The 288,358-nt window shown below is 49.0% G+C and overlaps 1 long non-coding RNA gene and 1 other non-coding gene across 2 annotated transcripts; both read right to left on the bottom strand.

The window, feature by feature from the left end:
• Nucleotides 1–72,134: 72,134 nt before the first annotated feature.
• Nucleotides 72,135–92,630, bottom strand: LOC109550643 (uncharacterized). The gene is made up of 3 exons (XR_004522571.1): nucleotides 92,500–92,630; nucleotides 76,587–80,693; nucleotides 72,135–72,974 (listed from the first exon to the last, which is right to left on the bottom strand). It is a non-coding gene; the product is annotated as an uncharacterized protein (transcript).
• A 44,864-nt stretch (nucleotides 92,631–137,494) lies between these two features.
• Nucleotides 137,495–263,448, bottom strand: LOC141276771 (uncharacterized). The gene is made up of 4 exons (XR_012326776.1): nucleotides 263,272–263,448; nucleotides 227,186–227,371; nucleotides 141,167–141,258; nucleotides 137,495–137,583 (listed from the first exon to the last, which is right to left on the bottom strand). It is a non-coding gene; the product is annotated as an uncharacterized lncRNA (long non-coding RNA).
• Between the last annotated feature and the right edge of the window lie 24,910 nt (nucleotides 263,449–288,358).

Genomic DNA, 288,358 nt, shown 5'->3' with positions numbered 1-288,358 from the left:
GAGGTGTGTCATCTTGGAGAGGGACCTGACGTCCTGGGGGGATGCAGCTGACACACTGGCAGAAAGGTGCTGACTGAGGAAACCAGGAACCCTGCTGCCTTGTCAAGTCCCAGCTCAGTGGCTTCACTGGTAAAGGTTAGCTGGAAGTATTCACCCTGCTTGCCTTCAGATGGAGTCAAGTGGTAGAGTTTAATTGAATCCTCTCGAACTGGGAGATTAGTATCTGTATTTATTGTATTGAAATGTCTTCTATATAACATTACACTTCTCAACTAACATCTTGCCCTCATCCTTGAGTTAAAACCAATTTTTACCTCAAAAAAGTGACTCCAAGTATCTGTGTCACTGAGCTCTGCCTCTCATCTGCCTTCAAACCAAGGTTGCAGGGCTTGGTGTTCAAATGTTGTTGTTGTTGGTTTGGACTTTCAAAGGGCTCTTGTCTATCAAAAGGCATCCTTCTGAAAAAGAATATATATACATAACCGAATCACTTTGCTGTACACTTGAAACTAACACAACACTGTAAATGAACTATACTTCAATTAAAAAAATAAATTAATTAAAACAGAAAACAAAAAAACAAGGCATCCTTCTGAACTATCAAAGTCACGCCTGTTCACCCTCCTCTTTGTATGTCTTTGTACATCAATATATTAGCTCATTTCCTACTTGCTGTCTGTGATAATCAAGTGACAGTCACTAAATGACTAACCAGAACCATGAGGTCCCCAAAGGAGCTTTATGTCCCCTCCCGCCCCCCTCTCCAGCACCATTCATCAGCGAAACTTGGGCACACCACCTGCCAGAGGCTCTGCCTACTTTTATATTTCCCAGATGGAAAAGTTCAACTTCTAGAAAAACAGAGCTGGCAGAACCCATGTCTGCAAAACCCTGGTGAGACGTATGGCTGATGAGAGAGGCTGGCTCGGTTTATTCAAACCATTTTTGAATTAGCTTATTTCAGAAATAAGACCACAGCTATATAGATGATTATTCTAAATACTTCATTCTTCCCCATTTATGCAAAAAATTCTCTCTGAAGGATTGGAAGGTACAGAAACCTTCAAACCACCAGAGGCTTCTCCCAAGCTTTTTGTATTCTTACTCTCTCTTTTTCTACTGTAGAAAATGGAAGCAGACCCAAAACACATCTTAAAGTAGGGGAGTGGGTTGGCTATTTTCCTTTAAAATTTTTGTTTTGAATTATTTTGTATATTGAAGAAAATATGCCTAAAATATCTAAGACATAAAGAACGATATAATGAACAGCAAGGTGCCAATCACCTTGCTTCCAGAGTAGAAATTCAGGTGCAGTTCCTGGGTATCCATCCGTCACATCTTCCCTGCCCTCCTGCCTCCCTGGATTTTGTGTTTATCATTTTGCTGGTGACTTTACTATATACATTTCCATAAATAAAATATTATTGATAAGTTCCTCATTTTAAATTATAAAGTTGAGTAGAAAAGTAGCTAGTTTCAAATACATAAGTTCTCTATAACGGCTGAGAGCCGATTTTAATTATTTTCAAATATGTGGGACAAGTTGCCTCAGGACCATGGAATGAAACGGTCTTTCTCCTCCCCTGTGACCTCAGTGTTGCCTCTCTGCTACGTGAAGTTTCCATGAATGCCTGGGTCTGCTACTCAGCTCTTTCCTCCTGTCCATCTGTTGTCCTTCCTTTGCCTCAATGCCTCACTATCCAGTTATTACAAGTTTAGAACATAAAATCCCAGCTATGTCTCTGGGTACATCTATGTGCATGGTTCTTCTCCATGAGTGGCTTAGCTACTCTTCTTTGCTTTTCCACATGCATTTTAGATTCAGTTTAGGAAGTTCCTTGAAAAACCCTGTTGAGATTTTGACTAGAATCACACTGAAAAATTAGATCAGTTTGGGGAGATTTCTCTGATTTTGCAATATTGCCTTTTATCATCCATGAGCCTGGTATCTCTCTCCACTTATTTATGTCTCCTCTAATGTCGTCCACTAAAGTATAATAATTTTCTCTTAAAAGCTGATTCATTTCTTTGGTTAACTTCATTCTAAATATTTTATATTTTGAGTGCTATTATCATATTAATATTAGTCAGGGCAGGATATGTTATAGTACAGTAACAAACAAGCCCCCAAACCTCTTAGCGGCTGAAACAAAAAGGTTTAATCCTCACTCACATGACGTGCACACAGGGTTACTCAGGACTCTTTTCTCTAAAGATGTGAACACCTCACCGCGGTTGGTTCTTCAAAGACCTCACGCCAGTCCTAACACTGACCCTTCTCTTCTAGTGCATCCCTTGCTCATTCTGAATCAAAGGGTCAGAGATTCAGGTGCCATTTATGTCAGAGACACAGGTATTTGGTAAAGTTACAGCCAAGACACTATGAAGCCAACCATTTCAATGGACACTCGTCTTTTTAAAAGGAGCTTCTTTGCTGAAATCAGGCCTTATCTGGTGGGGTGGAGACGCACTTGGGCAGGAGGGCTTCCCATAAGTTTTGTTTTTCTGCAGGCTGTGTGGACATAGGGTCCAGATGTGCCTAGGGAAAGCAAGGCGGAGGGTAGAGAGGGGTTGACTGGGCCTTGCAAGCCCCTCTGCTTAGGGGCCTGCTGGGGCCAGTGACCCGGGCTGGGCTGGCCCAGAAACGCCTATGAAAGCCCTCCAGAGGCACATCGGGTACTGCTAGACTCTGCTCCGCCAACCTCAGGGCTGAGCAGGTCTTGTCTAGAACGTCTATAATGACTGGTCTCCGTGGGCATGGGCAGGGCCAGGAATGGTCTCCAGAGCCGCTAAATGCACTTTCCACAGGGACAAGTCATCAGAGATTCAGGACACTTCCTGCTTCCACCTGACCCAGTAGCTTATGGGTGCACCAAAGGTGTTCTTAAACAAAAGAAATCAGACAGTTCAACACAAGCTTTTACCACACAACCCAGCCATTCCGCTCCTTAGAATCTACCCAAGAAAAATAAAAACACATGTCCATGTAAACAGCCCAGAAGCAGAAGCACTCCAACGCCCACCACCTGGGTGATGGATAATCAAACTGTGGTACATTCACACCATGGAACCTGCCCAGAAAGTTCTGGCTCACGGAGGAACCTCAGGAGCTGAGTGAAAGAAGCTGGATGCAAAAGCCCAGGGCACCGTGTGATTCTATTTATAAGAAATGTCCAGAAAGGGCAAATGTATAGACACAGAAAGCAGACAAGTGTTTGCTCAGGGCTGGCGTGGGGATGGAGATTACCCTGCAGACAAGGGGACCCGTAGGGTTAGGAATGTTCTAAATTTGACTATGGTAATGGCTGCACAACTCTGAAAATTTAAGTAAGATATAGTTGAATTATACCCCTACACTCGGTGAATTTTATTATAGGAAAACCATTAAGTATACATACATATATATGAGGTGCTGTATACATCTGCCCAAACTCATGGAACTGTACATTTGAAAAGATGAATTTTACTGTGTGTCAACCAGCTCTCAATAAACCTGACTTTAACAACAGAACATCCACAGTATGTTTAAGTACATCAAGGACCTTCTCAGCCTGATGACCATGAACCTGAGAGACAGAGCCAGTCCCCACCCTGGAGCAGGGGCAGAGAGGCTCCCAGAGATGGGGACACAGCATGGCACCCTGGGACAGTAGCCTTGGTCTCCCAGTCTGCTCTGCACACAGGCCCCTATCATATGCCTTTTGCAACCTTGGGACACAAACCCTGGGAAGTTGTCTACTCTTGTTGGGCCTCAGTATTCTCACCTGTGAAATGGAGTCACGGATAGAACCCAGGCACTGGGACACTCAGAGTCACAGGGCAGCATAGAAGGTAACTTCAGCGGAGTGACTTCTTCCAAGATGCAGCTTCTATGACTATTACCAACTCCTTGCAAGAGGGAGATGTGGCGACACACAAAGGAGAGGAGAGATGGGGAGACGCACTCCTGTCTGATTAGCGGGGCCAGCGTGGTGAGTAGGTGGGATGTGCTGATCCCCCTCCAAGCCTGCTTCTCCCCGCAGCTCAGGCCATGGGCTCCCTGGAGGCTGCCACTTCCTTGACTAGCAGAATGTGCAGGAAGGGAGGCGGTGCTGTTTTCCGGGACCAGGCCTCAAGAGACCTGCAGCGTCTGCCTGAGTCTTGGGAACAGTCTCTCTGGGAGCCCCGAGGTGGCCCCTGAAGTCTCCTGCCCTGAGTCCTTGAGCCCTCCGCGCTCAGGGCTGGTTCAGCCATGCTTGCTCCTGGAGCGCCCGTCATGCGGGTGAGCGAGTGCCACCGCGGATCCTCGGTTGTCACAGCAACAAAGAGCCTCGTGCAAGGCTGAGCCCCGCCTGGTTCCTGACCTCAGGAGTGTGAGCTGTAGTAAAATGCTTGGCTCTTTCCCAGGTGGCTGGCGACAGAGCGGTGATCAATTGGAACAGGTTAGCTTTGAAGTCCCCTCACCCCGTGGGGCCTCCTTCTGCACAGACTTTGGTGGGTCACAGCTGGTGCCTCTGAGGGCAGAGGAGGCCGGGCCAGGCCCCTCGCAGGCAGTGGGAGTCATCAGTCTGGGGGGCCCAGGACAGTCCCAGCTGACACTTGTTTCCTCAGCATAACTTTGGATAGCTCCCTCTCCCCTGTCAAATGATAAATTACACAAGCACCCTTCTCTTGGGTCTTTCTGAGGAGATGGGGGGTAAAAGCTTCTATGCACCTGCTAAATGGGAATCCTGGCAGGCTGGACTGCCCTGGGGGCTCGAGGAGAGCAGGATGGCCCTCTCCTCTATGCTTGGAGTGCCTGGGGCTGCAGCACAGCTGAGCAAGTGGCCGTTGGCCCCTGACTGTGCCTGGGGTCAGAGGAAGCATCTCAACAAGTCCCAACAGCAGACGCAGACTGGAGCCCGCGCAGCACTGCCCTGGGGTGCGCTAGCTGGGCTGCCTGCCCCCCTGCTCCAGTGTGAGGCTTCAGGGTGTGTCTTGGAGCCTTCCTCAGCAGGACAGAGCTGGCAAGGACCCGTCTCTGGGAGTGTCCAGGCCCCAGGCCCCCTTACGTGCCCTTGTGCATTTTCAGATTGTCACTGAGGAAGCTCAGAACCCATTTGACTGGTGACCCTTTGCAGAGGAGGCATATTAAATCAAGGTCCAGTCAAGTTCCTTAAAGCAGTACAGTGCGGGGAGGGAGACGGTCACCTAGAGGCAAACTCAGTGGATACTCAGTCTGCAGCTGGGACGAGTGCAAATGACAAAAAGGGGTGGAATAAAAAAGTCACCCTATAAAAGTAATTTACGGAGCCATATGCATGCAGCTGCTCAGAGATATTAAACCATATGATGTCCACTTGCATACTTCTCTCCCAAATGCTGTTGTCCACAAAACGGATGAAATAGAGACAAAATTTACCCATAAAATTTGTTCTTTACATGACAAAGCATCCATTCTCCAGTTGCCTAGCCTCTGGGCATGTGTTTCTGGAAGACCTGGCTTCTGTGTTTTATCTTTTTCTAAAATGAGACATGAGGCACATTGGTGCTTTGTGCATGAGAGAGATGTGCTTCCCATATCCGAGACACAGGAACAGATGGACACAGTGCTGATGCACAGAATGTGACGAGTTCACGTCCAATGTGAGGAGAGGGGATCCTGCCTTATGGACGGCCCATAGCACACCAACAAGAGAACGCCGGCCACACACGTCCGCCCATATCTGTCAAGCTTCTGGGGCTCAAACAGCTGGGCAGATAGAATCTCGATAACATGTTTATCCAAAGATAAAGTGGCAATATTACATTTATATATTTATTTCTAGATAAAATAAAATTGATCAAAGTTGATGTCTTAACAACCTGGAGTGGTTTTCAATAAGGAAATAAGGCAAGTACGGTTTGTTCTCGCAAAACTGCACACACTAAGGTGTCTTGAACAAGAAGCCAAAAGAATAAGTAGTTTTCATCCTGAATGAGATACATTTTTTAGTCCCTTGATTGTTCAAATGTTTAAGAAACATTTATTTCAAGTTTCTTCAGTCAATTCAAGGGATTCAGAATGGTATTGAAGAATGATAACACCTTAAATTCTTGACACAGACATTCTTACTGGGGAATTCTGCCTAAGGCCCCAGGAGTCAATTACGTCTGTGCCACTTTAAGTCATCCAGAGAGGGAATATGATAGAATATTATCTAATTTCTTTTTACGTTTTCAAATTTATTTATTATTTTACATATACTTATCGGGTACCTACCATATACCAGATATGCTTCTAGGTACCGGGGATACGGCAGAGAGCAAAATCCATTATTGCTTATTCAGTTTCTGCATAAAAAAATGCCAGCTAGTATTTTGATAGATATGTTGTTGAATTTATAGATTAATTTGGAGGGTATTGACACCTTAACAATATTTAAGTCTTCTGATCCACAAACCTGGGTTGTCTCTCCACTTACTTTGATCTTTTAAAATTTATTTCAACAATATTTTATAGTTTTCAGGGTACAACTTGCACATATGTTATTAAATTTATTTCTATTAGTATTTTATTCTTTTTATGCTATTATAAATGGAATTGTTTTATTAAATTCATTTTTAATTGCTGATTGCTAGTGACTAGAGATACAAATGAGTTCAGTTTATTGATCGTGTGTCCTTCAATGTTGCTGAACTTGTTTCTTAGTTCTAATAGGTTTTATTTATAGATTCCTTGGAATTTTTAACACACATTATCCTATCTGCAAATGGAGTTAGTTTTACTACTTCATTTCTGATATTGATGACTTTTATTTCATTTTCATGCGTGATTGCCCTGGATAGAACCTGCAGTAGAATAGAATAGAAGAATAGAATAGAATAGAAGAATAGAAAAGGATAATAGGCAAGAACAGACTTCCTTGTCTTGTTCCTGACCTTAGGGGAAAAGTGTTCAGTCTTTCATCTTGAAATATGATGTTAGCTTGGGTTTTTATAAATGCCTTTTATCAGTATGAGGAAATTCCTTTTGATTCCTATTCTAGTGAGTGTTTTTTTTATTGTAAAAGGGAGTTGGATTTTGTCAAAAGCTTTTTAAGTTACATTGAGATGATCATGTGAATTGTGTCCTTTACTCTTTTGATATGGTGTATTATAGTGATTGATTTTCAGTTGTAAACCAGTCTTGAACTCCAGGGATGCTCCTGCTTGCTCGTGGTGCATAATCTTTTCTATGTGTGGATGGATTTGGTTTTCTGGGTTTTCTGAGGACATTTGCATCATTATTCAAAAGCTCTATTAAGTATTTTTTATTTCTCGTCACATGTTTGCTTTTGGCATCAGTGTAGTGCTGGCCTTATTGAATGACTTGGGGAAGGATTTCTTTTCCCCTATTTTTTGGAAGCGTTTATGAAGGACTGATAATAATTCTTCTTTAATTGCTTCATAAAATTCATCAGTGAGGTCATGTAGACAAAGGCTTTTCCTTGTGGAAAGGTTTCCGTTATTAATTCAATCACTATTGTTATAGGTCTGTTCTAGGAATACGTTTCATCTAATTTATCTAATTCATTGGCATACAATTTTTCATAGTCTTATCTCGTAATCTCTCCTATTATTGTAATGTCAGGTAACAATGTTCTTTCTTTCATTCTGGTCTTCTCGGCTGAACACACACAAAGTAGAATTTCAGCCACACTGAACTCAGGTTGTGGACTGAAGAGGGGGGAGGTTGGCGTTAGTATCCCTCAAATGCCATAAACTCTCAATGTTCTTAGCGAGACTTACTAGATTTTATCGAAGAGACGCTTCTGCATTTGCCACTTGCTCTTAGGACAACTTCCAGAGATGGTGCTTTTATTGTTGTTGTTTTTGTTTTTAAATAATGTTCAGCAGTTAAATGGTTGTTTCATGAGGAAGAGGAAACATTGCATGTCATTTGGCAATTCTGAAAGTCAAACTCCAATCATCATTTTATTTTGTGTTTATCCATTTTGACACATGCAGCTCATTCATTAAAATACCATATAGTTTTCCAACATATGAAAATATATTTTTTATCTTACCGATAAGGTAGGTAAGTTCTCTCCCTTTTTCTCTGTACGACAATGGTGTAAGAGTTCTCATATATGGGGCTTCCCTGGTGGCGCAGTGGTTGAGAGTCCGCCTGCCAATGCAGGGGAGGCGGGTTCGTGCCCTGGTCTGAGAAGATCCCACGTGCCGCGGAGCGGCTGGGCCCGTGAGCCATGGCCGCTGAGCCTGCGCGTCCGGAGCCTGTGCTCCGCAACGGGAGAGGCCACAGCAGTGAGAGGCCCGCGTACCGCAAAACAAACAAACAAACAAAAAAAAAGCTTTAAATTTTTCTACATAAAGTTTTGTTTTTGTTAAGTTTATTATTAGTTGCTTTACTTTCTGTGTTGTTATATGGTAGGATTTTCTTTAAAACTGTGCTTTCTAATGAATGTTGCTGTGTCTAGGAGAACATTTGATCTCTGTTTTATCGTATCTGGCAAACTTGGTGAACTCTCCTATTCATCTGAAAACTTTGCCTGCAAAATCTCGTGTATCTGCTATGTTGACAAGTCTATTTCACCCTTTTCATGCCTTACAAGTTGATTTTCTTATTTCACTTTCCTCTCTAGAAACGCTAATAGAATGTTGAATGACACTGAGGGATGTGACAATCACCCTTACCTTATTCCTGACTACAAAAAAGAATCCTTTTAATCTGTAAATATCATATCATGCATAGTGTCACAGCGTGGACTCTCTGGAGGTAGATGCTAAGAGAGAACTTGGGGCAAAGGATGTTTATGTTGGATCATAACCGTGAAGGGGGAGGAGGTTGGCCGGGCAGATGAAGTTTAACTGTGACCAGGTCAAGCTTGGCCAGCCTCCTGGGGAAACTCTAGGGTGAGAGTTGCCGACCAGAGCTGTTCCACGTTGGGCCAAAATGGCCATAACTTTAGTTCCCCTCCCAGCTCATCCCCAGATGAGATTTACCCCAGAGCGGCATATCCTTGGGGAGAGGCACCTCTACTGTTGAGGCTACACCCGAAGGGGCAGATGGCCAAAGACTCGCTGCTGACTCTACTCCATGTAGCTGGACAGAAGCTCCTTCCTTGTAGGAGAAGGACAAGGACACCTCTCTGTCCACCATAACCAGGGTGTGTCCTCTTCTAATTTCCTGAGTTTTTTAATGAATATAAGTTTTTACTAAAAATGCTTTTTTCACAGCTATTGAAAAACATTCCCCTGATTTAGTGTCACTGTAAGGAACTCCATTTTTAAAACGTTAGTGGTACCACATCTTTGGATATGTTGGAGAAACTCTGCTTCGACAGGATGTACCTTCTTGACCATGTACGTTGGCGGATGAGATTTGTAATATGTTGCTATTTTTTAGGAATTTTGGCTCTATTGTCACCAATGAGACCGGACTGCACGTTCTCTTTTTCCTTCCTCCGATTTGATATCTTGGCTCTGCTGGCGTAAAAAAATGGATTAGGTCTGTTCCCCTGTTTTATTTATTTATTTTGTAGCCTATGAGGCTATTTGTATAAGATAAGGATTATTTCATTTCTGAATGTTGGGTTGAACTGTTGTGTAACGCTACATGGACCTGGCCACCTTCTCTCTGGTGGCAAAGTGAGCGTGGGGAACAGAAGAGACCTTGGCCGGGCTTCGGACTGAAGATTTCACTTCTTTAGCGATTTTACATCTGACCCACGCAGTCACCAGCGCTCTCTCATTCTCCACCCCCTCTCCTATTACATTTGCTTTCTATAATGCATCACTCACCTAAAGCTTTATCTATCTGATTGTTTATTATCTTCCTTCCTGACTAGAATGTAAGTTAATTAGGGACTTTGCCCATTTGCTGCTATATTTCTAGATAATGGAAAAGGCCTGCCACATCAAAGCACTTCATAAAATTTGAAAGATTGCGTGACATTATATATTTAGAATATTGAGCTTCTCCTAAGAAAACTGGAATTAGTCAATATTCTCCTTTACTGCATCACATTGTTACATCAATAGCAAACATAAGGTCATCCCAATAGAGAACAAAATACATTTAGGTAATAAATATATTTTTTAATGAGTCTAAAGATTTTATAAGGATAGCTACTAAGAAGTAATATGGTGTTGCAAATACAGGTGCAGATCTATTTCTCCTGGATCCAAAAATATTCTTAAAATGTGACCTATGCTCCAATCCCCAAGCTAGAGCTGGGAGGGTAAAAGAGACAGTGCCTGCCCTAGGTGGACCTCAATTAGCTACGCGAGGCAACCGAATCCAAATAGTGTACAACAGTGTGGCTTGTTTTCTAAATAAGATGAGCCTGGGGCCCAGGAAATGTTTTCCTCATTAAGTGTCTCCTGTGTGTGGGTCTCAGCCTGTCAGTAAACAGCCCTGTGGCTGTACCAGCCCTTGTGGTTCTTATTATGACTGCAAGATACCCTTCAGCAACAACCATTCAGAAACTGAAAAATAAAGGTTTATTACATGCAGGGATTGCAAATTACACAGCACACCTGGGACCACACAGAGAGGTCATGGGTAGAGAGAGTGAGAGCAGACCCCGGGGTGCTGCTTTTATTGGGGTCAAGGGTGGGGCCCAGGGTTATGTGGGCTCACTCTTTAGTGGTGAATTGAAAACACAAGAGCAGGAGTTTAAAGCACTGGAAGGGAAAAAGCAAGTGGCTAAAATGGTCAGTTATCAAAATCCATCAATGTCTCTAACCAAAAGAGCCTCGGTCAGAGGAGGCAGCCTGTCTCTTTACCTAGTCTTGCGGCTGCAAGGTGTCTGTTCTAGAAGACCACCCTTGAAGTGGGTGCTTCTTCCAATACCCAAGCTTAAGCCAGGCACTTTCATTACAAAACAAACAGCCACAGTTTACACTACAGTATCTTAATTCTTAATTAAAAGGGGTAGCAAATAATAAATAATGTATACTTTAAGATGCTAACTTTCCTACACTGTAGGATTTCACAGAGCTGTTAAGCATATGAGGATTGAAGAAAAGTGTATAGCAAGTATTTCCCTCTAATTTATTTGGCTGTGTGACTCCTTTTTATGCAGAATAACTAGAAAAAGTATATTTCAAAAATGAAGATGAAATAAACATACTTTCAGACATACAAAAGTTGAGATAATTCAGACAGACATGAACGAAAAACATAAATCCTATATCACTCCCCTGTTTTAAAGAACTTTAGTAGGTTCCTGTGGCTCTAAAAACATAACATAGATAGATAGACGGAATATTAGACAGATAGATAGGTAGGTAGATAGATAGATAGATGATAGATAGATAGATAGACGGAAGATTAGACAGATAGGTAGGTAGACAGATAGATAGATAGATGATAGATAGACGGAAGATTAGACAGATAGATAGGTAGGTAGATAGACAGATAGATGAAAGATAGATAGATAGACGGAAGATTAGATAGATAGATGATAGATAGATAGATAGATGATAGATAGATAGGTAGATAGACGGAAGATTAGATAGATAGATAGGTAGGTAGATAGACAGATAGATGAAAGATAGATAGATAGACGGAAGATTAGATAGATAGGTAGGTAGATAGACAGATAGATGAAAGATAGATAGATAGACGGAAGATTAGATAGATAGATAGATGATAGATAGATAGATAGATAGATGATAGATAGATAGGTAGATAGACGGAAGATTAGATAGATAGATAGGTAGGTAGATAGATAGATAGATGAAAGATAGATAGATAGGTAGGTAGATAGATAGATAGATAGACGGAAGATTAGATAGATAGATAGATGATAGATAGATAGATAGATGATAGATAGATAGGTAGATAGACGGAAGATTAGATAGATAGGTAGGTAGATAGACAGATAGATGAAAGATAGATAGGTAGACAGATAGATGATAGATGATAGATAGATAGATAGGTAGATAGATAGATAGATGATAGATAGATAGACGGAAGATTAGATAGATAGATAGGTAGGTAGATAGATAGATGAAAGATAGATAGATAGACAGAAGATTAGATAGATAGGTAGGTAGATAGACAGATAGATGAAAGATAGATAGATGGAAGATTAGATAGATAGGTAGGTAGATAGACAGATAGATGAAAGATAGATAGACGGAAGATTAGATAGATAGATAGATGATAGATAGACAGATAGATGATAGATAGATAGATGGAAGATTAGACAGATAGATAGGTAGGTAGATAGATAGATAGATGAAAGATAGATAGGTAGACAGATAGATGATAGATAGATGATAGATAGATAGGTAGGTAGATAGATAGATAGATGATAGATAGATAGATGATAGGTAGATAGATAGATAGATAGGTGATAGATGATAGGTAGATAGCTAGATGATAGGTAGACAGACAGATAGATAGATGATAGATAGATGATAGATAGATAGATAGATAGATAGGTGATAGATGATAGGTAGATAGATAGATAGATGATAGACAGATAGATAGGTAAATAAGTAAACCCAATATGTTTGCTGTGTCTTTGTAAGAACCTTTGGCATCTGGGTACAGAATCCTAGGTTGACGGGTTTCCCTCACCCCATCCCTTCACTGTCCTTTAAAGCTGCTAACCGCACTGTCTTCCAGCTCATGTTGCTTCCAGCAAGAAACTTTCCATTATTGTTGTCTTTTGTATGCACTGCGTCTTTTTTCTCTCTGTGTTTTTAGCATCTTCTCTGTATGATTGACCTCGAGCAGTTTGATTACGCTGTGTTTGGTGAAAGTCTCTTCATATTTATTGTGCTTGGAGTTTGTTCCACTTCTGGGATCCGTGGGTTTATAGTTTGCGTTGAATTTGCAAAAGTTTTGACCATCATTTCTTTAAATACTATTTCTGCCCCGCCCCATCATCTCCAACCTTCAGGGCATCCAATTACATGTACATTAAACTAGACCCACAGCTACTGATGCTCTTTCCACTTTGGTGCAGTTTTTCCTCTGTCTGCTTTATTTTGGATCAGTGCTATCCCTGTGTCTTCAAGTTAACTGACCTTTTCTTCCTGTGCTGTGGACGACAATGAATGCCAGAGGAGAATCAAGCAAAAATGAATGAAAAGACAGTTTAACTGGGTCTCAGAAAGTTATACAGAGTTCCCCAGACAGAAGGGGCAGGGAGGGGGGCATTTCGGGAGGACGGGCAGGTGGAGGCGTCTGTGGGGGAGGAAGCACTGTGTGCACGCCTGGCGGCTCAAACCCTACCAGAGCCACGGGCACATTTTCTGTCACTTTTGCTGAGACGAGTAAAGACCCTGAAGCTGCATTTGGGTTCTCCGGGCTCTCCTGAGGCTTTGTGCCTCTGAATACCTGTGCATGTTCCCCAGAGAGTCGCCTGGTGTCCTGCAGCACGTGGCGCCCCAGCTTCCCTGCTTCTGCTCCGGCGGATGGATTTCCGTGTGCTCCCAACAAGGAGGGTGTGACAGCCCAGGCTCCTTGGAGTGGCCGAGAAGAAGGTGCTGTCACTTGCCCTCCCTGCCCCCAGCCCTGGCCGAGGTCCCTTTGCCGTGCCCCCTGTCCCGACCCCGGACCACGCCCCTCTTGAGCCTCCCCAGAGCTCTCAGGGCTGCATCTCTCCCACTGCCCTCAGGTCACTATCCTGCTGCCAGGCCACGCTACAGGGAGGGCAGACACTTCCGGTTTTATTTATGTCCAGTGGGACCCCTGCATCCCGCACAGGGCTTGGCAAACAGCAGGCACTCAGGACATCTGCCTATAAAGCCTGCATTACTTGGAAGCAGACGGCAGCTCTCGTGCTGCCTTCTTAGAGGCCCAGCGTCAAATTTCGGGGGCTGTGGAATGAAGGAGATGGACTGGGTGCTCAGCCTGTGCACGGGGACACCCCAGGGCGCCCTGGACCGGAGTTGAGCCCCCCTAGTGACCCTGTGCTGGGACCCGAGGTGCTGTCTCCATTACTCCTTCCCTGCCCCGGGGACAACTTACTTACAGAGGGAGATGCCGCCCATCCCAGCGAGGATGTCCGTGCCTCGGCCCCGCCAGGGCACGCAGTCCCCCGCCCACTCCTGGACAGGAATTCAGTGCTCATCTCACTCCACACCCAGTACTTCTGAAGCTTCTGCTTGCACATCACGAGGCTGGGCCTGGCGTTCGATAAATACGTCCTGAAGAATCTTAGAGAAGCTAGAGTGGATAAAACTGCTGGAGCATGTGGGGCGTTGGAGGATTCTCCCAGCATTTCTCCAGGCACCTCGGAGCTCTCATCCTTCCTCTGGACTGGACAGGTTCAGGGAGCACCGTGGAGCATCCTCCTGCCAGCCTCCCACCAAGGCACCCACCAGGACGCCCACCATACAGGCCCTTGGCAGTTATGCTGAGCACAGAACCAGCCCAAACTTCTGTTTTCCTTTAGAGCTCCCAGAAATCCAGGTCTGCTTTGTCCCCTGTATGTCGGGCTACACCACACCAAGGTGTCTAGATCAAAAGTGAAAACAGCAATCACCTGTCCCATTTTGTCTCTCTCGTGAAATGACGGACTGGCTGTTAGCGTTCTTGGATGAATGATCTCACTTTGGAGAGGGTCTTCCAGCCGTTTTGGTGCCGCGGGCCAGCAGGTTGGGGCAGGGGGAGCCGGGTTTCTAACGCTGTCCCTCCTTCAAGCAGTGACAGATGTGCTGTGTGAGGGGGAAAAGGGTGGTCGTATTTCGTCATTTACAGGATACCTGGAGAAAATATGATTCCCGGTGGTATGGAATCAAGCTAGATAAAGAAAAAATTTCTTATTTCAGCCACTCTTTAGCATCACTTTTTAGCTGTCTCCAGGCCTGGGTATTACGAGAAGCAGAAGAGCTGCGCTCCATAAAAAATCTTGCAGCATGATTTTTGCCAAGTGAGTTCTCTTGTCTCCCTCCCCTGGCGAACGATTAGGCAGAAGAGCTCGTGCGAGATGGTGAGGGATAGGTGCAAAGTGAACGTCTCTTCGGGTTGGCCTTCCTGTGCACAGGCCGGCTTTTCTGTTTATAGCAAGCGCGTTTGCCCCCGTGGGGGGGCGGTGTCTGACCAGTCAGGCCGTTTCAGGTGCTGGGACGCCCCGGCCTGGTTCTGTGCCACCAGGAGGACACGGTGGCGAGTCAGATCCTTTGCACCTGGACCGAGGGTCAGCCCTCAGGTGGTTTCTACCTGGACCATGGGAGCCAATACCAGCACCCGCCTCTCCAGCAAGGTCAGATCCATCTCTTCCTAGAATTCGCAGGGTCCCCTCAAGCCCTCATGAAGGTAGAACACCTCCCCTCCCCCAAGGACAAGGCGGACCAACCTCTGAGTCCAGGACAAGGAAACCTTCCCAGGGTACTGACCACCCAAGCGTTGAAGTCTGGAGGGATTCAGCACTGCCCCCCGATCCTGAAGAGAGCCTTTCTCATTGTTCGTCGGCGCCCCATCTTCTATGCCTGAGGAGCTGCTCTTTGGCATAGACTCATTGCTTCCTTTGTGCCCTTTAGGTGTCAAGAAGGCCACTTGGTGACTTAGCTATTTCCATCTTCTTGCAAATGAACGAGAGCTCCCAACCCCAGAGCAGCTGAGGAGGGCCAGGTGGTTGGTATGAGAACACCTGCGAAGGACATTAGCAGAGGGAGTTGAAGGTACCACACGCAAGGGCAGTTTGTAGGGTCACCACCAAGCCCAAGGGGCCCCGAGCGCCGGCCCCGCTCCCTCTGGACTGTGCCTCTCCGGTCTTCCTTGCCCCCAGCTACTCCATTTCACCTGGAAATGAGCCCCGCCACACATGCCTCATCCCCCTTCTCATTTCCTGCCTGTTCTCCCACTCTCTGGACTAACTTTCAATGTGGGAGCATTGATGAGTCTTCCTTGTAAAAACACCTGCACAATCGAGGGGTCCTCAGTGCCTCACTCCGGGCTCGTCTGAGATGCAGGTATGTAATCAGAGGACGGGTCAACAGCACATTCCTGGGCACCTGGGTCACTTCCCGGGGCTGGAGCCGGAGCCGGAGCCGCAGCCACGGCGAGACCGAGTGCCTAATGCATGGCGGAGCAGATTCCAGCCGAGCGGGCGTGGCTGCGGCTCCGATGTGCTTTTGTTCATCTTTCCGGCTTTCTTGTTTCCACTCTGAAGCCCTCCAGTTGCTATGGAAACAATGGGATCCTCTGGGCTCCCTTGCGGTTACCCACAAGGAGCATCGATCTCCATCACGGTCTGACGGCAGAGCCCAGCACACGCGGTGCAAACCATTACAGACTCCGCCTCCCCTCTTCCGTGTGGCAGGGACCCTGCCGCCCCCGCCTTGAGCCCAGGTGTAGGCACCGCGCTTTCCCCCAACTCACCTGTGAGCTGTGAAGTCGAGAGCCCAGCCACGCCGCGATGCTGCTGCAGAGAAACGTCCGTTTTGATGTGCGTCTCCTCGTGTTTCTCTGCCCTCTCGGGGCCTCTGGGCTGAGACCCCATCAGACGCACCTCCACGGCCTCGCACGCTCTCCTCCGCGGCCCCTGCCCTCCAGGATTCTCCTCTGCTCCCCCACTCCCGGTGCTCTTGGGGGAGCCAGGCCCGCGGCCGCTCGCATCCCCGTCCTGAGGCCCCGGGACTAGCTGAGTGACCCCAGGATGGCTTCTCAGGGCTGGTCCGGGGCAGGCTTACCTTCCAAGAGCCCAGGGGCATGGAGCCAGGACAACCCGCGGTGCTTGCCCCCCTCCAGGGTTTGTCAGGTTGCTGTTTTGTCTCCAAAACAGGCTCCCTGCGGGGGCAAAGACCACATGCTTCTCTGAGACTTGAACAGCCCTGCCTCCCCAGGGCCTCTGGCTCCTTTCTGAGCCCAGCCTCTGGGTTCTTCAAGCCCCTTCCTGGAGAAAACCAGGTGTTATGGGTGTCAAGGACTCTCAGAGCTCCTGAGCCTGGGCAGGGCCGGCCAGACACTGCCTGGGGCTCCTTACCTGCTGGGGCACAGAGAGGGCGCAGGCCACCTCCCTGGACCCCGGGTCCCAACACTGGCCGGGCCTTTCACTCTTCTGCCCAGGGAGGGGCTGCCCTTTCCGGCTCCAGGGGACCCCCTTACCGTGAACTCCGACAGTGACATTGAATAACCAGGTCCATCTGCTTCTGTGGCCTGTGACCTCTCAGAGCAGGACACACACCAGACATGGGCCTCCAAAACCCCGTGGGCCGTTCGCCTACGGGGACGGCAGGGCCGTCACCCCACCCACAGGAAGCTGGAGACTCTCCCAGAGCAGCATATTACATGCAGTCTTTCATGATGACGTGCAAAGCAAACGCCAGGGTACTAGAAGAGACGGGAGACGTGTGTGCACGTGTGTGTGTGTGTGCCTGCAGAGAGAACGAGGGAGCATGTGCACCGACATACTGACGCTTTGGGGGAGGGCTTTTCATCTTCTATAGTCTTTTCATATATTTCTCTAATGACTGAAGTTTATATAAGATGCAGAAATTATTTTTGAAATCAGAAAAAAAGCAGGCAGTACACCCTTGGCGTGGGAGGATCTGAGACGGTGAGGCCAGTGTGGTGCAGAGATGCTCCCCGTCGCCCTGACTCCGTGTCCCTCTGCGTGGCCATCATCCGTCCATTCACGTCCACTCCCAAAGGTCCACTGTGGAAAAAGCACAGTGACTTGCTGTCTCTGCTGAACACTGACCGCCTCCCAGATCATTCCAGGAGCCAAAGGAGTCTAGAATGTTGCCGAACGTGGGAAGAGAGGGACGCACACCAAGCCTCAGCGAAGAATGAGGTTTCTGGATGCTTCCCTGATGGTGTGTGTGACGAGTGTGCTCCCACAGGATAAGCGAAGGGCTGTCCAGAGACCTGGGAGCTTGCTGAGTAACTGGCAAGGGCAGGACAAGCCCGCGGATGGATTCTTGGAACGCTCACTGCACAGACTTGTTTGCGCTGCCACTTCTCAGCTACCCCTTAGCCGTCTGAGCCCGGCACTCTGCAACTTCCTGGTCTTCCCCGCTCCCTTTTAGGCCGGAGGGTAGGGCTGAAATTCAATCTACCTGGGAGCCCAGTTCTGTGGAACCATGAGCTGCGTCTGAAGACAAAGAAGTGGTATTTAAATTATCTACTAACCCCTGCCTTCATGCAGAGGATGGACAATTGACCAAAGCCTGAGTGGATGAGGATTAATGAGCTGGCTGATGAAGGTGTCAGCTGGGCAGGGCCCCACCCAGGAGAAGGATGGATTGATTCCAGGGCAAGCATTTGGATCATCTTGTCCACAGTCCTGGCCGTGCAAAGAGCAGTGAACTCAATGACTTGATCCAGACTGTGCACTTGGAGGCCCTCATGCGTCTTGATGCTCCGGAAGGCTCCTCCTCCATCTGGAGACCCACCCACCTCCCAGGCTGGGCTCTGGACCGGCGCAACCCAGAGCAAGCTGTTTACCAGGCAGAGAAGCTGGTAAACAACCTCGCCCTGGCTCACGTGTTGATTCAGACAGTCTTTTGCGTGAAGTTGGAGATTCGGATGAGAACACAAGGGGCCATGTTGCTGAAGCTCATGTTTATAATCGCGTGGCCTCCAGGGGCGGGGCTGGTCCCTGCGGTGAGCTGGGGCAGGACTCAGAGAGCTCAGAGCAGGGCTGCCGCAGGCCTTCCGAAGACAGACCTAGTGGGCCCCCTGTATCTCAAGAGTCTTCCTTGTATTTCCTCTCTCCCTCCCTCCTTCCCTCTCCCCACTCCTCCCAGGACAGAATTCACCAAAAGGACTCCTGGCCCGTCAAATATTTGGGGAATACCGTTTCAAATGGCAAGTTGTTTATCCACAGACCTGCTTCCCAGCCTCTCTCAGCTTTAAATAAAAACATTTGTAAACAAGCTTATGACTGTCACAAACGTCCCATCTATGAAACAATAAGAACAGAACAATCCGCTCAACATATAATTGAGAAGTAATTTTCTGGATAAAAGGATGATTCTCTTGAGATCAACAGAGAAGAGGCTACATCCCAGGATTGTCACGTACCTAATGGCGAGACCTCAGCAGAGCCATAAACACTAAAATTACAGATTTGCTAAATGCTTCTCTTGTCCACGCACCTGTTGCCCACTATGCCTTTACTGGGAAGGACCGCACACTGGGAGGGGGTTGGGAACAGCGCCCATGTGCGATGGAGCCAGGTGTGCAAGTTGGAACTGGTTCAAGGACATTTCAGCAAAATACTTTTCTTCCTGTATATTTGGATGAAAAATTGTATAATTGTATGTTTTGTATATATACGTGCACCACTACAGACACACACAGTGTCTATATGTGCGTTAGTGTATGCAAACACATGTATGCAAGCCCACCTAATTTTATCGCACTTTGCTTCATTGCACTTAAGAGAACTGCGCTTTTTACAAACGGAAGGTTTGTAACAACCCTGCTTTCAGCAAGAGTACAGCACCATTTTTCCAACAGCGTTTGTTCACTTCATGTCTGGGTCATGTTTTGGTAATTCTCACAATATTTCAAACTTTTTCATTATTATCGTATGTGCTGTGGAGAGCTGTGGTCAGTGATCTCTGAGGTTACTACTATGACTCAGATGCTGAAGGCTCATGTGATGGTTGGCACGTTTTAGCAATAAAGTATATTTAATTAAGGTGTGTACATGTTTTAGACATAATACTGTTGCACACTTAATAGGCCACAGTATTGTGTAAACACAACTTTACATGCAGTAAGAAACCAAAAAATTCATGTGATTTGCTTTATTGCGATATTAGCTTTACTGGGACCAAACCCACAATACCTCTGAGGTTTGGTTGTACAGCTATATGCATATATAGTTACACATGTATGTGTATAGCTGTGTATACATATATATACCATACATACATATAAAATAAACATTAATTTATTCAGATGCATAGAGAGACCAAACAACATGGGGAATATCACACAGAAACACACACACACGCAATTCTGCCAGTAGGAAAGCTGGAGGGGGCCCAAGGCACAGTTCAATCTTGACCTTAAACTAACAGGGGCCCGCTTCCTTACCTTTATTGATGAGCTAAATGGGCCGCGTGTCCAGGTGCATCCAGGACTCACACAGGAGGGTCTAGAGAAGGTAACCTGAGGAAAACAATCACAGGTTTTCCCCTCAGCCGTCAGCAGACAGATGGAGGTGACAAGAGGTAATGCACGTAACCCCTTCCTTTGATCCTAAATTGTCTATTTTCTTTTTAATGAAATAGATGGTGGCATTTGGGGAGGAGAAGCACTGATGCATTTTGTGCTTAAACAGTAAGCCTGAGCTCTCTTGTATTTAGTATTTTCATTGGTCAAAAAAAGTCAAATAAAACACCTTCCCGGGCCCCACCTGGGATTGCCCGTCTCTGTGATGTGATCCTGCAACAGTCCAGCCGATTGCCTTAAAGACATATTTGTTCAAATGATCCAAGTCAACAGCTTTATAGTTTTGTCCACTCTATTCCTGGATTTAAAGGCCTTGTAAAAAGGGGACATTCGAGTTCAACTGCTCACCGAGTTATTCTCCATGGTCAGAGGTGTTCTTTCCTGTTAACTATGACTGAGTCAGCAACACATCTGCACAAGGCTCAGAAGGGAGCTGTGTGTGCTTTAGAAAATTCCAGAAGGTGTTTCTTGTTCCAATTCCAGTAAGTATTGGAAATTGCATTTTATTCCTTCTAAATGGAAATTAATCAAGGCTGTCACTTAAACTTAAAAGCTGTTCCCAGCTCATCAGAAATGAATCTGACATATTCCACAGCAGCCTGACCAGTCCTGGCAGCATGTACTGGCTCTGCAGCCCTGGGGCAGCGCTTCCAAGATGGGCGTTTGCTGCTGTATCGGTCACGCAGGTGGGTGACGCGGCCACCGCCGGCCACCCAAAGATCTCAGTGCAGGAAAGAGCACCTGCCTCTCCCTCTCACCACCTGTCTGTGATGTGACGGCCAGACGGGGCTTCTGCTCTGTCGTCTTTGCTTAGGAACTCAGGCTGCAGGAGGAGATAACTTCCTGTTTCTGGATTGTTCAGGAGGGAAGAGGGGACACAACAAATTGGCCCCGGGCTCTTCACCTTTCCGCCCAGAGGTGACATGTGTCACTTCTCCTCACACCTCATTAGTCAAAGCAAGCTCCAGGTCGTGCTTTATGTCATCAAGGGCAGAAGTTCTGATTCTCCCTTGGGTCTGCAAGGAACTGAGGTGTAGATATTTGCTCTGCAGATAAATATGGAACCCACTAAAAGCACCTCCAGAAAGCTGGGGACGCTGGGGGTGGAAATAAAGACACCTGCAGACACGTCAGAGGCTCTCGCTCTTGCTTCCTCAAGGTGGAGGCCTCCTGCACCTAGAAACTGAAACAGTGCATCTGACTTCATTCTAGAAGTATAGCCACCACCCTGACATCCCGTATCTCTGCTGGAAATGGAACTGGGGGCACAGCAGGTCGCAGCCCCCAACATAGGCATCCTCTCTTCTTGGGAGCCCCTGAAATGCCCTGCATACAACTGTGCCCCCCAAGCCCCCCACCTGGCACGCTCTACCAACCCTGAACCCCTTAGTTAGACAATATGGGGCACGAATCTCCTCCCCTGGAGGAGAAGGGCCTGGGGGTGGGCTGTGTCTCTGGTCTCGGAGCCCCTCCCGGACCTGGGCCGAGTCTTAGGAACGAAGCCTCAGTCAGTGCGATGATGGAGGTGGACCCACGGGGGGAGCCGGTGCCCACCTGCTGCTCGTGTCCCGGATGGACTCTTCTTATTCTCAGGGCCACACAGCACACGCATCGCCCTCCCCGCAGTTGCTCTCTTCCCCCCCGCCCCGAGGCACAGCCTTTTTTTTCTTGAGTAGGTGCATGGTACCGGAAAGACAGCTTATGCTGTACCACCACTTTCTGGTCGTTTGATTGATTTTAGACGCGCTTTCCACAACATTATTCCGAGGGAGCTACCTGGGTCATCGAGGAAGGGCTGGAGGAGAAGCATATATTTCAGAGTTGGGGGAGCCCCACCTCTTCATCTGAACTCTAGGAAATGAAGGTCCTGAACGGTCTCAGAAGAAGGACTGGAACCCAGGGCCAGGATGCCCAGGCCAGCCATCACCAAGTTGCAGAAAGCACCCTGTGCCCTGGACTCACCCTGGGATGATATCTGGCAAAGGCGTTTGCAGAAGCCTGGTCTCGAGACCAACTTGTCCCAGGCCACACCAGGCCCAGTGGGGCAGCCAGGCTGAACCCCATCCCTGGGGGCAAGGCCAGGGGGACACATCGGGCGGGCCTGACCCTTGTTTCCGGTGTGATTGCGGCAGTGGGTGTTTACCAGGAAGCAGAGTATTGGGGGTGGGGGTGAGCCGAGGAGACAGAGCCAGCGCTGCCCGTGGTGGGGGCCTGGGGGGTGACGTCCAAGGAGCTGCCTGGAAGGGGACCAGTGTCGGAGCCTCTGTTTGCAGGACAGTGGTGCCCCTGTGTTACTCTCCTGGGGCTCCGTGACAAAACACAACACAACACACTGCAGGGGCTTAAAACACCCAAAATCCATCCTCTCGATGTTCTGGAAGCCAGAACAGAAAACAAGGTGTCGGCAGGGCTGGTTCTTCTGGGGCTCCGAGGGGGATCTGTCACACCCCTCCCCTCCCTTCCAGCGGCCCCTCCCTCCCTGGTACCCCCTGGGTTGTAGACACATCCTCCATCTCCACATGGCCTTTCCCTCCCATGACTCCCCATTTCAGGTCCCCCCTCTTTTCTCTTGCAAGGACACTGTCTTCGATTTGGGGTCCAGCCTGAATCCAAGAGCCTTCACCTGACTACACCTGCATGGACACTAATTCCAAATCAGGCCACGCTCACAGGCTGGGGGGTTACAATGAAGACACATGTTTTGAGGGTGCACGGTTCAATCCACTCTGGTACCCACGCACTCTGGTTTCTAAGGATGGCTGGGGGCATACAGAAGAAGACAGCTTGGGGGTCCTCAGCCTACAGGGGGAGAAGGCAGAAAGCAGAACTGGAGAGAGACCATGGGCCTGTTTAGAAACGGGAGCTTTTCAATCCTGCTGGGGCTGGAACGAGCCCCACGGCCAGCAGGGTGAGGTGCGGGTTGCAGCGGGGCCATGGGGAGGCAGGGCTCCTCTGAGAGCCCTGGGAGGGCTGGCCCTCAGGAGGGGGCCGCGTGTGGGCGCTGCGTGCGGAGGAGCCCTCTCCCTGAAGTTGAAACTCCTCGGCACCCTGCCCAGCTCCGCAATGCCAACAGCGGTGTTCCGAGGAATGACTGAATAAATAAAGGAGTCAAGTCAATAATTTATACTCCTAGCGTTTCAGTATTAATAAATTCAATGCTCCATTTGTTAAATTTTAAAAATGAGAACAAAACACCAGAAATGAGACAATTTCCCTATTCTAATCACAAATTCACATTCCTCTGTTTCACCTCATATCACCATGTAGAACATGTTATTATATTGAAAAATCAGATTATGCCGTTCAGGTTGCAAGGCTCAGAACTAAGCCTCTAGGAAAGAGAATAAGCCTAGAATATTAAAGGTTGAGTGTAGAGTCTGAGGCGCTGGGAGGCTGGCGCAGTTTCTAGCTGTGACTTTTCCACAGCCGAGCAAACTTGACTGTGTAAGCCACGGACCTTCCTGCCTCTGCTCCCTGTCGACAGAGCTGCACCAGCCCTGCATCTGGACCCCATGGCCAGGGGCCCGTGAGACCCAGGAGGCAACACATGCAGAAGTTCCCGAGAGATTTAAAGTGTTCGATGAAAATATGCTTCCAATGAGCAGTAAGAGAAGAAACAGAATAGATGTTGATGGAGAACCTGTGTCTCATTGTAGTAGATGTTCTCCTGTGTGTTTCAGCCCCTAAAACTGCTCTCACATTTGTCTTTTAGGTGACAGCATGTTGTGATTCGTCTATTTCTCTCTTTACCTCCCTCTCTCACTTTCTGCTTCGTATGTTTTGAAGCTCTGTTATTAGGCACACAGGTTTATGATTGTTATGTCTTAGCAAATGTATGGCTCTTTTCATCATGAAATGTTATTTGACTTTTAGTTGTATTTCTTGTTCTATTTTGCATGATATTAACAATATAGCCTCCCCTGTTTTCTTTTTTTTTTTTCCCTTTGCGGTACACGGGCCTCTCACTGTTGTGGCCTCTCCCGTTGCAGAGCACAGGCTCCGGACGCGCAGGCTCAGTGGCCGCGGCTCACGGGCCCAGCCGCTCCGCGGCACGTGGGATCCTCCTGGACCGGGGCACGAACCCATGTCCCCTGCATCGGCAGGCAGACTCTCAACCACTGCGGCACCAGGGAAGCCCTCCTCTGTTTTCTTATAATTACTGTTTGCATATACATATATATAATTTATAATTAATACATATAAAATTTATAAACACACATATATATAAAGATATTTACACCTTTTTATTGTGGTAAAATATATATAACATAAAAATTTACATTTTAACCATTTTTAAGTATACAATTCTACAGTATTAATCATATTTACAATGTTGTACAGCCGTCACCAGTAATTCCAAAACTTTTCGTCATCCCCAACAGATACTCTGTACCCATTAAGCAATAACTCCCCTCCCCCTGGCCCCTGGTAGCCTCTAATCGACTTTCTGACTGCATGAATTTGCCTACTCTAGATAGTTCATATAAGTGGAATGCTATGTATCTACCCAAAAGAACTGAAAACAGGGACTGGAACAGATACTTGTACACACATGTTCACAACAGCCTTATTCACAATAGCAAAAAGGTGAAAACAACCAGGTGTCCATCAACAGGTGATGGATAAACAAGATGTGGTCTAGTCATACAATGGAACACTATTCAGTCACAGAAAGGAATGCATAGTATATGTTTTTCCTTCATTTGATTTTATCCTAGTGTTGTCTTTGTTTTTAAAATGCATTTGTTTTTGCTGAGAGCATCTGATTGGGTCTTACTTTTTTAAATCAGTCTGGCAATCTTGCCAGACTTGCCGCAGCACAGTCCCATTTACCTGCTCACTTTCCTCTCTGCTCTTCCACATCCGTTAAAGCACAACAAAGAGTTCATTTTTTGTTTGCATTCATGAGTCATTTTATGCACATGATCACCACATCTGCTGCTCCTTGTGACGCTCTGCTCTCATTTTCCTTCCTTGTGAAGTTTTCCTTTAGTATCTGCCGCTGACAAATCCTCTCCATTTTTATTTACCTACAATGTCTTTATTTCATCTCTGTGTTTGAAGGGTCATTTCACTGGATATGGAATTCTGGTTTGACTTTTTGTTCCTTTCAGTATTCCATTGCCTTCTAAGCTTTATTGTTCCTGATGGAAAGTCCACCTACATTTGTATGATTTCTTTCTCTTATATCCAATGTATTTCTTCAGATGCTTTTACGATTTTCTCTTTGTATTTGGGTTGAAGCAATTTGATCATGATGTGTCTGGGTATAGTTATTATTTATTTATTTACGCTGCTTAGCATTTCTTTTTTTAAATTTTTTATTATTATTTTTTAACATCTTTATTGGGTGCTTAGCATTTCTTGATCTTCATGGATCTATAAATTAATGTTCTGCATCAACTTTGGGGACATTTTTGCCAACTTCTTCAAGTATTTTTTTCTGCCCTCTCTTTTGTCTCCTTTTAGAACTTCAATTTTATATATATATATATATATATATATATATATATATATATATATGCTAGTAGGCTTGGTATTTCCATGCATGACTTTGAGATTCTGTTTTATACTTTTAATTTCTTTTCTTTCATTTTATTCTTCAGATTAGATCATTTCGGATGATCTATCTTCAAGTCTGCTTTTTTTTCTTCTTCTCAAACCTTCTGTTATGCCTTCCTAGTAAATTTTTTCATTTAATTTTTGTACTTCTTGAGCTGTCAATGTTCCACTCGGTTCTTTTTCTGTCTACATATACGCTGAGCATCTCTGTTTCTACACTGTGTGTTTATTCTTCTTCAAGTCCTTGAGCACGTTAAGAAGAGCTGCTCAGTGTTGCCACATCTGGGTCATCTCAATGTCAATTTCTATTCAACTTCTTTTCACTCTTAGTTTGGATTACATTTTACTTTTTATCATTATTATTATTACAATTAGATAGTGGGCGTTATGAGTGATATGTTGTGGAGACCCCGGCTGTTCTTACGTTATCTGAAGAGTGATTTTTGTCTTAGAAGGCAATTAACTTACTTGGAATCAAACCATCTTCTCTGTTTCCTCTGTGGTGGAAAACTCAGTTATTTCAATTTTCAATCCTTCTTTTCTACCAGCCCCTGTCCCTCCACACGCAGGTTTAGTATAACGGAAGCCAGGGATTTGTCAGGTCTTACACACAGTTTGGGAGGCTCCCTCCCTGCCCGGCTTTCCTCACTGATTTTATGGCTGCCCTGAGCATTCTGTTTGCGGTCAAGTCTCACTGGCGTGAGTGGTCTTCTCCCACCCCAGTCAAAACCCTGCAAACTGGCAAACCTCACCCACTGCAGTTCAGTGCTCAACAGAAATTCCCTCCAGTTTCCCTAGTTTCCAGTCTTCCTCAGTGCCTGCCAAAAGTTATATTCTTGAAAAATATTTTTAGTCTAACATTTATGATTATTATCTGTGAGCAAGTTGGTTTGCTAAGCGAAGGTCGTTAACCTCTAATAGCTTTTTGCTAACGATCTGGTTAAGTAACACTGATTCTGGATTCTTAAGGAAGAATGTTTAAAAGGCCATATTTTAGGTTTAGGCAACAGCTAGAAACTCAACAAGATGGTGACAATAGGCTTAATCATTTACCTCTACTAGTCAGCTTAAAAAAAAATCATTCTGTGATTAAATTATGAGGTGCTAAAATCAGAGTATAATTATTGTACCCACAAAACATTGTTGCTAAGGTTTTTGTACAGTTCCCTAGGGTTTCAAATCAAACTGTGTCAGAGACCATTCCATCAATTACTTTGGTACTTGTGCTCCTTGATGTATGGTACCTAACAAGCTAGTCGACTGCCCGTGGGGTTCCAGACACTCCCTTCCTGAATCACAGGGAGACTCCACAGTGTGAGTGCCCGTGGGCGCCTCCCCGCGAGAGCAGAGAGCTCTGGACACAGGCTGTTCATGGGACACCAGGGGGGCAGGAGGGGCCGCTCTCTGGCGTTAGAGCTGGGCCAGATGCGAATCTGAGCAGGCCCACTCCTGGCTGCGGAGGTGGGATTTCACCCTGATGACAGTGAGAAAAGCCTGCAGGAAGCGATGAGGAGCGGTTGGTGGAGAGAGTTGTTGTTGGTTTTTTTTTCCCTAGCTTTTTGTTTACTTTCTGTGTTTGTCCTTCCAAATTTGGGAAAAATACTTCTTTATAGGCTAGGGAGGATGAAATGAAAAGAGAGTATTTAGTGATACAGGAGGAGAAGGCGTAAATGTGGGGACAGGGTCTGCAAAGGGCTTTGGGAGCGAGATTCAGGTTTGGATGGAGGGACCTTGAGTGGGATGAGTGGCTTTGCTCCATTTCCACGGAAGTGACAGATGGAGCGAGGGGTGCCGGTAGAGATGTTAGCAGGTGAGAATTAACCCCGCTTCTTGAGCGATCAGCAACACCAGTACCTGGTACCAGGCCGTGGGAAGGCGAGGACATCTTCCTGCTTCCCTCGTTACTGAGACAACACAGGCAGATGGACCCCTGCTGTTCTCACCTTCTCATCCGAAAGCAAGGCACAGAGGTCATCCTGGCAGGTTACAAGAAGAAAGAAAAGCATCCCTGCAGAATTAAAGATTGTCATGCCATCATTCTATCTTGGGGATGAGGAACAGAGGTTGAGACAGGACCTGGGAAAGGTCCTGAGTGAGGCCCTGAGCTTCCCCATCCCAGCTCTGCTGTGGGCACAAAAACCGTGAGCAGTATCATGTTCACTGCAGAGCCCGCACAAGGAAGAGCACGGCGTTTCCTGTTTAGAACACTGACACGAGCCAGTACTGAGCGTCTTCTCTTGGCAAAGGTACACACTCCAGGATGGCATCCACTGAGGCCGTGCTGCCCTGCCCTTGCTGTCCAGGGTTGGAGGGGGTAGGGACACAGTGAGGCGGCCTCTGGACATCCAAGCGCAAGGTCGCCAGATGCAAAGGGGAGACAGAAACAACCAGACGCTCACAAAATCAGGCTTTTCTTACGTTCCACGAGTGAATAGCGTGTGTCATGTCCACACGGGGATGTCCGAGGTGGACACTGGCAGTGGACACCTGTCTGGACAGCTGGGCAAAGTGAGGATTCCAGGAGCGCTCAGGCCCCGCTCCATCTGGGCACAGCTGCTCACCAGTCCTCAGACCTCGGGCTCCAGGCATGAGGAATAACCAGCCGCCAGGTGCTCTGGTGGTCCTGCTTACCGTGGCTCACTGCCCTGCCCCACCCGGGAGTCACCTGCCCTCCAACAGCCCCCGGGAGGCCAAGGGGGCTGCCCAGGCTCTGGGGCTCGTCCTCAAAGGGATCCATCATCCCGACTCCCTCGCAGGCTGCGATGGGTCCCTGTGTCCAGCTGTCCACGTGGGAGCCGCCCGCCCTCACGGAAGCAGCATGTCTTTCCTGAGATGAAACCCCTTGGGCTGCCCAGCTCGGGTTTCTCACTTCTGCTGGCTGAGCCGTCAGCACCAGTGTCTTAAGAGCATCTCCACTGGTATTTGTCAAGCATAATGTTTTCTCCCGTGTTGCTCAAAGCACCTGTTTCTCAATAAGACAGGCTTCTTTTTCCCCCCTTTCTAAAACCAACGTTCCAAGCCTTTTTGCATATTATTTAAGAAACGTTGTCATTGTTATAGGGACAAAAATAAACATTTCCTCTCTTTTCCCTCTTCCTGAGGGAAAAAGTCTTAGAGGAGGCCAGCTGTGTTTTCAAGGAGACCATGAAAGATATTGTGAAGAGGCAGTGGGTGTGGGAACAGGGTTGGGGGGCGGGGGTCCCTGTTCCGGGGGCGGGAGGTTGAGCTCCAACCCGTCTGTGATGCAGAGCGAGAAGCAGAAGCTTGAGGAAACGAGGGGCCTGGCAAAGCTTCGGTACAGCCTGAGAGCTGGGGACCCGGCTGACGTGCCTGCAGGGCGGACGGGAAGGGCTGCCAGGGGCCCAGAAGTGACCCATGTCAGCGGGAGTCAGGAGTTTCTCTGTGCTCAGAATTCCCTTGTGTTCTGTGGTCGGGTGGGGTCTTCCCTTGGAAGAGTGGCCGGGACTGGGTTCCCCCTTTCTCCTTCCCCCCTCACCCCGTGACCACTCACAGCCACAGAAGACCAGGGGAAGCCACAGCCGGGCTCCCCAGGGCCTCCGTCTTGGGCGCTGGCCTCACCTCACCTCACCTCGTCTGTGGCTCTGATATCTCTCAGCCTCTGGGTCTCCAGACCCCCTGCTCTACCCCTGGTTCAGACACAATCCCCACCGGGTCCAGGAGTTGACCTGGTGTTTTCACTCCCTGCCTGGGGTGCCTGGGGGCGGAGATGCCCTCGGGCAGCCGGGCTCCTGCCGGCCTGGTGGGCATCTTTCTCCCCTTCACAGCCACGGGTGGACACACAGGCAGGGCTTCCCTGGTCCCCCCACAAAAGGCAAGTGCGGGCAGAACAGGAGGCCACCTGCCTGGGTGGAATACGTGCTGGTCGTCAATTATCCATTTACTCTGTGATGGTGTGTCCCCAGCCCCGCCCATCCCCCCAAGTGTCCTTGCCCTGTGGGAGAAGCCACGTGTCACGTGACTTTGCACCCCCTTAAATGGTAGGACATCTTTTCATAGGTCTTTGATTCCCAGAACGTTTTCCTAGTCTTGGCTTCGCCAGGGATCCAGCCCAGTTTCATACACAGCGGCAAAGTGTTCCCTGTCTTAGAAACTCACGTTCCCTAAAGAACCATAGAATAGCGAGCTTCCCTGCAAAAGACTGGCTTCCTCCACCAGAAGTGACTGAGGCAGAACGGGCTTTGCTGAACTGATGAAGCCTTTGAAGCCTCCAATTTCTGGCTGCCTGCTGTGGTCCCCCCGCTTGAATCTCAGTCACTCCTGGGTTCCTGGCCCCAGGGACTCAGAGCTGCCTGGAGATGTGTCTGTGTGGACGGAGAAAGGGGGGAGAGGGGGGCTTTCTCTTCCTTCCTCAGCTGTAGGCTCTGTGCACCGTGTGGCCAGGGGCCTCCTGCACACAGAACACCCCTGGGGGGATCAGGGGGGCTCGGGGCTGTGGGAAGAGGCCCCGTCATCCTCGGAGGGCCCTGGTCTGTGTGCTCCTGGGGGGATCCCCACGCCTGCATGAGACCGCCGCTCAGTGTTCAGGATACGAGTTCTTCCCTTACTGGATCTGTAAGAAAAAGAAGAAAGGAAGACAAGTCTTCTTGTTTTCACTTATTAGACACAAGACAGACATAGGCAGGGACGGAATTCTGGTGAAGCATTTGGTGGAAATACGACTCCACCTGTTGAAATATTTGAGGCCAAGAGATTTACGGCCATGACCCCTCTCACTCCTCATGAATACCTCTGACAGTTCCGGGGGCCAGCCTGGCCACGCCACAGACGTTTGCATCCTGGCTTTGCACAAAAATGTAATCTGGTTTCACAGTCAAGTTCGAAGGCAGCATATGGACTTACAAATCTTTTCAACAATCCAGTCTGCACCTGTCTCAGCCTTGTCACGGCCAAGCAGTGCTGTGGGCACCAGCGGCAGGAAGGGCACCGCCTCTCCTGCTCGAATGGCGGGATCTCTCCGGGCCAAATTTGCTGCTGGTTAAGGACCTGTGAGGGATGGAGAGCGATCCATGGGTGGTGATGGGGAGCAGCAAAGTGTCAGCATGCAAATAATGACCCTTCTCTCTTTCCTGCTTGTCTGGTCTCAGAAATGATGAGGGTGTGAATTTCAGTTCATGTCACCCCACCGTGGCCTAATATAGTTTCCTCAGAGCTACCATCTTGGTTCTTATAATGGTTCTCCATGTTCTCATGTCACAACTGGGCTCTGGTTTTGAGGACAAGAAAAAGCCAATAGGCTTCTGTTCTGACGAAGCCCCTGGATTCTCCCCAAGGCTTGCTAAAGGGATTCTATGTGCCCATCATTCCCCTGGGCTGCAAACTTGTGGTAAGAGATCCGACGTTAATATTCTTTTCCCCACCCCTCCTGCCACACCCATTCTCTGCCAGTCTCACAGGATGGGTCATCCCCACCGATGACATAAGAACCTGTTCTGTGAAAGATGGTTTCCTTTGCATTAATCGATATGTTATTTACTTAGGAAGTTAAATTACCTGCACGTTGACCTTGAGGTGTTAAAATATAGATGGTTTTTATAAGCTGGGAATGAAACACAAGTAACACATCTAAGTCATAAGTTTTGTGATAAATGAAGAGAACAAAATTAATCTGATATTTATGGCCATTTTGGGTCTGTTTCATGCTGCCAGGCATGAGGAGAGAAATCGGATTTACGCTCCAGAGCAAGAGAGCTGAGGCCCCTCGGCAGCCTTGAAGATGCTGCATTCTGCTCTCACTGAAACGCTGCGTCTTTCCGGGGAGCCCTGACTCCCGAGGACCTTCCCCGCCCCCAGCACACGGGGCCCGGGGGGTCAGGGCGAGGGTGCAGCAGCAACATGCCCTGGACTGTCCCCCCTCCATTGATCCATGCCTGTGTTTACAAGGAGCTGCATAAGTCTTGCCAGTTAACTGCACCCTGCAAACCATTCTGCTCCAGTTGGCAGCAAAGAAGTACAGTGTCGGAGGTGGGGCTTGCAGCTGGAAAAGCCCCTTGCTCTCCGTGACCCCATCTGGTTCTCTCAGTGGCAGGGAGAGCAGATGCGGCACGTTTGCAGGGGGCGGGCACAGAAGAGTGGATGAGGCTGGGATGCTCAAGAGGGGAAACTGAGTCTGGGATGCACTCAGAGATTTGCTTAAGAGCTCAGAGTGGTGGAGCCAGAACCTGCACCCAAACTATTGACACGTTAGCCCGGGTCGTACCGACCATGCCTGCGGACTTTTCATTAAGTCCTGGGAATGATTTCAGTGCTTAAACACACGGCGAGAATTTGAACTGCATTGTGATGCCCTGAGGGTATTTCGTTCATTTTTGAATGCTAGACCCTAACACAGGGATTAGTGCACAATTGTACACAAATCCATTTTGTGCATAGCTCGGACCAGTTAAAAGTCTTTTGTTTGCGTCCTTTGTGATGCCTTTTATTGCATCAGATGTCATTGAGCTGTTTTGTCTCCAGAGAGAGGCAGAGAGTATGGTCCCTTTAGGAAAGGACCCCTGCCTGTCTTCCTGGATGGAAAGGGCTCCCTGGCTGATAAACATTTGAAAAGATGCTCATCACCCCGGAATCAATGCAGGTGTGGAGAGCAGGGAGCTCCACAAGATTTCCTGTCGGTTTGCTGGGGTGGGGGTGGGGGTGGGGGCGGGGGGGGCGGGGGGTGTGGGGGGGTGGGGGGTATTAATTAGTAAAATTACTTTGGAAAACTGTTTGACATTCTCTCCTAAAGTCAAATATTCATATGCCTTTTTCGACAGACATTTCACTCCTAGATAAATACCCAAGGGGAATTCCTGCCTATGGACACCTGGAGACACACGTTCGTATGTTCTTAGCAGCACTGTTGATATAGCAAAGCCCTGGAAATAAGTCAAATGCCCATCAGTGTAAATGGATGGATAAAAACTGTGGTGCACTCAGCAAAGCATTTTCTAGAAACCAAAGCGAATAAACACAATAATACAACCTGATACGGCTTAATCTTAGCAATATAATGTTAAGCGAATAATTAAATCCCTGAAGGTTACAGGCAAGAAAATAGCATTTTTATAAAATTAAGAGTAATGAAAATTAAGAATAATGAAAATTAAGAATAATTTTTTTGGCAAGATCCTAATTTTTGTTTTTGACGGTGGATTTGCTGGCACTTACAATATCATAAAAATAACTTAGTAAAATATAACTAAAGGAAAGAGCTACATGTTCTGATAAAAGGTTCCTCTCAGAAAGCCCTACTGTGTGCAAGGCAGTACTTTAAGAAATGATGTAATATTTAATACCGCAACTTTCTTATAACGTAAACACTCTAAATTTCAAAGATGCTGTCTAAATTTCAAATCAGGAAACAAAGGCAGTTTCTAAACCCAGGCTGCCTAGAACACAGTCTAAGGCACGTTTAAAAATTGCAGGCACAGCAAATTCATTGTTTTGAAGAACCACCTTGAAATAAAAAATGTTTTCAGGAAAATAAAACCAGGCAAATTGACCACCCTCAAAGCCTGCTCCAGGGAGTTCTAAGAGATGCACTTCAAGGGGAAGGACCGTGCTCTCAGGAGGATCATCTGAGGGGGCAACAAGACTGGTGAATGGGGTTCAATCTAAATAAAAACAGACTGTGTGAAAATAATGGATGCTTTGGTTTCTGGTAGTAAAATGGGGACAGGTGGTAAAGAGCTCAACAGTAAATGGGGAGCTGGGATCAGAGTTCAAGTGCTTTAGAGAATTTGTGTTTTTCCTGCAGAAGAGGGAACTATCGATTATCTAGTCTCTGTTCAGCCTACAGTGGAAATTTCCAGCATAACCACGAAAGGACAGCACTGGGGCCTTGGGGAGGCTCTGGGGTGAGTGTCTCGGGGTAGGGGGGTTATGACGTGCGGGGTGGCGTGACCTCCGGAAAGGACAGCTGGGCATACGGAGGAGATCCCGGACAAGACTGGATTCCCTGTCTTTCAGCCATAGGTGGAGAGCGACAGTAGTGACCCTCCGGAAGGGCCTGCTTGTCTGGGCTCTGGGCGGGACCCGGGGCTGCAGTGTGCCCCCCGGGCGAACCTAGCCCCTGTGCACAGACATTTCTAGCGCAGGGAGCTCACACCAGGCCAAACGTACTTTCAGCACCTCTAAGAGTGTTGTTTTTCTCACCTTAAGAATATAGCTGGGTTTTCTTTTCTAATATAACTTTAGACCCAGTAGTGTGTCTGTGGGAGAGAAGAAGTTGGGAGTGTCTACGGCCATCAAGAGAGTGGTGGGAGAGGGGGTTCATAGCTTAGCTGTTCACCATTCTGGCATCAGGAGAATGTGGTATGAGCACTGGGATGTGAGGATCTCAAATGCTTAAGATGCAGTCTAAGAAATCCCCCAGACACCCAGACTTTATGAAATCTGCATAGCTACTGGCCCAGGTCTGGTCCCCTAGAACCAGCACTGGAGATGGGAATGCATGGTCCATTGATGTGTTGTGGGGATGGCCCTGAGGATGCGGGTGAAGGAAGAGGGTGGGGCTGGGGACAGCTAAGCAAGGGTGGGTCTCGGCTGGAGACTGGTTTCATTCTGAACTGCGGAATCTCACAGGAGAGCATGGAAACTCCTTGCCATCGTCCCATTCAGGGCCCTGGAAGCCTCTTTCAAATCAGGAAAGAGATGGAGGGGAAACTTTCTCCCTTCTCTCCCCATGATACATCCATTCATCTGCCCCATGGTGATTTCATGCAGACGCGCTGTGTGATGTCCATCCCGTAAATGTGCCTCCACCTCTGCTTTCGAGGAGGCTTGGGGGAGGTGCTGGCGCCAGATGGTCAGAGGCGGAGTGCGCAGCAGGGAGCAAGTGGAGGGAAACTTATAGTCTAAGTAGCAATAGCAGCTCCTCGTGTGTCCTGACGGGGGCCCAGCAAAGGAGTTTAGATAAGGGTTTAGATAAGGGAGTTTAAAGGGAGTTTAGATGAGGAGACCACGAAGGCACCTGCATGGTGGCCATGCTCCTCCTTTCCCAGGAAAGCATCCCTTGTGGACCAGAGCGCATTTCCTGACCACTGGCCTCTCAGTCATTCCCAAAGCAGCGCTCCGGGAAGGCATCACGGGTCATTCGGGGTGGGCAGGCGACTTGGACTCTATTTGCCTTGGCTAATCTAGTCCACGGAGCGATACCGAGGCGTTTTGATTAGGGGAATAATCTGAGCGATGCTTTAGTAAGACTAACCAGGCAGGAGAGACGAAGGAGCGTAGAGGCCAGGACCACAGACAAGGGCTGTTGGCTTTGACGGTCATCCTAGTAAGGGGTGAGGACTGCTAGGAGGTGGGTGGGCGCCGCAGTCAGTGCGATGGGAGTGGAGCAGTGCCTGCGTGGGTTGTTGGTGTGGAGGGGGCCATGCTCTTGCCTTTGATGGAGAAGGAGGCTTCCAGGGGGTCCTCTACCCACAGTCTCTGCCCAGGAGAACAGGATCGGAGATTCGGAAGCAAAGACTGCTGGGGGGCGAGCACGCTACCTAGATCCAGTCAACCGGGGCACCGCCTCTCCCCTTTCCTGACGGTTACAGGCAGGAGGGAAGGTGAGTCCCACAGCCACAGAACTGGCTCTAGGGCGTTCTCAAGAACGTCCCCGCCCACACCCTCAGCCCCTGTGCTCACTGGTGTGAAGCTCACAGCTCACTGCCTGAGTAAAGGCACCATCTCTTCTCCCCGAGAAAGGGCACGTGATGCGTAGAAAGACCATCTCCTCAGTGCTTCTCCTTTCCGGGAGCCGGGGCTGTAGGACTCACTGCAAGCTTCCTGTCCCCTGTCCAGAGTGCCGTCCCAGGAACTGAGGGGAGCGAGGCCAGGCGTGGAGGCACCCCAGCGTCTGCAGGGGCACCTGTGCAGCTCCCAGGCTCTGTCGCAGGCTGGTCACTGTGTCCAAGGTCATGGCTGGGCTCGTTTGTCCTAAGCAGAGCCACGAAGCACTCATGTCAGGAGCCTCGCTGGACACTGGCCGGACACAAGCTGTGCCTCCCCGAGGACCTGGGCGCCCCGGGGTCACACTTCTGTAGGAAGACGCTGACGCCCCTGGGACAAGGGAGCTCCTCCTGCTGCTGTACGATGAGGCAGCTGCTGCCGGGGAAGAGATGCTCGTGTTCCCGGGTGCTTAGCGCAAGTGAGGGACAGGACCGGGTGGCCTGCATCTGCCCCTGCCTTGTCGTCCCCAGGGACCTGTTCCCTGTAACATGGGCCAGTAAAGTACAACAAGAAGCTCAGGCCTTCCCCTTCTCCCTCTCTCTCTCCCCCAACCACTACCTCTCCCCCCCCCCCACCCGCCCCCACCCCCCCCCCCCCCCGCTTTCTTGCAGTCACCATGGCAATTTGAGCAGATGTTTTCGTCTCTCTCCTTCACCCCGCCAGAGCACTTGGGTGGGTGCAGCTGAGCTTCTGATCACTGATCTTCAATATCGCACTAATTATAGCCACAGAAATCAGGCCACAGGGGCAGGAGAAGGGAAACCAACGTTCGCGGAGCCCACTGTGAGCCGGGCCTGCGCTGGCGCCCCGACGCACAGCGTCCTTGGATCCACACCAGTAGCCAGGGTCCAGAAAGGCTTCTTGTGCAGACCCTGGTCCCGTGGCTGGTGCGTCTGCCCCCTCCAGGTGAGTGAGGACCCCCGCAGAGCCTGGGGAGCCGACCTGAGTCCAGATCAGGCCAGGGCACCGCAATGAGGAAGGCAGGTGGGTTCTCCCACAGCCCTGTTGAGGTCCCTTCCAGCCAAGATCATGCTGTTGGTCTATGTGGAACTCAGCCTCAAGCACCTCCAGTGTGAGGGGGTGGGCTACCTCATCCTTCCTTTGGCATCTCATTAGAGGGAGAGGGAGACAGAAAGAGAGAAGGAGGGGGAGGGGAGGGGAGGGGAGGGGAGGAGAGGGGGAGGGGAGGGTGGAGAATAGAGAAAGGCGGGCAGTTCTTGTTCAATTTTTCCACCTTTAAGCATCTTGATCTGGCATCCTGGGGGTATAGCTTGTAAATGAGAAATTTCTCCACTAGAAAAATACTACAAAACAACTATTAAATAAGGGGAGCAGGTACCATTCATACCTTAACATATGACTAGAAAAATAGAGCAAATTTTCTAATTTTTGAGACAAAGATGCATTTTGCATCTGCTCTCTGCCTGGCACGTGTAGGTTCACTGTGGAGGGAAATAGTGACCAAAAAAGGTGTGGTTTCCCCAGCACTTCCTCCACTTTCGTATTATCTAAATTCTAGCATAGGGACAGAATTTAATCATAAAATATACATTGAACAAAGTAGCCATCTGATAAAATTATGCAGAGGAACATGGATTTGCTACAACATTTCTTTTCCTATTCATGTTTTTCATGTGAAACACCCAGTCAGTCACAGGTTAGTTCCAAGGTGTTATGAAGCCCAAATAAATCTGGCCTTTTTGCTACTTGCTTTAAGGCCCATCTCAGCCTAGTTCCACATCTGAAAGAAATACATTTACCTCTAGAAGCCTTAAAGTGCACGAGTATTCAAGGAAGGCATTTTTTAAGGGGCTGTATCAAGAAATGACATCGTGTAACTCAGAGCAAAATTTCTGCCTGATCCCGGCACCATTAATCTCCCCACAGTGCCCCCAAAACCCCTTTCACAAGAAACTTGCCTCTAAATAACACTTCCCCTCCCTCGCTTCTCTCCTCGCCACTCCCCTTTCTGGCCACCACCAGGAACGCTTAAGACAAGAGTTTGGTCCCTGTCATAACTGCAGTGGACCTTCCTTCTGCCTCTGGGAATCTCGTGGGGGAAGAGACAGAATTTAGGAGCTCAGAGGCCACTCTGCCAGGCTGTCACACCTGGAGGGGGAACAGCATGGGCGAGGTGGACTTCCAGCACGGCCCCCATGGATGGATGCCATGTGCCTGGTCCCCCAGGTCAGGGGCAGAAGGCCACACTGAGAGTGCTGTCATTGCATCCTGGACACAAGGACTGACCGTCCCCAGGCACGGCGGCCTCGTGCACGTGGAGCCTTGTCCACAGGAGCTTCCACTTTCTGGCCTAGCTGGGGGCCAGGGGACAGTCCTGGGGGGCAGAGGCCAGGGAGATTGAGAGCTGGCCAGCCGTGCAGGGGGGAAGAGGAAAATGTAGGATTACAGAGGAGAGAAGCTGTGAGAACAAAGGCTTGGGCGGGAAGTGGCTGGTGGGCTGGGAGGGTGTTAACCACGGTCGGGGAGGAGGCTACGATGCTGTGAGCACTGTGTGAAAGGGACAGTGGGATGAGGGATAACTAGATGCTGGACTTAAGGGGAAGGATGGGGTAGCCAGGTCTCTGGCTCCGGAAAGCGGGACCCCAGAAGCCATGGTTAGTTCCAGTAGGGGACAGAGAAAGTAGAGTGAGTCTCAAAGGAAAAGGGGTGGGAGACTTTCGAACACCTGAGTTTGAGAGGTTGTGAATGAAACTATGTAGATCGTCAGAAATTAGGGTCAAGAGCAATAGAGTTGGGGTCTCATGAGTAAAAGATGGTACCTAAAGCCAAGAGAGTGGCTGAGCCTCCAAGGGAAGCATTGTGACGGTGGCATGAGAGGAGGGACAGGGGGAAGTCCTAGGAGGGCACTGGAGGAGAGACTCTGGGGAGAGTGAGAAGATGTCTGAGATGTCTGAGCAGAAATGGGAGAATGTGGGGTCAAAGAAGCCAAGAGAAAACATCTTGAAAATTAAAGCATGGAGATGGTGCCAGATTCTTCCAGAAGAGGGAGATGAAAGGGAGAAAACGTGCGCTGGCTTTCCCGCCAAGGCCGAAGCCCTCTTTCAGATGTCACACTTCGAGGGAAGAACGCGAGCTGAAGAGGTGAGAAGACCTAAAGCAAAGCATTCTTTTCTATGACGCTTATTTCTGAAGGAAAAGAGCGTGTGGTGGGGAACCCTGGCTCTGGGCATGGATTCCAGAGAGAGATTTTTGACAAGAGACACAGCCATGTGAATGCCGAGGGGAGGACACTCCTGGAGGACACCTGCCAGAGATGCACAAAGAGCTCACCTGGAGGAGGTGCCCAGGTAGGAGGATGAGATAGGACCAGAGGGAGGGCGCCTCTGGAGCCCAGTGCACGGGAAGGAGCCAGGGAAGTGTCAGAGGCAGGAGCACCTGCAGGTTTGCGGTCGGGACATTGATGGGGCTCCTGGAGCCCCATGACGCCTCCAAACTCTAGGTCCCCAGATGGCTCCTCTCCTCCCAAAGCCCTGGGAGGGACCCTAGTGAAGTCCCTCTATATTTATTTTTTTTGCGGTACGCGGGCCTCTCACCGTTGTGGCCTCTCCCGTTGCGGAGCACAGGCTCCGGACGCGCAGGCTCAGCGGCCATGGCTCACGGGCCCAGCCGCTCCGCGGCACGTGGGATCTTCCCGGACCGGGGCACGAACCCGCGTCCCCTGCATCGGCAGGCGGACTGTCAACCACTGCGCCACCAGGGAAGCCCTGCAATTACTTTTGACTGAAATGGCGTGGAATAGAATTTATCAAAATTCCCATCCCATATGGCACACAATTAGCAGGACTGCCTAGAGCCCCTTTCCCCACCCAGTCCACTGCTCTCACGCACTCACATAAACTCACCGGGGAAGTATTTATATTCTCTGCTCAGATGACACGAATGTTTGCATCAAAGAAGATAACATAAGACTCATACCGCATGAGTCCGTCAATGACAAACTAGTTAACGAGTGTTGGCAGCTCAGTGACTCATTGAGATTCAGCAGCTGCATAGGACACTCAAATGCCCTGAAGTATTAGGGTTCGTATATGAAAGAAACCTGACGAGATTTTCCCACATTTGACCACAGTCCTAAAATGTACACAACGTTCCCAAGAAGTCGGGAAGCTGAAAGCAATTGTCTAAGCTATCGATTAAAAAGAAAAAAAAAGTTTGATCTACCGTGCTCGAGGAAAGAACTGATTCATCTTATTATTCTATGTAGAAAATGTTTTGCAAAACCACGTTAAGTGAAGAGTCATTGAAGAGCCCACGGTCAAAAATGTAGTAAAAATACAAAGGATCCTGTGAATGTCAGGCTGCTGACACACGTACGGTGGATTCTCTGCTGGGGGAAGGGGTTTGTGATGTTTCTGGTAGTTGTCATTATTTTCAGATTTTGTAATTTGTTGTGATTTCTCTTGTCATTATACATATGTATTTGCGTATCTAACTTACATTTGTCATTTCGTTGTCTTTCTCAAGGGTTTTTCTTTTTCCTCCCCATCAGCAGGGCCTGGCAGGTGATGGAGCAGGCAGGAAAGGATAACTGTCTTCCTAGGGAAGGACACGGGGCTCAGATAAAGTGACGTGTTGTTGATCCAGACCAGGTGGAGATGGACGTGAAGACGAGAAGGAACTGGTGGGGCAGAATAAGGACCCGGGGCTGCTGGCCCTGATGAGGTCCAAGAGGGGTGCTGGGAACCAGGACATGCGATGCAGAATGACAGGCGCCAGGGCACATGTTAGTTTCGGGTCTCAGAGATGCCCCCGTGCCACGGCGAAACTGGGTGCGGGGGCTGCAGCGTGTAGAGGTGAGAACAAGGCACGAGGCCCAGGCATTCGGATGGCTCGTTCCCAAGGACCTAGGTCACTCCAGATGCAGGCGGGCATTCGGGCCCAGGAGAGCATCATACTGTCCAAACACCGTCTTCAGGGCGACCAGGACAAGAGTAGATAACAGATAAGGAAGAGGGAAGCTTTTCTCAAGAGAACACGAGCCTTGAAAGAAAAACAGAGCTTTGTTGTTCCTGTTTTGTGAAGAAAAATGGAACATTACCTGGAAGGAGAGTGAACATTCTCTCTCCTCTGAACTTGGAGCAGCAGTTAATGAGCACGGGAGATGCCTTTGGTGTTCAAGTCACATCCTCTCCACCCTATTCCCATTTCAGCCACAGCAGCAGCGGATGGCACAGGCGCCATGCTAATAGCTGGGGCGCTTGCCCCTCAGACCACCCCCCCCAAGCTCCCCTGAGCACCGGGGGGCCTAGAACTGGGGCTGCAGAGGAATGAGACCTCAGCGTAGAGGGAAAGCTTGGCAGTACGCTCTGAAAGTGAAAGTCCAGCAGGCAGGTGCTTTCAACACATACACAGGAACCAGCACTTTAGATCTGACCCCATTCTTGAGAAAAGATCAAAATCCAAATATCCCCCCTCCACTGTGGACACTGGAGATAATGCCCATCAATATATAGCAAAGACTGCAGCAGCTGTTCTCACGGCACCTTGCCTTCATTTGCTCAAAAGTAAAGACACACCGCCACTTTACAGGAAAGTAGGAACCCTCCACGTTAAAGAGTAACTTCTCTTCTCAGAGTTTGCTTTTTATCTGCTCTATTGGAAAAAAAACTGCCTCTGTGCTCAGTGAACTAATGAAAGGTTTCCGCCCACCCACCTCCACTGCACAGTGTGTAATCCCTTTAGCATCACAAACGGGAAAATGAGCCAGTCTTCCTCCAGGCTGCCCCCCACAGAGTTAATCTTCAGGATTGTCAACAGGAGGGGCACACTTCAGTGGGCCCAGTCGGTTGCAGGGGGAATGATGATTGGGACAAATGACAATATTTTTCAATTACTCATCCCTTGTGCTTGGATGACTCAGGCTAAAGAGACCCCAGTGGGTGCTGCCCTGGGCTGTCTGGGTGCCTGGTCCCTGCTCTCCAGGGATCCTGGTTCTTCTCCTAATCCCTCTCCTGGTCTGATTCGTCAAAGCAACACTTTACTGAGCAACAGAAATGCTACCACACAATAAAATACAGTTGTATTTTCCACACAGTGAGGCAAGCCACTAATATCACTTTTTAACAGTTTTCTGAGGACTTCCCCGGTGGTCCGGTGGTTAAGACTCCGTGCTTCCACTGAAGGGGGCGTGGGTTCGATTCCTGGTCAGGGTGAAGCCAAAAAAACAAAAAACCCACAACAACATTTTTCTAGCAGCCACATTTAAAAAAAAATGAAACAGGCGAAACTAACTTCAATAGTATTTTATTTAATCCAATATATCAAAAATATTATTGTTAAAACATGTAATCAATATAAAAATCGTTAATGAAACATTTCCCATTTTTTTCACACGAAGTCTTTGAACTCTAGCGCGTGTTTCAGCCTTAGAGCCCGTCTCAGCCTTGCTCAGCCCCATTTCAAGGGCTCAGTAGCCTCACGGGTCTAGGGCATCGCTTGCCATAATCCTCTGTGCAAGAACTTCACTGACTTATTATTGCTTCTTCAGGGGTTCAGACTGTGGGGTGCAGAGTCAGACCACCTGGGCTAAATCCTGCTACACCTCCTCTCGGTGACCTTGGGCAAGTTGTTTCACGTCGCCAAGACTTGGTTTCCTTATCCATAAAAATACCATAATACCAGTGTGTAGTTCATGGACCTGATGTGTCATGGCGCTTGTCTCATAGGAAGTGCTGAGTCTGGGATCCCCAAGCCCGTTGGGCAAGACTGTGGGGCTGCTCCCACCGCAGCCATGGTTTTGAAAGCAACTCTTTTGTCTTTTTCTTTCTTTTTTTTTTTTTTTTGGTGCGGTACACGGGCCTCTCACTGTTGTGGCCGCTCCCATTGCGGAGCACAGGCTCCGGACGCGCAGGCTCAGCGGCCATGGCTCACGGGCCCAGCCACTCCGCAGCATGTGGGATCTTCCCGGACCGGGGTACGAACCCGTGTCCCCTGCATCAGCAGGCGGACTCTCAACCACTGCGCCACCAGGGAAGCCCTGCCCTTTTCTTGTTTGCCCGTTCCTGTTCCCCTCTAACCTTAAAAAGAACCTGATTACAGGAATGTGATCACCAGGCAATTTAACCTAACTTCTGACATGCTCCACTCAATCCGCACCATGCCTTACCTGACCTGCTGATTCTTCTCCTAGATGAAAAGAAGTAAGAATGAAGAATGAAGTAGCTGGCTGGTAGCTGGCTCGCAGTCTCAGGATTTATGGGGATGGGGTTAGTTTTCAGGTTGTCTCTGGCCAATCGTCTTGCTTGGCCCGTATTTGGTCTGACTCAGGGTCCTTCCTGGGGGCACGAATATCTCTCATCCAAGAGGGACTCCAGCACGAGGGTTTTTGGGAGGTTGGCAGGACATATTATGGGCTGGTGTCTCCGCCCTCTTGTGTCCCCTCCCGAATTCTCCCAGGTAGTTTTTGGTGGCAGTAGCATCATGTTCCTTATCAGACCTCCTGCTGAGACAAGTCATGCAAGCGGTTATCATTGTGCCTGGCCAAGGCAGTGGTTTCTTTCAACAATTCCCTAACAGAATCAGGTAGAATACCAATCATTACCACCATGTTATAGCCTCTAATAATCTTTATGTCCAGCAGCCAGAATTTTTAAAAACTACTTTGTCATTATTGATGTTTTTTTTGACATTTCTTTTAACATAATTGAGGTAAGCAAAGAAAGGAAAGCACAGCAGAGAGAAAGTGTCCTGGAATTTACTTCTGTCCCTGAGTGGAGTGGGAGTCAAAGGGCACAGAGCTTCTTGTTAAGGTTGTTGGCAACTGACACACTTAGCAGTGCTTTACTTCTGTGCATCTGCATAAGTACATTGGAGAATTTGGATCATTTCAGAGGAGAATTGCTCTTTTTGAAAAGACTGTAATTTAAGCAAAACTCAAACTGGTCCCAAGGCAAAAACTTTGCCTTGAAACACCCTGAAAGGCTGCTCATTTCCTGCCAAGTAGAAAAAGCCACATAAAAGTGGGAAGCCATGAAAAAAATCCTGGGTCCTGGAAGAAACTGGATTTGTAGCTTAGAGTGGAGGAATGGAAGGGAAGCACTGCCTCTGTTTAATGATGCAGCCCTTTCATGTGACACACCTGAGCAGGTGTCCCCTCCTCATGCGCCCAGATGACTCCACTGGTACCTGCTTTCCACTGTGTCCACTTGTTACCAAACACAAGTTCACGTGCCCGACATACAGCGAGGCCAAACAAACTGAAACATCAGAGTTTGGAGCAAAGAAAGTTTTATTGCAAGGGCCAAGCAATGAGAACAGGTTGTTCAAGGTCTAAAAACCCTCGCTCACTGATGGCTTTGGGGGGAAAGTGTTTCTAGGCAAAATTTCAGGTGAGGGCTGCAGGGTGTATGACTTTCTTCTGGTTTTTTAGTGGTGGTGCTCCAGGGATCTTGTGCTAAGCCTGAAGTTACCATCCTCAGCCCGGGTGCAGGCCTCAGTTCCTGCAGAAGAACTCAAAGATATTGTTATGTATATCCCTTGAGGAGGAGCCAGGACTCTGCTTTAATTGTTGGATAACCATTTCTTGACTATTCCTCCCTTTTTTCTGCATTCCCTCCCTTCTCTGATTAACAACTGTTTGAATCTGTACCTTGGAACTCAGGGAAGCTCTAGGAGGCTGAATGATACCTATTTCCTCCAAACAGGAAGTGGGGGACATGGAAAGGATTTGTCCCCGGGAGGGTCCCACAGGGTCCTGCTCAGTTTCACACTCTGCCATCGTGATCTGTACGCTTGCCTGTCCTTCTCTTCCATCTCCTGCTTCTTTTTTAAACTTCAAAGGATGTACGTATCTTTGAAATTGTGGAAAGTTTTCATTCTAAGAGTAAGTCTGACTCTAATAATAATCTTAGTATTCAATACACAGACAGGATGCCTCCTGTGTCTGACAACCCATCTGGCTGTGCTGCTTTTGGTGTAGGAATAAGTGCCATGAACCATCCTGTCTCTTCGCATCCAATATCAGATTACACTCCAACACCATCAATTACCTGGAAAATGTCTATGACCATGGATTTATCAAATTCATAAGAGACAGTCTTGAATTACTGCCTTTCAAGAGACTTTTTGTCAAGAAATGGAAGTAGGATGTAAGATTTTTCTCCGTAGAAATCCTTTTGCTTTTCAATCTGTTCTTAGGTGCCCACTTGAAACTCGTACATACACTTCGATTTGCGGGAGAAGAGGAGGTGGCTCTGGGGACAGTTTGACAGGAGAGATGTAATTCACAGCTCGGCTCGCTTGGTGAATTCTGCTGACATATGGGCAAGGTAAGCAATGTGATTAAAAGTCCCACCACCACCACGTTGAGTGCGACTGCAAAGTTTCCACGGAAGAGAGCCTTGTGCTGCTTCAGAAATTCAGGGCTGCCTCTCCCATATTTCTGCAGACAAAAGTCCAGAAGAAAATACCTTTCCATTTCTCTTTAAAAAGGAACCTGGGGCTTCTTCCAGCAAGATGGAGTAGATGAACTTTTCCCTGTGCTTCCCACTGAGTCCACCACCACCCCAGATGCTGTGCATGTTATAGACACGGGAAGACTGTGCCCGTGCAGGGAGCGTGGACGGGTGAGCCACCTCGGAGGTCAAGGATGACAGGCTGCCATGTCCAAGTGCCAGCTCCACTTTCAACTCACTTAAGTCCGTCTGTGGAAATCTTCTCGTTGACTTTTTCTGTTATTTAAGTGCACTTTTTTGTCTTACTGGTCTAACGAACATTTGTGTAAGGTATCTTACATGAACTGGAAATCAATTTTTGCATGAGAAAAAATGAAGGCTAAAAGACATTTCCTGCAAAATGTGGACATTTGTTTTTATTAAAGATAGTTGTCGGGGCTTCCCTGGTGGCGCAGTGGTTGAGAGTCCGCCTGCTGATGCAGGGGACGCGGGTTCGTGCCCCGGTCCGGGAAGATCCCACATGCCGCGGAGCGGCTGGGCCCGTGAGCCATGGCCGCTGAGCCTGCGCATCTGGAGCCTGTGCTCCGCAACGGGAGAGGCCACAGCAGTGAGAGGCCCGCGTACCGCAAAAAAAAAAAAAAAAAAAAGATAGTTGTCTCTGGTGCGATATACCACAACTGTATGCAAATGTCTATAAGCATGTGTCAGTAGAATACAGCTTTGCTCAGAATCACAGAGATCCATGATCATATATATATATATATATATATATATATATAGTGAAGAAGCACTGAACTTCTAGACTTTAATAACTTGTAGAATTTCCCAGTAGGAATTACTTGCAGAGTGTAGTTTAGACCAAGGGTCCCCGAACCCTGGGCCTCGGCCTGTTAGGAACTGGGCCGCACAGCAGGAGGTGAGTAGTGGGAGAGCGAAGGTTCACCTCCCGCTGCCCATCGCTCCCCATCGCTCGTATCACAGCCTGAACCAACCCACCCACCTGAGTCCATGGAAAAATTGTCTTCCGCAAAACTGGTCCCTGGTGCCAAAAAGGTTGGGGACCGCTGGGTTAGAGCATCTGCATATTATTTACTGAGAAAGGAAGATGAGAAAGAAGCTGCTGTCCTCAGAAAACAGAGGCGCGATGCATTGGGTTAAGAGCATACGCACGAGGCCCAGGTGGCCTTGCTTAAAAGCGTCGCTCAGCCCTCGCTGCTCTGCGCCCCTGTTGCCTTTCGGAGAGACGGTGCTCAGGTCTCCGAGACAATGACGTCAGTCCCGGTCTAAAAATGACCTGCTATGGAATATCAAAACCGGAAATCTTTCACTCTGGGTGATAATCTCCCTCCCTTGAGTTTCAAGCAAGGGCCTTGGTTTCCTCAACTGTGACACGAGGGGCAGATATGAGTTATTACTAAGATCTCCCTGTGCTGATGCTTGGAGACCACGTGTTCCTGCATATGTTTGAAGCATCCTCTCGCTGGTTAAGCAGTATCACTTCTTGGCCCTCTGGGCCTCTACTGACGTGGCTGTCTTTGGGTTGAGTGCTTGTCATTACTATTATTTTTAGGAAGTGATACATGCTTATAAGGAAGTATAAAGAAGAGACATATTTTAAAGCAGAAATGTATTCTAAAGGCCTATAATGCCACAACCCAGGGGTAAGCACTGTTAAATTCATCTGCATTTTCTGCTGGGCTTATGCACAGAGATTTACATAATTGGAATTATACTGCATGTGCAATTTTGTATCCTGATTTTTTTTCAGTTAATATTGTGTTGTAAAATTTTGTACGTGTCGTTGACAATTTTCGAGAGGTATTTTCCTGGCGGTACAATTATCTGTTGAGTGATCTGGCACGATTTAATTATTCCCTGTGGTTGGACGTAAGACTTGTGCATTTTTTCACTGTTATGGGTAATATCAAGACGAGTACCTTTACCAAGAAGTCTTTGGTGGTCAGTTTGACTGTTTCCTGATACTAAGAAAAGTAAAACAGATACTAAGAAAAGGAATCACTGGGTCAAATTTTGTGAGTCAAGAAAGAATGTGCCAGTTACCCCTTAAGTAGCAGAAGCAAAGCTCGCCGCACTCTTCCCGGACAGGCAATAACTATTGTCGTTATTTTTAAACTTTTCTAATTTAGTAAGTAACAAATATCTCACTGTTGTGATAACTTGTCTCTCACTAATCACCAGCAAATTTGAATAATTTTTAAGTTGGTTTATCAGGAATCTCCTTGTAAATAATCTACTCATTTCCTTCAACCACTTTTCAATTAAGGAAAACAAAAGACTTTACTGATTTCTCTTGAGATTTCGTCACTTAGGAAATTAACTCTTTGTTTGTTTGTAGAAATTCTCTTCCCTAACTCCTGCTCCCCAGGTTATAAATCATCTCATGTGCTTTTCAAATAATGTTTTAAACATTTATTTCATCCTATCCAGAACATCACCTTCTTGTGATTTCTTTTATTGTTTATCTACTTCAAACAAAAAAGGAAACAGCAAACAAGAAATTTCCACTCATCCAGATATCAGGTGATAATCTCCTAAATTTCCTTCTTTTCTCCTGTCCTCCGCGCCGTGCTTCTGCCTTTAGCTCCACGTGGCTTTTGTTTTGTTATAATCGTGTAGTGTAAGAACCCTACGGCCCCCTTATTTTTTTCAAGATAAGAAATGTCTTGGTAGATTACACTGACTAATGCATCTCTCCCTGATTAAGCAGCAGCAATTCTCTGATTAAATATTAAGCCCTCAGACTCAGTTGGGTCCATCTGTGAAAAGTCTTTTCTGTTTCTCTGATCTCTCCATTCTTCCAAAGGCATCCACTGTTCCAGTTCCTTCAGGATTACAGCATCTGAAGACTTCTTCCAAAATGGCCCCAGCTCTTCTCACCTGCCGATTATTCAAACACGTTTCTCTGAATGACCGAGTGTAAGCAACTGTCCGATGGGCGTCTAAGAAAGGAGCGCTGCCCCTGCCCTTCATGGGAATTGCACTTTTACAACCCACCTGCAAGCACAAGGGGGTGGAATGCTGGAGGCCAGCAGGCTCAAGGGCCACCTAGTCCACCTCCTAAATCCTACCCCACTCGAGGCCTGTGGCATTGCCGCCTGCCCCCGCCCTGGCCCCTGAGGGGCCCATCCTTGGTGACTCAGGGCTGCTGACCCCTCTGGGGCTTCCTGCACCCGCAAGGACCTGAGCCCTCCAGAGCCACAGGGAGCGAGTCACTACTGCCCCCGTGAAGATGGTCCAGAGTCTATGGAACCAAGTTTGAGACAGAGTTTACGGGGCGGGGCCTATCAGGACGCAGGTTCTCGGCGGTGGGGAGATTCTTCTGCTCCTTGGACCACCTAGAAGATGATCCTGAAGTGATGCCTTCCAAGGACCAGACTTACGGTTTCTTCCTTTAGACAGTGCACTGCGTGAGTCTGGATAAGGAAGCTGGGCTGGGAAAATGTCATTTCTGATACAGAAAGTAACAGGAGTGACTCTAAGCCGATGAGGAAATTTGAGGAAATATCCTCGAAGAGGCTGGAAGTGTGGATTTTCATCCGGAAACCTGGGGACACTTTTTGAAAAAGTCAGCCTTAAAATGTACATTTCGTCTGAGTGCCGTCTTCCAGCAGGAATGCTAACATGATAAAATCCATGACTATTAGAAAGATAGGAAAAACTGTTTGTTAAAAAAATAGGAGAAGAGACTATATCCTGCATACATCTTTAACTTAGCTCACAAAAGGAAAATTCAAGGTTGACCAGTGATCATTCAATGAATGAATTTTCTTGAGAGTTTTAAATGCCAACATTCTGAGAGAAACACAGAAGTAAGTAAGAGTGGTTCTCTGCCCTCACGTGTAAACAACTGAAAATAAAACAAGATTCGATTTTAAACTCTGTGGGGCAAGGACCGGGACTTTCCTTCAGCCCGTGGTGCCCAATTCCTGGCACAGGCTACGTACTTGATAAGCGTCGTTGAAAGAGTGGGAAGCAGCCGTCCCGGCAACCTTCAGAGCTTGCTGTTGACGTGACTCTCCCACCTGTCATCGTGTTGGCGTCTCCAACAGTGTGTGGGGGAGCATTCGCTATTCCACAGCAGTTACTAAGGAAGGAGCCGACCACAGCTCGGCTCTGCGTCGATCTCTCAGCCCCACCAGTGCCCCTGCCCTCACCGCACATGCGCCAGGAACACTTGTGGTTGCGGGGCCAGCTCTCCTGGCATCCTCACCACGGATGAGGCGCCCTGGATTGTGGGAAGATCTGTTTGCTGATGACACACAGGAAGTGGGTGTCTGGGTTGACACTTGGCTTTGTGGGGCCAGTAAGGACCAGGTGGTCCCCAGGGTCTGGAATTGTGGCCACTGTGGATCCTGCCCCATTCCCAGCCGGATCCCAAACACTCGGGGCTGTTACAGCAGCAGGGCCAGCACCTGCTCTGAGGGAGAGCTTCCCTCTCAGAGTTTTGTAGGATGGGAACAGTGGTCAGACACAGAGTGGTGCTTCCTGAAAGCTCCGTAGCAGCTCGGCCCCCAGAGCAGCCGGCACAGGATGCGTGCTATGGGGGTCATCTCTCAGGCACCTCCCCCTCACACACAAGCACTTCTTCACGAACACTGGGGTCCAGAGCCGGGGAGCTTGCCATGAGATTAAAGACCAGCCTAGGGCTTCCCTGGTGGCGCAGTGGTTGGGAGTCCGCCTGCCGATGCAGGGGATGCGGGTTCGTGCCCCGGTCCGGGAAGATCTCACATGCCGCGGAGCAGCTGGGCCCGTGAGCCGTGGCCGCTGAGCCTGCGCATCCGGAGCAACGGGAGAGGCCACAACAGTGAGAGGCCTGCATACCGCAAAAAAAAACAAAAAAACAAAAAAACAACAAAAAAAACAGCCTAGAGCACCAAACCGAGGAATTAACATCGCTTTTCTTTTCATTGAATTTACATCCTTTTCCTTTAATTGAGGTATGGTTGATTTACGATATTATATAAGTTTCATGTGTACAACATAGTGATTCACAATTTTTAGAGGTTATGTTCCGTTTACAGTTATTATAAAATGTCAGCTATATTCCCTGCGTTATACAATAGATCCTTGTTGCTTATTTATTTATTTTTTCTGTATTTCTTTAAATTGAAGTATAGTTGATTTACAATGCTGTGTTAGTTTCAGGTGTACAGCAAAAAGATTCAGTATACATATACACTTTTTCAAATTCTTTTCTCATATAGGTTATTACAAAATACTGAGTATAGTTCCATGTGCTATGCAGTAGGTCCTTGTTGTTTATCCGTTTTATTTATAGCTTTTTAAAGAACTTAACCCCGACCCATCAGTGCATCCAGCTGGTGCTCAAACTCAATGGGCACAATAGGTGTTCATCTAATGCCTGGTTTGCTTAATGTTGAGGGAGGATGCTGGCCCGGCTCAGTGCACACGGCCCTTTCCTCTCACAGGAAGTTCTCTCAGGAGCTGGGCCTCTCCCACCTGAGCATGTCTGCTGCCATGGACAAGGGCCACCCTGCATGTGGGACACAGAAGCTGCGGCCTCTGCTCCTACAGTCTTTTATTCCTTTCTGCCGGTCGACCCAAGTCCTGAATGCACAGCTCCTGATCCATGATAGGTCTACATCTCAGAGGTTGCACAGCCAGTGAAGCAGACACAGTGAACCCCTCTTGTTTTCACCCTGTAGTTTCCAAGGACACAGTGCCTGGAGACAGCCCTGTGTGAAACTTCATGCTTGATTTGTGGCTTCTACAAATCCCAAGGCCAGTTCCTGATTAAAACAGCAACAACAAAGATGCTCAATTAGGTAGGAATTGATGGTAACAACCTTGACGTGATAACATATCCCTCAGTCCCAAAGCCAAGCTGCTTCCTAATAAGAAAACGCGGTGAGACGCCACGTGCACCGTCTCCATGCCTGCTGGATGTTGCACAGGAGGTGTCAGCCAGTGCAATCAGACAGGAGGAAAGAATAGAGGGGCAGGAAGAAAACCTCCTGTTTGCAGCTGTGTAAGCATATCCCTAGAAAACCCAGGAGGATCAAGGATAAAGCTAAATTTACTAAAGTAAAACTGAAACCTAGATGTACAAAAGCAAAGCTAATTCAGTGAAGTATCAGGATATAAAATTAACACAATAATAAATAGCTTCTGTGTGTAGAAACGATCACATAGAGGGGATGGTGGATTAGAGAGCACCATTTAAATAGAATAAGAAGAAAAAAAACACAAAAACTAAACTTAACAAAACTGTGAACTTATATGAGGACATCTTTTAAGTACTTAAAAAAAATAAAACTAGACTTGCCTGAATAGAAAGGCGTCTTCTCTTTTGGGGTGAGACTATTCAAAGTTATGAAGATGCCAGGTCCCTCAGGTTAATGTATAAATTTCCTACGATACCAATAAAAATACTAATGAGTTTATTTTTTTCTGAAAACAAACAAGTAGATTCTAAATTTCATATGGAAGCTAAAGCAAAAGATCTTTTAAAAAATTAAAAGAAGGACTTCCCTAGTGGCACAGTGGTTAAGAATCCACCTGTCGATGCAAGGTACATGGGTTCGAGCCCTGGTCTGGGAAGATCCCACATGCCGCGGAGCAACTAAGCCCATGTGCCACAACTACTGAGCCTGCGCTCTAGAGCCCGCGAGCCACAACTACTGAGCCCATGCGCCATAGCTACTGAAGCCCACATGCCTGGAGCCCGTGCTCCGCAACAAGAGAAGCCACTGCAATGAGAAGCCCGCGCAGCACAACGAAGAGTAGCCCGCACTGGGCACAGCTAGAGGAAGTCCATGCGCAGCAACGAAGACCCAATGCAGCCATAAATAAATAAATAAATTTGTAAAAAAATTAAAAGAAGGGCTTCCCTGGTGGCACAGTAGTTGGGAGTCCACCTGCCGATGCAGGGGACGCGGGTTTGTGCCCCGGTCCGGGAAGATCCCACATGCTGCGGAGTGGCTGGGCCCGTGAGCCATGGCCGCTGACCCTGCGCGTCTGGAGCCTGTGCTCCGCAGCGGGAGAGGCCACAACAGTGAGAGGCCCACGTACTGTGCAAAAAAAAAAAAAAAAAAAAAAAAAAAAAAATTAAAAGAAGAGCAATGAAGGGAAACATTAGATATTAAAAATATGATAAAGCATCTATGATTAAAAGAGTGTAATATTGGGACATGAATCAACAGACCAATAGATGAAAATAGAAATCTATAAATCAACACAATTATATGTGGAAATTTAGTATGTTTTAAAGTATATTTGACTATCTCTCAAGTCTCTGGGGAGAATATAAATGTTGTTTAGTGATTTTAGGGACTTGACAGCCACTTGGAAAATGTGGCCATCCCTCTCATCTTTCATCATAACGCAATTCAGATACATCTGAAGATAAAAATAAATATATGCAAACATTAGGGGAAAGCAGGGGTGAACTTCTTTGTAACCCAGAGATGAGAAAAGCTTTTCAATTTGGAAATAAAAATTTAGAAACAATAAAATGAAAGACTGATAAACGCAGCAGCATACTTTTAAAATTGTGTGGTACAAATCCCCATAAATAAATTCAGGAAAAGAGCAAACTGTGAAAATGTATTTCCAGCTTTACTCATATAGGAGAGTAATACGTTAAAACAACGTGTTGATCCCATTTCTCACCTCTCAGATTAACACGAATTCATAAGTTTGACGACACTCCCCTTGGCAGGTAGGGGGAGGAAGGGCCCCTTTCCCAGTGACGGCTGGCGTACAGAATGCTGCTTCCTTGTGGCGGGAACTAAACTGAATGTCTAAGAAAATGGCATAAGCACGCACCTTGGCCTCAGGGTGCACGTCTAGGAACCCCCTTAAAGATGAACCCGCCTTTGCACACATTCACCAGGGCAGCGTTTTTCCCTCTGGGAATAGTGGAAGCATCCCGGAGATAGTCATGTGGACCACAGCACCTCCTGCTGGTGGGAAGTCAGGAAACTGGAGAAATGACCAGGGGCCTCTCTACGCTGAGAGGGCAGGACCTGTTCTATTATTACTTTTACTTTTTTAAAAAAATTGGAGTATAGTTAACATACAATGTTGTGTTAGTTTCAGGTGTATAGCATCAGGTTTATATATATATATATATTCTTTTTCAGATTCTTTCCCATTATAGGTTATTATAAAATACTGAGTAGAGTTCCCTGTGCTATACACTAGGCCCTTGTTGTTTATCTATTTTATATATAGTAGTTTGGTAATACAAAACTCCTAATTTGTCCCTCCCCCCACCTTTGGTAACCATAAGTTTGTTTTCTATGTCTGTAAGTAAAAACAAAAAGTATAAAAAAATGCACATAGTACACAATCACTTATTTTTTTTACAAAAGGAAGCCCAGGAAGACTGAACTGTGTGGTGTGGAAGGACACAGGGTGAAGGGGCAGGAATGGGTGTGAGGCTCCTCTGATTAATCTGTTTTATGATTTTAATTTTGAGCCATGTAAATATTTTCCATATTCAAGAAATGAAATTAGTTAAGAAAGAGGAAATAAAAGCAGCCATAAAACTGAATTCAAACAGAACTACATGGGCCCAAGTGTATATCAAATTTATAACAAAAAACAAACAGGAAAATAATTCAAAGATCTTTTAAATAGTGCACTCTGTCTACCCTTAGTGGGATATATTTTGAGAACGAAAATAAAAAAGTTTTAAGTTTAGTTAGGTTTATTGTTGAAAGTGGCAATGATGTAGTAACTGTGAAATGATTTTGTGTGCATTGTAGGAGAGAGCAAATGAATGAGAGCTCTCACTGTGGCGGAAGGGAAATAAAATGCAGAACGACAGAGGGTGTAAGAGAAACCTGTGATGCTGGCTTTGAAATAGTCGTGTCGGTATAGCCTATGATCTTAAAGGTATACATTCTATAATTAAAAATATAAAAATAGGGGGCTTCCCTGGTGGTGCAGTGGTTGAGAGTCCGCCTGCCGATGCAGGGGACGCGGGTTCGTGCCCCGGTCCGGGAGGATCCCACATGCCGCGGAGCGGCTGGGCCCGTGAGCCATGGCCACTGAGCCTGCGCGTCCAGAGCCTGTGCTCCGCAACGGGAGAGGCCACAGCGGTGAGAGGCCCGCGTACCGCAAAAAAAAAAAAAAATATATATATATATATATGAATAAAATTCCATGTATCTCTGGTGTAATCGGGTGCATATATGTGTGATGTGTGTGTCTATACGTGTATGTATATATAATCTCCTGTATCTGCCCAGTAAAAGGAATCAGCATTCCTTGGAGCCTGGTAGAGGGACAGTGGCACATGAACCCAGGACACCTCATTCTCCCAGAAATAAGGCAGAGCCCGAAGCCAAAGGACTCCATGGCAAAAGGACACAGATGCCGATTTCAAGGGCCTCTGACTGGCCACATCTGAGACCATTTGAGCATCAAAAAGGATACTGGTGATAACGCATTGAGAAACCTGTTTGTACAGAAGACCACGAGAGAGGAAGAGGCAGAAAGGGATATTTCTCTTGACCAGTGTAACACACGTGTCCCACTATTCTGCCGCCTGTCGTTCCCTAAGTGAAGGGTCGTGACCCTGGGAGGGAGGCGGCTGGAACCAGGCGTCCACGCAGGCTCAGCATCGCCCACTGAGTGCCCAGCACTGCAGAGCGCGTTTCCAAGGACACCTCCCACCTTGGGGACCGATGACGGAGCAAGCGCCATCATGCGCCTCCTGACAGGAGGCAGGGGGAGGATGACATAGTCGCGTTCTGGGCGAAAATGCTGATTCCGTGGTTAACCACGTGGGACGACCCGACAATCCCAAGTGCCGCTGCTGATCTTCCAAAGAACCAAGGTCCTGAAAAATAAACAAAATACTGGGAAGCAAAGGGAGTTCCGGATTTTTAAATGTCCAAAGACAACTGACCAAATCCAGTGAGTGAAATTGATTGTATCCTGAGGGAGGAAAAAGTCCGACTTTTTTTTTTTTTTTCCGGTACGCGGGCCTCTCACTGTTGCGGCCTCTCCCGTTCCAGAGCACAGGCTCCGGACGCGCAGGCTCAGCGGCCATGGCTCACGGGCCCAGCCGCTCTGCGACATATGGGATCTTCCCAGACTGGGGCACGAACCCGTGTCCCCTGCATCGGCAGGTGGACTCTCAACCACTGCGCCACCAGGGAAGCCCCTCATGTTTTTATAAATAGAAAAAACTTGAATGTGGACCGTGAGCTGATGTTATTGCATTAATGTCAAGACGCCTTACGTGTGACAATGGCATTTCTGGCTAAGTGGGCAAGAGTCCTTATTCTTTGGAGACTCATGACGAAGCATTTAGGGGTAAAATGTCACGATGTCTTAAATGCACTTTCAAATAATTTAGAAAAAAGGTAAGTGTGTTCATAGATGTGTATGTGTACGTATGTGTATACATATGTAAAGAGAGAGCACAGATATGACAAACTGCTGAAAACTTATGAATTTGAAAAGTACAGGACTGTTTGTTTTACAATTTTTAAACTTTTTTTGTAGGTTTCAAAATTTAAAACTGGAAGCCAGGTAACAAAGAATAATTCTATGTACACAAAGCTAGGTCATTTCTTTAATCGCTAATATGAAAGGTGAGTCAGAGCTGATTCTAGCTGGAAAAGAAGGAATCCCTCAGAAAAGCAAGTATCTCAGGCCGCCACCCGACAGGGACCGGGATTGCCTCTGGCCCTTTGGGACACGGGGGAAGAGTGGGCTCTGGGCACAATGTGGACAACGGCCGCATCCTCCTCCAGTCCTGGGCAGAGTGTCCTGGTCTCTGCCCTCCCATCCCTGGCTGGGTGGTTTGTTTTCAATGCCCAGAGATTCCTCAAAAATACCCCCTTCCCTAAGCTGTATCCCTCCTAATACACGCTTGTAAAATTGTTCGGCACGAATCTACTCGCCCATGATTCCATTCATGCAACAGCTATGTGATGTCCGATGTTTATGTGCTCACTACGAAATATTTTTATAGCAAAATAAAATTCATATTTCAAAAGGAAGTAATGCCTTTAATCATTTCCGTACCCAAATTATCTCACACTTGCATTTCCCAGCGTGTGTGGGTGTGTGGACACAGGGTGCGCTGGGTCTTGTGTTGAATGAACACACATCCAGGGCTTTGTTCTCCCCGTTGTCAGGAAACCATAGGCCCCGTCTTGCTGCTGCCTGCCATCCAATCCTGCAGTCCAGGTGTGGACAGATCACCCACCACGTGGCACTCTTCTCCTTTCCTTTCCATGCACACACACGTGCACACGCGCGCACACACACACACACGTGCGTCCTTGCTCCCCAGGTGCTTTCAACTCTACGTGGCATGTTTAACCCTCATAGCTCAGACCGTAGAGCGGGTCCCTACAGCATCCATGCTTCCAGAGTGTGAGAGCTCAAAGCATCCCAGCCCAATGGGTCAGTGGTCCCTGCATCCTGGTGGCCCACACAGCTCGCGCTACCTCTACCCTGAGCACCCCTGCACCCAGCCTGGCCTGGCCTCCACTGCTGCCTGTCTATCCAGGCTGAGCTCAGTAAATGTCGTCCAGGTAATTGAGAAAAGCAGAGTGAAATTGTTGGGTTGGGGCTCATGGCAACAGGCATGAGTGGCTGAGAGCCACAGGTCAGCAAGGACAGAAATGACCCTGACCCAGATGGAGAGACCCCATGTGTGATGTTCCAGGGGAGGGCCCACCTTAGAGCCCCGCTGGGCATGTGCTCTGGCCATGGTCTCAGCCCCCAGGGACTCTGTTGGAGGGAAGGGTGTGGCATGTGTCCCTGCAACACAAAAGGGGCTGCTGTGGCCCCTTGAGGACCGGCACCAGGCTGTCTAGAACACGGGAGGAAAGAGCCCAGGAACACAGAAGTTTCCACCCAGAACCAGGCGGCTCTGTGGGGTCTGTGGGACAGCCTCGGGGCTGTGCTCCTTCCTGCACATGACCCCATCTTCAGATCGCTCCCTTCTCAAGCAGATCCCCGGCCCCTCCTCCAGATCTCTGCAGCCCATTCCTTTCCTGACGGCAAAGCACCCCGAGCACTCCCTTACAGAAGACCCTAGTCACAGGGAGAGTCCTCACGTCACCTCCACGAAGGCTGCTGAAGCCAGAGGCGCACACGCGTCACCGTCACCGGCACTGTCCCTCCAGCCTCACAATGGCACACACGACCCTCCCTGCAGGGCTGCACCCGGGCAGGGCGTGTGGCCTCAGTGAAGGGCCTGGTTATGATGGGGGGAGCTCATCCGGCCCTGGCTGCAGAGTAACTACCCTCCAGTCCACTCAAAGCACAAGCTTTTCGGTCCAGGGGTTTCGGGAGACATTCTTTTCCTGCGTTTCTGTATTGAGTCTGACCAAGAGAGTTCTCAATGCCTCTCTCGTAGAAAGAAAAGTCTTTTAGTTAATCAATAGTTGTCTAACGACTCTGCTGAGACTATCAATAAACTTCTAAAGATGTAGGTTTTGTCCTAAGCTCATTATTGGCCCTTCATCACAAATTTCTATTTCGAGCAGCTGATTCTAAACTCAAGGAACAGCAGGAAGGTCGGCTGACCTTGAGCAGTGCGGGGTCAGGCCCTTGATGACCGAGGACCCAGCAGGACCTGAGAGGCTGGGCCCACGCGGACGAGCGGTTTCTGCACCTGCTGAAGCTCGTCTTCCCAGGAGAACTGGGCCGGCCACACCCAGATGTCACCTCCATGGAAACTGGTCTACACGGCACAATGCCGCCCAAACAAGTGCACGCAGAACCGAAAACGAAAAGAAACATCAAACCAGCCGGTGCACAGAGGACCCGGCGGGCCGAGAGGCTGGATTTCCGCGGGCCTAGGGAGGAGGTGGGCTTTGTTGGGAGGTAGACGTGGGCTGGTCATCCCTCGGCAGCATGAGGCGGGAGCAGGGGCCTGGGGGCCGGACTGTTTCTCTCGTCATGTCACAACCACAGGGTCAGGGCCGTCTCCACTCCGGGCAGGGCTGAGAGGGGTGCTGATGCGGGCCTTGTGCCCAGGAGCCCTCCTCCGTCACCTCCTGACCCTAGGTGCTAGCTCTGTGGAGTCTGAAGTCTGGATCTGGAGGAGGACGGGGCACCCAAAGGCTCAGCTGTGGGGACTGGGATTTGGGGTCCTGGGGGTCACTGCTTTCTCTCCACTCTTCTACATGTTTGAAAAATTCCATCTTAACATTTTTTTTTTTTTTGCGGTACGCGGGCCTCTCACTGTTGTGGCCCCTCCCGTTGCGGAGCACAGGCTCTGGACGCGCAGGCTTAGCGGCCATGGCTCACGGGCGCAGCTGCTCCGCGGCATGTGGGATCTTCCCGGACCAGGGCACGAACCCGCGTCCCCTGCATTGGCAGGCGGACTCTCAACCACTGCGCCACCAGGGAAGCCCGGCATCTTAACATTTTTTAAAGGCCTTAATTCATCCAGGTCAGCATCTCGTCTAGGTCCGTCTGAGTGTTGCTCAGAAACAGGGAAGGGTGAAGGTTAGGACGTGTAAGGACTTCGCCTTTCATTCTTCTGGTGCCGAGTCAGCCCTTGTTCCCTCCTGGGACCTCGCTTTCCCCGTCCTGGTCTCCAGCCGTGCCTCCATCCGCTTCGGGCCATCACTGCTTGCCGAGAGGAGACGTGTTACTCACCATGCGGTCCCAGCCTCGCTGCCTCCTGGGTCCATCCGCTCCCGGGCTGAGCAACCCAGACGCGGCCAGAGCCTGCCGTAAAGGCGGCCCAGCCCTGGCCTGGACCCCTCGGTCACCAGCGTGATCTGAACCGGCAGCGTCCCTCGCCTCCCTGCCTTTGCTCCCAGACAGCCTCTCGGTTTGGTGCCAGGACTGCTGAGAAGGTGACTAATTCATGCAATATGCATAAAGGTAACGAGAGGCTCCACTAAGCTCGGAGCATTCAGCAAGGCCTCTGCGGCGACCTCCTTCACAGCCCGGGGGCGCTGCCAGAGGCTGGGAGCAGCACAGAACCACAGAAGGAGGCTTGGAGATGATGGAACCCAAACCCTCACCTACAGGTGGAGAATTACAGTCCCACAGAGGAGGAGGGATTGGCCGGCTTGTGCTGTTGGATGCCGCCCCCCAGGCCAAGCCCGGACCAGGAGGAGGCGGTGCTGCTGGGGGGGGCGGAGCACAGGCGAGGACACCGCTTCCCCCCAGCCACGACCCCCCACCTGATCAGAGGCTCTTTAAAAAGCCACCCTGCGCCTGGCCTGCTTTCTCAGCCTGTGGACGAAAGGAACAGTTAAATCCTCAATATTTTCACATAAATTTGTCTTTAGACTTAATACTAAAACCACAAATGATCGTGGAAGTGAACACCATAGCTGAAAGGCTGATTTTTTTTCTGGACATATTTTCATTATTTGATAAGGATATAAATGGATTTTAACTACCTCCCCAGATAGTTCTTTTTAAATGTTTTAATTTTAAGAGCTTCCTGGCTTCATATATTATATGGTACATAATCAGGTTACATATTCTCTATCTTAACTCTGCCTGAATAATAAGAAAATGGGATTATAATAGTATCTCTGCAGGGGCGATTAAATGCAGCAAGGCTGGCCTCCTCCCCAACTGAGCTGAGCGGGGGGAGTCTTTGTCCCCATACCTGCCACCTCCCCGACCTCCTCCGCCCCGCTTCCACTGTCCGCCTCCGCAGGCCCAGGGTCCTGGCCACGCCCAGTGCAGTCCAGACCCCAGGGTTCCTTCCCTGAGATAAGGACGTCTTGGAGGCCTAAGATGTTTTGTGCATGTGGCATCGGCTGGGCCTCTCTTGTGCCAGCCGCCTGCACGTGTGACCCCCTCGCCCTGCAGCCCTCACGAGACGGGAACCGCTATCTGGCAGCAGAAGAACCGAATGGCCTCTTCCGAGAGTTTACAGGGCCAGCCCTAGCTTGCTGGCTGCCCGCCAGCCCTCGCTGACCCTCTGGCTCTATTCCAAACAACACTGGACCTGAGTCAGCCCTGGAGGGACCACGAGGTCGGGTGTGGGCTAGGTCTGTGGCCCTAGGTATGTGCCTTCTGTCTGAGCCTCAGAAGGCATAAGAAAGGACTCCTGAGACCTGGGTGAGTGCGGGAGGGGAGGGGTTAAAAGGATTGATGGGGCTCTGGGCCCAGAGTTGTCATCACAGGAAGGTCTCTCTCCCTGGAGGTCACCTCCCGTACTCACTGTGAGGGGGCCGTGTGGAACGGTGGCTGGACACCCAGGTCCTCGAGACAGCCAGCTGTGCTCCAGTCACCGCCCCAGTGCACACGGCCTCTCTTTGACTCAGTCTGTCCATCTATAAAATGGAGCGATAATCTTGACCAGCTCCTGGGTGCACGTGAGGACCACAGGAGTCTGCAGTGTGAAGCAGAGAAATGCCTGGCAGGGGGTCTGCACTGAGGGCATTGAGGGCCATTGTTGCCTTCGGCCCATAACACCCTGGACCTGGTTGCGCTAGGTCAGCAGGGCCCCGTCTCACCTCTCCCTTGTCTCCACTGTGAGCCCTGGATGCAGAGGCTGGGTCTGCCCCTTCCATCTCCAGACCGTAACAGGCCCTGACACTTGGTAGGGATGCAGCATCTGTTTTGCCAAGTTGCCACGTGGGACCTAGTTGTCCCACCGTCCACAGCTAGAGATAAGGGTGGTGGCAGGATTCGGACAGATGACAACCCCCTGGGCAAGGGGCTCCTCAAGTCGAGAACCCAGGGTTTGCTGAGCTGACCTCAAGGAAACTGTCCCGGCTGCCGGAGTTCACAGTCCCCTGAATTGGCGCCAGGAACCCTTTATGCTTTACTGCGAGCAGCCTGGAGGGAAGCAGCCCTTCCCTTTGCCTCCCGGGCTGTGCTGATGCGTTCACGGCGGACTCACCGGCTTCTTTATGGGCTGTTTCCATTTCTAAAATATGGTGTCAGCTGACAAGTGGTAACGCATGTGACAAGAAATATTTATCATGTGCAGGACCGTAACAAATATTTCTTTTATATCCTAAATAAAACCTAAAACTCATGAGCATTTTGTGGGCCTATTTTATGTCTTCCCATTATGGACCTTGTCCTGTGATTTAGCCAAAATGTAGTGGCCTTGAACGTGAGCTACTGTGGGGCTCCCCCGACCCCAGGCAGCTGTCAGCACTTGGTGCCCAGAGTAGGTTCCATCACCTTTGTCCCGAAGGGAGACCCCTAGGGGGGCGGAAAGCAGGGGGGCATGGCTGAGAGGGACAGCTTTCAAAACACGGGAAGTGGGGCTTCCCTGGTGGCGCAGTGGTTGAGAGTCCGCCTGCCGATGCAGGGGACGCGGGTTCGTGCCCCAGTCTGGGAGGATCCCACACGTCGTGGAGCGGCTGGGCCCGTGAGCCATGGCCACTGAGCCTGCGCGTCCGGAGCCTGTGCTCTGCAACGGGAGAGGCCACAGTGGTGAGAGGCCTGCGTACCGCAAAACAAACAAAAAAAACCACGGGAAGTGGCCTCTGATATGCTGATTCCTGCCTTCAGGAGCCATGGTTAGATCAGGATTTCTGTTTTCAGATCTCGGAGGGCAGTGCGTTGTGTAAGAGGTAAGAAAGGTGAAGACAGTATGTTTGCAAATACTGCTGGATTCAGAGAGCATCTCAGCGCTGTTGGTCAGACCTACAAAATGGGGGGTGCTGGTGTGGGCCTCAGACTTGCATATGGAGTGTGGGTATTGGCGGCAAAGTGGTAGAAGTTGGAAGGGGTGGAAGTGTGTGTCATTCCTCGACACCCCTGGCCAGAAGGTGATTTATCGTAAGAGGCATATGGGATGCCCACATTCTAAGGTTTCGCTGGCAGAATAGGAGGATGGGAACGGAGAGGTTCACCTCGGACGACGTGGAGATGAATTCCGATGAATCCAGCAGTGCTACCCACCAACGCCAGCACCCAGTCCACCCGTGACTGTAGGGGTGTCTGTCCTCCCCGGGGAACCGTCGTCCTGTCTGTGGTCGTAGGGTCCTGGCTGTTATCCCCACGAGGTGGCAATCATCTCCCTAAGACTGGTCCACACAGGACCAAGACAGGGCCCCTGGAGGACGGCTCACGGAAGAGAGTTCAGAGAACAGACACATCCAGGTGGGGCACAGGGGAACCGGAACCACTCATGGTCCCCAGCGTCCTGCTGAGACGCTCACTCTAAAACAGCCTCTGAGGGGACGGACTGCCTAAGGACAGGTGAGCGCGCGACAGAAGGTGCAGAGAGACGGCGCTGTTTTGGTGCACACTTGTGCTCCAGGCGCTGTCACGGGGCTGTTCACACACACACCGCACACGCGTGTACACATAGAGACACGTGCACACACCTCACACACGGGGACACACACTCACTGAGGCGGGAGCAGCACGGGCTGCTGGGACCTCCGCCGCCGGCCACCAGGCACACAGAAGGCTTGATCCCGGCTCTGCTCTCCAGGGCAGCAAAGCCACAGGGCTATTTCTCCTGATACTGCAATCAATCCTCTTGAAATGAAAATGTTTCTACTCCTTCTCGCCGCAGCTGGCGCCTCGACCCCCTCTGCCTTCTCTTAGACGATCCCCTCCTGCGAGGGGTGGTGGAGGCAGTGAGGATGGTTCCGGGACCGAGGGACGACACGGAAGCAGGTGGAGAGTGTCCTCTTGTTCTGACCGGTGTCCAGTGAGCCCGCTTCCTGTAGCTCACAAGGTCATAGCCCAGCAAAAGCAGAGAAACAAGAATCCAGACCAAAGGACAGGAGTCCCCCCGTCCACAGAGACGCTGTTTTGGACCATCTGAGCCAGGCCTGCGTGAGCAGTGGATGGCGAGTAGGTGCCCATCTCACGGACGTGAACCTACCGGTAGAGATACTGCTTTAAAATCCTGCCTCTGGTTCTCGCAGAAAACACACGTTCTCGCAGAAAACACACGTTCTCGCGTGGAAAAGCCCTGCAAGGGAAGAAGCTGAGCCGCGCGGTGAGCTGAGCACAGAGGCTGTGGGTCCCCGTCTCCTCCCGGCAGGTGGAGGCTGAGACGGTCCTGGAAGAGCTGGTGTTTGGCCTGGAGGAAAGAGGTTCAGGCCGCGGTGGAGGATGTGACACGGGCAGGTGTCCCCCAGGCTGGCAGGCCCGCCGGGCACAGGCACTCCCAGGCCGGGGCACCTGGAGCCCAGGGTCCCCGCGAGAGCAGGTGAAGGGGCACATGTGCTGCTGGCCACCAGGCAGCAGGAGGGTCACCTGGGCTCTTCCCATCAGCTCCGTGGCATTTCTGAGAACAAGGGACCTGCCGATATGTTACTCGATCCTTATTTCCCTTTCCTCCCGACCCCCGATCCACCACAAATTGAAAAGTGACAAAGTTCAGTGTGTCCTCAGAGAACCAGCTGGGTGGCCTGCTGGAGCCCGCGTCTGGGGCATTCCCACCAGGTGTGCGGGGGTCTGCTGACCTGAGTGTCCGGAACTCCCGGAGGATTGACGATATCCCCAAACAGAGTCCACCAAAGGGGCGGTGGAGGGCTGGCCTGGACAGAAGGTTGGCAGACAGCTGGCTGAGGACTGACCGTGAGGGCACAGCACCGCTGGCATGAGGCTTTACCTGCTGGGGACAGTGTTCCTGGAGAACGTGGAGGAGGGCATTCGGAATAAAGGGGGAATGGGGACGGCAGCCCCCTAGGACATTCTCCATGAGCAGCGGCTGGAACCCGGCCGGGGGGCTGCTAGGGTCGCTGGGAGAGTGGTACCTCCTGGGTGCTGCATGGGACACCCTCTGCTGTTCTCGGGGCGACAAGGATATCCCAGATCATGCCAGCCTGGGAACAAAGCCAGGATCCTGGGGACGGGGGCAAAGTGGACAAACAGGGACCCTCTGCTTTAGGCCCAACCTGCTAAGGCATGAGCACCCTTGTCCCCCCCTCCACGAGACGACATGGGCCATTTCTAAAGGTGTCGTCTGGCTTCACAGCGGCTCCGGGGAGGGTCCGTCACCCATGTGTTCGGGTGCGTCCTGATGCCCTGGGCGGGATGCAGACGGAGTTGGGTTCCGGCTGAGGGCTCGGCTTCTGCACACTCCGTTCTCAGGTTATTCTCTCAGTGTTCACAGCAAAACGCGTGTGCCGGGCTTTGAAGAGCATGAGTTGATAAAGTCATCTGATTACAAGTTTTCTGTGTCGGGGCGAGGTGTTACGGAGCAGGGAAGCAGCTGTTTTCATCTGTGGTTTGCAGGAGGTCACCAGGTTGAAGGCCTCGGGGTGAGGTGACCGGGCTGGGAGTAATTGGTCATTTCAGGACGGTCTCGGCCAGCGCTGCAAATTCACAGCCGCCTGACACCAACTGCATCTGCAAACCCGGAGCCTGTGTGCTGGGTGAACGGGGAGACTGCACAGCTCATTGGCTTCACCGTTTCTCTCACGCGATAGCAGGGAGATGGGCGGAGCTGAGGAGCTGCCAGCTGGCGTCACCCAGGCCAGGCACACAGTGGATTTAAAGTCACCCCTTCCCTTCCCTGGGGTGAGAGGGCACTGACGTCCCAGCCCCCGGGGCCTGAGCCTATGAGACCGAGGGCAGGGCGGGGACCGGATGAGCATGGTCCCATGACTGGACCCAAATCAGACGTGAACTGGAATCAGGGTAAGGGCAGAGATGAGACGGGATCTCGGCCAGTGACCGGCGAGGTCTGGCTCCGCCGGGATGGAGGGCTCCATGCTTCTAAAGAACAAGGGGGCGTGAGGCTTGGAAGACCTGGGAGAAAATGGGGCAAATACCAGTGGTGCTGATTCAAGTACCGTCCAGGGCAGAGGCTGGGTGAAGTGACCTTGAGGACCATGGGCGCCTGGGGAAGGCCGTCCCCTCACAGGGGTGAAGGTGCAGCCCTCGCACCCCTGTGGCTGACGCACCACCTACAGAAGGTGCTCTCTGCTCCCACCACAACCGCCGCATCCTCCCAAGAACCATGGTGCAGCAGGTTCACCGGCCCTGGGGTTCTGGACCCGGGACCTGCCCCCTCCCGTGCCTGCCCAGCCTCATCTCTGCTCCCTGGGACGCTCCCCGTGACTATCTACACTGGGCACATGCCCCTGGACCTCTGTCCCAGCCACGACCCCTCTGTGACCCCACAGACGGGCCAGGTCATTCCCAGAGGGCGGGGTCACATCTCTTCAGTTCCCCATTTCCTGCCTGACACCTCCTAGAAGCTCACCAATATCTGTGGGTCAAATGAATGAATGAGACCAACCAACAATATGACCTTGCTCTCCATGGACACACATGTGGCAGACTCTGAAGAAGCTCCCGGGCCATGTCGCTGACTCAGCCTTTGGTGTGTTTGTGCTGCATGCTTCCCAGGAGGGGCCGGGAACTGGGTCCTCCCTGGGCCTCAGGTGCGTGAGACATGGCCTCGCGGGGTCACTGATGCTGGGGCAGGATGTCGCGGGAAGTTCCCGGGGCTGACCTCGCCCCCTCCTCTGAGCCTTTGCTGAGCTCTTCCCTCCCCCTCCAGCCCTGCCCCTCCTCACGCTGCCCTGCGGCCTCTCCTGCAGCACCTACCTAGCTCTGCATTAACCGCTCCATCACGGGCTGAGCCTCCTGCTGGCCTGGGAGCCACTGCTGGGGTTTCCTTCCCGCAGGGCCTGGTGCGAAGACACACAGTAAAATGTGAACGTCCCTGAGTAAAGCAAGGAATGACCACTTCCGACCACAGGAGCCTGAGTCCCACGTGCCCTGTGGGGGTCGGGGGTCAGGGAGGGTGGTGGTTTAGAGCACAGATTCCAGAGTCAGACCGACTTCTGTGCAAGCCCTGCCCGCGTGGCAGTCTAGGTGCCTTTGGGCAAAGTGCTCACCCTTCCAGACCTGAGATTCTCCTGTGAACGGAGGGTGGTAACAGAACCCACCCCAGAGGCTGCCGAGAGGACCCGGGAGGCCCTCGGCCAGTGCCTGGCACGGAGCAGCGTTCGTGACACCAGCCACCATGATTGGTGTCTCCGTTATCTGCACATCAGGTGTGCCGGTCACTTGGAGCCAGGAGCTTGTCCCGGTTACCGAGTCACTCTGAACCGCGGCGGCTCCCAGCAAGGGCATGTCCTGATTTGCTCCCAGGCCTGCAGTTTGGGTGAGGCTGGTGTCTGCTCCCCGCAGGGTCAGCTGCTGCCTCTCTGAGGCCGGGAACCACGTGCAGGGCCCCCAGCTGGGGCCGTGAGTGGGACACCCGCACCGGGCCTTTCCCAGGGGCCAGGGCTTCCGCACAGCACGGCGGCTCCCTGGAGGAGCTAGGATAGGCAGCATCCTCTCCCCTCCTGGCCCGGGGAGGCTCGGCACAGAGGCTGTCACTCTCTGCTGGTGCAGGCGTGTGCAGACTCCCACCAGCTCCCACCTTGTTGGGAGCGTCAGGCAAGATGAGCAGGTGGGGTGCGAAGGGGGGCACTCATTTTGGGGAAACACGATTGGCCACAAAACTGCACCAGAGGGAAGTGTGTGGACTGAAAATGTCACGGCCATACCAGCAAACAAAGGATGTTGCTGCCATCAAGCCGCCACAGGGCAGCCGCCCCATGGTGAGCCCGAGGGAACTTGGGATAGAGGCAGGATTTGTCGCCCACTCCCCCACCTAGCTGTCAGCCCCTGCAGCCAGCGGTGCCCCGAGGGCACTCAGGATGGAAAGCACAGGACGCTGGCCCCAGAGAGCTGAGGTGCACATCAAAGGAAGGATTTCAGTGAGCCCGGGCTCCCGCATCTTCTCACACACAGAGAAGTGCTCCATTCCTTAACCTGAGATGTGTCTGGTTTTCTTTATTTGACAGTAATCTTTTGATGTTCTGACTGCCTGGTCTTTGTTGCAAAAACTCCTCTGTATCCTGGCTTCATCCTTACCTCTTCAGAGCAGTCCCTCAGGGCGATCTGAGATGCTGTGTCCCGGGATTAAGTCCTCAGTTTTGTCCACCGAATAAAATATAACTCGCATCTTCTAGGCTGTGCGTTTTGTTCAGTCAACAAGAGGATGCTGCTGGGCCCTGTGCCTGGGAAAAGCACACCCAGGTCCTAGGAGAGGTCAGAGCTCCCTGTTCTCCCACTTCTGCAAAGAGCATGGATCCTCTTCATGGTCATAAAAACAGTTTTAAATGTAATGCAATTTTTAAAGATTGTTTCTTGGGAAATAGAAAGTGGAGGAGGAGAATGATCACACGGCAAAAATCTCTAACGTTCCATTTAAACAACCCTGTTTGCCCCGCATTCCATTCTCCTGAGAGGCTGTCTGAGTCCCTCCCTCCTCTCGCTCGTGCCCACCCGCCCTCTTCTCTCCCCACATCATCCCTCTGCCCCCCACCCCCCGGCTCTGCCTTTGGACCTTATAATTGTCTGCAGAGGCGAGCACGGTGGTTTTTCAAAGGCTTTCCCCTAAGCATCCTTTCATAGCAGTGACCCCCTGCGAAATCATCGCTTCGTTATCTCAACAGCTGTTTCATGAATCGTCAGGAGGCTTTAACCTAGTTGACACTTCAAATATTTTATGGGGAAAATATAAACAAAGCGAAGTTTACGTATTTGGGGGGAAAAAGACACAGGAACAACTTTCCCTCATTATTGTTGATGAATTGTTTGAAGCATGTCATCCCAATGAAGCAACCAGAAAATGAACAGTAAAGACAGTAAACATTTAGTAAGAAAATAAACACTCAGCAGATCAAGGACAAGAAATCTGTCACAGCTGCCAATAAGGACACAAGTGGGAAGGAATCCACTCGTGTTTGTCATTCTCGTTCGTGTCAGCAGACAGTTCAAAGGTCCATCCTAATATCACTGCTCCAGGCCAGTAAGACCCAGGTCCAGGCCCACTGCCCGCCTTCCAAGGACCCTCCCTGCGGGGCTGGGGACCCGAGGAGGGAGATCAAAGGGGCTGAGCTCTCCCAGGACGTCTGCCCTGAGCGAGAGGTCCTAAGTTGATGAGGAAGTGAGGGACGTGGCATCACCAAGAAGGACTTGAAAACTGTCAGCTGGAGAGAGGAAGCGGGTCACTGCCGACCCGAGGACCGCAGACAGGACCCCACCTGTGAGTGGTGTGTGGCAGGATAGCGGGGGAAGCACGGTCTGGAGGACAGGTTCTTGTCTGGGTGACACACGGGAAGAGAAGCAAAGGGAGGGGGTCAGGTTGAAGCGGAGCAGGACCCTAGGGTCCTTCCCCTTCTAAACATCCTCTGCCTACCTTTGGTCTGTGGAAAAACTTTAGCCAAAGAATAAGTTTAATCAGAGAAGTGAGAAAATGCAGAAACAGAGGAAAACAGCCCAACAAGACTAAATAATAACAGTTTAGTCATTAAGCAAAGTCAAGGACATTTAGTTCCTCCTCAAGGGCTGTAGATCATATTCTGAGCCGTAGCCCGTGAGCTGTCTTGTAGATACTGAAACCCTCCACCTACCAACTCCATGATGACCAGGCTGTAGCCGTGGCATAAGCTGCCACGATCCTGAGAACTGGCCTCAAGGAAATGGGAACAAACGACCCTGGAACTGAAGAGTCCCTGTACCTAAAACAATCAAGAGGACGCTGGTCAGACCACCGATGACCAGTTTCAAGATGACTGTCAGAGCTGCCTGGGCTGTTTCTGCACGGAGCCCCCTCCCTCCGCCTGTAAAATCTCTTGCCCCCTGATGGGAGGGGGAGGGGGAGGGATGGCGGGGGCGGGGGCGGCCTTTGGACAGGCTTCCGCTCTGCAACCCCACCCCCGCCCCGGTTACCGGCATACAAAATAAAGCAAACTTTCCTTTCCACCAACTTGCCTCTTTATTGGCTTTTGAGCGTCGAGCAGCCGGACCCCACTTCCGGGTACAAGGTGACAGAGGACCAGGATCGGAGCCACGTGTCCTGAAGCTCTGGCCTCTGGGGCGTGAAAGGAGGTTTAATGCAATGATCAATGACAGAGAGACCCACCTCTTCTTCCAAAACTCACCTTTGTCCTTTGATTGGCTTCGGTGTTAACTGAGTGACATGCTCACGGTGTCCTGCTAACTTTTTTTTTAAGAGACACAAATGAGGTTTATGTTTTATCTCTACTTTTCAGCCATTTCTCCCCCCTACCTCTTGCCCCTGGCAACCACCAATCAGTGGTTAGTGTCCTACTAATTTTTAACAGCTGAGAAGTCACTACTGCGTTAACCTAATCTATGCTAGTGGCATTTAAAACGAACGTGAAATGTGCAAACATTGAACCTACCATTTAAAAGAAATCTTTGTCTAGTGCATTTTTACAATGACTTAAATATACACAGAAGTCTAAAAAATGCTGACTACTTCTGCAGCCCTGAAAAGGAGCAAGTATTTCAAATATAGTCCATGTACAAAGATAAACCAGCTTTTCTGAAACTTGTGTTTCTCCTTGAGGGCTTGTCTGATTAGACCCTAGCTGCCCTTTCCCCTCCTGCAACATACTGATTGATAAGTGATAGGCGTGAATCTAGATGTTGATATAAAGACAATCATAGAGATGATCTGTCTATCCATCTACAACTTTAAACCATTTAATTTTCTTAGATTCAAAATCACGATTATTATGTGAACTAAAATGTAAGCTTCCAAATACTTGGGTGAAAAGCAAAAACGTCTAGAAATTTTCCTACAGGCCGTCAGGCACCTGTGTCTCTCTAAGCACTAAGATATGTATAAGTTAAGCTTATAGGCAACATTCCTTTAGTGATTAACTTGTAGCAAAAGCAGTAGAATGCAAAGGTTAAAGTAAAAGAAACAGATCCAATGTGGAGTCAGCTTTGTTCTTCCCAGTTACAGTTTCAGTTCCAAGAGGAGTCAACACGGCCAGAATCCAAGCGCCTAACTGAGCAGAACCAAGGCGCTGGGTTCTGCCCTTGGGCACCAGGCCCTCCAAACTTACCAAGCTGTGGGCAGTGGGAGTAAGAATTCCCTGCGTGGGTAACTGAGAGGGGGCCCTGCCCCCTCCCCTCCCACTGCAGTCGGCACGGGGAGACAGCCCCACACCCTAGCTGCGGGTTCGCCACCTCCTGTGAGAATCACCCAGCCTCACGGGGTCTGTCCCTCCAGTGGCATCGTGTCCACACCGTCAGCGGGCTGTCCAGCACTTCATCAAGCCAGCTGCTTCTGGGGGATGAGACCCACGGTCGCACCAGTGAATTTGGTGGGCAGAAGCCCAGTGTTGCATTGTTTCCCTTAAAAATAGTTCCGTGGTCAACAGGACGTTCTGTGGGAAGCCAGGACGATAGACAAGTCCTCCTGCGAGAGCATGGACTGTAATGATGGCGGAAGCGCTTTGGGCAGGACAGGAATCTACATCTTAGGGATTCATTTCTGCACGAGGAGAAATTGCTACCCCGTTAACAGCCGGAGGATCCACGTGATCTGCCTGGAAGGGGGCTGCAGTGGGGACTCAGAGCCACCTCTTGTGGCGACAGCTACGCCACGGTGACAGCGATGTTGCTAAACTCTCTCACACACACACACCCAGCATCGCAGTCTCTCTGCAGGTTGGACCACGGAGCAAGGATCCAGGGGAGGACGCGGCTGACATCCTGCAGGACTGCCCACCTGGCCCACCTGGCGTTGAAAGCTCTTTGTGACGCTCGTGGGGCATCAGTACCCCAGCTCTGTGGTGACCTCATCATCACCCATCACCCCAGCCGCTGGTGCCGCATGAACCCCAGCCCAGAGCAGCGTGGATTCCTGCCTCGGGCCACCTCCCCCTAGTGCAGCGGATGACGCAGTTTCCAGAACGGTTGCTTGGAACAGCCTCAAGCTCCCCACCGAGAGACTCTACCTCCACTGGTGCTTTTGGGGTCTCTCCTGATCAGGGCTGCGAGGGGCAAACAGCGGCTCATGGCTGGGGCCAGCGGCACGTGAATTAGATCACTAACCCAGGCCGCACCTTCTAGGTGATGCGCAGGAGGCAGGAGGCAAAGCCGTAGACGGGGAGAGGCAACCGGAGGGGGCCGTGGGTTCTCTTATGCCTCCAGAACGGCTGAGGCCCGGTCTCGGCTGTAGTCGTTCATTTTATTTATTTATTTTTCTTTTGCGGTACGTGGGCCTCTCACTGTTGTGGCCTCTCCCGTTGCGGAGCACAGGCTCCGGAGGCGCAGGCTCAGCGGCCATGGCTCACGGGCCCAGCCGCTCCGCGGCATGTGGGATCTTCCCAGACCGGGGCACGAACCTGTGTCCCCTGCACCGGCAGGCGGACTCTCAACCACTGCGCCACCAGGGAAGCCCTGTAGTCGTTCATTTTAAACGATGCTGTCATGCACATCTGGTGCTATGCTGCGGGATCAGACGGCAGTTCATGGAGGGCGACCCGGGCTGCAGACGTCTGGTGTTCTGTAGTCAGGTGGCCAACACCTCCCCACACCCCGGGCCAGAAGCAAGCAGCTGGCTTGCAGATGGTGCAGATGGCAGGAGAGAGCACAGGTTTCGTGCAGAGCCCCAGGGCTCCCCAGAAGCCCCTTACTGCAGCTCCCAAGGGCTAGGGAGCCAGAGCCTCCCCTCCCAGACACCTTTCCTGTGGTTCTGGGCAGAGGGCAGCTAATGAGACATGGCCACAGGGCGACCTTCCCCCAGAGGGTGGCTGACCAGCAGCTCCCGTCGGCTTCCCGGCAGTCTGCTCAGCTGAGCTGTGCCCTCTCTGGCTGTGTCTGGACCTCTGCGCTGGTGGGGAAGCTTGTCTGAGCTGGGGCAGTGGGTGAGGATGGCCACTCCTACCTCTGCTGTTCCCATGTCCTTCAGACTTGTCTCTACTCACAGCCCTCATCACCCCAGTTCCCTTTCTGTTCAGTTCCTCCCTTCACATTACAAGGGGATTTCTATCTCCTGAGGGACCCTGTCTGATCTGCCATGCATCTCAGAGCCCATCCCTGCAGCGCTGACGGCCGCAGACGCCCAGCCCCACCGGGTGATGGTCTGAACCTGAGCCATAGCTCCGGAACCCACAGAGGTCACTGGCATAGACGGTAACCAGTTAACAATACGGGCATTAAGACCAGGGCGCACCCCAATAAAGAGAGGATCCCTCCTTGCCCACTTCCCTCCTAATATGTGTGGCAAAAAGTGTTCTTTTTTTGGGAACTGACTGATGAGAAAAAGGGTAGGTGTGGAGGAGGTGCCGCTGTGAGCTGGGGACAAAGACAGCGCATCCGACAGTGACTCCATAAACCTGAACTCTATGGACAGATGCTCAGTAACTTACAGAATGCAATTAATTAGCTGGAGTTCTATCAAGTATGGTTCCACCCGGAACTCGTAATTTGAAAAGCAAGATTTCTATTTGAGTAGTGCTTTCACAGCCCTTACGTGCAATCGTAAATATTTGTATGAATCTTTCCAAATAGAGTATCTTTAGCTGAAACACAGTTTTGTTGCTTAAGATTGTGTTGGAAGTCTAAGCCACAAAAATACACTGGTTTAAAATATTTATTAATTCAAAAAAATTTTTAATTTTTTATACAAAGATGGTGAGAAAAATCTCATGCAAACTCTGGGCATACAAGAAAATAACTTAAATATTAATAGGATGATTTTGTACAAAATAATTCTTTTTTAAGTAGGACCTCCCACAGAAAGCACAGCCCCCTTCTCCAGGCCCGATGTCCCCGGAGGGGGCTGGGGCGATCGCCCTTTGACCTGTAGGTGGTCCACGGTCCATGTGTCCAACGGTCACAGGTGTCACTATGATGATGAACAGCCTATACACTACTACTCAGAAAACTAGACCCGGGGACCCGAGCCGGGACGTCCCAACACCACAGAACTCCTGAAGGATGGAAGGAACTCATGAAGATTTTCAGAAAAGTTTCAGATAATCAGCTCGACTCATGAAAACACCTTGAGATGGTGTCTGTTTCTGCTGAGGTACAAACCTGCAGCAGATTTAGAATCTGTCTACATTACAAGTAATTTGCATAATTAAAGCAATGAAGGGAGCAACATATCATGGCAATTCGAAATGCATCAAACTCGGAAAGTTGTACCAAAGAGAGCTTCAATATGAAACAATAACCCTCTGAGAACGAAGCCCACGGCCCCTGGGGCTCCCGACCTGGCTGCGTGGGCGCCCGTCCGCCCAGCCCCTGCCACGCCCAGCCTGATGGCATCTGCACACACTCATCTCATTTTCCGCAGCCTGAGTCTGTTTTCCTTGTCCCGTTTCTTGAGAATAAGGATGAACTGGTTGAAAAAATGCTCCTGGTCCTTCCGTTTTTGGACAAGTCGAAACCTCTGATCCCGGCCGTACTTCTCAGCAAACTCCTTAAATGTGGTCCTGAAAGACCAAAAGCATCCTGTGACCCCTTCCTGGAGAAGAGCAGGTCCTGGAGCTCTGAGTACCTCCTGCCTGAGCTCAGGGTGGCGAGCTCCCTCTTCCAGACCCGGGAGCAGGACCCTTGGCAGGAGGATGGGCAGAAGAAAGAGCGCTGGGCCGCCGACACCACCTGCCTGCTCCCTTCACGGGCTGTTATTCCCCACTTGGCCCGGCAGGGGCCTGAGCCACGTAATTCACACACTTGCCCATCTCTGCATCCAACCGGCCTGTGGGCATGAGCCTGGCCTCACCTGCCTCCTGGGCCTGGTGTCACTCCGAGCTTCTCACTCCCCGCCCCCGTCCCCGCTCCGGCCACACAGGTCTTCTGTCCGCTACTCTCACCGTGCTGCAACTTGCCGTGGTCGTTGCCTATGCGGTTCCCTCTGCCTGGCACACCCTTCCCTCATTTCTTCACTCACCATGTGAAGCCCTCTCCTCATTAGACGTCAGGACCAGCCTGTCTTCCTCAGGGAAACGCGTCCTATCTACGGGTCAGAGAACTGGGTATCATCTCGATGAGCCTCAACTGTGCAGTGTTACTCGCCTCTCCCTGCTCGAGGAGAAGTGTGTCACCTGCTTTGTTTTCTGTGGAGCATCTCGAATGTCTAAGCCCAGTGGCCGGTGTGTGCTCAGCACCCAGATACTGACTGAGTCCATGATTGCCAGGCCAGGGAGTCCCCCGTAAGAGACTCAGTGGCGCCAGCCAGGCCAGGCCAGAGCGGGTGGGGCAGATCAAAGGGCAGGAGTGGACGTGGCTTTGCAGACAAATGGAACCTTTGCCAGCAGCAGCTCCCCACGGCTTCCTCTTCTCCCAGGCCGGAGCTTGAAGCCGGTGGTTGGGGCGGCTCCAGGCGGTGGGGCGGGGGCGGGAGGGGAGAGCGGAGGAGCCGGTTCCTGCAGACGCTTCCGCCTGCCTTCTGCTTGCAGAGAGCTGGGCTGGAGCTGCAGGAGGGGCCCTGGGTGAGCAGAAGCGTGCTCGCCCTGTGCCCGGGGAGGCCCCTTGCTCCTCCTATTTCTCTTTGTGGAGAAATGTATATTTCATTGCAGACATTTAATTGTTGCATTAAATTATTATAACTTAATGGTTCTCTCTTTATACGTGAATAACAAGATTATACTGACATGGCTGTTAGGAGACAAGATGAATAATTAGTAGACCCATCCTCACTGCTGTCACTAAACGATGAGTCTCATTCCTTCCTCACCAAGCACTGCTCTCCTCCCTGCACACCCCGGGATTCCGCGTGCCAGACGCTTCCCGAGGAGAGAAAACTCTTCTCTCCGGTTTTCAACTTTCTCCGTTCGTACTTTCCTTCTTTTCCTCCCTCCCTCCCTCCCTTCCTTCCATGATTTCACAATTGCCATGAGGTGTGACTAACACACACTTATTTGAGCTTCCATCGCTGACCTTCTTGGGAAAAGCAAGATGCTGAGAGACACAGGGGGCTTGTTATTTTGGTCGCGTGTCTAGGGGGAGCCCGAGCATCTTCAATCAGGGGCTGGGCGGAGCCCCTTCTAGAGAGGTCCTATTCTGGGCACCTCTAAACAGAAGTATCCCTGAAAAGAAAAAAGAAAACTCCGACCCTTTAGCCGGGCCCACGGGGACAGCCTGGCTTACTGCTGACCCTGGCGGACCGTCCAGTGAGCCTGGGGAAGTCCTCTGAGTCACCTGCACTGCGTCTCTCTTTCCCCTGGGGACGTGGCCACCCGCAGTTGAAGGAGGTGGCCGCTGTGGCCAGAGCACCAGTCCGTCAGCCCACGGGGAGGTCCCCGGAGGCTCCTCTCCCCTCTCCAAGGCCCTGAGAGCTGGGCAGGGCTGGGATCTGGCCCTGGACTATCCCCACGGCTAGGATCAGAGCCAGGATGACTGGAGGCGGGGCTGAGGGTACTCAGGATGCCTGCGCTGAGCCCGCTGGCGACCAGTGGACGCCTGCGAAATGGCGGGAAGAGAATGTAAAGAAGACCTGAAGAGGGTTTTGAAATGTCGCAGAATTAGCTACGTTTGCAATAAGAACTAGCTTTATAATTATAAAAGCAATATATGCCCAGTGTACATTGCTAACAAACGGCAGGCAATCACATCTAACTTCAAAGAAGAGTAGCTTCATTTCTACCGCTGACTTTCCTTCTCCGTGTGCGGAATCGTCTTCGCAATTGCTGAATACATTCTGAACATTTCTCCTTTGCCTTCATAACATATTCATGGGAGGGGGACTAGGTTGGCTCTTGTTAACATTTTGCCAATGGATGGACACAGACAGCACCGGTGGTAATGATGGGAGCTCTCCAGGACCTGCCAGGAAGCCCCACACACCATCCTCCTAGCGGCCCGGGGGGCAGGGCGGCTACACCCCCTCAGATCAAGACACCTGAGCTGTGAAGGTCCAGTGCCTGACCCTGCAGCGGGGGCCAAGGATGGGCAGGGCTGCTGCGCACTGAGGCAGGGGCTCTGGATCCAACTCCCCCCTCCCACCCAGGGTCACCAGCTGGGGGGACAGGGCAAAGCCATGGCTAGAACCCAGAGTTCTCACAGAAAATCACAATTTACAAGTCGTTAGGCCCACATTTGCTTTCCGAGGTTAGCATTTGGTGATGGGGACGATTCATGTGAATTTTTTTCCCATTCAGAAAGTATCTATCCTTTAAATAGTCGAAGAAGTTTTCTGAGGCCTATGTTACCAACACTAAATTATATTATCCAATTATTGGCCAATGAATTAAGCAATTATTGATCAAAATGTAGATGCCTACATCTGCATGGAAGGCAAACATCAATTAATGTTCATTTAAATATGATTTATGCATTATTATTAAAAATGCATGATGTCAGCCTTATTATTAAAAATCATAATGTGTAAATGTCCATTTAAAAATAATGTCCCAATTTAAAATAAAAATACATCAAGATCAACCATTTTTCGCTCTTAAAAGTTATACTTGTATAATTAAGTAGTTCTTGTGTATTAATTTTTAAACGTCAATTAAAGTTAATTTTAAAGTCGAGCTCAGCTTATGTATTCTTCTAGTTTCTAACATCGTTTTCATATTAGTTTGTTGTATTTCATGGGAATAATGCCTGAGTATCTCAGGTGAGGTTGACAGCCAAGTTCACTCAGGCCCTTTGCTGGTGTGGAACGTCTTCACTTCACACTCTGGACAGCTGCCCAGGCGTGTGGAACCCAGGGGCTGGTGGGGTTTATTTTGCTGTTGCTGTGTATCGTTTGTCTTGCATTTGTACCCCTCCATCATTAGATCAGGGGAATCAGGCCCCATCTCACGAGGGCTGACCTATTGATGAGTTATTTTGGCCTTAGAGTCAGGGCTGCTGACCTGTGGAAAACCACCACGTAAGCTGGACAGAGCTGCTGGGATGCCTTTGGTTAGCAAGCAGGGCTGGGAGGTTTGCTCACGGCCGGCACAGGGGAGAAGGGCTTACCTCTCCAAAATTACATGTTTGATGTCTGTGGAACATAGGTCACATGATTTAACCCAAACTGACTTTAAAAGACCCCTTACAAAATTTGGTAAATTCCCAGCCCCAGAAATCGCCTGGACTTAACTCACTTTCCATACCTGGGTGAGACTTTAGATTCCTCTAGAAGTTTTTTGAATTCTTCTTTGGCCAGCAGCAATTTGCTTTTCTTTTCCTTGTATTCTTCTTTTATTCTTGTCTTGACAAACTGTTCAAATATCTTAAGACACACACAAAACAGAACTATTACAAGAATGCGTATTGGAAATGAACTCCTGCGCTTCAAACACCACACAAAACACAGCAAGAATCTGAGATAAGCCTGTCTTTTTCACAGTTGCTGGAGCTAAAAACCAGAGCCTTTAATCTGGCCTCTCCGTGAAAGCAAGTGTCTGGACAATTACACCTGCTCTCCCACGAGGCCAGTGCGCTTTTCCACGTCCAGACACCATCTGGGGGCCAAACGCTGAATCAGCCTGCTTGGAAATCCTGGGTATGAGTGGGCGGCCCTCTCTAGAGGTGTGGCGGGAGCAGTGGACAGTTTGGAAATCCCAGCTCCAGTGCTCCGATATTTCTTGTTTTGGAACCTCTTGAGCACCACTTACCTGCACGCACTGTCTCACCGGCTTTCACATCCTGGCCAGCGGTACCATGACACGTGAGAGTCTGTACTTTGTTCTAGTAATCCCTGTGGCAATGTAACTGGCATTTGAGTCTCCAAAATGACTTTGAACTTGTGAAAAGAAAGTCAACCTAGCATCTCTCGTTTCCCTCACTCTAGTCTTCAAGAAGACCCACTTGTGAACACGGGTCTGGTTCCCCAGGGGCTCCTGTGGGCAAGGTGAGCCTCTCCTTGGTGTCATGGAAACACCCAATGAGGAGACCCGACCACCGGGCACTGCACTCCCTCTCCCCAGCTCGACGAGAATGGGCTTTGAAGGCTACCTCCACAGGAAAACCAGACCCTTAGCCCACAGGATATCGATATTGTCTGGTAGGCAAATCCATCCAAGACCCTGGGAAGGTTTCTCTTGGGTACTGGCAGCCGACATGACAAAATGCCAGCAGGGAATCATCCTTTGCAGTAGACCATAGAGTGAGCCTCCCTTGCTTGGATTAAGACCGCTCATTGTTCTAATATCAGAAAATTGTCATTTGTAGACTAAAGCCAAAGGGAGGTGGAGACAGCTGTTTCATTCCCAAAGCTCTCCAAGCCTCGAAAACGTTGAAAGGAGAATAAACTGGAGAAAATTTAGATGTGTGTACGAACGCAGATAAGAAGATCAGCAAAGAGCCCACATCTGATCCTATGAGGCCAATGAATAGCAATTCTGTACCAACCCAATCGGTGGCCACTGCAGATACTGGAATCTGACGAAGAGCTCAGGGAATCTCCCGCCCTCCTGCCGAGGACATGGAACCAGGCGGTGGCGACTTGGCCGAAACCCCATCACTCCCCTGCAGAACGGGTGTCCCGGCTCTGCCTGATGGTTTCAGATTCCATTTCAGTCACGGCCAGCCTTTACAGGAGTATAAGTACAAAATGCTACTCGCCTCCTGAAGAATCATCAGCGAAATGAAATATTCAGGAACAGGCCTTAGATGGAGAGCGTGCGTATATATTTCAGTAAGAATACAGCTGGCTTATTTCACCTTCAAGGCAAGCGGTCATGTAAACTCTCCAGTTCTTCTATAATTTAAGCTCATAAAGAAGGTAAATGCAGGGTTATTATGCAAATAAAAGCGTGTGGGTCCATCATTAGTCAGAGTTTTGCTCTATTAATTCTAAATCTGGATAGAAACCCTGGCTGGTGGTGGGGTCAGAGCTGGTGAGAAAGGCCTCCTTCTCTCTCTGCCTGGAATCATTTATCCCTCTAATCAGATTTGCTCTCTCCTCTGCCTCTGCTCTGCTGCTTTATTTATGCCGCTATAATTTAATGTAACAGTTTTTTTCCCCCCTCCTCTTTAACAAATTATACCAGTTTTATTCAAAATGGGGCATGACTTTTTAAAAGAGAGACCATTGGCCATTATCTCGTCATGGCGTGTCCCAGTGAAATAAGATGGAACACTCTGTGTTACCATAGAAACAGGTCTGACGAGCGCTCCCAGGACCCCTACTCTCTACTTCGGCTCAGTCACATCTCCTCTGCAGACCCCGTGGAAGGATGGATGCAGTGCACACACCATGAGCCTCGGCTTTTCCCACGAACACTATGTGACAGTAGGTCCCACGCAGAGTCCATGTCTGGTGTTCCCGGCCCAATTCATTCATAAATAGGACTGTGTTTTCTGAATGGGGCCCAAATATTGTTTCCTTCATCAGTTCAGCTTCAGCCCTGTGCCTCTTAGAAACCACAACCCTGTCGATTTGCTGGGGTGGGGTTTCCCTTACGATGCCGGCATGCAATCTGAGGCCTTTAGCTACGGGGAGCCCTGCTTCCTCCTCCTGGTGGGGCTCTGGGACCACGCTGTGGTATGAACACAGGCCTGCTGTTTCCTCTGCACGATTTCCCAGGGACGTCTGAGGGCCCCCCACCAAACGGCGGGCTCTGGCTGTGAGCTGACCTTCTAGTCTGATCTGTCTGCCCCGAGAGCACCCTGGCAGTCACAGCCCCTCTCGGTCAGCGCCTGTCTTTCTCACCAGGGCTGTGGGAGTCCAGCCGCCCTGCTCCCGTGGGTGAGTCTTGTGCCATGACCACCCCCCAGACACCCGGAGGGCAGGAGACCCTGCCCTGCCCAAGAGCCTGGTCCATTCCAGGCAAACAGCGCCCTGAGCTCCCTGACGTCTGAGAGACGGGGCTTAATAACTGAATCATCAGCTCGGCTTTTCTCGGGGGTGTGGTGGGAAGGGTCTTACTTCTTCACTTCTTCAGCTTCCTTTAAAGAGGCTGATGGCCTCTAAAACCATCCATGGACTAGAGATGGAAGAGCGTTGATCACGACAGTCAGTGACAGAGTCTGCAGCTGTGCTGACCTTTATCTGTTACGGTTTAAAGTGATCTTGCCACCAAAATAAACGGGCTTCTCTCTGGTCACAGCTGGAGAGCTGAACTTTGTGATTTGTAACAGGGCGACAAAAGGGTGAGATATTACCAATGGTTAAAATCACCGAGTTTCCTCGGCTGTGGGGAAAACAGATATAAAACACCCGAACACAAAGCGAGGCCCCGCCCGCCTGGCCTGCGTGGAGCCCCTTGGTCTACACCTAAGGGAATTTCACGAGTTGAGGACAGAATTGAAAATAAAATTGCACGTTCCATCCCCCTGGCCCGGGCTTTCCCAGACCCTGCTGTCTGAAATCAGACGGATGCCGCCAGGGCCGCGACATCGGAGGTGAGATGACCCTCGTGGGCTTGTGTCTCCAGCGATGACGCCTGGTCGCCCACTTTCCACATGTATCTGCTCTGCACGCAGAGGGCAGAGGGAGGGAGACGCGTGACTGGGGCGGGAACACAGATGCAGACGCAGAATCTGGATCCTTCTGGAATTTATCTCGGGGCCCTTGCTGGATGTGCCCCAGGAGCCACCAGATCCTGGCAGGGTGTGAAAGCTCAGGCGTCCCCACCGGTCAGCACAGCCCGTCCCTCTGTCTGTCTGCTTAATCCGGGAGACAGTTCTGGCTCCGTGACTTGACTTCTCAACAAGCCAGGGCGGACCCCTGTCACGTGTCCATTTAAAGTGACCTCCGGGCCAGCTATCTCTAATCCATTCTTGCTTTTCTGGGGACCCACTTTCTAGAAAAGTCCATCCTTTACTTTTGCTACTGTTGTTCCCTGGACCCTCTCCTATTTCACTTTTATTATATCAGATCTTAAGTCTTTTTAATACAGTCACCCAGGATGTGGGCAATGTTCCCCAAAGCTGAGTTTTCACCTCTGTGTTTGTCTCATGGGGTCATGACCAGGCGGCTCGCCAAGAGCAGGCGCCAGGGTAGCCTCCCGCCGCACCCGTAGCTCTTCCCGTTCACAAGCTCACAGGCCAGCAGTCGATTCTCATGGCTTCCCCACTGACACGGCAAAGGTGACAGGCACCTGCTCGTCCGCAGAGCTGTCAGGACGGAGCATCACTTTAACTCTGCGTCCCCGAGTCCGTCACCACACCTCCTACCACCTTACCTGTTTCCGCTCCTCGGAATTTAGCAGGAGATAGCGCGGATCAAACACGATTTTATGTAATTCTTTCTCCCAGGTAGAAAACGCTGACACCTGAAGAAAGATAGTCAATAGAGCTGCTTTTAGCATCTCATGCTGAGCCTGGAGTCACACTGAAATGATCAATGGTGAGACCCAGCACTAAGGAACCAGGGGTTGAGGGATGTGGCATCGTTTAAAAGTGTTCAACTTGTCAAACTTTTAAGAAAATCAATATTTAGAGCATTTGAAAATCGAATTTCTAGACTCATGACACTATTTCCTCCCTGGATATCTTCCAGAGCCATGCGTCCTGATCTAAAACCCCAACGACGCCTGTGAAGCTGGGACATTCTGAAATGACACATTGTGAAAGGACGTATTTGTAAAACTTTTCAGGACACCGCAGGTCGTAACAGAGGACAGTGTTTTAGAAATAATCAGAGTTTGGCACAATTTCAATTGATTTTTAATCAACATTTAAACCTTTTTTAGGTAAGTCACCTTTTTAAACAAACCACCCTACTTTCTAATAGTTTTAGATTTATAGAAAATTTTCGAAACTATTATGAAGCTACCGTCTACCCCATACCCAGTTTCCTATATTGCTGACATCTTAATGTTAGTATGCTACGTGTCTACACTGTTATTAACAGGAGTCCACACCTTACTCAGGTTTCTTTAGTTTTTGCCTAATTTTTTTTCTGTCCCAGGATTCCACGCAGGACCCCACATCACTCATGTCTCCTCGGGCTCCTCTGGGCTGTACAGTTTCTCACTCTCCTTGGTTTCGATGACCTTGATCGTTCTGAGGAGTACTGGTCAGGTGTTTTGTGACATGTACCTCTGCTGGGATTTGTCTCAGTTTTTCTCTTGGTTCGACCAGGGCTGTGGGTTTGGGGAGGAAGACCCCAGAAAACGTGCCCTTCTTGTCACATCCTATCAAGGTCCATACTGTCAATGTAACTTATCAGAGCTGACGTTGACCTTGACTGACCAGCTGAGGTCTTTCCTCTATGAATTTATTCTTTTTCCCCTATCCCATGCTGTCCTCCTTGGAGGGAGGTCACAATGTATAGCCCACACTTAAGGGGTCCGGCTCCACCTCCTGAGATGGGAGTATCTGTATAAGCTCCTTGGCATTCTTCTGGATGGGATATTTGTCCATTCTCTCCCATTTACTTATTTGTTCAATCATTTGTTTATATCAATATGACTCATGGATATTTATTTCATACTTTGGGTTATAATCTAACATGATTATCGATCTGCTCCTGGTTTGGCTGTTGTGGTTGGCTCCTGTGTCCCTGGGACGTACCCCATCATTTTGTTTTCTGGGCCCTTCGAGATGCTCCAGGGTCATCTCATATCGCGCCTACCTTGGCCATAGAATCAGCATTCTCCAAGAAGCCCTGGTCCCTCTTATTGGAGACCTGGGTGCCAGGTGAGCTCACTGCTGCTGGGATGTTGTTGATCCAGACTCTCTCAGCTGATGGAGCAGTGAAACATTTAAGTCATCCAAAAATAATTTATTCATTTAAAAGCATTGACCAAATATTGACTGTGCCTTAGGCCCCATGCTGGGTGCTGAGGGTTCAGAGAAAATAAATCAAGGCCACTGACATAAGGAGGCCCACGGTCCAGGGTGAGGCAGAAAAGCTATAACTCAAGATCTCCTGGGGGGCATTAGCGTCCTTCCAGAGACATGCCCAGGAGCCAAGGGGACACAGAGAAGGGCCTGGGGAGAAGTTGTCTCGAATAATGACTGTGCTGGAACTGGGCCCATGAAGGGCCTGGGAGGTGTTCAGGAGGAAGTGTCTGTGGAGCGAAAGCCAGGCTCCAGGAACTGTGGGGAATGTGGGGATTACAAGGGTGGAACATGGTTGGGATGAAGGAGGCTGTGAGGGGCTGGGAAGAGGCAGGAGAGACGGGCAGAGCAGATGTGCAGGATACTCCCAGACCTACTTAGGAACTAGGGCCTTGTCTGGAGAGCAACGGGGGAAGAAGAGCCAGATGTGATGTGTATCTAGGAGCCGGGGCAGGGGAGGGACTCCCGGGACGTGGGGAGGTGAAGCCAATGGGCAGTTTACAAAACCAAGATCCCTTCACATTCTTACTTTGAGCAGGTTAGAATATTTCCGGTAGAGATATTATTTCAATAGGAATTGTGCTTTGCTTTGTACATCGTAACATAATGATTTTTCAAACTTGACAACTCCTATCTTCAGTAATAAAAAGGAAAGCCCTTTTTAATACTCATGAGCTCTTCTATCAGGCGGGGTGACCCAAACTCCACCCAGGGACTTTTCTCAGTTGACTAAAAACATGGTGAAATTTTGACACGTTACAGGGATTGGGGGTAGGGGCTCTGGAAAAGCATCAGGGCAGAATGATTCCTCTGTTTTTCGAGAGCTGACACTTGACCACGTGAGCATTAGGGTGGCTTTGGAGAGAAGGAATGGCCAACTTCAATACAGCCCAATCAGATGGGCATCTATCCACCATGTAGACCTGTAAACCCCTCCAAGGTCCTAGTTTTGTAAGGAAAGCCAACAATTGTTAAGAATTGGCGTCACATAACTGATGCCACCAGTTTGTTGAGAAGTTTTGGAGTTCTAGATGTATAATAAACTATATTTTTAAAAAATAATATATTGTCCTTGCCTCCAGAGAAATTTACAATCTGTAAACAAGGCAAGATGAGCCGTCTCCCCAGTGACTGTAATTTGTGATAAAACAGACGTCGTCGCATAACCTGACAGCCACACTAACAGATGCTCTTGAAGTTCAGAGGAGGGTGGCAGTTCTGGACAGAGGGGCAGCCGGGCTTGGGACCTGCGACAGAGGCTGGAGCAGAAGGGAAGTCTGGACAGTTGAGTGTGAAACAGGGCCCATCACTGCCTGCGGGTGGACACAGCCTTGTCTGTGAGACAGACTCTTCCCAAAGAAGGACCCTGATGACTGTCATTCCCTCGACTGTGAGACTCACTCTTGATGGAAGCCCAGCCTCCCTGGACCTGTGTCCCCACGGTCACGTTGTCTGGTAGGTTCATTCCATGGGGCAGGGGCTGAGGCCTCCCCTTTCTTGCTGGAGGCCTGTGGGGAGCCTTTCTCCACTCCCAGGGGTCCCCAAGTTCTCCACGGTGGGCCCTCCACAATAGGTTGGCTTCCTTAAAGCCAGTGGGAGAATCTCTATATATGAGACCCAATCTTACATAACATGGTGTCACACCGACATGGGGGTGGCCCCCCCATACTATTTGGAGTCCTGCCCACTCTCAAGAGAGGGGGTTATTCAAGATGTGTGCCCCGGGGTGGGAGTCTTGGGGCCACCCTAGAACTCTGCCCACACAGCAGGTCCCCAAGACAAATGCATGTTCTTGCCTCTAACTTGGCCTTCGTTTCTCAACAGTGATCTCCATCCCTCGTCTGCCCAACAGTCCTTTGAATCTTTGACATTTTACATGTGATTTGGTCCAGGATTGTGGAATTCTTCAGCCAGTTTCAGATCCTTTCCTGCAGAAGTCCCGTCCTTCCCTGCAGCCTGACCGTGTTGTGTAGTGCCTCCGTCTCCCTTCCTGGGTCGTGTTCTGTGATGTATACATCTCCTGACACTTGGCAACCTATTCCATCTCAGGGTGCTGACACCAGGTGACTCTGTGCCGTGGGCGAAGGTCAGCAGTAACTGTCTTGGTGAGAGTGTGTTTGGACACTGTCCCGGCCCACGCCGCTGGCCTCTGGTTAACACTCATGCACAGCTTTATTTAACTCCCCTCTGGAACATCACCCCCATGGGCTGGGAATCGGGACACATGGGCAGCGGGTCCCTTGAGCTGTACTGGAGGCCAGCCTCCTGCAGTCCTGTGCTTCTCCCGCCGGCAGACTCCCCTCTGAGTCATCCTCGGTTGTCTGAATTGTGTCCCCTGCCATTTCTACAACAGAAGACACCAGCGCTGGTGCTCTGAAACACAGGCACAGAGAAGGAGCCGCAGAGTGGACCGGCCAGGGCGCAGTTCCCAAACCTGGACAGATGCCGCCATAAAGTGGAAACTGTCAGCAGGCGTCCGCCCCCGGCATTGGCCCGAGGCCGCCGCCTGGCTGGCTGACACGTGGGCATCCCGTGTGGCGCTGTCTGCACCTACAGGTGTCACTGCTGGAGGGATGACAGGTCCAGCGAGGCTGGAGATCAAAGGGGAGACACGGGTACCCTCTCTGCGGCCACACACACCAGGTCCTTCCTGTCACAGCTGTTGTCAAGCTTCTCCCAGAAAAATAACCTTGTTTTAAAACCCCAAAGAATCGTGCCAGCACAAGTAGCAAAATGACAACGTCATCCTTGTCGCCTTTGGGGGTGGTCATCTCCTGCCTGGACGACCACAGTGGCCTCCTGACGGCTCCCCGCCCCCCAGCATCATTTTCCCTTGACCCGCAGCCCCCATCTTTCCAAGAGCCCTCAGACCAATGGGTCGGCCACTCGGCCAGTACCGAGGCCTCTCGGGTCTGGCCCCAGCTGTCCACCCAGCGTCCTGTCCAGCTGAGCGGCCCTGAGAGACCCCCACCAGCGAGAGTCCCACGCCAGGTGGCTGACCCCTCCACCCCCTCCACCTGCGGGGCACGGCAGGGTGACGCCCCCTCGGAAGCCACCATGAGATGACCCTTCCCCGGATGACACCGCCTCCAACCTCAGCCCCACCTTCACGGAAACCTCTCCGAAGGCCAAGGAGTGGGTCCTGCATTGCTCCTGGGGAAAGGGACTCCGTTAAGTAACGTGGTCTGAGAGCATTGGGTTAAGGCTAAAAAGCGAGATAATAATGCAAGTCCCGTGGGTGCCACGGGGCCATGGCCGTCCCCTCGGGGTCCTGCCCCCAGGCTGGGCACCCAAAGGAGGCAGGCATGCTTCGTCTCCGAAACCAAAGGCAGTTTTGAGTGCTTGTCAACCCTTGGGTCACAGAAAAGGCCAGGAGCCGAAGGAAGAGAGGAAGGCACCCGTCTGCCTGTCTGTCTGCCTGCACGTGCTGGTCGGACCCTTGGCTGGCATCCTCTCTCCCCTTCCTATCACCTCTGGTCTCTCCTGGTCTCAGGGAAACGGACCAAGGCCTCAGCCGGGAGGTATGAAGGCCTCTCTCACCTGGGAAGGGGAGAAGCAGGTGCGGGAGTTCTGAGGGGGCACGAGGCCACTGGGTGGGACCCGACATGCTGAGCCATGCAGGAGGCCCAGTGGCCCCTGAAGACGGTCCCCGAGTCTCCCTCCAGCCTGAGCCCACTGCCCTCTGCTTCCAGGGGCCAGAGACCGTGGCCACAGCCCCTCCGTGCATTTGCCCAAGTTCGCCCTCCTGGCTTCTCTACCTCCAGCCCCCACCTGCGCCCCAACACCACCTCCCTCCGTCGGTGCTCACCTCACCCCTCCCGAGCCCAGACCCCCTCCCTGCCCACTAGCTCTCCCTGCGGGGCCACCCTCCTGAGCGCCAGACCCTGCCGCCCTGACACTGCGGGTCACGTGTGAGGATGTGCGCAGCATCCCCTGATCCTCTGCTCTGTCCTCCACGCCGCCTGCAGGCTCCGCTGATGACAGATGGCGTGTTGCTTGTAATTAGCACTCACGCCATTACCCTCTTTATCCGATTTCCTGGAAGGCACAGCTGTGTCTTCTAGTTCTGGTTCTGGAGCTCCTGACAATTAAAGTGGCCTGAGGTGGACACAGCACAGGACGAAGTGAGCTGACTGCGCTCCTGGCTCATCCCGGACAGGAGGCTGTGTCATCTCCACAGTCATCTAGAAGCAGCCGCAAGAAGGGAGCCTGGGTGACGGCGGCGCATTGGGGAGGTGATGCCAGGCGTGCAGGACACTGACACGTGGAGGGAGAAGAACCAAGGATGGTGCCTAAGTGGGCAGGTGGCCCCTGGGGGGCTGCAGGGCGCCGTGTCCCCAGGGAAACATGGAGACTCATGTAGAACACGCTGGAATCTGCCTGCAATTCATCCCACCGAAGGCGGGGGCGTGGGGGTTTACCTCCCACTCCCACCCTCCCTGGTGGAGCGCTGCCCCTGGAGATGCTCGATCCCTAAATTTAGAGGAGGGAGTGGTCGGCATGTGGAAGGTTCCCCTGAGCCCAGGTGAGCCAGGTGACCCACAGGTGATCCAGAAGTGAGAAGGGGCTGCGTACTTCCCCCAAACTCTGGGACGTGTCGATTCCCACCCTCAACTCCTAGTACTCATGGTATTTTGCCAATTTTGGCACTTTTTTTGGTATTTTGATTTGATAAATAAAATTTTGTACCGTTATTCCACCGTATCTCAGCTAATTTTGCTTACTTTTCTTTCACGTTAGGGACAGTTATAACCCCTTTCCAGGCATTAGAGTGGGTGGTCCACAACTCCCCCAAGGTCGTCTTCATGATTAGACCGCCATCTACTCACTAATAGAGAGGTGACCACAGTAATAACTGCAGAGCTGAATCGCCAAAGGCCATGAGAGCTAATTCAGGAAAGAAGAACCACAGCATAGAAACCAAGAGAAAACCCAAACCAAAGGTGAAGAAGAATGAGATTCAAAAAATAACAAACAGTAAATATTTATACTTCTTACTATTCAGTGCTGGTGGAGCACGCTGGTCAAACACCGCTGGGAGAATACATTGTAAGAAAACGACTTTTTCCAAAACTATTTGGTAATATAGGTCAAATGCTGACAGCGTGTAGGAAACAATCCTACACACAAAAAAACCAACATCAAGGCATCGATATGGTCACCAGAATATTATTTAAACTAGCAAAACTGGGCCATAAACTAAATAAATGAAAAAAGGGATTTTTGAACTGACGATGAATTGACTACTATACCCTCATCAAAAATGTTTCCAAAGGTTTATAGTAATAGTTTAAAAATGGGTAAAAGGAGAAAACAGTATACAAATGTATAAGTTAGGTTGAACCTTATGAAATTGACTATATTAAAAAACTTTGGTTCAGCCATGTTCAACTACAGTTCAATCTTGGTTATACTGTATAAGACAAATGTTTATTTTTGCTATTTCTTTGGTTTTTTTTTTCTTTTTTGCAGTACGCGGGCCTCTCACTGCTGTGGCCTCTCCCGTTGCAGAGCACAGGCTCCGGACGCGCAGGCTCAGCGGCCATGGCTCACGGGCCCAGCCGCTCCGCAGCATGTGGGATCCTCTCGGACCAGGGCACAAACCCGCGCCCCCTGCATCAGCAGGCGGACTCTCAACCACTGCGCCACCAGGGAAGCCCTATTTTTGCTATTCCTTTAAATTCTGTTTTTGGAAAGAAAGACTGGAAGGAAGGTACCCATTGATGATAATAACTGGGGTGGGGATGTTTATCCTTGCTATTCCTTTAAAATCTGCTTTTAGAAGGAAAGACTGGAAGGAAGGTACCCATTGATGATAATAACTGGGGCGGGGCTTCAGGTGATGGTTTTCGTATTTCTATTCTTTGGGTGTTGCCACTCTCCTATGATGAGCATGTGTTCTTCTGAGAGCACGATTCTGTCTTATTAGCTGTATGTGCCTGGTGAGGCTCTGAAGAGCTGCCATCGGAACACGAAGCGCATACGTTTCCCAAGGAGCAAAGATTCACCTCGTGGAAGAGACCCTGCGGGTGTCCACAGCTCCAGAGCTACAGCTCAGGCACCTCAGCTCCAGAGCCGTCTTGCCTGTGATGTGTACCTGCACTGCGGGTGAACGAAACCCTCCCTCACATGTCTCGGCCCAAGTGCCGCTACAGCTCCAGGCAACACCACTTCTGCATCTGAGGGAAGGGGCGCCGCCCATCCCCCACCAGGGAGGGGGTCTTCCTGCCACATGGGAGAAGATGCAGCTTCCCTGATGGTGGGAGGACACCTGGTAAAGAACCTCTCCTTCATCTGGACCAACTTTGCACCAGAAACCTCATGGTGGATGCCTCTCTTAGCGCAGAGAGAGACCACCGTGGCTGGGCTGGCGAGGGCCTGCGGCCTGTGGGTTCCATATTTCAACACAGACTTGGACCCAAGTCCAGGGGTCTCAGCTGCAGAGCTGGCCGCTGTGCCAGTCAGTCTCCCCAAGGCTGCCCGCTGCTGGGAAGCTGGCTGGGGGTCACCCGCAGACGGACCCTGGAGGGCCTGAATCAAAGTCCAGGGTATGGAAGAGTCTTTCTTTCTCGGCGCCTGGGAAAGCCACTTCCAAGGGATACTTTGCAGAAGGAAGACACCTTCAATAAAATGTCTCTAACGCATTTATCTAAATAGACAGGGTTAAATTAATCCTCTGCTACTCAACGAATCCTGCCTCTTTATAGACCAAAGTTTAAAGAAAGCCCTACTGTGGTTTATACTAGTGAAACAATATAAAAACGAAACCTTCCACTTACATATTTCAAAACCACAAAACCGAAGGCCCCTTCCCCAAGCCATAATCCCCAAGGAATGCCCCAAACCATGCCCTTTTTAAACTACTAGAAATCCACACACCTAGTGCCATCATTCTATAAGCACATGAGTTTCTGAGCTGAAGCCCTGAACAAATGCAATTAAAAAATCTTATTTATCACCCAACCTATGAAAAAAGGGACCGTTCTCGGCCTCATTTTTAAGCAACTGGGAATCTGATGGGCTTAGCTATCAAGTCCTCTTGAGTGTGAGCAACTCATGAAATCTGCCAGCACACTTTATAACGTCCAGAAGTCATAAATGGGGCTTTCCTGGTGGCGCAGTGGTTGGGAGTCTGCCTGCCGATGCAGGGGACACGGGTTCGTGCCCCGGTCCGGGAGGATCCCACATGCCGCCGAGTGGCTGTGCCCGTGAGCCATGGCCGCTGAGCCTGCGCGTCCAGAGCCTGTGCTCCGCAACGGGAGAGGCCACAACAGTGAGAGGCCCGCATACCGCAAAAAACAAACAAAAACAAAAACAACAAAAGTCGTAAATGCTGGCTTTGCTTTACGACATCAGTGTGCATTCAGGTTGGCCTTTTCTCCTCGTGAACAGCATATGGGCTTCTTCTGAAACCCTTGTGAGATAGGGGTCTAGGCTCACCCCAGTCTCTCTCCAGAGAAGACCCAGAGCACTGCAGCTGGTGCCTCCCATTCCCAGGTGTCTTTGCTGAGGATCACGCATGAGTACCTATGGAATGGGTGGGCAAATGGAAGCAGCCACCTCAACGAGACAAGAACACTGTGAAAATCTCCTTAGTGAAACTGCTCAGCTGAGGCCACTGGGACACAGTCAGAGACGCACATCCTTGGGAAGGAGAGGGAGGCGTCTCCGGCGGCCCTAATCTCCCACGTGGCTTAGCCTGATGTTGTGCCGGTAAGATGGGCCTGGTTGGTTCCGAAACAAAGGGGTGGAAAACTTAGACATTGATGAGAGAGATGCTGCATGTATTTCTCAAATGCTCACAAGGCCATCACGTCTCACGGAGGACGGGCCATGCCTCCCAGTTAATTCCACTGGGACAGACTGGCTGGGTCCATTCAGATACTCGGGATTATGAATATTTCTGCGCTGTCCTTGCAATCAGAAGAGGTGTGGCAGCAAAACTCGGGAGTGTCCCTCCCAGTGGGTTTGCAGAAGAGAATCGTATTCTCAGTGGCTCTGAGGGCAGAGGAATCTGCTTCATCACATCCACACGAGCGATGCCATGAGCCCTGTCGTGCAGATGCTTTGGGGCCACACGAGTGGGGGAGAAGGAAACAGAAACGGCAGCTGCTCCAGGAGATAAACCCCCTTACCCAGGCTCACGGGCCCACTCCGGGATCAGTGCTGGGCCGGCCCGGGGCACGTGCAGCAAGACCAGAGCTCGGACACGAAGGGAGTCCTGGGAAATCATTGAGCGCCTCCTGGGAGCCAGGCCCTGGGAACCCAACGGCGCATTGGAGAGTCCCGCGTCTCCAGGAGCTGCGAGCCAGCACGGTGACCTGGCGACGTGGGAGGGACACAGAGCAGCCGTGTGGCATCGTGTGTCAGCTGGGCAGCCAGGGGGCGAGGGAGGGAGGGCCTCCCAGGGAAGGGACCCCGTGCCAAGAGTGGAAGGTGGGTGAGGGGGGCTATGAGACAGCTGAGGGCGGCCACCAGGGATGGTGACCGGTGGTGACACTGGGTACAAGCCTCCAGGACCAGGAGGACACTGACAGCCACGGAATAAGCAACCCCGTCGAGTGGCAGTGACGACATCTAAATGGAGTCAAAGCCCTGTTGGCAGAATCCTCCCGGGGCGGCTGGAGAAGGGAACGCGGGCACTGGACCCATTTCTCCGCTGTAGGAACAGAGGGGCTGGATGGCCAGAGCTCGGAGCCCCGGCCTGTGTTCCTGGCCTCCTCTCCTTAGCCAGGTAGTGACACTGGCTTTGTCTGCATGTCTCTGTTGTTGAAGTGGGAAGGCTGAGAATGGGGCGAGGGCCGAGCAATGGGCCAAGGGAGAGGTCGGCCGGAGCCCTTTCCCAACTGCCACGCGGAGTCTTCGGTGTGTCGGGCAGGGAGCCCACACCACACACACAAACACAAGCATGTGCACTCACAGGCGCACACACACACATACACACGGAGACACACCTCTCACAAGAGTCAGTTGTTTCAAGGCTATTTCATCCTGCAGGATTTGTTTAATCAAATCATCTCTATGTCTTGGTAAAAAATAAAGGAAAGTTGCATGGGGAGGGAGTCTTTTTTTAAAAATAAAATTTTAGCCAAGTAAATATAGTTTTTAAAATTATGTCTTTTTACGAAAACACGTCCTCCATCTACACTAGGGACCACTCCAGTGTGCGTGTGTGTTCGCGGCCTTCCCATTTTGCACTTCTGGGTTACTCGGCATATATGTGAATATAGGCTTAATCCATTGTATTGCAGTTTTAAGCTCACAAGCCTACTTTTCCTTCCAGGTCCTTGTGCCAAGGGCTGTATTTTATTTTTGAGTGAGTCTCTAGACAGATAGAGCAATGCATGCATTAAATTTCATGGTGCAGAGGAAAAGAGGTCTCCCACGGAAGGTGCCTGAGATAATCTCCTTACTCCTAATTCTTAAGCGCTGGCACTGTTTAGTTTCCCTGTAGCCCCAGGGCCTCACCCTGCCCAGGTGCCAGCACTGCTGAGACCCGCTGCTCTGGGGGAGAGGAGGTCTCCCCAGGCCGCCCCCCGCCTCAGTTCCCAGCTGCACCTGCTCTGGGAGAGGCCGCGTAGGAAGCAGCCTTGGGTGGGTGCTGACTGCAGAGGGAATCTGCTTTTGAATTCCCAAGGCCATTTACAGTGTTCATTACAATTATCATTACACACCGGTTCCTATTACTGCCTTCTGCGTTCGGTCTCATTTTATGAAGAAATCCAACTGGGCTAAACTATTGTATCGGGCTCATTTTATGCCCAAAAGCCAAAACAGGAACTACAGTCATTGGAAGGAGATTCAATTATAAACTGCTTTTTCCTCCTCAATTCAAAATGAGATTCAGACGTCAACTACCATTGAGACAGCCCAGGTGTACGCAAACCGCTGGTTGATACAGAGGTGTATGAGTCCCTCCCCTAGCGAAGGGGAGGGCTCGTCCCTCTGGGGGTGTGGACCCCAGAAGCCAGCAGGGCCCCAGCAGGAAGGCCAGCAACACAGACCAGTCATTTCTCCACATGGCCCCGGGGACCGTCCCTTCCAGGTGACCCACACCTGTTCACCTCTCAGCCACCTCCTTGGACAGGTGGCGACAGCTGCCCCTTCAAAGCCTCCCTTCCCTTTCGGGACAAGAGGCGGGATCCATTTTCCTCTGCTTTGGCCTCACATCACGCGGCCCCTGAATGTCAGGCAGCGTGACTGCGGGCTCGGTGAGGAAGGGGAGGGGTCTTGGGCTGCGGGACAGTAGCTCAGCCACTCCCACTGAGGGGCGCTATCGTGTGACATCCTTACCCCTCTCTCCAGGAGCATGTCTCGGAAGTGGGTCACCCGCTCCTCCAGGGGCAGAAGGATCTGGGGCGGCGGCGTCTTGGCACCCGTGTCTTTTCTCTCCGCCTCCTCGGGCCCGGGACTCACGTGGCCTTCCGTCCTTCGGGGCACAAGACACAGAGAGTCAAGCGTGACCTTGGAGACGCAACTGCTTCTCACTGCAAGCTTTCAAAACCCTCTTGCCCCCTGTAAGGGGCAAAGATTCTTTGGACACGTTGCAAAGCCTGGAACAGTCAGCCCAGCAAAGCAGAGATCTTGCTCTTGGGATGCAAACAGCTCTGCTGCCTTCGGGGCGGAAGGTTGAGACTGAAGCCCTCACAGGATGGACGCTCTCGGGAGGGAGGCAGCGCTGGGAGCCCGAGGGCCGAGGGCGCCCCGCTGGGCCACCAGGAGGGAGGCTGTGAGTCCCTCACCGTTTCACCGCCAGAGACCGGTCGTCACCCGAGGGAACGGAGCGAGCCTGTCACTTGGACCAAGCGGTGGAGCTTCAACCTGGTTCCGCTTTTGTTTTTAGATATTGTTTCATTTCGGATAAATGCATGGAAGACATTTACGGGGAGACTATTCTATCCACACTCAGGGGACAGAAAACATTGTCCCGACGTCTAACCTGCGAGAGACATTTCAGTGACAGCGGGGAGACGGGATGCCGCCTGGGCGATCTGCACAGGGACGGGGACAGCTGGGCAACGTGTGCCCAGAGCCGGTCCGTCCCCCCCCACAGGGGTGGCTGCAGCCAAGGCCCGGACACAAGGGGCAGGGAGGAGGGGTCCCACCGCGGGCCCAGGGCAGGGGCCAGGCAGGGCGGCGGGGAGGAAGGAGAGAGCCTGCTTTTCCGAAGCACCGGCTCGGCAACTTGCATACTTCTATTTAACTGGCCATTTGATGGATCTCTTTATGGTTCTACGCCTTCTTCTGAAAGCATCTGGAAACCTCCTTCTAAAGCACCTTGACGTTTGCTGCTGGAAGAAGTCATCTGGCCAAATGCAGACGTGTTACCCCCACTCCTCTCCCTCTCGCTCCCCAACCTGGGAGCGGGGTCTGCCCAGCGCCATCCCCGGTCTCCTCCCAGGCAGCCTGTTCTCAGCCAGGATGCACAGACTGGACCTCCACCGCCTAGACAGCAGCCCTGCTTAGACACCCAGACCCCTCTGCGGGGCCTCCTCCTGGCCTAGCCCTGCCCCCCCAGGACCTGGGCCCTCGGGCAGAGACTTCAACAGGCTGGTGCAAACCTGATCCTGAGGCCACCTTTCTGATATGCGCTCAGGCCAAGCGAGGCTGTCAAACCCGAAGAGCAGCCCGCTGGGAAGCACCGGGACCTCGTGTCTCCTGCATCCGTGACAGCGTCCTAAGTGCTTGGAGGTCCCGAACAGCAGGGCACACACACATCAGAAGCCTGGCGCTTCCCCCCCTCCTTGCAAAACCAGCCTCAACCCGGGAATTGCAGGGTTGAAGGTGCTCACGCCACGCACATCCGGGTTTTCTGATGTAGGTCAAGATCAGGGCTCAGGCCCTGGGGGTTTGTTCCTGGGGGACTTGGGCAGAGTGTCTGGAGACATCTGGGGTTGTCACCACTGGGAAGGCGCTCCGGCACATAGGGACAGAGGTCAGTGGTGCACAGGATCTGGGCACATCTGCACTCCCGCATTTCGGGAGAAGGAGACGGCCCGTTCAGCTCACACAGTCACTTAACACTCAACCAGGGCAGCCCCACCTCCTGACGCCCACCAGATCTGCAGCTTTCCCACCTCTGTCCAGGGTGCTGTGAAAATATGCAGGTCACCAATGTGGGGACGTGATGAGAACGTGGTATCCCACGTACTACGTCTAGCAAGGGTTTTCACGCATCAGGGTTATAACGTGGGTTAATCAAACCTCATACAAAATGTGCAAAGAAAACAACCTGCTTGCTCAGCCCATTAGGGAATCTTATTTATAGACCGACTATTGCAGGAGAACTTACATTCTTAGCTTCTTATGCAATTATGCGGAATTTTGAAAAAAGAAAATTACCAGTGGATTTGCCATTGAATCACACTCCAAAGGGTATAATTAGGATTTCTTTGTAATAAATTTTCATTAGTTAAAAATAGAAGTGTGGAAACAAGTCTCGCATTGTTGTAACTTGAAATAAGATTAATAAGAACGTTGTGAGTGTGGCAATGATCACGGATTCCAGCTTATTCCACAAAATATTGTGTTCGGAACCACTGGGCACCTTCCAGGCTGCAAAGCTATCAGTTCAATTAGAATTAATCAAAAGCAAATGAAAACTTGCTAAATATATTTTCAATATTCTTATGGCTGAAATATTTTGGTACAAAAAGTAAATTCTGGGAGGAGCTTCAAGATGGCAGAAGAATAAGACGCGGAGATCAGCTTCCTACCAACAGATACACCAGAAATACATCTACACGTGGAACAACAACTACAGAACACCTACTGAATGCTGGCAGAAGACCTCAGACCTCCCAAAAGGCAAGAAACTCCCCACGTACCTGGGTAGGGCAAAAGAAAAAAGAATAAACAGAGACAAAAGAATAGGGACGGGACCTGCACCAGTGGGAGGGAGCTGTGAAGGAGGAAAGGTCTCCACACACTAGGAAGCCCCTTCGCGGGTGGAGACTGCAGGAGGCGGAGGGGCGAGCTTTGGAGTCGCGGAGGAGAGCACAGCAACAGGGGTGCGGAGGGCAAAGCGGGGAGATTCCCGCACAGAGGATCAGGGCCGACCGGCACTCACCAGCCCGAGAGGCTTCTCTGCTCCCCCGCTGGGGTTGGCGGGGGCTGGGAGCTGAGGCTCGGGCTTCGGGCTTCGGTCGGAGCGCAGGGAGAGGACTGGGGTTGGTGGCGTGAACACAACCTGCAGGGGTTAGTGTGCCACGGCTAGCCGGGAGGGAGTGCAGGGAAAAGTTTTCTTGCCTCTGTTTCCTGGTGCACGAGGAGAGGGGATTAAGAGCGCTGCTTAAAGGAGCTCCAGAGACGGGCACGAGCCGCGGCTAACAGCGCGGACCCCACAGACGGGCATGAGACGCTAAGGCTGCTGCTGCCGCCGAGAAGCCTGTGTGCGAGCACAGGTCACTATCCACACCCCACTTCCGCGGAGCCTGTGCAGCCCGCCACTGCCAGGGTCCCGGGATCCAGGGACAACTTCCCAGGGAGAACGCACGGCGCGCCTCAGGCTGGTGCAACGTCACACCGGCCTCTGCCGCCGCAGGCTTGCCCCGCATCCGCACCCCTCCCTCCCCCCGGCCTGAGTGAGCCAGAGCCCCTGAAGCAGCGGCTCCTTTAACCCTGTCCTGTCTGAGCGAAGAACAGACGCCCTCTGGCGACCTACACGCAGAGGCGGGGCCAAATCCAAAGCTGAGCCCCTGGGAGCTGTGAGAACAAAGAAGAGAAAGGGAAATCCCTCCCAGCAGCCTCACAAGCAGCGGATTAAAGCTCCACAATCAACTTGACGTGCCCTGCACCTGTGGAATACCTGAATAGACAACGAATCATCCCAAATTGAGGAGGTGGACTTTGAGAGCAAGATTTATTTTTTCCCCTTTTCCTCTTTTTGTGAGTGTGTATGTGTATGCTTCTGTGCGTGATTTTGTCTGTATAGCTTTGCTTTTACCATTTGTCCTAGGGTTCTGTCTGTCCATTTTTTTTCTTTTTTTTAGTATGGTTTTTAGCGCTTGTTTACATTGGTGGATTTGTTTTTTGGTATAGTCACTCTCTTCTTTCTTTCTTTTTGTATTACTTTTCATTTTTTTTAATAATTACGTTTTATTTTTTATTTTAATAACTTTATTTCATTTCATTTTATTTTATCTTTTCCTTTCTTTTTTTCTCCCTTTTATTCTGAGCTGTGTGGATGACAGGCTCTTGGTGCTCCAGCCAGACATCAGGGCTGTGCTTCTGAGGTGGGAGAGCCAGGTTCAGGACATTGGTCCACCAGGCATCTCCCAGCTCCACCTAATAACAAATGGCGAAAATCTCCCAGAGATCTCCATCTCAACGCCAAGACCCAGCTTCACTCAATGACCAGCAAGCTACAGTGCTGGACAACCTATGCCAAACAAAAAGCAAGACAGGAACACAACCCCACCCATGAGCAGAGAGGCTGCCTAAAATCATAATAAGGTCACAGACACCCCTAAACACACCACCAGACATGGACCTGCCCACCAGAAAGACAAGATCCAGCCTCATCCACCACAACACAGGCACTAGTCCCCTCCACCAGGAAGCCTACACAACCCACTGAACCAACCTTAGCCACTGGGGACAGACACCAAAGACAATGGGAACTAGGAACCTGCAGCCTGCAAAAAGGAGACCCCAAACACAGTAAGATAAGCAAAATGAGAAGACAGAGAAACACACAGCAGATGAAGGAGCAAGGTAAAAACCCACCAGACCTAACAAATGAAGAGGAAATAGGCAGTCTACCTGAAAAAGAATTCAGAATAATGATAGTAAAGATGATCCAAAATCTTGGAAATAGAATGGAGAAAATACAAGAAACGTTTAACAAGGACCTAGAAGAACTAAAAAGCAAACAAACAACGATGAACAACACAATAAATGAAATTAAAAATTCTCTAGAAGGGATCAATAGCAGAAAAACTGAGGCAGAAGAATGGATAAGTGACCTGGAAGATAAAATAGTGGAAATATAACTACTGCAGAGCAGAATAAAGAAAAAAGAATGAAAAGAATCGAGGACAGTCTCAGAGACCTCTGGGACAACATTAAATGTACCAACATTCAAATTATAGGGGTCCTAGAAGAAGAGAAAAAGAAAGGGACTGAGAAAATATTTGAAGAGATTATCGTTGAAAACTTCCCTAATATGGGAAAGGAAATAGTTAATCAAGTCCAGGAAGCACAGAGAGTCCCATACAGGATAAATCCAAGGAGAAACACGCCAAGACACATATTAATCAAACTATCAAAAATTAAATACAAAGAAAAAATATTAAAAGCAGTAAGGGAAAAACAGCAAATAACATACAAGGGAATCCCCATAAGGTTAACAGCTTATCTTTCAGCAGAAACTCTGCAAGCCAGAAGGGAGTGGCAGGACATATTTAAAGTGATGAAAAGGAAAAACCTACAACCAAGATTACTCTACCCAGCAAGGATCTCATTCAGATTTGATGGAGAAATTAAAACCTTTACAGACAAGCAAAAGCTAAGAGAATTCAGCACCACCAAACCAACTTTACAACAAATGCTAAAGGAACTTCTCTAGGCAGGAAACACAAGAGAAGGAAAAGACCTACAAAAACAAGCCCAAAACAATTAAAAAAATGGTAATAGGAACATACATATCGATAATTACCTTAAATGTGAATGGACTAAATGCTCCCACCAAAAGACACAGATTGGCTGAAAGGATACAAAAACAAGACCTGTATATACGCTGTCTACAAGAGACCCACTTCAGACCTAGGGACACCCACAGACTGAAAGTGAGGGGATGGAAAAAGATATTCCATGCAAATGGAAATCAAAAGAAAGCTGGAGTAGCAATTCTCATATCAGACAAAACAAAGACTATTTCAAGAGACCAAGAAGGACACTACATAATGATCAAGGGATCAATCCAAGAAGAAGATGTAACAATTGTAAATATTTATGCACCCAACATAGGAGCACCTCAATACATTAGGCAAATACTAACAGCCATAAAGGGGAAATCGACAGTAACACAATCATAGTGGGGGATTTTAACACCCAACTTTCACCAATGGACAGATCATCCAAAATGAAAATAAATAAGGAAACACAGCTTTAAATGACGCATTAAACAAGATGGACTTAATTGATATTTAGAGGACATACCATCCAAAAACAACAGAATACACTTTATTCTCAAGTGCTCATGGAACATTCTCCAGGATAGATCATATCCTGGGTCACAAATCAAGCCTTGGTAAATTGAAATCATATCAAGTATGGTAAATTGAAATCATATCAAGTATCTTTTCAGACCACAACGCTATGAGATTACATATCAATTACAAGAAAAAAATCTGTAAAAACTACAAACACATGGAGGCTAAACAATACACTACTTAATAACCAAGAGATCACTGAAGAAATCAAAGAGGAAATCAAAAAATACCTAGAAACAAATGACAATGAAAACACGACTACCCAAAACCTATGGGATGCAGCAAAAGCAGTTCTAAGAGGGAAGTTTATAGTAATACAACCCTACCTTAAGAAACAAGAAACATCTCAAATAAACAACCTAACCTTACACCTAAAGCAATCAGAGAAAGAAGAACAAAAAAACCCCCTAAGTTAGCAGAAGGAAAGAAATCATAAAGATCAGAAATAAATGAAAAAGATATGAAGGAAACAATAGCAAAGATCAATAAAACTAAAAGCTTGTTCTTTGAGAAGATAAACAAAATTGATAAACCATTAGCCAGACTCATCAAGAAAAAAGGGAGAAAACACAGAGCAATAGAATTAGAAATGAAAAAGGAGAAGTAACAACCGACACTGCAGAAATACGAAGGATCACGAGAGATGACTACAAGCAACTATATGCCAATAAAATGGACAACCTGGAAGAAATGGACAAATTCTTAGAAATGCACAACCTTCCCAGACTGAACCAGGAAGAAATAGAAAATATGAACAGATCAATCACAAGCACTGAAATTGAAACTGTGATTAAAAATCTTCCAACAAACAAAAGCCCAGGACCAGATGGCTTCACAGGCGAATTCTATCAAACATTTAGAGAAGAGCTAACACCTATCCTTCTCAAACTCTTCCAAAATATAGCAGAGGGAGGAACACTCCCAAACTCATTCTATGAGGCCACCATCACCTTGATACCAAAACCACACAAAGATGTCACAAAGAAAGAAAACTACAGGCCAATATCACTGATGAACATAGATGCAAAAATCCTCAACAAAATACTAGCAAACAGAATCCAACAGCACATTAAAAGGATCATACACCATGATCAAGTGGGGTTTATCCCAGGAATACAAGGACTCTTCAATATACACAAATCAATCAATGTGATACACCATATTAACAAACTGAAGTAGAAAAACCATATGATCATCTCAATAGATGCAGAGAAATCTTTCAACAAAATTCAATGCCCATTTATGATTAAAACCCTCCAGAAAGTAGGCATAGAGGGAACTTACCTCAACATAATAAAGGCCATATATGACAAACCCACAGCCAACATCATCCTCAATGGTGAAAAACTGAAACTATTTCCACTAAGGTCAGGAACAAGACAAGGTTGCCCACTCTCACCACTATTATTCAACACAGTTTTGGAAGTTTTAGCCACAGCAATTGGAGGAGAAAAAGAAATAAAAGGAATCCAAATTGGAAAAGAAGAAGTAAAGCTGTCACTGTTTGCAGATGACATGATACTATACACAGAGAATCCTAAAGAAGCTACCAGAAAACTTCTAGAGCTAATCAAAGAATTTGGTAAAGTAGCAGGATACAAAATTAATGCACAGAAGTCTCTAGCATTCCTATACACTAATGATGAAAAATCTGAAAGTGAAAATAAGAAAACACTCCCATTTACCGCTGCAACAAAAAGAATAAAATACCTAGGAATAAACCTACCTAAGGAGACAAAAGACCTGTATGCAGAAAATTATAAGACACTGATGAAAGAAATTAAAGATGATACAAATAGATGGAGAGATATACCATGTTCTTGGATCGGAAGAATCAACATTGTGAAATGACTATACTACACAAAGCAATCTACAGATTAATTGCAATCCCTATCAAACTACCACTGGCATTTTTCACAGAACTAGAACAAACAATTTCACAATTTGTATGGAAACACAAAAGACCCCAAATAGCCAAAGCAATATTGAGAAAGAAAAACAAAGCTGGATGAATCAGGCTCCCAGACTTCAGACTATACTACAAAGCTACAGTAATCAAGACAGTATGACACTGGCACAAAAACAGAAATATAGATCAATGGAACAGGATAGAAAGCCCAGAGATAAACCCATGCACATATGGTCACCTTATCTTTGATAAAGGAGGCAAGAATATACAATGGAGAAAAGACAGCCTCTTCAATAAGTGGTGCTGGGAAAACTGGACAGCTACATGTAAAAAAATGAAATTAGAATATTCCCTAACACCATACACAAAAATAATCTCAAAATGGATTAAAGACCTAAATATAAGGTCAGACACTATCAAACTCTTAGAGGAAAATGTAGGCAGAACACTCTATGACATAATTCCAGCAAGATCCTTTTTGACCCACCTCCTAGAAAAATGGAAATAAAAACAAAAATAAACAAATGGGACCTAATGAAACGTAAAAGCTTTCGCACAGCAAAGGAAACCATAAACAAGAAGAAAAGACAACCCTCAGAATGGGAGAAAATATTTGCAAATGAAGCAACTGACAAAGGATTAATCTCCAAAATTTACAAGCAGCTCATGCAGCTCAATATCAAAAAAAAACAAAGATCCCAGTCCAAAAATGGGCAGAAGACCTAAACAGACCTTTCTCCAAAGAAGATATACAGATTGCCGACAAACACATGAAAGAATGGTCAACATCACTAATCATTAGAGAAATGCAAATCAAAACTACAATGAGCGATCACCTCACACCAGTCAGAATGGCCATGATCTAAAAATCTACAAACAATAAATGCTGGAGAGGGCGTGGAGAAAAGGGAATCCTCTTGCACTGTTGGTGGGAATGTAAATTGATACAGCCACTATGGAGAACAGTATGGAGGTTCCTTAAAAAACTAAAAATAGAACTACCATATGACCCAGCAATCCCACTACTAGGCATATACCCTGAGAAAACCATCATTCAAAAAGAGTCATGTACCACAATGTTCATTGCAGCTCTATTTACAATAGCCATGGAAACAACCTAAGTGTCCATCAGCAGATGAATGGATAAAGAAAATGTGGCACATATATACAATGGAATATTACTCAGCCATAAAGAGAAATGAAATTGAGTTGTTTGTAGTCAGGTGGATGGACCTAGAGTCTGTCATACAGAGCGAAGTAAGTCATAAAGAGAAAAACAAATACCGTATGCTAACACATATATATGGAATCTAAAAAAAAAAAAAAAAAAAAAAAAAAAAAGGTCATGAAGAACCTAGGGGCAAGATGGGAATAAAAACTCAGACCTACTAGAGAATGGACTTGAGGACACGGGGAGGGGGAAGGGTAAGCTGGGACGAAGTGAGAGAATGGCATGGACATATATACACTACCAAATGTAAAATAGCTAGCTAGTGGGAAGCAGCCGCATAGCACAGGGAGATCAGCTCGGTGCTTTGTGACCACCTAGTGGGGTGGGATAGGGAGGGTGGGAGGGAGGGAGGCGCAACAGGGAGGAGATATGGGGATATATGTGTATGTATAGCTGATTCACTTTGTATACAGCAGAAACTACCACACCATTGTAAAGCAATTATAGTCCAATAAAGATGTTTAAAAAAAAGAGTAAATTCTAACACTTAAAATAAAAGCTAGCTCAAGCCAAAATTGTATGGACGGTGAGGGGCAGCATCCCCTAGGGCACAGTTGGGTACCCAAGCCTTGCTGGCTGTGGGGGGCTGGGAACAGCTGCAGTGCTGGGGTCTCTTCACTCTGAGGGGCCTCATGTCCCGTGCACCTTGTCCCCCTCTTGGAGACATCATGGTGGCCACACCCTCCTGGAGCTCTGCCCCCAAACACACCCTGCACTGCCCCTCCCCCAGTCCTCTAACTGCCACTGAGCTTATCCAGCTGAACCCCTAACGACGGGTGTGCATGTGCACACGCGTGTCTGTCTCATGTGGGTGATCTGTGGGGCCAGGGTTTTCGGATTCTGCCCGTGCGCACAGTGCAGCACATTATTCTGTCCAACACGCTAGACCACATGCAGCACAACTGGATTCTAGACACAGCGAGTACTTTTACGAACAACAAACTTTCATTAGTTTATCTGGGGCTGAGGGGACTCGGGCCTCTGGACCTGGCACATCTGCTACCTGTCCAGAGGCCACCTCTCCGACACACAGACACACCTCCTTCCGCCTCCTGAATCTTTCCATGGAGCCATCCTGGGGTCGGAATGGTCACCCTGGCAAAGAAATTATAGCCACTGACGAGCTGCCTGTTACAGTTCAAAGGAAAGTGTTTTTTTTATTGTCCAGTCTATGAGGGGAGGTGGTGAGAGAGAGAGAAGGAAGGAAGGAAGGAAGGGAGGGAGGGAGGGAGGGAGGGGAGGGCGAGAGAGGGAGGGAGGGAGGGAGGGAGGGGAGGGCGAGAGAGGGAAGGGAGACATTGATACAGAAGACTGCACTGTTGTTTCAGCAGGTGCACACTGGGGAGGTATATTTCTCAGCAAGTCTGAGGTCCCCCAGTTGACTCAAGTATCAATACAGTTGTGCCCCCTTATCCACAAGGGGTATGTTCCTAGACCCCCGGCAGATGCCTAAAACATTGGCTAGTATTGAATCCTAAAGATATAGATATATGTTATGCTTTTTTTCCTATCTAGACATACCTATGACAAACTTTAATTTATAAATTAGGCACAGTAAGAGATTAACAACAATAATAAAATAGAACAATGATACAATATACTGTAATAAAATTATGTGAACGTGGTCTCTCTTTCTCAAAATGTCTTATGCAAATTCACTGCCTTTTCCATCTTATCTTGAGCTCGTCGCGCACTGTGGCCAGAAGTATTGCAGTGTGAGGTGTAAGAGCAAAACCAGCATGAATTCCCTTCTCCTTCTTCACAATTTCATGGGTGGAAGATTCATTCTGACCAGAGATCTTAGCAACTTTATCATACAATTTTTTTTCTTCCCTTATTAAGTCAAGAACTTTCACCTTTTCACTTACAGGAAGCACTTTCTGGCTTCTCTTTGGTAGGTCTGAATTGCTATCCGAATTGCCAGCATCACTACTCTTATGCTTTGGGGCAGTTATTAAGAAAAGTCAGGGTCACTTGAACACAAGCACTGCGACACTGTGACTGTGGGTCGGACAATCGAGATGGCTACCAAGTGACGACCAGATGGGACAGGCTGGACAGAAGGATTATTCACGTCCCGGGCGGGATGGAGCTGATGGTATGAGATTTCACGTTACTCAGAACGGCATGTGATTTAAAACACATGAGTTGTTTATTTCAGGAATCTGCCACTTAATATTTTTGGACCTCGTTTGACCACAGATTAGCTGAAACTGCAGAAAGCAAACGCTCAGGTAGGGGGGGACAACTGTATACACATGTGTCGTCATCCCACCACCCAGATGGGCAGGAGCTCAGAGTACAGAGCGGAATGCATACAGAGACAACTGGGGCAAACTGCACACCTTCATGTCCTCACGTGGGGCATCAACAGTGCCCACCTTGTAGGGTCGTTGTGAGAATTCAATGAAGTAATCCAGGCCACTCCCTCAGGGCAGCCCCTCACTCAGCGGGTGCCTCCCTCCCTCCCTCCCTCCCTCTTTCCCTCTCTTCTTCCCTTTCTTCCTTCCTTCCCTCTCTCCTTCTTCCTTCTGTCCTTCCCTCCTAATACTATACTTTGAGAGACTTTGAAGAAATAGAAGGTTTTTGATTTGACTATTGCCTGAACGCAGAACTTGAGATGGGAAGAGAAATAAATGCCGACTCAGGCTGAGATGGGCGACTGCAGCCCTGGTGATTCCATCTTCTGTAAAGACAGTGCTGACATCTGAGCATCACCTGGTTCTGGAGAAAAAACCAAATGTGGCTGGTGGGGTTGAAGACGCTTCCCAGGTGGGGACGTCTTGCTGCAAAACCTGGGGCAAATGATGGGAGCGCTCTGGACCTTTTTTTTTTTTTTTTTTGGTAAAACGGATAGTTTGGACAGGAAGCTCTTTACACGTCTCCAGGCACTGCAGTTCTGTGACGCAAATGCGATCCTGTTCTTCAGTCCTGTTGAAATATTTAAACATCTTGATTCTGCCATCAATTTATTAGCTCTGTCTCCCAATTTTGCAGTTCCTATAAATGTGATAAGCGAGCCTCCTGTCTCTTGGTCCAATCCATGCTTTCCTGCTGGTGATGAGCGGGGGCAGGGCGGCCACCGCGCCCAGAGGTCTGGGGGGCCCTGGTCTGCCTCCTGCACAGTCTGTGTCTGCTCCTGCCATGGCCACCGTCTGGGGTCCCCGCTGGTGGCCGGCCCATGGTGGCCTCCGAGGCTGTGCAGCCCCGGGTAAGGAGGGCCACTGAGTGACTTGGGTTTTGTGCCAACCCACACTTCCTCCCTCCCTGCCCCTAGTCTGCTCCCTCCCTGCTAGGGTGGCTGGGACGCCTTCCTGCTTAACCCACCAGCTGTCCATAAACTGTGACCGCTGGGGGCCACAAGCCGCCAGCCCCCAGGGCGGGTGAGCAGAGCGGTGTCCTTGCAAGGATGGTCCTATGAGACAACGAAGAATGTACCTGGTCTTTATCCCCGTTCCTGGCGCAGAGCTTCAAAAAGGTGTGAAAACTGCTGAGTGAAAGGAGCCCTTTTGGCCACACCTGAGTTGATGCCAGCAAGGCAATGCAGAGTGGCCCCGAGATGCTTTCAAAGGAGGGGTGGCCCACCCTGTGGCTAGAGGGTTGGAACTTTCAGCCTCACGCCCCCCACCTGAGGAAGGGCAGGGGGCTGGCGACTGAGTTCATTCACACAGCCAGTGATTGAAGCGCTCGTGCCTGCATCACGACACCGGATGTAAACTCTGCAGAATGGGGCTGGGGATCGTCCAGGCGGGATCGCATATCCGTGTAAAGGGAGGGGCTGGCAGGCGCACACTGCGACTCCACGGGGACGGCAGCTCCTGTGCTCGGGCCCCTCCTGGACCTCACCCCCTGCTTCTATTCCCTCTGGCTGTTCCTGAGCTGTACCCTTTATGACAAAACCGTCACCCTAAGCATAGCGCCCTCCTGAGTTCTGTGAGTCATTCTAGAGAATCATCAAACCTGCAGAGCGGTCATGGGAACCCCTGAATTTACAGCCAAGTGAGCCAGAGGTGGGCACGGCCAGGGGACTCCACTTTCCACTGACATCTAAAGTGGGGCGGGGTCTTGTTGGGACTGAGCCCTTGACCTGGGGTCTGCACTCACTCCAGGGGTTCGGGCCAGAGCAGTGCTGTCAGGAGGAGCGGCAGCTCAGTTTGTATCAACCCTGTGCAGCGGTGTGGCCCTCATCAGCCAGGGCAGCCGGCACGGCTCCCGGGCGCCACCGTTCCCTCATCGGTGACCCCAGTGACCCCGGCTTGGCTGTAGGGCTCAGCTAATCTCCCTGCCCTGGAAGAGCTCCCGAGGGGCACACTTGTAGGATGGACACAGGCCCCCCACGGCCCCAGGCTCACCTATGTGAGAGAGGGGCAGAGAGCAATAACTAATCAACCTACTAAGTGTGCAGTTAGGTGGGGTATTCAGAGATGTTACCCGACTAGGAAGTTTAACACAAAAAAACCCAGATGCGGGTGGGATAGGGGCCATCATGGGGGCAGGCGGGACCCTGGGGGTCAGGGCTGCCTCCAGAAAAGGGTGCCTGGGAGCACATCCCAGAGAGTGAAGGAGGTCTGTGCACGTGTGGAGAAGGGGACCAGGGCTCTGCTGTGCAAAGGCCCTACAGAGCATCCAGAATGTTCCAGAGACAGCCAGAAGGAGGCCACGTGGCTGGAGCACCTGAGTGCTCACAGGGGCAGTGCTCACAGGTCCCTGGGGTCTCCTGGGCCCCGGTGGTGGCGGGGGGACACGGCCTGTTACCCGAGTGAAGTGGGGAGACCCGGAAGGTTAGGCGTGGTGTGTCCTACGGTCCCCGCTGCCCCAACCCCTGACTGGGCCCTCTGCCCCTTTGACTGCTCGGCCAGCGATGCCCCAGGTGTGAGGTCCAGGGCCGGCTCGGGCAGCTGACGTGGGGTCCCTACCGTGGCCTGCGTCTGGAGCACGTGGTTATTCATCCTCAAGACTCCGGGGGGCTGAGGTTCGCCAGCCCACATCTTCCCAAACGTTTCCCGGACATGAAACGATTCCTGAATGCCTGTTTCCTCGGTGTGCTTTTCCAGCTCCTTCATTATTCTAGGCGGCGCACAAGATGCTGCTGCTGCCTGCGGGGAAGGACGGAGTTGACAGGTGCAGCGCGTGCACAGAGACCCCGCGTCCCCTGCAGAGGCTCTCGGGGCTGTTAGTACCGTGCATTCCCCTTGCTGCTTTACAGACGCTCTGACCTGCTGACATCACAAGCTTCACGCAGGTTTGCACATGAGGCTGCGCCCTTTGGTCCATGCTTGTCACCCAGTTTGTGCATTTGACCTTGGACGTGTCCCCAAGGCTGTATTTTAGGGGCTTTGTTACCAGACTCTGAGCGATGAAAAGTCCAGCTGAGAGGTATTCGTGTCATATTCCCTCAGGCATATTCCTGCAGGCAGAAGAGCCAGGAAGACAGCCCGAGACTCTGACGAAATCTTAACTGACTCTGAAAATGAGCTGAAGTTTTCAAAGCAAATGGTGGATGCCAAAAAGGAGCAGCACATATCAGACAAATTCAGGGAAAGAAAGGCTATTGGACCAAAGAGAGGTCTGAAAAGACACCTCAGAGATCCAAGAAATTAGAAATAAAAAAGGAAAAAAAAACACTTCAGAAATGAAGCATAAACCAGAAGTTGCACAAACTTGAGTAGAATAAATGCCACACAGGTAATGCCTTAAGACTAACAGAAGTTGAGGAGAGGAAAATCAAAAAACAACAAGAAAATACATAAGAAGGATGCAAAACAAAGTGACACAGCAGAAGGGCAGAGAAGAACCAAACAGCATACTTGGAGCTGCCGACGTGGAAACTCAAAGCAAAGAAATAGAACGAATACTAAAATGTAATTCAAAAAAATACCTTTATATAGAAAAGATGCACACCTGCACTTTGAAAAGGTGCACATCATACCTGGGACAATTACCCAAGAATCACCAAGATAGAGACACACTGTGTCATTTAAAGGCTAAAATTAAAAACTAAGATGGATTGAAACACATCAACTGTGTGTCAATCTAGGGATTCATAATAAATTTGTCATCATTGGAGGATGCTCTTGCTAGAGAGCTGACACAGTATTTTGAAAATCAGTATGAAAGGGAAGGAACCGAGCATCTAGCCTGCTTCTTCTGTTTGAACCATACCTCAGTGGAACCAAGTGGTTTATGAGGGTATGTTTTTCTTTATAAAAGTAGTTAAGGTAATAAATGCAAATGAAATAATATAATTAAAATATCAGCACGAAAAAGTCCTTCTAGAAATAGAGGATCTGGACAAGTCACCTGCTCACATCACAAAAGACAGACTACCAGACATCACATGCCTCTCGACAGAAGGAACTTAACACTACCATGAAGAATCCTTCCCCAGACAGTAATCAAACTTGAACTGATACAGCCTCCTGGTCTGACTACAGAGTTACAGAACTTACTAGGGCCGGGAGAACCAGTCAAAGCACACCACGGAGATTCAGTGCTACCAGTGGGTCAAGGTCCAGACTATGGGAAACTCCACAGTTGAGAAGAAATTCTGGTTTCTTTAAACACAAATGAAAAAAAAAAAAACCAAAAAACAAAAAACGCTGAGGCAGAAGGAAGGAAACTTACAGATTAAAATAGATTTAGGAGAGAGCCACAGAGGGCTATGTACAAACTTAATTTAGATCTTGATTTGAAAAATAAAATTGTAAAATAAAATAAAAGTCAAGGAAATCTGAACAATGTCTGGGAGGCTCTTTGATAATAGAAAGGAATTATTATTTGTTGTTTATTTTTTAGGTGTGACTATGGTTGCATTAAAAAAATCCTTATTGTTTAGTTATGTGCTCTGATATATTTACAAATGAAATTTATATGACAGCTGGGGTTTGTTTCAAAATCATCTGAGTTGAGGGGGCAGGAGAACTAAAGATGAACACTGGCCTCGAGATAGTTGCTGAAGCTGGGAAATGTGTACCTGGGGGTTAAACATCCTGTTCCATTTTTTATATTGAAACTTTTCATATTAAAAAGTTAAAAGGGACTTCTCTGGTGGTCTGCTGCAGAGGGCCCGGGCTTGATCCCTGCTCGGGGAACTAAGAACCCATGAGCCATGCAGTGTGGCCAAAAAAAAAAAAAGTTAAAAATGGGCAAATCAACTCTGATCTCTTCATTGGGCACATTGAGCCATTTCCACTGTGTTGGGCCTTTTCCAGCACCATGTCTGACAGCGGAATAAACTCATAGCCGCTCTCTGTCTCCCCTCCCATCATATGAAGATCTCTTTGCCTTACTAGAAGTCATCTCAGCTGGGCCTTTTGAATTTGCCTGAGCTGCCTCTTCCCTCGGCGCTCATCTCTCCGTGGCCTCTCCCTGCGCTGACAGCAAATCTCTCACCGTCCTCCATCCTCTTCAGGACCAGCCTCCGTCCCCATCACTGGGGCAGCGAACATCGAGCTGAGCACGCTTTCCGGCAGAAGGCGTCGCAAGATTGAACAGAGCTAAACCATCAATTACCACAAATAGGGGCCAAATACGTGGAGATACGACGGAAGACTCTCAGCTGACTGCACAGTTATACCTCCAAGGGGCTGTACAGAATGGGCCAAGATTCTTGATAACCAGTCTTGGGAAGAGGATGGTGGGTCGATGTGAGATGTACTCCCCGCCTGGCGATGTCTCTCTGTGTCCCTGCGATGAGGTGCAACAAACCTCCGGCAGACCATAATCACAAAATAAATAGGGATTAACTCGATCACACAGAAGGATTGCTGAAGACACACCTACCATCTGCAAGGAGGCACATCTCCTCCAGTGCCCGCTTCCTAGAGTCCTCTGCTCCCTTGAGAAATCTGTCAAAAACCTACTTAATATTTAAGACTCAACTGACACGTCACCTCCCTGGTTGCCTGATGTCTCCATGGCCTTGTCGAAGTCCCCGAACTGCTTTATCACGGATACAGCACTGGCTGGGATGCAATAGCTCGGGTGTTGATGGGAATCTCAGAGACCTGACTCCTGGGCCGTCCCTGCCCACGGCAGGAACTCAAATCAGACAGCAGCCACGGCTCCAAACATGCAGAGACCCAGGCTTGTCCACCCGGAGACCCTAAGGAGAAGCCAGGGGTTCATGTTTTATAATCCTTTTGTGGAGAGAAAATAAATGCCAGGTAATATTTATGCTTCAGTCTGAAAGGACAAATTAAAATACCATGACAAATGACTGTGCACACAGTCTTCTCATGGACAGGTATCAACGAGGCGTCCATCCCAGGTAGGATGCCCTAATGACACAGGGCACAGACTCCGTACGGTTTACAAAACCGCAGGTTTCTATAGAAACTAAAATCATGAACTATGTACAGAGACTCACTTACAAGGCAAGTGGATGTTAATAATTCATTTTCCATGCATGTCCAAGGCCACAAAGAGACGCACACTGCCCCATCTTATGAAGCAATCCAGACTCCGGCACCGGCACTGGACTGCAGATCATTCTCTTGTTATCTTGGGACACATCAAAGATGTAATTTTTTTTTTTTTTTCCGGTATGCGGGCCTCTCACTGTTGTGGCCTCTCCCGTTGCAGAGCAAAGGCTTCAGACGCGCAGGCTCAGTGGCCATGGCTCACGGGCCCAGCCGCTCCGCGGCATGTGGGATCTTCCCGGACCGGGGCACGAACCCGCGTCCCCCGCAACGGCAGGCGGACTCTCAGCCGCTGCGCCACGAGGGAAGCCCCCAAAGACGTAATTTTATAGCAATCTTAATTGGGATGCACACACTTCCTAGCATCACCTTATAGCATTTCAGAGGAGCCGTGCTCTTACTTTCTCAATAGCTAATTTGTCTGGGATTCTGGAAATCATGTATATGGAAATGAAAGAGCTGGTCTCACAGGTCATGTGAGGACAGGTGCAGCATGCTGGCCCCTCCTTGCTGCCCACACTCACTGACCATCCTTTGCCTTTGCACCTTGGGTGGCAGCAGCAGCCGCTGTCTATGAACAGAGGGTTTCCTTTCCTCTGTCACAGCTGACTCTAGGTGTGTGGGCTTGATCTGGGGACAGGCTCAGGGGTGGCGGCTACAAAGCCTCCAGACGCTAGATTGTTTGGTCTTGTCCTGTCTTTTGGATGGTGGTATCCGTTTTTTGTCCTAGACAGATGCCCCCTGCCCCAGGGGGCCCCCAGGTGGGATGCAGAATTGCAGGTGGATGGATCATAGCCTCACAGCTCTGTGAGGGCACCTCGGTGTCACAGATGGGCGTGGGGGCTGGGGACTACCTCCTCAGGCTGCCCCCAAATCCTTAAAGATGCAGCCTGGTCCAGGGGACACGCTTTCAGTGTGACTTGGTCACCTTGGTTTGTCAAGAGGGGAGTAATGGAGGGCGTATTTGGGGAAAGCAGAAAAGGGCCACAAGGTCACTTCTTGCTAATTCCACGCTCTTGTGTCTCCCGCCGTGGCTGTATGTGACTCCATGGAAGCACCTACTGCAGAAGGTCAGCTTTACCACTTACATCCAAGGCCATCAGCGGGGCTTCCCCAAAGTTTACACGCTACCACAATAAACAATGTTCCAAACCAAGAGATTTCTTTTAGTCACTTACCGTAAAAGGCTCCTGTACCAAATGGCCTAGAAACATAAACACACTTCCAAAGCCGTGGGGCCGATGATATTGAAAAACTCAAAAAAGTAACTGCACCCTGTCACACTACAGAAAACCACTAGTTTAGCAGGAATCCCCTGGCTCGGCAGCTGGCAGAAACCGGCACCCCGTGAAGGGGCTGGAAGCCATACGTACCACTGACAGTTTCTTTACTAACGGGTTTTGTAAAGAGTGATCATTTCACTCTGGCTTTTAAACCAAATGACATACTTTTGCTGAATCCTTCAAATAATTCAACTCAATGATTTGAAATAAATTCTAAATTCTTTAAGTAGACAGCACATTTGAAAAGCAGGTCTGAACCAAAAACAACCTACACGTCAGAAACCAGCCGAACCCCTGGGCACTGCACACAGCGGGGAGACGCAAACCATCAATTTTCCGGTCCCAGGGGAGACACACTATCGTGCGTCACAAACACGTTCCATTAAACAGTAAATAACACGCTATCTGAAACCGCGCTTACCAGGCAGCTGAAAATACTTGGGGAATTTGAAAGCTTGTCATTGTGACATATTTCCCTTCCCAGGGAACTTTAGGAAAAGTTATCATTTGGACCTGAATCATATGCACAACTGATTTAATCCCACCTGTGTAAGAATGTTCAAAATGTACATGAACCGGGCCAGGGTGTGGAAAAGACGCAGGGAGCACAGAGCTGCGTCCAGAATGTGCCCTGTGGTTGAGGCCCGGATATGGCCGCTGAAGACTCATAATTTACAGAAGCATTTAAGTGCTTTCTGATGTGAAAAATTACACTGTGTATACGAAAGGGAAGGTCAAAAGGGACTGATTTTGGCGGGTCCTCTGGAGCCTGGCCTCTTACTAGTTAGGCAGCGTCTACTAAATACAAGTGCCCAGAAGCAGCTGGAAGCTTGAGGAGTCCTTGGGCTCCTTGGTCAGTAAGACAACCACCTTCCCCAAAAGGACAAAAGTGCCAAGACGATGCTGGTGTCCATGCACCCGAGTGAAGAGCTCTGAGCAAGGGGCACGCAGGCCCAGGCTGGGAGGCAGCTTTGGAAGAAGCCACGAGGGCGAGGCTTCCCCTAGAGTGGGCGCAGTTTGCAAAGCGGCTCAGAAGTGAATGACCAGGACTCACGGAACATTCCAGACCCTGAGTGCAGATCCCCCAACTTCCGCTGAAACCTTTTCCCCCTGGATCTCAGTGGCAGAACAGAGTGACCCAGGGACCGAGGCCTGAACCATGGCGGGAGCCAGGGGCCTGGGCACCTGAGGGCCGAGGGGGCTTGGAATTATATGATGGCTAAAAGCTTCATGCAAACACCCGTGTTGGTTTCAGAGTCAGTGCTGAGTCACGGAAGAAGTCTTTCAGGTGATGAAAACCGAGACTAATGCTTTGACATTATTTCAATGCCAAGTGTTCAGAGTTTGGGGCCAGTCGCACGGGAAAACGAATAAAACTGGGTGATACAAGCAGACATCCCCACTCCTTTGGAGCTAGCTGAGACCTCCCTCCTGCACGAGTTCAAAACGCATCCAGTAATGGCCGGAGTGCTGCTTCTCTTGTTCCTCAGGAAGCTCATCTTGTTTTTAAAATTATATACATTTATCCAAAGATCACAGAGACTGGCTTAGCTGACAACCAGGGTGTGAACATAACAATAAAGAGATGACGCTTGATTTCCTTTCCTGGAGCCCTTGGTCCCCAATGAAGACACTTGGTGTCCATCCCCTGCGGCCCACGCAAGTGTCCTTTGACCCCAAAAGTGACTGTCTAAGCAGAGGATATGGGGGAGCAGAAAAACAGAGCGATTGGGTGGGAGGTACCTTGCTCCAGCACCGCAGGGAGCCCCCGGTCCCGCCAAACTGCTGCCCCTGGTCTCCTTCACCCGCGGAAGGAGACCCCACCCTCCACCCAGACTGCCTTCCTGTCTTGGGAAGGACACTGCTTACCCTTCCCTGCATTGTTTCCAGAAAGTTCTGTGGTGTCTGCTTGGTACCAGTTAAAATGACAATATACCTGGGCCCTGGTCAGCGAAACAGTTTTGTGAGGGGTGCACAGTGGAAAAAAGCCAAAGGTGTTGAAATAAAAGGAATGATGTACCCACTTAGGACTAATTCTGTAGGCTTGTGTCTCCACAGGCACCCTGACCCCTGGCTGCCAGCCCTGCCTCCACTTCCTCTCTCCCTTCCTCTCCCACCGTCTTTCACCAGGAAGCCACAGGGCAAGGGTGGAAGAGGTGAGAACGGGCACAGGTTCTGAGTCAAGACTGCATCTTCCTCCATCACCGCGAACACTTGTTACTGCAAAAGGACTTCTTCTAAGGCGCATTTTTTTAAAGAGAAAATACGCACAGTGCAAACGTCCTGACAGCTGCTCGGGGATTCCTGCCGCAGGCCTGGGGTGTCCCATGATGGGGGCTGATAAATGGGCACCCGGTACAGGACCGAAGGCACTGCTAGGCTGGGATGAGGGCCATTCCCGCCGGGACACGGGAACCACGTTGGCTCAGGAAGTGGCCTCGTGGGTCCTGTTTTAGATTCGCTTTCCTCCTTCCCTGCCTCGTGCCTCCCACCTCCCCCTTCTGGGAACTTGGACACACAGACCCCGAATTTTACCCCTTTACGTAGAACTCAGTAGGAAAGGGACCACAGACCGGGCCTTCCAGGAGGGCCAAAGCAGGAACCACCATTCCCCGCCCCCGGCTTGAAAGGAAGTTCCCTCCCTCCCGTGCTGTGGCCACAGGTAAACCGTAACAAGCAAACCTGGATGGAGAACGTATTCTCCTGGGGCCACAGGAAGTCACACGGGCAACATCTCACCAGGGCATCACCCACTTTGCAGATGAGAAGCCTGATGTGGGAGTGAAATTACTTTGCCCAAAGTCACTAAGCAAGGCAGACACGGAGCTGGACCTCCAGCCCGGGGCTGCCAGACGCACAACCCACCGCCCACCCAGCGCCACCTTCACCTCCGTGCTCTGTCCACTCCTCAGGGCCCCCAAAGCAAGGCTAGGGGTGAACGTGGCCCCGGGGAGGCCAGGGGAGGGGAGAGGACATCCAGGGTAGACCCGGGGCACCCAGAGCACGTTCTGCTAAGACAGACCTGGGACCTCCCGCCCTCTGTTTAGGGGTTGGACCCATCCTTGGATCAGTCAATAGAGTCACAGTGATCCCTTCTCTTTCTCCACCACCTAATCATCCCTCGAGAAAGATGCGCAGGAAAGCATGTGGCCACCTACCGATTCCTCTTGGTTCTCACGTGTGGGTCTTCCCTGCCGTCTTCGGAACTGGATCCATCGCCGGGCTTGGCTGAAAGAAAGCCAAGGTCACCTGTTAACACGGAGCCTGTGGCTTTGACAAACCGTTGGGAAGCATCACTTTCGAGCAGACTCATCTTGAAATTAAGAAAACAGACTTCCCTTAAAGATGGACCTCAAATCCTGTAACTACGCTCTCAGGGTGCACCCCTTTCATATTTCAGCAGAAGAGAAATCTGATGTGCTTTGGTGCAGAGAAGTCATCTCTAGCTGCTGGCTGTGTAGAGGCTGCTGGACCTTCCAGAAGGGCTGGAAGAGGAAGGGGCGTCCCCACCCCTCACAGGACTTAGGCCCTGGACCAGCTCTGCTAGCCACGCTGCCTTCACGTCCTTGTGCTTGAACCACAGACCCGGACTCCCCGCTTTGTCTCCTGCAATGAACAACCCGATTTCTCCTGCATGCGGCGTGCCCACCACTGCTGTCTACAAGTCTGCTTTCTAAAAGCTAAATTGATTTTGAAGTCGGGTCCCCTACTTACATCCTGAAGAGGCTGGCCCTATAAATGTTAGATGAGCTTTCGGAATGAAAAAGTAAAAAGGTGCTTTGGTGTTTCATATCTGTCTCCAAAAGGAAAGAGGAAAAATGAGTATAAAGATGGTTCTAGAGCATCATTGTTTCGGTGCTGACAGGTTGAATGAGGCCCAAACACTCCCTGGCATCACAACGGCCTCCTCGCCTGCTTTTTATTCTGTGTCTGTCATCCCCAAGAAACCACTTTCTCATAACCACGTCCTGTGTGGGCACAGGGGCAAGGTTCTGGGCTCTGCAGTGCGTGACCCATGTCCTCACCCGCTGCCCCCGTCCCCCAGGACTGCTTGAACCCACGTCCTTCCTGAGGACGCTCTGTAATGAGCTCATAATGAATGTGAAGCTTATGGGAAAAAATATGAATTTCCACGACTGCAAAGCCCTCCACACCTTTTCTTTCTATAAAACCTGACGATTCTCCATTCGCGCGGTTTGAAATCCCAGCAGTGCCCCCTGCTCCGGCTCCAACCCCCATCTACTCTCCGGTTCGCTTTCGGTGCATAGCGTGGGGCTGCAGCGAGCTGAGAGGGTTGGGTTCTGGTGGCCTCTTCCCACCGACGGCCCATCCACAGCGGGTCCTGCCCAGTACAGCATTGTGGGACCAGTGGGCGCTCCCTCGGCGAGAGCCCAAGGCCAGGTGGGCCTTTCGGGGCTCTCCAGTGGGGCTCTCCCCACCTTGGCTCCAGTGACACGTGGGGCTGGATGATGGGGCGTCCCGTGCACCATAGGGTATTGGCAGCATCCCTGGTCTCTGACCCCCAGACGCCCGGCACCCCTCCCAGTACTGATAACCACAGATGTCTCCAGTAGTTGCCAAGTGTCCCCCAAGGGACAGAGCCTCACCCCACCCCCTGTCCCGATGAGAACCAGTGGTCTAGAGAGAGACCTTTGCGGTGACCGAGCTGACGGCAGGGGACGGGCTTTCTTCTTCACTCCCATGCTCTCTCCCCACGTGCCCATACGTGGCGCCGACAGTCAATCCCCTCTCTGCTGTGCCCCCAGAAGGCACACTTACCTCCCCGGCTCCTGCCCGGCTCTCCACCTCCGTGTCCCACGGGCCCCTCATCTCAGCACATTCCACCTGGATCCACCCTCGCTCCCACTCTCCCGTCTCAGCCTCCAGTCCACCGACACCCCTCCACGTAGGATCTGCGACTCTCCCTTATGATGCCCCTCCTGGCCCCCACTGGCTCTGGCTGGCTTTTGAAGAAGGAGTGGGTTGTGTTTGCTTGTCCTTCAGGCGGATACGCAGAGACATCATCATCAAGACATTTACTAAGGTGTAGACGAGGCAGCCCTTCCCCACACCCCGCACAGGACACACTCGGGAAGACCAAAGGCAAGCCAGGAAAACTGAAGAAATACTGTTTTTACGTGAGGTCACACAATTATAAAGATGTTGGTTATTTTCTAGGGTGTTTTTGTTTATTTTGAAGAATTCTATCACGAGTGAAGTTTCCTGATCAAGATTCAAAATTCAGAAGTCACACAGGAAAACACAAATTTACTGCCTTTAAAAATACAAGACCAAAGGAATGTCAGGAAAAACGGTGGAATAGGGGACTCTCGGGTCCGTCCCTCCACCAAAACAGCTGCTGAACTGGAAAAGTGATGGGAGTCAAGTATTTGAGAACTCTGGAAGCTTCAACATCAAGGGCAGTGCTGGCTGCGGGGAGAGGCTGCTGTCCTTCAGCTGACCTCAGAGATAACGAACAGATACTTCAGTTTGGGGACTGAAAGTGACAAGGAGTACACACATAAAAACTAGTTTGGGGGCTTCCCTAGTAGCGCAGTGGTTGAGAATCTGCCTGCCAATGCAGGGGACACGGGTTCGAACCCTCGTCTGGGAAGATCCCACATGCCGCAGAGCAACTAGGCCCGTGAGCCACAACTACTGAGCCTGCGCGTCTGGAGCCTGTGCTCCACAACAAGGGAGGCCGCGATAGTGAGAGGCCCGCGCACCGCGATGAAGAGTGGCCCCCATTTGCCGCAACTAGAGAAAGCCCTCGCACGGAAACGAAGACCCAACACAGCCATAAATAAATAAATAATTAATTTGGAAAAAAAACAAAAAACAAAAAACAAAAGCTAGTTTGGGGGCTTCCCTGGTGGTCCAGTGGCTGAGACTCTGCACTCCCGATGCAGGGGGTCCGGATTTGATCCCCGATCAGGGAACTAGAGCCCACATGCCGCAACTAAGACCCAGTGCAGCCGAATAAATACATAAATATTTTCACAAACTAGTTTGGAAAAGTCACAAATGGGCGGCTCCAACCCTCAACAAGCAGGAATCAGAAACCCTTGAGGAGTAGGAGAACCACGTTGCCAGTGTTGCCACATCGTCACACTCAGAAAGTCCAGATCTCGACCAAAACTACAAAGCATGCAAAGAAATAAGAAAGAAAGTATGGTCCATTCACATGAAAAAAAAAGAATTTGACAGCAACCATCTCTGAAAAAGCCCAAGTACCAAAATTCACTCAAAATGGCTGAAAGAGCTAAACTTAAGAGCTAAAACTATGCAAACCTCAGACAAAAACGTAGGGGCTAAAAGCCATGATGCTGGATTCGAAAATGGTCTCTTAGATATGACACCAAAACACTGGCAATAAAAGAAAAAAAATAGATAAACTGGACTTAATAAAAAATTTTAAATTTCTTGCATAAAAGAACACTATCAACAGAGTGAAAAAGCAAACCACAGAATGGGAACCACATTTGCAAATTAAATATCTGATAAGGGATTCATGATATATATAAAACCCCTACAACTCAGCTACAACAACTAAAACAACAACAGCCCAGTTACAAACGGGCAAAGACTTAAATGGACCTTTCTCCAAAGAAGACGCGCAGAAAGCCCATGAAAAGGTGCTCAGCACGGAGTCATTAGGGAAATGGAAACCAAAACCGCAATGAGGTACCACTTCACACACTCTGATGGTAACAAAATAATAATAAGAAGAATTTTAAAAAGGAAGACAAGTGTTGGCAAATAATATGGAGAAGGACGTGGAACCCGTGGGCACTAATGGTGGGAATGAAAGATGGGGCAGCTGCTGTGGTAAAAGGTTTGACCGCTACTCTAAGAGTTCAACATAGAATTACCATGTGAGCCAGAAATTCTACTCCTAGGTATGCACCAAAAAGAACTGAAAACAAGGATTCAAACAGATATTTGTACGCCAACGTTCATAGCAGCATTATTCACAAGAGCAAAAAAGTGGAAACAACCCAAGAGTCCATCAGCAGGTGAACCAATAAACAATGTGTGGTTTACCCTACAATGGAATACTACTCAGCTGTGAAAAGGAATGAAGCATTGACACGTGCTATAACACGGATGGGCCTTGAAAACGTTATGCTAAGTGAAATGAACCAGACACAAGTGGACAAATACTGCATGATTCCGCTTACATGAGGCATATAGAACAGGCTAATCTATAGACATGGGAAGTAGAAGAGAGGTTACCAGGGGAATTATCAATAAACGGTTACAGGGTTTCTGTTTCGGGGGAGGAAAAAGATGGGAAATAATGGTGATGGTTACATAATACTGTGAAGGTATTACTGATAAATGCCTCTGAACTGGGCACTTAAAAATGGTTAAAAAGGCAAACTTCATGATATGCGTGTTTTACCACAGTAAGAAAAAAGTTCAAGATCAATTCGTTTTATGGAAAAAGAAATCAAAAGAAAAATATTGGAATCACACTATAGACAAAATATTGATCTCCTTGATTTACAGGACTCTGTATAATTCAATACGGAAGACAAACACACACTTCACAGGAATACAGAACAACACAAATGGCCAATCAACCAGTTGAAAGGTTCAATTTCACTCACAATTAAAGAAATGCCAACTGACACAATGAATGGGTCTAAAAACTTAAGATTGGATGATGTACAGTGCTTATGAGAACAGGCAGAGTCTACTAGTGGGCATGTGAACTGGGTGATCTTTTAGGAGGACGATTTAGCAAAATATCTGTCAAAGTAAAATGCATGTACCTTTTGACCTGGCAATTCCAGTAATATGAATTTATACAAGAAAAGTACTCGTAAAAATGCTCCTAAGATAAATATATGTGTACAAAGGTGTTCATATCAGCATTCTGTGTGTGCATGAACAAACAGATGACCTACAAGTCCACCAACTGGAAAGAGTCATGGGTATCCAGCCGAGAGAGGGGGAGAGAGAGAAAGAGAGAGAAGAGAGATGGGCTGTGGGGGGAGCGGGGCTCAGAACACGGGGAGCCGGAAAGATACCCACAATGGTGAAAAGCAGAAAGTGCAACATGTCAATTCCTCAGCTGTCCTACTAAAAATATATTCAATACATACTCACAGACATCTACCTATTTTCAAAATTTATTGTCTTATGCCTTTAACTGGCAAGGAAAGGCATGTACATTTTTTTAAAAAAGGCACTGAGCGGGCTTTCCTGGTGGCGCAGTGGTTGGGAGTCCGCCTGCCGATGCAGGGGACGCAGGCTCGTGCCCCGGTCCAGGAAGATCCCACATGCCGCGGAGCGGCTGGGCCCGTGAGCCATGGCCGCTGAGCCTGTGCGTCCGGAGCCTGTGCTCCACAACAGGAGAGGCCACAGCAGTGAGAGGCCCGCGTACGGCAAAAAAAAAAAAAAAAAAAAAGGCACTGAGCATACAGTGAGGCTGGAGCAGGTGGTCAAAGCTCTTCTGAGTCTGTGAGTCAAATATCTTCCTTTGGGCAAGTGGAGGTGATGACCCCTATTATGTTCGGTCCCCTCTCTCAGAAGGGAAGGCACAATGTCTGGTTAAACTTGCTGGAGAACTGCAGGAGCGGATTTGTTGGGGGAGGGCATGTTTGCATTCAGAGGAGAACCCTGGTATGCGGCATACACCTGTGCCCCAGGCAGATGCAACTTGGAAGAGTCCAGGGCTGTAGTTGCCCCCGGGGACCTAGGAACAGTGGCGCTCCGGCCTGTGAACTGCGCGAGTCCAAAGTCACTCCTTAATGGCAGGTGCTGGTCACCAAGGCTGGGGTCGCGTCCATCACCTGAGCGGGCTCCGCTCCTCCGCTTCCGGACTCACTAGCTTTTTCCAGGGGAGCCGTACGCCCTTAACACAGATGAGCTTCCACCTTAACACACGTGAGCAAAGCACGTGACCTGAGATCTTCGGGAAGTTCTAGGGGCGTCTGCCAACATCTGGCTGAAAAGACTGACAGCGGGTCAAATAGCCTTGATATTCAAGAAATGCACAGTCTGCTCAGCGGAACAAGACCTCAAAGTTTCTCCACCCCTGGAAATGCTCACAGCCCACAAGGAGTGCTGGCCCGAGATGGGGCTGTCATAGCAGTGGGATGGCCCCTCCGGCCGAAGTTCGGTCCTTTCACCGGGGTGTCTGCAAACAAGGCAGTCTGGGAACCTAGCAGACAAAATGATGCAGTGCTTCCGTCCTGGTCTCTGCGAGTCATCGACCCCTAGTGGGTCGCCTGCCCAGTGAGGCAGCGCTGAGCTGAAACCTTCGTCAGCTCCTGAGACTGTGAGCTGGGAACCCTGCCGAGCGAACGTGTGCTCTGCCCACCTGGTTCATTCATTGTGCAAAGAGGAGGCGTAGGCCAGGCTGCCAGGTGGCATCGGGCTGTGGACGGAACACAGGTCCCAGGTGATGGTCAGAGTTCCTCCCAAACAGCCAGGGCAGATGACTTCTGCAGGGGGAGAGCCCCTCTCACCCACCTGAGTCCTCGCGGATGAACAACGAGGCACCTGTTTGCCACTTTGGAGAACACCCAGCATCTGCGTTTTCAGCAGTCCTGGGTCTTCTGGAGTACCGGGCACCTGGTCCCACTGTGTGGTGGAGATCAGTGCACCGTCCCTGGGCAAACAGTGCTCGGGAACGTGACCCGTTCACAAGTCCTAGCTGGGATTACTCACAGGGACGGTTTCATGTCCTCCTTGGTGAAATGCATGTCATTGTCCATGTACATTTGTCTTGAATATAAACGACTGAAATGTTTACAGAGCAACTGAAGCCAAGTGACTTCCTGCCACGTGGAAGCGCCAGGCTCCCCGCACCTGACTGTCCTGTGTCAGGCGCAGGGAGCAAAACGATTTCCAGAAGCTCCTTTTTATCGTATGCTCGTAAGATGCCCGGCGAGGCCGCCCCTCCTTAGTTAGATCTGGAGTCAGACCCTCCGGGGTGCAAACCCTGGTCCCCCACTGGATAGAAGTGTGACCTTGAGCATGTCAGTTGGTCTCCTTTCTTTAATTCCCTCTTCTGTAAAACAGGTATAAAGATGATGGATTGCAGAATAATGGTCTCCAAAGATGTCCACAACCTGATCCCTGGACCTGTGAATACATTAGGTTGCTTGGCGAGGGGGATGAAGGTTCCTAACCGGTCGACCTTGAGACGGGTGGTGAGCCTAAGCCATCCAGAGGGGCCCAGTGTCATCACAAGGACCCTGAAAAGTGGAAGAGGGAGGCGGACGACTCAGCCAGAGAAAAGGGCTGAAGATGCATTGCTGCTGCTTTGGAGCGGGTGGGCAGGGCCATGGAGCCCAGGAAACCAGGTGGCCTCTTGAAGCCGGAAGAGGCAGGGGAACGAGTTCTCTCCTAGTGCCTCCGGAAAGAATGCAGGTCCAACAACAGCAGTGAGACGTAAGCTGGGCTTCTGAGCTCCAGGACTGGAAGGTAATACATTGGTGTTGGTTTACGCCACTGAGTTTGTGATGATGTGTTACAGCAGCAAAAGGAAGCTGAGACAGACGGTGCCCACCTCCTGCGGCTGCGGTGAGCATGAGGAAACAAGCGCCCCTTTTCCCTGCAGGTTCCCTCCCTGCTCCCCCCTCAGCACTTCTCGCCCCCCCCCAATGCTCCCCGCCCCCCGCCCCAGCCCCGCTTCCTGTCCTCCTCATCCACTGGGAGGCACCCAAGGGAGACGAAAGGCAGGAGAGAGGGGCTGGGAGACACTCCTCCTAATCTCTGTCCCCGCCTCCTGTCTCCCCCACCCCAGAGGATGGGCCCACAGGCGTTTCATCTGATCGCCCTCTGGTACACCCCACCAGACTGCGCCAAACCCTCCCAGCAGAAGGGACGGAACCCGCTGTGGACGGTGCAGGGGACCAGGCAGCAGGTGCCTCAGCCAGACTGCAGGGAGATTTCTACCTCGGACAAGAAAAGAGGTCGCCTGCCATTGCAGTCAACGAAGAATGTTTGTTTGACCGCTGACAAGCCATGAGCCACAGCAGCTGTCCTGATGGTGGGCCCTGAGGGGACTTCAGGATGGAGAAAAGCAGGATACCGGCCCTAGATAGTTGAGATGCATATCTAAGGAATGATTTCAATGAGCCCAGACTCTGGGATCTTCCCACAGAAAAGCACTGGAATCATTCACTTGAGATGTCTGGTTTTCATGATTAGCTGTAATCTTTGATGTTCCATTAAATGTGTGTGTCGTTTTTGTTTTTCCTCAACAAAACCTCCTACATACGCTGGCTCCTTCCCTGGCCTCTTTGGAGCAGATCCTCAGAGCCATCTGAGAGGCTGTCCCCCTGGCTTTCAGTCCTCAGTAGGTCCCCGAATAAAACGTTAACTCACAACTTTCAGTTTTCCTTCAGTCTACACTCCCCATCGCTCAGAAGAGAGGTCTTTGGTGCTGCAGGTAAATACAGTGGAAGAACTGAGCCGCTAAGAGATCTGAGAAACGCTGAAGCTGGCGGAAAAACACGCATGGGTGTGGTACCCTCCACGCTGCAGAGCCTGTAGCAGCCCCGAGAGCATCAGGACAGAGAACGGATGCGGGGTGAAGGCGGTACTTCTCGTTTCACGTTAGCTCAACGGGCCCTTATTCCCAACTAACAGTGTGTCTGCTAGAGACCTAAAAAATCTGGATGTGCTGCAAGATAATTAGGAAATAATTCAGGCCTTCATCTGAACCTCTCAGCAATGAAAACAGAATGGAGAAAAAGGCGAATTTTCCCTTAGTTCCTGAATGATGAACTGCTTAGCACTTTTGGCATCCCGGTATCCTTTTCCCCGTAGTTGTCTGACACTCTTAGCTCTCCCTTCCACAGCTGACATTCCTAGTACACACACACACACACACACACACACACACACACACACACACACGCGCCCCTTCAAACCTACTAGCAGTTAAACGTGGCAGTGATTTTGTCAAATTCATTTATTTCATTTGTCTATTGAAAAATAATCAATATCAACTGGAATGTTTAATGCTTCCATTTCAGGAGAGAAACAGGCTTTAATACTCAAATCTATAATGACTCAGAGTTGAACAAAATGTGAAAAACAAAATTCTACACTGAGAACAATCTCTTCTAGAGCTGGTTCTTATAAAAATTAGGGTCAAATCATTGGGTGAATCATGATGGATGACCAGCCAGGGAAAAACGCCCCTTGCTGGTGGCCTGAGGTCACCCACTCTGCCTGCTCTTTGCTAATTAGTCCTCCAGAAATACCTCCTGTCCTCTTTTGCAGCAAACAGAACAATTGAGGTGAGTGGCTCTCAGGAAATTAGAAGTAATGCATTTAAATGCCAATTCTACTCTGCAAGGGCAAGTTGAGAATTGAGGTCATTTGCATACCTTTAAGATTCAGGTTAAAATACACTGGTTTAAGGCAGTGTCTTCCTCTTTTTATAAGAGTAAGTAAGGTTACAGCTCATTTTGTAACTGCTTGTAAGTTTACAATCGCACATCTATCGAGATAGAGTAGTTAAGGGGCCGCCATTATAAAGGCGGCACACAAAATGACTTGATATGTTAAATCTATGAGAATCAGGTATTTCCGGTTGTGTCTGTTAGATTTAAGGTTCCATTCTCCACCTTTTTAAGTGTAAAATGAGATTCAGGTCAGCAGAGTGAAGTGGAGCCATGATCTATGATCCAGATAATTCAATTAATTATACAAGGAGGCCATTGGACCAACATCTAAGCCAGCAGAAGCCTCAAGGCTACAAATCGATGGAAACGCTAAGGAGGACCAGGCTTGGCAGCTGGCCGGGCTTTACCTGCCACCCGTCAGGTGATCTCCTTTCTCTGCTTCTGCACCTTCACCAGGTCAGCCTTCCCAGGCTCTAACCACGTCCAGCCTGATGCTGTGGGATTGGAATCGATTTTTGCTCAAATGAACTCCTCGCGTTTCTGACATGCCTGCTACTCTTTTAACGCTGTCTTCCACGTACAGTCCTCACAAGCCTTGAAAGGGCAGAAGACTCAGTGGGGGACTCTGCAGACCCCTCTCTGCTCTCGCAGCCCTGACTCGACTGGGTCCAGAGGAGAGAAACAGGCCAACAACTGTATGCTGACCGCTAATGAGTGCCTTCCTTGCTCATTCCTTCCAGGCCTTGGGAAAGAAAAAGAAACAGCACCTAATTATCTCCAAGAATGACAGCAGAAGAAAGGAGCAAGGAATCTGCCTGCATTGTTTGCGTCTACCAAGAAAATAAACATCATGGCTGTGACAAACTGCACCCAGGGCTTCCCTGGGGGCGCAGTGGTTGAGAGTCCGCCTGCCGATGCAGGGGACGCGGGTTCGTGCCCGGGTCCGGGAGGATCCCACATGCCGCGGAGCGGCTGGGCCCGTGAGCCATGGCCGCTGAGCCTGTGCGTCCGGAGCCTGTGCTCTGCAACGGGAGAGGCCACAGCAGTGAGAGGCCCGCGTACCGCAAAAAACAAAACAAAACAAACTGCACCCGACTGTCCTTGAGGTCTGTAGGTCTCAGGACACCCCCTCCGAGGGTGTGCTGTTCTCTCTTGCCCAGAGTGAGGGCCTTGGGATATGGGTGTCTGCGAGGGGTTTGGGGTTCAAGCCTCCATTCAGCATGCAAAGCACCCCTTTTAAAAATGGATGCCACTGAATCAAAGGAGGAAACAAAATCACAAACCCAATTCTTACTGTCCCTGAGCACAGCTCAGTGTTACAGACTCAGTTGGATGTGCACCTAGAACGTTCCTTCTTCTCCACAGCAGTTGACCTGAGTTGACTCTTGGCAGCAGGTGGGGTGGCAGGTACAGGGGTTTACTCTTTATCTTAAGTGGGGGGGCCTATTAACCGTGCCAATCTCCCCATCCTAGCAAACTGCTACCAGCTTTGCAAGAACAACCTTTCCCATGTCTTTCAGCACTGATAAAAATGTTAAAACTTTTATGATACCTTTTCCTAAATCTCCATTCAAATACCTCTGGCTCTTACTAAAAATGGGGGCTGGTCTCTGTCATCTGTGTTAGCCCCACCTGAGGCGGAATCAAAACTATCACTGCAAACCCAATAAAACACCCACAGAAATAAACAAACGCTTCTTCAAGGGGTCAAGCTCCTATGTCCGGGCCTTTCAGCCAAGCTCTGCGGGTCAATCAGGGAGAACTGCTGATCTCAAGTTTCCCCAGTGAAGCCAGTACCGTTTCAACCCCTGCGCTCAGGGAGTGGGCCTTTCCCAACACAGCAGCTGATTAAAAATGTACGAGCTCGAATCGGAAAGGATCCTTTCTGAAAATGTTAAGTGTTCTCCTCTGACTCTTGGGGAAACGAGATTTGCTGGGGCATCATCGGGAACAGTCAGCCTCTGCGAGCATCCTATTCTTCTACAGCTGAGAAGAATCTTTCTCCTCTCCACATGCACTTCCACTGAAATCAAGCATCCCTTCAAATAAGGAACGGATGGATTTCATACAAAGCTCTGAAGTGGGTGTGTGAGGAGGAAGGGTTACGTGCTCCCATTCGTGGCATGCGGTCTCAAGGGGCGTTCCTATGACATTTGGAACAAAAATTAAATGCTGGAGGAAAAAAACCAAACAGGAATTAGTACATCAAAATGACCACCATGCGTGAGCTTGAAAGGTGAGACTTTTCTGCATTTTCTAAAATGTTTAACCAGTACACGCTAATTTGAGAGTAGAAAACAGATTTTAAAAGCAAAAAAAAAAAAAAAAAAAGTTAAATGCAGGCTAATGTCTGTGCTGGAAAGGAAGTTTTGAGTGGCTGACAGATGAGAGGGCTTCCCCAGGTTAGTAACTTCATGCGAAAAGAAAGTCATTAGAGAAATGCAAATCAAAACTACAGTGAGGTATCACCTCACACCAGTCAGAATGGGCATCATCAGAAAATCTACAAGCAACAAATGGTGGAGAGGGTGTGGAGAAATGAGAACCCTCTTGCACTGTTGGTGGGAATGTAAATTGATACAGCCACTATGGAGAACAGTACGGAGGTTCCTTAAAAAACTAAAAATAGAACTACCATACGACCCAGCAATCCCACTACTAGGCATATACCCTGAGAAAAACATAATTCAAAAAGACACATGCACCCCAATGTTCATTGCAGCACTATTTACAATAGCCAGGTCATGGAAGCAACCTAACTGTCCATTGACAGACGAATGGATAAAGAAGATGTGGCACATATATACAATGGAATATTACTCAGCCATAAAAAGGAATGAAATTGGGTCATTTGTAGAGACGCAGATGGGCCTAGAGACTGTCATACAGAGTGAAGTAAGTCAGAAAGAGAAAAAAAATATTGTATATTAATGCATTTATGTGAAATCTAGAAAAATGGTACAGATGAACCAGTTTGCAAGGCAGAAATAGAGATGTAGAGAACAAACGTATGGACACCAAGGGGGGAAAGCGGGGGCAGGGGGTGGGATGAACTGGGAGATTGGGATTGACATATATACACTAACATGTATAAAATAGATAACTAATAAGAACCTGCTGTATACAAAATAAATAAATTAAATTAAATTAAAAGAAAAAAAAAGAAAGCCAGAGCCTCCCCCTTGGAAGGATCAGTGTTTCTGCAGAAAGCACCACAGAAACTTAATGACTAAATTCTGAAACAGGGAACACGATTCCTTCAAAATCAACAGCCGACATAACCGGGAGAACCCTGCTTCCCTTTCACGCGCACTGGGAATGTACAGTTCAGACTCTCATAAAACTGGGCTCACAGGGCCCGTCTCTTAGTTACTTGTTGCTGCCTCCAGCTTGCGCTTGTGGGGAGGGTCTTCGATGATCCTGTTGAGGTCCCCGCGGTTTCTCAAGTCCATCGGCTTCTCCCAGACGGACAGCTGCATCGTCGGGTTGAAGAAGAAAACCCGGTCATCGCCCGTCCAGACCACACACCTGTGTGAATCGAGAAACTCCTCTAAGTTTCCCTCGAAGACCCTCAGCATGAGCCCTGCCTCAAAAAGCCCTTCAGGGCTGAAATCCACACATTTGCGAAGGTTATTTACGCAAAGTATGAATGACAGTAGCCATGTCTGGCTTTCAGGGTGATTTACAGCTATTTCTCATATGTGATCTCATTTGATTCACAGGTAGACATCGTCCTCACCTTCATTTTACCGGTAAGGACACCAAAGTTCAGAGAAGTAAGCGGCTTAACCGGACCCCAGGAGGTCTGAGCTCTTCCTGTAGGCCAGCTCTCTCCTTTTAGCGGAATTCCCGCTCTGGCCCTGGATCCAGGGACCGAGTAACATGGAGCGTGGTGCCCGGTAAACCTCCCCGGCTGGGCGCTGCCCGTGCGGCAGGGTTCACAGGCCCTGGAGGCCCACACAGGCGGGCAGCTCACCCTCTGCAGCAGAGAAGTAGCACATGGGCCGCTTGAATCAGCCTGAGCCTCAGCTCAGGCCTGGTGTGTTTTCAGAAGAGCAGGGAATTAAGCTTTGCGTTTTCACGTGTAGGATTCTAAAATCTCCGAAAGGAATAGTATGCAATTTTAAGACCTCTTATCTGTGAAAGGTTATCAGGGAGGAGAAAAGGATTACAAAGGAAAAATAGTGAAGAAAAGAAAAACAGAAGAAAGGAAACGCTTCCTTCCTAAGGAATACGTCTGTAACGCGGGAACGCACACAGGAATTCGGATTTGGCCTCAATGTGTCCCAACAAACAAGGCCAGTTAAGGCCACCAGACTGGCCTCTGGCTGTGTCCTGTGACCAGTCTTGTGATGGTGCAGAGAAATGAGCTCTGTACCTGTTTCTGGTCTGGGCCTTCCAGAAGATTCCTCTTGGGCAAGGCCTCTCCCCCTCCCGGACCTCAGCTTCCCCCAGTGGCCTCTGAGGGCCCTGAAAGCTCCAGGACTCTCCTCAGGCACCTCAGAAGCTGCGGGAAGGGGCAGGACAAGTCCACGTGACCTGAAACCCTCTGATCTTTGATTACTCTCTAGGGGGAGACCGAACAGGGACACTTCTGGGCGGTGCCAGGGCTCCCAGCAACCAGCTCCGGCCCTACCAGACAGACACACGTGGGTGTCTGCCCTCTCTCTGCATCTGAGCCAGCACAGCCACTCTGCTTCCCAAAGAGAAAATCATTTCCACCCTTGAATCTCCATGCTCAGCCCAGCCGGCCACTTCCCACAGGCTGGACAGAGGGTTCAGGGGACGAGCCTCATGTTAGGGAAACTCTGTACAGACCAAGTTCCTTCGTAGAAATGACCTTGAGATGGTCTGCTTGACTTACTACCCGGCCAGGCCAGGTTCATGGGAGTGGTGGACCGAATAATGGCCCTGAAGAGGTCCACATCTGACTCCCTAGAACCTCTGAATGCTACCTTACATGGCAAAAGAGACCTCGCAGATGTGATTAAGTTAGTATCTTGAGATGGGGTGAGTAGCCTGGACTGTACAGGTGGGTTCAGTGTCATCACATGGTCCTCATAAGAGAAAAGGGGGGGGGGGTCCGAGTCAGAGAAGGTGTGAGGACAGAAGCAGAAGTAAGACAGACAGACAGGCAGACACACGCACACACCTGGGGTGGGTGGGTAGAGGGAGAGAGAAATTGGAAGATGCTCCACTGCTGGCCTTGAAGTTAGAGGAAAGGGCTAAGGAATGCCGATGCTTCTAGAAGCTGGGAAGGCCTGGACCAGATCCTTGCCTGGAGCTTCCGGAGGGAACCAGCCCTGCCCACACCTGGATTCAGCTCCGTGGGGTCCGTGTTGGATTCTGACCTCCAGAGCAATGAGATGACAGATTTGTGGAGATGAAAGCTCTGAGTCTATGGTAGACTACCCAGCGTGCTTCACCTCTGGCCCCTCTCTGTCCTGGGTGCCAGCATCCGGGCCTGCCTCCCTCCAGCAGTGACCCAGACCCCAGCACTGTGCCCACAGCATTGGCCCCTGCTGGCCTGGTCAGCCAGGTGGAAGGCCACGACCCGCCTCTTCGGTGGACACACCCTCCAGCTCTAGACCTGCCCTTGACCTTCAGGTGACCTTGAGAGCCACCCTCACCCTCTGTGGCCTTCGTTCCATCATCTGTATAGGCGGGGGTTGGAGTGGAGATTTGTGTTGTTCTGACATGCTCACCGCTGTGGGAAAATTCAGGCAAGACACGAGGGTCCCGCCTTTCTTAGACGATGGGCGGCTCCTGGGCCCACAGGGGCTGGAAGTCGAGGGGCAACGCTGGCAAACTGGACTAGATCCCTGCCTATGGATTGGATCGCCCCCAGCCCCAGCGAGCCCAGGCAGGGGACAGGTAACCTCTCGGGGCCTGGAGGAAGCTGCGTGCCTTTTGGTGCAGAACTCAGCTGGCATGAGACGTTTTTATCGAGTGTAAAGCTGCAGGTAATTACGCTGTGCTGTAGGTTACGTATAGCTCCGCCCCGAGTGAATGTCAAGTAAGAGGCGAGCAGACCGGCAGCAGCACAGGGGTGATGGCAGGTCCCACCCGGGCACCCCCCTCCCTGTTGAGCGCATCGAATCAGGTTTGTCTGGGGCACAAAGGCAGCTGCCCACTCGCCCAATTCAGGCTTCTGAAGCCTTCTTTGGCCGGGCTGTGGCTGGAAAGATTTGCTCCAAGACCAAAGCTCCTGGCAGCCACCAGGCTCCGTTCGTAACAGTCTGGCTTGAATTTTTTTTTTTTTCATGATGTTTGACTTTACTTGGCCCGAGTGAAAACTTCTAGAAGCATCTTTGGCTCCCTGCGTCCCTGTCTATACACTTAAAAAATTTAAGAGCTGCTGTGTGGACCCCAGGACCCCTGACCTCGCTTGTAGGACAACGAAGTTCTGCAGTTGATACACCTGACAGGGACCGCTGTCCCGGCAGGAAGTCATCCTGTCCCCACCACCCATACACACAAACACGCACACACCAGAGATCTGGGCTTCACAGCCCAGCCCCCAGCAGCCTCATGCCCACAGCCGACTGGTCTATTCCCTCCTCTAAGAGTCATAGAGGGGAGCTGGGGGCGGGGGCGTGCACGCAGGAGCCCAAGGGCGTGGAGACCTGCCTTCCAGGACGGGGAGCTGGGGGCGGGGACGTGCACGCAGGAGCCCAAGGGCGTGGGGACCTGCCTTCCAGGATGGCTCTGTCTCTCTGTGTCTCAACAGCTCAGACAGCGAATTCAGTCTCCTGGGCCTCAGTGGGCGAGGCTCTAGCCCCAGGTGATTTCTTAAATCCCTTCTGACTTGTATTCTAGCTTCTGTTCTTGTCTCCTAATTTTCCAGTTCGGTCCAGGGCCCCAGTCATGGTCAAGTCGGTGCCCGCCCCCTGGATCAACCTTATGGGCAGGTGCACCCGCCCCCAGCCCCCCGAGCTGGTCTGCCCTGGGCTACGGAGAGTCGTGCTCAGTGAGTCACTGCCTCACCTGGAGACCACGCCCACCCCAGGGCCGCCTCCCCTAACAGCCAGGGGGTGATAGCATGGGACAAATCCAGGTGTTCATGGCCCAAGGCACCCAAGGTTTGGCCTCCAGCTGAGACCACATCCTCCCTTAGCCCAGCCCCCTCCTGTCCTGCGTCCCCACTGCCCCACCCCTGGAAATCACTCCTCAGGTAACTGGTAACTCACAGGCACCCAGAGCGCTGTCCCAGGTGCTGCTTCTGGGGACCCCGACTCAGGACAGACCCCAAAGGTGAGGAAGGACTAAGTATTCAGGAAGACCTTCTGAAAGCAAGGCAGCAGGTGGTGTCTGGGACGGGCCACCCTCCCCCACCACCTCCCTCTTCCCTAAAGACCTGCACTCTGGGTTTTCAAAGATGAGACCCGGTCCCACCAAACCCAGCACCGCCATCGCTACAGCAGCTGAAGGACCCAGGGAGCGATGCGCCTGCTGAGAAAGTGCAGTCAACTAGGATCTGCCCACGTGGGAAATGTGACTCCATCCCACAGGGGACAGGGTATTTCAGCGAGAATTACTGAGGAGCCGGCAGCCTCGGACGCAGAGGCAGGGAGGTGGTCATGCGTCCATGGGCGCAGAGAGAGCAGCCCCAGGGCAACCCCCCAAAGGCTGTGACAGACCAGCCTCAGCACACCCCAGTCCTCCCACTGGCTCTGCAGGGCGTCCTGAGGTCCTGGAGCTGGGGGCCTGCCGGACATGAGAAGGTTCCGGTCGGCAGGGGCAGGGCCTGGGTAATAAGAAGCAGCTGGAAATGGGTGAGTGAAGGTGTCCCGGCCCCTGGCTGCGGGGAACGGGCCCCGTCCTGTGCTGCTGCGGGGTGAAGAGCAACGGAGTTTCAACTTTCAGCCCCGGCAGATGCTGACAGATGTCACCTCCACCTGATGCTGGGCTGAGGGCAGACGGCTCAGCTGGGCAGGTGTCCTTCCCCGAAGAATCGGATACACTCAGACACAGGGAAACATGCGCTCCAAAAAGTCCCCCTGCCGCGAGGCCCCGCATGTTCTTTATCAGGTGGACACAGTTCAGCATCTCAGTTTCCTGGGTACCCGCCCCTCTGGCTCCAAGCCTGGCTATTAAGACAGAAGCTTTCCATTGGGGGATTGACTTGGGCCAATTCTTCCCCGATGCTGGATGGGTCTGTGTTGTACCTTTGCTGCCTCGGGGATGCACTGACTCTGTAAGCGCCCGGGGCTGTGTCCACGGACGCCCACACCACACCTTCATCGCAGGGAAGAGCCAGTGCCCAGGACCACGGTGTAGGAAACATTCACAACCTCCTACTTTCACCACCCACTGAGCCTCTCCAGCGAGGGAAGAGAGGAGCTAATTAGGGACTTAATAGGGGATTATTACCTGGGAGATAGAGGAGTGGCAACAATTAGCACGGCACATGTTCCTATCTAGGCTACAAAAAACCCAGTTCCTGTGCCGGAGGGACACGTGTGGGACTGAAGCAAGGAGCTGGTGGCCAGGTAAAGAAACATGATTCCCCAAGAGAAATCTGCTTATCCACCTGTTACGGTTGGTCTCGGCTAGACCAAGCCAGCCGTGACACGCAAAATTAATTTTATGTATCGTTTTATGCACATTTTAAGTAATATGTATACGTTCCTCTGCTTTAATCACCGCTGTAACATTTCTGGATGGGTGCCACATTCCCTCTTCTCTTTATCTGTCCGCAGATCCCAGAGGACATAATTAGTGCACCAGAGTTAGTTAGGTCCAGTACAAAGCATCCAGACTTAGCAGCCCTGTTATAGGAAGATCTGGATTTTAGCGCATGGAATCGGGGACTGCTGGTTTGTCATACAAAAGGATCCCTGCACTCACTTTCACATTGCAAATCCAGATGTTTACGGGTTCTGCAAGATGGAAGTCATCTTTGCTTCTCTCTCCAAGCGTCCATCTCAGCCCAGTGGGGAGAGGGGTACATGCCTTGCCACCCCCGACAGAGACACACCTAGGTCCCTCTCTGCACCTGTTGCTTGCCCCCAAGCGCCCTGTCCCAGGAGGAGTGTCCCATCTGCTGGACATTCACTGGGTCACATCCCCAGGGCTGAGGTCTCTGAGCTGAAAAGGCAGCACCTCTGTGTCCTTTGCTCTCTGTTCCTTTCCTCATTCTGCCCACCTTTGTCCCTGGGAAAGGGCTGACCTGGAAGGACTGAGCAGCCCCGGCTTCACGGGGCAGGTTGGGTGAGGCACACTGGGGCCCGCAGACATGAAGATTTGAGGGAGAGTAGAAACCTCACTCCCACTTTCCCTCCTGGGATATCGTGATTTATGCCCAGACATGTGTATCTGGTCCCCGTCCCTGTTTCTGCGCAGAGCTCCTAAACTCTTCCCAAGGGAGGAGGGAGGAGGGGTCGAGGTGGAAGGAGCGTCTTCTTACTCACATCCCAGGCTCCTTCCTCCACGCCCGAGTTCAGTGAGGGACTCTGGGAAGGTCCCTAAGGAAGGGGGCTGGTGACCAGGGGACCAAGCCTGTGATTAGAAGGTGGGAAATTTCTGTCCCCGCCCCAACCTCTGGGGAGGGGAGAGGGGCTGGAGGTTGAGTCAGTCACCACCGACCAATGATTTAATCAACCGTGCCTATGGGATGAAGCCCCCATAAAACCCCACAAGGACTGGAGAGCTTCCAGGTTGGGGAACATGTGAGATTTGGGGAGTGTGATGCCTGGAGGGGCCACGGAAGCTCTGAGCCCCTGCCTCATACCTCACCCTGTGCAGCTCGTCCATCTGGCTGCTCCCCAGTTGTACCCTTTAATAACAACCGATGACCTAGTAAGTAGACGGTCTTCCTGAGCTCTGTGAGTCGCTCTAGCAAATTAACTGAACACAGAAGGAGGTGCTTCGAACCTTGATTTAGAGCCGGTCGGTCAGAAGCACAGGTGACAACCTGGACTTTCACTCGGCATCTGAAGAGGGGGTACAGTCTTGTGGGTCTGAGCCCTGAACGTGGGGTCTGACAGTGTCAGATGGGTTGACCTGTGGGACACCCAGCTGGTGTGCTGCAGAACCGCTCCATGCGGGTGGACCACACAACCTGTGTCCGAAGTGAGGTCAAGGTTCAGGGGGGCCTTGAGAGCACAGGACACACCGGCGTGTTGTTTTTCACCCTCTAAGCCTGGTCTCCAGCTTGGGCACCTCCGGCTGCCGCGCCCACCGACACCAATGTGCGTTTAGTGACCTGATAACCTGCCGGCTGGAGATGAGGGCAGTGACCAGCCACAGGAACGCCTCGTGTGTGCAGGGGAAGCACCCGCGCGTCCTCAGCTTCCAGCTTGGGACACAGGCGTCTGGAAGGGCCCCAAGACCCTGGCAGTGTGGGAGCTGCCTGGAGGAGGGGATCCACCTGTGCCCCTGAAGACCCCACTTGCTTTAACTTCTTTGTGTAGCTCCTGAAAGATGCTGCCTGCCAGCCCTCAGTCATTGACCATGAACTTATGGTCCCATTTTCAAGTGGTGGAGACAGGGGACAGCACAGAAGCGTCAGGCAGCCCTGCGGAGAGAGTGGCCCCCGCAGGAGGCTTGTTCTCACATCAGAACGTCGTCCAGGACCCCAGGCCATCTTCACGGAACAAACGGCTTCCGGGCGGCTCCACCTCGACCAAGGCCCAGGGCGTCCAGGAGAATCCGCCTTCAGGAACAGTCAGTGTTTCCTCCTCTGCTGTTACATCAACCAGCCGTTGCCCTCAACCAGGCAGAGAATGTGCCGGGGACCCGCTGCAGAGTCCAGCTTCCTCAACCTGGGGGTCTCTCACTGCAGGGAAGTTTGAGCGCTGGCTTCCCTGCCAGCCTAAGAGGGCAAGATGGGGGTCGGCTCGGCGGGAGCGGGCCCGGAGTTTGACCGGCTGGGGGCCTCCATGGAGAGGACGCACCGTCAAGGGAAGAACACACTGACTTCGGACACAGAGAGGCACTCCGGGCGCTCGGCCGTGAGAGGTGGAGACCCACTCGGTGGAGACAGCCGAGCCCTCCCGTGGCCCTGCCCCCTCCTCTGGTCACCACAGCCTCTGACAGCGCCTGGAGACCCGCCGGGATCCCTGGACTCGCTGAGTCTTACAGACCCAGTCACCTCCCCCAGTCTCCCCAGTGCACTGTCGCGTGGACGCCCCACTGTGAATCCCTGCTTACCAGAGAGTTACAGGCAGCGGGTCCCTGGCACGTTCTCGGTCTGGGCGAGGGCTTCCTCAAGCTTCCTGGCCTGCGGCGGCCGGCGGGGGCGACAGGTGGGGGGGGGGCGTGCTTTGGGCTCCCGCACCTCCAGGAGGCCTCTCTGTCCTTCGTCTCCTGAGGACCTGGCTGACCCCAGGCCCAGGCTGACGACGAGCCCGCTCCCTGGACGGGGTCGTGGCGGGTGACCCGAGCTCACTGGGTGCAGCAGGTGCAGCCCCCAGGGCAGAGGAGCTCTTCCCAGAGGCAGATTGCGGTCACGCAGGGCGTGTCCTCACCAAGGCTTCCGTGGGTGCAACACCAAGGTTAAGGGCGCGTCAGACCACGCTGCGCACAGCCTCCCCCAGTCGGGAGGGAGGGAGGCTGCAGTAGAAGCCGGTCTGGTGCTGCCCCTACGCCCCCCTGCTCCCTGCGAGGTCCAGGTCCCTCTTCCACTTTTCAGGGGATGCACAGACCTAGCCTCCCAGGTGTGGGGTTTTTTACACACTGGCACCCTTTACCCCGGGCTGCTCAGTGAGGCCGGGCAGCCTCGCTCAGGTGGGCCTGAGTCAGGAAGGCAGGGAAATAGAGGAGCAGAGGTGGGAAGGATGCCCAGGTCCGGCCGGCGGGCCTAACTCCCACTCAGAAAGCGCACCACGGCCTCATCTGAAAGTCCGGACCGTGGCCTGGACACGCCTGCCCTGCGGCACGCCTTGCTCGTGCCGCGTGACAGCCTGTGAGTCAGGAGAGGGTGGCTCCCTCCATGGCCGCCACGCTAATAATTCAAGGCCAAGGACCCACACAGAGGGGCAGCGGCAGACGAGGACGGTGTGACTCCAGGACCTCAGGAAGCATTTTGTGCTGTAACACAGTACTGTTGAGGAATTGACACCACAGCTTCCACAATCAGAAGCTTCTAGGGCCCAAGGTCATGTCTTCTCCCCAGTTATAATCCCCAAGGGCAGCATCATGTACCCAGTAGCAGGGCCACGCGCCCGCACTGAATTTATTCTCACCCCCAGTACGATCTGTGGCAAAGTGAGCTGGCCTTAGAAACACATGTGACGAGTCTGGTTACAGAAGACCCCAAACAGCATTCGTGGCGTCATAAAAAATAAATAGTTGAATTTTGTTTTGTCCCCCATTCGGTTCCTGGCACCAAGCTCCTAAAGCCCTTGGCATTAGCTAAGTGACTGAGCGTCTGTTTTTACTCACAAGGAGCCCCTCTGAGCACACTCGAGTCTGCTCCCATGCCCCACGTGGTGACTCCTGGAGGACGGGGCTGGGCCCGGAAGGACCCGCTACGGGTCGAGAGGGCTGGTTTGTGGCCTCACCTCACGCCCTCCAGGAGGGGAGAGGGCGTGCCTAGTAATAAGACGTCCATAAAACCTCCTTCAGGTCAGAGAGGCTGAACGTGGTGATCACGTTGGTGTCCTGGGAGGGTGATGCCCCCAAGAGGGAATGGGGGCCCCGAGACCCCTCCCACACCTTGCCCTGTGCCTCTCTTCCACCTGGCTGTTCCTGTGTTGTGTCCTTATAATAAAACCGCTATCATAAGTAAATCACTCTTCTAAGTTCTGTGAGTTGTTCTAGCAAATTCTCAAACCGAGGGGAGGTCGTGGGAAGCCCTGAGTTTGCAATCAGCTGGGCAGAGATGCCGGCAAGCCGGCTGGGTCTGAAGGAGGGGAAGAGGGGTGGGACTGAGCCCTCACTCAGCCTGCGGGGTTTTGGCTAACCCAGGAGTTGGTGTCAGAAACCAACTGAATTAATTGCAGGACACTCTGTAGGCGTTGGAAACACTGTGTCACTAAGTGTTAGCACAGGGAGCCCGGACCCGTGAGGCATCCCCAGGGTGCCGAGCATTTCAGCTAAAGGCAGAGGGCGGGGGGCCCCCAGATGCCCGCAACACCGACCATTGACCGACCAGAGGAGCGGGTGCCCCGCCTGTCCAGTTAAGAGCACAGGTTCTCGCAGTGAGCAGGTGACCGGGGCAGGGCTGCAGGGCAGGACAGATGCCAGACGTCACTCAGGACACCATGCAGGGCGAATGCCACAGCCTGGGACCACGGACGGCTGCTGCTTCCGCCCTGATGGTGCATTAAACGATGCCAATGGTTCTACTTCTGTTCTCTAAATTAGCTGTTCCTCCCAACTGTATCCTGCAATCTAATCTTCAGGTTTTAAAGCTAATTTTACTATAATAACCTTTTTTTCTGCTTCCAAATTACTCCATTGTAAAAGGACATTTAAAAAAGCAAAGCCAGTGGCTCCCTCGTGGAGGGTGCTTTGAGTGTGGCGTACTCAAAGACCAGGAATCCTCACAGGGCAGCTGCAGAGAGCCAGACACATCTTTAATTAACAGCTATTCAGTTACGCTCTTCTTGGAGTAGAGGGAAAGGCCTTTGAAGCTCAAGGCGTGCTGCCGTCTCTTCAGACACTGCCTTTCACGGATACATATGCAACAACATTACTATTTGAATACATATTTGCAAATATATTCGAGCAGGATAACTTATCACTTAAATGCTATTTTTCGGCAGAAGGTGGCCACAGTGTGGAGAGCTGCCTGCCAGGAGCTGCAAGTTAATTTTTTAAAACAGCATTACCGACGGAGTATGCATTTCTCTCTGGGGACAACAAGCAAATGCTGGATCAGACAGGGCTCCCAGCCTCCGGGCGTCTTACCAGGGGGATCCGGGCACCGGGGTGGAGGCCACGGGTCTTGTGCCTTTGGCCGCTCTGTCTTCGCCCGTCACTAGGATCGATGGAACCTCCTTTCAGCAGAGAGAGAAGGAGAGAACTTTAAAAAAAAAAATTAAACAGTCCTCTTCAGCTACAGGCAACCGAGTAAAGAATAACAAGTCTTCTGCAGACAGACCTGCCCACAGCAGCTATTAGGTAATGGCCTGCTCAGCAGAGCCAGCTAATGGGACCCGGCAGCCACATGAGAATTTAGAATTAATGGTACCACTGACCGTGTTGAGTGATTCAGACTAAGGCTTCCCTCTAATTACCCCAAATGGGCTCAGCTGCCTGCTTTTGTAGAAACAGACACAGGTGGTGGCGGCTGAGAGGTTGCTTCCAGATGCCTTAGTGTCTTGGGGGCAGAAACTCCCACTGGATTCGTCTCTGGAGATGGGCTGACCCAGGGGCTGGAGTCACTCTACGGCCAAACACTGCCTTCAGCGGCAGAGAACCTTGGAGCAGTGAGGGTCCCAGGTGTGGCTGGGCTGGGCCGTCCCGCCCCTTGAAGGCAGGGGACGTGACAAGCCTGTGTCCTTGCGGTGACTCCCCCCACCCCCTCCTTCTAGAGCGTCCACGTGAGGGCAGAGTTCAGGGCGTGTTCTACATTGTGCAGGTGACTGTGGTGCACAGCTGGGTTTGAAAATCACTCTGTCTCTGTCTTCAGGTAGAAAATAAAGTTTGAATATGACATCACCCAGAAGAAAATGAAGATTATTCCCTAAAGTTAAAAAAAAAAAAAAAAACTATGGCTGGGACACTTGATCATTGTTCATTATGGTCAGAATCTGGAGAGAAACAGAAGTTGTTTGAGATTAGAAAACATGGGCAATTATGACGCCAACAGAAACACAGATCCAAGATTCAGATGAACTTATTTAGCTGCACTGATGTACGACAGGTATCAAGATTTTCTTAAACAAAGGGAAACAGAACCAAACTCCTACAGGTGGAACTGAAGAATTACCATGAGGAATTTTTGTTTTTTTAAAGTCAGTGCCATCTCAATTTTGGAACAGCTATAAGAAAGAAATGAAACCGTAGTTAGCACAATAAATTCTAGTGGGGAGGAAACACTGTTTTTTCTTCTACCAGCTGTTTCCATGGTTTTAATCTCAAATTTAGAACAGTATAATAAGGACTGTGTTCTCTTTCACAAAATCAGGTGAGATTAAAAGATACTAGTGCATAATTATTCAACGCAGCAGCCAGGTTCTGAGCTGAGAAAGTCAGGAGCGATCAAAGCTCTAGATTCGTTTTAAAAAAATTAAATGTCACCCTAAACTCTGCGGATCTGTTTCTACCATCATCAGCGTCAGTGCTTTATGAGGTGGTGTGGGTGAGGAGACGGTTAGCCATTTGTGGGAAGGATTCAAAGTCAAGGATGCCAATGCTGCCACGCCCCACGTGGGCACCGCTGCCAGGCCGGCTGCACAAGGACAGGAGTCCACAGGCTCGTTCCAGGGCCCCCGAGGGCCACACCGGGACCAGCACTCATGCCCACCGTCCCAACCTCCCTTGAAACAGAATCGTTAGCGAGCAAAGTGCTACGTTATGAGAGCACTGAAACATAAAATTCAAATATAAAGTTAAAAGATCACCAAGGGTCTATAAGGGTAGGAAAACCCCCAAACAAGTCACGTGAACGCCGGCAAAACCACAGGCAACGGGGTGAACCTGCCCCCTGTTCACTCGGGAGTCGAGCCTGCGACATCAGGAGAGAACGGCCAGTGCCGGCAGAGCCAGGCAGAGGATGGATGGAAGGGCCGGGATGAAGAGCTCATCCGGACCAGGTCTAGCGCGGCCTCTGCGCAAGGACCATGGGGAACCGCGTCAATTAAAGGTTAGACAGGTAAGATCCATGACGTGAGGGGTGATCTCTTTCACGTCTGTCCATCCTGGTCTCTTACTGGGGGCTTCCTGGGGCCCTTCATTCATTGTGACGTACAATTACACTGACTAAATGATTTGTAATTTACGTGATTATCCCTAAGTTCATAAGTTGAGGAACGATCTTTTTGTAGAATTTCGGGGTGGTAGAAAATGTCTTTGTTTCCTGTGAGAAAATAGCATAACTGGGAGTATTGAGAAACAGTTGTGTTAGAAATATATGATTATATCAAGACCAGAGTTTACGTTACTAATCCAAGCAGAAAAACGAGGAGGGATTTTCACTATGAAGCTAACTGAAGAATGAAACCTAACGAGGGGCCTCTGAGTAGTAGATTTCCCCCACTAATTATTCAAGTAAATACGGTGGGACGTGATTTCTGATGGGGACTAACATTTCAATTTGGCAAAGCTGGGGTTCTCTTGGTAATTCTCAAATTACCAAGGTCGCCTTCTTGAGATGCACGCTGGTTATGATTTCCTGTGGGTGATAAAAATGGCTAATCATGGGCTTCCCTGGTGGCGCAGTGGTTGAGAGTCCGTCTGCCGATGCAGGGGACACGGGTTCGTGCCCCGGTCCGGGAGGATCCCACATGCCGTGGAGCGGCTGGGCCCGTGAGCCATGGCCGCTGAGCCTGCGCGTCCGGAGCCTGTGCTCCGCAACGGGAGAGGCCACAACAGTGAGAGGCCCGCGTACCGCAAAAAAAAAAAAAAAAAAAAAAAAAAAGGCCAATCATGGCATAAAACTCCCCTTCACACTGAAGTAATAAAAATGAATTAGAGGCACAGAGCCCAGAGATGAAGAAAGCAGCTAAAACAGAAGAAAGACGATCTGTTTAATAAACATGTAATTCTGACACGGATGTTAATCTCTTATAGAGAAATCCTACATCAGGGAGCAACAGTTTAATTTGCACTAACGTTCGTGATCCATTTATACCATTTAGCATCGGCACTAATGATGGGGAGGAAGGCGTGGCCCACAGGTGAGTGTGTGCCCAGGGACGTCACTAACAGGGAACCGGTAGGACAACCAGCTGGAACGGGGACGTACCAGGCTGAGGCAGAGACACACCTGGTAACAGCAAAGGAAGAGAGAATGTTCACACGACACCGGGGCAGGCCAGAGGCCAGCAGCGTAGCTGACAGATCAGGCCAGAGGCCAAAGTGCCGTTTGTGACTTTCAAAAGCAGCAATAAACGCTGATTTCTTGGGTTAGTCGTGGGAAGAGAAATGCATCCAACGCGTTCACAGTCTATAAAATGCCGTCTGGTAAACGAGCAAAGGGAAGGACCTGAGACTCTAATGCGTTCAGGAAACACAAACATGTGCTGGTTTTCCTATAACAGTGAAACCAAACGCAGACCGCAGCCTCGCCTGAGGGGCGTCCAACTGCACGGCCTGGCTGCCCGCGTGCCCGTGCCCGTGCCTGCTGAGATGTGAGGGCGGCGGACCCAGAAGGCCAGGGTCACTACTCCTCTGAGCAGTGCTGGCCAGCGAGCTCTGGACCCAGACCAGGAAGGGAAGGCCAGGCTGCTTCTGCCCGGCTCCCGGATGCCCCTTCCCTTCCACAGGGCTCTGGAGCTGTCCTGCTGGATCCGGCCCTGTTCCACACAGGGGACCGCAAAGCACCACTGCCGAGAGCCAGGTGGGAAAACAGGGACGAAGGCCGTGCGGGCTCCGCAGCCCCCAGCCCGGGGTTTCACATCTTCGCAGCCTACTGACCTTGGCTGGTCTGTCTCCTGCCGGGCTCTTCGTCTCCCCGTGCAGCATCAGGGCCGGCGGGCAGGGCGCCCGGCTGTGCTCTCTGCTTTTATCTGCGGGGCCAAAACAACCGTCGTTAGCATCTGTTTGTCCTGTCAGTTTGTAAAACTGAACAAGGACAGACAGTGGCTTGGAGAATTCAGAGTGGTGGTGCGCACGGTGCATCCCACGGGAAGCTGTGCCGACTGGTACTGGCCACGCCTCCACTGCGACTCCATGGTGAGGTCCTGGCAACCGCATCTGAGCCTGCACAGCACTGTCCACGGAGCACTTGGCCACGCACGCATCCTGGACCAGGCCACGTGGGTCACAATGGACGGGACTCAGGTCTCCCTGACAAGGGGCCCAATGTGGGCAGCAGAGGCAGGCTTCCGTAGGCTTCAACAGCCAGTGGCCGTGATGGGCCACCCTGAGCCCTGTCCCAACAGGGGCTGGGGGTCCATGCTGGCCAGACTTCCTGTTACCGTTGTTTGCCCATCACTAAAGTGGACTCTGGCCCCCATGGGTGGCCTGCACAGTGCTTTGACTGTGCCGACAGTGACTGTCTGGGAGGAGGGAGAGGAAAGTGGAAACAACCTGACTCCAGATATGAAAACAGACTTAGGCTTCATCTTATTAAAAGACGTTGCGTAGCCTCAGACGTCTGCGGGCAGTGACGGACAGCAAGATTAACCACGGTGTTAGGAGCAAGGATTAGTAGAAACACCAACCCACCTAAACACACCAGCCTCACAAATAGATAAATTCACCGAGGAGACCCTGGAAGGGTCTGGAAGGGATTGCTTGACCTGGAGCTCCTGTCTGTGCAACACAGTTGAGCAGGTCCCAGGGTCTCTCCTTCCCAGTGGAAGGGAGGAGAGAACAACAAGCACTGCTCTGTGTGTGTGCGCGTCTGTGTGTTCTCACGAATGTACGTGTGTGTACGTGTCTGTGTGTGTGCGCGTCTGTGTGTTCTCACGAATGTACGTGTGTACGTGTCTGTGTGTGTGCGCGTCTGTGTGTTCTCATGAATGTACGTGTGTGTACGTGTCTGTGTGTGTGCACGTCTGTGTGTTCTCACGAATGTACGTGTGTGTACGTGTGTGTGTGCATGCTTGGGCTTGGCTCCCACCTGGGGCCCGGCCATGGTGCCACGGTGGGCATCGGTACCTGGCACCCTAGTGGCTGCAGAGCCAGGTCCAGGCTGCAGGGCAGTCGCCCCAGAGCCTGGGTGAGGGAGCAGGCACCCCACTAACAACTGTACCTCAGAGATGCAGCAGTGCCCCGGGGCCAGCTCTGGACCTGGACCAAAAGTCCAGTCCCCACAGAGGTGCTGCGTCTGGACGAGGCGGAAGCACGCGGGAGCCAGCCCTGAGGCCCCGCCTCCACCTGTCACGGACATGGATGGACGGACAGAGGTTGTTAGGACCGCAGCCAGGCTTGCTGTCACTCTGAAGCGTGGCCTGGCCTGCAGGCTCTCCCCAGGGGCCAGCTGGCTGGTCCTGGCTCTTAAAGGGACCTTAGCTCAGGCTGGTGGCAAACAGACCAAGTGTGGACCCCAGACCTTGCGGCTTCCGGCTGCCCTCACATCTCCAAACCGTGTGTGTCTGGAGCCTGGAACGCACATCCCCTTCACACGGGGGCGGTAAGTGCCGACCACTGGGCTCCCGGGGAGCCGTGACCACCACCCAGAGGCTCGCCTCGGGCCTGGCAGCACCACTTACAGGGCCATTTCACCGTCGGCCTTGGGGAAGGGACTGTAAAGCAAACCTCAGTCAACAAGCCACACCCCAGCCTCGAGGAATGCGGGTGGTTCCACTGAGTCAACAGTAGATTCTCTGATACCTTGTCCCCACTCGTCCTGCAGAGCCCGGCCTGTCACGAGGTCTAGAGCCGGGGACCCCCGTCTGGGCTTCAGCTCAGGCCCTGATCCCACCAGCCACCAACTCCGTGCCAGACGGGAACGGGGGTTTGCCAGGGGGCATCCACGGGGCAGTCCTGGAACCCAGCCCTTCCCGCCGCTGCAGCTGAGGAACAGGGTGGGAGGCTGGTGCCCGAGGTGGGCAGAGGGGCTTTGCAAGGATGCCTGGGTGTGGGCAGCCTTAGCAAGAGGTCTACACCGGCCAGAAAAGCTCAAGGGCCTGCGCCGGGGTGGGGGCACTGAGGAGAGAGCCACGGAGGGTGGTGTCTGAAGAGGCCACCAGAGCAGCTCTTGTGCGAAAGAGAGGCCGGGGACACAGGGACACTGCCTTGCCCAGGAGACCAAGCCTGCAGAACCTCCCCAGAGCCGCCCGCAGGACCTGGGACGCTCGACCCCTGCTCTGTGAAGGAGGCCAGAGAACAAAAAGGAAGCTGAACTCTCCCTGCTCCCACCTTGCCTCCCGGCAAGGCCCAAGGAAAGGGGAGAAAAGCTTGAATTTGCAACGAAGTGGAAGGGCCTGGTTATGACCCTGGGCTCTACTTTCGAGCTGCTGGACCGAGACCTGAGCTGTGAGTAGAAATGAGCAGCTTTCCACCGCCTGAGCACACGGTCTGGGCTCCTTCGCAGTCCGCACGGGCCGTGCCCGGAGGGAGGGGCCGTGTGCCGATGCGGGGGCTCCGCACAGAAAACAAAGCCTTCGGGCGTCGCTGGAAATGGGAGGATCTTCTCACCTCATGCAAATACTACACGTTGTAAAAACAGTGAGAGGAAACCGACCGCAAGGCCCTGGGTGCCCATCGTAACGCAGTTCTCAATGAGAGCAGTCTTGCTTACGTGTGTGCCCTCATTATTCTGAGAAAGTATATTAATTTGTTTTCCTTTATTGAAAACACTTGATCTTTGTAAAACTTAGCTCTTCAAATCTGGCATTTGGGCTACATGCCCGGCGCTGCTCGCTGTGACGGCTCCTTTGCAAAGACGGCCCTGATCATCACGCTGAAGGCCTCGCGGCACACGCGCCCCCAGAGCGCCTGTGACAGACGTTGAGCCTCGCCCTGCGCGGCTTCCGTAAGAGCCCGCCCCCCTCACAGCCGTGGCTCGTGCAGCCTCGCTGCTTGGCTCAGCTGGGGCGCCCAGATCCCTCTCGTAATAGCCTGGGTCTCCACGTTCGTCCTGGAAGAGCCGATGCTACGTCTCCCCGAGGGCCACTCCGGGGCCCACTCTGACCTGCTGAACCACCCCGTGCTTTGGGCCTCTCCACAAACCCCGATGATGCTGCCATCAGATGCTCCCTTGGGTGTCAAAGAGAACTAGTTTGTGGAGGAGAATCAACAAGTCTGAAGACCTGGTGCTGAAGTACTTAGGGGCGTGTGTGATGCCCTTCCACCCTGTGAGGGGGGCAGGATGGTCAGATCTTTGGGGGCGGTTGGTCTATTGATCAAGCCCAGCCCTGGGAGGGGAAGGGCTCGCAGATAGTTTGCTTTTCCTCCTGGCAGGGCTGAGCGACAAGGAGGCCCAGGAAGGTCGCATGGAAGCTGGGAAGAAGAAAGGGGGCCTGTGTGAAAACTGCCTGTACAGAATCCAGCACAACCCTGGCTGTTCGCGGGCAGAAGTGGGGGGAAGTGGAGTGAGCGATCAGACAGCACCTTCCCTCAAAATGCTGCAGGAGTTGGCAAGGGTGACGGGAGGGGATACACAACAGCCCTCGGAAGGTGAACAGTCGGCAAAACTTGTCCCGTGGAACAAAGGGGACAGAAAAGCCATGCTCCTCATAGGCGAGACTTAGCCGTGGAAACGTCTAGCTCGGCAATCAATCAACCTCGTTTCCCTAGAAGAAGAGCGAGGTGGGCTTGCTGTGTCCTAATCTGAGGTCAGGGGTCCATGTCAGCTTCCCAGCATGTCACCTCTTGGTCATCAGTCCCCATCTAAGCCACCTGTTCCCTTAGAGTCCCGGGGACGTGAAGACTCAAAGTTATCTGGTATCAGGCCTCAGAGCAAAGATAGCTCATATACAATGGTAATGGGACAATTACTATACACCCAAAACTATACTGAATAAAGCACTAGGACTGTCTTAAACATTTAAAAGTTGCTTTCTTAATTATTAACATAAAGAACCACTGCAGACAAGTCAAAATTGTCTAACTTGTCAAAAAGATATAAAAACACGTCCGCATCTTTTAATTCAAAAGGTGACTCTGAAATTCAATCTCATTTTAATCCAATAAAGTTGGCCCTCCCTTGGTCTCAGTTTCCTCATCTATAAAATGGACCGATCTCCTAAGTTTCTTCCAATTCTGGGATTCTGAAAGTCAACAGGACATCTGCAACTGCTTGGGGTATATTCCCCCAAAATAGAAGATATGAGCAGTGAACTTGGAGGGCCAGAATAATCTTCTGGTTTCCTCCTGGGGAAGAAGGAAATGGATTAACCTCAAGGAAGAGGGCAGAAGAGACAGTTAACCTTTTCTATCCTGAAAACCAACAGTGGCTTCTGACGAATTTGTAATTAGTGGGGCATCTCCTCTTAGACCAAGGGGACCCCTGATCCACAGATGGTCTGCACCACACGACCCTGATTGTGACCTCCTGGGGGAGCCCGTGAGGTTGGGGGGACAGCAGGATGACTTGAGTTCCCTGGTCATTGCAGACCACTGGCCACGATGGGAAGGTTGACAAAGCCAGTCCACGCCACTAAACCCCACGTGCGCACAGGCCTCCGCCTGCAAAGACTGGAAGTGAACAGACGGGTCCCTGCTGGGGAATGTGCTCAGAAACAGAGGTTTCTCCCCAGTGACCCCCCCCCCCCAGTCCTGGAGAAGCCTGTGTAGGACATGGGGTGCTAGGGGCAATCCTGGAGTGCTGGGGTCCTATTTTCTGTGTCTGCCACGATCTAGTGACCCCACTTCCATACATGAATGTTCTCACCTCCAAGAACCAATAGCGTATCACCCACTTGAAGAAATGCCTTAAGGAGAGTAATGAATGGTATTTTCATCTCGAATACTGTCTCCTGTAAGTGCTGCCTTAAAATAATTTCTGCGATGCTTAAGCAAAGCAGAAACAGTCATCTCATTTCACACCTAAGAAAACTAGACAAGGCCTTCCAGCCTCCACTGTAACTGAATATCATTTTCAGGCAAATGGCATATCATTTGTGAGCCCCCCTACATTTTTCATACATTCCTGTAGACTGCGAACCATCATTTAAAACACTTCTCTTTGGTTCAGGTAGCGCATATTGCAAAAGTGCGGCATTCAATCTTTTCCAAAAAGCATAAATCCATTTCACAGTCCCAGGCTGAGTTATGTCAGCAACGCCCACCTTTCAAGGCAGCACAGGAATTACAGCTGCTGAAAGGGGGAAAACACCCGCCCATCACTCGACCTCGCCCCGGGGATGCCAGAGAGCACACACCTGGCAGTGCTGCTGCCACCAAAGTGGGTGTCACAAGGGTCACGGCTGGGCTTGTCACGGCGGTTACCCTGGGGACCCGAGCTGGCACCAGGGGCTCAGGAGCCCATCCACCTGAGAGGCAAGGGTGCACCCCCAACACACACGGGCACATGCTTACACGCAGACAGTCAGACAGACAGACACACACACGTACCCAAACACACAGAAAAGACTACTATTTTGATGACTTTCCAGCCATCGCAGCAGTTAAATGCATTACACAGAAATCCACTACTTAGTTAGGTTACTCTCTGGTCCACCCATGTCAGAAAAGAATGGAGAAAAAGCTGACATATGAGTGCAGAAAGTGTGATGACGTTTTCTACAGCTGACATCAAAATAAGTTGTCTGTTATAAGAACTATATAGACTATGCATTGCTTTCAAAACACGGACAGCGTCTTTGAAAATTGTCCTACGGTCTATCATTTCCCCTCTTCTGCCTCCGAGGGTGCTCTGTCACCTCCTCTTGCTTGGGCGCTCACGCCTGCATGCACGTGACGGGTGGAGTGTGCGCCGTGCCCCCGCCTCCAGCAAGCCTCCCGCGGCCACAGCTAACAGCCACCTCCGGGGCTGGCACTGAGCAGCAGGCATGGGACAAAAGTCAGCTGGTGGGCAGGTGAAAAGCTGGGGGGCGGGTTCCCAGGACAGGACTCCCCACGATACCCCCTGTATGCTCCCCCCATATCTCCCGTCTCCACCGACGTCTGACCGTTCTAGATCCAGACTACAGTTTCTTTTTGTCTTTAATGACACTTGTGCTCCCAGACTGTAGCCGTCCAGCCCCCAAGCCCCTCTGCCGTAGTCCTTTTCTCTCCAGTAACAGGGCCGGCATGTTGCCATTTTTTACCTAAGTCGCCTCTACCTTCCTGGACAGTTATTAAGTCTCTTCCTTCTCTTTGTTCTGAGGCTTTTTCAAGCTCCCTCATGTCCTTCTCAGAGCTTTAAGAAATCGCGGCTTCCACAGGGGACTGAAGTGACAGGGGAGGGAGGTTCTGACCTAGTGTGGTCAAAATGGCAAAGCCGGACGCCTCCCCGCCAGGCAGGTGCAGACCTCGGCCCATCCCTGGGCCCCTGAGAACTCTGCCTCGTAGCCGAAGTCTCCTCGGGAGGGCCGCCTGAGGAAGCTTCGTCCAGCCTCTGCACCCCGAGGTTACCTGCTTTAATAGGACATTGAATTTGAAACCAGACAATGGCCAGAGAGATGCTCGTAGGAGCTTAGTGGTGAGATTCTCGTGGGCTGGTGCGAGAAACGAGAACGCCCGCTGGCTGAGGTCCTTGCAGTCGTTCTGGACAAGGATGACGTGCTTCGCAGTTTGAACGTCTCTCGTTCCATCAGCTGAGCTTCGACGAATGTAACGATGAGCATCTCACGACTGCTGAGAGCTCCTCAAAAGGCCTGAAGGAAGCCCCTCGGGGCTGAGCATGATTCCAGGGTCTCACTCGACAGGCAGGGCTCCTCCAGCCTCGGGGACAGGACCCCCAGCTCTCGCGGGCACTGGCTTTAATGTAGAACCTGGTCGTGGAGACTCTCCCCCATCCCCCAGACGTGAGGTCTCCCCAGCGCTGGGGCTCCGGGGGAAGCACACGACACGGGGCGGCCTCCCCCCGCCCCACCTACCAGGTGTCTCCAGATCCCTCAGGATCCAGCATCTGCCTCAGTGTAAACGCTGCCAGGTTGACTGTCCAGCTTCCACACCTGCCGGCTGTCTCTTTCATCAAGTTAAAGAACAGAACCAAGAGACAGGACCCTACTGTACCCCCCAAAGAGCCCCAGATTAGTTGTTGAATGAGGATACACAGCAACTCCAAGAGAGAAGTGCCAACTCCTTCATTGGACTCCAGCATTTAATAACTCGACATGATCCTTGACGCTGGTTTTGGTCCCTTGGGGACACGCTCCTGTACGGTCCCCACCGAGGAGGGCCTATGATTCTCTCTCGTGGGGACACCAGGCAAACATCTCTCCCTGGGGGACCTGTGTGGGCACCTGGCAACACCTCCCCCTGCCCTCCCTGCGGTGGGAAGGGTGAGCGGGGCCCCGTCACAGAGTGGACAGGTGGGGTCCCCAGGCCACCTGGGTGGGAGCTACACGCGTGAGCAGCCCCAGGGGAGAACCTCTCTGTTTCCTTTCCTGGGTCCTGGTGACAGCCCACGCTGTGCCCTAAGGGCAGGACTGGCTCCAGTTAAAAACACAGAAACATCAAATTGGTATCATTTAAGTTAATTTTTAAACTTTCTTCTTCTCTATTCGAGAATGCACTAAGCAGAGGTGTCAAGACTCCTCTGTTTAAAGCGCTGGGATGTGAAGAGTTCAGCCTGTCCCGCCGCACAGGCCACTGGGTCCCCCGGGTTTCCCTGGGTGTCAGCCTCACAGCAGCCAGGAGGCCGAGCCAGCCTAGGCCCAGGAACCTGGGAAGTTCAGGCACAGCCCAACCACCAGTAAGACCACCGTGGAGGGCTGGGAGACGGGGGCTTCCAGCAATTTCTTCAAATCCGAGGTCATTAAAGCAAAAGGATCCCAGATTTTTATTTGATGTGGGTTTTGAGGTTAATGGAAAGGTTACTAATTTCTGATCTACAGCAGACGAATAGAACCCGCATTGGCACGTCACAGGGACGGAAACAGTGCACACACAGCGACGGTTTGTCACACCGCTGATCAGGGCAGGTCCTTCCACGAGAGGGGGCCCATGTTCCCTGATTCCCCAGAAGCCACTTCTGATCTGACCGCAGAGGGGTGACTGCCAGTAGGTTCAGTAGTCACCACATTCTCATTTCTGCACCTGGTGACAGCAGTGCTCCAAAAGGCTCACGACAGTTTCTTCATTTTTTGGTCAAAACATGTGGCAGGTGTGGCCCTGCTCTAAGGTGGCATGAGGTACAAGGTGGGTAGAGGGAAAAGAAAGGCACGTGAGGACTTGAGGACACAGGGAGGGGGAAGGGTAAGCTGGGAGGAAGTGAGAGAGTGGCATGGACATATATACGCTACCAAACGTAAAATAGCTAGCTAGCGGGAAGCAGCCGCATAGCACAGGGAGATCAGCTCAGTGCTTTGTGACCACCTAGAGGGGTGGGATAGGGAGGGTGGGAGGGAGACGCAAGAGGGAGGGGATATGGGGATATACATATGCATATAGCTGATTCACCATGTTATACAGCAGAAACTAACACAACAATGTAAAGCACTTATACTCCAATAAAGACGTTTAAAAAAAAAAAAAGGAAAAGAAAGGCACGTGAAGCCAGGTGAGCTGCAGGCCTCAGGACCAACCAACCCTGCGGCCAGGGGCACCTGGGAGAGGACAGGACAGGTTCCTCTGGAGCTGGCAGGTGAATCGACAGGTGGAGGGAGGGTCCAAAGATGGACAGGGGTTGGGACAGGGGGCGGGAACAACTTATGGAAACAAGGAATAGCAAGTCCCAGAGCTGAGACCCACATCTGGGACAGGACTCGGACCACAGGTGCCAGGGCAAGTGACAGAAGGCAGGGCCCAGTGGGGAGATAAGGCCACGCAGGCCAGCGAGAGAGCAGCCATCCCCCTCCCCCCCACCACGTGGATATGACAAGGAGCAGTGAAAGCTAAAAATACGCGGACAATGGCATATAAAATTGTCAATATAAATAATGTTATACATACTGCATTATACATAGTATATTATAGAGTGCTTTATACATGTAACAAAGTAATTACATTTTATTTTCACACTGAAGATTTTTTCAAGGCTACTAGCTACTGTTACTATTATTTCATAGAAAAGGAATCTCAAGTGAGGCCTGTAGCAGTCCTAGGAGCCTTTTGACAATGCTAAAATTAAGCGTTAGAGTCTTAGAGTTCAGATATCGTATTTAACACATTAGTTACCTTGGCATAAGTATTCATGGCCTCAGATTTTAAAACATCCTCAAAGTACATTTTTTATATAACCTTTAGTTATATATGGAAGAGAAACGCATGATTAATTATATTCATATTCTAAATTACATCATTAAATTTTATCGAATAGGAACATTTATGTAAAAAAAATTCAATATTAAAGCAATTGTAATATAAAAGGGAGATTTGTGAAACCCTTGTTGCTGGAATGGGAATTATGATCACTGAGCATGTTCTATTGTTAGCAATGTCCAGCCCCATGAAGAGGAGGTGTGTGGCTGGGCCCTTGGGTTTGATGTAGCCATTGGAGGGGATTCTCATCTTGGGGAACTTTAGGGCTCAGGACAGGGGGGCACAGACTCCCCTCAACACACTGCCCACCATGGAACTGAAGCAGCCATCCTGACTCTGAGGAATCTCCTGGGTCTGTGTGGTTGGGACATACCCTCTGGTTCTCCTGCCGGGGTTGGGCCCTCCCCCAGCAATGGGTCCCTGGCCTGGGAGGAGGGAGCTGCAGTGGGGTTCAGTTAGGGACAACACTCTCCCTTCACCTGGTTTCGGAAGCTCAGGGACCAGGGAGTTTGGCACAGCAGCCACTGCCTCCTGGGGTACCAGACTGGTGTTGGGCTCCGCACAGAGACTGGGGTTCGGAATTAGGCAGGCCTGGGAGTCTAAACCCAGCTTAGCTACTTATTTTAGGCCTGAAATATGGGGACAATCTCTCACCTCCTTTGAGTTTCAACTTTTCCAACAGAATAGGAAAAATAATACCTTAGTCAGCTCAGGCTGCTATAACAAAATACCACAGATGAGGTGGCTTAAACAACAGACATTTATTTTTCCAGACTCTTCTGGAGGCTGGAATGCCAAGATCAGGGTGCTGGCATTGTGGGGTTTTGGTGAGAGATCTCTTCCTCTACAGATGCCACATTCTCCAAGAGTTTTCATACGACAGAGAGACAGACTGCTCTGTGTCTCTCTTATAAGGGCACCAATCCCATCATAAGGGCCTCACCCACATGACCTCATCAAACCTAATAACTTCCCAAAGGTTCCACATCCAAATCCTATCACATTGAGGGTTACAGCTTCAACATATGAATTTGAGGGGGGTGGCAGGAACATTCAGTCCATAGCAGTACCACATGAAGGTTCTGGCTGTGGACAGAGATACTGAGTATACTATAGTGCTGAGCACAACGTCTGCCAAGGCAGGTGCTCATGCAATGGGATCCCAGCAATAATTGGAGCAACATCGTCCTAAACTAGCCTCGTCTACTGCACAGGGTCTGCCTGCCATTGAGCAGGCAGAGAGCACCCCAGGCTGGATGGAGACCCAGGAGGGGCCCTGTGAGTCAGGAGCAGAGGGGCTCCCTGCGTCCCTGCTCCCCACATGTGTAAACTCAGCCCCAGGTCCAGTTATCTTCCATGCAAAATACAGCTGGTTCTTCTGGCCAGATCTTCAAAAAAATTGTAGTAGCAACTATTCTATCATGAAAATTTTAAGGGAAACTTGTCAGCCCTTTGCAAATACTATAGGAAAGACCATTTATTGCTCCAAAGCACCATCGCTCATGTTAAGATGTAGCTGCAAATCAGAACACAGAAGTCAAAACCATTCTGGCGGACCCACCACCAGTCCCTCCCATCAGGAAGCTTGCACAATCCTCTTAGATAGCCTCAACCACCAGAGGGCAGACAGCAGAAGCAAGAAGAACTACAATCCTGCAGCCTGTGGAAGGAAAACCACATTCACAGAAACATAGACAAAATGAGAAGGCAGAATACTTTGTACCAGATGAAGGAACAAGATAAAACCCCAGAAAAACAACTAAATGAAGTGGAGATAGGCGACCTTCCAGAAAAGGAATTCAGAATAATGATAGTGAAGATGCTCCAGGACCTCATAAAAAGAATGGAGACAATGACTGAGAAGATGCAAGAAATGTTTAACAAAGACCTAGAAGAATTAAAGAACAAACACCTAGAAGAATTAAAGAACAAACAAACAGAGATGAACAATACAATAACTGAAATGAAAAATACACTAGAAGGAATCAAGCAGAATAACTGAGGCAGAAGAACGGATAAGTGACCTGGAAGACAGAATGGTGGAATTCACTGCTGCAAAACAGAATAAAGAAAAAAGAATAAAAGAATGAAAAGAAATGAAGACAGCCTAAGAGACCTCTGGGACAACATTAAACACAACAACATTCACATGATAGGGGTCCCAGAAGGAGAAGAGAGAGAAAGGACGCGAGAAAATACTTGAGGAGACTAGAGATGAAAACTTCCTTAACATGGGAAAGGAAACAGCCACCCAAGTCCAGGAAGTACAGAGAGACCCAGGCAGGATAAATCCATGGAGAAACACGCCAAGACACATAGTAATCAAATTCACAAAAATTAAAGACAAAGAAAAATCATTGAAAGCAACAAGGGAAAAAATGACAAATAACATACAAGGGAACTCCCATAAGGTTAACAGCTGATTTCTCAGCAGAAACTCTACAAGCCAGAAGGGAGTGACATGACATATTTAAAGTGATGAAAGGGAAGAACCTACAACCAAGATTACTCTACCCAGCAAGGATCTCATTCAGATTCGACGGAGAAATCAAAAGCTTTACAGACAAGCAAAAGCTAAGAGAATTCAGCACCACCAAACCAGCTCTACAACAAATGCTAAGGGAACTTCTCTAAGCGGGAAACACAAGAGAAGAAAAGGACCTACAAAAACAAGCCCATAACAATTAAGAAAATGGTAATAGGAACATGCATATCGATAATTACCTTAAACATGAATGGATTAAAGGCTCCAATCAAAAGACACAGGCTTGGTGAATGGATACTAAAACAAGACCCATATACATGCTGTCTACAAGAGACCCACTTCAAACCTAGGGACACATACAGACTGAAAGTGAGGGGATGGAAAAGGATATTCCATGCAAATGGAAATCAAGAGAAAGCTGGAGTAGCAATACTCATATCAGATAAAATAGACTTTAAAATAAAGAATGTTACAAGAGACAAGGAAGGACACTATATAATGACCAAGGGATCAATCCAAGAAGAAGATATAACAATTATAAATATATATGCACCCAACATAGGAGCACCTCAATACATAAGGCAACTGCTAACAGCTATAAAAGAGGAAATCAACAGAAACACAATAATAGTGGGGGACTTTAACATCTCACTTATACCAATGGACAGACCATCCAGACAGAAAATTAATGAGGAAACACAAGCTTTAAATGACACAATAGACTAGATAGATTTAATTGAATTTATAGGACATTCCATCCAAAAACAGCAGATTACACTTTCTTCTCAAGTGTGCAGGGAACATTCTCCAGATAGATCACATCCTGGGTCACAAATCAAGCCTCAGTAAATTTAAGAAAATTGAAATAGTATCAAGCATCTTTTCTGACCACAACACTATGAGATTAGAAATCAATTACAGGGCAAAAAACGTAAAAAACACAAACACATGGAGGCTAAAAAATACGTTACTACATAACCAAGAGATTGCTGAAGAAATCAAAGAGGAAATCAGAAAATACCTAGAGACAAATGACATTGAAAACACGATAATCCAAAACCTATGAGATGCAGCAAAAGCACTTCTAAGAGGGATGTTTATAGCAATACAATCCTACCTCAAGAAACAACAAACATCTCAAATAAACAAGCTAACCTTACACCTAAAGGAACTAGAGAAAGAAGAACTAACAAAATTCAAATTTAGTAGAAGGAAAGAAATCATAAACATCAGAGCAGAAATAAATAAAATAGAAACAAAGAAATCGATAGCAAAGATCAGTAAAACTAAAAGCTGGTTCTTTGAGAAGATAAAATTGATAAACCTTTAGCCAGACTCATCAAGAAAAAGAGGGAGAGGACTCAAATTAATAAAATTAGAAATGAAACAGGAGAAGTCACAACGGACACCGCAGAAATACAAAGCATCCTAAGAGACTCCTACAAGCAACTCTGTGCCAATAAAATGGACAACCTGGAAGAAATGGACAAATTTTTAGAAAGGTATAGCCTTCCAAGACTGAACCAGGAAGAAATAGAAAATATGAACAGACCAATCACAAGTAATGAAATTGAAACTGTGATTAAAAATCTTCCAACAAACAAAAGTCCAGGACCAGATGGCTTCACAGGTGAATTCTATCAAACATTTAGAGAAGAGCTAACACCCATCCTTCTCAAACTCTTCCAAAAACTTGCAGAAGAAGGAACACTCCCAACCTCATTCTATGAGGCCACCATCACCCTGATACCAAAACCAGACAAAGATACTACAAACAAAGGAAACTACAGACCAATATCACTGATGAATATAGATGCAAAAATCCTCAACAAAATACTAGCAAACAGAATCCAACAACACATTAAAAGGATCATGAATTTGTATGGAGACAAAAAAGACTCTGTTTAAAAATTTTTTCTTAGATATAAATCATGATGTGTGATAAATTCATCCTAACCTAACCCACTGGTGCGATTTAAGTGAACAGATACTTACAAGGGTGTATGCCCAATGCACAAACGTGTCCTTATGTTTCTTAAAACTCCGCATGGCTAAAGCAAAAGGTGATTTGGAAAGAGCTATGCAGATTCCCTGCATAGTTGATGTGGTGGCCATGGATTTATATAGCCCCCGCTTTAGCATTTGTAGGCTGGTTATTCTCCAAAGAGCTCATACTGAGGCAGCTCTGACTTTCTGCAGACTAATCTATATGAACCTTCAGCCCTGGCCGAGCTGATTTATTTTCACATTTAGATGTAATAAAATTAATAATGCAGTTCTATGTCAGTTGATGAAATTAACTCAGACTTTTTTGGGGGGGCAGCCAACATCTTTCAGTTATTTTCTTTATTTTCAAAAGGGAAGTTGTTTCAGTCATTTGATACAAATGGCTTTAATTAGTTTAAGGCAAACATAACCTTTAACAAAAATACAGGCTGGGGACTGCAGGTCTGTGCGCTACGGGAGAAGAAACAGTGCAGCGCCCACAAGTTGGTTTGTCACGGCTGCTGTATAATCCAATTTGGTTCGACGTCTGAGTAAACAGCCCGTCACCTGGGAGAATGATTCCTCTGTTGAGGCCATCGAGAAGCCAGCCCACTCCCACACACAGATGTATTTTTATGACAAGTGCAGGTGCCTGGAAGGATGGGGTCGAGGAGACCCACTGCATCCACGTCCTGTCTATTCTGCTTGGTGCCGCCCAAGACAGGGCTTGCACTGGCTGAGAGCACAGGAGAAGTTTTCTAAGGGACTTGCATTTTTAATGACTAGCTTTTTTAAAGGTATTAAAAATTAAAAACAGTCAATCCTACACTTACCATGAAGCACCTGGTAAAAAGAGACCCTTTGTTTTGGAAATACTCAAATGAAGGTTCTTATCCTAGGTTTACCCTTCCCCAGTTCTGTGGGGCTGGTTACCACCTGGATCAGCTCTTTGTCAACTAGAATCAGAAGCATTGGTCCAGAAATCAGCCCTTCTGTTGTAAATCTGACCTTGGACCTCCCATGCCCTTCAGTGGCACCCCTTTCTCCACAGGACAGAATTCAATCCGTTCTTTCCTTGTCCTAGGACTTGTCAATCTTGTTCTCTAGGACTCCTGATGCTCTGAACCCCTCCCCAGAATAAGCACAGGGTGCAGTTTCATGTCCCCGCTGTGTCTGCAACGATTTCCTGCAAAAGGGGCTCAGGGCTCATCCTCTCCGACGCTGTCCATGACTTTCCACGTTGAGCAGAGCATCCTTGCTCTGCCCTGTGCTCTGTCCTTTTCTTATCTCTTTACTGAAATTATTGGTCGATGCATCTCTCCTGGAAGATAAACTCCATAAGGTAAGAGCCATGTACCTACTCTGGCACTGGTGTTCAGCAGGGATCATCTGACCCCTTTGGCCAAAGTCACCTCCCCACTTTGACTATTCCTTCTCTCTGCATCTGGTTGGGCTGGGATGTTGGCTTTTCCACACTCCCTGTGTCTGTGCCTCTGCACTAGAGTTTTCTGTTTGCTGGAATTTGCTTCCCTCTCTGCCTGACAAAGTCCTTCCCTCCTCCACAACTGTCAGCACCACTGTTCCTTTCTTCTGCACTCAGTGTCACTTGGAGTATAGACCTCATGTCCTTCTGTGTTTGAAAATCCGTGATAGATATTTCTATTCCCGCATATCACTTTTAAATGACTGATTTCATAGCTGTGAGCTCCCTGAAAACAGAAGGAGCTCTTTTTTTTTAACATCTTTTTTGGAGTATAATTACTTTACAATCGTGTGTTAGTTTCTGCTTTATAACAAAGTGAATCAGATATACATATACATATATTCCCATACCTCTTCCCGCTTGCGTCTCCCTCCCTCCCACCCTCCCTATCCCACCCCTCTAGGTGGTCACAAAGCACCGAGCTGATCTCCCTGTGCTATGCGGCTGCTTCCCACTAGCTAGCTATTTTACATTTGGTAGTGCGTATATGTCCATGCCACTCTCTCACTTCCTCCCAGCTTACCCTTCCCCCTCCCCGTGTCCTCAAGTCCTTTCTCTATGTCTGTCTTTATTCCTGTCCTCCCTCTAGGTTCTTCAGAACCTTTTTTTTTTTATATAGATTCCATATATATGTGTTAGCATACGGTATTTGTTTTTCTCTTTCTGACTTACTTCACTCTGTATGACAGACTCTAGGTCCATCCACCTCACTACAAACAACTCAATTCCATTTCTTTTTATGGCTGAGTAATATTCCATTGTATATATGTGCCACATTTTCTTTATCCATTCATCTGTCGATGGGCATTTAGGTTGCTTCCATGTCCTGGCTATTGTAAATAGAGCTGCAATGAACATTGTGGTACGTGACTCTTTTTGAATTATGGTTTTCTCAGGGTATATGCCCAGTAGTGGTGTTGCTGGGTCATATGGTAGCTCTATTTTTCATTTTTTAAGGAACCTCCATACTGTTCTCCATAGTGGCTGTATCAATTTACATTCCCACCGACCGTGCAGGAGGGTTCCCTTTTCTCCACACCCTCTCCATGCCTTTTCATCTTTAAATCTACTTTAAATCAACTGTGAATGACACAAAGTAGGTGCTTAATAAGTGTTGAATGGTTGAGTAAATGTGCACACAGATGGATGAATCTACCCCAGAAGAGGTAAGTGTGCTTGTCAACTGCCCTCTCCCCTGCAGAGAGAAACCAAACGAAGAGGAGCAAATCAGCAGACAAGCCAGAGACTGGACACGACGCCTGGCAAGAGCCGAGGCAGCGGGTGTGGGGTTCCCACTCCAGAGCAAAGCCCTCCGCACCAGTCAGCTGAGAAGCCCACTACCAAGGGGTGAGCTCCCAGCTCACCCACACCAACCTCAGGTGAGATCTGTCTACAGAGGCTCTGCGGGAACGCAAGAGATCACAGCGGGAGCTCACTTTCCCACTGGCTGATTCTAAAGTGTGGATGGGCAGCCCAGGACTGCCGGACACCTGAGCAAGTCTGCTGTGTGAAAGAATAAGGTCAACTGTAAACACAGGGCAAAGAGTGGCAGTGGATCTCAGATTACAGAGGAGAAGGCAAGACATCCCACCTAGGGTCTATTCACGTTTACATAGTGTCCTTAGAGGGACCGGAGAAGGTACTTTATCCATGAAACAAGAACAAAGTGCTATCAAAAAATAACAATCAGAAAACGTAAATAAGCTCTAGGAAGCTATATATATATATATCCTATTATATTTATATATACTTATGTTTATATTTCCCAAAGAGAACTTTCTTATTCTATAATGTATATAAATATAATACATGTATATATTTATATTAACATATGTATATTAATATAGATATGGATATATATCATCCAAACAGAAAAATAATAACTAGAGGTTTGAAAGGCACTATCAAGTAAATATCCCCAACTAGAGAGGAATGTGATAAAGATTTTAAAAAGAGAGACATGAACTTGGACTTGGCAATGGGTTCTTAGATATGACACCAAAAGCATGAACAACAAAAGAAAAAAAGTAGATAAATTGCACTTCACCAAAATTGAAAACTTTTGTGTATCACAGGACAATATCAGGAACGTGAAGAGACAACTTGCAGAATGGCAGAAAATATTTCCAAATCAGGTATCTGATAAAGGTGTAGGATCCAAAATATATAAAGAACTCATGCAACTTAACAAGAAAAAGACAACCCAATTTAAAAATAAGCAACAACTTAACTAGCTATTCCTCCAAAGAAGATACATAAAAGGCCAACAAGCACATGGAGAGATACTCTACATTACTAGTTGCTAGGGAGATGCAAATCCAAACCACGGCTAGAGACCACATCACACCCACTAGAGACCACATCACAGACACTAGAGACCACATCACAGACACTAGAATGATAACAATAAAAAAAGGAAAGTAAGTGTTGGTCAGGATATGGAGAAATTGGAATCTCTGTACATTACTGGTGGGAATGTAAAACGGTGTAGCTGCTGTGGAAAACAGTTTGGTGGTTCCTCAAAAAGTTAAACATAAATCAACATGAGACCTGGAAATTCCACTCCTAGGTGTGAAATTTTCTCAAAAAGTTGAAAACAGGTACTCAACAGATACTTACAGACAAATGTTCATAGCAGCTCTATTCATAATAGCCAAAAGGTGGAAATAACACAGAAGTCTATCAATGGATGGTTGGATAAACCAAAAGTGGTCTATCCACACAATGGAATATTATTCAGGCATAAACAATAATGAAGTACTGACACCTGCTGCAACATGGTTGAACTTTAAATAGTATGCTACATGAAAGACGCCAGACACAAAAGGTCACCTTATGTGATTTCATTTACATGGAATATCCAGGTTAGGCAAATCCACAGGACAGGCCATAGTGGGGCTGAGGGAGGGAGGAGTGGGGAGCACTGACTAACTAATGGATGAGGGGTCTTCTTCTGGGTGATGAAATGGTTTTGGAAGTAGACAGAAGTCGTGGTTGCACATTTTGTGAATGCACCAAACACCACTAAATTGTTCACTTTTAAACTGTTAATTTTAAGTTATGTGAATTTTACTTCATTCAAAAGAAAAAAGAGAAAACATAAGAAACAAGGAGACATAGAAAATTAATCCAGGAAATTGAACATCCAATTAATAGAAGGCCCAGAAAGAGAGCAGAGAGTGACGGGGAGGGTTTCTGAAAGCTTCAGATTTAATGGCTACAGAGTTACATCTGTATAGATCAAAGAGATATTTTGGAGCAGCAGTGGTAAGGATCAATCTAGAAAGTTCCAGAAAGAAAAATAAAACCTATTTTCCTACAAAAGGATGAGGACAGGTTGCAGGTAGCCGAGCATTAAACGTGGTTGATAGGAAGACCCCTGTCCTTGTGCATCAGGTTTGAGGACAGGCAGAACGGCCTCAGCACAGAAACTTCTAGACCTGGGTCTGCCCCTCTACACTGGGCATCACACACACCACTGAGATGCCCTCAACATCCTTGTTGCTCATTGGCTGGTTTTTGCCTTTTCTCACCAGTCTCACTGGGATGAAGATAATACTTTTGTTTACCCCACAGGACGGCTGTTAGCCTAATGCAAGGTGATATTTATGCAAGAGTTTTGAAGACCTGGAAGCTGGGGATGAGAGAGGCATCTGGGGAGCCGCCACTGGCTATCTAATCCCCAACCCACACTGCCAGCTGTAGGCCAGTGGCCCTTCACCCCATGAGGGTCCTTTCCCACCCAGCCCACTCCCTCACTCCCTCCAGCACACAGCTCTGGCCCTGTGACCAGAGGCAAGTCCACCAGAGCTGACACGCACAGTGGCTCCAATGGTAACAGAGAAGCATAGGCTGAAAGCTGGACGAAGGACTGAGTCTGGAGATACCAAAGACAGTGACCTCGGTGACGGCAGGGCACCTGGGTCAAGTTCACTGTCACCGCCACCCTGACCCCAGCTCTGGGGCAGGAGGGTCTTTTGGAAGAGGGGGTGATTCACGGAGGATCAGGTATTTACTAGGGCTGCGTGACCTCGGAGTCAGGGTCCACCCTAACCCACAGCTGTCCTGGACCCTCCCGTCATCCAGGACACGACAATGGACGTCCCAGAGGCCCAGCAGGGAGCATCCCACCTGGCGCTCCGCTCTGCTGATGGTCAACCTGGTGGCCTCACTCAGGACTGCCTGGTCCCTCCCTGTGCTCCTTGTAAGGAGGGCAGGTTTGCAGGAGGCAGCCAATCTCTCCGGCACTGTGTCCTTAACACCGAGACGGAAAGCCAGAGGCTGAGGTATGTGCCTCTGTGGCCGGGGTCTCCTTGGTCTTCCTCAGGTCCTCAGTTTCCCAACTTCCCGCCAGCCGCCTCCCTATCCCTCACCCACAAAACGGCCCTAAATGGTGGTGTTTGGGTCACTTGGGGACTCTCACGCAGGCCCGTGCTGTGCTCCCCTGTGACATGCTCTGTCCCCTGCTTTGGGGGACTCAAGATGAACAGGTCAAAAGAAGGAAAGGACCACACGGTCTCCCACAGAGGGGGTGTCCCACACAGCCTACATGGTCAGCACGAGCCCCACACCTTCCCAGCCTGCCTCCTGCCTAATGGATGGAAGGGGGTCCATTTGGAGGTGAGTTAAGTGCACGCCCTGCATCCCAGGATGTTCCTACTCTCCTGAAAGGCAGCCTGTCCTTTGTCCCCAGCACACTCTGTGCTGGGAGACTGCAGACACCTCCATCGCCCGCCTCGGTGCAATTAGAGCCAGGAGCACACAGCTTTCGACAAGAAGATGGAGGGCTTGGCTGTCGTGGCGGCTAATTGGGGGCGTTATTTATGTGTTTTGAATGGTTGTGATGTTCCCTGGCTGTTTCTGATGCAATTCGTTTCATTGACGGCCAGGTTTACAAGTTGAAATAGTGGGAATCAAAGTACCACCGGATACAATACAATAAAAATGGGCAGGCTCTGCTGATTTCCATGCAGAACACCTAGAAAATGGGTTTCAAAGTTTTTACAGGGAGATAAAATCTCCCTCTTGCCTACACAATTACTTTATCTACTTTGGAAATATATGGGCAGCAGTCAGGGAGAAATGAGCTTCTGAAATAAGAGGTGAACATAAACGAAAATAACTTTACTGGTAAGGCAGCCGCAACATCTAATTAGTGTGGCAAAAACAGCTAAATTTCTACATTTCACTTACTTCTACATTCAGTAATGGGCACATAATTAACATGAATTCAGGACAATTATTACAGAAAAATTCAAACGATGTCTCACGCAAATGTTTCAGTGGTTTGACTTTGTATTTTTTGCATGTGTAAGTAGGACGGGACTCTTCTTTTTAAATCAATTAAAATTTTTATAGATATACTACTGTGTCTTTGGGATCCAGGTGAATAAAGCACACACTGACCTTTTGAGCAGCTCAAGATACCCATTTCACGGATGCATCAGCGTTTGTTTTCTCTAGTCTTTTGTTGTAACATGCAGCGCTGTACACACCCACCCGGCACCAAGGAGTTTACTGAAGCCCAGTCCCCTCAGGGGAGTAGCTGGGTCAGAAGCTACACGAACTTGTGATTTTGATAACGTGGCCAAACTGACCGTCTCATCTTTAATTGTAATGAATGACTGAGCCTCCCACCTGGAGGCGAGTCCCTGGCTTCCTGCGTCCTGGCCTCACAATGGGACATTCATGACCTGTGCCAACCTGAGAAATGAAAATGCAGGTCTTAAAAGAGATTCACCTAACTTTCACTCCTCCATTCAACAGATACTTTTTGAGAACTTACTGTGTCCCCGGCACTGTCCTTGGCCTGGAAGAGCACAGAACAGATGAAATTCCCTGCCCCGTGGAACTTACATCCTGATGGCGGCAGACAGTGTATCATTGCGATCGAGGCTGAGCACCTCCCCAAGGCTGACAACGCCGCTGTGCTGTGCCTCCTCTTCTGCGACCTACACACTCGTGCTTCTACTCTTCTCCCTTTTGGGTTGTGGCTCTATCGTCTTATAGATTGAAGGGCCCTTCCGTCTAGGATAAGAATGGCAAAATACTGCTTTCCTTCTGACTTTCCTTGTGATTAGGGTTTCTACGCCCCCAGTTTTTTAAGGGGTTTAATTTACCATTCTTTTCTTTTAGAGCTTCCGGGTTTTTGTTGTCTGGGGAAAGACCTGCTTCACTCCAAAAGTTGGTAATAATTCTCGCGTGATTTTTCTCTGGGAGTTTCACGGTTTCATTCTGCATATGCCATTGTTAGGTCCATCTGGACTTTATTCAGGTGAAGGTGTGAGGTGTGGCTATACCTCTGTAATTCAGCGGGTGGCTTCCCTGTTTCCTCAACACCATCACCCTGACGATCGATTTCACCCCTTGCTTTGAAATGCCTTCTCATCCTACACTAACTGCCCGCAGGGACCTGAGTCTATCCCTGGACCTATACGCACATAGTTAGATACAGGGAGACCTGGCTTTATTGCACTTTGCTTCACTGTGCTTCGAAGGTGTGGTGTTTTTTTTTTTAACAAATTGAAGGTTTGTGGCAGCCTTGCACTGTCAGACGATAATTAGCATTTTTATAACGGAAGTATTTTTAAATTAAGGTATTTCCATTGTTTTTTTTTACATCTTTATTGGAGTATAATTGCTTTACAATGGTGTGTTAGTTTCTGCTTTATAACAAAGTGAATCAGTTATACATATGTTCCCATATCTCTTCCCTCTTGCGTCTCCCTCCCTCCCACCCTCCCTATCCCACCCCTCTAGGTGGTCACAAAGTACGGAGCTGATCTCCATTGTTTTTTAGACATAATACTATTGTACACTTAATAAACTGAAGTATAGTGTAAACATAACTTTTATGTGCACTGGGAAACCAAAACATCTGTGTAACTGGCTTTATGGCTGTATTTGCTTGATTGCAATGGCCTGGAACCAAACTTGCAAAATCTCTGAGGTGTGCGTGTACTGTCCATATACTTTTACACACACACACATGCATGCACACATGCTACTTTAAGATGGTAAAATGTGGCTGATGATACACATGTTACTAAATCCAGCCCACCAAGGTTTTTACCATTCTGTTTCTCGAGGTCCCTGACAGAGGCAGACAGCCCTGGAAAGCCAGCCCTTCTGGTGTCTGTAGAATTCACCTTCGAGACAATGGCCCAGGCTGTGTTTCAAGGTCAAGTGCTTGAGACTCGTGCTGACAAGTGCGGGGAACAGAGGTGAAATGGGGGTTAGCAAACCCACGCGGGAGCCTGATGTTATGAACACCATGCCCGAATCACAGCCTGTTCGTCCTCACCTGGCAGGTGGGCGTGCCGTCTTCCTTACACGTGGGTGCACATTTCAGTTCAGAAACAAGTGCTGACTGACAGAAGGGCACCTCACCAGATCCCTCGTGTCAAAGGCTTAGAACATCGTGAGTATAACCAGACCGGCCAACGAAATCAAACTGACATTGAAACAAGGAACTCCCCTAATTTCAAGGTTGATTGGCATTGGGAATCCCTTCCTGAAATGGACCACAAGAAGGCTGACTTATTTCTAGAGGCCCTCCTGGATGGTCTTCCCAGCTCCCCTCCCTGAGGGCTGCCGGGGAGGGGCCCACAGGACCAAGACAGAGCCCCGCCTGCCCCTGGGTGCCTGGAGCGCCCATCAGCGGTAGGATGTGGTCCCCACACACCAGCCCTCTTTGTGGGCTTGGTTCTTCCCCTGGGCTGGGATGCTTCACTGTGGTTCCCCAAGCCTATCCTTTCCCCCTGCTCTATGCACCCTATGAGGGATGCCTGGCTCAAGCATCGCCCCTCTGCAGAGCCCCCCTGCACAGCCAGGGCCGTCAGCTCTGCTTACGCCTCTCTCATCCCTCTGGCAGTGCAGAGGGGGTGAGCACAGCCGCTTGCATCCCAGTCTCAACTGGACTGGGGGTCCTCGAAGAACCATGTCACATGGGTACAGGAAGCCCATCCCCAGAGCCTGGCCCGGGGCTGGTACGCAGTGGGCACACTAAACGAGGATGAAGGTCAGCCACCCTGACCACTGGCCGTGCCCACATTTTCGTTAGCCCTACGGGGCTGCCAGTTGGTAAAGAGTCCAACGTTCATGAAACTCACATTGTAGGGGACACAATGACAAGGGGAAATTAATAGAGAAATGAAAGTGATAAGATGTTCTGAATACAGTATAAACTAATAACAGACAAAGCTAGCTCACGACCCGTCCCTGGGTGGATGCCAGGGTGTCAGGGCTACAGCCTCTTGACAGCCTGCCCCCTGGACAGCTTCAGTTTGGGGGTAGCCTCTGTCTCCAGCAGCTGTGGGTACGGGGTGCTTTACGTCAGGGAAGAGAGTAACTTCCATGCACTGTAAAGTGCGCCTCCGTCTGTCCCAGCAGATGGAGATCTGACCTCTGCCCTGGAGACGGGGCTTTCATAGGCTCAGCGCCATCTGCACACCTGGTGACAACACCCTCTGGTCGCTGCTCGTCCAAGCCTGGGTGATCACCGTCTTCCTTGAACCCGAGACAGAGGCGCAGGCATGTGGCCTCTGTACAGTCACCTCCCACGTCTGCAGGCGTGCGGGCCCCTCCCAAGAGGAAGAGGAGGCAGGACACTGGAGGCCTGGGTCACGGGGGGCGTTAGTGAGATTGGTGCACCCACGCCTGAGGCTGGAGTAGTCCCTGCAGACGGCCCAGATGCGCCGGGGACGTCTCCGCTCTCTGGGCTCGGAAGGGCCAGTCTCCACGGTCCTGAAAGTCTGTGAACAGGGCCTGAGCTCCAGTGCAGACTTAGAGACAGGGCAGGAGGGGCCGCGGGGGCAGGAGCCCACCCTCCCACCCCTCGGGGTCACTGCCCAGAGTCTCAGCTTTTCTGCGGCCTGAACGGATTCACTTTGCCTGGCCAGACTGGCTGGGATGCCACCACCAAGCAATTTTTAGAGTAAACATTCTAAAGACAAGCACCGATCACTTCTACTAACGTCACGTAGCTTATTCACCTCTCAGTATAAGTGGGTCAGTTTGTGTTGTTGATACCAGCGATACTGAGAGAAGAGAAAGAACTTTTTAGAGTAGGAGGTACTTAGGAAGGGCCCTAATAGGGAGGCAGAATGAGGGAACTGGGCAACAGGACAGTAAAAGAGTCAGGGCTTCTCCAGGGAAGCAGAAGGGCAATAGGAAGCTGCCGATGGGAGCACAGCCCGGTTGGGAGACCCAGCCACACACGCCTCCCTTTGTGCACACGGCACTTCCCTCCCGCTCCTTCAGCATCGGACACAGCTTTCAGTGGGGACCCAACTTGGTTCCCTCTTCCTAGGCATCACCCAGGGGTTCCCTTCTCCCTCTGTTTTTCTCTGACACTAACCGCAGAACGTTTGTCAAGGATCAAAATGCAAAATGAAGCAGAAAAAGAAAACTACCCATAATCCAGTATCAAGAGACAATAACTAAGCCCTAGTGAATATTGTGTTTACATCCTAACCTTTACCGATAAACACACCAACCCAGTTGAGACGATTCAGGGCAGAAGGCTCATGTAGATGCTGGGCCCTCACTAAGAAAAATAACATAAAAGTATATGTATACGTATATAGATCACCAAATATTGTATATATGTATCACCAAGTCCAGAAAAATAACATACTATTTACATCAATTCCCTTTCATTTTTCTAAAATTATTTTTGCTCTTACATCTTCAGGCTGCATCCTTGTCAAATGCTGCTTCATATGATCATTTTGTAACATCGTCGCATCGCTCTATAGGAGAAAAGAAATGTAATTCCATTGTCCTGTAGTCTCGCCGGCAACAGTCGCCGCACCTAAAGCTGTTTCCACACGTGCAGACATGCTGGGCGGGTGCAGCGTCCCCGCCCAAAGGCGCAAGCATTCAGGTGAATTGTTTTGTGGCATCCCCGTCACTGGGCACACGCTGTGTTATAAAATATAACTGGACCAGAGAGGACTCGCATTTGAGTGGGTGTGGTTGAGAAATGAAGCCTCCTCTCAGCTTCTACGTCATACCGTTTCTATGTCACTGTATTTTGGTCTTCGAGGTACACTGCTAAGTAAAAAGTCAGAAATACATGCACTATACAGCCCCACGCTAGTTTAAAAAAAATCCTTCATATTTTTAAGAATACATGTGAATGCCATAAGGAGTAGGAAATATTTGATTATCACCCCAAATTGCTAACAGAAGTCTCCTTTATGAGAAGAATAAGGTGGAGAGGAGCAGAAGCTACATCTAAATTGTTTCCATGTCTGAAATAGAATATATTCACAATTTATTGTTTAATTAGAAAAAATGTAAACATTTAAATCATTAAGTTTCTAGTCTACAGAGACACACAGCTCAGCTTCAGATTGCCTGGTGACTTATGTTAATCAGTCTCCATCCTAAGTGGTCGTTTGGGGTGAAGAGGCTGCTTCTGATTCCTGGACGATGAGAGGTGGGGGGCGGGGGCAAAGGCCACGCGGACGCGCGTCCGTCTGCTTGGTTTATCGCAACGCCGCTGGGAGTGCCGCTTCTAAACTCAAGGATCCCTGAGAACAGCCCCTGCAGAGCGTGAATGACTGCGACAGCTTCTCAAGGAGCAGCGACTGCACCTATGAGCGACGCCTGAGCCCCACCGCCAGCCTCAGAGCTTCGCGCACTCCATTCCCCGAGAGCGGCCGCGTGGGAGGAGGGTCTGCCTTACGACTTTCAGCATGCTCCACGGTGACGCCACGGGGGCCCAGCTCTTCGGACCAGCTCATCTTGGTGAAGGACGGCGTGTTTAGTGAGGCTGATGACTAAGCAGTCCCCAAGGCTGCTCTTCTGTCATAAGACACACCATTTCCGGTGGAATACCCAAGTTGGCGCCAGGCACGCATAGATGTTTTCACCTTAAGAAAATGCAGTCTAGGCCTTTTTAGCTCTGCCACGGAAATGTCGCTCTGTGTCAACCCACTCAGGTTGGAGACTAGTCATCCCGCGTAAGAACCAACGACTCAGGGACATGGTCCCTTCCTTTGGGGGTCCTGCCAGCCCCAGAGTCTCAGAGGGGTTAGAATGAAAGTTAGGTGGGGGACAAGAGTGGAAAAGGCAAGTCCTGTTCTTGGCCACCGTGCCGGGGAGCTGGTCTCACCACTCTGCTCAGTCTGCCGGTGTGTGGTCCACGGTGGATGACCTCAACTCAGGGAAGCAGGGAAATGCAGTCCTGAGCCAGCAGCCACGTTCCAGCTACAAGCCTGCACCTGGCAGGGGGAGCAACCTTGAGTGGATGGCTAGTGCCTCAGCACAGCACAGCTGGCACGGAGGGGGGGACATTAAGTCACAGACCAAGAAGTGGGCTGATGTCACGGGCTCCACCTCTCAGGTGTCCACAGATCACCAGGGCTCCCGGGTCTCGGCATCGCTGGTAACCCTCATGTAGGTCCCCTTGAGCATCCAAGATGGGGGTCCGGGGCATCAACATCATGCCCGCAACTCACTTGGTGGCTCTAAGTGCTACGGAGGGTCACTACTGTAGACACTGGCTCACCCAAGGACAAAGTGGATATTTTTGTAGGAGACAATGAATTATAATGTTTGCTTTTTTTTTTTTTTTTGCAGTACGCGGGCCTCTCACTGTTGTGGCCTCTCCCATTGCGGAGCACAGGCTCCGGACGCACAGGATCAGCGGCCATGGCTCACGGGCGCAGCCGCTCCACGGCATGTGCGATCTTCCCGGACCGGGGCACAAACCCGCGTCCCCTGCATCGGCAGGCGGACTCTCAACCACTGCGCCACCAGGGAAGCCCATAATGTTTGCTCTTAATTACTGTCATTTTAATTGGGTCATTTGGCCTTTGGGTATGCTGCCACTCAGCGTGAATTCTATTACGTCGTAGAAATAAGTGGAATATTTTGACGAAGTCGGCCGTGGGCATGTAGCTAGGATATCCACCCCTACTGGGCTTCTCTGTTGAATTACATTCACTTCCAATGTCATGGCACCTTCATGAGCTGCCAGTGCTGTTACCAGACCTCCAACAATAAAAGGTGCTTGGGCCGCAGGTGTGCACCACCCTCTGTGTAGTGGGAAGGGTCCCGCTGGGCCCTGGCTGGGAGGGGCTGGGTCAGCCTGCCTGGAGGGGTCTGTTCCCTCCCATCTACGATAAGCTTTCTCTTCTCTGTGGCCTGTGCAGACTGAGCGTATTCCAGGTGGAAGTGAAGGGGGTGGCCAGGGACGGGTTCCAGGAGAGGATGTTGACCGTGAACCAGAGCCACAGAGAAGAGAAAGCTTGTTTTCGGCAGGTTCCGAAAACCCTGCCAAGTGACTTGTCCTCGCCACCTCCACACGCACGACTGAGAAATGGGGTGAGAGGGTCAGACCCGTCCCAGGCGCTAGCAAACACCTGTCCAGCCCTTCCCAAAGGGAGGAGTCCTATCAGATGGCAGCAGAGCTCACAGCTGACCATCCCTTTAGCTCTGTGGGTGGAAGGATGGGGTGAACCAAATGCACGTGTCCTCAAGTTGAAGGACTTTGGTGGAACATTCTTCCTCTGGAGGATACAACAAACCAATAAACCTGCAGTGTTTTCAGAGCAGAAGCCTTCAGGGAGAGGCCCCTCTTTTTTTTTTAATTGGGGTACAGTTGTTTTACAATGCTGTATTAGTTTCTACTGTACAGCGAAGTGAAGTTCCCTGTGCTATACAGCACGTTCTCATTAGTTATCTATTTTATACATATTAGTGTATATATGTGTATATATGTCAACCGTAATCTCCCAATTCATCCCCCCCTCCCCCTGCCCCGCCCGTGTGGGGTGTATTTTCCATCAGCCCTTCGCAACCGGCCTGCAAGGGGACCAGACCTGTGAGAGGGTCTGGTCAAAGGGTCTCTGCATGGATAAAGCAGCGCAGACGAAGATGCAGCAACACCTGGGGGGTGGGGGTGGGGGGAGACGTCTAAGGTGGGGGGTGGTCACGATGTCCTGTGCTGTGTCATAGGCATCACACACACCCCTAATTTATCCAAACAATGTCACGTTGCCCAGTGTATTAGTGTCCTGGGGTTGCCAAAATAAATTACCACAAACTGGTTTAAACAGAAATTTATTATCTCACAGTCCGGAGGCCAGAAGTCTTAAGTCAAGGTGTCGGCGGGGCTGAGGTCCCTCTGAGGACCTAGGGGAGGGTCCTTCCTGCCCCTTCCGGCTCCTGGCCGCTCCAGGCATCCTTGTCTTATGGCCCCATCACCCCCATCTCTGCCTGTCTTCACATGGCCTTGGTCCCTAGGTTTCCGTGTGTCCTTCCTTTTCATGTAAGGACACCAGTCCTTACATTGGGCTTATGGTCCATCCTAAGTCCAAGATGATCTCAAAATCCTTAACTAACGATATTACAAAGACCCTCTTTCCAAATTAAGTCCCATTCTGAGCTTCCTGGTAGACATGAATTTGTGGGAGGGGATGCTATCCAACCCCGTACACCTTCTGAAATAGATTTCTTCCTAGAAGAGGTTACAAGGATGGTTCCTGCTTCCAAGTCGGTGTAAGTTGAAACCATCAAGGGGTTTGCACAGGAATGAAAACACTGAGATATTCGAAGGTGTAAACGTTACTTGGTCCTTTGAACTAAGAAGGGATGTGGGGAATAATGCCGCCCACCTCCTGGCTTTATCAGTGGGTGGAGGAAGAGGTTCCTGTCAAGGCTGGAGACTCTTGGACTCCAGGGTCAGGTTCCCGCAAGGCCAGGGCTCAGCCTGCCTATATTTGGGATCCAGACTCCATCTCTGTCTCTGGGACTGACCCCCCAACCCTGCCCCTTTGCTTGTCCTGGGGAGGCTCTGGGAACCCAGCCGAGTCAACTGGCTCATTTTGTTAGCAGACCCATCCTCCCTCAATCCAATCTCATCACACCTGGTTTATTGCCTTTTGTTCCTGATAAGCGATTCCCTTAAAAAGGGAAAGAAAATGTTCATCTTAGTGCTTTATCCTTTCATCCCAACAGATCTCTTTTGTGGGAAGCTGCATAATTAAAAAGGGAAGGAAGGTCTCATTGTGCAGCATAAATTAGACACATCCTGGCTACTGGCTGTGTCACTTACTTCTAAAATGTGAAGCGATGAAATCTAAACAGGTTTTCAATTTCTCCTAATGTCAAAAACTGGCAATAAAATCAAAAAGTGAGAGAAAACGGGGGAAGGAGAGAGACTCGGGAACACTGTCTGCCCCGAAACGACATCAGTGTGAATTATTCCCACGATGATTTCTCTGTAGAATTGCCTCATTCCTGCCTCTCTCTCACACTGAACTGCTTTCACAGGCTGAAATTTTATTTGGAAAAAAATAAAGACTTCCTCCTAAGGAGCCCAGCTGCAGGGGGCACTGCCTCCTGGGACCGCAGCACCTCACCCCCGACCCAGGGGCCTCCTCGCTGAGGACACCGGCCGTTCAGGCCCAGCATCGCAGGGACTTGACTGTTTCTAACATGCAGTGCCCAAGGGGACCAGAGGCACAGGAGCCCCGGACACAGCGTCTGGCACGTGGCCGATGGCGTAGGGCCCAGGTGACAGCTCTCTTGCCATGCGCCCCACCCCTGAGCCTCTGCGGGGTCTGCAGAGCCCTGGGGATCTCTGCAGGGGCAGAGATGGATGGATGCTGCAGACCCCTGCACCTGCCCTTAAGATTCCCCGGTCTGGAGAACCAGCTGGCAGCCCTGCATTCTAGAACAAAAAAGCACAGACGCACCTAAACAGTGCCTTGGGCACCAACCGGCCTCACAAGAGAGGGGCCTCCCAAGAACGGCTGAGGGGTCCCGCCAGAACAGCTGGGCTGGTGACTGGGGTCCATGACCCAGTGGACTCAGGCGGCAACGAACGGCAGAGGGTCCTCCGGGGGGACACAGGCTGCTGGTTCGGACACGGGCATGTGGATAGAGAACAGTCTCAGGGAGCTCGGACCCTGCCTCCACGGCCCTCTGACGACTGGGACGGACGGGACCTGGCTTCAGGACACGACAAAAGGCAGAGTCGTGGTCCTTTCGTGCGCGTACCGGCATTTGTGGAGGCCAACTGTGAGCCAGGCGGTGGGGCTCGTGGTCCCAGACAGGGACCCGCGTGGCTGAGCTCACGGCCAGTGGGGAGGGCGGCTGTATCCCCAGCGAGTGACCATGATGGGAGCCAGAGAGCCATGAGAAAGTGCTCCCTGCTCCTGGAGCCTGGAGGGAGGGCTGAGATCAACGAGGGGTCGAGGGGAGCCTGGGGCAGCCCTGGGGCACAGACCTCCCGGGAAGCAGCTCGAGGGCTGGGTTCACTGCGCAGAGGATTAGGAAGGTGGGGAGAGAATGGGGTGCATCCAGGCAAGGGGTGGGGCACTGTAGGGTTTGGGACAATCACTTCGCGCCCAGGGAGGCCACGAAGGGCCAGGGAGCAGACGGTCTGCCAGACTCTCCTAACCGCGGAGAGGTCTATGCGGCACCCGTGGCTGGCGCCTTCCTCAGTGCCCGGTCTCAGACCCGATCCAGGAATCTTCCAGGGGTGCTGTGTCCCTGTCTGTGACTCTGGGACTGGGCGCTCCACACACGCTGCCCGTCGGCAGAGCCCAGAGAAAGCTGCATGCTTATTCGTGGGGAGGTTACCCCTCTCTGATCCCAACACCTGGGTCCCCACTTCAACCTCTGCTCCAGGCAGGGTGATGCCAGCTTCCCCGAAGGAAGGAAGGTTCTGTTGGAGACACGGTGTTGTCACCTGTGCTTTCCAAACCAGCTGAAAGCAGCAGAAGTGTTGCGCATGGAGAGGGGGTTGCTGTTGACCGAGGCCGTGCTGCCAGGAGGGTCCCCAGGCACAGTGCCATCTCAGTTCCTCCACCAGAAGCCAGTCACAAAATGCCCCCTTCCACTCAGGCTGGAGCATTCTCTCGCCTCAGTCACATCCGTTTTATCCTGTCCTGGCTGCAACCAGTGGGCGAGGAAGAGCTGCATGGGGTTTAAGAACGCGGACTGGCAAAAACTAAAAATGGAGAGAAGGGTCACGCAGATTGGGAACGTGCACCCCAGCCTGGACGCGAGCACCGCCCCTGCAGACGCAGGGCACTCCCGGTGACCACCCTCCGACCCAGACTCAGCAGGCCCAGGGGCAGCCAGCTGTGAAAAACCAAGGTTCCCCAGTGGGTCTCTGGCAGGGTGGCACTGACGTAAGGAAGAAAGAGGGCACCAGTATCAGCTGGGGACAGGCTTGACCTCCGAACGAGAGCCCCCCCAGGCCAGGCAGCTTCAGGGCTGAGGCAGGAGAAGCAGGGCTGGGAGACCCCCAGGGGCCTGAACTGCCCCACAGGCCGGCCCACCCCTCCCCCCTGGCCCGTCCCGCCCTGTTCTCTTGGGCACCGTTGGTCTGTTTAGCCTCCATGGACCACAGGGCCAACCTAACAACTTCTCCTGGAGTCTCTGGCCTGGAATGCACCTTTCTGAGCACACCAGCCGACCCAGAGTCTACACCGCACAGCCATCTCCCAACCTGCCTCCACAGCAGTGCCGTCTCCCCTGCTGAAGGAGACCACCCGCACCCAAAGCCCACCGAGGACATTCAACCCAGCGGTCCTGGGCCCTCTCCTCAGGAGCCACCACGAAGGCTCTGGCCTTCCAGTGGCACTTGTCTCTCCATGTGGTCACAAGTCATCTCTATGAATTAAATCCCAGACACAATGTTAACCAGCTTCACCCAAGCCCCCAGGACCCTGAGGACTGCAAGAGGACAGGCCTGAACTTCATCAGCCACCACTGGCCGCATCATCTGAGTCACACTGGCTGCAATGCCCGGGAGGGTCAGCAAGCCTGGCCTTCCTCCACCGACCTCTGCTGCGGCCCAGTCCAACACCCCTCCCCCATGAAGGATCCCCAAAGCCAGTGACCCTCCCCCTAAGGGATCCCCTAATCCAGTGCCCCTCCTGCAGGGAGGATCTCCAGATTACTTCAATTGGAAAAGCTCTCTGCCTGAGCTGTGACAGCGCCGTCACCTGAGTCGTCCTGGCCGCCATGCCTGGGAGGGTCCACGGTCCTGGACTTCCCCAGCTTGGCTCCCCCATTCCAGCCATGTCCAGAAGCACCAGGTCGGTAGAGATGACGCGCTCCAGCCTGGGCTCTGAGTGGGCCTCTGTGGAGGTGGTGTCTTAGCAGACAGAGTTTCGTGGTCAGAGTCAAATATAAACAGCACTGATGTCTAGGTGCTGTGTCATCTGTCCCCTGCCTGACCACAGGGAAACACAGTCTGCCTGCAGCAGAACCCCCCTTCTCAGCCCATCCTTAACAGATATGAGAAAATCTGGGAAACCATGAACCATTTACGTACAAACGCAAACTTAGTTCTCGGATAATTTCCAGTGTAACGGTAAGGGGAGTGTTTACCTGCATACTGTAATTGTGATTAAAAATAGCAGTTTTGTTTAAAAATCATTAAGAAATCACTATTACAGCTTAGAGGAATGGAAATTTTTATATGCACATGGCATGATGAATACAATAATTCTATTATCACAAATGCAAATGTTCTAGATAAACGTACTTAGCGATAGAAAATAAACAACCGCTACCCCTTGTGAGACCTGCCAACCTTCTCTGAACAGTCACTCAAATTCTGTAGGTTCTGACAGCTAAACACCCCTATCTGTCTTCCCCGCATAATGACCGGCACCACAGAAGAGCATTACAATAATCACTATGTTTTATAACTATTTAAATACTTATTAAAATAAGTTATGAAATAAAACATTTTAAATTATCTAAATAAAGTATCGATTTTAAGCTGAGAGAATACTTTATGTTTTTAATATTAATTTTCAGAAATAAATGCTTTATAAATATCGTTGTTTAATATATCAGAATCTTAACGATACGTCAGCCCAAATAGCTATATTTCGGATATATTGTGTACCTACAAATGCAGCATTCATGGATCAGACTGTATGATGAAGATACCGTAATTTCACTGGGCTGGTCAGGTCACACCAACAAAAGTGAGAATTTTGAAATCTAGAAAAATACTTTCCCTAGTTTTCAAAAAGGTATTTTTGTAACAAATATCCAGGAGATAAAGATTAGCAGGAGAAATATAAAAGGCCTGATCTGAAATTTAGTATAACACACTTTCACGCATCCTGACACCCTCTCTGTCTCTGTATAGCCATCATTTCAAGAACGCTGGGAGCTGTTCTTGTGCCCATTTTGCAGATGCAGACACTGATGCTGGAGGGACGCGTTTTCCCCAAGGGCTCCAGCTTTGTAGGGAGTGTCAGCTCACAGGCCGACACCAGCACCTCCTGGTTCCTCGCCAACTCCCAGCCCTGATCCCACCCCAAGCAGAGCTGAGAAGCTGCCGTCCTCGCTTTAGTCCCCGCTCTCACCTGGGCCACCTCTGAAGGGGCCCTCTCTGCAAAGCCCCTCCTGTCAGAGAGACAGCAAAATGGGAAATGCCAAGGGGGAAACAGGAGAAAGAAGATCATTTGGGGAAACTAGGGGGTGTGCATCCAGGCTTTGCCCCTTACAGGTGGTGTGGCTTTGCTGAGCCATTTAAACCTGGCGACTCTTGACACTGCAGACACTAAGAACATGCTTAGCCCTGGGAGCGTTACAGGATGAAGTTCTAGGTCAGGAGGAGCCCGGCAGCTCCGTCCTGGGGCCGCATACTCCTCTCCCTCTCCCTCGGAGTGCCCACCCCCTCGCCAACATCTTAGTATTCCTTCTTCCGGCTTTGCTAACCACCCCATCAGGCCCAGGTTACAAACATATTTTGCTCATTAGCAAAATTAAATCTGCCGTCGATAATTCATTTTCCGAAAATTAACTTGGGAGCAGCAATACCCAGCGCCCTATGTAAACTCAAGCAGGCGCTTCAAGCCTGGGAAACACGAAGCCATTATTTCACGTTCTTCCTGTTTTCTCATTTTCCGCCTGTAAAGATTTACAATTTCCATGAGGAGCTGCCACACACTTTAATGTTTTAATCAAAATAAAATGTCTGGAGACTTTGCGTTCAGTCTCCCCTTCTGACTCAGTCCCACCTGGGGACCTGCTGATGCTTGTTTTCGGACTCTGCCTGCAGCGTATGCATCTGTGCTCTGAGGTCGGCAGCAAAGGGTAGCGCAGCAGGGCAGGGAAGACTGTCCAGGGATGCCGTGTGGCTGGTGCAGTGCGGTCAGGCCCAGTGTGGCCCAGGGCTTGATGCCAGAGGCACTACAGCCCTCCAGCTGCAAGTACAAAAACTAGGACGGCCTGGTGGGGACAAGGGCCATCCTGGGCCCTCAGGCCTGCAGCAGGTAGGACTAAAATTAGACCAGATGCCCCAAATCAGGACAGTGTCTGGGCACCTGAACATGCAGGTACCCACGGCTCTGTCTTACCCCACCATCGCCCCAGGAGGTGACGAAGGGCTTCCTGCTGCAATTCCTTTCCTGGTGTTCTGGACCCAGACTGTGATGGGGCCCTGCCCTTAAACACAGCACTTCTACCAACACTGACATACATCATCCACCACTGCCACTACTGCTACCAGATCTGCCTCCGTCACCATCACCACCACCATCAGCCTCACCATCATCACCACCATCACCAGCACCATGACCATCACCACCACCATCAGCCTCACCATCATCACCACCATCACCAGCACCATGACCATCACCACCACCATCAGCCTCACCATCATCACCACTACCATGACCACCATCACCACCACCATCACCACCACCACCACCACCATCATCACCATCATCACCACTACCATGACCACCATGACCACCACCATCACCACCACCATCACCATCATCACCACTACCATGACCACGATCACCACCACCATCACCACCACCATCACCATCATCACCACTACCATGACCACCATCACCACCACCATCAGCCTCACCATCATCACCATCATCACCACCACCATGACCACCATCACCACCACCATCAGCCTCACCATCACCACCATCATCACCACTACCATGACCACCATCACCACCACCATCAGCCTCACCATCATCACCAGCATCATCATCACCATCATCACCACTACCATGACCACCATCACCACCACCACCACCATCAGCCTCACCATCATCACCACTACCATGACCACCATCACCACCACCATCACCACCACCATCACCACCATCATCACCATCATCACCACTACCATGACCACCATCACCACCACCATCACCACCACCATCATCATCACCATCACCACCATCACCACCATCATCATCACCATCACCACCACCATCATCATCACCATCACCACCACCATCATCATCACCATCACCACCACCATCATCACCATCATCACCACTACCATGACCACCATCACCACCACCATCAGCCTCACCATCATCACCACCATCATCACCACCATGACCACCATCACCACCATCACCACCATCATCACCACTACCATGACCACCATCACCACCACCATCATCATCACCATCACCACCACCATCATCATCACCATCACCACCACCATGGCAGCTGCCATCACCATCTTCACTATAACTGCTCACACTTTTGGAGCTTTACTTGGTACAAGGCCCTGCATTAATTATCCTCACTTGTAGCATTTAATTAAATTCTTCCCTCTACCCTCTGCACTATAAATATCCACATTTTATAGTAAAGAATCTGAGGAACAGAGAGGTAAAGTAACTTTCCTAAGATCAAACAGCTTTTACATGATAAAGCTTAATTTTGAACCCTAGATCTCTGATTCTAGGACCATGGTGTCTAAGCCCTAAACCATTCATTAGGGCCCTGACACTGTCCAGTGCTAACCAGTTTCAATCTCCTCATCTCTGGGCCAGATGTCTCTTTTCTAGTGCGAGACCATCATTGATGGGAAGGTGAGGTTGCCAGCCCCGACTCCCCCTTGACCTGTGACCTGTGGCCTGGATGCCCATCCAGGTCCCCCTCCGGGGCATCCCTCAACTCTTGCTCGTGTTGCTGTGTCCTGGAACTGAGCTGGAGGTGTCATGGTCCTCTGGACAGTGGCTGGTTTCCCTGCAGGGAGATCAGAATCAGCAGAGCCAGTTCTAAACGCCCACCTCACCTCGTGTATCTTCTCCCTGGAGCCTCCTGAGTCTCCCTGAGCTCTGCCATGCACATTTGACTATCACTCCATGTGGTTCCCAGGGAGCAACTCCTGGCCAGAGACTGAGCACGGAGCCACAGGATCGGGGGTTCCAGGGTGAAAGAAGGGAGTGCACTGGACGCTGACACAGGCCGGCCTCCGCCTGGAAGTCAAGGCACCCAGAGGAGAGAGCCCATCCCCCATCAAGGCCCTGCAGGGGATGGCATCCCGGAAGGAGAGTGTAGATGGGCAGCACAAAAGACAGGTTCCCATGGAGTGTCCCCTTTACATGGCCTAGCACCTCTCCCTCCCTCCCTCCCTCCCTCCCTCTCTCTCTGTCTATCTCCCTGCCCCGTCTGCTCTGCTTATCTATGGACCCATATACATAAGGCTGGGAAGCAGGTACCTCCGCCACAACCTGCCACATCCCATCAGCTGAAGGAGACAGTTTTAGAATGAAATCAGCCAACAGGCAAAGTGATACAGAGAACCACAATAATTGTTTGCATGTGGACAAGTTAAAACCCACTGTTGGAAAAGCTTACGACGTTTTGAGGGTCCATCAATCCAATGTCACCAGGTGTTCTCAGAAAGCTTCTTCCCCTTTCTGCTGAGTGCCTCAGTGAAGTTCTCCTGCACTTTGAAGTTAGTAACTGAAGAGCAGGGGCTATCAAACTGAGGAAACAGCCCCCAAGTCTGGAGGGGTGGGGGGGGGCTTCTGGACCATCTTGCATGTTTCAGAGAGCACAACCCTCACCCATGAGGATCCTGGGGCGACAGTGTACAGGTGAAGTGAAAGAGCTCAGCGCACTGGCAAAAATGGTGAACTCTCCGAAAGAGAAATTAAGGAAACAAAATCCCATTTACAATCGCATCAAAAAGAATAAAATGCCTAGGAATCAACCTACCTAAATGAGGTACAAGACCTGTATTCAGAAAACTATGACACTGGTGAAAGCAAGTGAAGATGACACAAACAGATGAAAAGATATACCATGTTCTTGGATTGGAAGAATCAATATTGTTAAAATAATCATACTACCCAAGGCAATCTACAGATTCAGTGCAATCCCTATCATAATACCAATTTTTCACAGAAATAGAACAAATAATTTTAAAATTTGTATGGAAACACAAAAGACCCCAAATAGCCAAAACAATCTTGAGAAAGAACAGAGCTGGAGGAATCATGCGCCCTGACTTCAGACCACACTACAAAGCTACAGTCATCAAAACAGTATGGTACAGCCATAAAAACAGACACATACATCAATGGAACAGAATAGAGAGCCCAGAAATAAACACTTATGGTCCACTTATCTATAACAAAGGAGGCAAGAATATACAATGGAGAAAAGACAGTCTCTTCAATAAGTGGTGCTGGGAAAACTGGACAGCTGCCTATAAAAGAATGTAATTAGAACATTCTCTAACACCATATACAAAAATAAACTCAAAATGGATTAAAAATCTAAATGTAAGACCAGATACTATAAAACTCCTAGAGGAAAACAGGCAGAACAGTCTATGACATAAATTGCAGCCATATATATATATATATATATATATTTGATCTGTCTCCTAAGGCAAAGGAAACAATAGCAAAAATAAACAAATTGGACCTAATTAAACTTAAAAGCTTTTGTACAGCAAAGGAAACCATCGACAAAATGAAAAGACAATCTATGGGATGGGAGAAAATATTTGCAAATGATATGACCGATAAGGGGTTGATATACAAAATATATAAACAGTTCATACAACTCAACATCAAAAAAAAACCCAAAAACCCAATTAAAAATGGTCAGAAGACCTGCACAGACATTTCTCCAAAGAAGACATACGGATGGCCAACAGGCAGATGAACAGATGTTGATTCAAATCAGAACCATTCATATCCAATTCAAATTGGAAAAGGAACTATGCCTCTGATGCAGTTTATTTTGCAGGCAAAATCCTTTAAAACAAGAATCCATGGTGTGGAGAGGTGCGGCATAATGGGAGACCCGTGGGTGGTAGACAGTTGCAGGGCCCAGGACTCAGGTGCTCGATTTGATAGAACCTCATAAATTGCCACGAAGTGTTACACCCTGGGGCACAGCGACACCTTCATTCACCTCCCAGACCCATGGAAGAAAAGCCAGGCTGCAGCCCAAGTTCCAGCCAGAGGTGGAAATTTGTAAGAAAGACTTTAAGTGGCTTCTTTCATCCACACAGTGTACGTTAACATTTAGAGCCTCGAACTGCCCTAATGCTGCGCTAACTGCTCAGCCACGGCACAGGAATTGCCCAAGCGGAGGCAGATGACTCTGGGATGTGGACTCAGGCCTGAGGGTGGGCTCTGCCCCAGGCAATGCCAGAGAGCTGGCTACCTGGCCACTCACCCATAGGCACCTCCTGGACACCCAGTGGCTGGCAGCACCCATTTCTCTGATTGAAAGGATTATGCCAGAACTGTAGAGCATCCAAGTCATCAAACAGACAGAAGTGTCCACAGAACTAGTCCTGGGGAAGATCCTCTTGGTGCTACTGCTGAGCGGGTATACAACCACTCATAGATTTTCTTATTTTCTCCAGGTTATGAAGCAACGACAGATGATAAGACACGGTAAGTCTAAGTCTTCGTGCAGACATGTACACAAACACACTGAGGGCCATGCATCTTTTCTGTGGAAGCTGGTGCTGCCTGGGGAAGCACAGGGAGGGGACTCCATGGAGAAACCACTCTGGCCCTCTGGCTGTGTGGCCCCAGGAGAGAGGCACAACCTCTCTGTGCCTCAGCATCTTAATCTGGGGAGAGAATCATAGCAGCACCTACCAGTGCCTTCCCCAAGGGCTTGCAAGGTGAGCAAGATAAATGCTGTTACTACGATTATTATTCTCATGGGATTATTAAAAGTTTCACCAGAGAAGCCTAGATTATTTTAGGGGAGCACTTTAGCATCCTGAGTTGGCTTGGACAGAATTGCATTTCTGGGCTGCAAGCTTACGTTTGTACCCACTGCTAAAATCTCCCAGCTACATTTAATTCTTGGTTTGGCTCTCACTCTAGCAAAACTCAGACACAACACACAAAGGCTTTGAGACACAAGGTGCAGTGAGCCTCGTTACCCTCATCTCTCAGGTGGACAGGAGACTGTCTCATCCCCTGAGTGATGCACTGAGGTGCGGGTAAGGTCAGCCAAGCTGTGTCTGCTTCCCTGTCCTCTCTCTCTTCCTGCTCACACCATCTTAACTCAGCCTCAGAGACCAGGCAAGAAAGCCGTCCCCTCTCCCCATTGCCCTCAGACCCATGGCTCAGTTTATTTTGCAAGGTCTTATAGAAAAGATCTCGAAAATCCTCCTCAACGTCCATATCCATGACCTGATATTGAGTATCCCGAGTGCATGATGGGAAACTCATCCATCCAGCCAAATGCATGATGGGAACTTTCATTCATTTAGAAATGGCACCTGTAAGATGTTAATTATTAGACCTTACCTAATGAACCCATAATTAAATTTAGCATGCAGAAAGGAAGGGAAAATAAAAGAGGCGAGGTTCCAGGTGATTTGACAAATGTGTGTAGATAATTCTTTGAAGGGTCTCCGGGTCCCTCTAATTTGCACATATAGAAGTCTGCTATTCCAAGATTCTTAATTACACCTGAAACTACTAAATTAGGCCTGTTGTTTACTGATGGCTGATAAAACAACTAATTAACTTGTGAATGCTGAGTAACCACAGATGCAAATAAAAGCTCATTTTACAATAAGATGAAAATTGCTAAGGCGTGAGTAGTTAGGACTGTTTAAGAGGATATGGTGCAGGCCCTGGGTGACACATGCTATGACAGGTGACAAAGGTGCCCCTGCGGGGCTGTGTCCCTGGAGCACTCTTTATAGAAAGGTTCCAAATACACCCTCCCCACAGCCCATTGTTAGACCTTCAGCGCTTGTCGGATCTGCAGACTTTAATCACTAATCAGCCCCCAAATGCCCCTTTCCACCCCTGTGAGGCAGGCAGCCCAGAAAACCATTTCCTAATCGGCCTCAATCAGAGGCGGCATCAGCAATGGGGGGTGTGGAGCGGCTGCAGCCCCCTAGAGTCCAGGCGGGGCCCCTCCTGTGGCTGGTGCAGTCCTGACACCCCGGAATGTCTTGCATTTCAGGGTGGGAGAAAGGATCACCCAGACTCTACAGAATCAGCACCTGCATTTCGATCTTCCCTGAGATGCTGGGAGGGCTGGAAATCCAGGACATTTCTACAGAAATTCAAACAGTGAAAACAGATGTAATTGAAGCCATAGCTCATATTATAAAATAATTCTTCACTAGGACCAGCCATTTGTGAACGTCTATAAGGTACTTAAACATGATTCTGTTCTTCAAATTCCTAGTAAACTGTCAGAGAGCAGCTAAGAGCTCAGACTCCGGGAGCCCCGCAGACTCAGTCAGGTTCTGGCTCAGATGGGGCCGCTCTCTGTCTGTCCAGCCAGGCTGTGTCTCAGTCCCTTTCTGCAGATCTAGACAATCCCCAGAGCTGTGTCCAGTGCTGCGGGGGAGGTTCAGTGAACTCCTTTAAGCAAAGCACTTACAAGGGCATGTGGATCAAGGTAAGCCCTGAACAAATGCGGTTGCTGTATCCTGTCTCTGCTTTGTTTGCTCAACAAATGCCTGATTCAAAGAGCGATTGACACATGAACGTGAGAACTTAGGTCAGCAGAAGCTTAGGGCTACTGATGTGCTGAGCTCCAGAGACAAAAACGGGGAAAACCGGACACCTGCCCCGCAAGAGGCTGGGATGCTTAGTGGGAGGACTGTGCATTCCCGGGTCCTGAGAAACCCTCCCAGGTACCGGTCTGTCCTACAGTGGGGATGCTGTGAATCAGTTTAACCCAGCAGAGGTTCCCTGTGTGTCAGAATGGGGACGGACTTTCCATGTAAAACAAACAAAATGAAACAAAATTCAGTGACTCTGTTGACTGAAGAACTGGGCATCTTTTGTGTGAATTCCCAGCTCCTTGCAGATACCCACAGGCTTCCTGGCATCTCCTGCACGTGGCTCTGAGGCCTGCCAAGAGAAGGGTGAGGTTCTGAGGGGCCGGGGCTCACGTCTGAGCCAGGTCGGCTGGTCCTGAGCTCCCACGTGAAGCTGATTCACCAGACCTCAGTCCCTTCCCTTCTTCAGTTAGCCCTCAGTGGGTAACTGTCTGACCATCAGTGTCAAGGGACATTTGGGCAAAGCCGGGCAGGTTACTGGAGTAGCTCTGCTGTCCCGGATGGACCCAGATCACTTCTAAAGTCACCATGTTGTCCTCCACAAAGACACAAGCACGTGCTCGGCAGCCCTGGTGCATTTCGGCCGCACTGAAAATTCAGAGTGGCCAGAGTCCCCTGCTTCCCAGACAGCCCTTGTCCCTTAGAGAAGTATAATACGTCCTGTGCATCCTTCAGACTCTGACCCAGGTGCCACCTCCAGGAGCTGCCCGTCCTCCTCCCGCCAGGCAGAGCCCCGGCCGCGCTCCTGGAGGACCAGACCACTCCTAGACGTATGCGCACGCAGGGGCTGGGTGGTGGACTTCTGGTCTGAGTCGTCCCCACCAGCAACGGGCTGCCTGGACATTTCCTTCTCTCCCAGGTGATCCCTGTGCTGGTCATGGAGCCTGGCGCACAGTAGGTGCTCAATAAATATTTGCTGGGGGTTGCATGGCCCTTGGCCCAAGACCAGTCAGCAGCCCATGGTCTCCGACCCTGAGCTGCACAGGGTGTGGTGCTCAGGCCCCTGGGCGGCTTCCTCTCTGCTCTCCGTCCACATCCCCAAATCCCCCGGGAAAGCTTCCCCAGCCGCTCCCCCCGAGGAGGCTCTGGGGCACAGAGTCCACCTACGGGCAGGCACCCCAAGGCCACGGCCATGGGAGGTAAGGCTCATCTACCTGCATCTCCCATTTATGCCACACTAAGCGATTTAAACCAGAGTCGTCACCACAAAACAGTTATGAAACAACTGGAAGGCGAAATTAAAGTCGATTGTTACCGTAAAGGCTGTGGTTGAAAGACCGCCCTCTGCCGCCCTAGGACCCTCCTGGGGGGTGGGCTGAACCCCAGCCCCGGTGGAGCTCTGCCTGCTCGGCAGGTCCCTGGCACCCAGCACAGAGCAGAGCGCGGGACACACCCACCCACACCCACACCACACACGTGCACAGACAGGCACCGTCTAGATTCCGCCATCCTGCCTTTGTGACCTGGACAATGTGCCTGGGTCTCAACCCACGGAGACGCTGGCGAAATAAAAACAGCCCAGAACAGACGCCGGTGCTGCCGGGGACGCCTCGCAGCCCTGCCTCCCTCCCAGCTCCCCAGACCCGCTGGGCGTGGTTTACATCGTGACCCAGAGCACGGACTTCGGCTCTGGACTCACCGCCTCGGAGTCCTTCCGTAAGCTACCTGGGCTGCGGCTTCCTCTCCTGTAAAGTGGAGATGCGACCAGCACCTTGCCCCGGGCTTGACTGGAGGGTCACAGGAGGTAAGATGTATGAAGGGTGCACATCACGAAGTAAGCGCCTCACAGGTGCTGAATGGATACTCAGTTAAGTAAGTGCTGAATAAATGCTCGGCGCTCTGTAAGCAGGAGTTTACAATACTGGCTGATGCCCTGTCTTTCCTAGACTTGATTAACACCCCAGGCACGGACCGAACGGGGGACCGTTCCCTGTCGGCCTGGACTGATCCGAGAATGAACAGAGAGGACACTCTGACTGGCAGCCTCCACTCTGCAGACACCAGAAAACTGACCCCAGAACACGAGTGTGGGTGGGCAGGTCACACGTCAGCAGGTCACCTCAGATGCAGAGCAGCTTCTGTCTCCAAGCAGCAGGTGAGGATAGAGATCCTGGTCTCCCAAGGAAAGAAGGAAGTAAATTCAAAAGTGTTTTCCTCTCCATGACTGAGACCCAATGTCCTACCTAATTCTCCGGAACGTTTTCAGCTCAAGGAAAGTGCTGTTTCCAAAGTTCATCAGCCGATTTTAGAGAAAGAACACATTCAGAATTTTCAAACCTATGCCTTTTAGAGACATTTTGAGGAGAATGCGTCTTAAAATTTTATCAAGGAAATCATCTCTTTATTAGCAGCCAATTTCATTGGTAACACCAATTGTATATTTCTATGCATTTAATTTATAAAGATTCCTAAAGGAGATATTTCCTGTGAATTAAAAAATTTAACCACACTTCTTCTTTTATGCTACGCTAGTCTACTTGTATACATAAAAACACAGTTTTTATGCTGAGAAACATGCTGTTATGCATTAGGGAGGAGATTCAGTTCTGAGATGGTAACACCAGTACCTAGAACCGAGGGGCTTTCCTCTCAATGTCAACTTCTACAGAAACCGCCAAGAGATGCCACGAGAAGAACCCCCCGGTGGGGGCAGGGAAGGCAGTGGAGAAGGACCCTGCGCAGGAGAAAAGAGCACCATCCCCAGAAACCCACCTCCTCCGAGCAGCAGCAGGCAGCCCGCAAAAGACGGGCTCTTCCAACCAGGTCTCCAAGTGGGAGATTTCCAAAAGGTATGTAACAGGCATACAGCATCCGAAAGTAGTACACGCTTAAAATACGCCAAACAGGTTAAAAATTACATGTGCTTTTATTGTTCATTAAAAACAGATTTGAGAACTTCCCTGGTGGCTCAGTGGTTAAGAATCTGCCTGCCAATGCAGGGGACACGGGTTTGAACCCTGGCCTGGGAAGATCCCACATGCTGCGGAGCAACTAGGCCCGCGCACCACAGCTACTGAGCCTGCGCTCTAGAGCCTGAGTGCCGCAACTACTGAGCCAGCGAGCCACAACTACTGAGCCCGCATGCCACAACAACTGAAGTCCGTGCCTAGAGCCTGTGCTCTGCAATAAGAGAAGCCACCGCAATGAGAAGCCGGCGCACCGCAAGGAAGAGTAGCCCCTGCTCGCCGCAACTAGAGAAAGCCCGCGCGCAGCAACGAACACCCAGTGCAGCCAAAAATGAAGAAATAAAATAAAATATTAAAAAAAAAACACACACAGATTCGAGCTCTTTGCAAAATGAACTTGGTACCATGTTTTTTACAGCCAGGCAAGTCCCCGGGCTGCCACTAAACACAGACCCCAGGATGCGTCATCCTCAGACAGGAGGCAGCATGGCCACTGTCTGCTGCACTGACATCGTCCAGGAAGCAGTGGGGGTCCCTCTGCGGATTGCTGGCCTCGTCTCGCACAAGAGCCTGTGCAGCCCCCCCACCTACAGTGACCTCAACCTGCGGTGAATGGAGGAGCCCAGCTGCGGCCACAGGGGGATCCCTTCCACCCGGGTCCTCCCAGGCCCACAAGTCCTAGCCCTCAGGGAACACGGAAACCCACTGAATCCCTCAAAGCCCTGGCAGTAGTCCACATTCTGCAGCAATCCAAACCCGGGCTACCTTCCTCCGTCTGGAGCTCAACTGTGTAATGTGTTACGTGGTAAAAATGAAACAGTCACAGGTCCCAGGCCGCTGAGATGTTGTCTCTCTGCAGGTGCTGGTTTTATCCTGGCAAACACGATGACTCATCCAAAGATGTCCCACCTCTGACAAACACTTCAGAATTATTCACGCAGGGTGTTTTTGTTTGGAGAGCGATGGTTGTATTTGGAACCACGTTCTGCTTACTATTCGTGCGTGAATTCGTGCTGCTCTAACGGCCCATGAGTCTGAAAAGTGCGTGGGCTCCTTTACACAAAATTCAGCCTTCTGAGAAAGGTGCGTATCTCTATTGGCAGACGGGAGACTCACTGTAATGTCTCCATCTAAATCAGGAGGCACCACAGGGTGTGTGTGTGGCCAAGGTACTAAGTTTCCTGATGAGAGAGGAGAAAGTTCGAGGTTTTCGGGTGCCCTGCTCAGGGCAGTGGATCTCTGCAAAGTGAAGCTCTGTGAAACAATGAAGATGTGGCCTGGCTGTGTGGGACCGTCCCTCTCAGCAGAGGACATCACGCACACAGCCACCGGCATGGCCTGTCTCACGTGGGCATTCTCGCCTGGTCCCCTCGTGCCCCCTCTCACGTGTGGGCAGGGTCCTTCCCAATTCAGAGCCATGAGAGGAGCCCTGGGGTCCCGTCAGGCGGGGGCAGTGGCTATGCCCAGTCTGATCACCTGCCCTCCCTGTCCTGTGTCATTGACCTTGGGGCAGAATTCCATCCTTGGTAACGACCTGTCCCCAGCCCCATCCCTGGGGCCACAGAGCACGCAAGCATAGTTCTTAATTCCCCACGAATCAACTAGGAGGGGCGGGGACCCCAAAAGTTCCCAATCAGCTGTGCGTCTAAGGGAGCAGAGACCAGACGTGATTTGCGCACTTCGTCAGAGCTGCGTGTCACCATTTCCCTCGGTCAAGCACCTCACTGTTAACTAATGACTCCACATCAGGCCTTGGCGGCCACGGGCCTCAGAGATGCCCCGGTGGGCAGTGGGGCAGAGGAGCAGCTGAGCAGCGTCCCACTCGGCACAGGAAGACCCGCCGGAGGCCCACCGCCGGGTGCCTGGGGCCATCTCGCCTCTCTGCTCCCCTGGCCTTCGCCCCCGAGGGCTCCCCCATTACCACAGCTGGGTTTGTGTTCTGCCCCAGGGAGGGTGAAGCGACACCACTGTGATTTATTCAAGTTTTCTTTGAAGACCACCCTTTTCTATGTCTTCAATTGCTCTCTGTTGACTCTTAGAATATAAACAGATCCCAAAGTCTTTACCCTAAAAACCAATAACTACAAAAATTAAACAAAGTGTGTGTGTGTGCACACTCACACGGGGTCACACGGCACTCTGACACAGAGGCTTACACACACGCACACACTTTGACCCAGGTGGGGTCCCGTAACTGCTTGGTCAGCTTTCTTATTCCAGGGCACTTTCCTGAAACATCAGACTCTGCTCTGAGTCTGTGTCCTGCCCCCTTTAACCCCCACCCCAGCCAGTGACAAGATAATCAGATAAACTTTGCTCTTACTGCAGTGACTTTACAGACAAAGGGCGCAGGGTCTACCCTGGCTCTGCCCGCATGGCTGCTCTGAGACTAGATGCTGGTGACGGGCGTCCTGGGGAAGCATCGTTGGGACCCATCGGCCTGCAGGTCTGGTTCAGCTCTCGGGTCAGGGTCAGGGTCACCCCCTCATAGTCTGCCCCTCACTCACCGAGCCCCTCCAACACCCGGCGTTGCCCAAGGGTCCTCCTGGTCACTCTGTCCCGAGTCCCTCCCCCAGATCTCCCAGATAAAACATAAGAAAACACCAATAATCTGTGCAAATAACCAAAAAAAAAGCAAGTCTGGCAAATTTCAATCTTCATAAAATCACTGTTTCTACGCTAATGAGAGCACTTCTGCTTTAGGAATTCTGAATACAGCGATAAGTAGAAAGTGTTTCTGATCATTGGAGACAGTAATAATAATTTGGAGATAACAGGACAATGACAACATGGTGTATAATAAGAATAACCCACATCACTGCAGTGTGTCTGTCCCTCTGCAGTGTGTCTGTCCCGCACCAAGTCCTGGTCTGGGCACTTTTGCTCATTAACGCCATCAGCATGTCACTGAGGGGAAACCTGCTCGTCCCATTTCACAGGTGGGAACAAGGAGGCGCTGAGGGCACAGCCCTTGTCCAGGATCCAAGCTTGCAGCACTGGGATTCCAACTCGCTCCCCTTGGACGAGCGCGGGCTTCCTTCCGCCTCAGGCATCTTATCAGCTTAGCAGAGGACAACACTGCAAGGACAGCCAAACTGCTACAGGCTGATGAAGCTTCCTCTGTGACGGACCACGTACCCCAGACACGAACATCCAACAGCGAAGCCCAGAGACAGCGACCTGGCCAAGCTGCTCAGACCGGAAACTACAGCCCGAATCGTCAATAATGATCTAAGAAGACTGGCACCTGATCTAAGAACAAGCACATTCAGAACTGGGGGGTGGGGGGTCGGGGAGAACGCAGGCCGTCCTCATTTTCTTAACGAAAGGACTCCAAGGACACCAGCTCAGAGCACTGCCCTTGTGACACTCCCACTTGTTTTTATTCCAGACAAGGATATGCTTCGATTAATTTCAAGACCCAGTTGCCATTTAACGCTGACACCCGAAGCAGCACATCAGAAGGAAGCCCCCAGATCTCACAACCAGTACAGAAGGGTCCCCCCAAAGCACTAGGATATGGGCCCCTGAGATGCAGATGAAGAAACGTTCCCAAGTCGCTGCACATCCCTGGATCTCACACACCGTCCCTCACATGAGCAGTGCTCTGTGTGTGTGTAACGGTACCCAAAGTTAGGCTAAAATAAGTGTTCTCGGCTGCATGAATGCAGATTCAAAATTAGTGACTTTGTTTTAAATCATTATAATGAGATGAAATGACTTAAAGGATACACACCTCAGTGTCACAAACCCCAGACTCCACGTACGAATGTCCCTTAAGCACCTAACTTGCCCTGTGTTTCTCCACTCGGCAGAATTCTTGTCAGTCTTAGAAACAGGTGACCACCTTTCAAAGCACAGTGGAGAATCCAGAAAATGATTGGGTTTTCAAGTTTTCCTTCAGAGCCATAAAAATTAAGATTAGAGCCATGGAAATCAGAATTCAGAAGCAGCAGTTTTTCCTGCTCCGCAGCTGAGGACCTGAAGCATGGTCTTATTAAGCAGACAACTAAAGGAGGTGAGAAATAATCAGGGCAACAGCTGGTGTGAAGGAGAGAAAACTACATCCACAAATTCAATTTCAAGGCATTCAAGGTAAATTAGCCACACAGTAAGTACACATAATCAAAAATAATAATTATCGTTTATAAGTTTAAAAGCCCAAGCAATGAAAACTGGGTTCATTTTGAACAAAGAGGAATCCTGTTTTTGCCTCAGGGCATATGGACAGAGAAAATGTGTTTCAATGTTTGTGCAAAATTTGGAAGGAACTGAGCTTTCCTGCTTCAAAATAAAAGCACAGAAGCCAACAAAGACTGGAATGTGGGACATTCTTACACCTGCTGACCTCCGTGTCAGCTCCCAGCTGCGGGAGGTCGCTGCGCCGGGCCAGGTGGGCTCCGGGAGCAGGGGGGACGCGCCTCCCACTCCCTCCCCGCTACTCACGTCCTCCCTCCGGTGTGTCCCCTGTCTCTGGCCTCCTCACCACAGCAAGGCTGGCAGCCCCAGGAGAGAGCCACAGCCCATCAGAGGCCTGCTGTCCAGAACTTGCCATGGCGGTGGCCACGGGTCTCAGGCAGGGAGATTCCCTTTAGTGAGGAGTCACCACCAGGTGTGAGACGCCAGCACCTGTCCCCGTGGAGGGCTCCCATCTCTGTGCCTGGGCAGGGTGGTCTGGGGAAAGGCCGCCTCCATTTCTCATCCTCCCGGGCTGCACACAGAGCTGAGAAACTCAGGAGCGGGATGCACTTGGGGGTCAGGAGGTATGGGCGGCCATGGACACAGCCCCCCCACACAGCCCCAGGCTCTGCCCGCTCCCAGGCGGGGCTGTGGATCCCCGGTGTCAGGGCTGGAGCAGAAGGGAGAGCCCACCCATCCCTCACATACACCTGACACAGACCTGAGATGGCAACGCCTCCAAGGAGGAACGGGAGCACATCTGAAACCACAAACACTGTGCTTTTCACTGAACAGACTCTCCACCGAGCCAAACAACCGGTCCCGCTGAAGCTTCAGAGTCCATCAGGCTGGCTGTCTCTGAATTGGCCATTTTGGACTGAACAGATGAACAGGTTACGGACAGGAGCACACGGCCTAAGAGGCGTGCTGTGATTATTACAGAAAGATTACAGTCATACTCGCTGAAACACTGATCACTTACGAATGTTTTCTTTTTCTATAAAACCTCCGTTTTATTGTATATTCTTGTGTTTGCATTATTGCATAAGAAGCACATGGCAAGTTAAGGCTACCCTGGCTGCATTCACAGAAGTTCAGACTTACTGAAATATTCCCAGTTAATCTATCAACCACAGATACGTAAGCTGAATATAACAACAAGTGCCTGGCAGAGTTATTAGAGGATATGATTAGAGGATTACAGACGCTGATAATGTATGCAACACAATGCCTTGCATATTAATAGATGCTCAATAAACTGGACTATAATAAAGTATATTCAGCAATGACAATAGTCTTAATTATTATTTACTGTACTTACTAACAAATTTATATCATTATTAGATAATTCAGAAGTTAACTCAGAACCTGGAAGTACCTCAAGGTCATTGTCCCCTAAATCCAGTTAGTCACCAATAATGTCCTTTATTTCTCATTTTTTAACAGAAAAGGGAAACTCTGCTCATGGTGTCTGTCTAGCATTTTCATCTGGGCACCAGCATCTTTAAAGTCGAATTCAGCAGCAGCCTGGACACACCTGCTGGAGACACTCAACCATGTCTCACTCCCGCTGCCCCGGCAGTTCCCACCTCTGCCCTCATCAACCCAGTCCTCCCTTCATCCCGACTTAGATCCTCTCCCCCCGGCCCCCCAGCAAGGCCACCGCTTCTCCTGCCCAGCCCCACCTGTCCTTCGCTTTCTCAGTAACATCCCAGGAGTATGACTCTGGATGGTTTCTGTGTACTTCAGAGTAAGGAAACGGTAGCTCTCAGTGACACTTCGAATCTCTCCTCCCGGTGTAACCTCTGGTCAGAGTCACTCCAAGCCGGCAGGGGCCACGTCCCAGGACAACAAAACTGCGGGTTAGCTCTTCCTTCAGAATTCCACACAGATTTTTTATTTCTCCCCAAATAGATGGATTGGGGAGGAAGCTAAATGCCTTCAATAAAATATCAAGGTCTTTAAGCAGCACGAACGTTGGCAGTCAGCGACGTTCGCGTGTTTTATGCTTCCCGCCCTCACCTGCCGCCAAAGTGCCTACTGACATTCATCCTCCAGCAAGAAGGCTGTTCAGCGTCGCTCCCTGCACACGCCTGACACAGAGCAACGGAAAGGCTGTGCGCCGGGAAGCAGAAATGCCGACGACTAATTAGCACAGTCACGAACCTCTGATTCTGGGAGGGGAATGAAAGCCTTAAATCACCCAAGAAATAGAGGGACAGTCTACGTAGAAAAGCGAACGACTAAGAATCAAGGGGTGGATGAGTAGCCTTCTAATTCGAGTACAAGTGTGACCTTGGAAGAACGGGATCCCGTCTTGCTCCCCCCCACAACCCTTACTGCGTTTAAGAGAACAGAGCCTGCCCCCCACAACTGGCCCCGAAGTTTCTCTGATCTGCAAAGAGGGGAACACTGGTCACGGATAATCAACAGACTCGGCCCCCAGCCCCCAACACGATGAGCTGACTGTCTACACAGCCCAGTGGGAGCACTTTTAGAGCTGTGTTCCTACCAGGCGTCAGCAACCTGAGAGCAAATGGCCACCCGGGAGCGGCAGCCTGGGTGAAGCAGCCTGCACTCCCCGCGGGGGCGGGGGCGCCGTCCAGCAGCCTGGGTGAAGCAGCCTGTGCTCCCTGCAGGTGGCGTGGGGGGGGGGCCGTCCAGCAGCCTGTGCTCCCTGCAGGTGGCGGTGGGGGGGGGCCGTCCAGCAGCCTGGGTGAAGCAGCCTGTGCTCCCTGCAGGTGGCGGGGGGGGGGCATCCAGCAGCCTGGGTGAAGCAGCCTGCGCTCCCCGCGGGGGGCGGGGGGGCCGTCCAGCAGCCTGGGTGAAGCAGCCTGCGCTCCCCGCAGGGAGGGGGGCCGTCCATCGCAGGGGCCCAGATGGAGGGAGAGAGTGGAGGAAGGAGCCGCGCTCTGCCTGAGCCGGTGCTGGGGTGTCCTCTGCTCCTGTCCTCGTGCTCCGGTTCTCAGGCCTTCAGACACAGCTGGGATCCGCCTTCCTGCTCTCAGGCCTTTAAACCTCCCGCCCGCTCTCCTGGGCCTCAGCTTGCAGCCGGCAGGTGGGATGGTGGGACTTCTCAGCATCCGTAATCACAGAGCCACTACTGTACGATAAATCTCACTATAATCCTACAATCTCAGGCTATAGAACCCTTAATAATACAACATACGTACAAGCGTCTGCACGTGTCTGCACGTATGCACGAGTGTATGAGATGTACATGTGTATGCATGTATCTGTATGATGCATGTGTATACCTTTAAAGTGAAGAGGGACCTTCACTTTCATGGACAATTTTGAGATTCTAATGGTTAATATGTAAATATGTGCCAAAGGGAAACCTCACTCATGTGTGATGGAGCATTTAATGGCCGATCTTTCCCGACGTCAGGGACCACAAAGGCTGGGCGCTGCTTCTGGGTGGCCTGAGCGGCAGCAGCAGCCTGAGACCATCAGGCCTGCAGGCTCTCAGACCCCCCCAGACGCGGGAATCAGAATCTGCACGTCATCCCAAGGGCATGGCAGTGTGAGTCACGCTGGCTCAGAACGTTCCCTTCAGCCTGGAGAAAGCTCTGAACCAGCGCCCAGCGTGTGCCCCTCCATCTGCTGTTGGGCAAGCAGAGCCCTTTTCCCAAAGGACAGGCCATGGGGGCTGCAGGACCCACGCAGCTGGGACACAGTGCAGCTCAGAGCCGAGCTGGGACAGCCCTGCGCTCTCACCAGAGACACAAGTCGTATCTGCAGCCCCCTTTCTGAAATGTAATTCCACGCCTTCACTTGAAGGCAGCCTTTATCAGACATTAAAAAAGAAAAATGAATAGCAGTCCCTAACTTGCTTGCTGATACGGAAACCAAAGATAAGCAGACAGAGGTACGGCCGCCGCAGACATGTACGGGGCACCCAGAATAAAACCGAGAATTAAATGTCACTGTATATCTTATCTCCCCAAGATAAAACCACGTCAAACAAAGAATATGTCCCGTTTGTTATGTTTATTTATTACCTCAAAAGAAATCTTTTCATAGATTTTGACAAGTGGTCAAATAGTGGAAACAACTTTGTTAATGATCAGATATCCTTCCCAAACGTCACGGTCCACAGTTTCTATTTGCAGGGACTGCCAAACGCCTCTGCCATTCAGAGCTCAATTGCTGAGACACAAAGTAATGAGAGGTCAGCGGATCAGCAGAGAGCAGAGGGGTTTTTATGGGATTGGCCTCAAAGCCCTCGACGCCAGGCGTGCCGGCGAGAAATTGCTTCCTGTACTGTGGAAATCTAGCCGCTTGACTTTCACCCAGGATCCTGCAGAAAGGGGGCTGTGGCTGCTTCCTAATCTGCAGAGACCCTGCACCAGCTCGGCTCAGCACCGAGACCCTTCCGGGGTCCTCACGACCCCCTACAATGCGGGGGGGAGGTCATAAAGTGCCCAGAAAACAGAGGATTGCGATCCCAGCCGGTCGGGCACAGGTCAGGTGGGGTCAGAAAATGCGACCCTGGGGTTGGGGAAAGAGTCCTTCCCCTGGACCACTCTCGCTGCCCATCCCTGTGATGGGAGGTGACCCTGGATCTTAGAATGCCGTCCCTGGAAGCCCAGGAACACCATGTCACCCCCGACTTTAATTCTGTGCAGAGACATGGCCTTGTTTGGGGGACACAGTGACCTGCCATGCCAGTCCTGGGCACAGAAGCTGCTGAGACCAGAGGCAGTGCCCTGGCCATGTGGCCGCCCTGGCTGTGTCCTCCCTCTGGCTGCAGGCGTTTGTTACCAGCACGGGAGTTAGGGATGTATTTCTCGTGCCCAGTGCTGTCCCCTTCGTTCATTTACTGAGTACATTTAGGGGCTGATTTATTGTGTTTACTATCTACCTCCTCTTGCTACCCTGGAAGCTTCCTGAGAGCAGAGAGTTTGGCCTTTTCCATACACTGACAACCTCAAGCACCCGACACAATCCCTGGCAGCAGTAAGACCTCGATGAGTGTCTGCTGAATGAATGAGTGATGGTCTATTCCTGAGACGAGGTGTGGAGATGTGACAATGACCAGCAACGCAGTCCCCACCCGGATGGAGTTGAGTCTCGTGGGAGGACACGAATCCACTGCTCTCAAGGACTAACGCCTATCCTGATGCCTCGAGGTTATGGAGAGGTGCGGGTGCCTGCTGTCCATCCCTCCCGAAATACAAGCGCCAGGGGATGAAGCGATGAGAGGAGGGGCAGCCGGGCTCCCTCCACCAGGGGGTCCACAGGGTTCAGGGAGGTGAGGGGCAGACGCAGCCAAGGCCTCAGGCCCCGGGGACGGGGGGCAGGGGCATCGGGTAATGCGGCTGAAACCTGAGAGGCTCCGGCCGCGTTACTCCAGCGCAGAGGAGACCCTAGCCTCAACTAGGAAAGAACAGCCGAGCACGGGAGGGACACGGGACGAGACCCAGCAGTGAGGGCAGATAAGGTGGGGAGCTGAGCAGAGCTGACAGTGAAGCAGGATGAGGGACCGCATCCAGGGCGCGCGGGGCAGACACCACGTGAGCCACGGGAACAGGAAGACGCGCTTAGAGGATGCAGAAAGGTGCTCTGACGTGCAGACAGACACTGAAAAACATTCAGTAGATTTGGGAAACAAAGACAAGGAACGCTCCCAAAATGTGGAAAAGAAGTCAAAGTGGCAGAAAACATGAGAAGAAAGAAGAAGAGACCAAGGGGAACAATCCAGGACAGCCAGCAGCCCAGAGATAGGGACCCAGAAACAAAGCACACACACGGAGGGGGGAAATCGCGTAGAACAGATCATTTATGTTATACCATATGTCATATGCATTTTATACTATATGTTATACAATATACTATGTTATACTATATGTAGTATAAGCTGTAACTATAGCATAAAGATGTAACATATATATTAACGGCATGTGTGAATACGTGTGTGTGTGTGTGTGTGTGTGTGTGTATAAATGGAAGAGAATTTCCCAGAGCTAAAGAATATGAAGCTTTGTATTGAAAAAGTTCATAGAATTTTCCATGAAATTAATATTTTTAAAATGTGTATATATCATTAGAAAATCACTACACGTCAAAGAGAAATGTGACACCATTACCACAGTATTATTTCACATAGAAAACACAAGTCACCTACAAAGTAACACCAACTGGAACGTGTCTTTCCCTTTGAGAGTTCAGAATTTAGGAGATATTAGAGGAATGTCTTTAAAATTTCTAGGGAAAAACAATTCAAGCAAATGTTGTATAACTCGACAACCTATCAACCAAGTTTGAAGGCAAATGAGAATTTTAAGCATCAAAGAGATCAGACGTATTGGGACGTTATTTCAGGATAGCCTCCGGGAGAGGGTGGCCGTGGACGAGGAAAGGAGAAGCTCTAAATTCGAGAGATGGTGGCTCGGAGCCAGCAGAGCAGTGACAGGGAGCTCTAGCGTCCCAGCCCCGAGGGAACTGCCAGGAGGATGTGAATCACAGAGATAGATGCTCTGAGGAAGGAAGGGCCCGGGGGAAAAAGAAGAGGAACAGAATAGAAAGACACAGCGAGCAATTCGAAAAAGATATCGGCAACATGGGAGAGAAGAGAAACAAGGAATGGCAGGACAGCCAGCCAAAGACGTGAGAAAGCCATGGCTTTACCTGGCATAATTTTAAGCAATTATAGGTGCGTCACACATCTGTCTGGCTCTGACGATAACGCGTAGTCCCAGGGGGACTCTCTCCGGAACAGCATCTACTTAATTATAACACTGAAAATGTACTTATTTACCTACTTATTTATTAACTTGTAGAACCAGTCTAGGAATGAATCCAGAAAATCTCCATGGTCCCTGTAGAATATACCCTTGACCATGTAAAAGTGTAGCTGACCGAGGTTAGCAATGGGAAGGCTGGCAGGGAAATGGGGAGGCTGAAACCCTCATGTTATGCAAAAGAGAGTCACCACGTTAGGGAAGAAACTCGCCATCTTATGGAAGAAGAATTGGACGTTTAAGTGTTTTATTTACCTATAATTTATTGAAAGAGTGCTTAGTTTGAAATATCTAAGACAATATAAGCATCATGGTTGGGACTGTGTAAGTGAACTCAACTCTTGAGAGGCAGTGGCAGTAGACAGCGGACTCCTGTTTGCTCACGCCTCCCTGTGTCCAAGCCCCTTGGATGTGCACACACCCCAGCCCTCACGTTGACCATTAGACCTGCATCGCCAATGGGACAGGAGCAAACGTGACACGAGCAGAGACCTGAAAAGTGCCTGCAAGTGCGGTTTGCCCCCTCCTGCTGCTCCTAGCATCCTGCAACCTCCATGTGGAAAATGCGGTCTCAGAGAGGAGGGGCACGTGGCCCATCCCCCTTCCTCCCAGCTGAAACCAACCGACAGGCATGTGGGTGATGCCACCCTGGACAAGCCACCACAGGGCAAAACGGCAGCTGACAGCGATGCACGAGGGACCGGCCGGGCGCAACAGAAGAACCACCCAGCTGAGCGCGGCCCCAAGTGCTGACCCAGGGCACCGCAGGCTAAATCAACAGCAGCTGTCTTCAGCCACTAGGTTTTGGGGTAGTTTATTATGTAGCAGTAGGTGACTGTCACAGAAAGTGGGATGGAGAGAGCCGCCAAAGCAAAAAGCCTAAAAGCGTGGCATTTACATCAGGACCGGTCGGAAAGCGGGTGCCGGACCCTGTTATGCAGCATCGAAACCATCAGCAAGGCCACGGCCTGTGGTCATTTGGAAGATGGAAAATACACTCAGGGACCTGAGTCACTGACCTTGGAAGACGATTTGCAGGCCAAAGGCTGCAAGTGCCAGACAGCCCACTGTCTGCGGGTGACGAGATGTGAGAGGAGGACACAAGCTACAGGGAGAACTGTGCAGTTCGCGAGTGGGACTGAGAGGGGCTATGACCCGCTGAGCTGGGAAAAGCAAACCCTTTCTCATTCCCTCCATGCTGGGAGGTAAGTGATCACTCACCCCCAGCTGGTAAGTGATCTTCAAAGTGAAGTGAAGCCTATGCCAAAGGCCAAATAAAAGAAGTTACTGGAAAACACTTTGGTAATAAGACCTCTGAACGATTTAGGGCGATGCCTGGCAGCTAGATAAAGAGGCTTCCAAGCAGTTTTGCAGGTGCAATCATACAGAAGCCTAACCCTGTGACTGTTGACAGGTCTATCTTAACAACCCACGTGGGTGTGGCTTTTGTTGAATCTGACGCGTGGAAAACCCACAAAGTTTTTGAGTGTTGTACCAGCAGAAGAACCACCGGCCTGAACCCAGCCCAAATCGCTGACCCACAAAGTCATGAGTTAAATGAGTGGTCATTCTTTTAAGCCGCTACACGGGCTGTTTGGTTAGTCACCAAAAGCTCACTTTTCCATTATGCAGCCGGAGGTGACCAACAAAATTCTTCATCTCTCATATGACATCAATAGCCGTTGTCTAAAGTTGAGAAATCAAGAAATAAAAATATCAACAGTCTAGTTACAGTGGAAAAGTTAACTGACAAAAATACAAAACTGAAAAGTAGCGGCCATAGAAAGAAGCTGCCTCTGGGGTGGGGCAGGAGGTGGGTGAGGTCCTGCGGCAGGAGACCCTCACTCTCCGTCTTGGTCTTCTGTCCCCATGTGCCCAGAGGCATAAGTAAAAATACACGTGCAAAACCTATGGCCTTAGAGCCACAGATGAGAAGTGCTGGATGGGTCATGCCATGTGGCGGGCACACGCTGTATCTGGGAGTTTGGGCACATGCCCACGAGAAAGGGAGATGTGGGTTCAAATCGGGCAGCCCCAGGGACTGAACTGTGTAAAGTGGGAGGGGTGGTTTGGGGGTACCCGAGGGAGGCAGCCTGCAAAGGTTATTTAAGGTGTGATGGGTAAAGGATACGAGTGTGATGTCACCAAGATTTACAGAAAGGGGGCTGGAGGTACAATTACAATTAAAGTTTGCCTGGAGAGCAGCCAGCAGCCAGCTCGCTCCCGACGCTGTGTCCCCTACCAGCCCAGCCGGGACCTCAGTGTCAGGTGTCCCAGTGTGGTGGGACATCCTTGATGGGTTCTGGTCAAGATGACTGGCTGGGGAGGGCTTCCTCCAGCTCATGGCCACTGAAATCATGGAGCAATCTGAATTTTCTTTCCCTCTGGACAGAGTCATCTGTGTGGCCACAACAGCGCCATAGACTGAAGGGCCCAGGTGTCCCCAGCCCGGCTCAGCTGCTGCCTAGACTACTGACGTCCTTCCCCTTATGGGTTGGGGGAACCACGAAAGACCTGGTGCATTTCCGATCTCACGAGCTCAACTGGGGCCGGGTGTCTTCCTAGCCAGGACAAGGTGGCTTTGGGGCAGCAGCCCGGGAGCAGCAGAAGCTGAGGAGATCACGGGAAGAAGCAGGTCCTGCAGGGGACCCAGGAGAGAGAAGCCCCACTCAGGGCTGTTGTGGTGACGCCTGGAAAAAGCCATGTTCCAGCCCCAGAGACCGAGATACACTGGTGGCGTCACTGTCAACCACGCCCAGACCCTAGGCGGGCTCGCTGGAAATGAGCCTGCCCTCAGTCCCATCCTCCCCGCTGGAGAAATCAGGACTCCTTGGTGACAGATCTGCACTGATGAAAGGCCAGCAGGGCCTCACGCTTCCTCGAAAGGGCCTCATTGGTATTTCTGCCACTGGCGTGAGAAGCAGGGCACCGTGACCCACAACACACTGGAAGGAGTGTTGGTGAAACATAGTAACAGAGGCAAGTGAAAGGAGGCTGCAGGAGCGATAGTAACCACAGCATTTAACCCGTGGGGCAGCGCTGCCAGCTTAACCTCTTCGGAATTCTGAGTTCGATCAATTGTTTTTGGAAGTAACAGCCGACATCACAGCTTGTTAACAGGTTTAAAATAACAAATTACAGAAACACTGTGAGAGGTTTGCGTCGGCTTTAGCTTCCTAGCTGCCCGCAGCAGTTTCCCTTGTAAAGCCAGCCCATCCCCTTCCTCCCAAGGCGTCCTCCTGCATCTGCATCCTCTCCCCACAAAGGCGCAGCTCTCCTAGTGCGGCAACAGCAGGTGCGTGAAGTGAGCAGCGCGTGACCCTCCCAGAAAGCCACGCGCGGTTCTCCGCGGTCCAGACCAGAGGTGGGGCCGCCCAAAGCTGCCAGAGTGATTTGTTCTGGTTAACGATTAGGACCGAGTCCTCACACAGGGCTGGCCCAAGGTGTGCGCTGGCGGCGGGGATACGGCGGCGCTGCGCGCGTTTAGGAACTGTGCGTGGGCTGCTGTAATCTGTGCGTTGGGGATGATAGTACTTGACTAGAAGCCTGGCCTGGGCGGCAGAGGTCTCTACGGGGGGCAGACGTGCGGGCGGAGGGCCTCCGACAGTCAGTATCCCCCATGAAGACCGAGCACCTCCAGGCTCTGAGGTCTTCGCCCCCAGGGTCACTGCTGGGGGGCGATGCTGGGACCAACGTGCAGCATGTTCATCCCGGTCACGGTGCTGTTGGCTACCTGGGTGCTGGGCTGGGCCGGGGCAGCAGGGAGGGTCACACTTCATCCGGGCCCTCAAAGGTTCAGTTTGGTGACAATGGACAATCAGGGACGGGCACAGCGCTGAGCACAGCACACGTAACCCACGTGCACTCGGGAGGCTTTCTGGGGTGACACCAGCTGAACGTTCAAGGCTGAGCAAGTGTCGGCCGGGACCACTGTGGAGAGAAGCCTGGGGGTTCCTAGCAGAGAACGCTGGGCCTGGAGAGAAGAGCCAGCATGGTGGGCAGGCTGGAGGGGGAGCAGAGGCCGGGGTGGGGACAGGTCCGCATGCCAGGCCAGGACCTGATGCTGGAGCCTGGGGAGCGGCGGGGGTGCAGGGCGGGGCCCACATGGCTGGGGCGGCCCTCGGGCTGCAATGTACGCCTGGCCGTGGATAGAGTGGGCAAGCCGGCTGGAAGAAGCCAAGGGGCTTTGCCAGTGGCAGAAAGGATGGTGGAGCAAAGGGGAAGCGGGGGGCCATGAAAGTCCCCTCCACACCCTCACCTGCCTTCATGCATCAGCTGGTATCCCGAGTTATACTCTCCAAGGACAGAGTCACCAGTACTCGGTGCTGAAACATAAACGCAGACCCCTCCCCTGACATCCTTGGCACCCAGCACTCAGGAGCCTGGGCTCAAAGAATTCCCAAGTTCACGCGTGTGCAGAGACGCAGACACGTGAGTTCACTGAACACTGTGCGTGGATGAAACACACCACCATCTCAGGTAGAGATGGAAACATGAATTCTGCATGTGCACGGCCATGAGAGCACACACCCAGCACCCCCTTCCACACCACACCACACACCCCACACACACAGCAACTGGCACACTCACTAGAAGGGGCACCTAGTGCCATGACTCAAACCTGCCTTATGCTGGGCTGGGCAAAGTGTCTACGTGCGTAATTTATTTCAATTAATTACTAGAAAGTATTATGTATTTGAGTATATGCGTTAGCTGTTCTTGTGCACGGTCATCACACTTTGAGACGTGTGTACACAGATCTGTGTGTCCACAGGGCACGTGTTTATCCCCTGCTCCCTCCAGGGGTCCCTCCCTTAAATGACCTCACACACCCATAGCCCTGACGGATGAGCCCCATGGGGCATGGAAACAAGACAGCGTTTCTGAGGCAGAGGAATTTACAACTTGATAAGAAGCACAAGGTAGGACAAGATGGGACAAAAGAGATGAGAAGAAGCACGAGTGAGTAAAGCTCCCCCCGGATGAGAGCACATGAAGGAGATTTTAGGACAGATCCTCTTGGACTTTTCTCCCCACGTCCATCCTGGACAGACCCCCAAGCCTTGTCCGTGCACTGTTTCCCAAACGGCTCCCAAACCTGCCCCTTAAAGCTCCCTCTCTCCACCGCCCACCTGCACCAGCAATGGTCACCTGGCCTCCAGCCTCGGCCTAAATCACACCCACACACACCACCTCACACCCTGGGACACACAAGCACACACACGTTTGCACACAACTGTAAATCTGTGTGAGTCACTGAGCAAACTGGAGGAAACATTATGGATTCTGGAGAGAAACGCCAGGTCCTCTGATCCCTATATAATCTTTGAAATGAGTAAGAAAGACCAACACAGTTCCCGGTTCTGGCTCACACGTGGAATGAGCGGGAGGTTTCCCTGAAGGGTTACTGATGCGGAGGCTACGGAGACGCATCCCGCAGCCACATCCTCACCCTCGGAGCGGGAGCCACGACCCTGAGCATGTAGGGGCCCGGCTTCCTCCACAGCTCCATGGGGCCTGCCCTCCCTCAAGAGACAGGAACATTCCAGAATGGCTGACGGAGGGGGCAGACCTGCAGACACAGGGGTTTAGAGCCGGGGGACAGGCGGCTGCCAGGAGGTGCTGGAATCCATCCCTTCAGCAGGCGGTGCTGTCAGCCGCGTCTGGGCAGCGCTGGGCAGGAAGGGGGCTCCCTGTGGACGGACGCCCGGCCTCTGTCTGGCTGGAACCTCACCCAGCCCGCCTCTGCTCTGCCCTACTGAGAAGGATGTGGCCCCTCTTGTGTGTTCTCTGGGGAACAACGGGGGCTACCGCCTGTGCCGACCACAGCCAGAAGCCTCACCGCCAACGTCCAGTCCGGGGCACCGGGGAGGGCAGGGCCTTACACACACAGGAGGGAAAGGCTCCTTGGATTAAAAAAAAAAGGGAAATAAACAGCAGCTGTGGTAAACTCAGCCCCTCCCGCAGGCAAAGCCTGTGCGTTTCCGGATGTCACTCCTTCTGTAAGTCAATGAAGGATCTTCAGAAGGCTTTAGCCGGAACTGTTAGCTACGAGCAAAGCTAGACTATAGGTCACCTCCCCATGTTATCTCTACAGAAAAGGGACAAAGGGAACCGCTCCCATAAATGTGCATAGAAATGCTAAAATAAGTTTATGTGCCGTTGGGAAAACCATAAAGTCAATTTCAAGTCACAGGTTCACCAGTTACTTCGATGTGCCTGAGGATGTCTGCTGACCAGATGTGCGTGCACCTCTGGTCCGGACACACACTCTGGTTACGGGTCCCCTCAGCAGCGCTCCTGGTCTCGCCTGTAACAGGTAATGACGCATTCCAAAAGAAGGGCCCCGGGAGGCCCTGCCGGTCACAGCGCCCCCTGTCTTCACTGCACAGGCGCAGACGCTGCCAGAGACGTCAGCATCCTCCTCCCGCTGACGGGCGCTGCCCAGGCCTGACATCCCACTGCCTTTGAGTCCTCTCCCCCATCCCCCATCCCTCCACCCAGCTGACCCACAGCCTCTCCTGAATCTCCACCCCTCCATCCCAGCGCCCAGGGGACCCTCCCCCGAGGACGAGGGGCCGGAACCTCAGGTGGCCAGGCCAACACAGCGGGGCAGCTAGCATCCCCCCTCTCAGGGCCCGAGCGCCCCTTGCTAAAGGACCCCGGCCTCAGAGGTAACAACGGCTACGATCATGCAGATCTGCAAAGCTACCAGGAAAGGGCTGGAAACGACCTGAAAATGTATTTAAATAGAAAAATCACTGAAATGAATGGGCTTGACAGACCACGCCTGCTCTCCCTCCAGGACGGATGTTTAACCCCTGGGACCTGAAGCGGTTTTCACACGTCACCTTATTCCAGAAGGACGCACTGCAACTCCCCGCGGAGCTGCACACGGCGGGGGGGAGGGGAGCGAGATGGGGTGTGTGTATATTTGTTTTTCTACTACAGCTTTGTTGAGATATAATTCACATACCATACAAGTCACCCTCTGAAAGCGTCCGAGACACTGGTTTTCGCTAGATTCACAGAATGGCAACCATCACCACAAACGATTTCAGAACATTTTGCCACTGCCCCCACCCCCCAAGCAAAGAAACCCCGGGCCGCTAGCACTCGCTCTCCTTTTCCACACAGGTCTCCCTCCCACCCTCACCCTAGGCGACCACTAATCTCCCTCTGTCCCTACGGACTTGCCTGTTCTGCACATTTCATATAAATGGAATCGTACGATGCGGTTTTTGTGACCGGCTTCTTTCATTTAACGTAATGTTTTCAAAGTTCATCCACGTTGTAGCCTGTGTCAGCGCATCATTTCTTTTTATTGCTAATATTCCATTGTTGGATCAACTACATTTAATTTCCCCATTCATCAGCTGATGAACACCTGGGTTGTCCCACTTTGGGGCTGTTATGAAGAACGCCGCTGTGAACGTTTGTGTACGGTTTTGTGCGGACATACGTTTTCATCTCTCTCAAGTATATACCTAGAAGCGGAACTGCTGAGTCTTAACGGTTATTCTATGTTTAGCCACTTAAAGAATTGCCCGGCTGTTTTCCAGAAGTGGCTGCACCATTTTGCATTCCCACCAGCAGCGTATGAGGGTTCCAGCTTCTCCACATTTTCACCAACACCTGTCCATCTTTTAATTTCAGCCATGAAGTGAGTATGAAGTGGTGTCTCACTGTGGTTTTGATTTGCATTTCTTGACGACTAATGACGTTGAGCGTCTTTTCACGTGTTTATTGGCCATTTGTATGTCTTCTTTGGAGAAACATCTATCAGATCCTTTGCTTATGTATTAATTGGGTTATTTATCTTGCATATATCCTTTTATAAGTCCAAATGAATCTTTAACAAATGTCATAACTCTATGACGTGGCAAATGGCAGCTACATACACATAATTAACGCAAATCGGATGGCTTGGGTAGTGCACACAAGCTCCTCTCTGTTAGACCAGGGCCTCTTACCAACGTCCACACAGCCTCTCCAGGAACAAGGGCACAGTCTCGGTGACCACAAAACTACTACCAAAGGATGCCCAAAGAGCCACAAGTGTCCCTGCCTCCCGCCCCCAGCCGTTGCCCCTTACATACTGTCCACTTTCATACCCTACATCCCCTTTCTTTTTATTTTTCCCCAGTGGCTGCCTTGAGGAAAAATGAGTGCAATAAAAATTATAGCTTATTTGTTGGAATTATAAGGACACTTGGGCACAGTTTGAGATCTGTTCAGTGCGAGGTGGTTACTAAACATACCGGTAGGAATGTCACGTGCACTTCTGGCCACGCGCGTCTGGAATTGGGGGGGACGCTGTAGAGGTGACGATGTAGCCGTGAGACTGGGCGATTTCACTGGACTTTGTACCCATCAACTCAGGCGGCTTTGTTGGAGAAGCTGAGTGGAGACTCTGAAGGACTGAACACAGGTTGGCTCCGTATTTGGAGGATGGGGGGTCACCAGAGACACACAGCACAGACAAGGGGAGGTGCACCCAGGAAAGTGGGGTAACCAGGCTCATGGTGACCTGGAGGCAAATCCAACAAGGGTGTGTCAAGGAGGAGAGAGTGATTAACTCCGTCAAATGGCATAAAGTTCAGTAACAGGAGGACAGAGAATGCACCATGTGAATTCAGGAAAATCCAAGTTGCTGGTGACGTCTATAAGAGCACTTTCAGTGGGGTGGAGAAGCCAAGACCTGCTTGGATTGAGCTCAGAAGAAAACAGGAAGACAGAAATTATAACCAGGAATAGGCGGCTTACTTGGAGGAAGGTTGTCTAAGAAAAGAGAGACGCAGGCTGGTGCTACAGGAAGAAGCAGGGTCAGAGAAAACTCCGGATCTGCCTTCCCAGGACAGCCCTGCTCAGATGGCCCCTGTGTGATGCAGGGCGTTTCCATTCGCTCAGTTGCTCAGGACAAGTCTTCGATGCCACCCCTGACTCCATCCTTCTTGCACATCCACAAACATTCAGCACCTAGTCTGCTGAGTGGACCTTGAATCCAGACCCCAACTCAAACCGCTCCCCAGCCCCCATCATGATCTGCTTGGTCCAACCTCTAGCATCTCACACTCGTGTCACCTTGGTAGCCCCCTCCCTGCTTGGCCGTCCAAAACAGAATAAACTAACCCAATAAAGACTGCACAAGACCCTTAAATACACTACAAAGACCCAACAGGGTTGATGCAAGAGCATTGAACCAGGAAGACATTCACAAAATGTACCTGGCATCCTGGCTGTGGTCTGCCCTGACCTTGGAAGGTGCCAGGCTCCTGCATCCCTGCACCGGGGTGCACGGACCCTGCTCTGCGGTCTCATGGCTCAGTAGAGCCGGGGGCATCTCAGGGATGACCTCACTCTGACGTCTCATTTCACCGCTGACCAAAGCAATGCCAGAGAGAGAAGCGGATGGACCCCTTAGATTTCTGAGCCCTTTTGAACAGGGTCCCCAGGCTGAAATCTCTTTCTGCCAAGATCTTTAACATCACGGCACTCTTTTGCCACGGGGCTCTTCCTGGCTTCGCACACACTCCAGGTCCCCACTGCCGCCCGCTGTGGGGCTGGGACTTGGACCTCCGTAGACCCCTGCTGTCACGGTGGTTCTGCTGGTGTTTTCTTCTTATGTCCACCTGTTTATTCAATGGGCACTCACTGAACACCCACCGTGTGCTGGATGGTTCCATGGGCTAAGCCCAGTCCTGGCACCCATCACTCAGCAGAGCCGCATCGGCTGCCTCCCCTGGCTCCTGTGTCTGCCTGGCCACTGCCGCCGCCCCGTCACCCGGAAAGAGGCTGTCCTAACGGTCAAGAGAAGCCTGGGGGAGCCCTGAAGGACGGCCTGGAAGCTGAGGCCTCCTTCCCCGGCCAACATCTCAATTCACTGTGAACCACGGGAGTCCCCTTCACTGTTCACACACAGGACAGCATGCAGGCCCCACAGCCACACCTGGTAAGAAACGTCACAGCTGTGAGAACAGTCCACAGGTCTTCATGACCTCACACTTCATCTTTGGTTGTTCTGACCTTTAGAGAGGTCAGGTCACAAACCAAGCGCACCGCATCCCTCCCTGCACCCCTGGGAGCTTGGCTCCCAGAGGGTCCGCGGTCCACAGGCTGCCCCACCGCGCTCCAGAAGCCCTCACCTTCCCATGATGCCCAAGGCCTCCTCCTGCGACCACGAGGACTGACTCTCTCTGCCTCAGGGCTGTGTCTGGTGGGGGGCGGTTTTGGCCTTGGTGTGGGGTGAGCAGAAATGCCAGGAAATTGGAGCCACCCGGAGCTGCCCTCAACCAAACGCAGGCAGACGCTGATGGGCAAGAGCCTAGCTTCTTCCCTCCTTTGCTAGAAGAACGTGGTAGACCTCCTGCTGCCTTATTGCTTTCCTATCACACGCCCCCTCCTCCACGCAGGCTCACATAAAATCTCCATCCCAGAGCCGCCTTCTGGGGCCACCCAACCTGAGACAGCCCTGCAGGTCCTGTGTGCCTGGGCCAGCTCCCGCGTGACGACCAGCCCCCAGGGCGCGATGCAGTGGGCGCTGACCTGCTCAGGACACGTGGGGTGGCTGGCTGATGTGTTGAGTGGGGAATGGGACGAATGAATCTATTTAAGAAAATTCAGATTCTTTCCACTCCCTTTGCCCCTGCAGAGTCCATGATCCTAAGCAGATCTGCGCAGTTGTCCCTGCCACCTTAGCGAATGCAGCGTCCCAATTAAAAAACAGAATAACAAAGGGAAGACGGCCCGCTCGGGAAAGCCATCCTCCAGGCTCACAGAGCATTTAAACGTCAGTGCCACTGACAGCGGGCTCCGCGGGCTCCAGGGCATCGTTTTAAAGCCCAGCGTCTGGGAGTCCCAGACAAGAGGGGTCCTTTTCAGCACAAGAAGCAGGTTCTGTTCTTTTGGTCACTATCACAGTTTCAGTTCTTTCTTGAAGAGCCTCAGATGTGCGTGTTTTCCTTCCCCGTGTGTAAATTAGCAAACTACATACATATATCTGCTGTCAGAACCTGGGGCGCATGAGTCCTTGCCGGCTCTCCTGGCGCGTCCTGACCTTGGACCCCGCCCGCGCGCGCACACCGGTGGCTGCTTCAGGGGACAGTTAGTGGAAGCCGAGTCTCCTTCCTTTCAAATCTTTGCAGGACAACAAGAGCAGCTGGGGACCTGGGAGCAGACAGTCCTGTACGGCGCTCATGGAATAATTCAGACACTGCTCTCCTCCCCTGAGAGAGCTCTGCTCACAGAAGTCAGCTCACACCTGCCCGAACGCCCAGACTGGACCCCGTGCACAAGCACTGCCCCTGGGCCTGTGGTTTAACCACGTGCTTGACCACGAGGGCTGCCAGCTGACCTGACCAGAGTGGAGAGCAGGAAGCTTTCCCAGGCTGGGCGTAGTGGAGAGGGCGGCGTGGGGTCTGGACCATTTTGTCAGCTCTTTTCTAGACGATCAGGAACTGTTCCTCTGTCCTGAAGCGATGGGCTCCCCTTCGCCTCATCTCCTGGGAGCCAGACCTCCCTGGCTCTGAGGTTCCACCTGCCCAGGCTTCCCTGCACCCCTCACCCCTTGGGACCAGTGGGACGTAAACACCTGGCACCTGGCCGGTCCAGGCTCCTCTCCAGCCCACGCTTGAGTGCACAGAGACAGGTGATCCTGGGCGACTTCCCAGCCCCAGTCAAGGTAAGCCCCCAGATGTGGGTCATTTGTGAGCACCGTGGGCCTTCTCGGGCTCCGTGCCTTTAACTCTCTTTTATGTTGAACGGCCCAGAGCATGGCTGTTTTCTCCCCAGCAGAAAGCAAATGAGATGTAGCCGACACCTCCTTCTGTGGCTAGAGGTGCGATCGTGAGTACCCACGTCTCCCCAGTGAGGCTGAGCAGCTGTGGGCAGGGAAACACAATAACACCTTTAGGAGGACATGTACCGGATGATGACTGTTTCTTTCTTCAGTCGGTAGGACTGTATTTACACAGCGGAGAACAGGAAAAAACATGTTCTCTACATGCTGTATAAACAAGGAGGGGGCTAGTCTACAAAGCGATTTAACTGTAACAATTCAGCCTAACTTGACCGATGGAAGTCACTGCCTGTCCTCTAGTGGCCGAGCCTCCCATCTGGGAAATATCCTCAGAGCTGGTTTAAGTGCTGAGCGGGGAGACAGCCAGCCCCGTGGCCCGGCCCCGTGGACGTTCAGCGTGGAGATGAAGCGCACTCTTGTGAACAGCTTGGCTGTCAGTTAAGTGACAGGTGAGACAAGGACAGCACAGGAGTTTGAAGGCTGGAAAGGTTTTGGTGGACCGAAGGGGTCAAGGCAGTCACCACGGACAAGGTCAGCTCTCAACTGGACTTCCAATGAGAGGCCAGGATGTGAACAGAGCAAGAGGAAAGACCATGCAAGCAGGGCCAGATGGGAGCCCAGCAGTGAGCATGTAGGTGGTGGTTCCACCATCTTATACTGACTCCTTTCTGAGGGTCCTCCCAGGAGCATCCTTTTCATATCCCTTTTCTCATGAAGGTGGGCCTGCAGCCATCCGTGGATGGGCCCAACCTGTGCTGAGACAAGGTGCCAGGGGGAGCCTGGGACCCCAGCACAAAGCGGGGGCTCCGTGCTGCTCCCCCACCGTCAGTCCTCCCAAGTGAAAACGTCCTGTGCATCCGAGCTGGAGAAGTCTCCTCCCAAGAACCCTGGGAGCTCCGGAGACACACGGATGGTGAACCGAATCTTGGACGTCGGTCATAACCTAGGTTCGAGCACAGCCATTCTTAAATACATCAGGGAAGGGGAGGCGAGTGGTGGAAGCCAGCGCTGCCCAGGGTCTGCTTCAAAGCAGCGCCCTCCCCTCCCCACTCCCTGCAGTGGCGACAGGTACAGCTGTTAGCTGAGCTCCTGAGGAAATGAGGAGCTCGTGTGTTGTTAGCTAAGTCAGCTCGCTCTCTTAACTATCGGCATCTATAAACTGCAAACCACCGATAGGATATTTCAACAGGGCGTAGCTTCCTTAGCTAAAGTTTCCTAAGCGCTCACTTCTTTCTCGCGTGACCCAGCGTCACACGCAGGGCGGACACTGACCCTGTGCTGGTGTCCTCGCCCTTCCTTAGCTGCTCTCCACAGCTGGAGCTGCCGGAGGACTGGGCGCCTTGAGGACGCTTCCAGCAGCTCCCCGTGGGCTCCAGAAGCTTAAGCACCCAGGGGCAAAATGCCAGCTGCCTCCCTGACTTGGGCCAGTGAATAAACACAGACCCCGCACTCCCACAAGGCAGTGTCCTCTGTGTGTGTGGCCCTGATCTTACTGACACACCAGAAGGGTCAATTTGGGAATTAAGACCAAAGCAGCTGGGACCGAAGATGCTCCCAGGTGCTTCCTGGACCACGGCCTCCAGTGAGTGCCCATCGGGCACCTCATCCCCTCCCGCATCCTCAACTAGATGCCACGGATACTGTTTCCAACGGCGCTGTTATCACAGATCACATGAGACAGCCCAGCCCAGGAGGGGGTGGCTGCTCTCGTTACCGGGAACTCGCCAAGACCAGGCTCTGACCTGTGGCTGTAGCAACGGGACCTCATGCGGCCACCAAGGATGCGCTCTTAAAGGATGCTCTCCGTTAAAGCGACAACCCTCAGGGCTCCTTCCTCCGTCCTCCGTCTGCAGACCAACCTATCTTCTCAGTCTTTCTAGGGTCTCTTCTACAAATGCCCACCCGCTGGAAGAGCTCAGGCCCGTTCCAGGGATCAGACCACATGCATCACGTGTGTGAGTGTGGCCTGGCCACCCTCTCTGCCTGGGCTGGTCACAGAGCTGAATTTGGTCCATGTCCCTATAGCGCCAACAGCCCAGCCAAAGTCTCAGTCATCAGGTCATGGGTTCTAGCTCAATGGCTCAATGGCTCAAGGTGAACTGTGGCTAGCGGGAGGGATCGATGGTAGGAGGGGTTGATGGTGATGCCTATGAAAGAAAGGCAAGGCCCTCAGGAAACGGGGCTGAGTCCCAGGTTCGCTCTGCCCTTCTTGCCTTTGGAACTTAGGTAAGGAGGTCTTTAATCACCTCCCACTCTGTCCCCCAGTTTGAAGAATGGGATCAGCTGCATGGGATCCGTGCAAACTTTCAGGGTGAACATTTGGGGTTTCAGGACACACCCGTCTTCAAGGATGTCGCACCTGGGTGTTGGCCGTCCTTTGAAGTCCTTCACAGAGTAGCCTGGTTTTCTGCTGGGCTTCCTGATTGGACGTCCCGATCAACGCCAAGATGGACAGCGACGTCAGCAGCCAGGCTCTGCGGCCGTGAGCACCACCGAGGAGCCCTGGCGTGTGGACGGCTGCCCCGATTCCCACCTTGTCTGTGAGGACTCACTGGGCTGGGGCGGGGGCGCTGAACCAACATCTTCAAGCAGGCCCACCCCCTCCTCTCTGTCTTCGAGAACACAGGGAGCAGACTGCCCCTTCCGCAGAGGCAAAGGGGAGATCGTTTTGCCCCAAGCACTGACCTTGGCCCTGAACTCATGGTGAATAGGACACAGAGGCCCCTGTCGTCCTGGATCTCACACATCCGGGGATGGGGGAGGGCAGCAGAGGGAAACAAGCCAGGAACAGACACTGAGGTAATTCCAGACAATGAGAAATGCTATCAAGGAAGTAAACAGGTGATGAGAGGGAGTTGATTCCCAAGGGTCCTTAGGATGAGCAAGCAGGGGTGCTTCTCAGCGGGGCCTGAACGGTGAAGGAGGGCCTCTAAGGCAGGGCAGTGGCCAGTGCAAAGGCCCCGAGGCAGCCAGGCTGGGTGTGCTGGAGGCTCGCCGGGAGAAGGGAGAGTGGCCAGCAGCGGCGGCAAGAGCACGGGCTGGGGCCACAAAAGGTGGCTTCCAGAGACTCTGGGGAGAAGTCTGGGATTTGTTCTGAGCTCCACAGGAGACAGTCAGTGGGAGTCTTAAGCAGGCGCAGGCTTGGCCTGCTGTACATTTCTGAGAAGGGAACTCTGCCTCCTGTAGGAAAGTGGCTAAGGGTGAGCGGAAGCAGAGAGATTTTGTGCGGCCACTCAGTCAACAGACGGTATCGGTCTGGACGAGGAAGTTGGACTTGGGCTGCAGATTAGGAGGGAAGACAGCGCTGATGGGTGGATGTGAGGTTACCAGGCAGGAGGAACCAAGGATGACCCTGGGGTGTTGGGTGCAGACACTGGACAGACGAGTGCTACTTATGAATGAGAGAGTGCTAGTGGAAGAGGGGGCTTTCCCAGAAGCCTACAGGAGAAACCAGGTGTTTTGCATTGTTTCATAAGCAGGACCATGGGCAGGAAATCAATACTGCTTTTGTAGAAAAGTGCAGCTTGAGGTATCCATCAGAAACTGCATGTGTCCAGGGGGAAACTAGCTCTATCAACCTAGCACTCAAGGGAGAAACAGGGACTGAGATGAAGTTGGGATTAGTTACTACCTAGGATAAGAACACTTGGGACGCCAGAGAGGGAGGGTCCTGCACACCCCAGACTCTACAGATCTGTGCAAAGACCCCCCCCACCCCAAACCTGGAAGGACTATCAGAAGGGGAGGAAAGTGCTTCCAAAAGGAAAGAGGGGGCAATTGTTCCTGACATTTCAGGAAACAGTCCAGATGCCACCAGTAGCGGAATGGTTGATGCATTGCGTGGATTCAGACCAAGCAGCCAATGCTATGCCGCAGTGAACGTGACGGCATCACAACCACAAGGTCCCCCCTCGGCGGGGACTTCACAAAAAAACAATACATCGTTTTGAGCAAAAAAGGCAATCACGGAAGAATGCACGGACTATGATGACGTTTATGTAAAATTCAAAAAGCGCCTAAACTATGAAATACATCGTTTAGAAATAATGCTTATATGTAAACAGATTTCTCAAAAGCAGCACAGCAACGACTGGCACCTGTTTGGGAGAGTAATCGTTGCTGGGGAGGGCTGAGGCTCCCAGGAGCGCTAGGGGTACAGAAACATCCATTTCTTGGGCTCAGTGGGAGGTACTTGGGGGTCTACTGTATCAGTGTTCTTTTTTTTTTTTTTTTTGCGGTACGCGGGCCTCTCACTGCTGTGGCCTCTCCCGTTGCGGAGCACAGGCTCCGGACGCGCAGACTCAGCGGCCATGGCTCACCGGCGCAGCCGCTCCGCGGCATGTGGGATCTTCCCAGACCGGGGCACGAACCCGTGTCCCCTGCATCGGCAGGCGGACTCTCAACCGCTGCGCCACCAGGGAAGCCCGTATCAGTGTTCTTTATACTTGGCATAGACATAGACATGCTTTTCTGTGCGTGCTGGGTTGCCAATTTTTCTTTTCAAAGAAAAAGTGAATTGGAGCTAACAGTGCAGACGAAGAATACAGCTCAAGTGATGGCAGCTCCTCAGGGAGGTTGCAGCAGACAGGTCACAGGAGGACTTTTGTAGACGGACAACCTTAAACAAGCTGACTTGCTGAGAGGAAGGGCTCACAGCTGGATCTCCATTTAGACACTTCTGCACCCGGCACGGCCCAAACGCGTTACCACCTGCTTGACTCTTTCTATCTCGCATGCATAGTACGAGTTCACTTGTGGGTAGCAAACTATACGAAGTCCTTTTTCGTTTGTTTAAATCCAATAATTTTTCTACTAAAAGCAGCTCATTCTCTCATTAGAAACACATATGTCTTTCTCACAGAAGCCAGCTGAGTCTCAGGCACTCTGGGGTATAAGTAATTACATTGCAGCAGGATTTTTGTCTCTACGAATCTCCAAAATGTTGGTATGTATTATGACATTTTTTATTATACTGGAGGAGGAAACAATTCCTGGATAAGAAGAGAAAAGGCTGCATCCCCAAACGGCTGGGTTACTGTGGCTGCAGAGCCCGTTTCAGCATCCTTGGCTTCGCTAATGGGATGAGTGGACAGCCCCACAGAGGCTGCGCGGAGAGTGGCTTGGAGACTTTCCTGCCTTGTTATGTAGCCTGGCGGGTACGTTCCTCATTGAAAAAAGGATCGTCACTTCCCAGCTGTTCTGTGGCAGGACAAAATGTTAAATTTAGACCATTAAATTGTTCTGGAAGCAAAAGAACAGGTGGTAAATGGCTTCCAAGGCAGATGGTACTTTTTAATAGTTGTATTTGCTAGTCACTTGCTGTACTGGAGGCCACAGCTCTCACTCATATTTTATCCTTTTCACTTCGATGCTTATGAAATGGTGGGCTAAGTTTTGAAAATAGCTACCATCATCCTTAAAAAAGAATCACTTCGCTTATTTCATCAAAGAGGGGCAGACGCTGGAGTTGCCTGGTGCTTGTATCCTCCCGAATGTGGGCCCCCACTTCCCACTTCCCTGTAACATCGAGGGGGCAGGTGAGAGGGTGCGGGGCAGGTGAGGGGGTGCAGGTCCGGAGGGCTCCAGCCTGCAGAGGGCCAGGAAAGTAGTCCCATTCCCTAGGGCAAATCCTTCCGCACATCTTCCATTCCCCCTAGATAAACTCCACCTTCTCCTTAAAAACTAAGAAATAGGATACAAGACATGCTTTCCCCCCGAAAGTGTTCCTTCTATAACCTGAAATTCCAAGGCTTCAAGGAATAGATGGGAACGAGGCAAAGTGGATTAGCTGAGACCTGCTGGGAGGAAACGAAGAGAGCACCCCACCCCCGCCCCTGTCTGCTCATCCTTCAACCGCTGGCTCCCAACCCACGTGTGAATGCCCTCCGACGAGACCTCTGACAGTAAACCCTCCGCTCTGCCCACGCTTCCCTCTGCCCGTGCCCGATTCAGGAGCAAGCATGAGAGAAACAGCGTTAGGGATTACGTGGAATCAGCTGGATTCATCCTTGAATGGACCTGAGGTTCGGGAAACCGCCCGGAGCCGCTGCAGGCTGGGCAGGGACAGGGCGACAGGGCCCTCCAGCGGGTGACTCACAGGCTGGGAAGGGCAGGCGAGTGAACAGACTGCCACAAGCACGAGGCCAATGGGAAGCCCCGGTGTGCACGGGCTCCTGCGGAAGAGCAGCAGCAAGGACTAACTTGGCTGCACACGCTGGCGACACTCTGGAAGAGAAAACCCACTTTCCCATTGAGTCTGGAACTGGTCAAGGGGTTTGTATGTATGTATGTATGTATTTATTTATTTACTTGCCTTTCCTCAGGTTTATTTTTTATTTTTCATTTTATTTTTTTTTACAGCATGTTCTCATTAGTTATCCATTTTATACATATTAATGTATATATGTCAATCCCAAAATCCCAGTTCATCCCACCACCCACCCCGCCGTGGCTTTCCCCCCTTGGTGTCCATACGTTTGTTCTCTACATCTGTGTCTCTATTTCTGCCCTGCAAACTGGTTCATCTGTACCATTTTCCTAGGTTCCACATATACGCATTAGTATATGGTATTTGTTTTCCTCCTTCTGACTTACTTCACTCTGTATGATAGTCTCTAGATCCATCCATGTCTCCACAAATGACCCAATTTCGTTTCTTTTTATGGCTGAGTAATATTCCATTGCATATATGTGCCACATCTTCTTTATCCATTCATCTGTCGATGGACACGTAGGTTGCTTCCATGTCCTGGCTATTGTAAATAGAGCTGCAATGAACATTGGGGTGCATGTGTCTTTTTGAATTACGGTTTTCTCTGGGTATATGCCCAGTAGTGGGATTGCTGGGTCATATGGTAATTCTAGTTTTAGTTTTCTAAGGAACCTCCATACTGTTCTCCATAGTGGCTGTATCAATTTACATTCCCACCAACAGTGCAAGAGGGTTCCCTTTTCTCCACACCCTCTCCAGCATTTGTTGTTTGTAGATTTTCTGATGATGCCCATTCTAACTGGTGTGAGGCGATACCTCACTGTAGTTTTGATTTGCATTTCTCTAATAGTTAGTGACGTTGAGCAGCTTTTCATGTGCTTCTTGGCCATCTGTATGTCTTCTTTGGAGAAATGTCTATTTAGGCCTTTTGGATTGGGTTGCTTGTTTTTTTAATATTGAGCTGCATGAGCTCTTTATATATTTTGGAGATTAATCCTTTGTCTGTTGATTCATTTGCAAATATTTTCTCCCATTCTGAGGGCTGTCTTTTCATCTTGTTTGTAGTTTCCTTTCCTTTGCAAAAGGTTTTAAATTTCATTAGGTCCTATTAGTTTATTTTTGTTTTTATTTCCATTACTCTAGGAGGTGGATCAAAAAATATCTTGCTGTGATTCATGTCAAAGAGTGTTCTTCCTATGTTTTCCTCTAAGAGTTTGATAGTGTCCGGTCTTACATTTAGGTCTCGAATCCATTTTGAGTTTATTTTTGTGTATGTTGTTATGGAGTGTTCTAATTTCATTCTTTTACATGTAGCTGTCCAGTTTTCCCAGCACCATTTATTGAAGAGACTGTCTTTTCTCCATTGTATATCCTTGCCTCCTTTGTCATAGGTTAGTTGACCATAGGTATGTGGGTTTATCTCTGGGCTTTCTATCCTGTTCCATTGATCTATATTTCTGTTTTTGTGCCAGCACCATATTGTCTTGATTACTGTAGCTTTGTAGTATAGTCTGAAGACAGGGAGTCTGATTCCTCCAGCTCTGTTTTCTTCCCTCAAGACTACTTTGGCTCTTCAGGGTCTTTTGTGTCTCCATACGAATTTTAAGATTTTTTGTTCTAGTTCTGTAAAAAACACCACTGGTAGTTTGATAGGGATTGCACTGAATCTGTCGATTGCTTGGGGTAGTATAGTCATTTTCACAATATTGATTCTTCCAATCCAAGAACATGGTATATCTCTCCATCTGTTGGTATCATCTTTAATTTCTTTCATCAGTGTCTTATAGTTTTCTGCATAAAAGTCTTTTGTCTCCCTAGGTAGGTTTATTCCTAGGCATTTTATTCTTTTTGTTGAAATGGTAAATGGGAGTGTTTCCTTAATTTCTCTTTCAGATTTTTAATCATAAGTGTATAGGAATGCAAGAGATTTCTGTGCATTAATTTTGTATCCTGCAGCTTTACCAAATTCATTGATTAGCTCTAGTAGTTTTCCGGTGGCATCTTTAGGATTCTCTATGTACACTATCATGTCATCTGCAAACAGTGACAGTTATACTTCTTCTTTTCAAATTTGTATTCCTTTTATCTCTTTTTCTTCTCTGATTGCCGTGGCTAGGACTTCCAAAACTATGTTGAATAACAGTGGTGAGAGTGGACATCCTTGTCTTGTTCCTGATCTTAGAGGAAATGCTTTCAGTTGTTCACCATTGAAATGATGTTTGCTGTGGGTTTGTCATATATGGCCTTTATTATGTTGAGGTAGGTGCCCTCTATGCCCACTTTCTGGAGAGTTTTTTATCATAAATGGGTGTTGAATTTTGTCAAAAGATTTTTCTGCATCTATTGAGATGATCATATGGTTTTTATTCTTCAATTTGTTAATATGGTGTACCACATTGATTGATTTGCATATATTGAAGAATCCTTGCATCCCTGGGATAAATCCCACTTGATCATAGTGTATAATCTTTTTTTTTTTTTTTGCAGTACACGGGCCTCTCCCATTGCGGAGCACAGGCTCCAGACGTGCAGGCTCAGCGGCCATGGCACACGGGCCCAGCTGCACCACGGCATGTGGGATCCTCCCAGGCTGGGGCACTAACCCGTGTCCCCTGCATCAGCAGGCAGACTCTCAACCACTGCGCCACTGGGGAAGCCCCAGTGTACGATCCTTGTAGTGTGTTGTTGGATTCTGTGTGCTAATATTTTGTTGAGGATTTTTGCATCTATATTCAACAGTGTTATGGGTCTGTAATTTTCTTTTTTTGTAGAGTCCTTGTCTGGTTTTGGTATCAGAGTGATGGTGGCCTCATAGAATGAGTTTGGGAGTGTTCCTTCCTCTGCAATTGTTTTGAAAGCATTTGAGGAGAATGGGTGTTAGCTCTTCTCTAAATGTTTGAGAGAATTCACCTGTGAAACCATCTGGTCCTGGACTTTTGTTTGTAGGAAGATTTTTAATCACAGTTTCAATTTCATTACTTGTGATTGGTCTGTTCATATTTTCTATTTCTTCCCGGTTCAGTCCTGGAAGGTTAACCTTTCTAAGAATTTGTCCATTTCTTCCAGGTTGTCCATTTTATTGGCACAGAGTTGCTTGGAGTAGTCTCTTAGGATGCTTTGTATTTCTGTGGTGTCCTTGTAACTTCTCCTTTTTCATTTCTAATTTTATTAATTTGAGTCCTCTCCCTCTTTTTCTTGATGAGTTTGGCTAAAGGTTTATCAATTTTGTTTATCTTCTCAAAGAACCAGCTTTTACTTTTACTGATCTTTGCTATCGATTTCTTTGTTTCTATTTCATTTATCTCTGCTCTGATCTTTATGATTTCTTTCCTTCTACTAACTTTGGATTTTATTTTTTCTTCTTTCTCTAGTTCCTTTAGGTGTAAGGTTAGCTTGTTTATTTGAGATGTTTGTTGTTTCTTGAGGTAGGATTGTATTGCTATAAACTTCCCTCTTAGAACTGCTTTTGCTGCATCTCATAGGTTTTGGATTATCGTGTTTTCAATGTCATTTGTCTCTAGGTATTTTCTGATTTCCTCTTTGATATCTTCAGTGATCTCTTGGTTACTTAGTAACGTATTGTTTAGCCTCCATGTGTTTGTGGTTTTTACGTTTTTTGCCCTGTAAATGATTTCTAATCTCATAGCGTTGTGGTCAGATAAGATGCTTGATACTATTTCAATTTTCTTAAATATACTGAGGCTTGATTTGTGACCCAAGATGTGATATATCTGGAGAAAGTTCCCTGCGCACTTGAGAAGAAAGTGTAAGCTGCTGTTTTTGGATGGAATGTCCTATAAATATCAATTAAATTCTACCTAGTCTATTGTGTCATTTAAAGCTTGTGTCTCCTTATTAATTTTCTGTCTGGATGGTCTGTCCATTGGTGTAAGTGAGGTATTAAAGTCCCTCACTATTATTGTGTTTCTGTTGATTTCCTCTTTTATAGCTGTTAGAAGTTGCCTTATGTATTGAGGTGCTCCTATGTTGGGTGCATATATATTTATAATTGTTGTATCTTCTTCTTGGATTGATCCCTTGGTCATTATGCAGTGTCCTTCCTTGTCTCTTGTAACATTCTTTATTTTAAAGTCTATTTTATCTGATATGAGTATTGCTACTCCAGCTTTCTCTTGATTTCCATTTGCATGGAATATCTTTTCCATCCCCTCACTTTCAGTCTGTATGTGTGCCTAGGCTTGAAGTGGGTCTCTTGTAGACAGCATACATATAGGTCTTGTTTTTGTATCCATTCACCGAGCCTGTGTCTTTTGGTCGGAGCCTTTAATCCATTCATGTTTAAGGTAATTATCAATATGTATGTTCCTACTACCATTTTCTTAATTGTTATGGGCTTGTTTTTGTAGGTCTTTTCCTTCTCTTGTGTTTCCCACTTAGAGAAGTTCCTTTAGCATTTGTTGTAGAGCTGGTTTGGTGGTGCTGAATTCTCTTAGCTTTTGCTTGTCTGTAAAGCTTTTGATTTCTCCATCAAATCTGAATGAGATCCTTGCTGGGTAGAGTAATATTGGTTGTAGGTTCTTCCCTTTCATGACTTTAAATATGTCATGTCACTCCCTTCTGGCTTGTAGAGTTTCTGCTGAGAAATAAGCTGTTAACCTTATGGGAGTTCCCTTGTATGTCATTTGTCATTTTTTCCCTTGTTGCTTTCAATAATTTTTCTTTGTCTTTAATTTTTGTCACTTTGATTACTATGTGTCTCGGCATGTTTCTCCTTTGGTTTATCCTGCCTGGGACTCTCTGTGCTTTCTGTACTTGGGTGGTTATCTCCTTTCCCATGTAAGGGAAGTTTTTGACTATAATTTCTTCAAATATTTTCTCGGGTCCTTTCTCTCTCTCTTCTCCTTCGGGGAACCCTATCATGTGAATTTTGTTGTGTTTAATGTTGTCTCAGAAGTCTCTTAGGCTGTCTTCATTTCTTGTCATTCTTTTTTCTTTATTCTGTTTTGCAGCAGTGAATTCCACCATTCTGTCTTCCAGGTCACTTATCCGTTCTTCTGCCTCAGTTATTCGGCTATTGATTCCTTCTAGTGTATTTTTTTTTTAAACATCTTTATTGGAGTATAATTGCTTTACAATGGTGTGTTAGTTTCTGCTTTATAACAAAGTGAATCAGTTATACATACACATATGTCCCCATATCTCTTCCCTCTTGCATCTCCCTCCCTCCCACTCTCCCTGTCCCACCTTTCCAGGAGGTCACAAAGCACCGAGCTGATCCCCCAGTGCTATGCGGCTGCTTCCCACTAGCTATCTATTTTACATTTGGTAGTGTATATATGTCCATGCCACTCTCTCACTTCGTCACAGCTTACCCTTCCCCCTCCCCATGACCTCAAGACTATACTCTAGTAGGTCTGTGTCTTTATTCCCGCCTTGCTCCTAGGTTCTTCATGACCCTTTTTTTTTTTTTTTTTAGATTCCATATATACGTGTTAGCATATGGTATTTGTTTTTCTCTTTCTGACTTACTTCAGTCTGTATGACAGACTCTAGGTCCATCCACCTCACTACAAATAACTCAACTTTGTTTCTTTTTATGGCTGAGTAATATTCCATTGTATATATATGCCACATCTTCTTTATCCATTCATCTGTTGATGTAAACTTAGGTTGCTTCCATATCCCCGCTATTGTAAACAGAGCTGCAATGAACATTTTGGTACATGACTCTTTTGGAATTATGGTTTTCTCCGGGTATATGCCCAGCAGTGGGATTGCTGGGTCGTATGGTAGCTCTATTTTTATTTTTTTAAGGAACCTCCACACTGTTCTCCACAGTGGCTGTATCAATTTACATTCCTACCAACAGTGCAAGAGCGTTCCCTTTTCTCCACACCCACTCCAGCATTTATCGTTTGTAGATTTTTTGATGATGGCCATTCTGACCGTTGTGAGATGATATCTCATTGTAGTTTTGATTTGCATTTCTCTAATGATTAATGATGTTGAGCCTTCTTTCACGTGTTTGCTGGCAATCTGTATATCTTCTTTGGAGAAATGTCTATTTAGGTCTTCTGCCCATTTTTGGATGGGGTTGTTTGTTTTTTTGATATTGAGCTGTATGAGCTGCTTGTAAATTTTGGAGATTAATCCTTTGTCAGTTGCTTCATTTGCAAGTATTTTCTCCCATTCTGAGGGTTCTCTTTTTGTCTTGTTTATGGTTTTCTTTGCTGTGCAAATACACATTCTTTTCAAGTGCACATGGAACATTCTCCAGGATAGATCATATCTTGGGTCACAAATCAAGCCTTGGTAAATTTAAGAATATTGAAATCGTATCAATTATCTTTTCTGACCACAACGCTATGAGACTAGATATTAATTACAGGAAAAAGATCTGTACAAAATACAAACACACGGAGACTAAACTATACACTACTTAATAACCAAGAGATCACTGAAGAAATCAAAGAGGAAATCAAAAAATACCTAGAAACAAATGACAATGAAAATACAACAACCCAAAACCTACGGGATGTAGCAAAAGCAGTTCTAAGAAGGGAGTTTATAGCAATACAATCCTACCTTAAGAAACAAGAAACATCTTGAATAAACAACCTAACCTTACACCTAAAGCCATTAGAGAAAGAAGAATGAAAAAACCCCAAACTTAGCAGAAGGAAAGATTTCAGAAAGATCAGATCAGAAATAAATGAAAAAGAAATGAAGGAAATGATAGCAAAGATCAATAAAACTAAAAGCTGTTTCTTTGAAAAGATAAAGAAAATTGATAAACCATTAGCCAGACTCATCAAGAAAAAAAGGGAGAAGAATAAATCAACAGAATTAGAAATGAAAAAGGAGAAGTAACAACTGACACTGCAGCAATACAAAGGATCGTGAGAGATTACTACAAGCAACTCTATGCCAATAAAATGGGCAACCTGGAAGAAATGGACAAATTCGTAGAAATGCACAACGTTCTGAGACTGAACCAGGAAGAAATAGAAAATATGAACAGACCAGTCACAAGCACTGAAATTGAAACTGTGATTAAGAATCTTCCAACAAACAAAAGTCCAGGACCAGATGGCTTCACATGAGAATTCTATCAAATATTTAGAGAAGAGCTAACACCTATCCTTCTCAAACTCTTCCATAATATAGCAGAGGAAGGAACACTCCCAACCTCATTCTATGAGGCCACCATCACCCTGATACCAAAAGCACACAAAGATGTCACAAAGCAAGAAAACTACAGGCCAATATCACTGATGAACATAGATGAAAAAATCCTCAACACAATACTAGCAAGCAGAATCCAACAGCACATTAAAAGGATCCTACACCATGATCAAGGGGGGTTTATCCCAGGAATGCAAGGATTCTTCAATATACGCAAATCAATCAATGTGATACACCATATTAAAAAATTGAAGGGGAAAAACCATATGATCATCTCAATAGATGCAGAGAAATCTTTCAACAAAATTCAACACCCATTTATGATAAAAACCCTCCAGAAAGTAGGCATAGAGGGAACTTTCCTCAACATAATAAAGGCCATATATGACAAACCCACGGCCAACATCCTCCTCAATGGTGAAAAACTGAAACCATTTCCACTAAGATCAGGAACAAGACAAGGTTGCCCACTCTCACCATTATTATTCAACATAGTTTTGGAAGTTTTAGCCACAGCAATCAGAGAAGAAAAAGAAATAAAAGGAATCTAAATCGGAAAAGAAGAAGTAAAGCTGTTACTGTTTGCAGATGACATGATACTATACATATAGAATCCTAAAGATGCTACCAGAAAACTGCTAATCAATGAACGTGGTAAAGCAGCAGGATACAAAATTAATGCAGAAAAATCTCTTGCATTCCTATACACTAATGATGAAAAATCTGAAAGAGAAATTAAGGAAACACTCCCATTTACCGTTGCAGCAAAAGGAATAAAATACCTAGGACTAAACCTACCTAGGGAGACAAAAGACCTGTATGCAGAAAACTATAAGACACTGATGAAAAAAATTAAAGATGATACAAACAGATGGAGAGATATACCATGTTCTTGGATTGGAAGAACCAACATTGTGAAAATGACTATACTACCCCAAGCAATCGACAGATTCAATACAATCCCTATCAAACTACCACTGGCATTTTTCACAGATCTAGAACAAACAATTTCACAATTTGTATGGAAACACAAAAGACCCCAAATAGCCAAAGCAATCTTGAGAAAGAAAAACAGAGCTGGATGAATCAGGCTCCCAGACTTCAGACTATACTACAAAGCTACAGTAATCAAGACAGTATGGTACTGGCACAAAAACAGAAATATAGATCAATGGAACAGGATAGAAAGCCCAGAGATAAACCCACACACATATGGTCACCTTATCTTTGATAAGGGAGGCAAGAATATACAGTGGAGAAAAGACAGCCTCTTCAATAAGTGGTGCTGGGAGAACTGGACAGCTACATGGAAAAGAATGAAATTAGAACACTACCTATCACCATACACAAAAATAAACTCAAAATGGATTAAATACCTAAATGTAAGGCCAGACACCATGAAACTCTTAGAGGAAAACATAGGCAGAATACTCTATGACCTAATCACAGAAAGATCCTTTTTGAACCATCTCCTAGAGAAATGGAAATAAAAACAAAAATAAACAAATGGGACCTTCTAGTGTATTTTTCATTTCAGTTATTGTATTGTTCACCTCTGTTTATTTGTTCTTTAATTCTTCTGCGTCTCTTTTAAACATTTCTTGCATCTTCTCGATCTTTACCTCCATTCTTTTTCTGAGGTCTTGGATCATTGTCACTATCATTATTCTGAATTCTTTTTTCTGGAAGGTTGCCTATCTCTACTTCATTTAGTTGTTTTTCTGGGGTTTTATCTTGTTCCTTTACCCGGTACATAGCCCTCTGCCTTTACATCTTGTCTATCTTTCTGTGAATGTGGTTTTTGTTCAACAGGCTGCAGGATTGTAGTTCTTCTGCTGTCTGCCCTCTGATGGATGAGGCTATCTAAGAGGGTTGTGCAAGTTTCCTGATGGGAGGGACTGGTGGTGGGTAGAGCTGGCTGTTGCTCTGGTGGGCAGAGCTCAGTAAAACTTTAATCTGCTTGTCTGCTGATGGGTGGGGCTGGGTTCCCTCCCTGTTGGTTGTTTGGCCTGAGGTGACCCAACACTAGAATTTACCCGGGCTCTTTGGTGGAGCTAATGTTGGACTCTGGGAGGGCTCACGCCAAGGAGTACTCCCCAGAATTTGTGCTGCCAGTTTCCTTGTCCTCACGGTGAGACACAGCCACCCCCCACCTCTGCAGGAGACCCTCCAACACTAGCAGGTAGGTCTGGTTCAGTCTCCTATGGGGTCACTGCTCCTTCCCCAGGTCCCGATGCGCACACTACTTTGTGTGTGCCCTCCAAGAGTGGAGTCTCTGTTTCCCTCAGTCCTGTCGAAGTCCTGCAATCAAATCCCGCTAGCCTTCAAAGTCTGATTCTCTAGGAGTTCCTCCTCCCATTGCCAGACCCCCAGGTTGGGAAGCCTGACGTGGGGCTCAGAACCTTCACTCCAGTGGGTGAACTTCTGTGGCATAAGTGTTCTCCAGTTTGTGAGTCACCCACCCAGCAGTTATGGGATTTGACTTTATTGTGATTGCACCCCTCCTGCCATCTCACTGTGGCTTCTCCTTTGTCTTTGGATGTGGGGTATCTTTCTTGGTGAGTTCCAGTGCCTTCCTGTCAATGATTGTTCAGCAGTTAGCTGTGATTCTGGTGCTCTCGCAAGAGGGAGTGAGAGCACGTCCTTCTACTCCACCATCTTGAACCAATCTCCTTCAAGGGGTTTTTTAAATAGGGTGTCTTACTCGAAATCCTAAACCTTGTTAAAGGCATATGATTCAGCCACTCTCATGGCTGATCTTCTTTCCAGCACAGAGCCTTCTTCCTTTTGGGTCCTACAGTTACTGGACCAGAACTTCTTCATACACCAGTCCTGGTTTCCGCGGTTTAAGTAGACATCTAGAACACGAACTAGGGTTTCTTGATGGAGCCCCTACTAACATTTGGGGCCAGATAATCCTTTACCACAGGTGCTGTCCTTTGCTGTCAGATGTGTAGCAGGATCCCTGGTCTCTATCCTCTAGATCCCAGTAGCAACCACCAAGTTTCAATGACCAAAAAATGTCTCTGGTCACTGGCGAGTATCTGCTGGGGACAAAACTGCCCCCAGTTGAGAACCATAAAGCTGAACCACATAGGGCTTCTGAGGCTATCTGGCTTTTATCTCCAAGCTTAGGGTGTAAATAAAATAGTCTAACTCATTTATCCAAAATGGGAATTATTATCTTCTGAATAAAAGCAGGATTATTCATCTGTAGATAAATTAAAGTTCATGTGCTTTTATAAAATCAATTTGAATATGGAGCAAACTTCCCAGAGAGGTGCGTTTTTCTGGGCCTATGATATCTCTCTTTCTGTCGATGCCATTCTATCCCCTTGGCCCCCCTCCCTCCACCAGCCGTCCTTTCTCCTATCCCCACCCCTCCTCCACTCCATCTGTTTTCAGGGGGGTTAGGGATTTCTGAGCAGAATACCTGGACCTCCACTGAGAATCAGGACTATCCACTCTTCAGTCTCACTGGCTCACATTCCATAGGGCTACTGACGGGGGTTAAAAAAACCCAGCTCTGATGGACAAACTGTCTGCCCTCAGTCTCCTTCAAGGCTTGGTTTTCAGAAAGTATTCAAGGGAAATTCTGAGAAGGTTTTCATCAGGGACCTAGCCAGTCTCTCTCAAATGCCTTCTTCTAACATCAAGAGGAGAGCCAGGGCTTCCCTGGTGGCGCAGTGGTTGAGAATCTGCCTGCTAATGCAAGGGACACGGGTTCGTGTCCCAGTCCGGGAAGATCCCACATGCCGCGGAGCAACTAGGCCCGTGAGCCACAACTACTGAGCCTGTGCATCTGGAGCCTGTGCTCCGCAACAAGAGAGACCGTGATAGTGAGAGGCCCGCGCACCGCGATGAAGAGTGGCCCCTGATTGCCACAACTAGAGAAAGCCCTCGCACAGAAACGAAGACCCAACACAGCAAAAATTAATTAATTAATAAACTCCTACCCCCAACATCTTCAAAAAAAAAAAAAAAGAAAACCACAGTTTTATTCCTTTAAAAAAAAAAAAAAAAAAGAGGAGAGCCAGGGCAACACTTCTAGGTAGGTAGGTGGTCCTCCCTGCCAGAGAACCACTTACAGGGGCAGCCCTGGAAGTACCATATCCAACACTGGGATCGGCCAAAGAGCTCAGGGACCACCCACTGGGCTGGGGTCACTCGTCCAGACCCGCAGCCCCAGTTTCAACCCCTGTAGTTTCAGATCAAAGGGACCAACGCCAGCAAGACAAAGGCCATATCAGAAGCACCTGTTAAGTAGGGCCCCTTCATCTTCTGACTGTCCACTTCGGCAGTTTTGTACAAGATAGATCACATGGAGGTTGTCTTTTTCTAACTGAATGCACATTATGGCAGATTTGATTATAGAGCCTTATAAAATGCCAACATGGAAAGACGCCTAATGATTATGTCACTTTATAAATCATATAAGAGACATGAAGAGTGAAGCCGCCCCTGGGGTACACAGGGCTTGGTTTTGGGTTCTTTCTAAGATTAATTTGCTCAGAAAATAGTAAGTCATCCTTAATAAATGCCAGTAGACTGATGGATTTTAAAACCAGAATCTTGACACAGCTGTAAATTATGTTCCACACAGGAGATTATCCATGTGCTTTATTTATTCTCCCCGTCACACCCTAACTGCATGTTCACTAACACACTGAAATAGAAATAAGATTTGTTCTTGAGAATACAACATTCTATTACCAACGAATTTATCAGGTCAACATAGAAACACAGAAGCCAAGGTCCAGTGTTGAGAAGACCACATCAGATTTACTAGAAACACGACCAGAAAACCAAAAGCACTCCCCAAACTGGAAAGTAATGAAATCAGGTTAATCTATTTCTACCATGAAAAAAGATTATGTGTCTCACAATCTAAAGATGCTTCTATGACAGATAACCTAGCAATTAATGATATAGTGCTAATATACAATTCTAGGGTTAACTCTAGTATAGAATTAATATTATGATTCAACAGAATTTCTATCCAAGTCTTACTGTATCATGTGAAAAACTAAAACTCAAGTAATAGTGCTGACTCCCAAGACTCCAGTACTTACTAAAGGTTATTCCAAGTCAATGCTGTTTTTGTGACATTTAAGGACAGACCCAAACATGCACTCACCAGGACAGCTGGGACACGTGGAGTGCTGGTGACAGTTAGCAGATGTGCGCGTACAGCTGAGAACATGTTTGGACAACAGAGTTGCAACCAATCCAGGACCAGGCCTTCCGCATCTCATCCTGCATCTCAGCATCGCTCACGACACCAGAATGTAAGCCAGCCCCGTCTCTGCCCCGCGGACTTAGAATAGTACACCTGCTGAATGGGTGAGCTCCAAACCTTGGTGGCTACCCTGTCTCTTCCTCAGCCACGGGCTTCGGTGGACCTCTGCACCAGTCCCACCGTGGTGGGGAGGACCCCACTCCATGTGTTCAGAGCAGGCCCAGCTGGCCAGCCCAGGAGGGATGGCTCAGTGAGGGCCCCATGTGAGTCTGAGTTTTGTAGTTTTTTGTGTTTTATTAACTCCGATGCTTGACTGTTTTCCATCATGTTGCCTTTGCTTTTATCCAAGCCCCACACACGAAAATTAGAAATTTCTCGGTCATGTGCATCACTCCCCGTGAAGAGTTAGTAAAGGAATGTCTCATTTCTTCAAACAGAAACTTTACACTTCGCTTTATGGCAGAAAATGCCCGGGTTGACTAACATGACCTTGGTCAAGGGAACTGAGGTCCGTTTGCGTGATCTGAGGATGAGCCCTCCCCGACGCCCCCAGCACGCAGGGAACCATGAATCTGGGGGACAGCAGGTCCCCGCCTTGGTCTCCACGCTGTGGACTCCGAAGCAGCCCGAGGCTCTGAGAGACCAGGCTGTGGACTTACCAGAGAAGGGTGTGGTCCGCAGGGGTATTTTGATGGGCGCCAGGGTCAGGAAGTGGCAAGGCTGCACACTGGAGGGGGATGGGCCCCCAAGTCCCTCGGGGTCCACGGAGACCATGGTGGTGGTGGCAGTGGTGATGGCAAAGGTGGGGCCGCTGCCGACAGGCTTAAGGCTGTTGTGATGACCACCTGCAGAGGGGGGACAGGGAGGTCAGCACAGGATGCCCGGTGTCCCCTGGAGACGATGCCATTTCATCATGCAACATACGAGCAGCCAGAAAACAAGGCCGTGGTAACCCGCTTTCTTGGAAGCCTGTGCCCTGGGCCACTGTCCCTGAAATAAGTGTGATGAGCTCTTTACCCACCCGAATGTCACCTGTGCACAGAGCTGTGTGTCCTCACAAGGCTCACAGTCACCAGGGGACACTCCTGCCTTAAAGAGAAGCACGTTGCTGCAGCTCACAATACGACGCTCAGTAAACAAAGCCGATTATACGGTCATTTCCGTTTCTACACTATACAGTCACTCGGTCAACAAATTTCATTGGGTCAGTTAGATGCCAAGCATGTTCTAGCTCTTAGGGACAGAGTCACACGTCTCTCACTTTAAATCGAAAGGGCACGCTCACTCCCAGATCCTTGAATTTCTTTTTATTTCTGTTTTTCTGTACTTTCCAAACGTCCTATGATGGGCATTTACAGATTTTTAAAATGCAATTTAATTTTTTTATAGAGCAGGTTTAGGGTTACAGAAAAACGGAGCAGAAAGTACAGAGAATTCCCACATATTCCCCCACACCCGGTTTCCCCTCTTATCGCCCTTTTGGGTTGGGTGCTACATGTGTTACCATTAATGGATAAACCAGCACTGATACATTATTATCACCCAAAGTCCATAGTTTACATTAGGGGTCACTGTTTATGTTGTACGTTCTATGAGTTTTGCCAAATGCAAAACTAAAAATCCCGTGTGCTCTGCCTGTTCATCTCCACAAGCTAGAAATGACTGAGCTCAGTGAGGAAGGTATGTCGAAAGCTGAGACAGGCTGAAAGTGGGGCCTCTTGGACCCTTAGCCAAGTCGTGAATGCAAAGGGAAAGTTCTTGAAGGAAATTAAAAGTGCTACTCCAGTGAATACACAAATGATAAGAAAGAGAAACAGCCTTATTGCTGATGTGGAGAAAATCTGAGTGGTCTGGATAGAAGATCAAACCAGCCACATCATTCCCTTAAGCCAAAGCCTAATCCAGAGCCAGTCCCCAGCTCTCTTCAATTCTATGAAGGCTGAGAGACGTTAGGAAGCTGCAGAAGAAAAGTCTGAAGTTAGCAGAGGTCGGTTCATGAGGCTTAAGGAAAGAAGCCATCTCATAACACAAAAGTGCAAGGGGAAGCTGCAAGTGCTGATGTAGAAGCTGCAGCAAGTTATCCACAAGATCCAGCTCAGATCATTAGTGATTTTCAGTGCGGATTAAACAACCTCCTATTGGAAGAAGATGGCATCTAGGACTCTCATAGCTGGAGAGGAGAAGTCAATGCCTGGCTTCAAAGCTTCAAAGGACAGGCTGACTCTCTTGTTTGAGGCTAATGCAGCTGGTGACTTTAAGTTGAAGCCAATGTTCATTTACCATTCTGAAAATCCCAGGGCCCTTAAGAATTATGCTAAATCTACTCTGTCTGTGTGCTATAAATGGAACAACAAAGCCTGGATGACAGCACATCGGTTTACAACATGGTTTACTGAACATTTTAAGTCCACTGTAGAAATCTACTTCTCAGAAAAAAATTCCTTTCAGAATATGATCGCTCCTTGACAATGCACCTGGTCACCCAGGAGCTCTAATGGAGATGGAGAGGAGATTAATGTTGTTTTCGTGGTAACACAACATCCATTCTACAGCCCATGGACCAAGGAGCTATTTTGACTTTCAAGACTTATTATTTAAGAAACACATCTCATAAGGCTATAGCTGCCACAGACAGTGATTCCTCTGGTGGATCTAAGCAAAGTAAATTGAAAGCCTTCTGGAAAGGATTCATCCTTCAAAATGCCATTAAGAGTACTTGTGATTGGTGAGAAGGGATCAAAACATCAACCGTAGCAGGAGTTTGGAAGAAGACGGTTCCAACCCTCATGGGTGACTTTGAGGGGTTCAGACTTCAGTGGAAGAAGTTACTGTAGATGTGGTGGAAACAGCAAGAGAACTAGAGTTCGAAGTGGAGCCAAAGATGTGAGTGAATTGCTGCAATTTCACAATAAAATTTTAATGGATGAGGAAGGAGTTGCTTAGGGATGAGCAAAGAAAGTGGTTCCTTGAGATAGAATCTGCTCCTGGTGAAGATGCTATAAAGATTATTGAAATGAAGACAAAGGATAAAGAAGATTACATACACTGAGTTGAGAAAGCAGTGAAAGGGTTTGGGAGGACTGACTCCAATTTCGAAAGAAGTTCTACTGTGGGTAAAATGCTATCCAATGGCATTGCCTGCTACCGAGAAATCATGCTTGAAAGGAAGTCAACTGATGCGGCAGATTCTCTGCTGTCTTTACTTTAAGAAATCGCTGCAGCCTCCCCAGCCTTCAGCGACCACCACCCTGACCAGTCAGCAGCCGTCAACGTCGAGGCAACGCCCTCCAGCAAAAAGATTACGACCCGCTGAAGTCTCAGATTGTGCGGGCGTTTTTAGTAAGAAGGTATTTTTAATTAAGGTATGCACACTGTTTTACACATTATGCTATTGTACAGTAAATAGACTGTATTAAGTGCAAACACAACGTTTACATGCACTTGGAAACCAAAAAAATTGCTTTATTGACATATTCCTTTTACTGCAGTGGTCTGGAACCAAACCAGCACCATCTCAGCGGCGTGCCTGTATGTACCCAAAGTTCCTTTGTGTCTTTTCACGGCAAGATAGCTCATTTCTTTTCATTACCGAGTAGTATTTCATTGTCTGGATGCACCACAGTTTACCCATTCACCTATGGAAGGACATGTTGGTTGCTTCCAAGTATTTACGATTATGAATAAAATTGCTATAAACATTTGTGTGCGTGTCTTTGTTTGTACACGAGTTCTCAACTCATTTGGGTAAATACCAAGGAGTGTGACCGCTGGGTCACATGGTAAGACTAACTTCTGCTTTGTAAGAAACTTCCAGACCGTCTCTCAAAGTGTCTGCACCGTTTTGCATCCCCACCAGCCATGAAGGAGTTCCTGTCAGTCCACATCCTCAACAGCACTTGGTGTCAACGTCCTGGATTTTAGACATTCCAGCAGGTGTGTCGTGGTGTCTCATTGTTGTCACAGACAGATTTAAAGTCAGCAAAAATACCACACTATTCAATATATATTGTCTTAATTAACAATAAAAACACATTCTAGAAAAGGTCTAAAAGGGAGTAAATAAGCATCTAAAAATGTCCCTATGGTCCCCCAGCTGAACACTGTTGATCTTCTGTCATGCAGCTAACCAGAAGTCCCCAGAGGCATGGTCTGGCTGTACCGGTGACGGACCACCAGTACGCTGCACACACTGCCCTCCCACTTCTCCTGTCATTGAATGGCCTTCCCAAGTCCAGCTATTAATCAGAGACTAGTATTCCAGGCAGTGGAACCGCCACACGAATCTGCCATGCTCCCTTAACCGGCCCCCATCATAATAGGTGTTGCCTGTTATAAATAAACATGACATAAACAACTGTGTGCAAAAGGTTAATTTCTGCATTTATTGCCCATTCCAGGATGCTTGTTCAGGGCCAAACAGGGTGAGCATTTTGAGTGTGCATGTGTCAGTTTAATGAGGCAGTTCTGTGAAAGTCCACACACTATGGAGCTGTACACAAATATTTCTTTGTAAATTCAGCTTCCCTCCTTCAAGATTCCTTTATTTACATTATTTTACCACAGGTGTTTCCACTGCAATTTAACCACTTGTTGGCCCTGTTCAGAGACAGCTCCACTGGTGTGACACAGGGCTTCAAAGAACTGCGATTCTCAAAGCCAAGTTCAATGACCCCAGTGATAGGCTACCTGATGAATTTGTTGACTGAACTTGATCTTTTGTTCAAAACGAAGATGACCCTTCAGCAAAGAATGAGAAAGTAACAACAGTGACTTAAAAGAAACAGTGCCACGGCAAGAGCATTTTACAGATCGAAGTGTGGGAACAGTTTTATCATCGCATGACTTTGCTGTCAGAAATGATAAGTCAACCAAAAAGGAAAAAAGAATAAGTAAACCTTATCTACCTCTTTAAAAAAAGACGCTGGAAAGACAGTTTTTAACCTGCTTCGAATCCATCTGGGTCCATATAAAAACGCACCACTCACCAGTTAGTTCACAAAATCGACTGCATAATAACAGTGGAGATAAAAAGTTAATAACCAACGTCGACAAAATTACTGTCGTAGTTGGTGGATGAGATGAGATGGAAAGAAGGGGTCTTATCACTGCCAAGCTCCCACCAGCTTCAGGCCTTGCGCAGGTGCGTTGTGTCTCGATATTAGACCCAGGCACCTGGTGTGGGAACAGGATCTGGCTCCCAACCTCCAGGGCACAGATGAGCTCAACCCTGGCCGGCAGGTGGAAGAGGTAACTTGCAGACTGGGAGGGGGGGCTCAGGAACCTCCTCTGACCAATGGTAACCCCTGATCCCCATCTGGAGCGCCGTGTGGGCGGGAGCTGCTGGCAACTTCCGGCTTCCCACTCCATCCCCCCGCCCCCAGCTCAGGCATTTACGGAGCATCTCCACCTGCCAGATGGCACACAGCTCGGCCAGGAAGACGCTACCACAGGAAACACTGCTGCAAACAGATAATCACCCGCCAGGAGGCAGGCGGGGCCGAAGGGGCCCTGGGACGCCAGCTGCTCCCAGAGAGATGCCTCTTGAGCTGAGTCCTGGAAGATGAGGCAGGCACTCAATAAACTGTGTCGAGTGATAAGTAATTATCATAACTTGCTTTCCCCAAAGGACAGCATTGAATCCCTTAGTTGAGTAAATAAACTGAGATAAGAGGCCCAGGCAAAAAAACCTGCTAAGCCAGCTAAGAGATAAGCCAGCAATGCGATCCCATCAGCATCACTAATAAAAATCAATGTTTTAGGCAAAACAGTAATTAACCCTGTGCTTCTCTGCAGGCAAGCAGCTGGTGGGGGGGGGGGGGGGGGCGCAGCCATCCCGCCCTGTGCTGCCCCTTCCTTCCATCACATCACGGCCACCTCCCTCCAGATCCCTCTCTGATAGCCTGACCGGCAAAGGCGCTTTCTTTGCATTTTTCATCTGAGTGACCCCAGGATAGCTGGACGAAGGAGAACTTCTGCGGTCCCTGTCTGTCGCCGGAGAGCAGGACGCAGTGACTGACTCAAGGCCAGGCGTGTCTGCCCAAATCCCTCTGCAGGGCTGGCACTGGGGCCCCACCTGGCTGAACGCATGCCCCATCCCAGCTGGACTCCTGGGCGGGCTAGAGCGTCTGGAGGACTTTCTCCTTTGTGCCACCAGAGACCACCCTGCTGTCCGCACAGGGGCCTTCGGTCACTGACACACTGATAGACTCACAGGAGAGGGCAGGCAGGCTCTGCGCGGCCACCTGTGCTCACAGGCACCCTGACCACTGACCTCTCCCGGTACCTGCCTCCAAAACTGGAACCCAGCCAGCAGCTGGATTTGCTTTTCCCAGGATTCAACAGAAAAAAAAGGAAGAGAAAGGCTGGTGGCCCTGGGACGGCGGGACAGGCAGGGGCTCTAACCATCCGGCCTCAGGCTGAGATGCTAACTGGGGACTGTGCAAGTTCAGGGGTGTCTGCTCAGGCTGGACGGTCTGGTCTGTTCCTGCTCCCTTGGGTTTTCTCTTCCTCTTAGGCCTGCACTGGAACAGAGCTGCTCTCAGCCCCAGGTTCTCTGTCGCTGGCCGCATTCCCCAGAGGACGAAGGGAAGGGCAGTGCTGGAGACAACATTGACCTCATCCCTACTGGAGGAATACTTGGTGTGGAAGGCACCAGAGGAGCCCCAGAATTATAACCACTAGTGGGCTGCAGAGTAGATAAGATGCTAGACATTTAGCTTCCAAATCTTTACAAAAGAGCAGGACGGAGGCCTCGCCTGTAGCGTCTGGCACTGAGGACACCACGCAGAGAGGAAGACCTTTATCTTGGGATGCAGAGTGTATGGAGGAAACACCAGGATGGCAGCAGGTCTTCCGAGGAAGAGGAACCTCACCTGATACACAGGAGATGCTGTGCTCTCCTCTCAGCCACGTCCTCAAAACAGCAAACAGTCATCGGCTAATTTAGTTTATTACGTCCGTTTAGCATATGATTCAGCTCTGGTGGAATCCTTCAGGCGGTGTATCTGCCAACTGGTAATTATTTCTGCAAACAGGACCAGTCAGGGGGTGACTTCAGGCAGTGGTCCATATGTGGAGGCTTCGCCAGGAGGAGGGTCTGGGGTCTCTGGCAGCATGTGAGGCTTTGACAACAGGCAGAGGGGAGGGAGGGTGCACAGAGTCAAGAGCACAGGCTCTTCCTTCCTCCCCTGTGCTCTGAGGGCGTCGTGTCCCTGTGCCCTGACCCCCAGCTCTGTCAGTGCTTACCCGGCTCCTTTTAGGAAGAACAGTGACGGGCCTTGGTGTCCAAGTTAAAGCCGGCGCCAAGCTCCCGCACACGTGTTTGATTTTGCTTTGCCTTTCTTGGTGTTTGCCATTCCGGCAGTTTTCTGAAGGAGACATCCGGCTCCTGGTGCTGGTAAAGTTTTCCACGTTCCGGGGAAGCAAACCCGTAAGCTGGGCTGGATGGTCACCCAAGCTCCAAGGCCGCTCTCACCTTGCCCAGCAAAGTATCTGTTTCGTGATCGGCTCTGGCGGGTTGTGAGCTGCGCAAGACACGCACCACATTTGCCTTTTCTGCCACCCCGGCACCTAGGCAGCACCCCGGTGCTGACGGAGTGTGTGTCTTCCAAGAATAGCCAGGGGTAGTGGGTGGGCGACCCTGGCAACCTGCACTCGCAGCTCACTGGCACCGCCCTGCCCCTTCTCCCAGACTGTGCCCTCCCTCGGAGCCCTTGTAACCTGCAAGCTGGATGGGGGGGCTCTCCTCTCCTCCTGACAGAACCGCCAGCCCCCCATACCACGGAGCAAGTACAAACGCCTTCCCAGGCGACACCTCTCATCTCCCCCAAACCCCCCTGTTACGTGCTGACCCACAAGTAACAGAGTCTCGTACCTTGCTGCCTCCTGCCCCCGAGGGAGGGCTCGGACAATGCCCTTTGACCCAAGAGCCCCCTTTCTGTGTCCCCTTTTGACACAATCACCTATGTGTGCATCTGCCTCCCCCAGGGGACCCAGAGAGCTACAGCGCTCAGCTGGTGGCCTAGCTCAACTGCGATGTGAGCCTGGGCATGAGGGGGTGAGCGGTTGCCTGGAAACCCCTCTTCTCCATCTTTTCAGGAAATAGGAAAATGATGTCAGGATGTGTCCCTAAGTAAGAGTCAGCAGTGAGAGGGATACGTATGCACAGTTTGCTGTGAGGAATGCACCAGGAGAAGTAAAACTCTCTGTTTGAATCTCCCGTTTCCCACTGTTCGGATGCTAGAACAGCAGTGTGTTGGTTTGGCGTGTCATACAAAGTGACAGCCCTCTGAAGTTTCGCCCCTCATTTCCCCTGCTGGGCTGTGACTACACCTACCTCATGGTCCTGCACCTAGAAGCACTGGAAAGGGAAGACTGGCAAACAGCATTTCTAGAAGGACCTACGCCTTCACTTTCTAAAGCATCGTTCAGTTCCTAAAATGATGCTCAGCACAGAGTCCAACCTGTGGACCGACGGAGCATCGCAGCACCACCTCTCAGGGTGACGCCTGCTCGCGGGAGATGCACCAGCGTGGCCAGAGCTGACACTGGATCATAAATCGGAACCCGTCACCTCCCTGCCCCCCAACAGGAACTAACGTAAATCTTTAAGTCTCGGGGTCTGGAGATGAAGAAAGGAAGCTACACGGAGAGAAAACCAAAAACCAGAAGGAACCGGCTGGGACCGAGACGGTGATGCATCTGACCTCTGACCTCCCACAGACCCGGGGTCTCATGCTAGGCTGATTTTACTACATTAGCGACTAAATGACACACCCAGCGGAATGACGCCATGACTGGAAGTCAGGGACTGAAAAAGGATACAAAGGGGTGGCAGCCTGCTCCCTGGGAGAGCCCTGCCCTTCCCCGGAGACTAATGCATGGGCCTCCCCATCTTCGGCCTCCCCCCTCCTCCCTTTGTCTTGACTCTAAAATCAAACCCCTCCCCACGTGGGCAAGAAGTCGACCTGTGAACCAAGTTCCCGCTTCTGCATTCTTTGGCCACACAGATCCGAAGGGGCAAAGAACCTTTTCCCTCCAAGGCAATTGGTCCAGCCGGGCCGGGGGTTATCCACACAACTTAATTCGGTAACACAAGCCCGGCTCCCATGCACGTGTTCATTTCTGCTCAACCCATCTGGGCTGCCTCCCCTCATTTCTGACATTTGGAAGAGGACTTTCCCGTACAAATCCTCCTCATCTGCCCACAGAGCCTCCTCTTGGTTCTTTTGGATCTGCAGGCATGTCTGGCACAGAACTGCTCTGCAAAGGGTGGATTTCGGTCTGATTGCCTCACTTGAAACTTCATCAGGAACCAGCCCTTCCCACGGAGGCACTGCCACTGTTTGACTCATTTTACTCCAGCTTTCTGTCCGCACATCCGTACACACTTCCAGCTATGCCCCAGCACTGGGACACCCCAGTGACCCCTGATACATCTAGTCTGTGGGCACCGACCCTGAAGACCCCTTGGCGGTGCTCGGAGCCCCCACCCCAGGACTGGCGATCCCTCCAGGTCACCGACCATAGGATGAAAGGTGCTCCCGGCCCTGAAGCTGGCGCTGAATCCCAGCCAGGATCCGTCCGGCCCCTTCCCCTCTCAGCCGGGTCCCCTCCCACAGAGCAGAGAAGCACATGGCATGGCTTTGATGTGTGTCTCTGTCAGCGTCACTGATGGCACAAGCGCCAACGGTGTGCTGGACCCACTTGGTCACCGTGAACCAGCACCCACCTCCACGGGACAGAAGTCCATGCACCGCAGCAGAGTCACCCCTCGGGAGGGTCACGTGTGGACCAGCCCTCCCCCGCCCCACCCCCCATGGCAGACGGTGACAGGCAAGAACATATGAGTTACCTAATGCTAAGAGGGGGGAAAATTCACTCAGCTTCGTGCATCAGCTTAGAAATCCTAATTGACTGTTATGTTTATGATTTCATGTAACTTGGTACACAATAATTTGAATATTCACTTTATTAAAACTAGAGATTAATTACACTGCCCCGAAGAACAAACTGTCACTGATACTGGGTAATGGAACCGTCCTGATGCCGTCATGAGCCGAGTCAGTGAAGAAGCAGGAAGACAGCAGCGCAGGAACCATCTTCATGAGGAAACAACGGACCGGCTGACACTGACATCTAAGGAGCCCCGGCAGCGTAGCCTCCCGCTCGCGGCCCACACCTGCTCTGGAATCCCAGGTCCACTGCAGAAGGAGTGGGGTGTGCAGCTCAGGGGCCTGGGGTGGGAACGGGCTGTGACGCGGCCATGCACTGTGGCCAAGCGGACCCCAGGGCTGGACCCCAGGGCGGGCTCAGCAGAGCAACTGCCCCTCCCACAGACACACTTTCCACCAGAACGCCCAGACCACACACTCATGAACTCCTTGAGGGCAGGACTGTGCTCATGGGACACATCCAGGTACCGGGTATAGAGCAGGGGCTTAACAAACCCACAGCAACCGAGTGGCTCCCAGGCAACATTTGTCTCCTGAAGGATTCATCTCGTAAGTGGTTTCGTGGGTTCAGTGGGTCCAAGCAGATTCTCCAACCTCTGAGTTTACTCTTAGCAGGGTCACCCTCGGGGGTCCGGCCACACCTGTCCCGTGGAGGGTCCCAGGGTGCACGTGGCTGTCCCCAAAAAGAGTGTCATCTTCCATGGAACGCAGTGGCATTGGCAAAAACGTAACCTTCTGCCTTGAAATAAACGCGTTTCCCCGTGAAAGCTGCAGCAGATGGATTCTATCCGTCACAGGCAGCCCGAGGTTTTGTTGACCTTCAAAGAGGACACAATCCCGTCTGTCTGCACAACGCAAGTGTGGGAGGGGCTTCTGCGAGGCGTTTACCAACACCGTGCTGTTCGGCACCAGGCAGCTCTCTTCCAACCACTTCATTCTGCTCAATGCACACGATTTACGCTCACCTCTTACCTGTCTCGTAACGTCCCAGGCAGTAATAAAGCACAGGAAATATGCTCAGCTCGCGTCTTTCTCTTCAGAGACGCATTTAGACAGCGATGCGATCAACCAGCGGACGATGTTTAGGAATCTTCCTGCTTGACGGCGTCTCTCCTCATTATGAAATTAAGATGATTGACAGCCTCGCAATGGGGACACCAAACCCGCCTTTCCCTTCAGCACCTGCCCAGGGTGGGTTCCGCCCCGAGCCCCACTCGGGTAACGGCGTGCGGCCCATCACAGGACTCGTGGGGGCGGCGAAAGGGGCTTTAATGGGTCACGTCCACACTGACATCTCCACTCCTCAAAACCCAAACACACTCCCAGGAAACAGCCACTGGATCAGGGCTCCACATAACCCCAGGGAAGATGCCCGGTGTTTGAGAATAGGAATGTCTAAGACAGGAATTTGCAGAACAATGTTCTCATCATATGCAGCTGCTGCTAAACTGTGCTGCACTGAGCCCACGTTTCGGCAAACAGGGGGCGTCTGTGCCTGTCCTTGTGGAACTGATGCCCTAAGTGACACGAGTATTTGAGTTTGCAGAGTCAAGGCATCCATCGGTGGGGATGGGTTGGGGGGTGACATCCCTGCTGACGCAGGAACAGGAGGGAACAGAACTCTCCCCTCACACGCAGACCCGGCCCAGGGAGCCTGGGGCAGGCTCAGAACTGCCAGTGCCGGCAGCCCACGTGGATCTGGTTCAACACTGCCCTCCCGGAAACTGGCCCAGCCTCACCGCAGAACGAGTGTCCCCCAGGGCAGGTGAGGACACTGTTACCTGCTCCACAGAGGCCTGTGAGGGTTCGGTGAGGTCATCCCCGTGCACAACAAGGTCGTTATAAAGTGTCTGCAAGTAACTCGTGCTCAAAGAAAAACGCGTCATTTTTCTTACAATTTTAAGGCATTCTACACATGTGTTGACTTTACAAAGGGACAGAGGAAGGGAAGGGGGAAGAAGGAAGAAAGGAAGGCAGCAGCTGGCAGGCAGGCAGGAGAGTAACTGTTTGCTGCAATATATTTACCTGTAACTGTCATTCCTGCCAATAACTTCCAGGGATCCTGTCACACCTAGATTTCTTATGGCCTAAAGCATCCCAGGAAAGGCCAAAGAAAAGTCATACCATCAGAGCTGAAAGCAAAGTGAAGGGTCCCTGGGAGAAGTGACACTGGTGAAACAGACTTATGCTGCACGTTTACTGTGCCCAACACGAAGAGAAGACTGTGTCCACGTTAGCCTGGAATCCATGGAAATTCCAAGCAAAGAAGGTAGAAAATCAAGACAGACCTGGAGGAACGCCGGCCATCCAGCGTCCCCGAGAGGATGGCCACGCTTCCACAGATCCACCCCGACCGTGACAGGGAAACAGCCCATAAACAGTCCGAAGGCATAAAACATGCATGCGTTCACGGCTGCAGCGTGTCTCAGGTGGCCGTGACACCCAAGCAAACGCATCCAAACCCACTTCCAGCCCCTCCTCCGCCTTCCATCGTCCCGGTGAAGCCACTCTCTCAGGCGGTGTTTCCTCTTCCCACCGGGAATTCCTTGATGAGAGAGTCTCCCTTTGTAATGGAGCCGAGCAGAGCCAGCTGCATCCTTAATACTAAGCTACCCGTGACATCGGTGCCTCTGGGAAGATACACACGCACCTGTTTCCTTCGTGTGGAAACAGCCACATGTTTACCTGCGTAGCCTTGGAGAGCCACCTGTGGCAGGCTCAGGACGGGCAGCAGTGGGACTTGTCACCAGAGGCTCTGCGGCCAGAGGCACCCCGAGTCAGGGCTCCTGGGCCCTGTCTTTGCGCATCCCTCCAGCATACAGAAAAGGTTCGTCATCCACGGAATCCTGCAGCCCTGCCCCTCCTTTTGTGTCTCAACGTTGATATCTTGGCCGTCAGCGTCCATCACAAGGTTTCAGTTAGAAAGTTGCCATGGTCCTCTGAGGACTCCTTTTCGCTCATCCGTCAAAGTCCATGTGCCTCTTAGGATGTCAAGGGCAACGATCTACCACCAAGAGCCACTAGCCTTCTTTCTATTGCAAATGGTAAAACCCCATTCTCTGCAACCCACATTGCATCCAATCTTCCTTTTCCTGAATCAACCGACATTTGTGAGTGTCCGTCACGTGCACGGTCTCGCAGTAACGCGTCTGACGAGTGCCCTGCACTGCCCGCATGGCATGAGGAAATCTACAAGCAGGTTTGTCTCTCTATCACAGGGAATGGATGCAAATAGGCTAATTAGTTCAGAAGAGATTCAAGGTTCATTTCCAATGCAAAAAATCCACTCTACTGAGGATAATACTGCCTGAAATGAATACTTATTTTCCTTAAAGATTGAATAATATGTTGTTTATATAAACGGCATTTGAGTTGATGCCAGAGGAAAAAGGAAACTGCAAGTAAGACTCAAGACCGCCAGGTCATCATCACGAGAAAAAACGCAAGCCTTCATTATTGGGAAACACTCATATTTCTGTTCTTTCCAAAGGCAGACAGATCTGCCTTAAGCTGACGAGGCTTGAGCTCCAGGGTCTTCATTCATACAAACTCCACCAAGCCTCCAGCCCTAACTCCGACGAGGGATTTTGTATTCTTTTCCTTAAAGAGGACAGAGAGTTTCATAAATGTCATCGTCCAAAACACCTGGTCTGCCCCTGCTCACCAACTTCAAAACCTAAAGGTAAACACTGCTGGATACAAATGCAAAACCATTCTTCCACAAAGGCACCGAGAAAGGTTTTACCCAAATCTTCATCTCCGAAACCTCGCGTGATAGCTAGACACTGAGACCTTAAGCTTTCAAGCTTCTCAGAATTCTAACTGAAGCCACATTTACATGCATTCAAGAAATACAGTGATGACACAGATGGCCATGACATGCAGGGAGTTTTAGGAACACACATTATTTTTTGTGATTCCTGATGCAGTTTTTTTTTGAAGATTGTCGTGTTGGTGATATTTGGAAGCAGAAGGGAACTGATTCTTCATTACAGAAACCAGGGACAGTAGCCCCAAGGGTCACACCTGAAAGACTAGGTCTCCCTATCTGAAAACTTCCCACTAGGAGTATTTTAGTCTAGTAATACAAGTTAGGCAGTAAAATAGTAACACAATAAGCTGGGCTGTAAGACCTAGGGCAGCAGAAGTTTTCATCGGTTTTGTTTACTGCAGTAACCACCAGCACACATGCCAGCGCGCGGTCCACGGTAGGGCTCAATCCGTATCTGTGGTATTGATTATTGATTTAATATTTGCCACGTGCTTGTCAGAGACAAGACACTCTACCAGGCACTGGAGGTTCAGTAGTAAATTAGACAGACAAGGCTACTGCCCTGTTGAGAACACATCTTCTTACCTGAATGACATGGACACTGAATGCTTAAAGGAAGAAAATCACGGTAGGGGAAGCGGAATATTTAATTTTCACCAAAACATTATTTCTCACCATTTATTTCTTACAGGCCTTGAACCTAAATTTTGACTGAAATAAAGTCGTGGTGATCATCTGTAACTCAAGAGAAATCTAAGAACCTATCTATCCAGCTCTTTTCCTGGCTATCAGACCACAGGGTATGTAATCTGAGAAAAAATGTATGCTCTGATGAATATTTCTTATTACACAATTCTAGAGATAAGTGGGTACGGGCCACTGAGCTGACCAGTCTTTTCAGTCATATCTAAATTACTATAACAAAACGTAACCACTGGCGAACTGGGAATGGAATGAGCTTTCCTAAGCTCGAGGAAAGGTAGTTAATAAAATCTACAATCCATGTCTCTGACAGAGGGAAGGGTTAGCAGCATCCCTCGGAAGCGGGAACTGCAGAGTCCCTACCGTCACTCCTGCGTGAGATGCCGCACCGGGAGTCCTAGACAGCAAAGGCAAAAGCGGAATTTTAGAAGTGAAATTAAAGCGCTCGAGAGTAGAAGGAAAGAAACAAATCCTTTTCCTGTTCATCAACTCTTCTGTGGCTCTGCAAGGCAGCGTTGCATCCTTTAAAGCAGGTGAAAGACTCTGACGACTTAGATAAAGACGCCTATAAGAAGTCTCAGAAAGCATTATCACAAAATGATGCCAACGTGCCTACAAAATATTTTCAGACAGAATCTGGAAATCGTTTTCTCTGGCTACTGATGTTAAGGAAACTCTGCCTCATCTGCTGGATTCTGAAACATTCATTCAAGACAACATTTACTAACTTATGCTATTATTGAGAAATATATACTAAAATAGTAAATCACAGTAGGATGCAAAACTGTGTTACAATAGCGCATCACGCACGGCGAAGCACCGATACACTAGCGATGTTTGTAAATATTTAGTGGAGTTGAAGCGGAGCAGGACCCTAGGGTCCTTCCCCCCCCCGACCCCACGTCCTCAGCCTACCTTTTGTCTGTGGAAGAAATTTAGCCAAAGAATAAGTTTAATCAGAGAAGTGAGAAAATGCAGAAACAGAGGAAAACGATCAAAGGAGACCAAATCATAATAGTTTAGTCATTAAGTATAGTCAAGGACCTTTAGTTCCTCCTCAAGGGCTATAGATCATATTCTGAGCCGTATCCTGGGAGCTGTCTCGTAGATACGGAAACCCCCGCCAGGTGGAGGAAGTTAACTCCGTGATGACCGGGCTGGAGCCATGACATAAGCTGCCACGATTCCGAGAACTGACCTCAAGAAAATGGGAACAAACCTGCCCTGGAACTGAAGATTCCCTGTACCTAAAACAATCAAGATGATGCTGGTCTGGAACTGAAGATTCCCTGTACCTAAAACGATCAAGATGATGCTGGTCAGACCACCGATGCCCAATTTCAAGATGGCTGCCAGAGCTGACTGTATTGCTTCTGCATGTAGCCCCCTTCCTCTGTCTGTAAGCTCTTACCCACTGGCTGTCACGGGGGGAATCGGCCTTTGGACAGGTATCCCCCTGCCCCGGTTGCCAGCACCCAAAATAGTTTGCTCAGGAGCTGGAGGGAGGCACGAGTACACCAGCCGGGTGGAGGACAGGCACTAAATGGGCCACCACAAGGCTGAAGTGCCCTTGCGGGTTTCCTGTTGTCTCTAAGAGTCAAACACATCTGCATCTTCTCCTGAAATATCTGTTTTTCCATGATAGGAAGGTAGAGTGTCTCCCCCAACTTTCTAAGTAAAATTGAGGACCTGAAAGGTGTATCTGTTTATCCTTTTCCTCCAGAAATCGCGAGGCATCGGGTCACCCCCCCCACCCCCAGTCTGAGGGCTGAGGCAGAGGGACAGCGGGAGCATCATGGTTTGACTTCCTAGTGAGTGGGGCTGATCCCCGACTAGGAGTGAGTAGTCTATTTACACTTTACAGTCCACACCCACACCGGCACCAGCACCTGGACGTACGATCTCAGGTGAAGTCAGACCTGACCATTCAGGAGGGGTGCTCTGTGGGGACACCATTGCGTTGCCACCTGCACTGGACCCCAAGGCCCCACAGGGTAGTTCTAAGGAGGAAACGAGAGACCTCTGCCCAGCGTTCTTCCAGACGTCTAACGCTGCGGCTGTAAGATGAGAACTCCTCCTTACCCAGATATGAGGAGTGGCTAAAAGAAATCAAGCTTTGCCTCAGCGGGGCTGTTTCTTTGTGGAAACAGCAACTCCAAGATGGACACAACTCCATTACAGTGCTGTCAGGGTCACACGGCTGACGAGAGGCTCAAACAGCACCGAATATTCTCATTTTCAATGGCATGAAGAAGAAAGAAGTATTTTCATGTATTTTATGGCATTCTGTATTATACTGTATAAGTAAATTCTGTATAACCTAAGTAACGCATGCTCATTAAAAATGAAAAATAAAAGATATTACATCCAGCATCCAGAAATAACCACTAGGAACACTTTCGGATGTTTCCTTCCGTCTTTCATCAGCATGTGTGTGAACTGTGTGTGTACGATGCTCTCAAAACTGGTACCATCCTGTTCATTCGTGTTGTAACCTGCTTTTAAAAATTTACTAAAACAAAAGCATTCTTTCATCTAAATAATCTTCCGAACGTGATGCTACTAATGGTTGAAGACTGTTCATTTTTACTGCTATGTTGTAACTCACTTAACCAGTTATTTAGTCGTGGACATTTGAGATTTTATTTTTCCTTTTGGTATAAATTACGAGGTGCTGAATCACTGTGCATACATATTTGTTCTTCCTTTAACTTGCCATAGAAGGAGAACCACTGAGTGAAATTATATTAATTTTCTCAGAGGATCTGAAAGCCAACTTCCATGACCCAGTACACACTACATTTAATACCATGTACGAATGGGCGTACATTCTGCTGCCCCATTGCGAACACCAAGGAGCACCAAGGCTTTTTGAAAGTCTGTGCTAATTTAATAGGGGAGTATTATATTCGGTGGTTTAAATTTGCATTACCTGAATTACTTGTGAGTAAACCATATATTGCGTAATGACCATTATAATCATTCTGTGAGTCATCTGTTTATGTCTGTCTTTTACTATGGTATTAGAATATTGTCCTATATAACAATTCTCTTAAAACTCATTGCATTAATCTATATGTGGATTAGTATATCAGTATCACATTTTTAAAAAATGAGGTAACTTTAGAATAATAAGTTGGGGACTTCCCTGGTGGTGCAGTGGTTAAGAATCCACCTGCCAATGCAGGGGACATGGGTTCAAGCCTTGGTCCAGGAAGATCCCACATGCCTCAGAGCAACTAACACTACTGAGCCCTCATGCCACAACTACTGAAGCCCGTGCATCTCGAGCACGTGCTCTGCAACAAAGAGAAGCCACCACAATGAGAAGCCTGCACACCACAATGAAGAGCAGTCCCTGCTCGCCGCAACCAGAGAAAGCCCGCGCGCAGCAACGAAGACCCAACGCAGCAAAAATAAATAAATAAATAAAATAGAATAAGTTAAGTCCTTCATAGATTTTTTAAAGTATGTATTTGTTCATCTCATGCGAATTTCCATGATCAACAATTTTAAATGATCTTCTCATGTTCTAAAAAGTAATATAATTAGCATTATATTATATCCATAAATTAATTTGAGAAGAATTGATATGATCACAATGTTCCATTTTCCTATCCAAGCTCACAGTGAGTCTCTCCAAAGTCAGCAAATTCTTTGTTTTCTTTTTTAGGTTTCATTCATAGTGAAGGCTCTGATCTGTACACCTGTGTTGACAGTGTGCCCAGGAACTTTATGCATCGCCCATGCTGTGTGAACAGAGGCTCATCCCTGCTGCTATATTTAAATAACTATTAATAGGTAGGGACTGTGTTGTCTTTTGTATGTTTATATTTTATCAATCCATTTTGATGAACCGGCTGTTTAATTCTGAGAGTTTTTAAGTTGAATTTTGTGAGTTTTCAAAATACAAAAAAGTATATAAACCCCAAGTGGTGTTTCTCTTTCATTTCTTACTGCACTGGCTGGAACTTCCAGAAAACAGCCAAAGTAAAGAAAAAATAGTGACTGATTCTCATGCGAACGGCAGTGATGCCTGCCACATGACGTGGCAGTTTTTAGAGAAATATTATGTATCATGTTAAGGAATTACAGTTCAGTTTTTACTTTCCTGATTTTTTAATGGCTGTTTACTTTTATCACACGATACATCTTCCTGTAGTCTAATGAAATGAACACATGGCCACGAGGTTGTTGTCAATGCTTTTCTTATTGTGACACAATTTCTACAATCATGAAATGCACTCCACTTAAACTTGGCAGATGTTAATGTCACTATACCGTTAAACTTTCAATAATACTTTTAGGATTTGTACAGCTAACTTTACAGCTGAGATCTGCCCAAAAATATGTTTGCTGCTTCTTTTATTTTTGAAAAACATGGGTAAAATGGGTAACCAACCTCATAATCTATGTTAATGCCTCACCGTTTTCTATGTTCTGAAAAAAAACTGTATCAGGAGAAGATTCTCCTTGGAGTTTGAGAGATTTTACCCATACAATCCACGGAGTGTCAGGGTGTAGAGGGGACTCAGGCTAAGAGAAAATGTGAGGATAAGGTCCCCACGCACCTGCCCAGGTAGAAGAGGGAGGAGACCTGTGGGCGTGTAGATGGGCTGCTCCATCGTGATTCAAGTTGCAAAGCTGCCAGAAATCAGTTATTCTAATTGTTAAGAAGCTGCCGATATCAAGCAGAGATGTCTCCATTGAATGCGTTTCTTTTTTTCTGATCACGGGAGGGGAGATTTTCATCAATTTAATTCATTTCCGTTTTTGAAACTATAAATGTTTGCCTTTACTTTTTATCATTTGCTTCCTCAGATTTTCCTTGGTTTTCGCTAAGGAAACTTTTCTAATGCCTTGATTTAAGCTGATTTATTCTGTGCCTGTGCTCTCATAGTTCACATATCACTTCTGGCTCCACATTTGCCCTGTAGTACTGTTGGCTACATATTATGACTTCTAATATGGGCACATCATGTTTGGTTACCTTATAGAAGGTTTATTTTGTAATATTGATTTCTGTCTCGTTCATTTATTTTGGGGGCAGCCTTTTAACTTCAAGACTGCTGGGCATCTCTTTTTGGCTTATTTTAAGGTTGCAGTTTTGTTGCACTGTGGCAGGTATATGAAATCTATGAAATCACTCTTTGCGATTTCTTGAAGTGTCCTTCATGCTATTACTTTTTACTCTTTTTTCTTTAATTTTTATTATGAAAGTTTTCAACAGTAATATAATAGAGAATTATATAATGAATCCCACGTCCCATCACCCACCCTCCACGATTATCAGCTCATGACTGGGCTTGTTTCATCTTCACACCTGCACTCCTAGCACCCACACCTGGATTACTGATAAAACATAACAGATTTTACTTCAGCTGTACATGTTTCTGCCGGCATCTCTAAAATATACAGGTTCTTTTTAAAAGCATGAGCATAGAACTCTAACAACACTTACAAATTAACAAAATTAATAATTTCTTGGGCTTCCCTGGTGGTGCAGTGGTTAAGAATCCACCTGCCAATGCAGGGGACATGGGTTCAAGCCCTGGTCTGGGAAGATCCCACATGCCGCGGAGCAACGAAGCCCATGTGCCACAACTACTGAGCCTGCGCTCTAGAGCCCGCGAGCCACAACTACTGAAGTCCGTGTGCCCTAGAGCCCATGATCCTCAACAAGAGAAGCCACTGCAATGAGAAGCCCACACACCGCAACAAAGAGTAGCCCCCACTCGCTGCAACTAGAGAAAGCCCGAGTGCAGCAACGAAGACCCAAGGCAGCCAAAAATAAAGATAAATAAATAAAATACGTAAATTTTAAACAATCATTTCTTTAAACTGTTAAACACTTAGTCAACTGCTCCAGTTTCTCCTGTTGTCTCACAATTTTCTGTATGCCTTGTTCAAACAAGGGGCAATAAACGCCACACACTTTACTGGGTATGTCTCTTTAAGTCTCTCTTTTTCTAAAAGTTGGGTGCATTCAGGTGTAATTTATCTACAGTGGAATTCATTCTCTTAGTGTACAGTTCTCTGAATTTCTGCAAAGGCAGTCATGTAACCACCACCACAATCAGATAACTGTCCACAACCCCAAAACCTGCCCTCTGCCCCTCTGTGGTCAGTACCCTCCTCCCACCAATCCCTGGAAACCACTGATCTGTGTTTGGTCTTATAGTTTTCCTTTTCCTATAACGTCATGAAAAGGGAATCATCGGGCTTCCCTGGTGGCGCAGTGGTTGAGAGTCCGCCTGCCGATGCAGGGGACACGGTTCGTGCCCCGGTCCGGGAAGATCCCACATGCCGCGGAGTGGCTGGGCCCGTGAGCCATGGCCGCTGAGCCTGCGCGTCCGGAGCCTGTGCTCCGCAACGGGAGAGGCCGCAACAGTGAGAGTCCCGCGTATCGCAAAAAAAAAAAAAAAAAAAGGAATCATCTATGATACAAACGTTTGACTCTGGGTTCTTCCGCTCAGCACGATCTATTAGGATTCAATCATGTCACCGCGTGTGTTAGAAGTCCATTCGTGGTGGTTTCTGTTGTGGTCCGTAGTTTGGATGTGCCTGAGTGTGTCAATCTATGCAATAGTTAATGGCTATTTGGACTGTTCCCAGGTTTTGTTACTCATAAAGCCATTATAAACATCTGTGTACAGGCTTTCGTGTGGAAACATCTCTTTATTACTCTTGGGTAAATACCTAGGAGTGAGATTTCTGGGTATAGAATAGATAGCCCTTCCAGTACGTGTGTAGGGACTCTTCATTCCGGATTTTATTTGTGTTTCCCTAATGATAGATAACATTGAGCATATTTTCATGTGCCCATTTGACATTATATATCTCTGTTGGTGATGTGTCTGATCACATATTTTGCTGGGTTACTTGTTTTCTTATTATTGTTTTATGAGAGTTCCTTGTATATTATGGATATCAATTCTCTATTAGATCTATGCTTTGCAAATATTTTCTCCCAGTATGTGGCTTTTCTTTTCATTTTATTAAAAGTCATTTCAAAGAGCAACAGTATATAATTTTGATGAAATCCAATTATCAATGCATTTTATTCTATGGTTCATCTTTTGATGTCATATCTAAAAACATTTTGCCTAAATCAAGGTCAGAAAATTTTCTTTTATGTTTCCTTTGAGAAGTTCTAGGACTTTGGTTTTAAAATCAGATTTATAAGCTATTTTGAGGTAATTTTTATATACGATACAAGGTATTTATCAAGGTTTGTTTATTTTAAAGATGAATGTTCAACTGTTCCAAAACCATTTATTGTAAAGGCAAGTTTTTCTCTACTGAATGCTTTGTAAAAAAATCAGTTGACCATGTATGCGTGTGTCTGTTTCTGAAGGGTCTATGATTGTGTCCTACTGATCTCTGTTCCCCCGACTTTGCCAGTTCCACGAAGCCTTCATCCTTGTAGCTTTATCATGCGCACTCACATCTGTTCCATAGGAGACCTCCACATTTGCTGTTCATTTTCAACACTGTCGTGGCCATTCTACTTCCTTTGGCTTCCCATATCAGTGATAGAATTAGCTTGTTAATTTCTGTGAAACTGGGATTTTGTTTGGGATTACACAGAATTGATAGATTAATCTGGAGAGCACTGACGTCTTAACAGTATTGAGTCTTCCAGCCCATTAATACAAAATATCACTCCATATATTAGTCTTTGATTTCTCCACTCCATGTTTTGTAGTTTTCAGGATTCATATTTTGTTAGATTAATCCACAAATATTTTCTGGGTTTAGTGCTTTAGTGAGACTGCTATTTATTTTAATGTCTAGTTGTTTATTACTGGTCATACAGGGATACTATTGAATTTTCACACTGACCTTGCATCCTGCAGCCTTGCTAAATTCACTTATTGGTACTAGCAGCTCCTGGTAGACTCTCTGAGACGGTCGATATGGCAACAATTTTGTCTGCACGTAGAGACAGCTTTATTTCTTCCTTTCCAATCTGTATGCTTTCCATGCTTTTTTTTTTCCTTTTCTTTTTGCCTTATTGCATTGGTTAGGTCTTCAAGTATAATTTTGCAAAGAAGTGGTGGAAGCACAAGCCCTTGCCTGGTTCTCTATCTTAGAGAGAAAACATCAGGTGTTCACTCTTACATACAACGTTAGATATGGTTCTTTCATAGATGTCCTTTGTCAGTGTAATATTGAAGTATGGCCCCTGAATATCCAGTTTGCTGAAGTCTGGGGGTTGTTATCACAAAAGAATGTTGTATTATTGTCAAATTCTTTTTCCGCATCTATTGACATGATCATGTGATTTTTATCTTTCATTCTATTAATATGCTATATCGCATTTATGGATTTGGATATGCTGAACCAACCTTGCATCATAGGGATAAATCCCCCTTGATCATGGTGTATGATCCCTTTAATGTGCTGTTGAATTTGGTTTGCTAATAGTTTTTGAAAATTTATTTTTTAATGTAGGCATTTTAGTGCTATAAGTTTCCATCTGAACACTGTTGGAGCTATGCTCTGTGATAATATTTTTAATATTGATTTTCATTTTTATTCAATTCAAAATATTTTGCAATTCTCTTTGCCACTTCCTTTTTGGCCCATGGGTCATTCGGGAGTATTTTTTTAAATTTCCAGATATTTGGCAATTTTTCTGGGTATTTTTCTGTTATTGATTTCTAATTTAGTTATACTGTGGCCAGAGAACAAATTGTGTATATTTTCATTTAAAATTTGTTGACTTTTGTGGCTTAGAATAAGGTCTGTATTGCTGAATGTTCCATATATACAAAAAAAATGTATTATATTATTGTTAGGTATTCTATAAATGTCAATTTAATGAAGTTACTGGATAGTATTGTGTAAACTCTGTAAATCCTTATTGGTATTCTTCCTTCTTGCTCTATTAATTTCTGGGAGATGAGTGTTGAAATTTCCGAACATAGTTATGGACTTGTCCGTTTCTTTTTTAAGTCTGATTAGCTTTTGTTCGCGTATGTTGAAGTTCTTTTGCTAGACGCACACACATTTACAACTGTTATGCCTTCTTGGTATGTATTTAGTTATGAATTTTAGTTATGGAGTGTCCCTTCCTATTCCTGCAATACTTCTGGTTCTGAATTCTAATTTACCTAATATTAATACAGTACTCCAGTTTTCTTCTGATTTGCATGCTGTATCTTTTCCACGTTTTTACTTTCATCTGCTCTAGGTTTTTATATTAAAAATGAGTTTCTTGTGGACATAATATATATAAAGATGAAAATCTTTCCTTTTAATTATAAAGTTTATACCTTTGTATTTCTTTATTTCTTTACTTTGGCTTAGTTCTATTTTTATTGAAGTATAGTTAATTTACAATGTTGTAGTAGTTTCAAGCGTACAGCAAAGTGATTCAGTTATACAGATATGTATATATTCTCTTTCAGGTTCTTTTCCATTATAGGTTATTACAAGATATTGAGTATAGTTCTCTGGGCTATACAGTAGATCCTTGTTGTTTATTTTATATACAGTAGTGTGTATATGTTAATCCCAAACTCCTAATTTACCTCTCCCCCATCCCCACTATCCCCTTTGGTAACCATACGTTTGTTTTCTAAGTCTGTGTGTCTATTTCTGTTTTCTAAATAAGTTCATTTGTATCTTTTTTTAGATTCCAAATATTAGTGAAATCATATATTATTTGTCTTTCTCCATCTGACTTACTTAATACGATCATCTCTAGGCCCATCCACATTGCTGTAAATGTCATTATTTCTTTCTTTTTTATGACTAACATTCCATTGTATATATGTACCACATCTTCTTTATCCATTCTTCTGTCCATAGACTTTCAGGTTGCTTCCATGTCTTAGCTATTGTAAATAGTGCTGCTATGAACATTGGGGTGCATGTATCTTTTTGAATTAGAGTTTTTTCCAGACATATGCCCAAGTGTGGGATTGCAAGGTCATAGAGCAACTCTATTTGCAGTTTTTTAAGGACCCTCCACACTGTTCTCCATAGTGGCTGTACCAATTTACATCTCCACCACCAGCGTAGGAGGGTTCCTTTTGCTCCACACCCTCTCCAGAATTTATTATTTGTAGACATTTTAATGATGGCCATTCTGACTGGTGTGAGCTCATACCTCATTGTAGTTTTGATATACATTTCTCTAATCATTAGTGATATTGAGCATCTTTTCATATGCCTGTTGGCCATCTGTATGTCTTCTTTGGAGAAATGTCTATTTAGATCTTTTGCCCATTTTTTTATTGGGTTGTTTGTTTTTTGATATTAAGCTGTATGAGCTGTTTTTATATTTTGAAAATTAATCTGTTGGTAGCATCGTTAGCAAATATTTTCTCCTAGTCTGTAAGTTGTCTTTTGTTTTGTTTATGGTTTCCTTTGCTATGCAAAAGCTTTTAAGCTTAATTAGGTCCCATTTGTTTAATTTTGTTTTTATTTCCATTACTCTAGGAGATGGATCCAAAAATATATTTCTGCAAATTATGTTAAAGAGTGTTCTGCCTATGTTTTCCTCTAGGAGTTTTATAGTATCCAGTCTTACATTTACGTCTTTAATCCATTTTGAATTTATTTTTGAAAATGGTGTTAGAGAATGTTCTAATTTCATTCTTTTACATGTAGCTGCCTGGTTTTCCCAGCACCACTTATTGAAGAAACTGTCTTTTCTCCATTGTATATTCTTGCATCCTTTGTCATAGATTAATTGACCATAAATGTGTGGGTTTATTTCTGGGCTCTCTACCCTGTTCCATTGATCTATGTGTTTGTTTTTGTGCCAGTACCATACTGCTTTGATTACTGTAGCTTTTTATCAATAGTATAATTTAAAGTAAGGGAGTGTGATTCCTCTAGCTCCATTCTTCTTTCTCAAGATTGTTTTGGCTATTCAGGGTCTTTGTGTTTCCATACAAATTTAAAATTTTTTTGTTCTAGTTCTGTGAAAAATGCCACTGGTAATTTGATAGGGATTGTACTGAATCTGTAGATTTCCTTGGGAAGTATGGTCATTTTAACAATACTGATTCTTCTAATCCAAGAACATGGTATAGCTTTCCATCTGTTTGTGTCATCTTCAATTTCTTTCATCAGCATCTTACAGTTTTTGGAGTACAGGTCTTTTTCCTCCTTAGGTACGTTTATTTCTAAGTATTTTATTCTTTTTGATGCAAAGGTGAATGGGATTGTTTCCTTAATTTCTCTTTCTGATATTTTATTGTTAGTATATAGAAATACAACAGATTTCTGTATATGAATTTTGTGTCCAACAACTTTACCAAATTTGTTGATGAGCTCTAGTAGTTTTCTGGTAGCATCTTTAGGATTTTCTACATGTCTGCAAACAATGACAGTGTTACTTCTTCTTTTTCCAATTTGAATTCCTTTTATTTCTTTTTCTTCTCTGATTGCTGTGGCTAGGACTTCCAAAACTATGCTGAATAAAAATGGCAAGAGTGGGCATCCTTGTCTTGTTCCTGATCTTATAGGAAATGATTTCAGCTTTTCACAATTGAGTATAATGTTACCTGTGGGTTTGTAATATATAGCCTTTATTATGTTGACGTATGTTGCCTCTATGCCGACTTTCTGAAGAATTTTTATCATAAATGGATGTTGAATTTTATCAAAAGCTTTTTCTGCATCTACTGAGACGATCGTATGGTTTTTATTCTTTAATTTGTTAATGTGGTGTATCACATTGATTGATTTGCAGATATTGAAAAATCCTTGCATCCCTGGGATAAATCCCACTTGATCATGGTGTATGATCCTTTAACACATTATTGACCAAGGGATTTTTGCAGAAACTAATGCCTGTGGCAATAATACGTCTACAGTGAGTAATGTTAATGTATTGTTTGAGTTAGTGGGCTAGTATTTTGTTGAGGATTTTTGCATCTATGTTCATCAGTGATATTGGCCTGTAATATTCTTTTTTTGTGATATCTTTGTCTGGTTTTGGTGTCAGGATGATGGTGGCCTCATAGAATGAGTTCAGAAATATTCCTTCCTTTGCAATTTTTTTTGAATAGTTTCAGAAGGACAGGTGTTAACTGTTCTCTAAATGTTTAGTAGAATTCACCTGTGAAGTTAACTGGTCCTGGACTTCTGTTTTTTGGGAGTTTTTAAATTACTGATTCGATTTTGGTACTGGTAATTGATCTGTTCACATTTTCTATTCCTTCCTCATTCACTCTTGGGAGATTCTACCTTTCTAAGAATTTGTCCATTTCTCCCAGGTTGTCCATTGTATTGGTGTATAGTTGCTCATAGTAGTCTCTTATGATCCTTTGTATTTCTGCAGTGTCAGTTGTAACTTCTCCTTTTTCATTTCTCAGTTTATTGATTTGGGCCCTCTCCCTTTTTTTCTTGATGAGTCTGGCTAAAGGTTTATCAATTTTGTTTATCTTTTCAAAGAACAAGCTTTTAGTTTCACTGATATTTTCTATTGCTTTTTAAGTCTCTGTTTCATTTATTTCTGCTCTGATTTATGATTTATTTATTTAAGGTTTATCATAAATCTTTACGATTTATTTTCTTTTATTAGTTTCGGGTTTTGTTTGTTCTTCTTTCTCTAGTTGCTTTAGGCATAAGGTTAGGTTGTTTATTTGATATTTTTCTTATTTCCTGACATAAGCTTGTACTGTTATAAGCTTCCCTTCTAGAATTGCTTTTGCTGCATCCCATAGGTTTTGGTTCATCATGTTTTCATTTTCATTTGTTTCTAGGTGTTTTTTGATTTCCTCTCTCTTTTTTTCAGTAGCATATTGTTTAGCCTCCACGTGTTTGCATTTTTTTGCAGTTTTTTTCTCTTGTAGTTGATTTCTAGCCTCATACCATTGTGGTCAGAAAAGACGCTTGATATGATTTCAGTTTTCTTAAATTTACCAAGCCTTGATTTGTGACCCAGCATGTGATCTATCCTGGAGAATGTTCCATGTGAACTTGAAAAGGTTTATTCTGCTGCTTTCAGATGGAATGCTTTATAAATATAAACTAAGTATATCTGGTCTAATGTGTCATTTTAAGGCCTGTGTTTCCTTATTGACTTTCTGTCTGGATGATCTGTCCATTGATGAAAGTGGGGTGTTAAAGTCCCCCCCATTATTGTGTTACTGTTGATTTCTCCTTTTATGTCTGTTAACATTTACCTTATATATTTAGGTGTTCCTATGTTGGGTGCATGTATATTTAAAATTGTTATATCTTCTTCTTGGATTGGTCCCTTGATCATTATGTAGTGTCCTTCTTTGTCTCCTGCTACAGTTTTTATTTTACAGTCAATTTTGTCTGAAAAAGTATTGCTGCTCCAGCTTTCTTGTGATTTTCATTTGTGTGGAGAGCCTTCTTCCATCCTCTCACTTTCGGTCTGTATGTGACTTTATACCTTTTTATTTAAATATACCACATTGTAGTTATTATTTTTTTAATTATTTACTTCTTCTGTGCTTTGATCTTTTGTTCTCTTTTTCTGACTGAATTTGGGTTGAGTATTTGTTATGATTCCAATTTTATTGTTTATTGTTATTCTGTTGTTTTATTAGTTATAACTCTTTTTAATTCTTAAGTGGTTGCTATATGCTTTATAATATGTATTTTAATTAATTAGAGTTCACCTTCAAATAACATCATACCACTTAATGTATGATGGGAGCTTTGCAGTTATATCCTTCCAATTCCTTACTCCCATCTTTTGTGATTGTTGACATCGTTTTGATTTCACACATGCTATATGCACATACTACATCACTCACCATTACTTATCCTTATACAGTTAATTATCTTTCGGAGCAATTAAAAACAAGGTAAAATATATATTTTACCTTAATGTACTCTTTATTTCTTTGTACAGATGCAAGTTTCTCTCTGCTATCATATTAGTTCTGCTTGATAAGCTTCTTCATAATTTCTTGAACTGCAGGTCTACCGACAATTAATTCTTTTCAGTTTTAGTTTCGGAAAAATCTTCATTTCACCTTAGTTTTTGATAATTGTTTTTGCTTTGTATAAAGTTCTTGACTGAGAGATTTTTAGTTCAGTCTTTTAAAGATGTCACTTTGTTGCTTTGGGGTTTGTATAGATTCTTATAATACAACTCCTGCAATTTTAAATTTTTGTTACTATCTGTGTAACGTGTCTTTTTTTCCTTGTTTGTCTTCAAGATTTTCTCTTAACCTTGGAAACAGAAGTTTGAATATGTTTTGCCTCATTTTCAGTCTTGGGGTTTTCTAAGTCTCTTAGATCCATGTTTTGATAACTTTTATTAATTGTTTATTACCTTTGGTCACTGTGACTTCAAATGTTTTTTCCCCCCTCATTTTCTCTCCTCCTGAAACTTCAATTATATGTATGTTAAACCATTTGATATTATCTCATAGCTCTGGGAAAGTATGCTCCATTTTTTCACTGTTTTCTCTTTGTGTTACAATTTTAGTAGTTTCTGTTGACCTATCTTTAAGTGCATTCATACTTTCCTTGGCTGTATCACATCTACTCATGAGTCCACCAAAGTAATTCTTCATTTCTGATACCATGTTTTATTTTTTCTAGTATTTCAGTTTGGCTTTCTTATCTTTTCCATATCTCTGATAAAATTCTCTATCTTTTCATGCATGTGGCCCGCCTTTTCCATTAGACTCATTAATATATTAATCATCGTTATTTCAAAGTCCCTGTCTGAGAGTTCCAAAATATGTCATCTTAGGATCTGGTTTTGTTGCTTACTTTATCTCTTGACAATGGTTTATCATTTTTTGCTTTGTTTGTGTGTCTTGCAACTTTTTTATTCAATGCCAGACATCATGATTAGAACGATAGAGAATGAGGTACTTAGGATTTACTCCTGGAAATGGGCACACCCCTTCTTCTGTCAAGCTGAATGAGATGTGTCAATGTATTCAGGTGTTGACCTGGATTTGAATTTTGTTGCCACAGTTTCCTACCATGCCCCAGAGGCTTCAAAATCCTTTAACGATGCCTTTTTCTTAGAGTAAGTTCTAGGGTGTCTGATAGTCTTAATATTTGTGTCCCCCTAACTTTCAGCCATCCCCAAATTCCTGCATCACAGAAGAGGGTCACTCTCCATACCCGGTCCCTGCACCAGTGGTAGGTGGCTGTTGCTTTTACTCATGTTTATAAGGCTGGCTGTGGGGCAGGATGTCTTGTCTCGTGTCAGTCTTAAATACCCTTGTTTTCTGGGCTTCCAGCATGAGAGTTTCCTAGTGTTTCAGCTTCTTTTAACTATATAAGGGATTTTGAAATAATTTGTATCCTCAGATTTCTCAATTATCCTCTTCCCAATTTTACCAACATAATTTGAGGTTACGTATTCAGATTATAATTATTCTTTTCAGCTTCAGTTTGGGGGAAAAAAGTTGCTTAGAAATTTTCAGTCATTCCTGTAACCAAATTAATGAACATTTACATATATTCTATGTTATTGACAAAAATTGTTGACGATTATAGATAGTTTGAAACCTGACTTCCCCATTCTTAGCTCTTGCTTTTGATTAATTTCTCAATTAGTGGAGGAAACTGAAGAGAAAAAAAAATTTATGATATAAGTTTTTCCCAAATTTTTCATAGTCTATAAAAGAATTCTAAAGTGAGAGTATTGTCATAATTTGAAAATTAAGGGAAACATAAAGCTTAAATCTGTTTCTTTAAAAATCTTACTGGTAATTGCTTGAGAAAATAGGATCAGTATGAACATATTCCAAATCACCATATAAAACAAAAATAAACAAAATCAAACAAAACATACATGGCACAGCAAAAGAATAAAAACAGACTAAAATAAAGAAATAGCAAAACACTATAAAAAACAGGATATAGGGCTTTCCTGGTGGCGCAGTGGTTGAGAGTCTGCCTGCCGATGCAGAGGACACAGGTTCGTGCCCTGGTCCAGGAAGATCCCACAGGCCGCAGAGCGGCTAGGCCCGTGAGCCATGGCTGCTGAGCCTGCGCGTCCGGAGCCTGTCCTCCGCAATGGGAGAGGCCACAACAGTGAGAGGCCCATGTACCACAAAAAAAACAAAAACAAAAACAAACAAAAAAAAAACAGGATATAATAATATGACAGAAGAAACATAAAAATAGGAATTCAAATATAGGTACACCAAACTCCATTTTTAAAGGCAAAAGAAGAGACTGTGCCTTTAAATGACTGACCTAAGCTTAAAACAAAAGACAAGGTAAACACTGATAAGCAAGATAAAACAGAAATGTAGAGTGACAGCAACATTAACTTGAGACAAAGCAGAACTTGAGGTGAGAACATTAGACGTGAAGCAAGTCTATCCATCGGTTGTTTGAGGTCTTTTCCTTGCTTATGCGTATGGAGGCCTTTCTTGTTGGGCATATATTACTTTGATCACAAACGTTTTTCCTCCTAATTCTCTAAAGTTTTCCGCATCAGGTGATCACATCTAGTGCTGTACATTGATCTGAAGCTGTGCCCACTTCGGTGTTCCTGGAAGGAGTGGCTCTCCCATTCGTACACTCCACCAGGATACAGTGAGCAAGGTATATGGCATGGCCACATTTAATATGTCTGTCACATTGTATTTGTTTTTCGAGGAGATCACATCAGCATCGATGTGTTGTTTGCTCTCTATCTCACTGTCACCTTCTCATGATTACCATCCCTTTGTTCACTGCCACAGCTACACATGCTTGAGAATCCGTCTATGTTGTCTGCCATCATCCAGTTCAAACCGTCTTGCCACGTGATTTCATGCCTCCGCCAGCTCGCTTTCGATTTTTCTTTTATTGCTTTTCTATAAAGCTCTTCTGTTCATATTAAGGTAAACTGAAAGGTGATTTATGCAAAATGCTTACAAGCTCCTGTACAAAAGCTGTTTCCCATTTTTTTCTTTCTTCTGCATCTTTTGAGTAAACAAATCTTTCATGAAGCAGAACAGTTTCTGTTGTCCCACCTCATCTTCCACTTTTCCTCCCTCTCTCTCTAGTCATCTTTGAATGGCACAGCCAGGATTTTTTTTCCAACAAGATATTGGTAGAATCACGCTCTTTGATCTTCAGCCCAAAGGCAATGTGATATACACAACTTTTAGACAAATCCCCAGTTTCCAGCAAACTATAATGCCATGTGTCCTTACCGGATAGAAGCTGAGTAAATTATTCTCCTGCCTGATACTCTGAATCTAAGCACTTGTATTTCTGAATAGCTTGAAGGACTCTGAAGTTCTCATTTTTAGAAGTGAAGCACAGGGATGCTTTGGAAAGCACGATTTCCACGCTGGCCCTACTCCCACCTCTATTTGTGATAAACCTCATATCCTTAGAAGCAATGCAAGCCCATTTCTCCCTGGGATGAAGAGGGACTTAGCACTGCATGGGAGAAGGGAGATGTTGAGATTGGAGACAAAGTGATGGGGTCTCATCCTAAGTGCAGAGACTCCTGAAGAGGAGGGGGTGCCTTGTCCTCATGTGTCCTCGCCTTTCCTGCATCAGCCTCTGAGGACTGGGAATGAATGAGTCCCAGCTTATTTCTCAGTTCAACCCATTCACACTGTAATTAGGGATGATTCCTTAAAAAGCCACTAAGTTATTCACTGGAGACTTTACTTTCCAGTACAGTTGTAACTTGCATATTTTTGGACGCTTGCATTTACTTTTCGGTGAGAAGACTCGGCCCTTTCTTTGTCTGCTCTGCTTCCTGAGGACAAATTTACACTTTCCTGAAGAAACCATGGCTCCCAAGCTGAAGAATGATGGAACATCCCAGGATACTCTGGACAGCGCCCAGGACTTACTACACAGGTCCCATGGGATGATGGGATTCATCTTGCACGAAGTGGCCCTGAGCTGGGCCACCACTGCCGCATCCCACCACCGCTGCCACACCCCGCCACCGCTGCCGCATCCCGCCACCACTGCCGCGCCCCACCACCACTGCCGCACCCCACCCCCACGGCTGCGCCCCACCCCCCACTGCCCCATCCCACCCCCACCGCCGCGCCCCACCCCCACTGCCCCATCCCACCCCCACGGCCGCACCCCACCCCCACTCTCCTCCTTGGTTTAGGCTGCTTGACTGCTTGTCATCACCTGATGAAACATCTGTCGTGAGTTTGTGACTTTACATGTCCTACTGCTCCATTCCCTCTCCTGCCCTGGTCAGGTTCTGCTGATCTTTGTGGTGTGTTTCAGGTACACCATCCCCTGGAGACCTTCCCTGATGACCCTCCTGAGACCCTCCTTGGACGCCTGCAGAGAGCCCCTAGGAAGGCAGTGCTGGGTAATGATCTAAGAGTGCACTTCCTCAGGAGAACATGTGCTGCGAGGGCGCCTAGCAGAGCCCATGTCTGCACCGCCTGCAGGAGCTCCTCTGATGAATGCAGGTGGGAACACGACTGACCTTCACGCTTCTAAGTGGCCAACAGGCTTGCTTCAGGTCTGAGTATAACAGCAAATCATTACCTCTATCGTTAACATAAGTGAGTCTAGTATATATCAAAAATAAAGTCCTTCAAAACATTTATTAAATTTTAGATGACTTACCCAAATTCGTTCAAGTTGTGCTAATATTCTATGAGACGTTGCTGCAGTGCAGTTACTTCTTAACCAACCATAGATCAGGAGGGGAGCGATATTAACATGAGCCTCAGAGGTCACCCACCTGACATCTCTGCCCATCACACCTTCTAACTCAGTTCAACAGACCACATGCTTACTGAAACAAAACCACTTTCTGGTGTCACATCATTGGAGCTCATGCTACGTAATGCCATTGTCAAGAATGATTATTACACAAATGTACTATCTATCCAAGAAAGGAAAATGTAATGAGCCTGTTTAAAATGAGGCGCGTCTGTCAGAATGGCCATCATCAAAAAATCTACAAACAGTAAATGCTGGAGAGAGTGTGGAGAAAAGGGAACCCTCTTGCACTGTCGGTGGGAATGTAAATTGGTACAGCCACTATAGAGAACAGTACGGAGGTTCCTTAAAAAACTAAAAATAGAACTACCATACGACCCAGCAATCCCACTACTGGGCATATACCCTGAGAAAACCATAATTCAAAAAGACACATGCACCCCAATGTTCATTGCAGCTCTATTTACAATAGCCAGGACATGGAAGCAACCTAAGTGTCCATCGACAGATGAAGGGATAAAGAAGATGTGGCACATATATACAATGGAATATTACTCAGCCATAAAAAGAGATGAAATTGAGTTATTTGTAGTGAGGTGGATGGACCTAGAGTCTGTCATACAGAGTGAAGTAAGTCAGAGAGAGAAAAACAAATACCGTATGCTAACACATATATATGGAATCTAAAAAAAAATTAAAATGGTTCTGATGAACCTAGGGGCAGGACAGGAATAAAGATGCAGACGTAGAGAATGGACTTGAGGACAAGGGAAGGGGGAAGTGTAAGCTGGGACGAAGTGAGAGAGAAGCATTGACATATATACACTACCAAATGTAAAAGAGATAGCTAGTGGGAAGCAGCCGCATAGCACAGGGAGATCAGCTCGGTGCTTTGCGACCACCTAGAGGGGTGGGATAGGGAGGGTGGGAGGGAGGGAGACGCAGGAGGGAAGAGATATGGGAACATGTGTATATGTATAACTGATTCACTTTGTTATACAACAGCAATTAACATGACATTGTAAAGCACTTATACTCCAATAAAGATGTTAAAAAAATCTAAAAAAAATATTAAATTAAATTAAAAAATAAAATGAGGTGAGTCTGACTCACTCTCCTGGTTCTCCTGGAGTTCTAATAGTGCTTCATTGATTAACTGAAAGGGGATCAATAAAATATATCTAAGATTCTAAGGTCATTTGCTTCTGAATATAACAATTTACAAATGGATCCACTTAAAATATCAATCATATAATATATTCATACATTATATATTAATATAGTGTGTATAAATATTTATATTTATAAATGCATAACTTTATATAATGTAAACCAATATAATATTTCAATTTATCAATATATAGCAAGATATGACTTAATAGCAATTATAACAATAACTTTTAACAACATATCTGAAAATTTACATGTAAAATGTTTTAATGAGGCTATATTTTCTCATTAATTACATTAAAATTGAAACAACGTACCTTAACTTTTAACTGACTGGGAGCTACCCTACCTTCCACCTTTACTTGCTCCCCCTTCCAGGTTCTCGGTTAAATAGTTAGTGACATATAAACAACAAACATGTAAACAACACCCTAAATGTGTTCTTTGGACTAACAGTCACTTAACACATGTTTCTAGAATAGTAATTTCTAAGAATCTGAAATGTATCAAAAAATCAAAATTTTCATGAAGCAGTTCAGAAATGCCATCTCAGAACAAATGCCTATACGACTGTTAGTAAAATACCTCTGGGCACAGATACATTATTCTCCAAAAGATAAGTAAAGCATGTTGTATTCTTATGGTTCATGAGTCCAAAAAACAAAAAAAAAAATCCAAGGAAGAATAAAAGCAGAAATTTGATAAATGTTAGATGGGGTGGACAGTTATTCTATGATCGACCATGTTAGTAACAAATATTGTTTTATTTTGTCCTTTAAAAAGGCTTAGTCAAAAAGTCAAAAGGTGGGGCTTCCCGGGTGGCGCAGTGGTTGAGAGTCCGCCTGCCGATGCAGGGGACACGGGCTCGTGCCCCGGTCTGGGAAGATCCCACATGCCGCGGAGCGGCTGGGCCCGTGAGCCATGGCCGCTGAGCCTGCGCGTCCGGAGCCTGTGCTCCGCAACGGGAGAGGCCACAACAGTGAGAGGCCCGCGTACCGCAAAAAAAAAAAAAAAAGTCAAAAGGTAAAATTAACATGAATATGGTTTAAGTATGAAATAGGTGTCACACAATGGCAAGTCAAAATGTCCACATGATATAAACGCTATGATAATTTGCCACAAGCTTCTTCGACAGGATTGGTAGTTAGCGTGTTCACAGTATGAGTTTTCTAAGAGGACAGAGGTACAATGCAAATGTCTACATGCTATTCAAGAGTGAGCGGACAGGAGGAAAGGTCACTCGAAGCTCTTGTTGGAACAGTTAAACTAATTTCACTGTTTTTTAAACTAAATGTGCTGATTATTTTGGTGACAGCATTGCCAGTGCATTAGGAAAGTAAAATATTATCCTTTCATATACCGAAAAAGACGTCCAAAGCCCTGGAATACCATGTATTACATGCTATCTGATCATCCTTTGTCATCGTTCAATTAAAAAGGATATGTGATCATCTTCGTGTAAAATGTTTATAAGTGTATGTATGTATGACGCTTATTCAGATTTTAACAACTCAGTAATAGATGATTACAAGGGCAGAAGGCAAGTTTCAGTCAAGAATCATTAAGGCCTATGAAAAAACACAGAGTTGAGTGTTCTTCCTGACTTATTACTAAACAGGACACATAGCAAATTATAATACGTAAGGTAGAAAGAGAGAGAAGAAAGTAAATACGTCTCCTAAACCAGCACTGAACTATCCACAGATACACGTCCTTATTACTAAATTTTAGCGCTACATATTGGGACAATCTTGGTAGGTAGGAAATTACAAGGAAGATAATATAGTTCTGAAGTCATAAAATATTCCGTAATGGAAGGTGTTGCAAGATAATTTGCGCATGAGCAACATCTGCTTCTCTAATATGATCATATGTTAGGGTGATTTTAAAAATCAATTAAAAATTCATAAGATGATTTTATTCTCTTGTTACTATATAGGTTTATTACACCATCTTTCAACCAGGGGTTATTTCATGGGAGTCTGTTCCAGGACCACTGTTCTTTTAGGTCACTAGACTCCAAAGAGAACAAAACCCATCTTCCCAACAGCACACATTTACAGACCATCGCCAACATCACCCCATATTCGTGAAGGCAAAACGTATAAAAATCTTACATGTGCCCGTGTCCTGCGGACCAGGGAGCTATGCACCTCACCCCACATAAGGAACATTTTTTAAATGAGTTGCCTGATCAATTAGGGCTCCTACTAAGAGCTATCAGCAGAAGATTTGGTCCAATTCTAAAAACAGAGCCCCAAAAACATGATTCTGTACGAATCCCCTCAGCCATCTCTTCGCCTTCAAGCAGATTCCATCCTCCAAAAACACAGCGAATAATCTACCCCAAACTCAATGTCGTTATGAAAAGGAATCACGCCCGTGAAAAAAGAAATTATATTTTACTGAAAGAACTGCTTCATTAAAGTGACATAGTTTTCCTACCCAAAGCTAATTTGCAGCTACAGCAAAAGCAAACAAACAAAAACCAACCACACATGTTTACAGCTATTTGGGCACCAACCTGGGATAGGCTGAGGTGTTAACACCACTGTGGGAAGAGGCCTAGAGGCAGGAGCGGGCCTGGACAGAGACACGGCTACTTGATTTGCCAACAGTTGAGGCTTCTCAGGCCCATGGAACAATCTTGATTCCTCAGGATAGATCCATGTTGAGTCCAGAGCAAAGGAATTATTAAAAAAGATCTGTCCAAAGAAAGAGCAAGCATAACACTTAAGGCCACGCACAGAACAAACGCTGAAGACTGTAGAATACTTGTCTCACGTTGAACATTGGAGATTCTATGCATGGAGATTCTATAAGGCCACTATCTTAAAACCTGAGGATCCACAGGGCTCTGACACCAGTCACCTTCTCGTTAAGTCTCCTGGGCTGGTCTTCAGCTATTGACTTGGTTAGTTCATCCCAGCAGCCAGTTAACAGATACAGAATCACCCCAGTGAGATAAGCAGTGTGTTGTAGAACAAGTCACTGAACTACTTTCTATTGGTTTTCAGGTAAACAAAGTGTAGCCAGTATATTTGAATTCAAAAGGCAAGAAAAACCATCCGAAAGATGAACACTCAAAGCAATAATACCAAGGAAAACTTACTTTTAAAATGTACACTTGAGTTATATAAGGTTGAAGGCTAGATTCTGAACAATAGTTATGGATTTAAAAACTGAAAAATTCAAAAAGTAGTACTTCTGATTCGGAAGTAGGAATTTTATATTATCCTATGGAAACCAAATATTTTAAGCGAAAACAAAATCCCCCACCACCACCATCTACTGGTGCTTTTGAACAGACCAATCTTATTCTGAAAAGACTTCTCTCCAGACCGAGCTGGTTGATCTATTGCAGTTAGAAACTAAAAATACACAGTGATTTCTGTTACAGCAGTACCCGACAACTTAAAAATTAACAGCCCATTTATCCAATCAGGCTAGCTGCATTTTTACCTTACAATTAGGTATCCTTTTGTCTATCCAACTTTTCCCAATGGGAAGTGGAAGAGAAGATGGGCAGACATGTGGGAAAATGGGCACCAATTCCACAGTGGAAGAGGGGGACAGTCCAATCGATGGAGAATGACCACCAAACAGCCACTGAAACCCAAGAAAAGAGAAGGGTGTGCTCATTAGCCTACATCAATCAACTCTCCTTTGTACCAAAAGATGCTGGGATAGCTGCTTTAAAAGGGAATTTTAAAATGCATGCATTTGATTCTGAGAAAAATCTCCTTTTTCCCAGTCCAAAAAACCCCCACAAACATTCAAAATTCTAAAAATTTGTAGAAATTTTCATATCTGAATCATCACAATGCATTTACAACACTGCTTTCTGTAATATTAAGAAAGAACTTCTAAGCACAAAACCATGAGAACATGGTAAGAAATGGATTTCTGCCCTGAGAATATGAAAAACCACAAGGGAAAGGTGAAATGCTGGGTATTCCTTTTATAATTCTTGAATTCTTTTTATAAGCAAGCAGAGAGCTATATTTTATGATATTCTTTTCCATATATCATTTTATATTAATTATATTTATCATTTTTAAAACAGGCACAAGTAATATTTTTAAAATAAGAGGTTAGGATTCAAAGTTTCCCAAGGTTCGCAAATGCAAATAGATTCCAAGGCAAAGAAAACATAAATGAGCTTATCACATAACTGAAGACCCCAATGCACAGAATAAAATAGCAAACGTTGAAAGGGGGCAGACAATTTAGGAGACAGTCTCTCTAATTAAATTAACTGAATCCTTATCAGTGGAGAATAAGATCATTGTTCAATGGTACGGAATACTTCAATACGCATTTGTTCTAAAATCATAAAAGCATTTTTGAATTTCCTGTTATGTGAAAATGTTCTTCTGGTTTAAATAGTTATTTAATAGAAAATATGGTAGCACAAAATATTTTAAAGATTAATACTAAGTTTTGGGGAGATTTTTCGTTTTAAATTTACACAAGAAAAAAAAAAGCATTTTCTATACGGAAAAAAAATAAAAGGTAGTTCCTTGACACCATATACCTCTAGTGGTAGCACTCGCATATGACAACCCCTTCAAAATATCAAAAAAGCTACCAACGCTTATTCAAAAAAAACCCCAACGTGAACTGCATCACACATCAAAATACCATATCCAGTACCACATATGTGATGTATCATTACATGTAAAGACCAGTTTAGGAGAGTTCACATCTTTTAGAAAAGCTCACGATATAATATTGGAATTAAATTAATTATGTGGTGTATTCTAACATCCACTCATTTGAATATGCTAATTAGGACAGTCATTGGAATAAAATACATGTTATTCCCTGATTTAAATGCATCTGCCTAGTTAGATAGCAAACAATGGATCTTGCCAAAACCAGCTTCCCTTGCTCTGTTACACCATTAATCAAAGGCACAGTCACTTTTCCTTTTTAATTCCAGGTTTTAAACGCCAAACTCTTCTAAAGTGCAGTATGACACTAGGTAATTTGGTCGACTCAGGCAGACCTAGGGTGGGAGTGGAAATCACCGGTAGCATTTCTCAGTACTAAAGGCAGGATTTCCCTGCAGGCTTCCATTGGTTTGAATTTTCTTAAGCATTGTCCTGAGTCTATTTTCAAATGAAAAAAACAGAAACAAAAAAAAAACTAGATCAGAATCAGAAACAGCTATTGATTCCCAGCTTGCTTTCCAAGCCTGTCAGAGACTGTAAAAGTATTAACTTCTATTCGGTAAGTCGGCCACAGTTGGCAGCTGCAACGCCGGGCTCCGGAGGCGATACTTAAGCACCGCGCTCTGGACAACGACCCCGGCCCGGGCGAAAGTTGTGGCCGAGGCGGTCCCAACTCTGGGCTTGGGGTGCGGGTCTCCAAACTGCTCGTCTGAGAAACCGGGAAGACATACTGCAAAAACTGCCGAGAGGCAGAACGAGACGTCGAAGCATGAACTTTGTTGCCGATGCATGGCTGCCAGGCTGCGCCGTGATGGGCTGGGGAGCCGAGGACCACCGCGGGAGGAAAGAGCGCAAGCCACAGGGCCGGAGCCGCCGGAGCGGGGCGAGGGCCGCGCCCAGGGGCCAGGGGGGAAGCCGGCGACCCCAAACCCGGGGCCAGGGGCCGGGGGCCGGGGGACACATTACCTGCCCGTTGAGCAAGGGGTAGTGGTGCACAGCTGCGGCGGCGGCGTGGTCTGGCGCAGAGGGCAGCGGCAGCAACGGCAGCCAGCCGGGCAGCCCCGGGAGCAGCGGGGCGGCAGAGGGCTGGGCCGAGGCAAGCAGCCCTGGCGGGGGCGCGACCCCGGCTCCCAGCCGGAGCAGCCCGGCCGAGCCGGGGACCATCCAAACCCAGGGCGGCGGCGGCGGCGGCGGCGGGTCTGCGTTCATCGGCCAGAGGAGAGGCTGCCGCCGCCGAGGCTGCTGCGGCTGCTGCAGCTGCCGCCGCCGCCGCTGGAGCCCGGCGCCCACCAGCATCCTACATCCCCGCGCGGGCGGCGGCTGCGGGCGCGGCGGGGGCGGCGGGCGCCAGAGGCACGGGCCGGCGGCGGCGCGGGCTCCGATGCGAACTCACTTGGTTCCGCTGCGCGGCCGCACGCTCCGCCCCTGCCCCGCGCCGGGAGCCCCTCCTCCTCCTCCTCTGCTAGCGCTGCCGCCCGCGCCGCCGCCGCCCCCCAGGCCCGGCCCCGGCTCGCAGCGTCCCCTGGTTCCGGGCTCCGGCCAGCACTCACCCCGGGACCCCCGCGGCGGCGGCGGGGGTGGGGGCGGGGAGCAGGCGGAGGCGCGGGGCTCCCGCGGATTGCGCCCGGAGCTCAGGTTCGGCCGCTGGAGGCCGCCGGCTGTCGCGGACGGAGCGCACGCCGGGGAAGGCGCACCCGGCCAGGCCGGGAGACGGGGTCCACCAGCAGCAGCGAGGCCAAAGTGGCGGCGCCTGAGCCAGGCACGTCCAGCCGCCGGGCGGTGCTGGGGCCGCCGACGGGGACCGCGCGCGGGCCGCTCTCTGCCTGGCGTAACCTGGGTCGAGGGCGGAGGGTGCCCAGGGGATGCTGCCTGCAGCCCCCGACGCCCAGCGGGCACCGATTGCCACTGGGGACAGGTAGATTTCTCTCCCTGGAAAATCTGCCAAACACTTTCCTAAGACCCCAGCGGGTCCTCTGCCCCGGGGGCCCCTACCCCACGCCCTACTAGTTCAGGCGCCACACACTCCAGGCGGGTCGCCTCTGGGCCTCTGCACGGGACAAACGGTTCTCGCTGGGATTGCCCACTGTGAACTGGTCCTGGATTCTACCGGGCCCAGAATTGTACTCCTCCTTTACCCACCGCACGCGGCCTCTTCAGTGCAACCTGGGCTGCCTGAGGCCAAGGACCACCCCTCCTGCGAGAACCCTCGCTCGGTCCGCACAGCAGAGGCTGGTTCCGCGCGGGTCACACGCAGTCGCCGCCAGGCGGCGCGCGCCCCGGCTGACCTCCCTCCTGCCGCAGACCCGGGTCCCGCGCGGTATCTCCTTGTGATGCCGGGGCTCTGAGACCCCGCCCAACTGTGGGCTGTTCGTCGCCGAGCTGGTTGGAGACTTCCACGTGCTAATAAACTGCTTAGGTCGCTACGCCGGAGAAACCCCACCAGTCAACAGCGCAAGCACGGTGTTTCTTAGGAGCATCTGGTGAAGGGCCTTCCTGCCGCCTAAAGCAGAAGGAAGGTATTATGAGGCATGCTTTTAAGAGCTTGTATGAAAAGCCCACCCTGACCTGGGCAGGAGAGCATGCACCCACCCAGGTACACCACAGACACACCTGGGACTCTCCGAACACGGGCTCTCCTCACCTCTGGACTGATCCGTCGACCTCTCTCCTGAGATAAACTAAAGCACCAGAGTGCTTTCAGTTTGCTTCTAGGGTTGTTTCCTCATTCTTCTAATTTGCTTATTTCCTCCTGGCCTGGCATGATTTCTTTTAGATCCTGGCATATGCTAATTTACATAGCTGGCATCTCCGTGTTTTCCTCCAGGCAAACCATTTTTCAATTAGCAAGTTTATCTCTCTCTTTGATGCAAAAGTCCTGGCAAGATTTTGTTTTTTCTCACCTACAGTCAGAAAGCTCTGCAGATTAGAAGACTGTTACTATTCAGCTTAAGCCCTTAATTCATGCGCATATATTTGTATGTGCACACACTCGTGAAATGTGTCTTGATCTTGGTGGCCACAGCCAGACTAAGGAATTGGGGCAGGTGGCTTTGGGCAGGCTAAGGTGAACCCTTAAAGGGTCCTGTTTGCATGGGAGTTATTCATCCCTCCTCCATTGTTTGGAGGCTGGCAGTGCCTGGCTTGCATGCTGCCCTCAGCGAAAGCAGTGCAGTGTGCGCAGAACCCACACTCCCAGGAAACAGGATTTAGCCATGAGCTGGGGGTGCTTCAGCAGGTGCTCTGGGGGAGTCTCACCCGTTCCCACACAGCCCAGTCCTTGAAGTGGTTCTGTTAAAGTATGCTTCTGTGAACTGGTTGTATTTATTCCCTCCCTGGGCTTTCCAGTGCCGTGAGCACAGGATGCCTTGGGCAGCTGGTCGCTCCGAACAAGAGCTGGGAAATTACAAGTATGTTCATTCAAAGAACCTCAAAGTAGCCCAAACTCCTTTGCTGCTTCCTGCCATGGGCTTGACTGTATTCATTTATTACAGCGTTTTGAACCCCTTTCCCTACCATGCTGTGCTCTGAATTCTGGGAACACAGCAGAGGACAACAGAGGTGCAGAGCGATTTTCACTGATTAGTTAATGGATATGACAGGGGAACCAGGAGATGGACTCATCCCCTATTTCTGGCTCTTGTTTTAATCACATTCATCTCAAGGTTTTCCTCACACACCCCACTCAACCCAGGAACAACCAGACACCCCCGTGGATAGGAGAAGCCCCCTTTCCTATGGGTACTGTCTTTCCAATGGGTATTTAAGAAGACTCTTTTAAAGCAGGAAGACTTGTTCTCCATGAGGACCAGAAATCAGGGGATCTCCCATCTGTGCACAGAGGCTCCATGCCAGGTAGACCTGTGCCACTGGTGGACAGGTGCGCTTACCTATCAGTGCCCCCAGGGCGTTAGCACCCCATAAACTCAGGCCCTTTATCTCCCTGTAACAATCAGTGACAAATTCTCCTTGGAATGGGTTTTATACACAATCTAGTCTCAAGTTCTCCTAACCAATAAAAACAACCTTAAGTCCGTCTGTATCATTCAGGCAAAACCAGCAGAAATTTCCAGCTAATCTGTGACAGACTGAAGAAAGACGAGATCCGCAGCACGAGAAAAGTGCGAATTATCCTCATATGCTAATGAGTTCTGAATTGTTTATCACCTTTTTGGAAAAAAGAATGTTGGGTGTTAGGGAGAGATGGATGAAGTAAGATTTTGCAGCTTGTAGAAGGATTTTTTTCAAGTTTTTTTTTTTTTTACTCTTTTTCTAAGTAAAATATAAGAGAAACTCCCACCTCAAAAGAAAGAGAGAGAGAAGCATGAAGATGCCTTCTCCAGGCCTGCCGAGTTAAGATAATTCCCAGAGCAATGGGGCAGGCGGGAGTGGGGACATGTGGGGTGGAGAACTGAGATGTTGCCTCAGCAGCGGCCCTGTCCTGCCCACCAGCTCACACTGCCAGGACATCTTTCCAAAACCAACGCTGATCCGACTGGGTCCCTCCCTGCTGAAGACTCGCCAAGTGTGCTATGATGAGGCCCTGGATGAAAGCCACGAAAGCGAACCACCGCCTCGGGAGACTGGCATCTTCAGGAGGAGGAATTGGTGATTTGATACCTGACTCGGTGTGGGCTGACACGGAGCGGGCGTAAGAGTGATTTTTCCAAAGTTCTGCCAAACTCGGGAGTCTGCAGCTGAGCATCCCTTCCCAGATATGAGGGGCCTTTGGGGATGGGCAGCAGAGAGGAGAGGTTGCTCCAGACAGGACGACTTGGAAGTCTCCGAGGGACACCTGGAAAGATCCGTCCGTGTCGCGGTTGCCTGGAGTCAGGAGCAAAGTCTTCGATGAAGACACGGAACTGGAATTAGCACAAGGATGGAGAGGGGTAGCCTTCCGCGGTGGTGGCTGAGATCAGAGATGTGGATGGGGTCACCCCAGGCGAGCACAGAGCGGGAGAGGAGAGGCCGTCGGGGGGGTCCCCGTCATGGGGAGTGAAGCTCTCTAGGAAAGACGGAGGGGAACCGAGGCAGGTGGTAGCACGAAACCACCCTGGACGGGCAGGAGTGTGCTCGTTTGTTAAAGGGTATTATTATTGTTTTTATTATAAATGTGGTATTGCAGAATATCTGGAAAATACAGAAAAGCATCATGCATCAAACCCACTCAGGGAAAAGGAATATGAACCTTCTGTTGGCCTCCCCGCCATAGTATTTTGTTCTTCTCATCTCTCTCTATATAGCATGATAATGTATATTGTATATATATTACATATAGTAATATACGTTAGCATATACTATAGCATCTTATCGTATTACATTTTATATTAAATTGCATTTTATAATAATTCGTTTTAAACCTTATTTTTCACTCAGCATCATAGCATGAGCGGGTTCCCCACATTGTTGAAAATACCTAGAGGAACCCCGTTATCAACAGCAAAGCAGAAAGCTCACGGAGAACATGTAGGAGTGGAGGTGAGTCTGCCCTGAGTGGGAATCAGTAGCCCACGTGGGACAGCAGCGCACCCTACTCAGCAGCCGGTCCATTTTGTAGCTATAAAGAACTACCCGTCTACCCACCTAACTTCCCACCATCCATCGATCTAAGTCATAGGTAAAATGTCGCAAACACTGGAGTGCATAGATGCCGTGTGGGACACAGTGAAGGCCTTGAAAACCAGACACCCCGGGCAGTTATTGAGGGATGCTCAGACAGCGCAGAGGCCTCCCTCCCTGCGTCCAGACCCGCCGCCCTCCGTGGAGCACTTCCCAAGGTCCACCCTGATCTCGGGTCGGCTCAGTAGAGGCCCTGGATGGCAGGAACCGCGTGCTCTCCCCTCTCCTCTCCACAACAGCTGAGTGTCCAGTGACTAGAACAGAATACTCTTCATGCTGGATTGAAACCCCAGCCTGGGATCATTACTGAGCCCCCAGTGGGTGCAAAGACAGGCCAGCTGTCTGACCACGTCCCATCCAACAGACAATAACCCAGCCAGGGCTTTGCAGGTTGTGTCCTGCATAAGGGTGCCCGGCCAGGAGAGGGACTGGGGTCCAGCCAGGCACAAGAATGTGTCCCCCCAGAAAGACAGCTTCCTGGGACCCACACCAAGACAGCCTGGGCTCTGGAGAATGATGGTGAGGAAGACAGATGTCCCCCATGAAGCTTAGAGTCTGGGAGATGGTGACAACCCCAAAGAGGTGACAACAAAGAGCAGTGGCCCTGCTTATCCTAGGTGCCCCGGGTCCAGAGAGCCAATGGTGGGAGAGGACCTGGCCCAGCATCCCCTCTGAGGTCACCCCACCTCCAGCTCATTCTTTCTGCTCCTGGCCCCTTCCTGTGCCCTTTCCTTTCCCAGGGCTCTCTGGTGATCCCAGCTGCTGGGGGAGGGGACGGAGGCCTTTAATCTCATCAGAACATGATTTACGGGCACTTAGACAAGGAGGGACAGGAAGACCTTTGATGCCATGCGTTCGCACAAGCCACAGGATTCATCGCCTTATTCTCGGCACACACATCTCGTGGCATGATCTGTGGGGTCTGGAGACATGAAATCGTGTGCGTTTTCTCTACAGAGCCTGACCAGACAGCTGGAAAGCCGTCATGATGTGTGCTAAGTAGGGCTTTGCCAGTCAGAAAACCCCCGAACTTCCTACGTGGACACAAACATTTGTGCTCGTGTATAGTTTTATTTTATTTTGTCAAAGCATGCTGATCTCACACCAGGTGAAGCCAGTGTGTTAACCCTGCTCCAATCTGTCCCACATGAAGCGCTCGTTCCCTGGATTTCCTAACTGGAGCGAGAAGGGGGCGGGAATTCCCACCCTCCGTGTCCCTTGAAGGGCACCCTTGGCTGTCACTCTGCTTAATTATACGGTGGCCAGGCCACACGCTGGCACGTAAGAGGGGCCACAACTGGGAGACTTGTTACAACAGCCCTGCTAATTGGAAATAATTCAGGAGGAGAAGCAGCTTGGTCTGAAGTGGGAAAGAATGTAGATTATCAAGTGCGTTTTTAACGCAGTCTTACTGTTAGGAGGCGAAACCGGGGGCACGAGGTAACGGGAGGTCGGGGAAGGCCCACTGTGGCGGACTCGAGCAGGTGAGCTGTCAGCAGTTAGCGCCCCGAGAGGACCCCTCTGCCTTCTCAGGCCATCAGCCTCCTCTGTCCAAGGCTACACTTTGCAGTTCCAACCAGGTTCAAATTAGCACCAACTCCAAAGTACAGGGCCTGAATGCATGACATAGTCCAGAACACGTTTCTTTAGAGGCACCAGAAGAACGAGATTCCTGGGGAGAGGATGGCCCTCACCGTTCCCAGTAGCAGAGCTGACCGGAACGCCGAGGGTCACAGCACCCCTCCCCTGCCTGCCAGCAGCAACCAAGCCACCAGGATGCCAGGCCTGCCACGTGGGCTCGCCAGGCAGGGTGGCCGTCCACGTCTGGATCCAACCCGTCGTGTGAGCCGTGTGCCGGCGCTCAGAGCGCTGAGGAGGGCGGGAGTGGGGTCCTTCAGCAGACCAGTCACCAGCGGGCGGTTGTGCTCAGGCCAGGGTGACACGTCGTCCATCCTTGACCTCACACGTGTTCACACGCTTCCCTTCATGTTGGCAGGGTACAGCCGGGCAGCTATTCTCTACAAGTCTTCGATTTCGCCAGCAGCTGCTTTCCTGAGCCCAGGGACCATCATCCTGCAAATCCAAATTCTCTAACCTCAGCGGTGAGTTATGTCTCAGCAGAAGGAAAGGTGGAGATGCCTAAAGTGCTCTCTGCGCCGCTGACTGTCTTAATAGTTTTCACCTTGACAAAATATCCTTAGGGTAAGAAAAAAATACAATTTCACAGAAGATAGTCTGTGTTTTCTTCCCTGAACTGTTCGCTTAAATAATTCTGTGCATTCACCACATTCTGCCACTTAACCTTTTCTCCAGCTCATTAATAAATGTATTGAAATAGACTTGCTTTGGGACCAATCTCGGGGGCATCCAACTTCTGACCTTTTTCTATGTTCAGAGCTCTACACAGGGCAAAAGTTTTGATTATTTAAGGAGCTAAGTAGTAAAATAGAGGTGCATACATGAAACCGGGGGCCAGGAGTGAGGTTTTCGTAGGGACGCCGGTGGAAGGACAGCTGGGCCATCTCGCTGCTCAACAACCTGTTCTATGAGCTTCCCAGAGTGCCCAGGAGATCAGACAAGGCAGGATGACTCAGCAGAGTGGCAGCCTTTGCCCTGCACGCAAGCCATTCCACAGGATGTCTGTAAGTGGTTGTGGGGGGCAGAGACCCCACGGCCCAGCCTCCAAGCCCTATCAGGCAGTTCAGGGCCCCCCTGCCCCCGGCACCTGCTGGCCGAGTCCCTGACATCCCTGGGCCTCAGTTGTCCACACGTGAGACAGAGTTGGATCAAGCCAGTGTTAACATGCAGCGTGGGATCTCAGCTCAGTCTGTGATCCATGTGTCCTGAGTGGCTGCCTGCTTCTGGACAAGTCCTGCCACCTTTGCAGGCTCAGTTTCCCCCAACGGAAGCTAGAGGTAAGTCACATCAACTTAGCAGGGATCCGATGGAGGCAAAGCGAGGGAGACCATCTGGGGATGTTTGCCAGCCGATCCACTGAGTAGGATGTCGCTGAGGCTCATGAAGGGTCAATAAAGCACACGTGTGCCCTTCTGCCCTCGTGTCTCTGTCCAGCAGCATGTATACCGCTCCTAAGCCACGTTGTCGGGGCTGTGTCCCCACTGCCTGGAACACAGTAGCTCAAGGAGAGATACGGTGTCTCAGTCCATCAGCTGCTACAACAGAATATCATAGACTCGACTTGTACAACAAGCCTTTGCTTTCCATAGTTCTGGAGGCTGGTGCCGTCAGATTCCGTGTCTGGTGAGGGACTGCCTTCTGGCCCACAGATGTGGCTGTCTTCTCGCTGTGTCCTCACATGGCCGAGGGCAGGAGGAAAGCAAGCTCTCTTGGGATTCTTATAAGGACACGAATCCCGTCATAGGGGCTCTCCTCTTCCATGAGCTCATCACCCGATCACCTCCCAGAGGCCCTACTTCCAAACCATAGTACATTAGGGGCTAGGCTTTCAACCGTGATTTTAGGGAGGCACACAAATGTCGATAATGAGAGCACGTGTGTGCAAAAGTTTCTGAACTCCATCCCGAAATAAAACAAAATGTGCAAAAGCCCAAAGAGCTCGTGCTGTTCAGGGCCATTCCTCCCATGAGACGGTGACCGCACAGCAGGCTTTCTGCGCTCCCAACCGGCAAAACTGACGCAGGGCCTCGCCCACCCCTGGGCACCCGAACTCTGGGAGTCCGGCTCACTGCCTGGGGTCCATTGACTAGGTACCGGGCCAGCCAGACATGGCCACCCTCTTAGGGATACCAGCCTCAGCACAGAGAACAAGGCAAAGGTCCTACAGTACAAGACAATACAACACAATACGACATAGAGGAGAAAACAGCCTTGAAGGAGGGAAGCAGGTAAATCATCCCAGACCCCATGCTCTTCATTTCAAGGTGAGAGCTCCTTTCGCTCGACCAGACGCAGATTTGTGCATTCCAGAACCAAGCCCAGACCGGGCCCCCAGACCCTTCTGGACGCTGCCGCGGCCTCTGCTTTGTGGGAGAGGAGACACCCACGACGCTGGGGCTCCAGGAGCCCGGGGAGCTGTGCGCTCCTTACCAAGTCCCCGCTGCTGCCCTGGGTGCCTGAGGCCCCTCCAGCAGCCCAGTCAAGACCCGCGTCCTGGTTCCTGGACAGCTAGTCCAGAGCTCTACCTTCTATCAACAAGACCAGGACGAATTACAGATGGACAGACTTGTCTGGGGAGGAAAGAGGGCACCCTCGGGGCCGTCGCCCAGAAAGGCCCAGCCCGGTGGGACCCAGACCCGCCCAGAGCCTGGCAGGGCCCCGGGAGCCCGGCCCAGCTGTGTGGTTCTAACCAGTGGCGCCTGCCCTCCCCCAGCCTCTCCTCTCCACCCTCTCTTTCTCTGACCAGGGTGACTGTTTGAGTCTGTGAAGGTTAAATGTTCACCTGAAGTGACAGCCATGCTGCATCACCACGCGGCCGGGAGGCTGAGTGGGCCTCTGCGCCGGAGCTGCTGCGCTTCTGCCCGAGACCGTCTGCGCGAACACAGAAGCCAGCGCTGGGGAGCAAGTCGTGTCCGTGGCCCCTCGGCCGGAAGCAGCCCTCAGCCCAGTGCAGCAGTGTCACCTTTTCTTATTTTAATATACAATTGGGTAGCACGTGGGTGTGGGCACCGCACAGGGGTTCGCTCAGGGAGCCTCTGACCTTCACCGGGACCTGCCTGGGCGTGGTGGGCCGGGGGTACAGGTCAGCTCAGTGACCGGGGCTGAGCTGAGGAGCGGGTCTGAGCCCCAGGGTGGCCGGCTCTCCCAAAGGCCCGCTGCCTCTCGGATGGTCAGAGCCCCCCACCTCCCCGAGTTTTCCCCTTTCCTCTTCCCGCACAGCCCTCAGAGGCTCCCTGCGGCCCCTGCTCCAGTCGCACTCCTCTAGTAGCCGCTGAGAAGCTGCCTGCAGGCACCTGGCCCCCACGACCTGTCCCAGGGCCATCTGTCACCCCCTCATCCTCCTACTTCAGGTGGAGCAGCTGCAGGTGCCCCAGGACAGTGACAGTGACTCCCCAGGGCGTGGGGAGGAAGAAGGGCACTCGCTGGGGTTCCCGAGTCATCTGGACACTCCCTGCCCTGAGCACAGGAATCTCTAGACTGTAAGCCACGTGCACTGTGTTCTTGGAACCAGGAGCACAACAGACCAGCACTCATCCGTACACTTGTCAAATGAAATGTGTCTTGAACAGAGTTTCTAGTATGAAACATTTTTTTTAAAGTATGATTAAAACTTAACAAAAAAAAAGAGAGACAGGGCTGAATTGGGAAAAAAAGAAAAGGTAGAGAGATTCCTAGAAGCTAAAAATGACAAGAGAACCCAAAATGGAAACATGATTAAGCTGAATCCGTCATCTGACCTGGACTTGCTGCCCCCAGTAACCAAGTGCCCCTGCTTTCTTGTGCTGCCGCTGTGGGGAACAGGCTGCCCGCGAGACTCCCAGGCGGGTCTGGGTCCGGCCGGGCTGGGCCTTTCGGGGTGACGGCCCCGAGGGCGCCCTCTTTCCTCCCCAAACAAGTCTGTCCATCTGTAATTTGTCCTGGTCTTGTTGATAGAAGGAAGAGCACTGGACTAGCTATCCAGGAACCACACAGCCACCAGGAAGACTGTCCTGCAAACAGAGATAGTCAGAAACTTGCTCTTTGTGCATCGGATTCCAGCTGGTGGGTGGAGAATGCCTCCTTGGATAATTTATAACTACGGACTGTCCCACATGAAAAAAAAAAAAACATATTTGAAGTGGTCCCTGATGGGAGGTGGCCCCAGGCACCTGGCAGTAAGGAATACAAACCCTCTCGAGGAAGGCATAGTAAATGCAGTCCCCAGAGACATGTCACAGGAGACGATCAAAGGGACATCGCAAAGCAAGAAGCACAGGAGGAAAGAGGCGATGGAGGTTTGCGGGAAAAGATTAAAACAGAAGCGTCAGACCCCAAAAGATGAAGAGTGTTAGAATGACAAGACATGGAATATAAAATAGGTGTGCTTGACATCTTCAAATAACATTTAAATATTTTAGTGAGCTCTTCCAAAATAGTTTAAAATAATGCACTAAAGTTGCCTCTAAAAAATAAGAGATAATAAAAGACAGGCAGGTGAATTTGTAAATTGATTTAATAAACCTTTTAGAAATGAAAAACACAGTGTTTGAAGTTTAAAACACAGCATGTGGATTAAAAAGCAGATCAGACACAGCTGAAGAGGTAAATGAACGAGAGGAGGAAGGAATCTCCCAGAAAACACCGCAGTGAGAAAGCACCGGATGACGTGAAAGTGATGAGAGGAAACATGGAGGACAAAGGGAAAGGGCTAATGTGTGTCCAGTAAGAGTTCCCAGAAGTGAGGGAAGAGAAAAAGAAGAGAGGAGAGACACGATATTCAGAGATGACGGCCAAATATTTTCCGGAGTGAACAGAAATCACAAGTCCCCGGTGTCTGGAAGCGTGACAGACCCCAGCTCATCCCCTGTGTGCTCTGAAGCAGACTTGAGAGTGTGGTCGCCGCAAAGGAAGCCCAGGGACAAGCTCTGAGTGGCTCATTGGAAGCCAGGGATCGTGGCCAGCAGCACCGACGGAACAGTTTCTGGAGTCACGATGCAGGAAGTAACACGCACAGTATTCAACCACAGAGGCGAGAGACGCGGGCTGGTCCAAGCACACAGGTCCCCAGGGCCACGCACTGCGAGTCACAACAGCATTGCCATCTTTTTCTCCTGTTGGGAAACAAGAAATTGGCCAGGAATGGTGCCCTTGGCAATAAATAACAAAGAGAAGATTCCTGGACCTGAACAGGAAGAGATGGTGTCTCCCAGCGACCAAGCATCTTCACGTACACTGATTGGAGAATAAAGCTGCGTCTCTGTCCATTGTTCTAAATCTTCGTGGATAAATCATGATACCTCAAACAGACCCATGGGTTTCTAATATATATTTAATTTAAATTAGTTTTATAGATAGCACCCCACATAAAATACTTGCCCAGGGCCCCACAAACAGTAGGGACAGCCCTGGCTACAAACAGTAGCCGAAAGAAAGTTGGTTTAGGTACACTGATATCGAAGTATACTCTAAAATAAGGAACATTATTAGAGATTGAAGAGAAGCGGCACATAATGACACAAGAAGATAATTCCGTTCTAAATCTGTATGTACCTAATAACATAACCTCAAAATATAAAAAATAATTATCAGCAGAATTTTTTAAGTAGACAAAATGAGTAAACACACCGGGAAGTTTTAACACATCCCTCTTAGTAACCAACAGACCAGCTTGACAAATACAGAAATCAGCAAGTGTGTAGAAAAAATTTTAAAGGTGATAACAAAATTCACCTTTTTTGATAAATATGGAACACGGTACCCAACATCCGTGGAATGCAAAAACAAGGTCAAAATAAGAACTTGTGAAAACTGATAAAAACGGGGAGTGCTTACTTCAAGGGCCTCTCGCTAAAGGGAGTTACAGTGAGCTTCTAGAGAAAGAAGGGAAATGATGCCAGGAGGAAGGTCAGGGGCGCCCCAAGCAAGACTGAGCAGAGTAAGTATTACAGTAAAGGCGCGGGCAGGACATACACCTGCACCAACGCAACCATACTTGGTGGGGGTAAAAATTAACTTAGAACTACCTCACTGCACAGAAGTAGCATGGAAATCTGGGGTGAAGTAAAGATATTTATTAAATTTTAACTTTAAGTTAGATATGCATGCTAGAATTTCTAGAGCAAATACTGAAAGAATAAAAATAGAGTTTGGCAAGTTTTGAAAAATCAGTATATAAAAGTTATTTGCATTTTCATCATAAATGCAAGTGGAGCATATAATTTAAAATAGTAACAAAAATGATGAGGCTCCTAACAGTAATCTAACGACAAAAAATGTATAGTTTCTCTATGGCTGAAACTGTATAACTTTCTTGAGATATTTATTTTAAAAAAAAACCTTTAGAAGTGGATAGACCATATATATGGATAGGAAGACTCAATATTTTAAACCTGTCAATTCTTCCCAAAGTGATGTATAATTTTAATGCAAACAAAATAATCAGGGGCTTCCCTGGTGGCACAGTGGTTGAGAGTCTGCCTGCCGATGCAGGGGACATGGGTTCGTGCCCCGGTCCGGGAAGATCCCACATGCCGCGGAGTGGCTGGGCCCGTGAGCCATGGCCGCTGAGCCTGCGCGTCCGGAGCCTGTGCTCCACAACGGGAGAGGCCACAGCAGTGAGAGGCCTGCGTACTGCAAAAAAAAAAAAAAAAAAAAAAAAAAAAAATCAAAGGTGAGGATACATACATACTTTATATATACCTGATATGCTCATTCTAAAATAGATACACAAGTGTAAAAAGCAAGAATAGCCAAGGCGTGACAAACTGTTCAATAGGGAAAACTGTTCAAAAGTCTTTTCAACAAATGGTGTTGAAACTACTGGATAAAAGTATGAAACACAACACAAGAAAACAAGTTTTGGGCCCCTACCTTATACTCCATAAAACTTGATGCAAGATGTGTCATAGAACTAAAAGTAAAATCCAAAAGTATTAAGCCTTTTTAGAAGAAAACATGTTTGAAAATCTTCCCAACCTCAGAGCTGACAAGAATATAAGAGGATGCAGAAAGCATGAAATATAAAAGAAACAATGGATAAATTAGTTTCCATCAAAATTTAAAACTTTTCCTCTTCAAAAGACACCACCAGGAACATGAAAGCACAACCCACAAACTGGTAGAAAAAAATTCATAACACATATATCTGACAAAGGAATCCAGAATATATAAAGAATATCCATTATATATAAAGAACTTCCACACATCAACAACAAAGAAATAACAATCCAGTAAGAAAAGACCTGACTAGTCATTTCACAAAATCAGGTATACAAATGACTGATGCTAGTTAAATATTAATATGCTCATGAAAATTGGCAGAATGTCATTGATTACCAGGGAAAATGCAAATTAACACCCAACGGAGATATCATGTCACACCTCCCCAGGATGGCTAAAATCAACAAAGAAACCAACAAACAAAACTGACCAATTGACCGTACGAAACACCATGAGGCTGTGAAGTAACCAGAACTCATGCGTTACAGAGAAGAATTTTACTGGTCGTTTCCACTTTGGGAGTTTGCCATGTGACCAACAATCTCACTCTGAGCTACGTACCTGAGATACAGGAAGACATAGGTCTGCAATAGACTCGTCCAAATTGTCTTAGCAGACTTAGTCATAACTGTCCCAAATTGGAAACACCCCAAATGTCCATCAATAGGAAAATGGAAAAACAACTTGTGGCTTATTCAGATAATGGATTACCACTCATCAATAAAATAGTATGTTATTGATACCTACAAGATTGATTAATACCAAAAAAGATACACGGAATGAAAGAAACCAGACATAAGAGAATACAAACTTAATATGTCCATATTTTACAAAATCCAAGAACAGGAAAAATTATGTATAGTGACAGAAATTAGGACAGAGGTTGTTATGGGGGTAGAGATTGACTTGAAGGGGACCCAGAGGAACCTTCTGGGATGATGGGGGAGTCCTGTATCTTGAGTGGATGGGGTTACATGGGTGTGAACATTTATCAAAACTCATCGAATTTTACGCTCAAGATCTGTGTGTTTCACTCTATGTAAGTTTGTCTCATAAAAGCATAAGTATTATAAATGACTCCTAGGGAGGGTAAGTTCTATTATACGGAAACACTTGTTTTATGCTTTTAAAAATTAAACTTTCTGTTTGAGATAATTGTCGATTCACATGCCATTGTAAGGAATAATACAGAGATCATGTGTACTTTCACCCGGCTTCCTCCAATGATAACATTTTGCAAAACTATAGAATGTCATCACAACCAGGACACTGACAGAGCTACAGTCAGGAAACAGGACATTTCCACCAACCCAAGGACCCCCGCGGTCGCCCGGTTACAGCCACATCCACTTCAGTGCTATGTTGGCTCTTCCTCAGCTCCCGGGAAACACTAATCTATTCTCCGTTCCTATAATTTTGTCATTTCGGGCATGTTATGTAAGTGGAATCATGTGGCATGTGTAGCCTTTGTGGTTGTTCTTTGTCGCTCGGTGTAATTCTCTGGAAGTCTGCGCAGGTTGATGCATGTGTCAGGGGTTTGTTCTTTATAGGTAAATAGTATTTCGTGGTGTGGATGCATTTCCACACCATGGAATTTCTTTAGCCATTTATCCACGGAAGGCCATCTGGACTGTTTTCATGTTTGCCTATTATGAATAAAGCATCCATAAACATTCCTACATGGGCTTTTGTATAAACATGTTCGCATTTCCCTGGGATAGATATCCAGCAATGCAATTTCTGGGTCATATGATAGTTTAGCTTTTTAAGACACTGTCAAGTTGTTCTCCAGAGTACCTTCCCCATTTTACATTCCTGTACGAGAAATCCAGTTTCCCCTCAACCTCACCAGCACTTGGTGCTCTCACTTTAAAATAAAATTGTCCATCCTGTTAGGTGTGTAGTTGATGGTTTAAATTTGCATTGCCCTAATCGGTGATACTTTTGAATTTCTTTCATGTCCTGATTTTCCATCTGTATATCCTCTTTGGTCAAATATCTCCTCATATCTTTGCCCATTTTCTAATGGGATTGTTTGGTTTTTTTTAACATTGAGTTATGAGTGTTCTGTGGATGGTTTATATAACAGTCCTTTGCTGGACAGGTGATTAGCAAATATTTTCTCTCAGTCTTTATTGTGTCTTTTTATCCTCCAAACAAGGTCTTTCATAGAGCAAAATATTTTAATTTTGTTAAGTCCATTTTATTATTTTTTTCCCTTTTGTGGGTCATAGTTGTAGTGTCAAGTGTAGGAACTCTGTGTCCAGCCCTAGACATAAAATATTTGTCCCTCTGCTTTTTTTTCTTTCTAAAAGTTTCATGGTTAATATTTTACATTAAGTTCATGATTCGCTTTGAGTTAACGGTTGAAGAAGGCGTGAGATCTAGGTAAAGGTTCATGTTTATTTGTTTGTTTTGCTTTTACATTATTTCAACTGCTCCTGCACCATTTGTTGAAAAGAATATCTTTCCTTCCTTGAGTCGCTTTTGCACCTCTGCAAAAATCAGTTAGGCAGGCAGAGAGAAGCTGAATGTCCATCAGCTGATGAATGGATACACAAAACGCGGCACATCCATACAGTGGAACCTTCCCCATAAAAAGGAAAGGAGTACCAACACCTGCTACCACATGGATGAACCTTGAAAACAGAGTATGCTAAGTGAAGGAAGCCAGTCGCAAGAGATCACATATGATATGATTCAACCTTTATGAATGGTCCGGAAGAGACAAGTCTTTAGGGACAGAAGATAGACTGGTGGTTGCCTAAGGCTGGAGGAGATGTAAGGATTGGGGAGGGATATCTACATGGTCTGGGGGGCGTCTCTTCTCAGGTGATGAAGATGTTCTAAAATCAGTTGAAGTGATAGTTGTACCTATCTGTGAATATACAAAAAGCACCGAAAGATACGCTCTAAATGGGTGATGTATTGTGTATCTCAATGAAGCTGTTACAAATGTTTTTAAAAAAACCTGGAATGGGGACTGTCCTGGCCATTGTGGGATGGTTAGTAACTTTAGCCTCTCCCCAGGGAGTACCGGTAGCAACCTTCCAAGTCATAGTTATCAAAAAATGTCCCCAGACATTGCCGTTGAGGGGAAACATCCCTCCACCCAACACTGAGAACCAATGTCACGGAATAAGAAAATAGCAAAAGAAAGGAGAGCCTTGAAGCCATGTCCATAGACCTATCATCAAGATGACCACAACAGAGCCATCCTGTGGAGACTCTGGAACAGGTCCAGTAGTTATCACATACGCCTACACATCAACACTTATGTGACCTGGAGCAACGTGGACCACTTGGTAACCGTCTCTTAAAACTTGGCTTCCTCCCTCCCTGACTGAAGTCCCATCTCTCTATGTCCACCCCGTGAGACACCAAGTGGAGGTTAGCAAACAGGACCCTAAATCTTCCCGTTGCTAATTTTAATGACAAGGTGGGCATGACCTTTGCACTATGACCTAAGTCTGCACCATCCCAGTGGTTGTCCACATTTTCCTGGTTTCATTTTAACCAGGACGACTCAGGCTGCGGTGCTTCCATTTGCCGTGGTGAAGACCTTCCCCCGGCTGATGAAGCATCCTGCCCTAAAGGGGGGTCCAGCTTTGGTCCTCTTATTCTTCTGCTGTGTTGATACACAGAACGTCTCCACTCTCAGGGAACGTCCGGCAGCATTCCTCCTGAAGAGGAAGGGGCCTCTCTTAAATGACATCCCAAAAGGGGAACTCCTTATTCAGATACATTAAGGAAAAACATAAAGCCACAAGCAGCCACCAAAGATATCACACCCGTTATTCATTCGAACTTGACCTTCCGCAGGGAAAAGCATCAACAAGTCATATTTAGCGACTGATGAGTTGCACCGCAAGAATGATTCCACTTTTACTATCAACTGGCAAGATGGTTTTAAATAACATCACTCATGCTGTTGTGGACGTCCCCTGGGAGCCTGCTTCATGACGGGCCTATGAATAAAAGATGCCAAAGCAGGCACTCTTCTGGGCTCGACAGAAGCTGCAAGGGGGCGGTGGTAGGTGAGATGGGACCTCACACTGGAAGCCGGAGCACCTTCCCAACACCAGGAATGAAGCAGCCATCCACCTGTTCAACCTCAGAGGTGTGTCTGTTGCCCTGAAGACCCCCAGAGCAGCCCCTCGCTATGGAAGGAAGCTTCTTTCACATCCAAGTCCTCCTGATGGAAAGGATGGTGTGTCCCCCAGGTTCCTCCTGGTGGGCTGAGCCCAGGGAGCAGAGGGGAGCTTCAGGACAGAACTCCCTGAGGAGGATGATGAAGTTCTCAGGGAGGGTCAATGGAGAAACATGTGTGGTCACACAGGTACAAACCTTCCTTGGAAGTCATGGAGAGGAAGAATAGGCTTGAAACCATGTGCTCCCCTGAGATTTCTGGAGCCAGAGTTTCCTCTTCTGCTCTCCTTCTAAAGGCTTCTTCCCTGGGACAAGCCTTTCTCCCTAGAAGCAGACACTGCTGTGAGAGTGAAGCCAGGAACCTACACCAAAGACACACAGAGGGCAAGTCTCAGCGAAGGAGGGCGATTGGCCCAGAGGTCAGAGGAGGGCAGTGTAGCCCTTACAGGGAGAAACCAGGGGAGCCTGGGCGGCCACTGGGGCACCCCAAAGGGTGATATCTCCATCCCGCCGACCTGGACAGGGCTCTCCTCTCCTGGAATGCATTGTCCCATCTATGTTAACCCTCCCCTCTCTCCAAGTCCACCTCAAAGTCACTTCTGTGTGGGCCCGGCGCATCTAAGCAGGACTAGTCACCGCCTTTTCCACGATCACATAGTGTTGGCACAAGTGGCCATGAAACACTTGTAGTGTTGGTCATCTCTTCCCAAACTGGAAGACCTTCAAGTCCCCAGGACCCAGTGCAGAGCTCGACATACAGCAAACATTCCACCAATACGTTGCAGATTAATGGGAGGACGAGAGAACGTATGAATGAAAGGGTTTTGTGCTGTCAACATCGCCTATGGAATAGGTGACTAGTGACGCAATCAGCTTGTTAAATGCACACCCCGCCACCTGAAAACATTGTTATATATAAACAAACAAACAAGAAGATGCACAATCTCTAAAAAATAAATAAATACCTTCAACAAACAAGTAATATAAAATGGCACTGTTCCTCTTTTAATCTGTCAGTCTATACACAAAACCCTTTCTAGCAAACATAAGTTGGCTTTGTTGCAACAATGATATCAAGTATCCAGACAGGCAATTTCAAAACCAAAAGGTATCCCCTGGGCTGCTCTGGGTATCAGGTGGGAAAGCTCAAAGGATGGGAGACCCACCCACCCAGCTGCACCGCCAGCACCAAGCAAAACCCACACTCCCTCCGCTGATTGGGAAGGAATCTTATTTCATGCCAAGGACAGACTTTTTCTGAGGCGTTAATTGCCATCAGCCCACACACTATTTCATCATTTCTCACAGATCGCCAGGGAAGGGTTGCCGTGTGAAACCTCAACATCAGAGGACATTTGGTAAGCCGATCGCTAGAAATTATTTAGAATATTGGGGGGGGGGGGCAGGTGGTGGGAGGCAGACGCTGAAAAATGGTATGTGTACCTATTTTCCACATCGTCCTTACAGCTACTTCTGTCCACCCAGGGACCAGCCCCGCCTTGGCAGAATGCACACCAGTTTCAGTACTTGCTTCGCCCCCTCATTTACGCTTCAGTTTATGAACTTGTTTTTTTCTCTTTTCTTCCTATATCTTTCCATAGGGAAGGTGCCTGGTCCAATGCCTTCATTTACCTCCACTTATGTTCTTTTGATTTTTTATTTTAATTTTTAAAAACTATGGTAAAATACACAAAACATAACCCTTATCATCTCAAACAGTTTAAAGTGTACAGTTCGGAGGCATTCAGCGTACTCACATTTTTGTGCAACCATCACCAACGTTCCTCTCTAGAACTTCTTTCATCCTGCAGAACTGAAACTCTCTGCCCTTTAAACGACAAATCCCATTGCCCCTCCCCCCACCCCAGCCTCTGGAAACAAGCATCTGCTTTCTGTCTCTGACTCTGAGAACGCTAGGACCCTCACAGAAGTGGAATCCTACAGCATGTGTCCTTTTGTGACTGGCTTCTTCTGCTTACATAGCGTTTGAAAGGTCAGTCCGTGTTGTGCATGTGTCAGACTTTCTGCTCTTTTTATGGCTGAATGATGTTCCATTGTGTGTATAGATTACATTTCGTTTATCCATCATCCATGGTCAACACTTGAATTGCTTCCACTTTTGGGTAACTGTGAATAATGTTGCTATGAACGTAAATGTACAAATATCTCTTTGAGACCCCGCGTTCAGTTCTGTTGGGGATATACCCAGAAGTGGAATTGCTGGATGATACAGTAGTTCTACTTTTAATTTTTGGAGGAACCATCATATTGTTTTCCATCGTGGCTGCACCATTTTATTCCCACCAACAGGGCACAAGGGTTCCAATTTCGTCCCATCTTTACCAACACTTCCTATTTTCTGTTTTATTTTGTTTGGCTTTTAAATAGTTGCCGGCCTAGTGGGTATGAAATGGGAACTCGATGTGGTTGCATATGTGTTTCTCTAATGCTTAGTGATGTTCTGCATCTCTTCATGTGCTTATTGGACATGTGCATATCTTCTGTGGAGAAATGTTCTTTCATGTCCTCTGTCCATTGTCTGATGAGGTTGTTTGTTTTGTGCTGTTGAATGTAGGAGTTCCTTACACATTCTGGATATTAACCCCTTATCAGACGCATGAGTTGCGAATATTTTCTCCTCTTCTGTGGGCCGCCCTTTCACCCTGCTGATTCTGCCCTTGGTCGCACGGAAGATTTCGTTTTGATGTAGGCCAGTTTACCTATTTTTCTTATGTTGCAGCCTCCCTTCCTTTTCTCAGCCTCTTAGCTCTCTTTGCTGTCATCCTCTCCTTCATCCTCAGTGAGCTGGCGATCTCCAGGAAACCTTGGGCTTTCTGGACAACACGTGCTTTGGAGTCTGACTATCAGGGTTAAAATCCTAGTTCAAATGCTTTCTGAGTGGCATGTAACACCTGCAACTCTGTCTTCTCTGGGAAACAGGACAGACACCCTAACATTCACCTTAGAACGTTGTAATGACAGTGCCAAGCCAGGGTAAATGTTCCCTCGCAGCAGAGTTCTTTGCATCCTGTTTCCAGGAGCACATGGGCTGGGTCTTTACAGTCACAGAGGCCCCACAGACATGCTATGTTCAGTAACCATTGGGTAAACAGGGAATCCTGTACCCTGCCCCCATTTCACATTCTGTACTGATGCCTTAGGGTCCCCTTTCTTTTATTCTCTGGCCCCACTCCATTTATACATAGGACAGGTGACTTTCTCTATAAGTGCATCTGATAGAAATACTTCACAGTTAAGATAATCCTAAGAAATAAAATCGCAGGTACTTTTCTACCAACAGTTTAGATTAGGTTCATATAACTAGTAGCAAAAACAAACATCTATCTGCTTTGTCCACCTATTTTGTTTAAGCATTAACGTTTGGGGTTTTCTTTCTTACGTGTAGAAGTGCTGAGGGCAGCCATCCAGGGCCAGGGCTCTGCTCCCAGATAACTTTGGGAATGAGCCCTCTGGGTATGTCCCAGATGGTCCCACATAGAGCTCCAGCTAAAGGATAGCAGAATGAGAAAGGGCAGAAGAAAAGTCAACAGGTGCATGCCAGCTGGTCTTTAAGGAAGGTTCCAAAGACTGTCATATCCACTGAGAGCCTATGGTGCACTATTTAGTCACATTGCCATACCTATCGGCAAAGGATTCTGGGAAATTCAACGTTTGGACTTGAGGGGAAGGTGTCTCAGCTGAAAACTTTAATTACTCTGCAGGAAGGAGAAAGGGTGTTAGATAACAAGCAGCAATCTTAGCCACGGAGAACATCCTATGGGGTTTTAGACTTTGCAAAAAATAGAAATCTACAGCGAGCTACGTCCATGGTTTCAGAGCAGACTCGCGGGGACAGTCACACACAGGGGATGGACTACAGGACACAGGAATATCCCTTCGGGAGATACCACACTCTACCCTTCCTGGTTAATTGCCTAAGTCTGCATCCTGACTCATGAGCTGCGTGACCTTCAGCAATGTCCTTGAGCTCTCTGGGCCTGGCACGTTGCAGGCATCCACATTCAATGTGCACAGCACACTGCCACTGGGGCCATATTTTTGTCTTATACACCAAGTGAAACAGAGACTAAGAAGACCACCTCGCTGGTCATGCACGTGTGCTGAGAGGCGAACAGCTTGCTTTGTGCTGGTGGGGGCCAGTAGAAGCGGCCTCCTGAAGCTCCAACACCCAGTGCTTTTGTTGGTTGATTGTCTCAAGATAAAAAAGAATGAAATCATGCCATTTGCAGCAACGTGGATGGACCCAGAGATTATCACACTAAGTGAAGTAAGTCAGAAAGAGAAAGACAAATACCATATGATATCACTTATATGTGAAATCTAAAATATGACACAAATGAACTTATTTACTAGTTGGAAGCAGACTTACAGATACAGAGAACAAACTTATGGTTACCATAGGGGGAAAGGGGTGGCAGAGGGATAAATTAGGAGTATGGGATTAACAGATACACACCACTATATACAAAATAGATAAACAACATGGATTTACTGTGCAGTACAGGGAACTATATTCAATATCTTTTAATAACC

The sequence above is a fragment of the Tursiops truncatus genome, chromosome 16 (genome assembly GCF_011762595.2).
Source record: "Tursiops truncatus isolate mTurTru1 chromosome 16, mTurTru1.mat.Y, whole genome shotgun sequence".
In the NCBI taxonomy this organism is placed as follows: domain Eukaryota; kingdom Metazoa; phylum Chordata; class Mammalia; order Artiodactyla; family Delphinidae; genus Tursiops; species Tursiops truncatus.
This window is presented reverse-complemented; position numbering and strand designations above follow the sequence as displayed.